The sequence below is a fragment of the Echeneis naucrates genome, chromosome 23 (genome assembly GCF_900963305.1).
Source record: "Echeneis naucrates chromosome 23, fEcheNa1.1, whole genome shotgun sequence".
Lineage (NCBI taxonomy): Eukaryota > Metazoa > Chordata > Actinopteri > Carangiformes > Echeneidae > Echeneis > Echeneis naucrates.
The window spans coordinates 11,089,572-11,376,675 of record NC_042533.1 but is presented as its reverse complement, the minus strand read 5'-3'; the positions used below and the strand labels follow the sequence as shown (position 1 = coordinate 11,376,675).

At 41.5% G+C, this 287,104-nt stretch overlaps 9 protein-coding genes and 26 non-coding genes across 39 annotated transcripts; 31 read left to right on the top strand and 4 right to left on the bottom strand.

The window, feature by feature from the left end:
• Window positions 1–81,990: 81,990 nt before the first annotated feature.
• Window positions 81,991–82,073, top strand: trnal-cag (transfer RNA leucine (anticodon CAG)). The gene has a single exon. It is a non-coding gene; the product is annotated as a tRNA-Leu (tRNA).
• A 132-nt stretch (window positions 82,074–82,205) lies between these two features.
• Window positions 82,206–82,277, top strand: trnaq-cug (transfer RNA glutamine (anticodon CUG)). The gene has a single exon. It is a non-coding gene; the product is annotated as a tRNA-Gln (tRNA).
• Window positions 82,278–82,509: 232 nt separating this feature from the next.
• trnal-cag (transfer RNA leucine (anticodon CAG)) lies at window positions 82,510–82,592 on the top strand. The gene has a single exon. It is a non-coding gene; the product is annotated as a tRNA-Leu (tRNA).
• Window positions 82,593–83,029: 437 nt separating this feature from the next.
• On the top strand, window positions 83,030–83,112 carry trnal-cag (transfer RNA leucine (anticodon CAG)). Its single transcript has one exon. It is a non-coding gene; the product is annotated as a tRNA-Leu (tRNA).
• Window positions 83,113–83,244: 132 nt separating this feature from the next.
• Window positions 83,245–83,316, top strand: trnaq-cug (transfer RNA glutamine (anticodon CUG)). The gene has a single exon. It is a non-coding gene; the product is annotated as a tRNA-Gln (tRNA).
• A 233-nt stretch (window positions 83,317–83,549) lies between these two features.
• On the top strand, window positions 83,550–83,632 carry trnal-cag (transfer RNA leucine (anticodon CAG)). Its single transcript has one exon. It is a non-coding gene; the product is annotated as a tRNA-Leu (tRNA).
• Window positions 83,633–84,069: 437 nt separating this feature from the next.
• Window positions 84,070–84,152, top strand: trnal-cag (transfer RNA leucine (anticodon CAG)). Its single transcript has one exon. It is a non-coding gene; the product is annotated as a tRNA-Leu (tRNA).
• Window positions 84,153–84,588: 436 nt separating this feature from the next.
• On the top strand, window positions 84,589–84,671 carry trnal-cag (transfer RNA leucine (anticodon CAG)). Its single transcript has one exon. It is a non-coding gene; the product is annotated as a tRNA-Leu (tRNA).
• A 132-nt stretch (window positions 84,672–84,803) lies between these two features.
• On the top strand, window positions 84,804–84,875 carry trnaq-cug (transfer RNA glutamine (anticodon CUG)). The gene has a single exon. It is a non-coding gene; the product is annotated as a tRNA-Gln (tRNA).
• A 232-nt stretch (window positions 84,876–85,107) lies between these two features.
• On the top strand, window positions 85,108–85,190 carry trnal-cag (transfer RNA leucine (anticodon CAG)). Its single transcript has one exon. It is a non-coding gene; the product is annotated as a tRNA-Leu (tRNA).
• Window positions 85,191–85,322: 132 nt separating this feature from the next.
• On the top strand, window positions 85,323–85,394 carry trnaq-cug (transfer RNA glutamine (anticodon CUG)). Its single transcript has one exon. It is a non-coding gene; the product is annotated as a tRNA-Gln (tRNA).
• A 232-nt stretch (window positions 85,395–85,626) lies between these two features.
• trnal-cag (transfer RNA leucine (anticodon CAG)) lies at window positions 85,627–85,709 on the top strand. Its single transcript has one exon. It is a non-coding gene; the product is annotated as a tRNA-Leu (tRNA).
• A 132-nt stretch (window positions 85,710–85,841) lies between these two features.
• On the top strand, window positions 85,842–85,913 carry trnaq-cug (transfer RNA glutamine (anticodon CUG)). Its single transcript has one exon. It is a non-coding gene; the product is annotated as a tRNA-Gln (tRNA).
• Window positions 85,914–86,146: 233 nt separating this feature from the next.
• On the top strand, window positions 86,147–86,229 carry trnal-cag (transfer RNA leucine (anticodon CAG)). Its single transcript has one exon. It is a non-coding gene; the product is annotated as a tRNA-Leu (tRNA).
• Window positions 86,230–86,361: 132 nt separating this feature from the next.
• On the top strand, window positions 86,362–86,433 carry trnaq-cug (transfer RNA glutamine (anticodon CUG)). The gene has a single exon. It is a non-coding gene; the product is annotated as a tRNA-Gln (tRNA).
• Window positions 86,434–86,666: 233 nt separating this feature from the next.
• On the top strand, window positions 86,667–86,749 carry trnal-cag (transfer RNA leucine (anticodon CAG)). The gene has a single exon. It is a non-coding gene; the product is annotated as a tRNA-Leu (tRNA).
• Window positions 86,750–87,186: 437 nt separating this feature from the next.
• Window positions 87,187–87,269, top strand: trnal-cag (transfer RNA leucine (anticodon CAG)). The gene has a single exon. It is a non-coding gene; the product is annotated as a tRNA-Leu (tRNA).
• Window positions 87,270–87,705: 436 nt separating this feature from the next.
• Window positions 87,706–87,788, top strand: trnal-cag (transfer RNA leucine (anticodon CAG)). Its single transcript has one exon. It is a non-coding gene; the product is annotated as a tRNA-Leu (tRNA).
• Window positions 87,789–87,920: 132 nt separating this feature from the next.
• Window positions 87,921–87,992, top strand: trnaq-cug (transfer RNA glutamine (anticodon CUG)). The gene has a single exon. It is a non-coding gene; the product is annotated as a tRNA-Gln (tRNA).
• Window positions 87,993–88,224: 232 nt separating this feature from the next.
• trnal-cag (transfer RNA leucine (anticodon CAG)) lies at window positions 88,225–88,307 on the top strand. The gene has a single exon. It is a non-coding gene; the product is annotated as a tRNA-Leu (tRNA).
• Window positions 88,308–88,439: 132 nt separating this feature from the next.
• trnaq-cug (transfer RNA glutamine (anticodon CUG)) lies at window positions 88,440–88,511 on the top strand. The gene has a single exon. It is a non-coding gene; the product is annotated as a tRNA-Gln (tRNA).
• Window positions 88,512–88,743: 232 nt separating this feature from the next.
• On the top strand, window positions 88,744–88,826 carry trnal-cag (transfer RNA leucine (anticodon CAG)). The gene has a single exon. It is a non-coding gene; the product is annotated as a tRNA-Leu (tRNA).
• A 132-nt stretch (window positions 88,827–88,958) lies between these two features.
• Window positions 88,959–89,030, top strand: trnaq-cug (transfer RNA glutamine (anticodon CUG)). Its single transcript has one exon. It is a non-coding gene; the product is annotated as a tRNA-Gln (tRNA).
• A 233-nt stretch (window positions 89,031–89,263) lies between these two features.
• trnal-cag (transfer RNA leucine (anticodon CAG)) lies at window positions 89,264–89,346 on the top strand. Its single transcript has one exon. It is a non-coding gene; the product is annotated as a tRNA-Leu (tRNA).
• A 132-nt stretch (window positions 89,347–89,478) lies between these two features.
• Window positions 89,479–89,550, top strand: trnaq-cug (transfer RNA glutamine (anticodon CUG)). The gene has a single exon. It is a non-coding gene; the product is annotated as a tRNA-Gln (tRNA).
• A 233-nt stretch (window positions 89,551–89,783) lies between these two features.
• Window positions 89,784–89,866, top strand: trnal-cag (transfer RNA leucine (anticodon CAG)). Its single transcript has one exon. It is a non-coding gene; the product is annotated as a tRNA-Leu (tRNA).
• A 1,155-nt stretch (window positions 89,867–91,021) lies between these two features.
• LOC115036863 (FYVE, RhoGEF and PH domain-containing protein 4-like) lies at window positions 91,022–98,744 on the top strand. Of its 2 annotated transcripts, none has more exons than XM_029495247.1 (16): window positions 91,022–91,148; window positions 93,350–93,475; window positions 93,587–94,154; window positions 94,272–94,692; window positions 94,893–95,038; window positions 95,130–95,286; window positions 95,388–95,526; window positions 95,652–95,710; window positions 95,931–96,074; window positions 96,214–96,386; window positions 96,603–96,633; window positions 96,726–96,809; window positions 96,919–97,044; window positions 97,122–97,265; window positions 97,622–97,762; window positions 98,339–98,744. In XM_029495247.1, the coding sequence occupies exons 1-16, from the start codon at window positions 91,022–91,024 to the stop codon at window positions 98,621–98,623; spliced, it is 2,871 nt and encodes a 956-aa protein (XP_029351107.1). In that variant the 3' UTR covers window positions 98,624–98,744. The 2 variants fall into 2 exon arrangements, with proteins under 2 accessions (XP_029351107.1, XP_029351108.1); XM_029495248.1 differs by having other exon boundaries at window positions 96,726–96,813; window positions 96,923–97,044.
• A 2,351-nt stretch (window positions 98,745–101,095) lies between these two features.
• LOC115036527 (protein LCHN-like) lies at window positions 101,096–108,091 on the bottom strand. Its single transcript, XM_029494715.1, has 9 exons — window positions 107,598–108,091; window positions 105,889–105,988; window positions 105,532–105,690; window positions 103,430–103,586; window positions 103,197–103,335; window positions 102,533–102,664; window positions 102,247–102,397; window positions 101,601–101,669; window positions 101,096–101,291 (listed from the first exon to the last, which is right to left on the bottom strand). The coding sequence occupies exons 1-9, from the start codon at window positions 107,983–107,985 to the stop codon at window positions 101,096–101,098; spliced, it is 1,491 nt and encodes a 496-aa protein (XP_029350575.1). The 5' UTR covers window positions 107,986–108,091.
• Window positions 108,092–108,597: 506 nt separating this feature from the next.
• arl1 (ADP-ribosylation factor-like 1) lies at window positions 108,598–112,842 on the top strand. Its single transcript, XM_029494716.1, has 6 exons — window positions 108,598–108,727; window positions 109,324–109,461; window positions 110,327–110,408; window positions 110,640–110,751; window positions 111,152–111,330; window positions 111,665–112,842. The coding sequence occupies exons 1-6, from the start codon at window positions 108,724–108,726 to the stop codon at window positions 111,693–111,695; spliced, it is 546 nt and encodes a 181-aa protein (XP_029350576.1). The 5' UTR covers window positions 108,598–108,723; the 3' UTR covers window positions 111,696–112,842.
• On the bottom strand, window positions 111,597–133,154 carry utp20 (UTP20 small subunit processome component). 3 transcript variants are annotated; one of them, XM_029494712.1, is made up of 61 exons: window positions 132,996–133,154; window positions 132,694–132,774; window positions 132,521–132,587; window positions 132,286–132,418; window positions 131,982–132,170; window positions 131,599–131,680; window positions 131,266–131,403; window positions 130,877–131,032; window positions 130,590–130,742; window positions 130,333–130,467; window positions 130,169–130,246; window positions 129,897–130,075; window positions 129,584–129,751; window positions 129,210–129,298; window positions 128,837–128,942; window positions 128,598–128,748; window positions 128,381–128,443; window positions 128,118–128,285; window positions 127,748–127,824; window positions 127,433–127,512; window positions 127,053–127,308; window positions 126,749–126,922; window positions 126,379–126,469; window positions 126,111–126,196; window positions 125,451–125,576; window positions 124,227–124,393; window positions 123,705–123,913; window positions 123,353–123,496; window positions 123,187–123,266; window positions 122,827–123,062; window positions 122,542–122,686; window positions 122,324–122,411; window positions 121,939–122,082; window positions 121,066–121,119; window positions 120,790–120,942; window positions 120,546–120,701; window positions 120,302–120,442; window positions 120,080–120,217; window positions 119,853–119,992; window positions 119,624–119,706; window positions 119,208–119,539; window positions 118,980–119,119; window positions 118,619–118,775; window positions 118,273–118,371; window positions 117,963–118,130; window positions 117,645–117,811; window positions 117,401–117,548; window positions 116,962–117,078; window positions 116,700–116,870; window positions 116,429–116,560; window positions 116,193–116,303; window positions 115,918–116,067; window positions 115,579–115,761; window positions 115,336–115,467; window positions 115,109–115,241; window positions 114,825–115,009; window positions 114,644–114,715; window positions 114,272–114,556; window positions 113,868–113,994; window positions 113,598–113,743; window positions 111,597–113,491 (listed from the first exon to the last, which is right to left on the bottom strand). In XM_029494712.1, exons 1-61 carry the CDS (start codon window positions 133,044–133,046, stop codon window positions 113,336–113,338), a joined length of 8,466 nt encoding a protein of 2,821 aa, XP_029350572.1. In that variant the 5' UTR covers window positions 133,047–133,154; the 3' UTR covers window positions 111,597–113,335. The 3 variants fall into 3 exon arrangements, with proteins under 3 accessions (XP_029350572.1, XP_029350573.1, XP_029350574.1); XM_029494713.1 differs by having other exon boundaries at window positions 113,336–113,491; window positions 129,584–129,748; window positions 132,996–133,046; XM_029494714.1 differs by having other exon boundaries at window positions 113,336–113,491; window positions 129,584–129,739; window positions 132,996–133,046.
• A 1,160-nt stretch (window positions 133,155–134,314) lies between these two features.
• On the top strand, window positions 134,315–140,897 carry slc5a8 (solute carrier family 5 member 8). The gene is given in 18 exon segments (XM_029494978.1): window positions 134,315–134,663; window positions 135,262–135,381; window positions 135,665–135,730; window positions 135,846–135,897; window positions 136,027–136,094; window positions 136,277–136,315; window positions 136,489–136,545; window positions 136,547–136,605; window positions 137,310–137,450; window positions 137,586–137,715; window positions 138,015–138,103; window positions 138,272–138,381; window positions 138,477–138,544; window positions 138,685–138,771; window positions 139,032–139,246; window positions 139,415–139,518; window positions 139,613–139,701; window positions 139,778–140,897. Coding segments are annotated over 18 exon segments (1,848 nt in total). The 5' UTR covers window positions 134,315–134,429; the 3' UTR covers window positions 139,898–140,897.
• Window positions 140,898–141,339: 442 nt separating this feature from the next.
• Window positions 141,340–145,122, bottom strand: lyrm5a (LYR motif containing 5a). Its single transcript, XM_029495187.1, has 3 exons — window positions 145,008–145,122; window positions 144,743–144,815; window positions 141,340–144,653 (listed from the first exon to the last, which is right to left on the bottom strand). Coding segments are annotated over exons 1-3 (285 nt in total). The 5' UTR covers window positions 145,010–145,122; the 3' UTR covers window positions 141,340–144,443.
• Window positions 145,123–145,153: 31 nt separating this feature from the next.
• dnai7 (dynein axonemal intermediate chain 7) lies at window positions 145,154–150,400 on the top strand. Its single transcript, XM_029495709.1, has 16 exons — window positions 145,154–145,210; window positions 145,771–145,855; window positions 146,062–146,150; window positions 146,257–146,361; window positions 146,525–146,662; window positions 146,926–147,060; window positions 147,244–147,347; window positions 147,474–147,632; window positions 147,749–147,902; window positions 147,983–148,073; window positions 148,328–148,497; window positions 148,597–148,759; window positions 148,918–149,132; window positions 149,215–149,373; window positions 149,644–149,757; window positions 150,125–150,400. Exons 1-16 carry the CDS (start codon window positions 145,154–145,156, stop codon window positions 150,398–150,400), a joined length of 2,214 nt encoding a protein of 737 aa, XP_029351569.1.
• A 59-nt stretch (window positions 150,401–150,459) lies between these two features.
• On the bottom strand, window positions 150,460–177,841 carry lrmp (lymphoid-restricted membrane protein). 2 transcript variants are annotated; one of them, XM_029495476.1, is made up of 39 exons: window positions 177,741–177,841; window positions 176,199–176,917; window positions 175,285–175,395; window positions 173,984–174,164; window positions 173,322–173,380; window positions 173,140–173,215; window positions 172,850–173,008; window positions 172,646–172,763; window positions 172,176–172,226; window positions 171,920–171,997; window positions 171,596–171,652; window positions 171,383–171,442; window positions 170,775–170,839; window positions 170,521–170,614; window positions 169,878–170,024; window positions 169,212–169,313; window positions 168,347–168,498; window positions 166,818–166,929; window positions 165,791–166,067; window positions 164,467–164,519; window positions 162,492–162,588; window positions 161,561–161,732; window positions 160,189–160,276; window positions 158,523–158,569; window positions 158,227–158,315; window positions 157,907–158,088; window positions 157,107–157,191; window positions 156,874–156,928; window positions 156,745–156,772; window positions 156,274–156,414; window positions 155,783–155,917; window positions 155,510–155,657; window positions 155,190–155,233; window positions 154,982–155,050; window positions 154,388–154,446; window positions 154,014–154,112; window positions 153,253–153,381; window positions 151,740–151,894; window positions 150,460–151,513 (listed from the first exon to the last, which is right to left on the bottom strand). In XM_029495476.1, exons 2-39 carry the CDS (start codon window positions 176,860–176,862, stop codon window positions 151,371–151,373), a joined length of 4,581 nt encoding a protein of 1,526 aa, XP_029351336.1. In that variant the 5' UTR covers window positions 176,863–176,917; window positions 177,741–177,841; the 3' UTR covers window positions 150,460–151,370. The 2 variants fall into 2 exon arrangements, with proteins under 2 accessions (XP_029351336.1, XP_029351337.1); XM_029495477.1 differs by lacking the exons at window positions 153,253–153,381; window positions 154,014–154,112.
• A 1,198-nt stretch (window positions 177,842–179,039) lies between these two features.
• bcat1 (branched chain amino-acid transaminase 1, cytosolic) lies at window positions 179,040–186,355 on the top strand. Its single transcript, XM_029495708.1, has 10 exons — window positions 179,040–179,075; window positions 181,003–181,197; window positions 181,337–181,447; window positions 181,531–181,650; window positions 182,018–182,175; window positions 182,499–182,641; window positions 182,922–183,007; window positions 183,137–183,277; window positions 184,024–184,098; window positions 186,308–186,355. Exons 1-10 carry the CDS (start codon window positions 179,046–179,048, stop codon window positions 186,353–186,355), a joined length of 1,107 nt encoding a protein of 368 aa, XP_029351568.1. The 5' UTR covers window positions 179,040–179,045.
• Window positions 186,356–287,104: the final 100,749 nt, after the last annotated feature.

Genomic DNA, 287,104 nt, shown 5'->3' with positions numbered 1-287,104 from the left:
TTTGAAATTGAGGAAAGGATGCATTGATTTGGTGTCACTGCGTGAACTTGGATGTGAAGCTGTCAGGTGAGAGCCCACTGACGATAACATCAAAGCATCTTTGTATTGGGAAAGTGCCTGAGTGAGCCAACCTTGTCATGTTGTCAGCCACTGGTACCCCTTTGTTTAGTATATAAGATATATAAGATACGACATCCTCCAGGGCTTTTGAAAACGCCCATCTTAGGGCCACGTCTATGTGCTGCATGATTTGAAATTATTCTTTGATAAATAAATAAATCACTTTGCAATAATTTCGAGAACTGGCTATGCTCAAAATACGGAAACGTTTTTTAAAATTTTTAATTTTTTACAAAGAACTCTATGTTTTGTCTTGTAAAAGATTTCTCTTCCACAACGTATGATGTAGACCTACATCATGTGTGCCATGTGGGTGGGTGGTGTGGATGCTAATGTAGCAAGTGGTTTGTGGGTACAGGTGTCTGAAGACATTCTGTTGCCAGGGTACGTCTGCTTACTGTCAGACGAAACTAATGACCTGGTTGAAATCAATTAAAATGTGAAATCTGTATCTGGGTGTATAGCTTTGCATCATTATGACATTAACCTTACGAAGAATTGCAGATTTAACGAGAAAATAAGATTATTGTCAATACCCTGCTTCTTACATATGCTGGCTGTGACGCTGTGCAGTGGCATTAGAGTGCGCACCACAGCAATGGCTCTGACTGATCACTATTGACTGCAGCTTACCAGAGAATTTGGAGCTATGTGGCGTTACGTGCACATTACATTTACAGAAAGCAAGCGGAAATCGATAATGTCCCTCCACTTATCACAATCTCTGGCAACCAGTTGTGCCCTCATTTCCATTTCCCTGGTGGTGTCCATCTGAGGGCCACTTTGGGGATCCGCTCTGGGGGCATTTTGAAGTATGTGTCCCAGTCCTCCTTAGGCTACGGTGTTTGATTTCTGAGCTGATCAGTCTTCCTAATACACAAAGTCATCGACGACTTCAAGCGGCTCATTATTTATGGTGATGTTTGCATGTGTGCTGGTGTTGGTGGGCATCACTTTGGTTTTGGTAATGAGGTCTGTTTGGCGGGCATATTTGATGAGCTGATTAGTTCTCTGTTGCAGGTGTTTTGTATTTGTGGACAGCAAGGTCATCAGCAAAGTCAATGTCTTCAAGCTGGCCAGTGAGGGTCCGCTGAATGCCTCAACGTTTGTCAGCTGTTATGTTACCCTATCAATGACAGCCAGAGGAAGAGGATGGGTGAGAAATCCAGATTGACAGGAAGATGGACCTTGAGCCGCTAATGGAAGACGGAAATACTGATAAGGAAACAAAAAAGCCGAGCATCAAATACCCTTTCAAACTAATGATGTGCTTGAAGCATTCTTAAACACATTGGGGCTGTGTCGTATGTTGTGGTGGCAGGGTGTGTGTGTGTTCTCAAGCCACACACATTTGTGTGAATGGATACAGACAAATTGCTGGAACTCAGGAGTATAGCAGATGATTTCCTCTTCTTGCTTAAAGAAACCCGTCATTTCCATGCAACTGCCTCTATGAGAGGCATCTCACTGAAGGGCCTTGTACATGTCTGTGGACAAAGCAATGAGGGAAAAGAGCAGATGATGTGGAGACGAGCGTATCGTCCTCCTGTCATCATGGAAAATGTGATCACTAGACATTACGGAAAAGCAATCGTCCGATTTAAAAGCGGGACTTCAGTGAATGTAGCCTTATTTTCCACAAGAGACATTGATGTCTTTTAGATGGTTTGGGCGGATAGGAGGCCACATTTTGGCCACCAGACGTAATATATCATTATATTAGCTGTGGGCCTATAGATATAGAGTCAGGGGATTGTCACACGCTGTTGCAGTTGATCCTCCCTTTGTTCAATCAAGAGATTAAAGAGGTAAAATAAAGCTTTCAAAAGCCTGAGCATGGTATCAGTCACTTAGCACTGCTTAGCTTGTTGGCTAATCTTGGATTCTAATGGAACAACAAGTTCACACCATGTATTAAAGTTAATAAATGTTAGTCTGTTAGTCTTAGCGATATCCATTCATTCATCCATAATTCTACCGCTAATCTGTTTCTGCGTTGTGGGGGGTGCTGGAGCCAATCCCAGCTCACACTGGGCGAGGGGGCGGGGCCACCCTGGACAGGTCACCAGTCTATGGGAAGGACTGTGCGGACTGATTTCATCCATCAGCGATGATGGCCACCGTTTGGATTGAAGGAGGGACGCATCATTATCCTGCTGAGAGGCATTTTGTCCCGTCAACCAGCCTACGTGTGCTGTGACCACTCAGACATTTCTCCCTGTATCTCAGTGCTGCACAGTGATGAGCAGCATCAAAAGAAAAACACAGAAATTTCAGTCTAACTTCGGAGGAAATCTACCTGTTAAAAGTCAGTCTGTCCTTTGAACAGTCACTATTCAATATTGTAAACAAGAACTGTATAAATATCGCGTTGCAGGAATCTGAAGCTTTAATGCTTTCAGCTCATGAAAAGGGTAGGTCACTGTTCCAGATGGAGAATACATTTTCCCCAACTGTGAGACCCGCTGTCGTCTGAACTCCACTGTCAGCAGAATATTGTCGTTTTCAACAGCCAGTATAGGCCATAGTAACGTATTTTTGCTTCCACCAATACCACAAACTTTGAAACTTGTCAAAGCATCCACGACGGTGACATGAAAGTTTCCTCTCAAGTATTCAAACTGAGTCATATCCGCAGGGCTTATTCTCTGTATTCAACCCTCACCCTCTCCCTCCCGTCTCACTCTAATACCCCTCTGTCGTAAATCTTTCGGCATCACATGCTAACTTTAAATTATATTCATCATCTGCTGATTCTGAATACATTGAGTCCAATCTTTATGTCAGCCTGTGCTATGAAAGGACTCAGCACGCTTTCCCTAAATCTCTTTTTTTCTCGCTCCGTCTCCGTTTCCTGTCCCGCATCACCTCACTTTCCCATGTCCCTCCTCTCCACTCACCATCATTCATTCCTTCACTCTCTCCTCTGTTCGACTTAATTACCGGCCTCCTTAGCAGTGAGTAATGAATATGTTGCTGCTTTGTTTCATCTCAGCTGCTGCATTGCTTGTCTTATTCCCCACCCAGGCCGTTTCATTCATCTCAGTGGGGGTGGGAGGAGGGGACGGATGATAGCTGCACGAACCAGTGATTTTGAAGCAGAAATAGAGGGAAATAAAGAAGACAGATACGCTATAATTTTTATTTTCAACTGTCATAATAGAAAGAGATGACTCATTGGTTGCGCAACATTCATTTCTCCGACACGTTCATCTACTTCACTTGCTCTTGTGTGAATCTCGGCGGTGTGTGTATACATCGTTTTATAATCGTCATAACAACTTCAAAGGGCCCTTTGAGGCTCAGGTCAGATTCCGGTTAAGAGGTAGACAAGTGTGAGAATGATTGCTGAGGTTCACATAAGGTGCTAGGCTACATAAAAAGTGCTAACACAAGGCTTTTGTCTGTGATTGAATATGTTACGAGTGAGTAAACCAATGGAGCAAGCAAAGCGCCTCACACGGAGGTTCTGGTGCTCGCACCTCGGGATTAGACAATATGGATCTGTGTAAGCAGTCACCTCAGCATCTACAGCATTGAACCCTAGCACCGCCTGTGATCACATTGGTGCGTCTTCTTACATAAACTCGGTTGCCACTGTGAAATAAATGTTTTTCAGCAGGTTAAACGGTATGTTCAGAAACAGTAGATCCATGCACATGTCTGTGTGAGTGTTTATTTCTATTTTCCACAATTTCCCCGTTTTTCATCTCAGACTGAATTGATGTAACATCAGTGCTTCCTCTTGGGTTTGTTGGAGGAAGTCTCCACAGAGAGGAATTTTTTTGTTGTTGTTGTTGTTGTTGTTGTTGACGTTAAAATCTGTTTTCATCCATAAAACACGACGAAACTCACAGAGTTTGGACACACTCGCTCTTCTGGGTAAAAACACACGCAGCGTTAATCTCAGTATTTTCAGTTGTTGCTAACAATGAAAATGAAAAGACGTGACAGTTTCTGATTTTCTCTTCCAACAGCTTGTCTCAGTGGAACACAAGTGATCCACCATATCAAACACCCCATTCTTCAAACTCTTAGTTCATCTTACATCCGAAATTCAACATACCGAACTAAAGATACAGAATTTGCACACAACTGAAAAAACATTTCTATAAACGTAAATGAAATCCCTGATTTATTAATGATCTAGCCAACCTGTTGATGGTCTCTTGTCAGAAACTCTGGAGTAGAATGATATTTTGTAAACTTTATCTCTTGCTCTTATCTAACTCATAAGACCTTTGGAAGGCTTTTAATTCCCACGTCCCCGGTAAAGTTTAATGAGCATTCATTATCTGGCTGAAGAGATTACTTTTGCTTGTGACCTTTTTGATGATGAGGGATTAGATCTCTATCTCTTATATCTGGCGACTTCTTGCGTCACACATAATCAAAATTCTCCCTTTGCCATCAATGCCGGGAAGACAGCAGTCTGTTTTTTAAATGCCACGAGTCAGTGAAAGAAATAAATAAAAGATCGAAATCACCAACATTTTCAACTTTTTTGTTGTTGCACTTGTTACTATGGGACACTCTCCTGAAGAAGCTGTATAATATATTGAGAGGACTGCATGAAATTGGTTTATCAGACATAAATTCTGTTTCATTAGGACACTACCAATCTGAGTTTTGTTGTGTTCTAAAAGGTAAAGTTTTGGACAAAGTTGTTTTCATTGTTTATATGAACAATGTTGTGTTGTCTGTAGTGTCCACCCGTATGCAGATGACTGTAACGTATGTGAAATGCTCTTAAAGATCTTATTTGTAAAAGCCAATGCACTCATCCTTGCTTGTTAAAATGTGTATGGTTGATGGAATTTAAAGGGATTTTTACACTATACATTCTGCACAAAATATAAATATATCTGTTTTTTTTTTATTTCTACTTGGACTACTTGGCTCAGACTTTGAAACGTATTCCTGATACTCATGTTGTGTTTTACATGCTGTGGTTAAATATATGTGGTTAAGAATACCTGTGTAGGAAAACTACAATAATTTTATCATTTTATCTCATGTCTGTCTTTGTGTCCGATATCTTATTTGTCTGCTGTATGGGTGATACATTTGCTGTATTCTCCAGGAGGGACTGAATTGCTGTCACAGGGTATAATGCATCACAACATGACCACCATTTACTCATCGAGCAGATGACTTTGTCAAAAATGACTTATGTCCGGGACAACAACAAAACTTGATGCAGTACTAAATTGAGACACATATGCACCCACCGAAAGGGAGGGAGGAGGAAAAGAGCATGCCAGAGAAAGAGCAGAAGAGAAGCGGGTCTGAAAGAGGGATAAAGTTTAAGCCGAACATTTACCGCCACAACTCCTCATTCTTCCACAGGGACTTCCAGAAAAAGCACTGTTGTTGGGTACAAATGGACTTTCAATCAAAATAGACTAGTGCACATTCAGGGTTCTGTCAATAGAACAAATGTATTACTGATGCTGATATCCACAGAAAAAGTGCGAATCTGGAATTGTTTTTGTGATTGAATGTCACTGCATGGAAATGGAAACCATATTAGGAACCCATCAGGACAAAATACCAGTGTCCCTGCTTTTGCACTAAAATACATGTATGATATTGTTTGTTAACTGTGATTTTCTGTTGTGTAGTATGCATGTTAACACAATGAAGTGATAATTAGTACACATGAAAGTACAGATAGAATAGACAGAAATACACATTCTAAAGTATGGGCCCTCCCATTTACCCAATGCTACTTGTCAGGGCAGCAAAGTGAGGAAATCAGAACCATCACGTTTGCTTGTACCATGAGCCGATCCTACGTTTCCACCTAGAGAGCATTTCAGAGTAGCACGGACCCCCGCTGATCTCCGCACTTCTCTTTGTGCATGGCTGTCCACAAGTGCTGTCTTCCACTCCTGCATCAAGGAAAGAGAGCTCCATGTCTGATATGGACACGGCAGGAGAGCCTCTGGATGGCCTGGATGAAAGGAATCCTGCTGGCAAGATGTCCAGCCTGTCCAGTGCTATAGTGCACTTACCTGACAGGCTAGCCACATCGAAGTTCACAAACATGGGCATGCATGGAGAAAAGCAGGGCGAGCCAAAATACTTGTCTTGTGGAAGCGGGGTTGATAAAGCAGTCACCACTCATTGTTATTGCTTTCAACCTGCAGGCAGAAGAGGAGGGGGATGAAGTGCACGGGAGACTGCAGCAGGAAGAGGAGGCTATCTGCTCCGACCCAGAGTGGGACTACAAAGCTTCACCGAGGCGAACAAAACTTGGAGTAAATGTTTCATTGTGTTTCTAAGGCAGGTAGCTTGGTGAGTAAAGTTGGATAGCCCAAGGCCTGCGTGTTTGATCATAACCTGAGCTCAGAGAAAAGGGCAGAGAGAATCCTGAGCTGTTGTGTGGAAATGAAACCGAGATTGAGACAGTGTATCTGAGTATCGCTGGTGAGGAAACAGCCTGTAGGAGACTGAAAAAAATCAGTTGATGTTGATGGGCCTCAGCTTGGTTTTAAGTCACCATCAGCATTAGAGCAGGGGTCCCCAACCCTCAGGCCGCAAAGAAAAAATACAATAGTTTAAAACTACCTGCATTTTATTTTCAATACTTTTCCGGATATTTTATTATGAAAAATTGCCACCTCTGCCCAGGTGTTTTGCATGCTCGCAAAAACGGCCCGCAGACAGAAGTCGCCGGAGTGTTTCTCTGATAGGGGAGATGGAGCCTGAGATAATCTTTTAATTTACATTCCTCTTTCTCTCTTATTTTTTTTTTAAATAAATTTAGATGAAAGCGCAACTAAATGGATATATAAATGAAATTTCTGCACATTTTATCTATCGTCTTCAATAAATTGTTCTCGTACTAACAGCCATTTCTGGCTGCACTTAAAACCTCATCTATGATAAAAGGTGATGTTATCACGCTGACTTTTCTTCTGGAGTGCCTCATCATTATTCTGACCCCTTTAGGTATTTGTCAAAATGCCATAACATCCTTGTCCCATGTCTCATATCCACCGCTGATATTCCGTCCACCTTCAGAGACAACCACTTCAGGGTACTGCTTGATCAAAGGAAACCACCTGAAGCCAGTTCAAACAGCAACTATTTGCTTTCTTATCAGGAGAGTTTGGGGCAGAGAAGCTGACTGGTGCGAACCAGAAGACGAGAAAAGAATGGCGCCATCAGTAACTCTTTCTGTCACAGAGGCTAAAGCGGTTAAAATTATTCTTTCTTCTTGTGAGTCAGCTCGGTGAGTGAATTAACGAGCGTTACCTTTTCCATTAACCCCCTTAAAGTAGAATTTGTAATTGTGAATTACACAGCTCGGCATGTCATCCAAAAACATCATGCCTGTTTCCTGTGGGTGGGTATTGAGACAGCTTTGGATTTTAGGCAATAAACAAAAAAGACGTGAATCATAATGAAGGAGGTGGCTGTGAGGTTTTTTATTCTGCTCAAAAGGTGGCTCCAGCACCCCCCTCCCACGACCCTGACAGATAGGTGGGCACGTGATGAAATGCGCGACAGTGTCTGAGTTTAAATGACAACCTCTCCCAATACTAACACAACATGTGAAGGTAGAGGTGAATGATCAGATAAACCACTGATGGATTTTTACTGAGATGCTTCTCAATAGGTCTGCACTAGAACACATACTCCTCTCAAACGAGCGTCTCCATTCTGATCTCTTCCTGCTGTCTAGCCCCCTCTGGCTCTGAGAGGATTGGGTCTGTAAGAAGTCCTGGCTCATGATCAGCAGAGCGAGGTTTAGAGAAAATGAAGTGTCGCCTTGGTGTGATGGCCGGCAGCACCGCAGAGTCCACACACTGTCTCAGCTCAGCAGCTGGAGCGGTCGCTCAGTGTGCAGGTGTTTCTCATCCTATCTAACCGAAACTTAAGATGTCCCCTGTCATCTTTCTCCTGTAATGTTTCTTTACACCTGTGACCTCTCTTTCCAAACAACAGTTTTTATGCCGTCTACATCAGCGCTTCGGGGATGAACATTTGAATCCTGCTATGAATCAGGTCATCCCCTGAAGGACTAAATATTACAGACAATAATAATAATAATAATAAAATTAATAATTAACGGAGCTCAGCTTGTTGGCATTAAATATCACAGCCAGCATCCACATTTTAACATTAAAACTTAACACACACACACAAACACACCCATAATAATGTGAATATGGTCTTACAGCAGTTCATTATAACCACTTCATTCATTTCTGATAAAGGTTAAAAAATAAACAAACTGAAGCATCGTAGCTGTGACACATTCCTCACACCTTCCAGCACCTGATGCACGATGGACATCTGATTTGCAGCCGTTTTGCTATAACAGTAAAGTCTTCTGCCTTTGTTCTGTAATGCTTAAGTTAAAAGTATTTCCTCTTTATTCCCCGCTGAATCACCTCTGCTCCTCTGCCTCCAGCCCCTCTGCTGCTCCGACCTCCACTGCCGCCATTCTCAAAGCCATCGTGGAGCAGGAGCATCCGGGTTAAGCAGCCGGCTTCCTAACAACAGGTTCAGAGACGGGGGAAGGGAGAAAGTGCTGATATTTAACAGAGACCGACTTTCATTACAGCCCTTCTTCCTCTTCAGCTCATGCAGGGGCAGCCCACACTGAGCAGAAGGTGAGAGAGCCTGCAAACTCACCATTCAGCAGCTCTTGTGCCTACGCAACAGACCTGCAACGCAACAAGATACAGAGCATACTTGTGTGGATGCAAATTCCCTTAAGAGTGGAAATCTGGGTCAGGATCATGAGAGCAATGAATTTAAAATTTGGAGTTGTTGGGTTTATTCCTGTAATCTGTTACCAGGTGTAATCCAGCCGTGAGGTGTGGCGAACATTCCCCAACCCTCCTGAGATTAAAACACACTTTCTCCTGCATTACTCAGGATCAGGGACACAGCCCTGGTTTCAGTGGGAAGCAGGCATCGTTTCATCTAAAGTGGCTGTCAGGCCAGAAGCCAATATAACTAATGCTTTGAAGATGACATCTACCATCCGCCATCACTGGCCACTCTTATTTTGGCCTGAAATGAGATTAAAAGCTTTATTTTGCTGTGAAGCTGAAGTTTTGTTTTTTGTGCATCTCGCCATTTTCAACTCACTGTCAGAGGCCCACTGGTGGAGTCTTCCCAATAATGACGGACTCACTCACTGAATGATCTCTTGCTCATAGATTTCCTATCAGATTCATCCAGCGAGTCTCTCAACCAATTAGGAAACACTTGGCATCATTTAGGTTCCACTCTATTTACTGAACAAACAGTCGGCCCTCACAAGTGAAATGCTCTTTTCTTTCTGGATTACCAGCATATTTTTCATTACATGATGCCATTAATCATTTCGAGGGCCTGTTATGTTTGAGGCCAACATAACAACTGATGCTTAGTTTCTCTTTAAATTCCTGACATTTTTTGGCCCTCAGTCAGAGAGCCACTAAATCGCAGGAATAATTTAGCTGCAGCTCCAGATCTCCAATTATCCCGTGTTTGCTACATTATCATCCCCTGTTTTCACTTTCCATTGCCCTATTTAGTGATGCTGAATTTCCCCTTTTTATGGTGCTGTGAATTTCTACAGCTTTTACCTTCTACTCAGGATTTAGCAATCCGATTTAACCATCCATGTGGATTTCTATCAAGTCTCTCCCAAACGTACTGAGGTTGCTTTTATTCTCGCTGCTTCAACACTGGTGTCCATAGTTTAGTTTCAACCCCATTTCACGACAGTCACAGTGTTAAAAGACGTAATTTCCCTCCCTGTCAATACTTTGGGTACACACAGAATTGATGCAATGCAAGACATGTCCTCAGGAACTGGGTCACTGGTCCTTTTACACATTTTATATTTACTAGCCTTTATCTGCTTGTATGCATTTTTCCTTTCATGTGTTTTCATATCATGGCCTTCTGTGCGCCTTTACTGTCCTTCTCAGTTTTCTGTTTCTCCTCCTTGCATCATAGCACCAACCACTGTCCTTCTCCAATCCTTGACTTTTCAGAAGAATGATTTATCCACTTCATTTTAATTAAAGGTGTGCTCATCTGGCAATAACTAATTTGTATCCTCTTAATTTTTACTAATTCATCTTGATCACTTTCAGAAGCAGTTTAAATTGAAAACATATCAGAGAAGTGGCTTTTCAGAATGTGGCACACACCAACATTTTTATCCAAATATCTTTATTTATGCTCATTTGCGTCCACAGTTAGTATTGTTAGTATGGACAGTTGTACTCATTTGTTAAATTCAAAAACAAAAAACAATAAAAAATTACATAAATTAATTTATTGAAGTTTTATTATTAATGTTTACATATTTTAGGTAGATACACATTATTATCTATTTGTGTACTATTAACTGTAAATGAAAGCGAACTTGTCAAACGTCTGTTATGTATGATATCCGCTTTCAGTATATTCCACATAAAGATGACTCTGCTAAATAAACAGCAAGTCAAAACTGTGACTATGCATGTTGGCACAAACAGTATGGTAGGCAGAGCCGAGTATTTATATCCAAAACTGCAGAAAACAACGGCAAGCCTTACGTTTCAGAAATATGATGTTGGCACTGCCGCAGTCAAACCTGGCAACCGTACAAACTGTGTGACTTTGAGCTGCGCAGTCTGTGCACACAGGACGAGATCTGAGAGGATACCTGCAGCATCACACAGGGTCAGGGCGTCCCTGCGTTTTGTGGAGGTTAGCTTCCAGGCAGCAGCATCGCTCAGGGTGTTTATCTGTTAACAGGGTTTCTGTGGGGTTCACACGGTTCACACAGGTTTTTAATCCTGCTGAATTCCCAATAAAGCTGTTAGTGTTGTCAGAAAATGGGGGGGGGGGGGGGGGGGGGATAAATTGAAAAAGACACATCAGAGTACTTGTCAACCTCCAAGCCATTTTCAAGCTGCTGCTTTGCTCCTGTTAAAATGTGATTTGCTACCCACAATGCCACCTGACAAAATCACCAAGCACATCAGTTCAAGACAAACGCTGTGCTGCCGTTTTAGGTATGTTCACTTGTAAAATAATACCTCAAAGGAAAAGTTAAAGGAGAAAACTTATTTGTTATTTTGACTCACACACAGAAAAAACAGTATCTTAAAGCATCTTGTTGTGACAAATGGAGTAAATTGGTGACACTGCAGGTAGCAAAAGCTGTTTGTGCCGGTTCATTGTACAAAAGCGACGGCAAATTAGGAAAATCTCACTCAGCCACATGGCATTTAGCTAACGAGTGGAGGGACAACGATCAGTGCAGTATCACTACATCACTCAGTCAGTCAGACACAGACTGCGATCACAGGGCTGGCCCCGCTGTCACAGTCCAGACAAACACGATTGAACAGCCTCCAAAATCAGAACAATTTGCCAATGCAACTGTGCCACTGCTAGTCTCTGGGCCATTAATGTCTTCTAACAACCTGAAGTCACACTGAAAATTATTTGATCACCGGCAGTCAGCCTGGTTTCTCTTTCTTATTCTTCCCAAAATGTCTCCACTCCCTAAATCCACTGCTGCAAATAAACCCGCTGGAGAGTTGCGTAACTGTGACATTTCAGCAGTGGCAGCATTCACACACAGTACGAGCTGGTTTGGGATGAACTGGACGGAATGTGAGAAGCAAAGCAGCACAAAAGCACATTTGCACAAATGTCTGTAGCAGCGTACAGAACATTTCCATTGTAGAAATTAGTGATTGCTTTGATATTTAAAAAATCTAGCGTAAATTTAGGATTTCTTGATTTCTGTTTTTTTTTTTTTTTTATTATAGGGAAAAGAAAAATAATAGTTGTTTTCAGCTGGACTAACTGCCTACAAATCCTGGGAATTAGTTTTTGTCATTATTGCTTCAGTTTTTATTTATTACTGAGAGATAATGGCAAAAACAACAAAGAATCCTGCATGTAAAACTTAAATGTTCAACAGCAATCTGAGGGGAAATTTAGGGAGTTGGTGGGATTACTGGGACAGGCAGGTACATTTCGGTGACAACTGGAAATAATGTCAACACACATCAGACACCAGCTCACGCTCACCTTCAACAGGATAGGTGGAAAATTGGCAGGTGTATTTTTACAGAAAATAACTATACGTGGACCCAATTCTTCCTTATCACCGGAATAACTCACATATTAATAGTTTTTATGCATGTCTCTCTTTCTGTTCGTTTGCTGTAAAGCTGACATATCACCAGATGTGGCCGCAGAGGGAATAAATAGGACTGAGCTGAATTAAGTCATCATGGTGATGGATATTGTTTTGCATTTATATCCAAGACTCTCTGTGGCCAGTAGCCAACACTAATGCATAAGGTTGGAGATCATTAATGAGTCCATTACCTCCCTGTTTCTTTTTTGGAGACAGTGGATGAGAATCACATTTTCTATTATGAATAGAGCCAACTACTGATCTAGGGTGAGTTTCTGCTCAGTGATATATTCCCCCCCCCCCAACCTCTGTATTTAGCTTTCTCTGTCTCTCCCACTCTTTATCTCCTCAGCTTTGTGCCTGCTGGATATCTGATCTATTTCCCAGCCACCATTTTAATTTCCTGTCCTGTCAGGTGTAGGCCATCTCTGAGGCAGAGAGGAAGAGAACACAGAGAATAAGGAAGAGGAGACCCACAGGAGCAACAGCTTGATGTTTTTCTACGTCTTATCCAGCTCTCTTCTAGCCTCCTAGGGGACATTATTAGAGAGCATGAAGCAGGAATGCCACATACATTGATCATACACAGAAAAGGCACCAAGTACCATCGATCTCTGTGGAATTCATTCATTTAAGTGGACTTGTTGGGGGAAACTGCCACTCATTCTTGCTTCAGTACGAAACTTCTCATATATTTGCTACTATAGACAAGCATTTTGCTTTAACCTTACATTGAGTAATGACAACATCAGCATTTTGATCGTTTCCATATTCAGATCACTTCCCCTGGTATGAATATATCCTGGGAAAATGAAATGAAATAGTTGCTCAGTGACCTTAACTGTGGATTGGTACCTGGGTAACGAAAAAAAGAGCCACGGTGTTGGAGAATGTACTTCAGGGGAAACAGGAGGCTGAAAGTTGGTAAAGAATGGTGAAGCATCGAGGAGAATGACCTGAGGGAGGGGTTGCTTGGTTGGGCCAAGTGAGTCCAGTCCCAGAACCAGTGTATTAGCCCTTGAGTCAATGACCTAAGCCATGATGATTTGGCTTGTAGCAGAGAGCGGAGAATGGAATACTTGAACTCAACTTAGACCCAACCTTGATAAATCAGATACTCCGAACAGGTCTCTGACTCTTGTCCAGAACATGCACGCTGTATGCTCTCATGTGCGTCCCAGATACTGTACCAGGCACGAGGAAAGAGACTGTTTTATTTTCCTCTTTCGGCTTTTCCCTATTTGGGGTCAGCTCTGTGACTTGCATGACAGATTTGGCCACAGTTTTATCCTGGATGCCCTTCCCGCTCCTCCACTGAGCTACATCCCCGGGTGCTGATAAAGACAAAGATTATGGATGCATACCTGTGTCTCTGAAATCTTACCAGTTCCTGCAGCATTACAGAGACATAATAGCAACACTAACTAACTGTTCTTGACCACAGAGAAGGAGTGTGCTTTATCTGGTTACCATTAGCTATTGCCAAAGTCACCATTTACTGACTAATAGCTGATGCAAACAGGTTCACCACAGCTAATTTAGTCATGGGAGATATTAAAAAGGGACTTTTCATCCAACTTAAGCTTCAGCCCTCTGTGATTGCTATTATCTTCACTCATCACTAATGTGAATGTCAACATGGAAAATGTCTAATTACATCTGCTAAATTCAGACAATTACCACATTAAAATCTGACATTGTTTTTTTGTATGATAAGGCAGTTTGGGTAATGTCGAGATCACAAAGTAGTTATTCTGTGAACAAGGCAAATCAAATAATAATTACACGCCGGCCTCCCAGCCTTTCACAGTGACATCTTGTCTGTCAATCTCTATTCAGATAACACAACAGGCTGCATTGGTGGGAGTTCTATGTACCAGTGACATAATGACTGGGAAATCCTTTTGCAGGAAGCATTTTGCATAAGATTAGTTATGAGGAGAATTGAGTTTTAATCACAAAGCTGCATAGTGACTGCCATCCCTCTATGCTCCAGGCAGGAGAGAGAGGGGGTGATGTGCAGCATAGGGCCCAGGCTGGATTCAAAGAGTAGGGACTCTGGGGAGGAATACATCCTTCAGTGAGAAGCATCATACAGTTAAGTTTTGAAATAAGCACAGTCCTTATTCTAATGTATTCTGAATATTAAATTTGTTAGCTTTTAATTCACTAAGTGTCAACGTAAGGCTCGCAGTTTTTTTGACAGGTGGAACAATACTCAGCTCCTGTATCATGTATAGGAGCTTTTTCAAATCTGAAAAACTAGCCAGAACTCTTTTCAGGCGTATTAATAATCACAAGAGTTGTACCTTCTCTTGCCATGACATGAACACTTTCACTCCCAAATAAATGATTCTGCGGCTGAAAAAGCAGTCTTAGCTTTGCAAAATACACACAGGCCAGATAAAAGGATGAGGACCAGACAGACAAACACTAACCTGCAGGTAACAGGAATGGGAGTGTCTTCACTAACAATCAACATTGAGATATTTACAAACAGCTTGGCAGTGGCCTGCTGGTAGAAAGACTGGGTGCAGATAAGGGAAATGAGGAATGGGTGTATTAGCCGGTGCTGAAATTCCAGAGATTAGAAATAGCAAACAGGTGAGAAGGTGGATGTGGAGAAAGCAAAAAAGGCCAGGGACATTTGCTGGGTGGGTGGAGTATAACAGGGTGCAAATAAACAGGGCACAGAGACACACACATGCAGCAAGGCAGGTAGATGGATGTGGGACTCAGTGAACAGAAAGCTCGGACAGGTGGGCATCAGTTAAGGTGGGGCTGAAAGTAGAACCACTCTGGCGCCTGGTGGAAAAGGTTGTTTCCACTGGAGGGCAATTCAGGGCGAATCATTCATGACTGGCATAAAACTTGAAATCACTTTTACTCCAAGCTTTGAGGTAATAACCCATTTGTTTCCTCGAGAGAAAGGTTTTAATTAGCCTTTGTAAAATCAATACGCTTGGAACGAAGGCTGCAGAAAGCGGCGCACGTGTTTCAACATGGCAGTGCTAGACTCGACGCTTGTAAATTACATGGTGAGCTCTGAATGTTGAATGGCATAATCGCAGCGAGATGACTTTGATTTCATGGCCCATTGAGTGCAGAATGTGCACATGGTGATGTTTGGACAGCCGCCACAGCTCAGCAGGCGAAGAGGCGCGGCACCACTCAGTGCCACATGGTGAAGCAACAGGGTACAATTAGAGGGAACACATTTGCATCCAGCCTCTGTTTTTCTTACTGCCGGAGGATGAGCGCCGAACTCGGCCGCATCACCTGTGCATGCGCCTTTTGTGTTGCATGCGTCACTTGTCAGAAAATACAGCTGTTTCAAGACCCCCCCCCCCCCCCCCATAATGGCAGCTCATCAAGGGTGTTCAGGCCAAGTCTCTCATGCATGTATCTGGCTATCTTCCAGCATCCCCTCATCCTCAAAACAAGTGTTAAACTATTGAAAAGAAGAATGTGAAAGACGTCCAGAGTAATGGGAAAAGGAATTTTAGCAGCCGATTTTATGGCCTCAGACCGTTGAAGTTGAACTGCTGAAGCACGGCGGAGGATTATTAGCCGGGAGGGCATGATGGAAGGAACAAGAGGAGAGCTTCTGACTGGCCTCACTAACAGATTTCTTTTAAAGAGGTAATTTCCCATTGCTGTGTGCCAGGAGACCTTCAGAAATCCGTCCCTCCGCTTACCACAGGGTGTAATGGTTCAAACTTCCACTCACACACAGCGATGTGACTCTGCAACTCACAAGTGGCGCTTTTATATTAGAAACTTCTAATTTAAACCAGAAGTTACCTCACCTTCTAAATTTAATTAAAGTCACATCCATTTTGGAATTAAATTAGAAGTTACATCAGATTCAAATATTAAAGATATTTAACATAGCTTAAGGACGTTGAAGGATAAAACTGTCATCTCTGCTGCCTGGCCCGCACACCTGCAGACCCTGCAGACTCCTAACAGGACGGGGAAAATTGCCTGTCCTACTTTTAATAAAGCCGCGCTTTGTCTCAACACTGCGATAGAAAAAGGTAAAAGCATAAAAATATCGGAAAAATGTGCTACTTGCTCAGTCTGTTTTAAAAGCTTTGTTCCATAGAAAGATTGAACGGTCACCCAGTGGTATTTTCAGAGTGGAAAATGGAAAAAGAACAATGGCTGAGAAATAAATAGAAAAATGTAGATATAGAAGGAGACGGACTAAAAACCATCAAGTCTCTGCTGGTTGTTTCTTTTTGAAGCAGCTTTAGCCAGTTTTTTACAGATGCTATTTTCAATATATTGAAAAACCTCTATTCAGTTTGATTCCTACTCCTGGAAAAATGTCTTTACTACAGATGTATATTATTTTATATAACTGTCCACATGACCTTCGTCAGGTACGAGTACAAGCTTCACTAGCAGTCCCTAATCAAAACCTGCCATTTAAATGAAATGATATAATTCTACTTTTCACACAGTATAGAAAGTGTGCATCAGCTATAAATACAGAAATACAGTTATCATGATTGCTGATATCAACAATTCGTATGGCCACTAGTTGTCATTGTAATGTAGGTTTTCCAAGTGCAGCAGCTTTTAAAGACGGAGATGGAAAGATTTGACACTGGTGCTAAAAGACATGCTGTCAGTTTACGTGTCATGTTACAAATGAACAGTGAATTGGATGAAGAAGCCAAATCTGACGAGCTTCAACGACCTCACACACCACTGTATTTCCAGGCCGTCCCTCAACAGCCCACTGCCTTCATGAGTGGAGAAGTCAAATGCCAGTGAGCTTGACGCTGAACAGTTTACCAGAGTTACGAGAAAGTTTTACTTTATATGTTTTAACAGTTTCATGGTTTTATTGAAGGCACAGCTGAGCTGCTGCCCTTAATGTGGCCACTACTTTTTTGACATCAACCTCAATAACCACAGCATTCTTCACTATTCCCAATAAAAACATCGACCAAGAGTGCTAAAATTTCACTCTAACACACACTTCTGCTAACGAGATGCATTTTAATGTGAAGGATTGAGTTTGCATTTGCTGCATTAAACAACACATTGTTCCTGCAGAGCGATGACCCCTGTAAGACCTTTTAAACACAAGTGAGAAAATGTAGCTACACACTAGAAACTGGGGGGGCGGTTTTGAGGCGCTCTCTGGAAGTTCACATAAAAAGTGCCACAGATAGTTGTATTAAAAATTTTAAAAAAAGGGCCAGAGGTGCCTGTCCAAGAGCTTGTTTAGCATACTCCTGTTTAACTTTGCCTCCTTTACCAAAACTAACTGCCAGTTGTATCAAGATGCTTGAGACAGAGGCTGATTATTTAAAATAGTTTGATGAGCCAGTTTCCTTAAAATAATAATAATAATGACCCTCCCCTCTTCTTATTGTGCGTGTTTTCAGTTCAGCTGCCCTGCGAAAACACAAAACTTTTTTTTTGTTTCCCCAATATTGGGCTTTTTACTGTCTTATAGGTCAGGTACTGCATCTGCTCCAGACCACACAGAGAGCAGATGTCTTCAAAACAGTCAGCAGGATATAATCTCCCGTTAAAGCCGAGACAGCATGCGCAGCGGTGAACAGGCAGTTAAACACGCACAAAGCTCATTTTATTCTGCAGGTGATAAATGAGTTTGATCAATCACTGCATTCGTCATTGTTCCCTCTTTGTCCAACAATGTAATGAGAAACTTGCTGAAGTACTGTAGACACACATTTCATATTGGAGAATGGATGTTTCTGGGTAATAATAATGTTTGGGTGCTATAGAAGGAGCCTTCCTCCTCTTTTCTGACCGTATCAGCTCATTCTAACTGATTAAAGGAGCCATTATTAAGGTTTGATTAGGCTTGACTGCCTGTCTTTAAGAGCATCACTCTTGCATTGATCACCCCCTCCATCCATCCATACCGTCCGTCTTTATTTCAAAATACACACGTCTTGTCTCTCCTTCCCTCTTTCTGAAAATGTTCATCTGATCCTTCTCTAAGATGTCTCTCCTTTCCTTTATTTGCATCTCGTCAAGGTGCTTTATTGGCTTTGATCCCCCACCGAGTTCAGATGGAGCTCCTCTTATCTGCCTGCGTGCCTTTATCTAACCCTTCCTCCTAATTGTCTTTTAGTCTGGCTGGCCATTCATTCCAAATCTTAACTTTGCGTTCTTTCTGGATCGTAACATCTCTTACCATGCCTATGCAGATGAAGCACAGCTGTACATCTCAGTGTCACCAAATGGCCACAGTTCCATATCCTCTCTGAGTAGGTGCGTTGACGAAATCAGTGAATGAATGTGCCAGAACTTCATACAGCTAAACACAGAAGAGACAGAAATACGGGTAATTGGCCCTAAAATTGAAAGGTGAAAGGTCTGCACTTGCCTTCACTCCATGAAACTAAAACCTACAAATCAAGGCAGAAATCTTGGCATAATTATGGACTCCGACTGCCACTTGAAGATAATTTCAAAATCATCCTATCACCTTCTCAAAAATGCAGCAAAAGTTAAAGGAATTCTCTCCAAAGCAGACAGAGAAACCTGTTCACACTTTTATTTTTAGTAGGCAACAGGTCTTCACAGGTCTGACTGAGAAATCCATCTAACTGCTGCAGCTTATTCAGAACGCTGCGGCCAGAGTTCTCACTAACACCAAGAAGGTCGAACGCATTATACCTGTTCTTAAATCACTACACAGGCTTCCTATTAGTCAAATGATCGATTTTAAAATCTACTGCTGGTCTTTAAAGCGCTTCATGGTCTTGGGCCTAAATACCTAAGTGACCTCCTTGTCCCTTACGAAGCATCCAGACTCCTCAGGTCCTCTGGGACAGGTTTATTCACTGTTCCTAGAACCAGAACCAAGCAGGGTGAAACGGCTTTTAGCATTTATGCCCCTCTCCTGTGGAGCATGCTGCCTGAAAGCCTGAGGCTTTGTAATTTCTTTTTTAAAACTGATTCGATTTTCTTTTATATTATTATTATTATTACTTTCAATGTCATGTTTTTGAATTTTTCATTACTTTAATGAATTGCTGAATGTATGAATGGAAGTATACAAATAAAGCCGCCTTGCCATGCCTTGCCTTTTAGGACGGTGTAGAAGAGAATTCTTCATTTACTTAAATGCAAGTATATAATCCCATTTAATCTCCAGAATAAGTGACAGATCATTGGCAGCATGTGGAGAACAAATCTGATCTACAACCCTTTTACAAGGTGACGCCACAGCAAACAGGAGGTGGATGTTACGGAGCTCCTCTGTGCCTGTCCTCTGCTCCATGTATGACATCCAGAGATGCTGGTTCCCAGGATGAGTGGTCCCCTGCTACGTCCCGTCCTCCACATCCTTTGTCTCCAACAGGTCTATTCAGGATGCCTAAAGCAGGCATGGAGAGGACTGTGGGGAGGCTGTCTCTAAGGGTTGATGCATTGTCTGAGGCCTCTCAATAATGTAGAAGTCTGTGAGAGGTAATACACGGGGCCGTTTTTTACCGCCCTCCCATCATGCACCGACTCTGGGAAAGCAATGAAGACATGGCTGAAGTTGGCCGTGCAATCCCAGACAGACTGCAGCAGTCAGGTAGCAGTTTGAATTCTCTGTTGGTGGTTTTTGGCAGCACTGCCAGCAACCCCACAGCAGGCCTGATCCGGCCGAACATGCAAAGCCTGCACCAAGGAGGCTCGGGGACTATCGATTGCTTTGGTCACAATATTGTATGGCTTTTTCTACAGGCCAACCAAAACTGAAACTGAAAACAAAGCCTCAATGACGGTCCCCATGGTCACACTTTGAGGATGAAGGACAGCCATCAGAGACTTGCCTACCTTTTGGAAGCTGTATGAAGAAAAAAATATATACAGACCTATAATATCAATCTTTTACACAATAGGCTTTATTTTAATGTTCATGTGTGATTTTTTTATCATACAGCAGTCCAAACATGAAGGACGTATTCTGCCACAAACACCTCTCTTATTTTTCAGTCACCTACCTCTATGCTCTACACATCTACTTCTTATGTCTGACGGAAACTTTGGCCGTAAAACAAGATTTAAAACAACAAGCACTGCGGCACAAGGTAATCACTGCAGCCTCTATAGCCTTCAGTGTGGCTTCGCAGGTTGGAAATTAATGTCCCGCAGTTTCGTAGAAATGAAAGGCGATATTCATACGTTTTGGTTTTCTGTACCTCCTGAGTGTGAAGCCCACAGAAGAAATTTAAGTGATGCCTCCCTTCAGTTACATTTTTGCAAGCGCATTTAAATTCGATTATAAAAAAACAGTGTTTGCATGCGCTTATTAATTAATTTCCTATATTAATTAGAGTTAATGGGGGGGTGGGTGTTATTTTTACTGAGTGACTGGGGTCAGTTCTACCAATACAAACCAATTTCATAAAAATGATTTTGCCTAAAGGGGTTTATAGAGTGTACATTAAACGCACACACACACACTGAGGCACACATTTTGCTCCTGTTGTTGTCACACTGTGTACACCGTACAACCTTGTGCAATATTCTTTATCTGCCATACTTTGGTAATATCAATGATTAATCTAATATTTTTATTATTCGGACTTTAAATATTTAATATTGTCATTTTGGATTTCTTTCCATTGCTGCAAATGCGTGCACATAAAAGCCTATCTAATCTTATGTTGTGCACAGGAGAAGAGCAAATGCATCTAATCGCTCCAAACATGTCAGGAAAAAAGACAATATCAGCTAAATTGAAAGATTATCTGTAAATTAAAATGATGGCAGAGGGAGGCAGCCCTTCGTCTCACTTAAACAGGTATGTACAAGCATTGTGTGGCCATACATCACACTTTATCTCACATTACATGTGACGTGATGAAATAGAAATAAAGTAGGTGATAGGAACCAAATTAAACAACATGAAAAATATAATTCATCATGTTAATAATAGCCTTCGTGGAATTCATTTTATGAATTTATTTTTTCTGTTTTTCATTTGGTCTCATCAGGCTGCTCCCGAAGGACTGAGGCTCCTTTACGTTTTAAAACTGGAGTGAGAATATTTCTTTTATGAGAACTCTGTCATATTCGTTTTACTCCTCCATCATGCTGAGGCTTTTATTGTACTTTTATTGTCCTTCTCTGAAAGAATTTGGGGATTTTTACAATTTCCCGTCTACTTTGATTTGGTCTTTGTGGTTTTACCAATTTATCAGCTCTCTTCATATTATCATCCAGCCTTATTATTCCTGTGTGTCTGTTTTTTGTTGTTTTTTGTTTTTTTTTTTTTTTCAATTTTTTTTGTCCGTCAAATAATAACTTCACTGATAAGACTTGGAGTTTAGTGTGTGTGAGAGATTTTGAGGATAAGAGCCATCATGACACATCATTTGATATATGCAAGAACAAGGAGTGATCACACCAGACACATTTAGAAAGAATCAGTCACACAGCGCATGTTTCTTTAAATGATTCCCCCCCCTCTACATCTCTGCAAATGTTTGAACGCACGACTAAGCTCAAGCTTTATGCTTGTCGTTTCTCTGAATAACCATGTCATCTGTGACTTTCAACAGCCAGACGTGACGTTCACTGGCCTGATTACATATCTTAAGCAGGTTTCAAAGTAGCGCTCATAAAGCACTGACATGAACTGAAACCTGTCGTTGCATGGAAGAGTGAAAGAAGCAATTTGGCTTTAATGTCAGCGTGAAATCTACACCAGAAAACAATTAGAAGAGATGTCATTGATCTATTTAATTTAAACAACAGTGATTGGAGACTGATTAACAGGCGCCTTTAAGAAAATTTTGGCCAGTTTCTTAGTTCTGGATAGATACTTTTATGGAGCAAAACATTGACGTCCTCCTTTGTGAACAAAGGCAAAGATATAATGAGATGCAGATAAATGAGGCGCCCCGGTGGCTCAGCAGATAGGCAAAGCAAATCGAATTCAGTTTCAGTCTTTGCTGCGACAGTTTGGGCCTTCTGCTGCACGTTAGTCCTTTTCCCTACCAGAACAGAATCTAAACAGGAAAGCAACAGGACAGAAAAAAAAACTATTTAAAGCTGAGTGAATATTTCCATCGTGTTGAAGACCGGCTGTAAGATTGTCTGAGTGATTGGTCTAACTTCATGACTGACTCATCCTGCAGAAGCATACCTCGTCTCCTCTCCGAAAAGAGCTTCCCATTACTAACTGATTAACTGCTAATTGCATTTGTTCAGGCGTAAATGGCTTGTAATACACATTTTCTGCTCCTCACTGAGTTTTATTCCACTGTGATTAAGCCCTGATGGGTCCTGTTGATACCAGACAGAAATACAAATGGGCAACCCTATGGTCTTACAATTGCAGTAAAGCAGTGATATCTCAATGTTGGCACAGTATCCCCCTTCATTCTTGTTATTTGATTAAGCATATTCTCAGCATCAAGTAGTGCTCGCTGCGCATTTTCTGCTAAGTAACTACGACAGCTGCAGAGCTTGGATTCGAATTTTGATGTGTGTGGTCTTGATACGGCAGCTGGAGTCAGTTACATCAAATGGAAGACGATGAGCTAACAGGAGAAGAGCAGGACCTTAGTAACCATACTCATTTCTCTAGCTAGGGATTGTTAATGACAGTGCAGTTAATAGAAACTGGAATTCTCTTATACAAGATGACAAAGCTGATATTTTCTTCAATAGCTCTTGCCACGCAGCACGTAGTGGTTAGCGCGGTCGCCCCACAACAAGAAGGTCACAGGTTTGGTTCCCGGCCTGGGTTAGGGTTCTCCCCGTGTCTGTGTGGGTTTCCTCCGGGTACTCCGGTTTCCTCCCACCGTCCAAAGACATGAATGATAACTGGTGATGTTAAATTGACTGTAGGTTGTTTGTCTCTGTTTGTCCTTGTGTGTTGGCCCTGCGATGGACTGGCGACCTGTCCAGGGTGTACCCCGCCGGATGTGTGCTTGGATTTTCTCCAGCAGCCCTGCGACCCAGATACCGATAAAGCGGATGAAGATGAGTGAGTGAGTGAGTGAGATCTTGCCACTCAAGCAAATTCTAACAGCTTAAATTAGTGTATTAATGCATCGTTATTGTTATGAAGTCTATGTTGGCTTGCTGGACATCAGCAATAAGCTCATAAGGTCATATTGCTGGGCCTTGGGCCTTACTGTGTGGGGTTTGTATGTTTTACCTGTGGATATGTGGGTTCTCTCCAGGTGCTCCAGATTCCCCTTCTAAATGGACTTTCGACCGAAGTGTGGGTGTGAATGGTTGGTTCTCTTTGTATGTGTCTATAACCTGAACCCTAACTCCTGCAACAGACTGCTGGTCCAGGCTGCTAGTTTTCTTTGGGATCTGAAAAAAGCCTGTGAAGGATCTGCTCTGCTGAAGCTTATTGCTGTCAGATGAAAAGAAGCCGTTTGTGGGTTCTTGTGTATCAGAGTTGACACAGAGCTGTAGTTGTCTACACCCCTTGGGCCAACAGTGGCATTATCACTGACATAAACTTCAAGATAAGACAAAGAATAGTACCATCATCTTTCAGTCACTTTATTTCACCTAGTTCAGCATTTTTTTTTCTACTAAAGCCTTTGCTGTATATGAAACTATCATTGCACTGCTTGACTCTGCAGGAGGCTATAAGCATTGCTATAAAATTGGCCAAAATGGAATAATATGAGCACAATGTGATGCAAATGTAATAATACAAACCAAACCATTAAGAACATTGGTCACTTATTAAAAAATAAAGTGGACACACTGATCTTTTAAGATTAGCTTGATATTAATACTGGAGTCTATTCTTTCTTCTATTTTTCTAAAGTTGGTGGAATACATTAAATGTGGAATATGATATTTTGAATAATTAATATTGTAATTTTGTTCCTGCCCACAAAGTACACATTTGCCACATCAATCATCATCATTGTCAATTATTAGTCTGGTCAAAACTCTTGTAACAGTAATGCAAGATGGCATTTTGTCATGTCCTGATATGACCTGGGCCGAGTGTGGAGCAGATCCTGTCCTTACTTAGAATGTGCACAAACACAGGACTCTGTCTGTGTGTATGACTCAGTACTGCTGAGTCTAAAAATGTTTCATTTTTATTGTTTCTAAATCATCTTCTGACCGGTACCCTGCAGAGAGAATGTGACACGCGCCATCACTGAACATCAGAGGGTCTATCTTTTCCATCATCATCATCATTTCTTTTTTGAAGTGTTTGCTCTTGTGGAGACGCATTCACATTCCGACCAGATTTGGAAGTATAGTTAAAGTTTATGTAATCCTGCTGGACTGCTGTCGATATGACGTCAACAGATATTTTATCTGTCTATATTTGTGTAGCTTCACACATCTATGTGTCAACATATCCCTGAATGCGTGCATGTTCACCACAAAATGTATTCCCCATACATCTAAATATACCAGATCAGACTTTTTTTAGCATGAGCCAGGAGGGTAACTCGTGCTGCTACTGCCTCAACAATCAACCCACACTGTCATTTCCCCTCTTGATACAAAATCGGGGTCAACTGACCCTGCTCAGTAATTTTATACCTGCCACTGAGCCGTTGCTGCGATGTTAAGTGCTACGTTACACTTGGCAGTGCAGCTCTGCGGTTGAATCTGTATTTGTTATCTTTCTGCACGGGTTTATTCAGGTTTGCCTTTAATTCGTCACTGTCTACTGTATTTGAATCATGAGAGCCAAAGGTTCACCTGTGCCACAAAACAAAACAAAACAAAACACGAAACAGTAGCTCATTAGTATGAACCTGAGCAGAGAAAAATACTTGCATCTTTCCTGTCAAACTGTCTGGCTTTGGAGGTGGCCACGCTCAATTGTCCTCCTGCTCTGCCATTGTCACAATGAGGAGGCACAGTGGAGTTTTATCAGACACTGTTCCTCCAGAGAGAAATAACAGAGCAAAGAATAGAAAGAGATGTCTGCATTTTCACCCCTTTAACAGGTGGTTGTCTGAGAGCAAAAGAGTCACTGAGTCATAGACGCAAATTATTCAGATGGTGAATAATTTACTTTATGCTTTACATATTTAATATAGGAGAAGATCAATTAAACATGATACACGGCGAAACAGGACGATATCAGATCCATTTTGAGGACAGGACAACAGCATTTCTCAGTGCAGGGGGCAGAAGTCGGGTAAGTCCCATTCTGCAGTCATTACTGCAGGGTGGGTGCCATTCACACGCTGAAAGTGAAGACAGGCCTCGGGCTGGAGGAACGGCTCCTGTGAAGTGAGGCTTCACATGAAGACGTCTCCGCAGCAGGCTGTGATCGAAACTCGAGCTCAGACTCCGGGGAAGTACAGTGGTTTTAAGCAGGTCTCAATTAGCTGCCTGTTCTAGTCTGTGTGGGTGGCACAGCAGGGGAGTCAGGGGCTCAGACTGTAAGGAGGTCTGCTCTGTGAACTTTGCGATCACATAGATTACTCATTTTGTCGCATTTTGGTTTATAACAACGCACACACACACACACACACACACACTTATTACACATTGTGCACAGTCTGTGTCAGATGCCTTATTGATCCAAAGTGAGTAAATAATGCTCAGTGGTGCATAGGTTTCCATGACTAAAACATCACCTCTGCAGCGCACGGCCAATCAATTTTTCAGCCACACACACTTCTTTGTTCAAGCTGCTCATATGTGAAATCAGAAATCTGACACTGGAAATTTATTTAAAGGTCTCCAAGCAACACAAGCCTTGACATCAGTTCCCTAGATGAGGAAGTTAGAGGTGGACAGTGAGCTATTTTGGGAAGCAGCTGCTGCAGATTTCTTTTCTCCTTGACAGGTTTTGTTTTGTCAGTCGAACGTGGAGCTGCAGAGCTGCCTCCCTGACCTGATCTGAGCCATCGGAGAGAGGAAGTGACACTGGCTCATGCACTGCAGCGGATTGGGACTGGGAAGGCAAACATGTGCTCCACATACACACATAAGGTACACTGCTCCACTTTCCAGTTTGGCCATACAGTTAATATCCCAAAGGACAGAATCAGTGCTCCCTTCTCATATCTAAAGATTTCTATTTTATCTCATAGTTCACTAAAAGATCCATTCAGACTCAGAGACAGGATACAAATTATGGTCTCTTGTTGATAAAGACACTATAAGCCCAACCAAAAGCAAATTATGCCATGATTGCCTTCTGCTTCACAACCATTATGATTCGGCAAAATATGTTTTTTAAACCTAATAATAATAATAATAATAGATTATTTTCCCTCCATCGTGGTCCAGCAGCAACTTCTGACTTGTCATCACCTTGTAAACTGATATAGTGAACTTGTTGGCAAACCACTGCCTATTTCTACATCTAGCTGTTACAGAGCAACATTAGCATTCATCTCAAGGCGTGTTTGTATCTGCCTGATGAATGTTAAGTCGAGGATTTGATCTCTTTTTATCTCTGTTGTTGTTTTCTTCTTCGATCTCCTGGAACAAATGTCTGGCTATAGAGCTGTTACTGCGTTCACCAGCTGCATCCTCACCAACTGTATCGGTCCAGTTTAATTAACTGTGAATATTGTCCGTTAAATATCTATGGCCGGGACAGATCAAGCTAGGTCAGTCATGTATTGCAACCTTTCTCGTATTTAATGCATTGTTAAAATGCGCGCTTTAAACACATATGCTTTAGATTGGAGATAATTACAGATGTCCGCTACATAATTATGTCGCAGTTTTAAACCAGGTGGTGTTTGCACTTAATCGCCACTGAGCATTAAGCACTATATTTTGATTAAGTGATTCAGTGACAATCACAGCTTTTAACACAATTTGTTTTTTTAAATAGAATGGTTGCGTCGAATAATTCTGTCGATTCTGCGGCACCTGGTATTGTTTTTACAATATTTGATACATTTTTGTTTTAAAAATGTTTATTGCAGCCAAAAAGGAGGCTACTGAAGAAACAAAAAAGTTTCATCAGGATGTGTTCTTCATGCATCTGTCAGACATCTGACTGTAATACTGCGCTGCTGTGACATTTCTAACATAGCTCTGGTCAACAGATGATGAACCACAGCCAAGTAACCATAGTAACAATAGTTAGATACTCTGAAATGGAGAAACCACATAATGCATATGCTACTCTTCCTCCTTGTATCTTCCTCCTTCTCTGGTTCAACATGTAACATCATTTATCTAAAATCCGCAGCATTTTCCTGTCTCTTCCTTTCTACAGTCCAGTGAAATCGACCATAACCTCGTAGAAACCAGGCACTGACTGTCATTTGTCCTTTTCTGTCTCCACAGGCAGCCAAACCACTTTCACAGAGACGGATTTCAGCGGAAAAAAGACTGTGGGCTCCCTGTTGCTACGGGAAATCAGTCAATGAGAGGATCAGAAAAAGAATCACAGTTCAGCTATTTCAAAGGAAGAGAAACACAGTGACCGTGTTGGCCGGACGGGCCATCTCTGTAATATGATTGGTTCAGAGGTGAGCAAGACGGAGCCTGATGTTACAGGGTTGATTGTATTCCTGTCACCGAACCCCATGATAGGTGTTCACTAGTTCACATGTACATACAGCGCTGGGATGCAAATGTACGAGTTGAGCAGCGACGACTGAGCGACTGCCATCACCACGACAACAGCAGTCCATCCAATGTCACGATACAAATGTCTAATCAGCTTTAACTTGTTGGTTAGCTTCAAGCAAAGGAAATAATCTAATCATGGACACTCGCATGCTGAAGTGATTTTCTCAAACCCGGACTCCTCAAAATTGCTGTGACCTATCTATTCGCAGTGTGGGTGTGAAATTAGCCTTTAGCATCATGTTCTGGTGAACGTCGACACACAAATACGTTGCTGAACAGCACATGCTGAACTTTGAGTGGAGGGGAGGCAGCAGGCTCCAAAGTGCAAAGGTCTTTCATGCTTTATTGGCTGTAAGTGCATGTGCTGCAAGTGTAAGTGCTGCATTGTATGGTATTTATTATCCAGCAGTGTATTTATCTCCATTATCACATAATGATTATGTTGCACTGTTCAATCCCCCCAAACAGCAGCAACATTTTTGATTTGAACTGCTGACAAAGTCACCGTGCAGTAAAGCTGAACCAGACAAACACCAGCAGGAAGACCTCCTGATGCCACCCAGCCTTTCATGTCTGGCCTGGCTAGACTTGCTGCCAAGGAAACAAAATGGCAGCGTGTTCAGCTGTGGGAGCTCCAATGCTGGGAGTATAAAAAAAATCCCACTGGGTTGACCAGGACTGAACTTAAACCACCTCAGTGTTAAAGAGACTTTCCTTCAGAATGATGACTGTAGGGCAAGTGAGTCTTCATCATGGATCGATCTGTTCATTCTTTTCTAAATTCAAAAACTTTTTGCTCCATAAAATGTTGAGAAATTGATCAATCTTCTTTATTTGACAAGTCCGAAGCTAAAGCTTTCAGTTTATATCATAAGACAAAGAAAATAAACTGGAACCAGAAAGTTTGAGCTTGACTGAAATAGGAGCAGATTGAGTTTCAGCGCTGATGTATAGTCATGCAGCGAAACTGAGACAGCTCACTTAACTACCGCTGCAATCAATCAGGCCCCCTTTAGGTGACAGGAATGTCAGCAGCCAGTCTAAATGGGTCATGAACTCCTCAAAATGATCAGTCGGGAGGCATTATCTGAATTATTTATAGCTGCAGTGTTTGTGGTGGTTAGTTGTTACCTGCCTGCTGTGCTAATGCACACAACATAGCACAGTGTCAGAACAAATAAATACCCTTTTATGAAATATAATGCTGCCATCTCCTCCCAGGGAAGAGATGCAGAGTGAGGTGGCTGCTTAGAGAAATTGACAACAGTGGACACCAGCCTGATCAGTGATCAGGTGCTGATGTGCGAAACACTGCCGTGCTGCTGGTCATGCATCAGGCGTAAACTGAGTGTGAGAGTGCTGCGCGCAGATAAATCATAAACTAACTCACTGTGACTAAGAAATATAACAGCCGACAGCTTTCTCTCTCACTGATCTTAAGACTTGGAACCTGATGAGCATATTAAAACACTTGCGCTGACTGGTTTTACTGAGGAACCTCAATAATTACTCCAGCAATGAAATTGGCTCATATAAAAAAAAAAAAAATAAAAATCGTTCATTCACTAAGTATTCCCGTCCACGAGATGAAATGTCTGAGGTGTTTGACTGTGACGTCATGATGTCTGACATATGAGGGAAACTGACTGATCAACTACCATGTCAGAGAGAGGGAGAAAAGCCACTTAAACTTATTAAACACAAACCGTGACTGTCACCTTCAGGGAAACAAATAGTACGGAAAACTTGTCAGTGCGATAACACAAGAAGGATGAGGGACACAATCCACTTTTTTTTTTTTTTTTTTACCTCAGAAGAGCGAAAGCACGTCTTGGTGAGATGAGCAGCTTTCCTGCTGTGTTTGCAGAACACAGAGAGACAAAGAAAAGCGAGAACGAGGCCCATAAAGTGATGACAGCAGGTAAGGACACAGCTGATTTAATTTGTTTTGAGCATACAAGCAGCATCAAACTCACTGCTATTTATAAGCAGAGGGCAAAAGATGACAAACACACACATACATAGAAACCCCATACACACTCATGGCCTCCCTTCTAGTCCCAGGTAGGACAGGGACATATTTTTCTGTCACCTTGGCTGAGTCACAGACCTGTTTTCCCTCCTGTTTGGCTGAAAAACATACAAACACCACGAGCAGGAAGGACTTTTGGCAGGACAGTCACATCAAAACCAGAGACTGAAGAATCATTTCCTCGGTCTCGTATTCGAGCTTCTGCAGTCAGGAAGAATACACAGATTATTAGCTGTAATAAAAGGAAAGTCATCAATTAGCTATTATTACTGCATTTAAAAATCTGATGGCTGAGAACACCCAGATTGAGACGCAGTAATATATTACCTATTTGTGAAAGGCTATGCGAGAATAATTCACATCTAAAGACATTAAACTGGTGAGGCCAGTGCTAATGGGCCATCAGGGGGGAACTTTCAAAAAGGAGTCAGATTGTATTGGAGTCTATGGCTAACAAACCCCACTTCTCACTTGACTTACTAGCCCAACAAATGTTTTCATAATTAGGTGATGGGCTTCAATCCAACATGGTGATCTGTTTTTAAACGATGCTACCATTTATCGGAAAGTAGAGCATAAAGACCAACACCAGCAGGTGAAACCCACCCCTCACTCCTCCTCAGCTCCACCTGTTCCTCCAAATACGGTTTCGCAAAACACAGAAAGAGGATGGATACGGTCAAATTTAAGACTTGAGGCTTCAAAATGGGTGACATCATGTTAGCCTGCCGCTTGCAGGTACCAAGAAAATAAAACGTCCCCTGTTGACTACTCACAGGTCTTAGGACAAACTGAACCCACTCCAGTGTAATACACATTAAACTGGCACTTCATCAGTCATTTTTTTTTCTTTATTCAGATGCCTCGAATGAAACCTGAGGCCAAAAAAGTAAGTGCAATTCAGGGGACTGCCCTAAAAGAGATGCCCTAAATGATTGCATTCACATTAACTCACATGAAATCATAGGACATTTGAATGATAATGCTGAGTGTAATTATAGTGAAATGTGACACAGTCTCCCTGATACCATGAAATAGAAACTTCTTAGATTTCACTGTTGAGGAGCTAAAATTAAATAAAACACAACAACAACAAAAAAAAAAAAATGCAAAGACTGATTTAGACAGACAGACTGAACCAACACCTGGGCAGGCTGCTATAGCATTCTACACCCACACTTGCGGTCTCCAGATACTTTTCCTCCAGCATCTCTGGAAGATTCAATTTGTGGTTTTTAGCAAATTCGTGACATTTTATAAATACCCACCGAGCAGAACACCAGAACTGTCAGAGCAAGTTCAGTCCCTTATCTGGAAAGTTTGTAGATGGGAATTTGGCTCTGGGTGGCACGAGGCCGATCGATTTCTGGCAAGCATGAGAGAAAGAGGCAATTGTAGCCAGGCTGTTGATGGAGATTAGGGCTCCTGCTATCGCAGTCTGGAGCAGTTGGCAAGTGACAGTTGACAGAAGACGATCATCAAACAATCAGACACAGGACTTGGCCAACAGTGAGAGAATAAAGTGGGAAAATGCTGAGTTGTACTGGTCATTTTGTACTGCAGGACGACGTGGAGTTGATGGCAAGAAGTGTGGAGAAAACTCAGATGGAGCAGTGTGTCTCATCACACAACCTCAGGTGAACGTGATTAGCTTTGGAGCCAAAGCTGTGCCAAACTACAAGAAAGTTCATGATATTAGGAGCTGGCAGGTGGAGAGAAACCCCAAGAATTTCATTATTTTCAATTACTCCTGTTTGTCAACTCCTTTGAAGCTGCTCATGCCACACCATCGTCAACAGGCATCAGCGTGCAATTCGTCATAGCTACAGTGTATAATCGGTTTCTCAGTTATTATGTGGTGCAAATGGCAGATCAGGGCTATTGAAGACTACCCTGAGTAATAAATGGTCCAATAATGATCCTCCATGCCAAGAGGAAAATAGCCTGTTTTGTGTGTGCGTGTATGTGCGTCTATCCTCACTGCTCACTGTTTAGGTCTCCATTGTAGCGGTAATTGGAACAAATCATATGCCATGTGTGCTTTATTTCTATTATAGTAATGACAAAGAGGTGCACTCTCTCTTTGTGGTGCTTTGTTTTACAAGTCACTGCAACGACTCTAGTGCCAGACTCAGTATTGACTTCTCCTTACGAGCTGCTCATCTGAGGACCGGGATAATGCTGAAAGTGGCTGTGAGCAACTGTTATCGACTGGATGTGAAGTGCAGGGTGCAGAGCAACTTTACAAGTCAGAGAATTATTGTGTCTGCAGTGTTTTTCTACTCCTCCAATCACTTCTGCAAGTTTAGGTTTAGGACAGCAGCCCTGCTCTTTGTATGACAGCCACAGGCTGCGCACACAAACCAGTGAACCATGGATTAAAGGACAATGTCGTTAGTGAGTGAGTTGCTGCAGACAATAAGCTTTTCACTTAAAACTGAAATTCTAGTCAGATTTAGCTGTTGCACAGAAATAGATATGAACGAAAAGCAGAACACACACATTTCTAAAAGCTGACAAAATTATATCAGTCAAGTACACCATAAAAACCCAAACTATCAAAAATATATAGTTTGGGTTTTAATGAGCTAATCAAAGTGATTCAGGGCATCAATATTGACCGTATTTTTTTTTTTTTTTAAGTTTGATGTGTTGAACAGTCTCAGCAATGAGCGCGTACAGCTCTGGTAAGCCCTGATAGAAAAACATGTATCAGTCAGTCAGTCAGTTAGAAACTACCCAGTGCAGCTGCACTCTGTCACACAGTGACACCGCGTCAACACTGATATTTATTCATACTGCTGATAGCTAGTAGACCCTGAGAAGGTTAACGCTCCGGAGGCACACCAGTGTAAACTCGTGAAAAATACCAGGGGAAACATATCGGTGTATAATAATATATGCATGTTTGTGTCTGCATCAAGGCAGGGATGTTGTCACTTATGGACAACCTGAATTTCCTGGCCCAGCAGGTCAGAGAGCTATTTTTAGCGCAGCATTTGTCATTGCCATGAACACAAACACACACACACACACACACACACACTGATGATGCTGCAACATTGCATCAAAACCTGACTGAATTAAGATGACTTTACAAATCAAGGAAAAGACTAAAAGGAGAGGAAGTGGCTGCAGAGAAACTAAGCCATCTGTGAGGAGGACGACTGAAGGAGTTTTGAAAGTCAAAGTCTCCCAGGAGGAGAGCGGGAAGGATGTGAGAGCACACGGCACAAACAGATACCATCATAACTACAGCAGCCATGCAGGTTCAAGCAGTGAAACCAGGTGCTGGAAGATTTCTGGAGGTGCTGCCTCTGATATCCGTGCATATCTACCTGGATTGAGACAGAAGAGCTGAAGAGAAAATCATCTCAATGACATAATTCTGAAAAAACGAAGTGCGCGATCAAAGACGATTGTCTGTCGAACAGACGCGAGCACGTCTCATCAGGTGACACACTTTATGAACTCTGACTGACAACATTATTCGAAGAGATGCAAAAAACTTTATTATTCTGGAGCCAGGTGCATATGTTTCTGTCTCTGTCTGGGTTTTTCATACCTCTGTGTCTTGCCTCATGTTTGCTGTGCGGTGGGACGTTGTCGTCCTCACTGATCTGTTTCATCTCTGAGTTCCATCAGTTTGTGTTTGCTGTGACTCTAGCCACAGCTTCCTCTCAGGTGAAGACACAAAAGAGCTGCGGAGACAGATCACGTCCATCTGCAGAGTGCCTCAGAGGTTCATCCAAGCTTAGACACACCTGGAATCCAGCATGAACTACTTAATATTTTCCTCTATTTTTATGAGCAAAAAAGGATTTTTGAAGCAGCCATGTCTGATTGGTGTAGTTTGGGATGTGATTAGTTTTCCAGTTAATGAGTCATAGACAGAAATAAATGACTAAATATCCTGACAATGGCACTGGATAAAAATTCAGGGTCACCACACTTTTCATTTAATGTGAACAACAGAACAGATTTCTGCAAAGCCACAACTTTTCATAATGAATTAATGCCGTCAGTGAAAACAGAGAGGAAGCAATATATTTAAAGTCAATTCATTAAGAGGGCCCACTTAAAACACCACAAATGACTAGATTACTACATTTACACACTACACATTTAAAAGACTCATAGAGTAAGGAAGACCGGTCTATTGCTCAAACAACACAGAATTTATCAATCTTGGATTGAGAGTTGCTTATCTTTCCTGTGTTTTCTTAGCAATGGTCCAAATACTACTTGGTTTTAAGGCTTTTTGACTTACCATTATATATAACAACAGTGTAAATGAAATATATGTTGGGGTTTAGAGATTAAACATTCAATTGAGAAAATAATCATCAGGTCTCTCAATAATGAAAATAATTATTTGCTGTTGCTCTACTGTCCCGTTGTCACAGAAATACACCAGTGTGTCTGTATGGGCTCCCTGTGCAATTTCATAGAAACGGCTGGATTCTCCCACACAGTTATTTGTTGTGTGTTTACTGTCAGGACAAAACAGCGCACAGACATTATAACACAACTGAGTTCACCCCTTCGCAATACTATAGCTGCAAAGGACATTGTACTAACTGCTTCCTGTCCATATGGATTTAATAATCCTTGCAAAAAAAACAAAACAAAACAAACAAACATTTGATCGTGTACAATTAAAGTCCCCCTGAGCACTAAGTGTTGATGAACATCATGGGACATGACAAAAAGATAATAAATGGATGCTGATGTGAGCTATCTTGGTCAAAACGACAATTAAATGCATAGAAAACATACAAAACAGGGACATTATTATGATCATAAGATGGGAACAAGGACTGTGAAATCAGATGTCTGCAAAACTTGAAAAATAATCAGGTAAACATTCAGTCAGGGGGTTGATTAGAGGGGGGGGGGGGAAACTTTACAATAAACAATCATGACAACAAACTTCATCTCCTATGATAATATATGCAACTGTTTGTCTCTTACTGAGAATATTCACATAACCTCTCCCTAACACACACACATTCATCACAGTTCATCAGTTTTAAAAGGGAAATTGACGCACTTCCCACTGTGAGGTCTGACACTAACTGATGAACACAGATTGTTAGCCTTTAACTCTTCTCTAGTCATCATATACAATACAACCTCTTGTAGACAATATCTTTGTGTGACCGTTGTGCGATTTTAAGGATGAAAGCGTAAAGCTTTCCTCACCGACAGGATTTTTCAATTATGAATTAATTGGTTCTGTGTAGCATATATAGTGCAGATCACTCCCTCCAGGATTTTGCAATCTTAAAGTTTAACCAGCCACACAATACCCAGCAGCCTGCAATAAATCTCAATCAATGGGCACTGCAGAATAATTCAGGCACATTCCATATAACTGCAACATAGTTCCATTCCTGACAAGGAACGTAATACCCCCCTCTCGCTCTCTCTCTGGCTGCTTTATTATGTCTGTCCCCAAACGGCTGACCACCAAATGTAATTTTGGTGTAATATAAAATTACTAAATCTAATGCTGCTGAGCACCAGAGCCCTTTCGACTGTATCTGCGGCGCACAGCAAGTACATTTATGTTCACAAACCAGGGCAGGTTCAGTCAAGTGTGCTGGTCTGTGAACTAAACAGCTCCTCGTCTGCTTGTATTTGCATAGGCCAATCCTGCCTGTCCAATACGGTGGCTGTATTAGCGTAATTCAGCAATTGGCAAAAAAAATTTAATGCAGCAGCCACGTATTTGTCTTTTTACACACATTTGGCTTGTATATCTGCAATTTTATCAATGCTGGCTTTCTAAGAGAAATCAAATAGAAGAATTCAACAACTTCTGCTTATTTAAATCATATGTATGGGGCAGAAGGGCATTTAATTTGATCAACTGCATTTCATTTTAATTGGAAAATTATTGTTGGTCACATTTATCATGCACACACACAAAAACACACACTCGAGCCACTCTGCCAGCTGGTCTGGGAGCACCTGGGGATCATGTAGTTACATGTAAAAACATAAAGATTGCAAATTTCTTCCATTAATACAACATGAAGTCACGTTGAAGCATGAAACATTTTTAAAACTTGCATGTGTCACACCAACAGTCGCAGGAAGCTGCGTTTTCAAGGCAACCGTCCCTGGCTGTCAGGAGACTGGATGTTGTCATAGTAACCAGGTACTAATAAAGAATGGCAGCAATCACACTGGCATGAGGCAGCATCAGTGCATATTCTTATCCCTGACAAATACCCACCATATTGTTATTAATAATAATAATTATTGTTATTATTGTAAGCCATTACTGAGACTAATTTGATGAAATTAAAAATGAAATAAAGGTAAAAAAGAAACTACATTCATTCTGCTGCAGTGCTAGAGGCAGGGCAATAATAAGTCAAGTCAGGGGACATTATTCTGAACTCAACTCAACGCAAAGTTTATTTGTAAAGAACTTTAAAAATAACCGAAGCTGACAAAAGGTGCTACACAGGTCAGTGGAGCAGTAATGAACTTGAAATCAAGTAAAAATAATGTAGACGCAAGGTGAAAGTAATAAAATGCAGAACGTACAATGCCATTAAATACATACATAAAACAACGTAGAGCACAATAAAACACAAGTACGAAGTAAATCCACAAATAAAATACAAAATGTGCCAGCTCGTTTAAACACCACAGAGAATGTGAGTGTTTAAAGAGGATTTAAGTCGGCCGATATGATGGCCCATGGCAGACTGTTCCAAAGCCTGGGAGCAGCCACCCCAAAGGCTCGGTCACCTTTGATCTTTGGCCGAGATTTGGGTACAGTCAGTACCAGCCTATTGTGCTGATCATGATGTTCTTCCAGGGGCATGAATGTGTAACAGCCCGGTTAGGTACTCTGGGATCGGCCTATTTAGGGCTTTAAAGACGAACAGCAAAATCTTAAAATCGACTGTAAATGATTTTGTTGGTTCTTCATGTCTCATCAGAAGAAAACAGCTAAATGTGTTTGTCTCACAGTAAACATCAGACTAGGCCACAATATGAAAGGAAAGGGAAGAAACCCTGTTACTCCTGCTGTGGCATTAGTCCACTATGTGTACTTCATGCCATTGAATTCCATTTAAAGATTTGATTCGCTTTATCCTCTCTCACACAGCGTCAGTATCAGCGTGTGTCGCCTAAAGGAACATTCCACGCATTTCCAGACTAAACCAGATCGTCCCTGAGATTTCCTGACAAGTGCCACTTCACACAGACATACAACTGTAGGAGGTGATGAAATGGTTTCATTTAAGTGGAAAGCAGCGCAAAAGTTTGTCTGGAGGGCGGTGCTGGACAAAAGATCTTAAGGTTTCCAAAATGAACACCTTGAGCGTGTTAGTGTTGAAAATCAGATTTTTGTACGAGTGGTGTGTCCGTTTTTCCTGTGCCCAGTTTGTGGTGCTAGACAGAAGGTGGGCAATGATCACCAGCAGTATTCATATGATTGATAACATTTACTAATAAAGTCCACCTGGATGTCACATTAAAGAGTGATGGACTGAAGAAAATGGAAGGAATTCATGGCGGTATGGCAATGTTTGCGTGTGTGTGTTTTTTTTTTTTTTTTTTCTCTGTGAACCTCTGTGAACTGTTGACCCACTGGTGCTTTCTTGATGCAAAGGATGATGGTAGTAACCTGTGAAGAGAAAACCGAAGATCAGGAATCTCATGTGACTGACTAGCACTCGTAGCTGGTGAATGTTGTTCACCCTGTGCTGGTCATAATGTTGTTTCATGCATAAATTCATATTTTAGGAAGTTGTGAGATTTTATTTTAAGATCATTACTAATCTTTAGGGTTACGGTTAGGCAAAAGAGTGAAGCTCTGCCCAGGATGACTTTCTCTGGTCCACCGTTATAAACATTCCTCTGGGGATTATGAATATTGATATCGAACATTACAGCCATTAAACTAAATAAGTCAAGTTGTAAAACTTTTTGTCACACACACACACACACACACACACACACAGACGAATTCACAGACAGTGTCATCTTACGGTAAATGCAGTCTACATTTCCAGCTCTGACCAATTCAATATATGAACAGCTGCCAGATTAATGGCACAACATTACTCTGGTGTAAGCAGTCAGCCAGTGTGATTAAAATAATGGTAAGTGCTATGAGCTGTTTAATGCAGTTATACTTAAGCAGAGAAAGCCATGAAATTAAACCCTCTCCCTCTCGGTGGGGAAGGGCAGGGATAAAAGCTGGGTAAAATATTTAGAGCACGTTCAACGCGGAATGATTTCACACCCACCCTCTAATTTATAACATCTCCCTTGTGTGGCGAGCTTGAACACAAATCCATATTTCACACAATTCTTTCTGACACTGCCGCTGAAAATCTATATGTCTGACCCCAACTGGGTCCTCTGCATTATACAATCCTGTAGATGAGAAGTACATTCAGAAAACAGAGAGTGCCTGTGGTGCTGTTTTCACTCAGCGCATATTTCTGTGGTCCAACATCTTCTATTGTGTCCGACAGAGTTTGCCAATGATTATTTCCCCTTTTGCTGTGAATGATCTCAAAACCAACGGCCTCAGACTAACCCTTCGTGTTCTGTTTTATGTCTGCTGAGCGGCTACCCAGCAGGTTATTCCACCGCATGGAGCATCTTGACAACTCCCTCAGGGAGAAGGGACCCAAAGAATGTGAGGCAAGCATGATGAAACAGCAACTATGTTTACACCGATCCCGCAGCAGGAACGATTCAGGTCAACAAGAGAGGACATCGGAACACAGACGCTGGCAGGAGTGTGAGGTGAATATCGTGCCTGCAGCTCATCCACGATGACGTGTGCCATTTCTTTTAGCGCTTCAGCCTATAAGTGTCTGCTTTCGTGCTCTGTGTTACTCTGCACAGCCGCTGTTTGAGTCGCAAGGTGGAAGAATGTGACGTGAACAATAAACTGACACAACCCTTCATAGGTTAGTGCAAAGTATCCATACACACTATGCCAATATAAAGTATGTAAAAGGCTCCAGTTGACATTTACATTTATATTTGTGTTCATATAAACAAATTTGCTGTTGAGGGCCTTATCTTTGCTTTAGCTAGAGAGATAAACTTTCATTATTTTGCACAAACATACAGCCAAAACTCTCATTCCTTTTAGCATCCTTTATCTCCAATCAGATGGCAGCGATGTGAAGTCTGGATTCATGGTGGGATTAGTTCCATCTTCTTTTTTAAGTGTAACGTGTATGACGGCTGTAACATTCATGGCTCAGGGTTGGTGTTAGGTAGGAAGTAGTTTAATCCTGTTAAATTTGTTTTTATTGGAGAAGATTAAGATCATGACAGAACAGGCCAAAAGAGTACAACAGTATGGGTTGGATTATCCTTCCTCAGCCGACTTTTGCATCTCATTAAATGTTTATTTTACGTTTCCTGTTTTATATGGAAATACAGACAGCACCTGTTTGCCTCGTCCCAGTCGTTGTTACTCCGAGTGTCGATTTTGTGCCCTTAATATTTGTCTGCCTCCTTTCCTCTGTCGCCATTATCAGAGCGAACTTTATCTTGTCTCCTGCGAATTTCTTTCGGCATGCGTCACTATCATGACACCAAACATGTCAACTGAGGGGAGACAAGACAGTGACATGGACGCCGACATGACATGACAGAGCTTTCATTGCCGAGGAGGATACGCCGAAAACCTGAACCCGGTATTTCACTCACACAGACAGCACTGACGTTGATATTCTTATCTCACCCTTTGAAAAAAGGCAAATATGGAGAGCGGGCTGAACCCACAAACAGCTGTTCAAATCAGGACGCCACCACAACGGCTATGAATATGAAGGCCATGAACTCTATAAACCTTTGTGGGTTGGTCTTTTCTAACCCAGCTTTTCTTAGCAGTTGTTGGTTTTTGTTAATAAATTGGTTGGATTATTTTACTCTCCGGACTCTTTGATTATGTTGGGCCTTCTGTGGAATGAGCTGCTTTTAGAGGGTCGTAACACCATTGGAAAGTTTAAATGATCACAACAGTTTTGGTTTTAATAGTTGATTTCTTCCTTTGTGACAACTATGCAGGGAATGAATTCTGAAGTAACTCACTTCTTTAACTTTTATTAAGGCGTAAAGTTATATATCATTGAAGTGGTGGCTACTACAAACCAAAACTCAGCACAGTCTCAACTCTTAACCTGATTTTTGGATTAGCTGTAAAGTTAAGTCGAGTCAGGCATACGGTGTGTTTTAATGCCTACATCCATCTTTAAATACACTCTAAATTTTTTTCTGTGAATAATATATGACAATACAATACATGTACAATTTATCAAACCACCACAATGTAATCTCCACATGGTTAACTGCAAGACCCCAGATGCTCGTCATCCATTATTAATGAAAAATGTCTCCTTAAATGGAATGAGAATGTAGGATGAATGCCCTCATATGTTTGCATTCCATGTCAACGGCGACATGTTTTAGGCTTAATTTAAAATCTTTATTACATACAGTGTCAGTCATCTCATCTTATCAGGGTTCATTTATATGTGCACTCATGGCTACAAGTTAGTTTATTCTGCAAACAGGGAGGCGGGGGAGAAAATGCAGAACCAAATAGAGCCGTGAAAGAAAGGAGAAAAATGATGAGATTCAAACTATTTGTTGAAAGAAAATTCCTCGTTGTGTTGATCCTCCATGCAGTTTGTGAAATGAGAATCAATGCGTAAAGTCATGTCAAGCTGTTATCCAGTAATTCCTTCGCCTTCATTAAAAAAAAAAAAATAAATAAATAAAAAACAACAACAACAGTCGCTGTCGCTGTTGTTCATTCTGCCAAAAAGGCTCCTGCTGTGTTTCTATCTTGCTTCGGCAAAGTTCAAAGATGTTGACTGCAGTCAGCTTGGTGAAAAGTGATTTCCACACAACCACAGACGGCGAGCGACGCTGAGAGAGAAGGACAGAGACACGGGCACAAATAAACTGAGAGAATGTCTAAACGTCTTTGTTATGATTGCATGGGTGTGTTGCCATGTTCTGTCTGCATATAAAACATTAATGACAGCTTTGCCTGATTGAGCAGCAGGATTTATTTATTACTCAATTTTCCATTCAATTCATCCCTCAGTACGATTGTGCATTAAAGACGTAATTTTTCCATCCATCCACCTTCTACCGCTCTTCTGTTTCCGGGTCGTCGGGGGGGGGGGGGCTGCAGCCAATCCCAGCTCACACTGGCTTTTAATTATTTTGCATAGCATACCATAGGAGGGGAATAAATCAATACAATGCAGTGTAGTAGGATAGTAATTAGTAAAATATGTAACAGTGGAATGAAAAAGCAACTAGCTTAAATATAGACAAGGTCAGGTGGCTGACAGATTTTTGAGTTCAGCTGAGGTTAGCTAAAAGTAGAGTTAAAAGCTGTCAATTAGCCTCCAGCTCCCATTCATCAAACAACTGATGAATATTAATGGTGCTTTGAACTGGTTTCCTTCTATTTACACACAGTCACCTCGTCTCAATCCTGTCTCACTTCTGTATGGAGAGGCGGGCTGCTGGGTTCATTTTGTTGCTCATGTTCGGGCTTCACTTCTTTTCATCTTCATTTGTTTGGAAAAATGATCATCATCAGACTGTCCGGGATCCTTATTACACTCTATACTGCGTTATGCTTAGGGACATCCTTGCAGTTAAAACAGCGAGTAATTGCACTGGTGAAAGGAAGGCTATCATGACCAATTTAAGTGAAGCCTGCAGTTAGAATTATAAAACCCTGTGGGAGGAAAATGGCTTGTCTTTTTCTTGTTTTACAAAAAAAAAATGCATCCAAGAAGTTATCCAGCTAGGACTATGACAGCTATTCTTTTAACCAGAGACACATATCTCAGAGATCATGTGTCTCACGAATAGAAAAATGAGTCCGGTTACTTTATAACAGTGAACATATGTATGAGTGGCTGGATGGCGCCTCTTAATGAATAGGTAAGCATGGCTGAAACATGTGTTTTCACAGTTATGGACCTGTATCAAGGAAAAACACAGACAGAGATCTGCCTAATCTCTTTACCATGAGGAGTCTCGACTGAGGTTGCAGTTAGCAGTGTTGCCGTGAAAACCGCAGACAAGTATGTAGCACAGAGAGAGAGGACCAACAGTGTTAAAGGTCTCTCCCTCCGATACAAATCATTAAAGAGGAGGTGGTTTTGGTTTAAAGTGGGAGGGGGTACCCTGTCTGTGATTGTGCTGGAGGGGTTGAGGTTTGCAAAACGGAGAAGCATTGGTCTTATTTTCACAACACATCATGAGTTCACGGTGGATGAAGCTTTTACTTCCATGATGTGCAAAGGATCTCTCAAACTGCTGACTGGCCTTGAATAAAGAGGATGGCTCGTGTTAGCGCAGGAGACTCTCAGACGAACTTGGGCATCTTAAGCCCACATGTTGTCGCGCGGTGTTGTGAAGCAAAGCCACTGATTCATGCCACGTTCATCCAAAAAGTCTCCAAATGGTTCAGATTCTGCAGACAGAATGGTAACTAAATTTGGGAAATTTTAAGTCATAACACCAGCCTCGGCTTCTCTTGGGGTTTGCTCCCTGGCCACGACTAGCCAAACGTGGACAGGGAGCAAATAGAGGACATACATATTTGTCACTGGGCTCACTCCTTCAAACCCTTCTGATCCCTTGAATCCTTATATTTTCTCCTGTGCTGTGTGTTGTTAGAATAGAGGGTCTTGACTGTCCCTACACTTAAAAAGACTCATGTTATCGAGCCTGTCCCTCTGGACTAGCCTCCCTGCTGACATCAGATTGCTTCACTCTGTTGAAGCTTCAAATCCAAACTTCAACCCATTTCTATGCCTTAACTTTCAATAAGTGGCTTATTCCTCCATTATTTCAGGCTTTGCACCACTTCTTGGGGGCCAGTTTCAATAAACCCTTTAAACACACCAAATCAAGGATATAAAGTACATATTTAACTGCCTGTCATATTACTGTGAACTTTCTGAAAACCACTGCATCCTTCCAAACTGTACATTCCATGGCTGTGTCCGCTGCATCTCTCTCTTCTTCCTTCCTGTATTATCGCTCACACCCTTTAAAGTTTAAAGGCTGTAACGGGGAAAGTTTGAACTGTCCATGCTGTCAGTGTCTTGTTACATCATGATTCCAGCTCTTCATACTTCAGCTTCCTCCCTATCCCTCCCCTCCGCCTCTTTGTCTTTGCATAGCTTGTCCTCTGTCCAGGTCTTCGTGGCGGAGATGTCGTCATCCTAAATCTGTAAATCTAGTCCTGTGCTCTCTCTTGTGTTTCTCTATCATAATCAGCCGTGATTGAAAATGCAGATTATTTGGATTTCAACGGGTTAGGTGGTTTTAAATATTACACTCCAGACAGGACCGGTTGAACTGCGGCGTCTGAAAACATCCAGCTTTATATCAAGCGGCAGTGGAAGGGGGCCTGCTCCTCTTGCTTTACCCTGCAGCTGTGTGAAGTCAATCAGGAGGCTAATATCCTTCTCCCAGTGGGAAAACCAGCAGGCCTGAAATTACACTCACCTCCACCGTTAAACAGTTTCTGCAGCCTAAGGGCAAGTCACATTATGTAATCCCTCTCTGCGTGGTTGGGATGTGACAGGCGTACGTGAGTAATGGCGTATGTGAATGGTGTTCTGCCATACAAAAAGGCAGATTTGATGGTTGTGAGGCGAAATTGTGTAAATGCAGGGAGTGCAGGAGGAAGGAGAAAAGGTTATTTGATCAGTTATCAGTTGTCAAACTGGAAATGAAATTCAAGCCAGTCAATATTTTCAGTTGGAAACTTCCAATAAAATTATTTATCACTTTACTCCTGTAATATTGTAACAATGTCACTCGTCCTTTAAATGTGTCTGGGAAATGATTCCGACTTTTTCCTGAGCAACAGGTGGATCCGTCATCACCCGGACCCTCCCAGGATTCATTGTATGTCAATAATGAAACCAATATGGCAGCAAATACAGACAAAGACCGTTACAAATTAGACTTGGGTTCAGCTAAGTTGAGCAGCTAACTACTTAAACCAAAGGTCCTTAAAACATGGTGACGCAAAGGTTCGGACTCTGCCAACGTAGATTGAGAGAAAAAAATTTTTTATTTTCGCATACAAGAAGAAATAGTGCCTTCAGACGGAAGGACAATGGAAATGGATGGAAATTTTTTTGCCAACCTATGAAAAAGAACAGACTGCAGTCCAAGGAAATACATGCATACAACATAAACATTGAATGATGAGGACAGAACAGCACTTGTTTACAAGTTTAGTTAACAAACACATACTCCAACAGACCAGTAGTTGCCTGATGAACTGGCTTCCTGAATTTACAAATAACACCAAAGGAGTTATCCAGCGGAGTGAATGATGGGCCTTATAACCTGGACCTGATGGTGTCCCTGCTGAAGTCTGCAGCTCAGCTCAATTTCTATTATTGAATAGATGCTTGAAATCCCCAATAACATAAATACTGCCGTAATTACGCTCGCCCGCAACCTAATAAAGATGACACGCTGCCCTTTATCACGCACTCATACGTCATGTAAAAATCATTAGTAAATTTCTCTCCTGCTGTACTGAGAAGTACATCTCATACATTAACCTGATCCCGATGAAATGAGAGCAGAAAAAAGCTTTTTAAGGGTCAACAGGAAATTTCCATTTGCCATCTTCCAGAAATTTGGTTTCAGGGAGTCATTTATTTTTCACTGCCTCTGGCCACACTGTGCACTAATGGACCAACTCTCACTATAGCATTGGAAGCAGCCAATATTAAAGGTGTCCAAACTGCAGAGGGCTACATAACATTAGTCTTTAGTCTACATTGACATATTGCTCCTTCTTTTAAAACCTATCAGCACCATTACAAAAGAGCGTCAAGCTCCTATAACCGAAAATTCCCACCTGCTACATCAACTTCACCAAGTGTACTATTCAATTTACCGCACAAATGAGTGGAATGCACTACCTCTCTCTGAACACTAAAATTGCATCAGCATTGCTTATATGGTTGAATTATCACACCAATATTCTATTCATTATACTTGTTTGGGCTACTTAATCCATGCATATTATGCACATATAATCAGAACTCATTGTCGGTGTAAAATTCAGAGTCATTTTACATTTTAATTACAGCTAACAGTTTTCCATTTACAAGTCAATAAAATTTGCAGACAATTACGATAATATTGGAATACATTTATAGCATATTTTCCTGCATATTGCGTACATTTCCTCTGCTGCATGCATTTTAAGCATGTTTTTAAAAATGCGTTAGAGATACGGGAGTACAGTTTATTTAATGGAATTCAAATAACAAGGAAAATTCCAATTGTCATTTATTCATTCATCTTCTATCAGTTATCCGTTTCCAGGTCGCGGGGTCACACTGGACAGGTCACCAGTCCATCACAGGGGCATCACACAGAGACAGACAGAGACCAACAACCACTCACACTCACACTCACATTCAGACCTACGGACAATTTAGAGTCACCAGTTTGTCTCTAAACATGATGTCTTTGGATGGTGGGAGGAAACCCCCACAATTACTGTTGTAATATTGTTGTTACCATGCATGTCTTCCTGTTTCTTTAAAATGGACTCATTTAATTTCCAACTTTCTTTTATAATACCTGCAAGAATACAGGAGAATATGCGTGAGCATAGATATGGCTGAGTGATACAGTGACATTGAGCACCTACCAGACTCTAGCACTTGCACTTCTGGCAGATCCTTCTCCCAACCATTGGTGGTGAAGTATTTATCTAATCTGGGTAAATTCATGACACAATCGGAGGAAGAATCCTTGTTTGTCAAGATACTCAACTGAATATCTGGCTTCAAAGTGTTCTGACATTTCTTTCGAAATACACAATATGACAATAAAATAAAAAAATACAAACTAACAGCCTTTTCAAAAGAAATTTAGTCTCTTCAAGACGCAATAACTTTTGGCTTGTTAAAATTTTGTCCCCATGAAAGAACCCTGTGACTTGGGCTGTGTCCAATGTCTCCCAGCAGAAAATTGTGCAGTCACGAACAAGTTGACTTTAATTTAGCAATGTTTGTCACATTTTTATGTGATGAGAATATCCTCTGTGTTATTCCCTGTTTGCTATCCAGCTGCTCTGAAGTTGAATAGAAAACAGTTTCCTTCCTCAGAATGGCTCGCCAGGAAATATCTTCCATTGTACAGTGATCCAAATATTTAATTTTCATGCTTTTCATGTCCACTCTCGGAAATCCTTCTGCTTTTCATTTCATTCTTACCAATGAGGGGAACTATTTGTTTCCTTTCCTTCCGTCCCTGCAAATTTGACACCCCTGAGGACTTCTTGAAGTAGTTCTTGATAAATATGTTTTGCTGAAAAAGTCTCGGCAGCCAGCTCCTTTCTCCTTGAGGCTGGTTCAGCGTTCAGTTGACTCACATTAGCTTCCTTTAGCAGAGCGTCCTCCTCCACGGTCCACGAGGATGAGTGTCACCATCTTTTAACAGGGAGCAGGTGAAAGTAGCACCGCAGGGTCTAGTGGACCCGACTCAGTGTTAACACTCTCTGACAAGAAACTCCTCTGCCACATGCAGCCATTGACCCTCAGAGACCAAATGTCTGACTGCGGGGTCAATTTGAGACAAGATGCCCCAGGTGACATACTTATCATAGACATACTTTACCTTGCGTGTGCAGAAGCAAAAGAACCCCCCCCCCCCAAAAAACACCCATTGTAAATAATAATAAATTTTAAAAGAGTTTCTCATCAGGTATTGTCTGTTTATATGTTATCACATACGAGACAACTCATAAGCTCTTTAGGATGGCGGCTGAGGATACGTCGCTCATCACAACCATAAGAGAATTCACACTTGGACTTGAACTTGAAAAAAAAAAACAACATATAAACATATATATATATACCAGCTGCACTAGATTTCAACCAGATGTCTCAGTTCACATAGGTTTGTCTTCATTTGTCAAACGTTGTAGGGAGTTGTTCGCATTTATCACCTTGACGAATGAACCTTTGTCCTGTCCATCTTTCTGTACAAGAACGTCAGAATGTTGGGCAGGAGGAGGTTTAATTTGCTTTAACATCTGGACCCACTGACAGTGTCTTTTACACATTTTGTTCCCCCAGAGTCTCCCAAAAGGAAATTCAACTGGAAGTCCAACCGTTTCATGTTACTTAAAGGGCCTGCTAGTGTCTTTCCATTTCATATGGGCTTCCTAACGGTTCTCAGTATATCGTTTGCAATGTTGCAAACTTTTAATGGACAACTAAGTGATAATAATTCTTAATCAAAGATATTTGGATTCCAAGTGATCCCTGGGAAACCGGTAGCTAGAGTCTGTCGCCTGTCTTTTGTCACAGTCTCCTCCCCAAATTAAATGAAAATGTAATTGTGTGCGACTTCTTTGTGCAGTAAAAAAAAAAAAAAAAAGATTATAATATGTGTGTTGGATATTGCAGCTTTGTTATGGCTTCTCATCAGAATAACTAAATGCATATATTTTTAAAATGTTGCACAACTTTAATGAAATTTTTATTTTAATTATGTAGAGTTAATTTCAGGTTTCTGTTTCTGGAGTCTCTTGGAGGCTTTTGGATGGCAATCTGAATCTTCAGTTTCTGTTGTGTTCAAATATTCTCTCGCTTGCTAGTAATTCATTTCATTCTGACTCCGTGTAACTGCATTATTCAGAAATGATTAAATATACATATCCTGTTCTCAAGACCAAAGAAAACAAATGCTTTAGCAAAGGAAATGCATTTCAGACTTTAGCACCAGCATTTGTTTATGTGGTTTAGTTGCAGTGAAGCCAGTGATTGATTATTTTTTGACAGCGAATGCTGACAGCAGCAAATCATTACAAGTTGGAGAAATTAGGTTTTTATTAACTACAGCCTATCAAAGAAGTGTAATGCAGGGCTTAACAAGTAATTATCTAAAACCACTAGTTTTAGTGATGTTCAAAGCTGCTGACACAATGGCAGCTTTGGCAAGGACATATAAGAGTATAAGAGTCCTTTTACTATAGAGATCCTGGCCCTGAATAATGCGATAAATGTATAAATGCAGCATTTATTTCAGATGCTTATGGTGATTTCAAGCATGATGCAGCCACATTTTTGTCTCAGTCTGAACATTAACGCCTAACGCCTTGAATCATCTCATCATCATGCGCCATGTGTCTCCACTCCAAAAACCGAAGACCAGTAAACTAGCCAAACAGACCCCTGTCAGTGTCAAGGCTTCATCCACATAAGTTTAAAAAAAAAAAGAAGAAGAAGACTGAAAACGATCCGGCTGACCTTATGTTTTCAGTGGATCAACATGCGATAGAGACAATGGCAGCTGGTGATTATTTATCTGGATTAGATGTCTGGCGCTGAGAGCTTCTGCTTACACACTATAGCAATTATGATGCCTGGCTTGGTGCACTACTCCATTTACTCAACAACAGAACGAGAAAGGCTTCATCCAACTGTTTCTTTTCTCAGTGAGAAAAAACCTTGGACTAATAATCATGAACAGTTTTGTCTTGACTTGGTTGTCATCTTTTGTGATGTTTCTGTCACATTGGAAGGGTTTAATACTCGATAATCGAAAGGTTTGGCCTACAAAGTTACATCCTTTGGCTCAAAGTATACGTGCCGAATTTCACTCTGTCTGAGAGAGTCTGAGCTCAGGCAGGAAGGTTTCCAAAACTGCCATTTCGGTGTATGTTAAAACTGCAACTATTTTGTCTTTTAAAATGTTAATCTTCTTTCTCCTTGTCTATTATTATTAAAAATTTGATGTGAAAGTCTAGCTGTTTCCTACTATGCACCATGGACATCCCAGGAGCACATAAACCCGTGGACCAGCTGCACCTGGACACAGACAGAATAAATGTGTGTGCGTCCTGCCCACCCACCATCACCCCGCCCCGAGCGCTCTGCCAGGTCAGCCTGAGCACCATCAAGTGTATTTGACGAGTTAGCCTGCTTAGCTGACAGGTTGTGCAGTGATAGTCATTTAGCCAAGACCAGGGGCATGAAAACACGGTCTCTGTGACCCAGCCTGTTTATCACATACGTACACATATACACACGGACTTTTTGCCTATCCTTCACATCAAAGGGAAAGCTAAAAAGCAGCAGGGAAAGTGCCCATGCAATGCTGAAGTCACGACTGTGAGGCGATTACGTGTTGGGAATTTAAATCCTTTAGCGGCGGCGGAATGTGTCACTTTCTCTCATTCACCGCAGGGTTTACATACACTGCTCTGAGATGCATAACAACCACCGACCCCACGGTGGACCGAGGATAGTACACATCCTCGGGGAAAACATCTGGGCCCAACACAGACACACACACACACACTCACGGCAAAACACTCCAGAGAATTAACACTTATTCTGGTATGAGGAGATGTGTTAGTCATAGGTTAGAGGTAGGATCTCTGATGCTTTGCTCGCATGTTTGATGTAAGTTGAACACAGATGGACTGAAAATGGTGAGACAGAAGACACACGCTGCTGTGTTGTCTGTATTCCATCTTGATCTGTATTGAAACATTACCTGAACAAACCAAGGCCCATGGGCAAAGAGCAGGAAAATGACACGTCAAAACCGCGAACGCCACAAACACAACTGGCTGAGTGCTGTGTGCATAGTGACTGCGTTGCTGTGTAACCACTTCTACCGCTGCCAGCTCCATCTTTCTACATAGCATGTGCCTTGGAGAACAGACATCAGCAGGTAACTCAAATGTTAGATTTAAAAATAAATAACATGTATATTTACTGTTTTTTTTTTATGTCTGTGTGACATTTGGATTCAGCGCAGACGTTGAAACTATGTTACATGATAACAACAGGTCCTTTCTGTATTGCTGACGTGACTCAAGATCACACGTAGCCATGCGTCTAGAGATTTATTCTTCTTATATATAGTTCTCTGCAAACAACGCTTCACTGACCCCACAGGAGACAAGTGTGTCTACAGCGTCTGTCCTCTGATAGATGGCATGTTTTCCAGGCAGGCAAGTACGCTGCTGCTACTGATCCCCTCGGTTCAGATTGCATTTTATGACTTTTAGAACATTTTCAGCACGTTTAACTATACTGCTGTAATACCAATGACTGCGATCATTTTAGCCACTATAATTGTGATTAGAACTTTTATGGCGTCATCGCTACTTTATATGATCAAGAGCTCCAAGTGCAATTCCCAAATCAGTCCACATATTTTTTTATACTGCATCTGCATGTAATGTCCTCCAGTGTCCACATAACTGACAGTTCTGCTTTTCTCTGCACTCATTAGATGCTTTTAATGTGCTCTTTGGTACTTCCTGTTACCATTTCAATTAGTGATGAACAACTTTTACATTTTTTAACACGTCTTGTACTCCGCTGCTTCACCAGCACATCATCAGTGTCAGCTTGTTTTAAAACCTTTTTCCATCAAATGCACAGTAAAGCAGAACATCGTTAAGAGGCTGCAGAGAGCAGGAATTAACTTCCTGAACTGAGGTTGAGTAAACTAGACACAGTCTATGATCTCACTGTATGGTAATTCAGGCAGCCAGGCTCAGGTTCCACTTTATGATGGTAATGGCTTTCTCTTGCAGGGGAAAATGATAATAGTTCTCTGCTTACAGCTCTCAGGGGAGGAAAATAATTTTTCATTTATGGTGTAAATGTGTTTTACACATCACTGAATGACAGTTAGGTGATATATCATACTGTGATTGAGAATAACTAAGTGTGCATGTATTCATGAGCATGTGGAACGACAGTAACCAGGAGAGGTTTATGTACTCCTAGCAGTGGCACACAATATTTTAGGAGAAATGAAACACACACTTAACTAGCACTGGGAAAGTGAGAAAAGTAGTGGTATTGTTTGTTTGTTTGTTTGTTTTTTTAGAGTCAATCTGCAATTTAAGACAATTTAAGGTGTGTAAAAGTTTTTATCAAAAGCAATTTGCTCTTCCTCCTCTCCACAGCTGATGCTCTGAGCACTTTGCGGCGTGAGAACTGAGTCCTTCATGAGAACTTGTACAATCCGGCATCTGCCACGCACAAGCAACACTCACAAAACCGACTAATTTGCTTTCTACTGTTTTTGAATGATGCAGCTCAGCCTTGCCTATAATCACATGGGCTCAGAGCTGGCAGCTGTGGAGGTATATTGACAAAAAAAAAAAAAAAAGAAAAAGATTTGACTGAACTATTTCTGAGCCATCTGTCCAAGGCGTGCTGCCCATTAGCTCGTCCGCCTGGGACCTTGTTCCATCAATCCTGCCTCTGGAAAGGGTGGGTTCTATTGTCCTCTTCTCTGTTGTTGTTCTTTAATGGTTCTCGGAATGCATCTTTTTGTTGGCAAGTTTTTTGGCAAGTTTCTGACATCATCTGCCTGTAAACTTTCACTGAATCTATTTGCATTCAAGTGTTCATTTATTTTCCACCCCAGAAACCCAGACAGTTCACTTCAGTTCCTAAAAAAAAAAACTAACCAAACTTGTTGTTATGTGCGCTGACTTCCTAATTTCAGTAGTTTCATGTCACTGAAATTTGTCAAGGAAATGCTCCCTTATCGTTTAAGATTTTAGAAATGACTCCTCTGAAGGAGCCTGCGCAGCCGCGAGGATTTTGTTAGATAACTAATCCCATCATCCCAAATCTGGGCAACAGGGATGTTGTGACTGAACACTTGTGAAAATCTAAAGTGTCGTGTTAAAATGTCAAGATTTCCATAATTACTACTGGACCCTGCTGTTAGCAAGCAGCCCGCTGATGTGGCATTGATGGTGAAGCAATGGCTGCTGCAAAGTAGTTCATGCAAGTGCAGGAAACTGCTTTTACACAAAATGTCAGACAGGCGATGCCCACTCTGAATGGTAATTACTTTTCATAACGGTGAAAATAAAATGTTTTCTGTCAACACCTGAAGCAAATATATTTGTAACTTTACCTAAAAATTGTATCTTATGTAGATAAGAAGTCGCCTCACATTCAACCCTCCAAGGCTGAGATGGCCTGACTGACTGAAAACCTTGACGGGCATTTTTACCTAAAAATCCGCTTTTCCGAAAAGCCCCATTTAAACACCATGTCAGAGCACAGCCAACTAACAGTGACTGAGTGGGGTTCATGTCGCTCGTGTGTGTGGAGGAATGGAGAAGCTGGCTGAACAGAAGTATGAAGATATTTTCTTAAAAGAACGGAAAACTCATTTTACACTGCCAGCTCAATTCGCTGCATGCAGTCCCAGAGAACAGACACAGAAACAGGAGAGAGGTCGAGCTGCTCATCAGACTGATAACAAGGACCTATCACATCTCACCGCAGGATGAGAGTCCTGTGTGAGATGCTTCGATTGTGTTTTTAAAACTTCACTCCGTCCTCCCTGAGCACATCACCAGAGCTGATAAATACCTGTGTCGACTGCAGAGTCCTTAAAACAGACTGTAGCCCTTTCTGCTTTCTCCAGTCCACACACACATTTTGCATGAAAACATATTACGCTCATTAGCTCCTGCTTGATCCCAAACTTCTCAACTTGACTTCCATATTGGTTGGAATCATTCTTCACCTTGCATTACATCACCACACAGTTGAGTATGCATCAGGGGGCTGAGTGCAGGAAAACACCATTACACATGCTACAACCGGCCACCTTTTCATCCTCCTATCTAACAGCACTAAGCCCTCAGTGCCTGTAACCCCCTTGCCGCGCTCCCAAAATCGACCAAAGTCTGAAATCCAGAGTTCAAGCACAATGGTCCATCCCCATCAGCATACCTCTCCTTCGCATTTATCAGTCCAATTAGATTTTTCTGCCAGTTGCCTGCAGGTACCATGAGGATTTATTAGGATGCTTGTGACCAGAACACCTGAGATTGTCCTTCTGGACTCAGCAGAGCTGAAGGAATAAAACAGATGTGAAGGAATGTGAATAAATTACCTCAGCGTACAAATGATGACAAAAACAAGCTCTGAAATGATTAGGCCTGGCTAACAAGCAGATTGAAAAAGATAAGCACTGATAAACACACATACGCACACAGCAAGCACACAGAAGCACAGACGGCTGTAATTCTTTTTACATCGCAGGTCATATTAGGAGCACTACTCCATTAATCTTCGGGCCAATTTAATTAGACTGTGACGACAGGAGAGTTCCTGGAGGACACAGCAATATTGCTGAGAGTATGGATGATTCAGACTTGTGCAGAAGTGTTTAATAAGCACAGCGCAGCTTTGAACTTGCAGAGTCACTTAAAGGATATGCAGTAGACCAGGAGGGAGCTGAATGGCTGAAGCTTACAACAAATTATATCTCATCTCAGTTTGGTTTTATATTGCCCATAAAAAAAAAAACTTTGATCAACACTTTGATCAACATGTTCTTAGAAACATGCATTTCCAATGTGTGCATGTCCTCGGCCTTGGAACAGACACATTTTTTGCCTGGCGGTTTAATCATCCAATTTACAGATTGTGTTAGCACATATGATATTCCATGAGCAGATCTGAAGTAATTAAGGTGTGAGAAACATTCAGAGGTTGATTTGAAATGTGGATGTGCAGTTGTATACAATGTGCACATTGTAGTCAGATGTTGAATTGATGTAAAAGCATCATGCTCTGTCTTTGTTCACCGCTCCAGGTGCTAGCATGTCAGTCAAACAGTCTCTGTTGGGTCTGACTGGCAGATGTGTGAAGAAAGCTGCTGTGATAATGTCAGCTAACATTATGCTGGAGTTGCATCTGAGTTAGCAAATCCTCCGTTTCATTCATTCATTCATCTTCCACTGCTTATCCGTCTCCAGGTTGAGCGGGGAGCTGGAGCCAATCCCAGCTCACACTGGGCGAGGGCGGGGTCACCCTGGACAGGTTGACAGTCCATCACAGGGCCAACACGCAGAGAAAGACAGAGACCAACAACCACTCACACTCACACTCAGACCGACTTGAGGGCCATATGGATACTGAGAAATGGGATCATTACAGCTAAACTGTTTTAGAGCGGAGGTTATTCTGGTGTTTTTGGCATCAAACAACTTCAGATGTCTCGCCACCACCCCCTAGAATGAAGAGCTGATTACTGAGGAAAAATGAAACAGATTGTAATCAAATCTGTGATTTGGCCTGCTTAATGAGAATGTGTCTGTTACAGTTCATGTGAATAACTGAGCGCCCAGCTCTTCCAGAGGATAGTGGCTGAAAATGTTCTCATATCTGACCAAGCTTATTGATGTTAATTACATTGGCGGGATGGATGCTTGGCTATAATTGTGTGATGACAATTCTCGCTGTCTCCATTTTAACAAGGAGGAGACGCCACTCTTGTATTATGGGTGTTTCCACCGGATGTTGCGACCTGGCTGTGGAGATTTGCTCCCACTCGAATACATGAGCATCGGTGTCTCTGGGTGATGAAGCTTGACTCATAGTCAGTGATCCATTACAGCTCGAGGACAGAGCTCCATTCAGCCCAAACCAGGAGTTTACTTTCGTGTCTTTGGCGATGTTGAAACACAAACGGCCCTTAAACAACTGTTTGGTCCTTCTGTTCTGATCCCATTTATATAGTGTACCCCCAATCAGACAAATGCTGATACAACACTGATGCAACCAGGAAAGATAATTTATTGAAGAAGTAGGTTACATGACCAGGAAGCACAGAAATTCTGCACCACTGCAAGTCTGCTGAATGTGAGAGATGGATTGTCGCACAGAGCCTCGGGGCTGTGACTGTGATAAGAGTGTGTGTGGCGGGGTAGATAAAATGACAGAGTCATGGCAGAGCTGGACACACAGATGGGACAGAGCTGGGCACACAGGTGAGTCGCACAAGGCTGAGCAAATGAAATTAGGTTTTATTTATGTAGCACTAAATAACAACAAAGTTACTTTAAGCCTCTTTACAAATAGAACAGGCTTAGGCCAAACTCTTCTGCAGGCAAACACAATCTGAGCAAGCCAAACAAAAATGCAGCTGTGTGTGGCAGAGTTGTATCAGTATGAGTCTAAAGGACAGAAACAACAGGATTAAAAAAAAAAAAGTCCAAAATGGAACACCAATAACAACTTGTGATTGGCTCTACTGTTGGTACAACACGATGATGGGTTGGACCGGTCTTTTATGCTGCTGCTGGTTGGTGGGGGGGGGGGGGGTTGATTGCATGATGAGAACCAGGTGCCTGCGGCGAGCTATCCAGAAGGCATCACCCCTCCAACACACAAACACAGGCACAGAGAACACAGTGGGGACAGACAGAGTCAAATGAGGAAAAATTTGCTGTAAAGCAGGAGAACATAAGATGGTATCGATCCAAACAGGTCGGCCCAGACACATCGCGATGCAGAGAGGTGGAGGAGGCTTGGACTCAGAGGTAAGTAGAGTTGCTTGCAGTCTCGGGGAGGAGCAGATTAGCTTTCTTCTCCCACCACATCACAGGATCAACAGCTATGAGAAAGGAAACTAGCTTTATTGAATTAGTGTTAATCTGCATATTGCACTGTGTAATGAGGGGGCTAATGTGACTGTTTACTGATATGCCACATTCATCCATCATCTTTATTGAATCAACTCAATATATACTGACAGATTCTTATCCAATGCCACTGAAGTTCACCGCTGCTAAGCAGCGTAAGCCCTTCACTGTGAAGTCAGAGGGTGGTGGTACCTAGGAGTAAGGACTTGGTTCACTGCAGCCGCAACTTAACGAATATAGTAGCAAGATCTGAGAGTGCAATACAACACTCTACCAGTACTCCAGTTGGTGCTGTGCGTTGCTTTTTAAAGAGAAATGAATAACAGAAGAAGGATTTCTATATATTCTCTAAAGTACAGCAATAGCATTGATATGAACAAATCACTATTAGATTAATTATTAACCAACGCTCATAGAAATTTCACTCAGCGTGTAAGCTCCAGGCCGTGAGCGTACAATGCTGAAAATGTGCCCTAGGTATGCTCGAGGAGTTGAGGTCAGTGTTTCAAACCATCACCGTTACATGCAAAATGCCTGTTGCACACGAGTATCGTCGGCATCGACCCGTGTTCCTAAGCTTCTCTATGCACGGCGCGCCCTGCCATTGTTGTGTGTGCGCGTGTCTCACACGGCGCTGCGGTTTGTGGGAGAACTTGCTCCCCGTGATCCATCAGAGAAATCATCTCTGGAGACCACACTACAGCCGCTAAGCACAAAACATTAATCTGAGCTTCGCAGAACTGTCCGATGCAGCATGTGGATTGAGTGCTGTATATCACAATGCAATGTGTCTCTTGTATTGGTGTTTCACGCCAGCCTGCCACTGCAGCAACATCCACCTTAACTGACATATCCTCCTGCTTTCATAAACCCCCCCTCCGAGTTTCAGTGATATGACTTCACTCTGCTGGAGGATGTTCACGGGGGTTGGCTGACTTTGCCATTTTTTCTTTCTTTTTTTTTTTTTTTTTTTTTCTGTACTTATTCCTGCATTGAAATAGAAAGATACCAGAAACCATGGTAAACTGAAATTTGTGCAGCTGCATCCATTTTTTCCAAAAACAAGGTCTTTAAGGTTAAACCAAACGCGAACACAGAGGGAAATTTGATGCTGAAATGATCAGTGGCTGGTTTTTTGAGAGCAGCTGCTCAGCCTGTTCTCTGATCTGGTGCGGCCCCACCATCTGTTGCCCAAATCTCTGATTGATTAGATACCCTGAGCTGCTGTGTTCATGATCACAGGCAACTGCAGTTGGGTGAGTTTCCTTTGTGCTTTTTGTTTGTTTGTTTGCTTTCTTTCTTTCTCTCTTTCCTTTCCCCTTACCCTTGAAACAGAGGCTGTGCCGTCACGTGGTTCCATGATGTGTGTCAGATGCTTCACAAACTCTCAGGATGAGAAAAGCGTTACAGCATTCTTCCATCAACCACCTTGTGCCCTCTAAGTTTGTTGATCTCTCACATTCAAGGAGACAATTTGCTCCTCTTGTGTTATTGGTATTCAGGGGCAGCCTTCTGCTTCCAAATCACACTGTAAAAGTAATCTCTTCCAGTCTCCAGCTTATCTAATCTTTTTCCCTCTTGTTCTTTCCTTTTCTCATTGTCACTGCCCACTTTTCCTCACTTTCTTCCCACATTCCTTCTGTTTTTGTCTTTTCATTAGATACTCTCATTCTTACATGTCACACAACACATCAAGACTGACTCTAGTCTGACAGAAACCCCCCTCCTCTTTAGTTTTGTGCTTTTGTTTTGGCTTTTTTTTTTTTTTCCTTTCACCAACGCTTCCTGATGGCTAAACTGCTGACTACGTCAACGCCTACATGTACAGCAAGCAGCTTGCTTGTTAGCAAGCATTGTGGAAATGTGCCACATAGCATTTTTCAAACAAGTGACGTGATTATGATGAGCTGCAATTAACGTTAGTTTGTACCTGTTAAACTGTATTCAGACATAATCATCTCCAATAGCACAAGCTGTAAATGTGGAACACATATTTACGTGGCACTTTCAAAGTTTTATGAGGATTTGTGTTTAAATTTTGTAACAAAACCTGAGCACTGACAACTCACTTGTGATGAGACAAATGTACAGCGTACATTTCAAACACTAGGATGGAATAACATTACTGGGCTGAATTAAGCGGTAAATTCCTCTCGGGTTGGCTGACAGTAGCATCACAGTTTCCGACTTTAGCACGGGAGAATTTTCCCGCCACTTCTGATCCGTGGTCTATTCTGTATATCTCTACAAACTGGATTAATTGCTAGGACATTTTGAACAGACATCAGTGACAGTGGAGTGCAGTATGTAGCGGTATTTTAGTGTGAGTGGTTGTTGGTCTCTGTCTCTGTATGTTGTCCCTGTGATGGACTGGTGACCCGTCCAGGGTGAGCTGGGATCGGCTCCAGCACCCCCCACAACCCAGAAATGGAAAAGTGGTAGAAGATTAATGAATGAATGAGTGAGACTCAAATATGCTGGTAGGTTTTACAGATGTTCTTAAATGCATTTACACATCTTTGAAATTGATAAGACCAATATCGGCAGATAAAAGGATTTCCACTAATCACACTTATAAGACATTTGCCATCTTTACAACTTTCAGGAATTGGAGAACCAAATGTGGAAAAAAACTAAACAAAACACTTGACAAACCCAGTGCATGTACTGTAACTGATGAAGGCCTACTGGTGACATAAACACCCGTTCATTTGGGTCAACAAACTTTGTTATGCTGTTGATGGTGTATGTTTTTTTTTTTTCTTCCAAGAAATAAATGTTGCATCAATATACTGCCAGAAGAAAAATAATCTGAAGACGACATAAAGATTTAATCACAGTTCAAAACAGTTACTCACAGGTGCAGTCCCTAACTGCTTTGTAACTTAATAAAATAAAACTGCAGAAAGACCATAATGCATGGACAGAAGGAATCTGGAGGAATAGTTACAAGCTGGCAAACACTGAGTTTGCTGTCAGACTGGGCAACGTGATCAAATCAAGCAAACCCCAAAGCTCCCAGGAGGATCTCTGCGGTATCACAGGTGTCGCTCCCCACAAGCGTGTTTGTTTACTGAAACATTTTTACTAAAACTTTACTGTGAGAGCACAAACGAGACGGGAATTCCTTCAAACTTCTAAACTCAAGGTAAACTCTTTTGTTTGCTCAGGTGATCTGATCAGGTGGCAATTACAGCAGCAGCTGCGGGGACGCAATTAGGGGCAATAAATGCACGCACCCAGGGTGAAATCCGGCTTTGCACATGTTGTTTGGAGTGCGTGCCCGTAGGACAAGCACGCCGAGCCTTGTTGACAGGTTCTATTTTAAAAGCCTCAGTCGCCCTGCACAATGGTGGATCTCAGGCTGACACTGTGCATTTATATTCATGAGCTGAGCTAATTTGTTTTGATGCGGCGCCGGAACAGTTGTTTCTATGAGTGTATTACTTTCTTATTTGATGTTCTCAGGCAAAGTCTTGCATCCAAATAAAAGGGCTTGGCTGAGAAAAAAGAAGTTTCATGTGGAAGACGTAGGTCCATTTAAGCTAGTTAATAGCAAATTCTGTCACGACTAGTTGGTGATTATCGGATGTTTAACAGTTGTATATTGTGTGGGAGGCGTCTCACAGCTGCTCAGGCTTGGATGTTGGGTATTACTTTAACTAGTCAGGCCTTTTCTTCTGGGCCTGTACGGAACCTAATAATGTCCAACAATGCCGTTTCCAGGGCCATTTTGGTAGAATTTTACCTGATGTCCTCATTTTAAAATCTACAATTGTCCTCAATAGCTTGTCATTGTCATTAAAGAGGAGGAAAGCAAGCAGGTAGTTTGTCAAAAAGTAGATTTACCTTAAGTGAGGGAAGACGCACAAAGCATCCTAAATTACCCAGTTAAAATGGCCAAACTGGCCTTGGGTTGTGAAGCTTGTGAAAAATGATGCTTAGTAAAGGCTGCTTAATTGATTTTTTTTTGTAAATTGAAACATTAAGTAAACAACACAACACATGTTTGAGCAAGGGTATGTTCCAGGCCTGGAGTTTTACTACTTTCTGTTACTACTGAACATTTTCTAGCCTCTCAACAAATGAAAATGTACTGATTTTTGTAATTGCCTGCTCTTTCCAAACTCATTACACATCGCAGCTGCAATACTAAACACTTAAAATCACCGCTTTAGGATAGATTCTTGGTTCAAAGAAATTCATGGTAATGTAAAAATCATCATTCCTTCTGTTGCTGGTCGGTAATAAGGCAAAAACTCCAGTCTGTTGAAAGAAAGTCAGACAGCCCAGTTTCCTCATCTTCACACCCTTGTTGATGAGAGAAGTCAGAGGAGCATAACTAGACTTGATAGCGCTAATTAGACTACGGCAACTGGACAAATGTACCAGCTTGAGTTGGATGAGTTGCGACATCAACAGGCCACGTCAGATTCCACTTCTTGGTCTTAATAATCTGGGTCAAATGAATCCATGAACCCAGCATGCTTTGTTTCCTCATCCAGTCCAAATGGCGGTTGACCATCTCATACGGGTTCCATGAACATGAACGTGATTTTGGTCGAGTGATTCTGGTAGACTCGATATCAAACCAGGTGTTTTGAGAGCTGAAGGGGAGGAACTACTCATTGTCAGTGGGCCGTTTCTAATAACGTGCTCAATGAGTATAATTTGGAAGACACACAAAAAAAGAAAAAGAAAAAGAAATGAAGCACATCCTACTCATCTGGCTTTAATTAGTTTTCCACTCAGTTTGCCAACAGAACTTGTTCTCCAATTGTTTCCCTCCCCCAACAGCTTAGATTTATCTGTTTTCCCATTATTTTTACAGCATATACATACACAGCCATGCAGTCACCATCGACACACGCCTTCTCCAATACACCCTCCCCTGCTCATTTCCAGGGAAACAGCATAGAGAAAGAAAATGCAGACGGAATTCATCTTAATTAGTGACAGTTGGTTTGATCTGGCAATGCTTATCATTGTGACCTGCGACAGTCTGCGGCGGCTAAAACTAAGAAGCTTCCAGGTAAATGTTATGTTCTTTGCTGCTCTTTGCTAATTGGAAAGGAAGAAGATAGCAGGTGACAAAAGCCTGAAGTCACCAGTGCTCATCAATATTTCCTTTCCTTTTGCACGCTTTTCCTTGTGTGTGAACGAGCATTAAAGGCTCTCTTTACAGAAAGCAGCTCTGCAGGACTGGCATGCTGAGGTGGACAAATCAGCAGAGCTGCGAAAAAAGACTGTGGGACATTTCTACTTGGAACAATATTCTTGCCTGTTCCATTAGATTGGCTTTTATTAAGTTTTTGGCTCTTTATGTCCCTGCTGTTTTCCCATCACTCATCTCATCCCTCCATCACTCTTTACTTTCATATGTCTCCTCATTTTCTTCCTCTCCACGTATCTCCTCCTCTCTCTCCCTCTTTGTGTCTCCTTCAGCCTCCCTGAGGTCTTCAGAGAGGACTGACTTTCAGCAGGATCATTAATTTATCCCAGCAGCGTTGCCTCTGCAGTAAAAACAGGTAACAGAGGCGGCAGGAAGATTTATGACATCTCTCTCTGTAAATATTATTAGTGAGCGTCTGAGTTATTTCATTTCTCTGTCTGTGTGCACTGGGTGCTCATTCGAGCGCATGTGAATCATTTTTTTTGTTTCGTTTTGTTTTGTATTGTTTTGTTTTGTTGTTGCCCAGTTGGTTTGCATGTTGCATCATTAAATCTTCCTAAATAGAAATATACAGCGTCTGCCACCAAATATCAGAGGAGTGTTTGTCACCACCCCTGCTGATGCTGCTGCGGTTGTTGCAACATGTGCACCGAGCACTGTCATTGTATCAACATATCACTTATGCAACGATCACTGTTAGTTTGAAATTCCTTGTCACTGTTGGGCAATGGTAAGTGTCACGAGCAGTGAGATTGTGGAGGTAGTTCTAGACACACGTTGACAGAAGCGTATTAATTTATTTTGTGCACTGGCATAATCCATCTTCACTTTTCAGTATCACCGTTTATAATAGGCATCCCATTTGTTTTCAGGGACTTTGCCAAGAACAATAAGGCAAAGTAATTAACAACAAGTAGCTATCTTCAGATTTCAAATTCCACTCCACGACCTAAGTTAAATAAGCAACAGTTGAAAAACAAAGCAGTGCACAGAGTTAACACCATTTTAATAGGGAGAAAACAGGAAACAGTCTGAAAAAGGTTCTTATCATATCCCTTAGAGGTAGAAGTGAAAAAACTGTTTGCATAGCACACAGGGAAACGGGATACAACCAAATTTTGTGGTGAATATATTTTTTCGTGAACAGTTTCTTATCGATATAGCTGCAGCTGCAACTATCAACATTATGTGGCAAGTAAAGGCGAATTTACCATCATAGCCAGCTGCACACATGTATTTTTGGCATTGGTGTACTAAAGTGGAATTTAGAAGGGGAAGCAATACTATGGCATTAAACCCGAAGCTTGAAAGTAGGGGGGACCTGTTGATGTCAAGTGTCCCCTGAGGCAGACACTTGGTGGGTGGCTGAGACAGATGAGAAAGAGCAGCGGGTGACAGCTGAGGGTGAGGATAAGAGAGAAGAAGGTGGGTGGGAAAAAGGGAACGGCAGCAGCAGAAGGTGACTGATGAGGAGCGTTGTTATAGCTGTGTATAACCAGACCACTCTCTGCCCCTCGGTGCATTTGTTCTAATGAAAGAATATTCTAGTGAGAACAAAGCCTGATAACAATATACAGACAGTGCCTTGAACTTCTTAATAGCTTGTGTGAATTTAGTGATCGCGTGCAGTTTTTCAAAAATCCCTGTTTCCACATCTAGAATGTGTAGTTTTCTGCAATCACTGTAAACTGAATATCTTGGCATCTTGCTGTCATGAAAGCTTATGGCAATGCCTGCAAACCTGAGTAAAAACAAAAAACAAAACAAAACAAAATATGATTTCCTTCGCCTTCATTCCAATTCGGTGTAAGAATATTTCTACGAAACACTTTCAAGAACAATAAAAAATAAGTAACCTGCTTAGGATGCAGATCGAGAACAGAATTGCAATTCAGATATGTTTTGGTAGAAAATTACTGAGAGGTTTGGACTGATCCAAGGTTTTTCTGTGAAATCTTCCATTTTCTTTCATTCTTGTTAAAAATTTGTCTTGGTTACAAGTTTTGTGGTCGAACAAAGCTTACTGTAGGTGAAACAGCACAAGCTTTTTTCCAAACTAAGGTACTAAACATTTTGTGAAAAAGCATTGTGGTGAAACATGACAACAATGAGCAGGATCAAAATACTGCGCCTAATGAAATGAAGGCAATGACAAGGTCACCGCTGGAGGCTGAAAGCCCCGGAGGCTGTCACAGAAAAGTAGAACAGTCCTGATGTGCCAAAGGGAAGAAAAAGGTTCCAATAAATTTAAATTTGCACTCCCTAATTGGGTTGAAAATGTTAAGCTGGATCTTTGAAACCTTTTGTACAAAGTTTAAATATTGGTCTTAAGTTACATCATTCTCTTTGACTACAAACCATATAGAGTCCTTTAGTTTGTCTCTGTAGCACAAGAGCAACAACAACTACAGAAAAATACCATGAAAGTTTGGGAAGAAGTGTTGAAACAGAGTAAAGTGTTGGAGAGGAAGGATGCTAGAGTGATTTACTGCCGTGAGATAAAGATGGAGGAAGACAAACAGACGGAACAAAGGTTAAATTAAACAACTACAGTGACTGAGCATCCATCTGCACAGGCGAGTGGAGAGAGCAAACAGAGACAGAGAGGACATGGGCACGACTGGCCCATCAGACAACCTTTGGACATCCTTGTTGAAGCGGTCGCCACAGCATGTGCACAACGCAGTGACAGAGCAAAATGTTACTGCAGACTCATTTCTCTTGCTGACCCACTTACATTCACAAACCTCTCATCCAGGTGTGTGTGAGAGTTTGTAGGCTCCAGGCACAGAAATCTAGCCTTATTTATTTTCACTTGTTTTAGAGCTTTCTACACCCATGTCTCCAACCACAGTCATGGGTGTAGAGTGTGAACAGCAGGGGCCTGTGAACAGCACCCTGGGGGACTCCAGCACTGAGCACTGGAGTAAAGGATGTGAGGCTGAGAGCCTGAATTTCAGAGCCTTAAAGCTCAAGGATGAGGGTGGCTGTCTGGAAGCAGGCGGGAACTCTCTCCTCTGACAGTGATATGGCCAAAATATCAATAATAATATCATCCGGCTGACCGACTGATGTTTTTATTCTAGGGCAGAGGATGTAATCGGACCCTGCAGCTTTAATGGTCTTCCCTCTCAGCAGAGACTTTCACATCCACTGTGGACCCTGACAGAAGCAGTTCTTCTAGAGGGAGACAAGACTTTACTTTACGAGTCTTTGTTGAGCAGATCAAAGCTGGTATAGAACGTTTTTAGCTCATCTGGCAATGTGGCCTCACACATTTGCATCTTACATCTTACAGCATATAAATACACAGCTTCTTTGTAACCGTTGTAAATCGAAAGTAGTAGCCACCTCTCAGGGATGATGGTTAATGTGTGTTCTCAGTGATGTATGCACATGCGCTCAAGAGTAGTTTCATATATAAAAGTGGATTTAATGGTGTGTCCACATATACAAGACTTTTTACATACTTACAAATGTGAATAACTCTGTGTGCATACTGTATTGAAGTATGTCCATAGTTAAAGTGCATAAAAAGCCTTTGGGTTTTCATGGCGTCTCTCTATTTTGCATATTTTCTAGAGATCATCTTTTTTTAACATTGCTTTTGACTCTCCTCCAAAGTAAAAGGGACTCATTTTTTTAAGTGATATATGAACTATCTGCATGAACATTTTCATATTGTACAGAAATGAAGTGGAACTAATGGCTGCCTCCAAGGTAGGAAATAAATCCAAGAAGTTCTGGTTTAGGTTGGTTTGAAGAATGGTCAGCACTAGTGTAAGGTATATTTGATTTCTAGTTAATGAGCTGGAAAACCTACCAGTATATGTAAGAAGAAAAAAAAAGGTGTGGGCACTCTCAAAACAGCTGACTGCACAAAAAATCCTTTAATTGCAAAGAGCGTGTTCCACTTTGTACTCGGTGATACACATGCCTCAGAGAGCAGGGACTGCTCTCTGGTAGTTAGGGTTATTCTGTATTGTTGAATTTAGTTGCAGACATTTTAAAGGTCTCATATTGCAGAAAGTAAGACATCCATATGTTCTCCAGTAATGTCTGCAGAGAAATGCACACAGCACAGCTTATTTTCCTGATCCTGAGCCTAAAACCGAGGCTGTCTCAGCCCCCGGCTATGGCACAAGCCTGACCCATCAGGATCCACATGGACCCAGCACTGAGCGTCTCAGGATTCAGTTTTCTAGTGACTGGCTCACTGACCTGTCGTTATTAAAGCTTTAGAGAGAAGCCTGAGAGAGGGGATGTAAATCTACACGGAGATCGTTTTTAGCATTCTAAAGTCTTCCTTCTTTGGATATCATCTTAAATAAAACCAGACCTTTAAGCACAGGGGAGAGAGAAGCACATTTATTGGTCTTCTGTTTGGCTTGGATTGTTTCATGGGCTGGGATGGAAGAAAGTGTGAAACTTTTCATTTTCACACCTAAATAAACAATACAACAGGAGAGGAATCTTATTTAGGGAACTAATCTGAGACTTTTAGCATGCAGCTGAGAGGAGAACGGTCCAGTCACAAAAAAGTGGCAGTATAGCAAAGTTTTGATTGTTAAATCCTGAAGTTATAGACCACACGGCTCTAGAAAGTGGAGGATTGTGCTCTCACAATAGCAGAGGCAAAGTTTTAGTCTTAAAGTTACTGCTTGCGGACTCCCTTTTTTGCCTTGAGCAAGGTTATAGACAGTTTTGAGTTTTGTGCATCATTAAATATATATAAATTTGGAAAAAAACTAAACAAAACAAAACATTACAGAGCTAAAACATATGCCAGGTATATCTTTCCGACTGTGGCGTGAACCTGTTTAACAGTTTGTGCGGTGGTGCACTGCTGCTGTCTGAAGATAAAGAGGAGCTCAACAGGCAGAGAGGCTTTCAGGCTGCAGCGAAGCATTCATTTATGATTTGTTGTGTATCAAAGCCATTTCATTTGGTTGGAATAATAATCTCTTTGTTGACATATTAAAAGAGTTTTCTTGATGCATTTTGGGGAATACATCACCTTCAGATGTAGCTGAAGAGCGGAGTTGTTTTGACGAAGAGCAGAGATATCCGTCTTCTCCTGACCTGGGGAGCTTTGTGCTCAGCGGGAGCACGGTGCACCAAGACACCGCTGATCAAGGGAACATCTTCCACAGGTTGGCTCAGGATCGGGCACTGAGCCTGGGGAGAGATGTGGCAGGATGGGGCCTGCCCTGGAGCATGCTGATGTCCCTGTCTCTTTGTCTCAGTCTCTTTTTCTGAATTATACATCAAAGGTAGACCATATACTCCTTGGCTCAGGGCTAATCACATCAGCTCAGTCCAGGAGAAGGAGACTTTCTGTGGGCCTGAGCTCATCTGCCAGATCCTCCCAGGCTCCGGCTCAGCCCACGATGTAACACAGAGGACATGCACACAGAGTGTAAGCCCTGTAATGAAGAGAAGTACGGTGGCAGAGGAGGAGAAAGCTACAGAAAGTCCCAAGGCAGGCTATTGCGGGGTCTTTCGGTTTCTCCACCACGAATCCAGAGCACGACCACAAAGAAAAGGAGGGAATGTATCAAAGACTGAAGACAGGTCAGCAGGATTAAACAGACTGGGTAGGGAGGTGGGAGTTGCATTATTGAGGAAAAGTTTTCAGAGCTTTCAGAGTAACTCTACACTGAGGTTGAACGGCAGCATTTCACCAAAGGGGATAACTAACTCTTTCCCTCCAGTGATACAAAATACAATCTCTAAAAATTCACCTGTCAACACTTTGTATCTTATTCATTTAGTACTCATTTATTTATTCTCAAATTACCCATCTACAGTAGCCAGCAGTTCGAGACTTCTCTCTTCCACAGGTGATTAAATGCTCCAGACAGATTTTGGCTCTATTTCGGCTTCTTCTTATTTATTTTTTTTTTAAAGTCAGCTAAACTTCGATCTGTAGTTTGATGTTCACTTTGAAAGGAGGTATTGACATCTGTTATATTACCCAAACGATGATGAGATGCATTTGTGGCAGGTCAAGCAGCCCATGGTCCCATGTCTCTCCTGGCTGCTGTCAAAATTTGGGAATAAATTGAACAGACCTTGAAGGTATTCCAACACATGGCTGTAGCTACTGTGATAGAATTAAGAGCTGGTGTGCAGCATGAGCTCCAACACACATGGCTAAATTTGGTGTCTCATTTCAATGTGGCCATTCCATTAAAAACTGCTAACTGGGCCTGAAATACTTCCAGCTAGAGTGTGTCTGTTCTGTTTAAGTCCGCAGAGTCTTCGCCTGCTGAGCCTGGAGTGAAAATGATACTTAATTCTTCTGATCAAAACATGATTTCCTCTCACCTCTCTGCACAGTAAATGGCACCACGTTATCCGCTGATGCAATTACTTTCATTGGACCTTATCAGCTAAATTCTAAGTTGTCTCAGCTGTATTTGCGATAAGTATTTTTAATTCTGCTGGTTAGGGCTGTGAAACAGTATCTGGTTTTTATGTGCCATCATAAAAATGACATTAAAAGGAATCTGAAATGTATGTTTACATACATTCAGTTAGGGTTATGCACGTATACGATTTAGAATCAGATGAAAACTTTTCTGGTGGAGGGGTCTGCCCTGCCTTGTGGCTGTGCACAACTGCTCACTGGTGAGCCTGTATGGGCTCATAACACAACTAACAATAACTTGACATGACATGATATTGTGAACAGTCTCTGCCAATATATAACCAAAACATATATTTCCTTATATTATAAGTTGCAGTTGGCTTTGTCCATATTAACACTTTGTGTGTTCGACATTTGGCTGGCACACCTTTGCAATGCCGCATCAGCTGGGGGTAATTGTACTTAGAAAGACTGACTGAAAAGGAATTGTATTTTCACCACCGCTCCATATTGAGTTTGAAATCCTCTGTTTCTCTTCCCTGTGCATCAGAGTTTGGAGCCAGAGCGTGGGAGCAGATATGAAACAGGAAGAAAACTGTCAGATCAACTGAACAGCTAGAAGAATTCAATGTTCAGGATCTTTTAGTCTTGCTGTATTCGCTCTCTCTCTCTCTCTCTCGCTCTCTCTCTCTGCCTTTCTCTGGGGTCCCATCATCTCATCTCACACCAAACTGCTGAAGGAGTGAGCTGCATTTCATTTGCAGCATCATCTGTGTTTGTCTTCTCCCAAGTCACTGATGGAATCGATGCTGATTAATTCAGAGCTAAGGAGCAGGAGATGGAGGACAATTGATTCATGACTACCCATTGATTTAAAGTGCAGGTGACAACAGAGGTGTGCATGTGTGTGTGTGTGTGATGCTTTTCAAAGCACAGAAACAGTAATTGAGGCCTATTTAGGGAAACCAAACTGTCACCACCTTGTCACTTATGTTGTTGGAACTAAAAACTCTGATATGATGGAAATTCATTCAGTCTGCAGCACAAAATCAGCTCAGCTGGTTGCACAAAATTTACAAAGTCCATTCACTGTCAATTTGGAGACGAAGCAGTTTTAACAAGATGCTGAATAACCAAATATGGCTCAAAGAAATTATTCTGCATATTCTTCTTCCTCATCAAAAACCGTTCACACATCTGCCTTGTTCTCCCAAGTTTAAGCTTTTTCTTCTTTTTTTTTTTACATTTCAATCATACAATTCGATCTGACTGGAGCATGAATGCTTGTATCAAATTTCATGGCTGTCTGTCCAATTGTTAAATGATTCATAGTCTGGGAATCTTTCATGTCTGCGCTAAACACAGTGGAAATCCACCCAATAATTGTTCAGATATGTTAAACTGGACCACTGCGGCTTAAAACAATCCGGTTTACCGAGTGATTCAGTTTTGATGAGATGTTCTGTTATTACCATTTTTTTTTTAAACAGATCTAGTGAGAAGCGGCATTGGCAGATTGTAGCCTCACCACACTGCTGCACTGCCAGCTCCAAACGCAGACAAGCAAATTATTCCACAATTGAGAAAGAAAAATCAAAAGAGAATGTTTGGCTGAGTTTAACTGTAGAGGTCAGAATGAAATGAATCACTTTTCAGACCCAGTATTACATTGTTTGTGTATTTTTCTATAGTTTGTGATTTATTAGCTGAGATAGCAGATCCAGAACTGATGTCTTTATCGGAACCAAAAACTTTTGTGGTTTGTCTGCTTTTTAATGTTGCTGTAAAACGTTAACAAGTTGACTTTACCCAACAGGAAGTTGGCCGACTACCTGAAAATAAGCCTGTGTTTATGCTGACTTTGTCAGACAAAACCAAGGTCATAAGATAACCTGTGGATTTAATTAGCAACCGGCCTGGAGTTACTCCTGTTTAACAATAGCGGAGAAAATCTGTTTGTATGTGCTATTTATTTGCTCCAATGGCAAAACCAACTACATCATCAGATATATGATGATCCTGGAGCAGACCTTTCATATTGTGACAAAAAGAACACTATCCTCCACCACCAAACACCACCCACTGGGTGCTGAAATGTTTTTGTGACAGTGTTGTGTTTAGCCTCAGAGACCCCGATCTGACAGTAACTTTTCGTCTCAGGGCTTCATTCAGCATGTTTTAGAAGACAAATGCTGTCCCACACATCTGCTGTCAGTAAATACTTTCAGATGTCCTTTACAGTGATCACTATCACAGACAGGACAGAAAGGGAAAGTGTGCTCGCTGATTCATCTGTACTCTTTAGACAGGATATCAGCTGTTAGGGACAGACTGAGTAAAGCCGAACCCACAGACTGTTCAGCCCTCTTCCACGGCCTCATATCTCATATCTCTGCCCAACAAACACTAACTGAGCGCAGATCAGTGTGCTATCTTTTTCAGGCTGTCTCCCCTGCAGGTGCTAGAGTCAGCTGACTGTCCTGAGTCTTGAAAATTGTAGCGCTGGTGTTGGATCTTTACTGAGAAAAAGTTCAAATTCCGAGACGAATCGTGGGATTTTAGAAATTGTGAGATCATTCAAATAAATAATCAAATAGCGGATGAAATAATAGATTTTAACTGAAGCAATGTATGTATCCTGGACCTAAAGAAAAGAAAGAGAATTTCAATATAGGAAGCTATTCTGCCATTGCAGTTGTGACTGGACTGCTGATCGCTGATGCTCCGGGGGAAGATGAGCCACAAGCAGCATACAACAAACATGGTTTGTCTTTTAGACTAACAGGCTTTACAAATCAAATCCCACACAGACTGTGGTAATGTCCTCAGAGACAGAAATGGCATTAGTTGTGAGCCCAGTTCCTCCGATGATCTTGTTAGGCAGCAGCTTGGCGCAAAGTTCAGGGGGGAGTGTTTTATCCAATAAATAAAGCAGTGCATACATTATGACTTACACTGTCTTGCTGTTTACCTTCTGCACAGGCTGTGCAGATCATTTCCAACATAAAATGTTTAGAAGGACAGCTTGGGCTCAACTTTTGTGAAACAGCTATACTGCCATCTGATTTGTGCTGCAGGAACTAGAAAAATCTTCAACTTCTCAACTTCTCACTTCAACTACCAAGCTCACTGGCTTGTCACCTCTCCATAATCCTCTGTACCCATTAGCACCTTCTCCCTGTGTATGGCATCTGACACATAACCTACCTACTCATCTTGGAATGCCGTCATTGTTACTGTTTGCAGCTGGTGTTTGATTAGGGTTAGGGCCTATGGTTTGGCATATTAGCAACCTTGGAGCCTTGAACCAGTGAAACAGGAGCAGGGGCATGATTGGCACCTACAGGGTCTGAAATGTTCAATGCGGGCAGAAATGTTCTTGTAGCAAAATTCTGCCTCGAAGCGCTGCAGGCAGTTCCTTCCACCTCATTGGTTGGGTTTTGCTCCACAAGCATTGTCAGCTGTGAGATTTGACATAGACGGGTGTCTGTTCGAGTCGATCTGCTGAATTTAGCACAGGTGGACTTCACTCCCGGTCTAGATCCATCTCAAAGAGGATCAGGCGGTAATGTGAGGAACAGAATTTCAAGTGTCTTTTAACACATTAGTAAAATGTCATCATGGTTACTGCCTGTAGATTTATGTGTGAATGATGAATGAATTTGAACTCATTTAGCATGAGGCGGAGTCATAATAATATGCAGAAAGTGAGGGGGTGTGAATACTTTCTTAAGAGACTATATTAACAACAGATTGATAATAACCCTTCAGCAGGTGTACTGTACATGACAGCTCATGGCCTGGTTCACAAGATCATTTGGAAAGGATTTGATTTCCCTTTTCGTTAAGTTTGTTGACATTCTCCACTGTCGCCATCTTTTATTCATCCTCTATTGTCCCTCCTGAAGGGATGATTGTGCATTCAGTGTAGCACAGCGGAGAGAGGGGGGGTCCAGCTGTTAGTGGCAGCTCTCCGCTGGCTACACAAGAGATGCTGAGAGTCACTGATATGGCTTCTGGCCTCAGGATAAATGCAGCTGTACAAAATAAGATTCTGAAAGGCTGCTCTTTGTCTCACACAGACAATTCACCTGCTGCTGACAGCTAAGCATGAGAAGCGACCTTCACTGAAGATGCAACGAGAGCATCACGGAAATGACTTTGAGCACTTTTCATTCATAAACACCTTACACTCAGTTTGCCATGAGGCAATGCTTTCTCCATAAATATTAATGGAATAATTGCGCATCCGTTTGTTTGATGCTTTGCGCAATACGTGTGTGTAAATATTTATACAGACACAGACATGACATTAATAGCATAACAGGTTATTCAGACTGCACCCACCACCTCGGTTATTAACATAGCTATAGCAGGTTTGCGCTGTAAAAGTACAGAAATAAATGGTTCCTATTTTCTGAAGCATTTTAAGACTCATGTAGAGGGCCAGCCTGCTGCCCTAAAGCCTTTACAGGCTTTTAGATAAGAGACCAAGATTCGAATGTGCATCATCTTGCTGTCATGACTGCACTGCGTATTATGGTCTGCTATTCCTGTAATCTATTATGCAGCACAGTTGTGGGGACGTTAGCACTGCTGCCTCACAGCAAGAGGGGCTGAGGGGCTGAGAGCTGCTTGCATGTTCTCTCAGTGCCTGAGGACGTGCACCTTTAGGTTAACTGGTGACTCGAATGTAAACGGTTGCTATATCTATATGCCGGCCCCATAATCTTTGTATGCCTTCGCCCAGCGTCTGCTGGGATTGGCTTCAGCCCAAACACAAATCTGTAGGATAAAGGGTTTACATAATGGATGTATTGATCTATGTTCAGGTATTCACGTACCGTAAGTGTTGTGTTTATTTTAAATCTTTGAAAGGAAGCTGTAGCTTTAATAATTGTTATCGCACACTAAACACATTGTGAGAAAATGACTACATTTACTCCTGTGTGAGCGTATGCACTATGTGGGTGTCTCCGGAGGTATCTCATCAGCACTTAACTGTATGTTTACCGGACAGATTTAGCATGGAGGTAAGAATAGCAGCAGAGACTGTTTAACTTACCTATGGCAGCTCTATACGCTCATATGCACACACAGAAGAAGTCATTTCACTTGCAGGATATTCCATTCCATCATTTTATACACCTCCACGCTGCTCATCCTTGATATGTATGAATGCATGAAGCTGGAGGCTGTGTGAGTCTCGGCCATGAATGTTTCATAAATGTAAAGTAAAGCTGCGGTTAAGAGAGATGCATTTATAACACACTTTAAACACGACACTCTGCCAGGACGTACTGCAGAGACTCCAAATACACCACAAATAGGTCAGAAGGAAAGAAACTAAGACAAGGTATATGTACAGAATGTACACAGCACTGAAGGGAAAGCTAGTGAGACTTCCTTTGCACAAAATTCAATCCACAATCAAAGACTGCGTAGCAGCCAAAAGCAAAGTCTAAGCAGGTAGTGAGGGATAGTGTTTTAAAGTGGAAATTTGTCTCTGATTTGGTTTCTGTTTTCATGAAAATCTAAATGGGGTCAAAGGTTATATTCTCTTCTCATTTTCATTGATGCCTATTGTTCATTTTCATTGAAGTGGGGAGAGATCTGGACACATCAGGATCATAAAATAATAAAAACACACATCTTAACCTACAGACAAATTTCAGCCTGGACACAAAGAAGATAGTTTTAGACATTTTTTTTTATGTTTTTGTCTAAAGAATCTAAAAACAAAAACAAAAACAAAAAACAGAATCATCTCATCACCAGGTAATCTCAAGTGTCAAGAAAAAAACAGTCATCATATTATTGATAATTCTAATATTTATTAAGTGTCCCAGTAAGAAGAGAAAGCATACCCTCTGGAATTGGCACTCAGTAGATGATAGCCGTCAGTACAGTCATTCCATGCATGGACACTGTGAAAAGACGTGTTCACCCTCTACAGGACATCTTGGGAAGGTACAACTCCAAATCTCCCTCTCGCTCCCAGTGTCCCCCAGGTGTGATGCATCAGTGGCTTATTACAAGTCAGGCTTTCTGCCCAGTGTCACTTATCAGACCAATAATAACATACATCATAATCAGCCGGGGGAACACAGCAGCAACTACTACATGAGAGATGGCTTCGTTGGATGGGCTACGCTAATGAGTAAACATGGATAATGAGTGTTTTCAGTGTTTGATAATTGACAGATTATCAGTCCAGATGGAGAGACAGCCATTTGGACATTTGTGCGCCTGTGGCAGGTGACTGGCTCAGAGTCTTACATACTCCTTTATGTTCTGCTCAAAAAGAAACCCTCTTCATTCTCATACAAACAGGAGCAAGGATTTTTAATATGATGAAGAGTATGGTGCACAGAATCCTAACTCCTCTAAATTCAAGGCCGGGATGGACAGAAAGAATACCTACTGACAAATGAAAACCAAAAAATTCTATCAAAGAAAAAAATAAAAAAAATAAAAATAAAAAAACAGATGCAATGATAAGTGGTTTGACCAAGAATTACATGGTTCACAATTCATTTCAATAAAAACTAAATAAAAAGAGGACTTTAAAAAGAGGCTTGAGAGTTAATCAACGTACCGATCCACAGCTTATTCTCATCTTTAATGAATTCTTTGCTTGCAGTTTCACTTTTTCCTCTTCCTTGGCTCTAACATTAAAAACTCATTCTCTAACACACAGACTGAACCTATGCCAAAGTACAATGAAAAGTAAGAGAAGAGAGGAGAAGTGTTTTGAAAAGTGCCCATTTCAGTACATTTCCAAATGAATGCTATATTCTCTCAAAATAAATAAACATGTGTTATTTGACAAAAAAAATAAATCTCTGTATTACATTGTAACTTACTAATTACACTGAAACGAAGGAGACTTGTTTGAGTGAGGCACCAAATAGCAATCATGTGACTGGAAGGGTATGGACGGATGAAAATATTCCTATTTTTGTGTGTTTGAAATACAAATATCATATATGTCTCCATATTCAGGGTCTTTCAGCTCTCATATTGATGCTGCAAGTGGAAGCTAGTTCATCTTCAACTGAACAAGATACCGAATCTCATTATTACTAACATCAGGCTTATAGATTTCAGGCCTCTGACTTTAGCCTTACTGTGGAGCTTCCATAAAAATAAGTTTTTCCTTGAAGCCAAGATTGTTCAGTTCTCTGTCCTGACCGTTTTATGTGTCACAACCACTGAGACACGATTTATGCACCAATAAATAATGAAGGAATGGCATATTGTTGAGTCCTACTCCCTCTCATATTACTTCCTTTTTTCTTCCGTCACCCCCCCCCCAAACCTCTCAGCTTCAATCCTCTCATCTTTTTCTTTTGAAATTCATAATATGTCTCTCTCTTTCCGTTTTTTTTTTTTTTTTTTTTTTTTTTTTTTTTTTTTTGTTGTTGTTGTTGTTCAACATACTTGTTTTCCTCCCATCTGTAACTTGATGCCACAAATGACTTCCCCCTAAGATGGTGGCAGCGTGAATAATTGATCCACGTCGCTGACAGCTATATCGTATAAGGAGCAGCTTATGGCAGAGGTCAGATTGCGGAGATGAAAGGAGACAACCGTATGGAGAGTATTTTTAAGCCTCCTGACGACAGACTGATAAAACCCAGCAGGAAGGCAAATCCATGCTGATGCATCCTCTGCGAAATATGACATGCATTTGAAGCGATGGTGCCAAACAATATTACTAACAATCTGTGGAACCATTTGTCCGGCTGTTGGCTCAGCCTGGCAATGGTTTGTTAGTTTGTTTGAATCATTTCTCTCAACCATCTAGAGTCTCAAACTCGCGGCCCGCAGGTCGATATTTTGTGGCCCCCTGATTGAAATCAAAGCTCGGCCTTAGTGCGGCCCGCGTGAGTCGTTGCTCTGGGCGGTTTATGCTTTTTATCACGTGTGGGCTACCGTAACTCCGGCTCCTGACAACGACACGAATTAGCAACCTTAGTCACTTAAAACGTGTTTTAGCGGGTGTCACTCGGTGCAGATACGTTTTTTTTTTTTTTTTTTTGGTCACCCAGCCCAAATTATGTCTTTTCCAAACCTGCCGTGAAGGGAAAAGTTTGGCGACGAGCACGGACAATTTCAGGAGAAGTGGGAGACGGATTTTTTTTTTTTTTTTTTTGCTGAACACAGGGACATCCCGACGTGTCTAATATGCGCAGATTGAGTTTCACCAAACTGAAAACATGTCTACTGAGGCAACGACATTTTTTTCAAGAAAGAGAGAGATAAGACCGGGAAAGCCTTTCAAAGATGGCGAGTTCAGGCTGCAAGTGTGGTCTGTCCAGAAAAGAAAGGTTCATATCAGCAACATCAGCCAACCAGGCAACTGTGAGAAAACTAAACGTCCCCCTTCATACTCAAGTCGCTCTTGATGAGAGCACAGACGCAGTATATGTCCGTGGTGTTGATGACAGTTTTGAAGCGATGGAGTAGTTTCTCACAATGATTCCAATGAATGGCCAGGCGGTGTGATGCCGGCTTACTATGGAAGAGTTTTGCTGGAATAACAACCAACCAATGACAGGAAGGGGAAATGAAATGGTGGCACTTGTACAAAGAAAGCTGGAGGAGGCCATTGGAAGACTTGATGCGGCCCAGCCTCACCCAGACTCTACCTCCAGCGGCCCCCAGGTAAGTTGAGTTTGTGACCCCTGAACTAAACTCATAATAGTCAATGGGTGGCTCCCTCGCTGATGAAGGAAGTCACAATCCTTACAAGGTCAGGTACGACCTGAATCTGCATCCACTTCCAGGTTACATGAATCCCCGTTTCCAGGTAACAAGCTGCGAAGAAGAGCCTTCACTGCTTCCAGGCAGCACACAGGAAGAGGAACACTTGGCACTAAACTATACATCCACATACATATCAGTCCCCTCACGCCCCACAATAAACCAATCAGCACAACTTTACAAGTGGTAACATTGGGAAAGTAAAACACACTCGTCCCTGTTAACTTTGGTCATTTATTTAAATCATCTCGAGGTTTGCTGACTTATAAACTGGCTATAGCTCTCAACTGGAGATGTGGGGAATTTGGGTTGTACTGTTGTTGATTGGACTGTGGTTTGGATTGTCTTATTGTTGATTATACTGGGTTTTGGGGTTGGTAGGTAGGACATTAAGGGTGATTCAAGGGTGTAGAAGCCACTACTGGTGTAATATTGGTTTAATGGAGAAACAGTTTATTTTGTTAGATATGATACCTAATTATCACGATCCTCATTTGTTTGTTTTTTTTTCCACAGATTTTAGTTACGTGGACCCACAACGATTGTGTAACACAATCATAGACTCCAATCGCTGAGCCAGACTGGAAATAGATTGGTTCCAGTGTTTAACTGTGTGTAAATCCACAAATTGTGTGCTCTGCATATCAGTTTCTGAGTCTGAGCTGGTGGGGGTATCTTTTAACCTGCTCAAATATTTGTGCTAACCTAGGCTGTTCATCTACTAGCTGTAGCTGCAACCACATCTGCAAAGTTCACAGTTAAAAAAGTATTTAAAATTAACTGAATGACACTATTTTAGAGAGTGTGGAAAATAGCTTTGAGCTTTGCTGCATCGCTTACATCAATAAGGAACTAAATTTAAATAACACTGTTAGTATGACGCAATGCAGTTCATCATAAGCACGGTCTGCAGTTTCCACCTCTCAAAAACGGTATCGACAGGAGCTGAATATTATAACCTTCGTGAGTGTACAAGCCTGACAGTGGCAGCTCTGGGGAATTCACGGCACTCAAAACAAGCTTTTCCTTTTCATTTCTTTATATTTATCGAGTACAGTCCGGCAGTTAGTCTGACTCCATGGTTGCTAGAAAGCACTCAATTGCATCAGCAGGTTAGTCATTTAGCCAGCAGCTGCAGGTGATGTGTTCAACCACTGGTAACAAGAGCGAGTGTAATGCCAGGACAAACGCACAAACAGTTACACAGGTCAGTCCGCAGCTCCCAGAAGGGGAGTAACAGCTTTCCTCTATTCTTCTCACTTCCTGTTTGAGTGTTTAAAACTGTTCCAGTGCTCTCAGCCAGAGAAATGAGCATTGACACTAGTTGGAAAATGCATCATGCACTCACTTCTTCAGGTTTTTATTTTTTTTCTAGTTTAAAGCTGGAGTTGGCACCTTCAGTCCTATGAGACATACAAGTCGAGAATTAACCAAAGCAGAACCAAAACGTCACTTGCTCAAAACAAAAATGTCATTTTTTTTTTTTCATTGTTTCCACTGGAAACACATTGAAGTTAATTTCAGTTTATTTCAACTTCATCTTTATTCAGGACTCGTGTCGGGGCATAGCGAGAAAGCAACAAATGAAATCAAATAGAAAGAAAGAAATGCACATCAAAACTGAATGAAGAAAAAGAGAAAAATATTAATTCTGTAATAAATACTTGCATATGGGCTGTCACAGCAGTGGCTTCGAAGTATCAGTTCAGGGTTGTTAAAGCTTAATCTGATGAGCTACACACACATCTAAATATCATAGTTTACACCTCAGCAGTCTATGTGGGTGCACCAACATTAAGAAACATTTGACAGCTGCCGTGGACTCTAGGGACTGTAACCAGCAGCCCAATCCATTATTGTATGCCACCGGGGTGTAATTGTGTCTTGGCGCAGTGCTTTCTAACTACCTTTTATTTTCGATACTGAGCTAATGAATATTAGTTCAGGTGGCTGATATCTCCTTTGGTATTTTTTTTATTGTAGTGCTGCTGCTTTGGGGATCTAACTACTTCCACCACCAAATTATACCTGTCGAGCTGTATCTAACATCAGGGTCGCCTTGCTGCTTTCTCTTCGAGCATCTAATTGTTGTCAGTAACGTGTTTCAAGGTAGATACTGTGCACCCTGATGGAAATTCAAGATAAGCCAATACCTCCTGGTGCCTTTGTGGAGCACCATGGATGCTGAAAAACAAAACAATTACAGAGGTGAAAAAAAGACAACAGCAGGACTGTGGATATGAAGGATTAAAGACATAACTAAATATGACAAGGGATCATTGTGTGTAATCTGAGTAAAAGCCACTGGATGGTGCTAGACATCTCAAGACTCGTCCTGTTCTGAATCAGTCTGTGGGATGATAGTTCTGATAAGTCTCAAATCTTTGTATGTCTTCAAGTTACAGTTTTTTTTTCTTTGTTTATCACAAGGCTTTGTAAATAGTTTAAGAATATATATACTTTTTTCACATGTTGTGATACATATCACCTTTATGAGTTAAGTCACATATTCTGTGAACGTCAGTAATTTTCGTGAAAAATGAAATGAAAAATGTGGAGGATTTTTTTTTTAATGCATTTTTTTGTGGTGATTTTTTCCTCACGCTTTTTAAAATGTGTTATAATACATATGACATTGTAATATATTAGTACTGATCTTTAAAACAAAATGTTTGAAATTACAAAAAAAAAACAAACCAGCTTTTCTGCTTTATATGCTCAGCTGTTCATCTTTTCCTGAACTTATCTTAAATTTTCTCTGAACACTATGTAAAACATTACATACGGGGTTGATGTACATTACCATCATTGTATCTGAGTTTATTCAAAGGCAATTTTTAATTTTCAAAAAAGAAAAAGTCACTCAGCGTCAAATAAACGTGCCTTCAAAGTTTCTGCACTGCGTACATTTTTCAGTATTAGATCTTCAGTGAATTACCTCCAAATTGATCTGAGAACTTTGTAGCAAACTCCTAAAACAGCCTTGTTCCCCCGGGCTTTGAGCTGCTCCTCTCAGCGCATAGTAAGTAGCTCGCTGCTTGTCAAGTCCTACACTTCTGCACAAGAATCACTGTGTTTAAATATAAATGTGTTTGTTCTTTTTGGAAGTAAGATGTTAGCTGGAACAGTCTCTGGAGTCGACAGATTAAAACACAATCCACAAGCAGAGCCACACAACAGTTTTCCACTCTCTGCTTGGTGCCCAATAGGCCTCATAATGAAAACCTTCCTGTGAAAACCAAGGCTGGTGAGAAACCTGGAGTATTCAGCTAGTCTGTGCAGCCAATGCCCGGGCTGAGGGATGAAGACCTTAAGAAATCAACTGGCCGGTGAAAAACATCTTCCCCCTCAGCAACAAAGGGAGCCATGAGAAAGCAGAGATCAGACACTAGAGGAATGAATGTCACAACCAAAAATATGAGCTGTCCATCAACCTCCGTCCACTGTGAGCCATGTAATGAACACGGAGGGAGAGATGAGACGAGCTGAACAAAGGGAGGATAAAACCTGCTGGCAAGAGCTGTGTCACAGACAGCCTGATGTATCTAGGCCTCTCCAGTTGAAGTGAGAGCAGAGGATGTCCGAGCAACACTTATTTTCAAGGCCCCATATTTTGTTTTTTGTTTTTTTTTAAGAGCCAAAGATCATCTCAGTTCAGTTTCACATCTCCTCTATCGGGCTAACCTCGAGTCAGCAAGCTACAGAATATTTCAGGCAAATAAATTACACAAAGTTAGATGGCTGGTCCAGACGGGCTGGGCTTGAGCCACAGGAGAGAGTACATTTAGAATGCAGAACCTGGACCTGCTTAATAATCAAGCAAGACACCAAAATCTTACTTGATAAAATATGTGACCTTCAAAGACGGAAACAAGCGATAACACAGGCCGACATTTAATAAAGAAACTTAACATGCAGGCTTAATTGGAATAAAAATGGTTTTCTAAAGATCAGCTGTTATTTCTTTACCGCACCAAAGAATTATGATGTCCCTTATGTCTGATCGACAGAAACAGTGAAAGACTCCAGAGGCCTGCCCACTGCATGATGAAATGAAAACCTGAGCAGGACCAGGTGACAGCTGAATCAACTGAAGAACAGCAAGAATGCAGATTCTATAGTTCTGGTATGAGCGCTTTAAATCTTTCAGGATCTTCCTGTCTCTCAGCTCTTTTTCTTGCAGAGAGGGGATGAAATCACAGATTTTCCTTTCACCCATAAAGCTAAATGTTCCCACCTCCTCCATCCAACTCATCTCACACACACACACAGTGTACTGCCAGCCCCTGCATTTAGAGTGCGTCTTTGTGGCCAAAAATACACAGACTGTAATCATCAGGATGTGATCTCAGCCACACACTCAGGCTCTTTACAGTCCACAATAATCCTCTCTGAATGCTCCAAACATAATCAATATTTTTACACTGACGTGGTTCACAAAATCTCCTGCCCTTCTCAACAGGCGGCTTCAGAAAAATAACGTCCCTGGGAAAAGGTTATACGCTGCTCACACTGATTGGGAAAAAAAATAAACCTAACAAAAGCTGCCACTCTCTCTTTCAGGGAAGTTGCGTAGTTTATTCAGTGATGGCCTTGTGGACAGATGTGCTCCACTTACAGTGATGCCAAGCACATTTGGCTCCCTGCAAAACAATCATGTAAAGGCTTTTGGCATGTGGAAATGGGCCGTGTTTGTGTTTGTTTCATTACTCGGCAGACACATTTAGCTTGAGTTTACCAAAATGGTTCAGAATAGAAGCCAAAAATAATATTCTCCTACTTTGTGTATCCAACTTTCAGTCTTTTTTGACAAAATAAAACAACAACAAAAAAGCCCTTACAACAAACAAAGCTTAACTATGCTTCAAATCTACTTGGAAGACATCCCTGCAGGCACAGAGTGAACATGCAGCCTCTTTACAGGAAGTGAACCCAGGGGACTCTCCTTGTATACACTTCACAAATGTTTCTTCAGATTTCAAACAGAATTAAAGTTAAAAGTCACTGGACCCTCTTCAATAAGCCTAAATAGTAACGCACACATACACCGACACACGTGTTTCTGTAGCTGACAGCTGTCTCCCCCGCACAAAAATCAATACATAAATCATGGCAAGTCACAAAAAGCTCAATATGTCCCTAATACAGTCCATAAAATGGACACAAATGAACAAACCTTTCTCTTTTGGGTTTTAGCTTTAATGATACAAGCAGAAAATGATTAAAACATACAACGACTAATCTCAAGGTGGTAACAAGGATTAATCACATTACATTAGTAGTCAGTGCTGATGGTCCGGTGTCATTTTTCTTTTAAAACCAAAATACAAAACGGCAAGCAGAATACCAAATGCGGGAGATCCTGCCGACGCCTCTGTTACTTTCTTACACTTAAATGAACAAGATGTGCAATGGCTCTCTCCAGTGGCCATGGCCGCAACTGACAAGAACAAGTCAATGTGAAACTCAGCGTGTGGAGCAGCGGAACAAGCTTCATCATCAGATATGAGAATAGTTCAAGCAATTTCAGATCTACGGACTGCAGACTGGGTGAAAGCATCCACAGAAGACACGCACACCATCACATACATATTTGTGTATGTATTATATTACTGGATGATAATGTGTTCAATTCCATATTATGATTTCAATATACAGTGGATAAAATATGTACATTCTATAAAAAATAACATTTAATCCTGATGTTTAGGTAGATCTTCCTCTTTCTGCTTAGTTTGATCACTGCCATTCCATGCAAGACTACATATCAGACAATGCTCTGTTTTAATGTTTTAATGAAATAAAACATATTTCCATCTGCTGACTTTTTAATGATTTTTTAAAATATCCGCTCACATAAAGCAAAGAAACCTTGCTGAGAGCTTGTATTTTCACATTCCTGCCAACACGAGAAGGAAACTCACAGTTTTCAAGTGTAATTAGGTGCTCCTAAAGCTGGATATTAAACACACCGTGGGAAGTGCGATTGCTCTTGTTCTTTTTGAAGCTGATCCAAATATCCCTCTCATTAGATATTCATTGAAACTCTGCGCTAAATGCGCCATCTACTCTTAATAGAATTACAGAGCATGATGTTGTATGTGAATGAATTTGGGCAAGTAAGAAGTATGAAAAGAAATGAGACAAAAATTGCGAGGGAAAGCTATCTCAGCATGAATTCACGAAAGAACAGACCTTTGACATTTCGAAATTATCAGGCAGTCTTTGTTTTTTGTGGACACGCTCTGGGCTCAATTTTTATGCAAATTTTTCTGCTAATTTTTCAGCTTTTGAAGTCAGGATGGCCGAGCGGTCTAAGGCGCTGCGTTCAGGTCGCAGTCTCCTCTGGAGGCGTGGGTTCGAATCCCACTTCTGACATGAAAGTCTTTTCTTCTGCCTCTACTGCTGTAAGGTGTGTTTGGGGGCCAAAGTTTTTTGGTCGACTTTTGACTGCCTACACTTTTAAAAGACAAATATTCCTTTCACATCTGAATAGTTGGACACTTGTGGGGTTCCATGGTGTAATGGCTAGCACTCTGGACTCTGAATCCAGCAATCCGAGTTCAAATCTCGGTGGAACCTAAATCTTACCAGTAAGGACTTACAGGTGAAAGACTGAAAATCCTTTGACATGTCAAAGTTGCCACTCCGTCCTTGGAAAAGGGAAACAACATGATTTTGTCCACTTTACACGTGTGAAGAAATGCAAATTTTGAGCTTGCATGCGATCTTATCAGGCAGTCTTTGTTTTTTGTGGACACGCTCTGGGCTCAATTTTTATGCAAATTTTTCTGCTAATTTTTCAGCTTTTGAAGTCAGGATGGCCGAGCGGTCTAAGGCGCTGCGTTCAGGTCGCAGTCTCCCCTGGAGGCGTGGGTTCGAATCCCACTTCTGACATGAAAGTCTTTTCTTCTGCCTCTACTGCTGTAAGGTGTGTTTGGGGGCCAAAGTTTTTTGGTCGACTTTTGACTGCCTACACTTTTAAAAGACAAATATTCCTTTCACATCTGAAAAGCTGCATGCTTGTGGGGTTCCATGGTGTAATGGTTAGCACTCTGGACTCTGAATCCAGCAATCTGAGTTCAAATCTTGGAGGAACCTAAATCTTACCAGTAAGGACTTAAAAGGTGAAAGACTGAAAATCCTTTGACATGTCAAAGTTGCCACTCCGTCCTTGGAAAAAGGAAACAACGTGAATTTGTCCACTTTACACGTGTGAAGAAATGCAAATTTTGAGCTTGCATGCGATCTTATCAGGCAGTCTTTGTTTTTTGTGGACACGCTCTGGGCTCAATTTTTATGCAAATTTTTCCGCTAATTTTTCAGCTTTTTACGTCAGGATGGCCGAGCGGTCTAAGGCGCTGCGTTCAGGTCGCAGTCTCCTCTGGAGGCGTGGGTTTGAATCCCACTTCTGACATGAAAGCCTTTTCTTCTGCCTCTACTGCTGTAAGGTGTGTTTGGGGGCCAAAGTTTTTTGGTCGACTTTTGACTGCCTACACTTTTAAAAGACAAATATTCCTTTCACATCTGAATAGTTGGACACTTGTGGGGTTCCATGGTGTAATGGCTAGCACTCTGGACTCTGAATCCAGCAATCCGAGTTCAAATCTCGGTGGAACCTAAATCTTACCAGTAAGGACTTAAAAGGTGAAAGACTGAAAATCCTTTGACATGTCAAAGTTGCCACTCTGTCCTTGGAAAAGGGAAACAACGTGAATTTGTCCACTTTACACGTGTGAAGAAATGCAAATTTTGAGCTTGCATGCGATCTTATCAGGCAGTCTTTGTTTTTTGTGGACACGCTCTGGGCTCAATTTTTATGCAAATTTTCCCGCTAATTTTTCCGCTTTTGAAGTCAGGATGGCCGAGCGGTCTAAGGCGCTGCCTTCAGGTGGCAGTCTCCCCTGGAGGCGTGGGTTCGAATCCCACTTATGACATGAAATTCTCTTCTTCCGCCTCTACTGCTGTAAGGTGTGTTTGGGGGCCAAAGTTTTTTGGTCGACTTTTGACTGCCCACACTTTTAAAAGACAAATATTCCTTTCACATCTGAAAAGCCGCATGCTTGTGGGGTTCCATGGTGTAATGGTTAGCACTCTGGACTCTGAATCCAGCAATCTGAGTTCAAATCTTGGAGGAACCTAAATCTTACCAGTAAGGACTTAAAAGGTGAAAGACTGAAAATCCTTTGACATGTCAAAGTTGCCACTCCGTCCTTGGAAAAAGGAAACAACGTGAATTTGTCCACTTTACACGTGTGAAGAAATGCAAATTTTGAGCTTGCATGCGATCTTATCAGGCAGTCTTTGTTTTTTGTGGACACGCTCTGGGCTCAATTTTTATGCAAATTTTTCTGCTAATTTTTCAGCTTTTGAAGTCAGGATGGCCGAGCGGTCTAAGGCGCTGCGTTCAGGTTGCAGTCTCCTCTGGAGGCGTGGGTTCAAATCCCACTTCTGACATGAAAGTCTTTTCTTCTGCCTCTACTGCTGTAAGGTGTGTTTGGGGGCCAAAGTTTTTTGGTTGACTTTTGACTGCCTACACTTTTAAAAGACAAATCTTCCATTCACATCTGAAAAGTTGGACACTTGTGGGGTTCCATGGTGTAATGGCTAGCACTCTGGACTCTAAATCCAGCAATCCGAGTTCAAATCTCGGTGGAACCTAAATCTTACCAGTAAGGACTTACAGGTGAAAGACTGAAAATCCTTTGACATGTCAAAGTTGCCACTCCGTCCTTGGAAAAGGGAAACAACATGATTTTGTCCACTTTACACGTGTGAAGAAATGCAAATTTTGAGCTTGCATGCGATCTTATCAGGCTGTCTTTGTTTTTTGTGGACACGCTCTGGGCTCAATTTTTATGCAAATTTTTCTGCTAATTTTTCAGCTTTTGAAGTCAGGATGGCCGAGCGGTCTAAGGCGCTGCGTTCAGGTCGCAGTCTCCCCTGGAGGCGTGGGTTCGAATCCCATTTCTGACATGAAAGTCTTTTCTTCTGCCTCTACTGCTGTAAGGTGTGTTTGGGGGCCAAAGTTTTTTGGTCGACTTTTGACTGCCTACACTTTTAAAAGACAAATCTTCCTTTCACATCTGAAAAGATGCATGCTTGTGGGGTTCCATGGTGTAATGGTTAGCACTCTGGACTCTGAATCCAGCAATCTGAGTTCAAATCTCGGTGAAACCTAAATCTTACCAGTAAGGACTTACAGGTAAAAGACTGAAAATCCTTTGACATGTCAAAGTTGCCACTCCGTCCTTGGAAAAGGGAAACAACATGATTTTGTCCACTTTACACGTGTGAAGAAATGCAAATTTTGAGCTTGCATGCGATCTTATCAGGCAGTCTTTGTTTTTTGTGGACACGCTCTGGGCTCAATTTTTATGCAAATTTTTCCGCTAATTTTTCAGCTTTTGAAGTCAGGATGGCCGAGCGGTCTAAGGCGCTGCGTTCAGGTCGCAGTCTCCTCTGGAGGCGTGGGTTCGAATCCCACTTCTGACATGAAAGTCTTTTCTTCTGCCTCTACTGCTGTAAGGTGTGTTTGGGGGCCAAAGTTTTTTGGTCGACTTTTGACTGCCTACACTTTTAAAAGACAAATCTTCCTTTCACATCTGAAAAGTTGGACACTTGTGGGGTTCCATGGTGTAATGGCTAGCACTCTGGACTCTGAATCCAGCAATCCGAGTTCAAATCTCGGTGGAACCTAAATCTTACCAGTAAGGACTTACAGGTGAAAGACTGAAAATCCTTTGACATGTCAAAGTTGCCACTCCGTCCTTGGAAAAGGGAAACAACATGATTTTGTCCACTTTACACGTGTGAAGAAATGCAAATTTTGAGCTTGCATGCGATCTTATCAGGCAGTCTTTGTTTTTTGTGGACACGCTCTGGGCTCAATTTTTATGCAAATTTTTCTGCTAATTTTTCAGCTTTTGAAGTCAGGATGGCCGAGCGGTCTAAGGCGCTGCGTTCAGGTCGCAGTCTCCCCTGGAGGCGTGGGTTCGAATCCCACTTCTGACATGAAAGTCTTTTCTTCTGCCTCTACTGCTGTAAGGTGTGTTTGGGGGCCAAAGTTTTTTGGTCGACTTTTGACTGCCTACACTTTTAAAAGACAAATATTCCTTTCACATCTGAAAAGTTGGACACTTGTGGGGTTCCATGGTGTAATGGCTAGCACTCTGGACTCTGAATCCAGCAATCCGAGTTCAAATCTCGGTGGAACCTAAATCTTACCAGTAAGGACTTAAAAGGTGAAAGACTGAAAATCCTTTGACATGTCAAAGTTGCCACTCCGTCCTTGGAAAAGGGAAACAACGTGAATTTGTCCACTTTACACGTGTGAAGAAATGCAAATTTTGAGCTTGCATGCGATCTTATCAGGCAGTCTTTGTTTTTTGTGGACACGCTCTGGGCTCAATTTTTATGCAAATTTTTCCGCTAATTTTTCAGCTTTTGAAGTCAGGATGGCCGAGCGGTCTAAGGCACTGCGTTCAGGTCGCAGTCTCCTCTGGAGGCGTGGGTTTGAATCCCACTTCTGACCTGAAAGCCTTTTCTTCTGCCTCTACTGCTGTAAGGTGTGTTTGGGGGCCAAAGTTTTTTGGTCGACTTTTGACTGCCTACACTTTTAAAAGACAAATATTCCTTTCACATCTGAAAAGTTGGACACTTGTGGGGTTCCATGGTGTAATGGCTAGCACTCTGGACTCTGAATCCAGCAATCCGAGTTCAAATCTCGGTGGAACCTAAATCTTACCAGTAAGGACTTAAAAGGTGAAAGACTGAAAATCCTTTGACATGTCAAAGTTGCCACTCTGTCCTTGGAAAAGGGAAACAACGTGAATTTGTCCACTTTACACGTGTGAAGAAATGCAAATTTTGAGCTTGCATGCGATCTTATCAGGCAGTCTTTGTTTTTTGTGGACACGCTCTGGGCTCAATTTTTATGCAAATTTTCCCGCTAATTTTTCCGCTTTTGAAGTCAGGATGGCCGAGCGGTCTAAGGCGCTGCCTTCAGGTGGCAGTCTCCCCTGGAGGCGTGGGTTCGAATCCCACTTATGACATGAAATTCTCTTCTTCCGCCTCTACTGCTGTAAGGTGTGTTTGGGGGCCAAAGTTTTTTGGTCGACTTTTGACTGCCCACACTTTTAAAAGACAAATATTCCTTTCACATCTGAAAAGCCGCATGCTTGTGGGGTTCCATGGTGTAATGGTTAGCACTCTGGACTCTGAATCCAGCAATCTGAGTTCAAATCTTGGAGGAACCTAAATCTTACCAGTAAGGACTTAAAAGGTGAAAGACTGAAAATCCTTTGACATGTCAAAGTTGCCACTCCGTCCTTGGAAAAAGGAAACAACGTGAATTTGTCCACTTTACACGTGTGAAGAAATGCAAATTTTGAGCTTGCATGCGATCTTATCAGGCAGTCTTTGTTTTTTGTGGACACGCTCTGGGCTCAATTTTTATGCAAATTTTTCTGCTAATTTTTCAGCTTTTGAAGTCAGGATGGCCGAGCGGTCTAAGGCGCTGCGTTCAGGTTGCAGTCTCCTCTGGAGGCGTGGGTTCAAATCCCACTTCTGACATGAAAGTCTTTTCTTCTGCCTCTACTGCTGTAAGGTGTGTTTGGGGGCCAAAGTTTTTTGGTTGACTTTTGACTGCCTACACTTTTAAAAGACAAATCTTCCATTCACATCTGAAAAGTTGGACACTTGTGGGGTTCCATGGTGTAATGGCTAGCACTCTGGACTCTAAATCCAGCAATCCGAGTTCAAATCTCGGTGGAACCTAAATCTTACCAGTAAGGACTTACAGGTGAAAGACTGAAAATCCTTTGACATGTCAAAGTTGCCACTCCGTCCTTGGAAAAGGGAAACAACATGATTTTGTCCACTTTACACGTGTGAAGAAATGCAAATTTTGAGCTTGCATGCGATCTTATCAGGCTGTCTTTGTTTTTTGTGGACACGCTCTGGGCTCAATTTTTATGCAAATTTTTCTGCTAATTTTTCAGCTTTTGAAGTCAGGATGGCCGAGCGGTCTAAGGCGCTGCGTTCAGGTCGCAGTCTCCCCTGGAGGCGTGGGTTCGAATCCCATTTCTTACATGAAAGTCTTTTCTTCTGCCTCTACTGCTGTAAGGTGTGTTTGGGGGCCAAAGTTTTTTGGTCGACTTTTGACTGCCTACACTTTTAAAAGACAAATCTTCCTTTCACATCTGAAAAGATGCATGCTTGTGGGGTTCCATGGTGTAATGGTTAGCACTCTGGACTCTGAATCCAGCAATCTGAGTTCAAATCTCGGTGAAACCTAAATCTTACCAGTAAGGACTTACAGGTAAAAGACTGAAAATCCTTTGACATGTCAAAGTTGCCACTCCGTCCTTGGAAAAGGGAAACAACATGATTTTGTCCACTTTACACGTGTGAAGAAATGCAAATTTTGAGCTTGCATGCGATCTTATCAGGCAGTCTTTGTTTTTTGTGGACACGCTCTGGGCTCAATTTTTATGCAAATTTTTCCGCTAATTTTTCAGCTTTTGAAGTCAGGATGGCCGAGCGGTCTAAGGCGCTGCGTTCAGGTCGCAGTCTCCTCTGGAGGCGTGGGTTCGAATCCCACTTCTGACATGAAAGTCTTTTCTTCTGCCTCTACTGCTGTAAGGTGTGTTTGGGGGCCAAAGTTTTTTGGTCGACTTTTGACTGCCTACACTTTTAAAAGACAAATCTTCCTTTCACATCTGAAAAGTTGGACACTTGTGGGGTTCCATGGTGTAATGGCTAGCACTCTGGACTCTGAATCCAGCAATCCGAGTTCAAATCTCGGTGGAACCTAAATCTTACCAGTAAGGACTTACAGGTGAAAGACTGAAAATCCTTTGACATGTCAAAGTTGCCACTCCGTCCTTGGAAAAGGGAAACAACATGATTTTGTCCACTTTACACGTGTGAAGAAATGCAAATTTTGAGCTTGCATGCGATCTTATCAGGCAGTCTTTGTTTTTTGTGGACACGCTCTGGGCTCAATTTTTATGCAAATTTTTCTGCTAATTTTTCAGCTTTTGAAGTCAGGATGGCCGAGCGGTCTAAGGCGCTGCGTTCAGGTCGCAGTCTCCCCTGGAGGCGTGGGTTCGAATCCCACTTCTGACATGAAAGTCTTTTCTTCTGCCTCTACTGCTGTAAGGTGTGTTTGGGGGCCAAAGTTTTTTGGTCGACTTTTGACTGCCTACACTTTTAAAAGACAAATATTCCTTTCACATCTGAAAAGTTGGACACTTGTGGGGTTCCATGGTGTAATGGCTAGCACTCTGGACTCTGAATCCAGCAATCCGAGTTCAAATCTCAGTGGAACCTAAATCTTACCAGTAAGGACTTAAAAGGTGAAAGACTGAAAATCCTTTGACATGTCAAAGTTGCCACTCCGTCCTTGGAAAAGGGAAACAACGTGAATTTGTCCACTTTACACGTGTGAAGAAATGCAAATTTTGAGCTTGCATGCGATCTTATCAGGCAGTCTTTGTTTTTTGTGGACACGCTCTGGGCTCAATTTTTATGCAAATTTTTCCGCTAATTTTTCAGCTTTTGAAGTCAGGATGGCCGAGCGGTCTAAGGCACTGCGTTCAGGTCGCAGTCTCCTCTGGAGGCGTGGGTTTGAATCCCACTTCTGACCTGAAAGCCTTTTCTTCTGCCTCTACTGCTGTAAGGTGTGTTTGGGGGCCAAAGTTTTTTGGTCGACTTTTGACTGCCTACACTTTTAAAAGACAAATATTCCTTTCACATCTGAAAAGTTGGACACTTGTGGGGTTCCATGGTGTAATGGCTAGCACTCTGGACTCTGAATCCAGCAATCCGAGTTCAAATCTCGGTGGAACCTAAATCTTACCAGTAAGGACTTAAAAGGTGAAAGACTGAAAATCCTTTGACATGTCAAAGTTGCCACTCCGTCCTTGGAAAAGGGAAACTACGTGAATTTGTCCACTTTACACGTGTGAAGAAATGCAAATTTTGAGCTTGCATGCGATCTTATCAGGCAGTCTTTGTTTTTTGTGGACACGCTCTGGGCTCAATTTTTATGCAAATTTTTCCGCTAATTTTTCAGCTTTTGAAGTCAGGATGGCCGAGCGGTATAAGGCGCTGCGTTCAGGTCGCAGTCTCCCCTGGAACCGTGGGTTTGAATCCCACTTCTGACATGAAAGTCCTTTCTTCTGCCTCTACTGCTGTAAGGTGTGTTTGGGGGCCAAAGTTTTTTGGTCGACTTTTGACTGCCTACACTTTTAAAAGACAAAAAACAAAGTCTGCTTATCACCTTCATCCAGGGCCTCCCACAGTGATATGATTGTGCCAACTCCAGCTACAGAAGAGGAAGTAAAGTGGATGTGCCGGGGGCATGAAGGACCTCCAGCACTGTGGGATCATCTAGATTATCAATGAAACCCTCATCTTCCTCCATGTCATCCTCCACATCATGCTCCTCAATGAGGAGGTAAACCAGGGTGCATATCCTGCAGCCCCTGACCAGTCTGCTGGAGCAGATACTGCACCCCTGTGAGCTCTCCTGAAACAATATGCATAAAGTGATGCAGTTCCAAAAGTTAAAAATGAGTTCACAAATGCTTACCGGTGTAACGGGAGGGTTGAACAGAACCTTTGGACTTCGTGAACGTGATCGGCTGTCGAATGCGGCGATTGGTTGATGAATGTCGGATGTGGGATCGTGACCGCGGCCGACATTTCTAACAGTACCCCGGATGATCCCTGCAGTCTCCTGTAGAGGTGTGAATTTGAATCCTGCTTCTGATTGCCTGCACTTCTTTTCCAGCTCCTTTGCTGTTTTGAGTTCATGGTTTGAGTTTCTTCCTTGAGTGAAAATTTGCCCCTCAGTTGTCGAATATGATCCCACTTCGTCCTGCTACTACCTTTTATTTGTTAAAGTTTATTTCGATTATTGTTTATTTTAACGTATTTATTTGTGTTTCTCTCTTCTCAGAAATGAGGATGCTATGCTCACTATAACATGTGGAACACGGCTTTAAAACGATTCTCTTTTTCTGCGCACAAAATGTTGATAAAGTTTTCTTTAAAAAAAATATCACTTTGGTACATTCACAGTCTTTCAGACATAAAATGATATTTATTATTATCAGCTTTAAGTTCTGACTTTGAGAGTGATGAGTCGGCGGATGTCGCTGATTGGTTGGTGTCTGTAGGGGGTGTTTGTAGGCTAATCAGGGGCGGGGCTTGTTAAACAGCTGTCGGGAGATCGTCGCGGGTGATTGAGCACTTGAATCCGGAGGAAACAGGATCCCGGCGGCTCCTCCTGTTACAGCCGGCGGGACCGGGCAATCATGTTTGACCTGAAGAAGAGGGACAGTCTGACCCTGAACTGCAGCCGGGAGGCGGAGGAGTTCAGGAGAGTGGCGGTCAGGCGGAAGGTGAAAGGTGGCGCGGCGGAGTGTCGCGCTCCCCAAACAGGTGAGAGGGCTTTCACTTAACCGAGCTGCCGTCCGACATTTAAGCGTCTGCATGTCAGCACTCTAACCTGAACGCACCAAATATTCCAACACCTGTCTCACTCTGAGGTAATCCCAGTTTCACGCATGTTAAGATACCAATCAAAGAAAGAGGCTGTTAAATTTAACTCAACAATAAAACAGCAGATTAGTGGCTTTACATTTATCTTCCACTCTGAATTTATCCCAGAAGAGGGTCATCAGTATCTTCAGTGCTTTAGAGCACCTCTCTGTTCAATAAGGACAGCGCTTGGCAAGACCTGTGTTGCAGCATGTATTTGTCAGCTTTATTTCTCAGTGGGCATCATAGTGAATACACCAGTAGTGTGTTTGTTTGTATTTCTACAGTGACTGTGTAAATTGTCATTTCTTCAGTGGTGATTGTGAAACAGTGTCACTACACACACCTTGGTCTCAACAGTCTACCTTCAAGAAAGCTCTGGTCTTAAATTTTTGTCAAATATGCTCAGAAAAGTGTTGGTACACTTTTCTGATGATTTTCATGATACTTATCTGATTTAATGATGGCGGTGATATGAATGGTAAGAGACTGATGGAAAGAGTGGGAAGTCTAATCTGCTCTGTGAGTGGGTGACCAGGGCAGTGGGTAAGGGCACCAGGGCTGTCCATAAGTAAATGCTATTTTAGCAGTCCTTCTGTCGGCATGTGAATGTAATGCCTGTGTGTGTGTGTGTGTGTGTTGGTACACACAGTTGGCACCTGTTGCTCTCTCAGCTTGTTGGATTACTGAAGTGAAATCGCTTTCCCATGTTTCAGCCTGGACTTTGTCTGTGTGTTCTGAGACCAGCATTTGTCAATGCACACAGATGCATACAAAGCCCTTCTGTTCCCATACTGCGGAAGAACTATCTTGTTGAGGTTTGAGAACTATGCTTGCTCTAATGGTACTATTAGATGCAGAATTAGACAGTGTACTACTACACTCCGCTCTGACCTTTGTGTTAAAACTCACAAGTTTGTACTTACAGAAATTTACTCTCTAGACAGAAAGTGAATATATGGCATATTTAGGTTAATCCATGTAAATAAAATATATAAATAAATGGTGGCTATAAAATACTTCCTGCAGCATAATTTAACTAGTTAAAAAAAAAATTAAGTATGTTATTTATATATTTGATAAAATATTTTACCACCAAAAATATCTTTAACCCAACTTGAGTTATTTTTTATATGTTACAAAGTTAAATGGTGAAAGTGAGTATTTGAAAACATATCAAAACCTGTCCAGTATAGTTATGGCATTTATAAATGTAAAAAAGTATTGATTGCCGTTTCTCAGATGCTGACTATGTATGAGGGAGAAAAAAACAGAAGTGAGAAAGCGGAAGTACTACAATTTTTTTTTTTTTTTTTTTTTTTTTTAAGAAGATAGACTTTAGCCCGCTCCACATGACGAACTAATCTGCCACACTTCAGGAAAGCCAGGAGTGAACTGGAGAGCTTTACTTTAAATAACGGATATGACATAAATCTGATTATAGTTGTGATGGAACCAGAAAGCGTGTGCAAAATGTTGTGAGTTTAATGACAAAATTGAAATAAATTTGTGTGCTGTTGACCGAGGGCTAACAGGGCTTTGGAGGAATAAGGTCTGTGAATCATGTCCCAATCCAAGTTTGCATTTCAAAGGCTTTTCACAGTGTAAGGTTATAGTTCTTCACAAATTATAAAGCAGAACAAATAAATAATGATGATGGCTCTCAAAAATTGCTTCAGCTATAATAGGAATTCTGAGTATAAAATTTGAGTAAATAATGTCTTCGTTAGCTGAACACACCTGTGGTACTTCTACAGTGAAAATTAAACAGCATTCAGAAAGTTGGCTCTAACACTGTTCAAGACATTCCCATAAATGTTTTGCACTTCCAACAGCTGTCCAATTCATCCCAAACTAGTTGGAAGAAGTTGTTTGTGTGTGGTGTATAGCTCTATTGGGCAATACTTTATTTACCTTTGCACTTAAGCTTATTGATTGGGCTGAAACTGATTAAAATACAATAAACAAAACAATGGGGGCTTGTGAAAACATTGTTTTGGTATAACCACCATGAAAAAGCCATGAAAAGTATATACCATGTAGTTTTGGGGGGGGAAACTCATACATGTATTTTAATATTAATGGCGTATTTCTTCTACTAGTGAGCAGTGGAGCATGTGGCACATACAGTTCTGGTCATACCTGTGCTAGGGTCTGCAGATCAGAACCAAATTCCAAGGAAGACAACCAAACAACCCCGGCTAAAAGATCTCCTTTAAAACCACAAGGTAGGCTGATGCCCATCCGAAGTGCCCAGGCTTTAATTGATTTATGTAATTAATCCCACTTAATTTGTATAACATTAATTTTTATTGTAATCACACTGTTTCTCTTTATAGTACCTCTGAAACCAGCATACCTGCAGAGCCCTGCAAGGCTGGAACAACATCAAGCCAACAGTCCCACTGCAAGAAAACTACCACCCCACATCAGGGTTGCAGAGGAAAACCAGAGTCCTAACAGAAGTTGCAGACCTTCTGTTTCCAGTGTCAATCCAACACACAATTGCCAAAGCACCCCCAGTCCCCTGAGAGGAGGGGGGAACTTTTATATGAATGGAATGCACATAAGCCCTGCAGGACTTGTTCAAGGCATGCCACATCTTTCCAGCAGCCCAGTTTTAGGATCGCCAAGTCCAAGCAAAAGAGGCATTCAAAACTGTAGCCCATGTAGGGAAGGAGGGCACAGCCCCGCTAAGTTGTGTCCAAGAAATCCTAGCCCCCTCACAGGAAAACTACGGACCCCCAGCCCCATTCTGGGGAGACACGGTAGCTACAGCCCTGCCAAGAACTCTAAATCCTGGCTTGGACTGCACAGAATCCCAGGCAGCAAGATGGAAGGAGGAAACATGGGGACAGGGAAATCTTTGAGTGTGCCTAATTTGATTGTCTTCTTGGATGAGAGCAGGTGGGACTTATCTGTTTCTGTACCTAAAATACCTAAATACCTTCAAATGGCACATGGAGTCCAATAATTATGAATATTATTTAAAATTTCAGTCATGCATTCACTTATTTTCTGCAGGCCTCCCATTGAAAAAGTTGACCGATCTCCACTGAAACTACTGCTGTCACCTAACTGCAATGGGCCTGCCATCACTGTCAAAGCTCCAGCTCATCATGGAGTCAATCATACCGTGCATGGCCCAGCACAAAGTGGCACACTGCAGGAGAAAAAATGCCCGAAAGAAAACGAGAAAGTGGAGCAAAGCAAAATGACCGAATCTTCTGGCTACAAGTTTTCCTGTCAGTGGAATGAAGGTACTACAGGGGATGGAGGCATTCATAAGGGGTCTGCGGAAGAACAATGTGAGGACGGCAGGAAGAAGGGAGGCGAAAGCGATCCGAAAGATGACGAGAACACAGAGCTGAAATTGTATAACATAGTCAACGAACTCCTGCAGACTGAGAGGGCCTACGTAGCTCGCCTGCACCTGCTAGACCAGGTGTGGTATCTTCCATGAAAACACAATGCTCTTAATCCTTAAAAAGAAAGTGTAACAAAATAGAGCTTTTCATTTTTCAGCTGAAGATTTTCCTGCCCTGTCAGATAGTTACCGTTCTTGATTGAATCGGCGTTTCTCTGGTAGAAGATGAGTAACTGTAAAACTAATGAATGTGCCCTGGCTCTGACTCCCCCTCACAGGTGTTCTGCTTACGGCTAACAGAAGAAGCAGGCCGAGGTTCATTTCCTCCTGAAGTGATAAGAAATATTTTCTCCAACATTTCCTCTATCTACTCCTTCCACAGCCAGTTCCTGCTACCTGACCTGGAAACCTGCATTGGCCAGTGGTGAGTGTTTGTCATGAACCCAGAAAACATTCATGTAACTTTGTCAGAACGGACCTTTACATTTTACCTTCTCACTTCTCACAAAATGCAGGCATGAGAGGCCAGGCCTTGGTAAAGTTCTGCTGCAACATGCACCGTTCCTGAGGATGTATGCCGACTATGTCAGGAACTTTGACCAGGCTTTGGAGCTGGTGAGGACCTGGACTGAGCGCTCCTCTGCTTTCAGGAGTATCATCCAAGATATACAGGTGAAACATACCAAGCAATTTATACATTTGTAACTCCTCCCATGCAGCTAGAAAGGTTGGGGTTCTCGGCAGGATATAAGAAATACATTTTCCTGCTTTAGTGTCAGGAGGTGTGCGGCAGCTTGACCCTACAACATCACATGTTAGAGCCAGTCCAGAGGCTTCCACGTTATGAAATGCTGTTGACAGATTATCTCAAGAAACTGCCAGAGGATAGCCCAGACTACGATCTTGCTTACAGTAAGTTTACTGTGCTGTCTCTTCATCGTGCACACCATCATTGTGTCTGATAAAGTGACCGACTGCCTCTGAAAGCTCATTATGTGTGGAGCAGTATGAAACTCTTCCTTTGTCTCCTCCCCCAGAGTCCTTGCAGACTATTTCCATGGCAGCCATTCATTCAAACAGTGCCATCCACAAAGCTGTACGTTAGTATAACACACCACATCATTTACCAATGTCGCTATAAGATTTCACTAGTTCTTATTAACTGCATTATATTGTCAGAAGGAACTTTCTTTCTTAACGTTTGGCCATTTTTCTATATTATGCATTGACAATTTAGTTAATAATAATCATCATATAACTATGTGTCCATAAATCATATGGACAGTTTCAGTGTTTTTCACCATCTCTGCCTGCAGGAGAGCCTGAAGCGGCTGCTGGAGATCTATGAGATGGTTGGCGAGGAGGAAGTGGTCAATCCAACCAACGAGTTTCTCAGAGAAGGTCGGCTGCTCAAGCTTGCCGCCAGGAACATGTCTGCCATGGAGAGACACTTGTTTATGGTGAGTATAAATATTTTTGCTGAGACAGTGATCCATAATCTTTACTTTTCTGTTACCTCAGTTGTGGGATTATATAAAACTGCACTTAAATGTTCATCATGTTAACCCTGTAAATTTTGTTATTTAACTATTTCGACAGTTCAACAACTTTCTGCTGTGCTGCACTCCGAAGTTTAGCCTTGTTGGGCAACGTTTTACTGTCCGATGCCGAATTGGAGTGGATGGCATGCAGGTACAACAGACCATCAATGAAGACCACCCATACACTTTTCAGGTCTCTGGAAAGGAGAGGACCCTTGAACTGCAGGCCAGGTTTGTTTGTAAACATGTACTTTACATCCATAATGTTCAATATAATGCATGAATACATGGCATATTTATTTTTATGGTCCTGGTTGTTTGTACAAAAATAAAAAGAACATGATGGAGGACTACTATGAAATGAAAATGAATTGTGATGCACTTCAGCATTGTCCACTGTTAATTACTGTTAACTTAATCAATCAAATAGCTTTTCTTCTTTTTCAGCACTGAACAAGACCGAGATGAGTGGATAAAGGTACCAGGGTAGTTTAATTTAGTGCTGCACATTCTTATTACGATATAACTGATGAGGAAAAGATTCTTCTAAAAATATGTCTTCTGTTCCAGGTTATTCAGGAAGCCATTGATGAGTTTCAGCAGAAAAATGAGACATTTAAATTGGCTTCTAAGGAGCCCAGCGTGGAAGAACCAGTGAGTTTTCAAATATTCCCTTTGAAAGTAGGATCAGTAGGTAGTGTGCATTTATATCTGTCCAGACAGACAGAAGACATTCCAGCTCAGAGGGCGCTATGCTTTACAGGCAGAGGAACTCGGCCGACGAGCCCCTCGCTGGATCAGGGACAATGAAGTAACCGTGTGTATGAAATGTCAAGACCCTTTCAACGCGCTCACAAGAAGAAGACATCACTGCCGGGCATGTGGCTGTGTGAGTGACCAACAGCTTGGTGAGGAAAACATCAGACCTGAGCTGGGTTTTGAAGTGGCGGTTTCTCTTCTTCACAGGTGGTGTGCTGGAAGTGCTCGGACCATAAAGTGGCACTCGAGTACGATAGTAACAAGCTTAACAAAGTGTGTAAAACCTGTTACTCCATCCTGATTGCTCAGAGAGAGGAGCAAGTGGAGGGCAGGAAGAGAAGAATACAGGAGGTGAGTGTATGTGTATGACAAGGATTTAGATTTCAAATCCATTTATACCCTTAGGGTGTTACTATTAAGTATTAAGTATTAAGTACTATTAAGTAGTTATGGCCTTATGTGTTTGTTGTTGTTTTCTTTTCTCCTCTCTTTATAAAGTACTGCTCAAAATTTCCTTCATAAGATGAAGTTTTCTCAAAGGCTACAAAAGCACCCTTTTTAAAAAAAAAAAAAAAAAAAGCTCCCATTTATAATCATGGTATTTTAAATTCTACGGGACATTTGGGAAGTATTACTTTGTTCACAAGATGCAACATAACAATAACATCAATATTTGTCTGTCTCTTTTATTGTGCGTTGTTCTCAAGTCTGAGGCATCCCCAGTGTCTTGCAATACTGTAATGAGTGGCTTCCTGCAGTATGGTGACAATCCCAAAACCTGGGAACGAGTGTGGTCTGTTATCACGAGGACCGAGCCTCCAGTTCTGTCCCTGTACTCTCTGCCACAGGTAGGGATCGCTGTCATCGGAAAATTGTGGTTAAATATATATGAAAACAAGTTGTTTGTTTGTTTTTTTTTTTTGTTTTTTTTTTCAAGCTTTGGGTAATGATGCCACGTAGTTACTGTAGATGATGTTGTCATAAACGGATATTGCCACAATCACTCCCCTCAGAGTCAGCAGCTTCCATTGTAACACCCAAGTGGAGGAAAAAAGGGAAGCTGCAAAAATGATGAGTGGTTGTGCAATCAAGTGCACAACAGTTTCTGAATTAAAAGGCTGAGGGTAGAGAAGAGAGAACATAGTGCCTGAAAGACTGTCCACAAAACCAGAACTCTTTTGATTTAAAAACAAACAAAAAAAAAAAAACAGAATGAGCCCTTTTGGCTTTGTGTAGTGTGTGTATAGCACACATACTTGAATTTATTTATTTTTTTTAAAGGTCATCCAACCATTCATTGGCCCTTTGAGCCTGCCAAGTATCTGTGATTTTTATTCTCATTTATTAACATAAATCAACCAATCACCAGCTGACATGACATTTTCATCTTCCTCCTCCCTTTCATTTACACGCTTCATCTCTAGGATGTGAAGCATCTGTCTCGGATACCTCTGATGAGCTGCACCGTGGAGGATTCCCCTCAGGAGTTGCAAGGTCAGCCTTGTTTCCAACTCAGTCAGGCCAAAACGACCCACACTTTCTCCTGCGATGACTTGGGCTCCAAACAGCGATGGCTGACTGTCCTAAAAGTTGCTGTGGCAGGCGGCAGGCCAACGTGCACACCGGCTGCCTCTGACATCACCACCAACGGCTCTGGCTGTGGTACTGAGGAACTGATCATCAATGGCAACAAAGAAAACCACTCCTGAAAGTCCAGGGACTGCTACTAAAAGCAGGTACACCGACGTTGAGATTAAAGACAGTAACATTGAACAAAGTATTATAAATGAATGAAGTGAAATTCAGGGCTGACAACCATTTTCTTCACAAGTGACTGTGCACTTTATTTCTGAAATGTTTTACAGTAAAATAAATAAAGTGAAAGTGTTTTAACATGAGTCAGACTATACCTTCAACTACAAGGATGTTTGCTTTGTACAGCTTGTGAAATGTAGCAAGAGAATGTGTTTAAAGTTTTGTTTTGTTATTTTTTTTTCTCTTTACAGCAGGATGTCAGTGATACAGAGTGGGATCATTATTGTCTTATAAAACACATTCAGCCGATCCCATTTCTTCAGATAATTACAGAAATTGAATATTTACACTCAAACATTTACAGCTATACGAGAAAGACATACTAAATAAAAAATGAAACGGATAAGAATGAGTGCTGGGAAAGAAATAACGACTTAGGACGTACTCCATCTTATTTGTGTCATGTACTCAGCATTTATCAAGACTAAAGCACCAGATGAGCTCACTGTGTGGCAGGTTTCTGCCAGGAAAAAAAGCAATAACCACAGCTGACTAAAAGAGTTTGCAGCAACAACTATTTCTTATGTCAATGACAAAATTATTATTTTAAATGCATTTTAAATGCATTCCAAATTTCATTCAGGTCAAACAATAACATGCAATGTGAAAGGGCTTTCTCTTTTTGACAAACTCCAAGATAATTATCACTAATCTCTGTTGCTGTGTGGAACTTTTTGTAGGCTGTTGTAGGTTTGTTCTACACTCAGTTACATACAGTTTGTTTTTGTTGTCGTCATCAGCCATGCTCCCAGCAAAATGGTTAGAATAAAGTGACGGTACTTATACTAGCACTAAACAACAACAAATATAAAAAATGAACGGCTCACAAAAAAAAAAATATTGGGCAGCTTGCACTAAAAAAACCCAGCAAGGGAAAATAAGTTTGTTTACCAGCATGTTTACTTCTGTGAAAGCAGAAAAGGAATTGTCCTTTTTTTAGTAGTGTAGTGTCCCCTAGTTGCCAAAAAATAATATTGCACTTTCTAATTCATTTTTTTTTTTTAGCTGGTAAATGGGCAACTATATTCACCAACTAGTCAACAAGGGTGTTTTGTTTCTTTGGAAGTGTAACTTTTGCATAATTGGATGTAGATAAAAACAGCAAATTTATAAAAAAAAAAACAAAAAAAACAAAACATGAGTTTAAACACAGCTTAAAATCACAAAAGTTCTGTTGAGCCATATCAGGTGAGAGTCATCTGTAGGTTCGGCACATCATTTGACACACTATTATAAAAATATATTGTTTATAGCCGCTTTGTTTGTCATTTCACAGCAACTTGTGAGCTGACATTTCTTTGTGTCCCTTGTGTGTTGCCTCTTGCATCAATAACAAAACATTAATATGCCCCCCCAGTTTTTGCTGTTGAGGGAGCTAAAAATATACGCTGTTGGGTGTGCTTCAAAAATGCGCACAACTTAAAAGCGATTGAATTGTGATTTCTGATTTGTTGAGAAGATAGTTGAGCTGAAAATACAGCTGAATTTTAGAGAAAAGCACTAAAAAGTGTTTGGACTGTCGACGGCTTATTCCAAAAGACAGTCAGACGATCAGGGGGCACGTGAGCCATTTCAATATGTCTTCGCCTGTTGGGGACATCATTACAAAATCTGATTTGGTTTCTGCACAGGGGAAACAAAATTAAATGGAAATACTGGATAGGCCAAATCCATCAACTTTAAATGTTCCACTTGAACAGCAGCAGATATGGATATGGCTCTTGAACAAAAAGGTGGTTTGATCTGCTATTAATGACGCATTTCAAGAAAGAAGGCCCTGATTTGGATGTAGAGGCTCAAAATGGAATATTTAGATCCAGCACTTCATACAACAATAGTAACATCAGAAAACAGTCAGACCTCATATAACACATATGTCGACACATTGTACACAAAGAAATATTTTTTTGCATTATGTACAGGTAGGCTACCTCTCGTTCACTTTCACTGATTAATCATGTTTTCCCCACTAAAAACCTCCCAACCACTCTTCTGCTCTGACATTCTAATCCAAGAATTCAACTTAAAATACCAGCAATCTGTCTTCCTTAAGAAGAAGAGTTATTCCTGCTGGGGAGTGGCCAATCCATTTCAAAGCTGAGTTTAACCATGATGCTGCATCAGGCAGAATTGACAAAGTTGACTCAGAACGGCTGTTTTCAGAAAGCAGAGCTACCGTTAACAAAAGGAAAGGGAAATGTACAACATAAAGGTTACACCGGAGAAATTCCTGGAGGCTCAAATCATCCTTCAGGCTCCAACAGGCCAGTAGTGCAGCACACAGAGTTGGCTCTAGGCAAATCGCCTCACTTTTTCCATTAGAACCAGCAGTGATGGAAAAACCTGCGCTAACCTTTTGTTGTCTCTCAGCTGCAGCAGAGCTGCTCTGACACCAGCAGGGTGTCGTAGCCATAGATCTCCAGCAGGTGGAGCAGGAAGAGCCTGTCTCCATGGGGGTCCAGGCCCATGGCTCTCACGCTCTCCTGTGTCAAAGTGGGATCAGGGCTTCCTGCCACCTCGCTCAGTGTCTGGAAAATTCGGTTGTTCTGTTCCAGGAAAAACCTGGGAAAGTTGGAAAATAACAGGAAAACCGCTGAGTAAGTTGCTGATGGATTTGTTTTAACCGTTTTCCTTATTTAAAATCCTGCAAGAATATCATCTCTCTAGGCTGAGCAGTGGCAGCAATAACATGAATAAAGCACAGGAAATCTGTTCAAATCTAGAATGTGAAATGTGATAACCGAGATGACTGTCTGTGATTTTGTAGATTAGATTTTGATTTTCCAAGTCGTCGTCGTGATAGCTTGTTATGCCAAGCGGTTTAGTAGTTGCTGCTTAAATGGCTAGTTAGATCATTGGAAATGGCCTTACAGAATAAAGAGATCCTCTTCACTGGATACGCAGTCTCCATTCTCCTCCTGGGAATACAGCAACATCTGCCTGCGCGTGCGCACACACACACACACACACACTCTTATTTATAGTAGTTCCTCAGAAGACAGAGAGCACCATTTGAGCTTTACACTGAGCTATGTAACATATACAGTGCTTGTTCTATATATTAGGTTAAATCGTGAACTGAATGCTGATCTTGGCTTGACAACATCAAACAAACCAGCATCCCTAGTGCTCCGATACTAGTATCACTGTAATTATGATTGTAGTAAGAATTTTCACACTATTAAATAAAGGAAATGACAAAGGAAGGAAGGAAAGAAAGGAAATGACAGATTCAATAATGAATACATAGTCTGCTGCTTTAATGGCTGTGGTGAGAAAGTGGATTTCAAAGCCAACAATATGTGTCACTGTGTATTTAATGCCTTTTGCCTACCCTACGCTGTCTGTCTTACTCAAACCGGTGGCCACAGGTTCCCACTGAGGAAGTAAATGTACCAAAGTAATTACCTGAGAGCTTATCTTTTTATGAGATTTGCTCACGGTGAAAAAATCTAGGCTAATTTCTTACCTCAGTAATTGTGTAAACCTTAAGCAGTAGCCTTGTCTTTCTACCTACCTCTGCTCCGTGAGTTTGCGATATTTCTCCCGGTCTGCCGTACTGAGGCGGAGCAGAGGCTTCAGGCCATCTCTGTAGGTTTTTACATTCTGATTGTCTACATACACATCATAGAGATCCTTCTTCTCCTCGAAGATCTTTTCTGTAGTACCTGAACACACACAAATAGAGTATCCTGAAGGTTTGAAGTACTGGAGATGCAAGTCACGCATGTAGAAGTCGTGTATTTAAGCAACTCGTCTAAATACTGGGTGTTTTCACAAATGTTGATCAGGTTTCCACTTACATGCTACATAGGAGAGCTCATTCTCCAGGGCGCTGATATCAGCCACATTAACGTAGAAGAAAGGGCGGAACTCCGGCACAGCTGCACTGACCCCAGGGATGGAGATGTTTGCCAGGCAGCAGCAGCAGTAAACTGAGAGAGGGTGGAGAGCGAATTTAGACGAATTATACATGAGTGTGGGAAAGAAAGTGATCAATGCAGGAAACGACTGTGTGCATGACACGTGGGCTGGCCAGTACTGCTCCAGATGAATAGGAACTGTATCTTCAGACTCTTCAAACTGGTAAGATATTGTTTTATGAATAAATTTAAAGATTGTTTAGACTTTTAGTAAGGTACCGATATGAAAATAATCTTTAAAAATGTAATTTGTAAATAAAACTGAATATTTTGAAGCATTTAATTGGTACCACTTTCCAAAGTGGGACTGGAGCCATGAGTACATTTGCTTGGCCTAACATCTTTGTTTTCACTGATTATGAGTCTAGCTGTTGCCACCTGTTTCTAGTGTTTAGGATAAGCTAAACTAAATGTTCTGTGGTTCCACCTTCATACTGAGTTTCAGATCTTTTCATTTCAGCGAAGATAACAATTATTTCCAAATGTCAAGAAACATTCCTTAAATTTCTGTTCAAACTGCTGTGAGAACATCTCCATTTCTCACCCCTGTAGCAGACCACACCCACAGGAGGAGGGGAGAAGATGAGGATGCGTCTGCGGAGGAGAGCCAGTTTCCACAGCACCATGATCTGCTCCCCAAAAAAGCGGATGAACTGGGACATGCAACCTGCCGGGTGGGTGATCTGATGTAACAGACACAGCACAGTGAGGGGCAGAAGGTTATAGACAGGCACAGAAGAGGCTTTGTTGAAATCGAGATGAAAAATGTCCTCTTACCTTCATCTCTGGATGCATGCTGTGGTTGATCACAGCTCCCCAGGCATTGGCTGGACATGCAGTAACAATACCATCTCCACTGGGGGGCAGAAGGGCCCTCTTGTCCTCATAGAAGGCCTCCAGAGGAGAGTAATGGCCAGGGGACTGGAGCTGTAGCCTGGGAGAGAGCATGAGACAATAACAAAATGTGTCAGGAGAGCGAGGGAAAAAAAAAAGGGGGGGAGCACTGACACTAATTCCAAAAATTCCAAAACAATTACACAAGGCCCCCTAAATGTAATTTGTTATGTTTAACCTATCATAGATGAAAGTTAATTCATTTCCAGTCTAATTAAAAATAAAAAATTGGACTTATAGACTTCGGGCAGTAATGATAACAAGAAGATGACGCATGCAAATGTAAAACAATCCAAAAATGAATATTTTAAACAATATATGTGGCTACGGATGCAAATCTGTCCAGTAGCTCAGCCCAAAGCAATCACTGCCTTTTGATGTACATGAACACCTTGATTTCTCCCCTGAATAAATGAAAACATCAGTCTAAATGTTAAGATGGAGACAAAATGTAGGATGTGGTGAACAGTGACTCATTAACGCAGATCGATTTTTAAATTACAAATGACGAACGGCAGCTCTTTCTTGCCCAAATTAATTGTCTAGGGCTTGGAACGCACCATACAGTAGGAACAGACTGGATTGAATAGAGCCTTTAATCCAAAGTACAGAGGAAGACAGCTGCCAACACTATGGGTATATAACTGTGATATTTAAAATATGAAGACTTTGATATTCATTTATATATATTTCTTGGTATGTTGTCATTAAATCAGATTTATAATCATGTCAGGAAAAAAATGGAACATTCTTACACCATTAATATCCAAACATAAAAAAATACAAAGAGAAAAATGAATAATCCTTTAAATCCATGGATTGCCACCATCTGACAGTTATCTATTAACAGGAGCAAACTGGATTATTCAGTCAGCGGTACAAACATGAGCAAAAGCACTCTGTTGCATGCGCACAAATCTTACACTCCAATTTTTAGACACCAAGTCACATCACCATTTTTCAATCCCCTTCTAACCCTGTTAGCATAATTTGTATTTCTCTGTGAATCCAGTTTAGTGTGCTGCAAATGCTCAGAGAAGGTACAAAAAAGAGAACAGTATTTGGGACTGGAATTCCTCAACATCCTAATCTCCTCATGACCAACAGCGAGACCTTTGTTTCAGAAAGTGACGGCTGCCGTAGCAGTCAGCAGATGGGAAGTCTCGAGCGAGCTAAGGGGAATGATGAGTAAGGAGCATGACCAATGCATGACTGGAGACCAAAAGAGGCCAGAGACTGCAAACTGTGGAGAGGCAGAGACAGGGGGTCAGGGCAAACATAAGAAAATTCTTTTTTTTTTTTTTTTAAAGATTGGTGATGTGACAAGATTTCAGATGTAAAACAGGCCAAGTTCACAGGCCCGTGCGTACCAGCAAAAGTTAATGGGGTCAAAGATAATGGAAGTACAATAGAGGAGCGCGGGAAACTTGTCAAATAGAGAAAACAGAAGTAACATAAAAAGTGCAAGTTCTCTATTTAAGTTGATGGAATGAAAGAAGAGGAAGTGGGCTTTAAGCGTGTGATCACTTTTGGTGATAGTAACAGGTTTCTTATATTTTAGAACTATACTAACTGAAAGATTCTAGTGCTTTTGACCAGTGTCCTTGATCTTTGACTGCTCTTTTTTTCTTTATGGTGTCAACAAAATAAGGTCTCTTAAGTGCAAGAATATAAAAAGGAAGATTGCATTTAATAATATGAAATTAGATGGTTTGCTGCTGAAGTCTTCTTTTATGACAGCTGAATTTTTGATGAGGATGTCTTCTAGTTTTTCCGACTGTTACTGTGAATAGCAACCATAATATTGTCCACTTTCTCATGCCATCATTTTTCAGAGTATGTGTGATTTTACAATTAAGAAAATTATTTTGATATTATTAGCAAGTCTTTTTTTTTTTTTTTTCCCCCTAGAGAGAGAGAGAGAGGGCGTCCAGGTTAACAGCGTCTGTGCACATGGACAAATACAACAAACCAGCTTCTCATACCTGACCTGGTGCTCCAGGAAGCTCATGTAACGGTAGAGCAGCGTGTAGGAAGGAGAGAGGATCCCTACTGACTTCATCCTCGCCCCCCTCTCCACCGTGCTCTCCACCGCCATGTTGGCAAAGCACGCCAGGCCAAAGTAGCTGCCCTTCCGGAAGTAGCTGTGGATGCGTGAGAGAGGGAGACAGATGAAGCCATGTGTCAAGACAACAAAGATACTGCCAGATGGCTGTGCCTCTTTTTTGCCAGGCAACACTTTGTGTTGTTCGATCCTGCCAGGGAGGGAGACATGGGACTGCATCCTAATACTCCCAATCAGCTCCCCCTACTTAGTTGTCTGCAAACGCACACATACTTACATGAAGTCCGTGGTTACTCGGTGGGAGCCGCTGGCAATGGCTTTAAACTCCACACCCTCCAGGTCCATGTCTTTGGGCAGACACCACTCCAGCATATTTCCTATCACACCCACACAATACAGATAATAATAAAACAAACATTGAACCAGACAAACACTGATACAGGAACAGATAGAGAATATATTATCACCATCTCATTTAATGTCTGTGAAGTTATAGTGATGCAGCCTGACTGGATCCTTTGGACTTCATTTTGTGTCAGTTGAGCAGTGACGCTCAAGCAGCAGCTGAGCAAATGTAATGTGAAAGGAGCAGGGTGGTAGAGAAAGTGACTCAGCCAATGCGCTTTTCAGTCTAATCATTAGCTACATGTGTCAGTCAGGGGAATTTCTGCAGGAACACATCAGCCACCAAATTGAGGCTGCAGGTCTGTATCATCCACACAGAAACAAGTCACGCTAAATGTGCTCCATTTAACAGCTGTTATTCACTTAAAGTATTGAGCTTAAGGTATCCTGCTGTGCTAGGTACCTATCAAATGTATTAACAAAGAAATCGTTTACTGCATGGTCCAAATAATTAGTAGAGGTGTAACATTTTTACACAATCAGCATGTTGCTTTGGTTTGTGACGTACCATTTGGTTCTTGATGCTGGTTTGCAGGAAAATAATCTTAAACTTAATATTCTATCTGAACTTTCTCTGTGCCTTGTCAATCAATCATTACAGACACTAAAATTCATTCAAATCCAACTCTGAGTCCTCTACTTGGGTTATAGGCTCTTTTTAAGACTCATTTAGTAATTTAAAATATAAAACTAATGGGCTTTGGGATGCTGACCATATGGGCCCAGTTCAAGGCCTTGAAAACGTTGCAAGAGCTATTTTTCTAATAATACACATACAGAACCCTTCTCCAAGTTCTATCCACTCTGATTATTAATTGCATAAACCTATACCCTTCATTTATTAGCTGTAACAGTACTGATCATACAGATCAAATGATTCCTCTAATTTACCTGGAGTCTTATTTGCTCAATTCAAAGTGAAGCCTTTCCTGCAAAGCCTCTATTAGACAGCATAACCGTGACATTATCAGTGATCCTTCCACTGAATATTTCTCTAAAAAGCATCGCTATCACCACTACATCTCCCCGGTGGTAATAATTTCCCTGGTCTCAAGTCAATCTGACAAATCGGAAAATTCCCAGCTCCACCCTGTAGGGCATATACTGTGCAGCAATCAAGTCACGTTTTCATTCTAAAACACTGAATCCTTGGATTCCTAACATTGTAAATCAAAGAAGTGCTGTTCCACAGGGGCTGCCCCTGTCTTCAAGATGGCCCTCTTTAAAAAATGTATAACCCTTCTCTACAGCAGCCACCAGCTGATTGATTTTCATCATCCCAACTCATCCTGACATGTTGAAATGTCTGTTCTGCAGTTAGGCTCCAGGTTTTGAAATGGTTGTGGATGACACCTCCAAACTTATATCCAGGTCAGGGAGAGCCACACCTGTAGGAGAAGGGTCTGCAGACTTGGTACAAACATGCGCTGGTGGTTTTGGGCGTCAGACAGACTGATATGAGTCTGTTCTGTGAGACGAGACAGGCTTCATGTTTTCCTCTCTCCTGCCTACAAACACCACCAAGCACTCTTTCTCTAAACATTTAGTATTTTATTCAACACAGCAATGAGAACGTCCCACCTGATCTGGTATTGAATGTAACCACGAAAACCGACACAATCTGGTCCTTTTCTTCCCATTTCACCATCCTGTCTTCCAGCGACACCTCCCTCTCTCCTGAATCCGACAGATGCTCGTCGGTGTCGGGATGCAGCCCTCCATCTGTGCCCGCCGGGTTGCTGGAGGTCATGGGCGGGGTGCTGCAGCCGTCTGAGCCGGAGATGGACCTGCTGGGAGTGGGACCCCCCGGACCGCTGCTCCACCCAAACCCGGGCGCGGAGCATCCCGGTAAGGCACGGTTGTTGGAGGGGCTGGACAGACGGTCCGCCGGTGCAGCATCGCCGGGCTTCTCCGCGGACGGAATCTCCTCCCAGTCCAGCAGAGGGGCTCGGTCCGACCGCTCCACCATCCTGCCGGCGGTCCCGCCTCGTCAGTCTCACCGCGGATTGTAAGTGATGTTTCAACCGAGCAGGTCCATCCGGGGATGGTTACAGCTCAGAGCGATTCCCGCATCGTGAAGTTATTACAAACTGCTCAGAAAGGTTGTGTTTTGCATCAATGGTTGGGATTATTTTTTTTATTTTATTTTTTTTTTGCAGAGCAGCTTTCTCATCTAGTTTTTAAAATCTTTCCAGTCTGAGGTGAGGTGATCAAAAAATTTGATGTTGCTGAGAGAAGGCAACTCCTTCGTGTAATTCGAGTTGCATTCAAAACAAATCATCACCTACAACCACATTCCTTTTTCCGAGAATAGCTGGGGAACAGTTGATAACGCTAATCGTTTGGCTGTCTTGAATGTACCCTGCACCTCAACGTCGGGATTAATTCTTTCTTCCGAGCCGGCACTTTCAATTCTAATATTTACGTTTTTATAAAACAGTTCACTTATAAATCACGAGAATAAAATGAAAAAATATATACACTTCGTATTTGACGTTATGACGTTATAAAAATATGTTAGCAGTCATTATTATATATTATAATTTTACAGTCTAACGGGTTATTTTGAATGTGTCGAAAGATGCGAAAGAAAATCCAAGCGAGAGTGGGTGACATCGTTCAGAGACACGTCAACTACACGGAAGAAGGTGTCTGGCCAACCTGCTGCTGTATTTATTGCTAATATCAGGCTCACAGTATTGTCGAAATGGGTAAGTGTTTAACACAGTGGTCGATAAAATATATGAAAGTCCATTTTGTGCCTGTAATCTGCGTATGAATGCTTAGATACCGATATATTTGTGTCGATTTCTCTCAACACGCAGTGTGACTGTTGCCAGCTAGCTAGCTAACGTTAGCTATTTACAGTGAACATCGTGCGTGGCTCCTTTAATGTTTTCTGTTCAGGCTGTTCAACCTAAATTGTAATCTTTATTAAATGTTATCAGGGAATTATTAGTAAAAAAAAAACAAAACGTATTTCCTGTCCATGTTATTATGCCATGGTTTGCTGTAGCTAAGCTAGCCCCGGCTACCTTCCTCAACCACCTAAATGATACTGAGAAGTCACAAGCCATTCCCTTAAAATTAGCTTAATTTTTATCTTTTCAGTGAAATCTATCGTTATTTCTGTTAAGAACAGTTATAATGATTAATTTTGTCAAATAAATGGATGAAGACAGCAAGAAGTTTATAATTAGATGGCTCAAACAAATGATTGATCACTAAAAGTGCATTTCCTATGTAGCCACAGATGGAAAGTTTTTTTTCCTTAGCGCTTAACATTTCCTCTCATGTGTTTCCCCAGGTAGTTTCTTCTCTAGCCTCTTCTCTGGCCTTTTTGGCAGCAGGGAGATGAGGATTTTGATCCTTGGTTTGGATGGTGCAGGAAAAACAACTATTCTCTACCGGCTACAGGTTGGAGAGGTCGTCACTACAATCCCCAGTATGCATTATTTTGATTCTTTAAATTCACACTTGTGTAGCGTTTATTCCTCATCTCACACAATCAGTGTATCTAAACTATAAACGCATAGATATGTTTTAATATAGAGGTGTGGGAACAATCTATACATGTGCAGTTTTCGATTAGATGTAACTGTATACGTGCAGCCAAGTGCTGTGGCAGGCTCAGCAAATATGCAGCTAGCCTAGCCAGGAAACCTCTTTGTCTAAGCAGGATCAAAGCTGGTGAGGGAGAAAAACAAGTTCAACTGGCTCTAATGCAACAAATTTAATCATAGCTAATAAAGAATGCAGTAACATCTTTGTCATGTGATAGCATTCCTCCCCCACCAGCACTGAGTGAGCAAAGAAATCAATTTTGGCAGCTTGTGCACGAGGATATTGTGAGAAAAGCAAACAAATTTGAAAAAGACATTCGCAGACATATAGGCCATGTACAAAGTGGGAGTGTTTTTACCATGGTAATGGAATGAAAACATATTCTGGTTGTCTATGGGCAGGCTTCACAAACTTAGCTTCATATTATTGTGTTTTTGGTCATCTGTCGGCCTATGCATTTTAAGCAGTGTTTTAATTTCTCTTTTTCTTGTTGACTATATAGGTGCTCAGTATTTGCATGTTTACCATTCAGAGTGGTGGTGGCTATGTCGTGACAAACTTTAATGTTAGACATTATGGTCATTGCTGGTTGTTGCTCATTTATGGATCTTTTAGGATTACCACTGATTAACAAAATAACGACTGAAAACTACCATAAATGATTTAGTGAGCACTGTACATTCAGATAAGACAGGGCTGAGACTCAAGCTCATGTCCTCATTGCCAGTGGGTTCCTCTCCACACAGCAATCGGCTTCAATGTTGAGACAGTCGCATACAAGAACCTGAAGTTTCAGGTGTGGGATCTTGGAGGACAAACAAGTATCAGGTAAGTGTGACAGAGTTCAAATGAAACTATGTGGAGTAAGAGTGAAATTCTTCACACCATGTTGCGAGAGTTTTTTTTTGCTACTTCAATCTTATTTTCACCTCACCCTTTAAAAGTTTTTACGTTTGTCTTCATGATTTTCTCTTTCCGCCACTCACCTGCTCTTTGATGGACCCTCTGCTCCTCTCTCCTCTGTCTGACAACTTTTCTCATCTTCTCTCTGATTCACAGACCCTACTGGCGATGTTATTACTCAAACACAGACGCAGTCATCTATGTCGTGGACAGCAATGACCGTGATAGGATGGGCATCTCCAAGTCTGAGCTGGTGGCCATGTTGGAGGTAACTGCACTATTTATCATTTCAGACTGCACAAAGTCAGATGTCAAGAGTATTAGATGACAAGCTGGACCATTTGTGCTAGTAATGTTTAACACTTAAGTTCAGAGTGAAAATTCTCAAATATAGGATAGATTTCTATTACATCGAATGGCATTTTCCTCTTTTTTTATTGTGAGTTCATATTATTTGTTTGTTAAATTCTGGTGATTGACAGTATATCATGAAAAACAAGAACCACATTTCCTTAAAAAATAGCTGTGGTCTTGGTTTTCCTTTTTGCTATCATGACATTGACACTTAGTGGCCATTTAGCAGGTCTCTGACTGTACCAGCTGGCAGCCTGGTAATGTGATAAAGATTCTCTCCTTATGTTGTAATTTTGTGACTGCTTCCTATCCAGGAGGAGGAGCTGAAGAAAGCAATCCTGGTGGTATTTGCAAACAAACAGGACATGGATCAGGCAATGACGCCCACTGAGGTGGCAAACTCTCTGGGCCTTCCCGCCCTCAAAGACAGGAAATGGCAGATCTTCAAGACTTCAGCCACAAAGGGCACAGGCCTGGACGAGGCAATGGAATGGTAAGCTTGGCTATATGTCCTCAAAAGTATATACATGTCATCAATATCAGTAAGTAATAAAAATCAGTAAATTTATTAGTCAGGAGTAGGAAAAGCATAACATCTAGACTGATATTTGATGGGATGACAGAGGATACATTTTTCATAGTGAAAGACCCAAAAAAGATTGAACACATAAGATATTTTAACATCTGAAAGTCACTATGAGAAGAACTCAAGAATTTCACAACATTGCTACCTCTGTTCACAGTTTCTTTGTACTCATATTGCGCAACACGTTATCTGTTCTTTGGGTTTACCAAGGCTGAATTTTATTTGCTCTCCGTCCTCGTAGGTTGGTGGACTCGCTGAAGAGTCGGCAGTAAAGGCTCTCCCACTCACTCTGTATATACTCCTGACTTGTGACCCTTCTGTATGAAGCCTTGTGACCGACCCCCCACCCCCCAATATCCCACTTTCCTTTGGAACACTGTTGTCACTCCTGCCCAGCTTGTACCTACCTGAAGCCTTGACCAAGCCCTCCCAATGCCTTTTAAGCCTGGAACTGAGGAGCAAGGCCTGCAGTAACATCTGGACACCCACAAAACACACCAAACCCAAGTGAAGGATTTAGAGATGACTAGGAATGCAGGGTAAGATGACCAGCAGTTAACCTGTAGTATTGCCAGTTTTGTATGTTGTGGAGATGCATCCAAATGACAGCTGATTTACACATCAAACATTGCTCATTTGCTGAATTTGTAATAGTGTCAACATTAAAATTAGAATTATCAAAAGCCCATCCACTCCTCTTTAGCATTTCTGAAAGCATGCATCTTCACAGGACATTTCATCGGTCAGCTAATAATTTCCCAAAGGGAAATTCAGAATAATCTACATTTAGTGAAACTAGTGAGCCTACTTCAATGGTAACCTGAGTGCAAACAGCCCATTAAGATCCAACAGGAGGCAGCATTTGCCCATTAAAGCACAAACAACTGACATCTTGAGTTTCTGCTTCAGAGGTGACATCCTCACTGAGAAGCTGCTGCTACGCGTTAGTTTGCTTAATTATCCTTACAACAATTATAAGAAACCAATGTTATTTATAAAGTTCTGTCTCAAAAAGTCTGCTGACTGTATGAAATGTTCTGATTAATTTTTGGAAAATTGCCAAGCCAAATTTAATTTAGCTTCAGCCTGCAAAAAAATTAAGAGATTTCTCTATATCTACTATATGTCCTCCAGCCAAGAGTTACTGCAGCCTGGGCTGTTTTTGTACTGAAGTCAGGAAGATGCAATGACATGAATTTCTACTTTTTCTTCCTAAACATTTATGTTGATCACAAGTTTTTTAAATATATTGTAGTGGAAAGACTTTTTCCATTGAAATTCTCGACTGCAGCTTTGGCATATTAGTCATTTAGTTATTGAACACTAACTGTATGCTCAAAGTTTTGTGGTGGCGTATTTATATCTGCTTGTACAGTGACATTGATTCTCAGTAAAGATTGCCATCAGTGATTGTACCATTACTGTGTTAAAGTCTTTGATTCTCAAATTACAATACGGAACAAATACCACAAAGTATCAGTAAAAATTTCAGATCTATTTTAATTACAAAACATACACTAACTGAGCTGGGTAGAAACATGAGCACAGTTTTATACTCTGTTCACAGCAGGAAAATAAAAGGATTCCAGCTTTGTTCTGCAATTTATATAAAGTGATTAGTGAACAGAGACGCCCTGGTGTGCAACAGATGTTACATTGTTATTTTTACACACAAATGAGGTCTATCACCGCCTACATTTTCCTTACACATTTAGGACACCACCAAGTAACATCCACTGTCTTTTTCCAGCCCAATCTGATGTTTTCTTTGTCAACGGACATTTTAGTTACAATAGAAAAAAAATCATTATGTAACATCATAAGGTGAGACTTGTGGAATTTGTGGCCAATGTCCAGCTAACCACAGCCTGCTCACCTGGCCAGCTCCAGCAGATGTAGCCTCCCAGATGGCTCACTGCACCATGGCCAGGTCTTTGAGAGCATGGCTCCGATGCTTCTTTGCTTTATACCCCGGCCGCAGGAACTCAATTTTCCTCTTTTTGGCTTCAATTTTGTTCCTGTGCTTCTTGAGTTTCTTCTTGGCTGCGATGTCTGGGTTAGCTACCGCCTGGGAGATGGGCAAAGAGGACAAATGTAAGACAGCTGCAAAGAATAGTGTTATATCCCTGTGCGCCAACAAACATTGTGTTTGTGTGCTTTGCCAACATCATTACCTGCATGGCTCTGTGTCTTTTGCGTGCTGCTCGCCTCTGGGAGAACTCCTTTTGGACAGCAGAGAAGGCCAGGGAGAACCTCTCCAGCCCCACTTTTTTCTTCAACAGCTCGATTAGTTCTTGTGCCAGGTTCTTTAGTGTGGGGTCTGGACAGAGACAGAGCAGGGGTCAGCTAAGCAGTGATGATTTTATCCATTGTCCCCTGGGAAAAGCTGGTCAAAGCATACATGTGCAAGGACCTTTATTCTCAAAACACATAGGAACAGGTACCTTGGTCGGCATAGGTGCTGTCCAGCTCTCTGTACAGAGGTGTGATGGTTGTGGTCAAGTAGGGGCCGAGTCTTTCCTTCCCCAGGTCCATGGCAATGGCTCCCAGGAACTTAAATACACAGGTTCTCTGTGGATGTGAAAATACACACGGCTTAAGGAATCATCTTCATCATATCCGATCCAAAATGACCAGAACATGATCTAAATATGCATTTTTAACTTTCCATCTTGTCAAATTACTATAAGAGATACATTTTGCTGCTTTAAATTCCTCACTGATATTGGACTCTCTACATAACAACAGGACACTGCTGATTAGAGATGAATTAGAACTTTGTTGGTAGAGACATCAGTCAGTCCAGATTGCAAGAGCAGGACATGTGACCCCTCATGTCAACAACTACCTTTAAGGGAACTTTGGGTGTGTGTGCTGCCTCTCTCTTGGCCATTAGAGACAGTTTGTTCATCAGCCACAGTAGGGAAGGAGGTCGATCATCCTTGTCATCCTCTTCTTCCTCCTCTTCCCTCTCCCTTTCCACCTCCTCCTCCTCCTCCCCTTCTCCCTCCATCTGATCTCCATTCTCCCTCGGCTGCTCCTCTTCTTGCACTGGTTCCTCAGGGGAAGTGAGGTCAGATTCGGGGGAAATGAGGTAAATCACCTTGCCGACATACAGCAGGTTCTTGATGACCTGCGGATGGAGCATAGCATGTCCTTCAGTAAAGTCATGCAATTTGCTGAAATCATGAGAAGAAGTGAAATGGGTGTGTTTAGGGACCTGCTCTCCTGAGGCTGTGTCCAAGAACTTGGACTGAAGCTGATTGCAGAACGATAATGCCAACTCTCTCATCTTCAAGTCGCAAAAGGGGAAAGAAAAAAAAAAAAACAGAGAGAAATGTACTTGAGCAAGAAGACAATACAAAATGCAGAAATGTCAACCAACGGGTCGTTTCAGTCACCTTCTTGTCTAGGCTGCTGGTGATGAAGGCTGTGGCAACTGGCATGGATGGAGCCGCTCCACCTTCTCCTTTCCAAACACTGATCAGCTGTTCTGCCTGATGAGCTGCAAACAGCTGGCCAAAGAGCTGGGAAGCAGTCAGCCACACCCAGCAGTGAGGATGCCGCAGGTGGGCTTCAATGTGACCTGAGGTGTGTCAGGGACAGAAATTTGTAGTGTCTGAGTTTCCGCGGAATTTGGCTGTGTATGAAAGTAAAAGAGCAGCTGAGTGTGTTTTGCTTTTACCCCAGATACAGAAAAGTGTGTCGTGCCATTTGCTGAGCTCCAGCAGGCCGCAATGCTTGCCAAGTTTGGTGATGAGAGTGAGATAACTGAACAACAGCCTGTCTGCTCCTTTCTCATCCTCCTCCTCTTCAATCTGAAAAGCACAGTCACAAAGAGGTTTTTTTTTTTTTTTCCCCTTGTCTATCCAACCTTGTGGCCAGAAAGGATGAGAGCATGTCGACAATTACATCTTCGTAGTTGTCGGGGTTGATCCCCTTCTCCAGCAGAGGCAGCAGATCTTCCAGTTGGCGGGTAAATTTCTCCTCCTCCACCTCCACAAACAGACCACATATCACAGTGCCCAGACGCCGCACACTCGCCTTCGGAAAAGTCGAGAGTTTGAAGTGAAATCTTATGCAAAATAATGTTCAAACGGTTTTGATACTATTTTGGCTGAAAATGTTTTACACACACTTTAGTTCATGTGTTACCTTTTCCGCATTCAACCAGTTGTTGACAAAGGAGTACAACATGTTCAGGCGGTTTAAGTCCAACTGGGTCAGCAGGGTCTTAATGACCATGGCGGCCATTTTTTTACAGCGTGCTGAGTCATCATTGACAACAACCAAGGCCAGTGGGGCAAAGAACAGACCACAGTGTTTGGACAGCAGTTTCTGAGGAAAAAATAGTAGCCATTGTTAAAATTTTAACATTCATCAAAGTCAAACATCATTAATAAATATGATGGGGGATATGTTTGTTTTCATTTACGTAGATGAAGTGAAAGACCAACAAAAACCCCTAACACAGCTGAGGTGAACTGAACTCACCTGAGGGAAGGTCTGGAAAATGTATGCCAGCATCTCCAGCACAGACTCCCTGCCTGTGTCGTGCTCATAGTGCAGCTGGGCCACCACAAAGTCCAAGTGCCCTCTCAGCTTCTTCCCCAGGGGGTAGTCCAGCAGGTATTTCAGATAGATCTGCACAAAACAAGCACTTTACTTGCTGCCTCGACTCAAACCAAGAGACTCTTAGGACATTCAGACATTAAGCAGCAGAGAGGAGAAATAAAGTGCATCCTCTTTGTGTTTTTGTGAGTTTGTACCTGTCGACAGTGGACTCTGATCATTGAGTTGCTGCCGGTGACTGACAGGTTGGAAACTTTCTTCATCACCTCCTCCATTTCTGGGACAACAAGTTTCCTCGACAGAATGGCCTTAGAGAAACAAATTCATATATCTTTTAAAGAATCATTTTCCTTAATCTGTTGTCCTTAAACCTGTAATATGCTTTGATCCTCTTTGTCCTGCATATCCATAGAGCACAAAGAAGACTGGTTACCTTCAGCAGGCCAAAGGCAGTTGCCTGGCGTGACTGATCATAGATGTCCTCCTCAGCGTATCCCAACAGCACTTGAAGCTGCGTCTCGGAGATCTTGTTGCTTTTCACATTCTTCACCAGAATGCTGATTGCCTGTGAGACAAACAAAGCCAAGCAAAGAAATAGATCAGTCTTCTTTGCAGCTTTGCTAATTGAACGGTGAAACAAAGAAACAACAAGACGATAATTGGTTAGGGTTGCTTCATGTGGTTGCATTGATTCCTTGTATCACCTTGAAGCAGTTCTGGACTAGTTGGTAGTTCTCCCCGCGGGCAGCTCCAGCCTTGGAATAATCCTTCAGCAGAACAAACAGCTGCTTGGTCAGCTGCCCGGCGTTCTCCGCCACTGCTGGTAGAGGGAACTTAAACAGGCAGGTGAACGCCACCAGCGCCTCTGTGATCACCTGGGAGTGAAGAGAGATAGGACAGGAGCAAGAGTTAGTGCTGAAGTTACTTCTCAAGTCGGGGTGACGTGTAAAAATAAAAGGCGTGTACCTTGACGTGCATGGAGTCAAGGCAGTCCAGCAGCAGGGGCACGAACGGGTCCAGCATCTCTAGAGCTAAAGGATCAGATGAAGTCACTTTGGATCTCTTCAGACTCAGGTGGAGCAGCTGCAGATCAGATGGATTCATGTGATTAACTTTTTTTTTTCTTTTCTTTTTTTTACTCTCACCAAGAATCTATTTTACCGAAGGAGACGCAACACAAGTTAACATGATCCAGAAAATCTTGGTATGTAAAGCACATGCTGTTTATGGTAGCAAACCATAAAATATGTGGTCCTTTGAATTAACTATGTAGGACATTATTCTCCTGTGCCTATGTTAGGACAAACACATAGGAATAGAGTAGTAGAAACAGTTCATCACTACAAAGCGATGCTGATAAAAACACCATGAAATATGACTGAAGACAACTCTGAGTGATGTTTACCTTGAGGCCAGCGTCCACCAGGATGTGCATGTTGGTTTGGCAGCTGACAGGAGCTTTCTGAACCCCTCTCTTTGGGGTTGGAGGCAGGAGCAGACAGCTGGGAGGGGGCAGCCTCGGGTCAGGGGGAGGCCGTGTCGAGGATTTCTCTCTAGAAGCGCACAACCATACTCAGTGTTATAAATAGTGGATACAAATAAGCATTAACATGACTGTTGTAATGATGAAATTGAACTAATCTTTGTACCGGTCTCTCTTGGTGAGCAGCGGGAGGCTCTGGCTGACCAGGCCGTGGCTCAGCAGTAAGATATCCTGAGGAGTCATGCCCCCATTGACAAGCAGACCCAGGACCAGTCGCCGCAGCACAGCACTCACTCGGTTACACACCTTCAACTTGGAGGAAACCTCCAGTATCTGTTGGGAGATTGATAGACAAAAGTTTTGGAAAACGATTTAATTTGCTGTTAAAATTGATTTTAAACATGCGCTTAAAGACACATTTATGATGGCTTCTGCATTAAATATGCAGACTTGCACTTGTTAATCTAATGAAATCCCTCCTCACCTCCTTCAGAGGCAGTATGAGCTTGGTGATGCTCTCCCTGCTGCAGAACTGGGCTAGCAGCTCATAGGAGTCCATGCTCTTACTGTGCCGAGCCTCCATCAGCTTGGAGACGATACCCTTCACCTCCTTCTCCTCCGCCACCGCCCCAAAAAGCTCATTGTTGAAGATCTAGCCGATGTTAAACAAAAAAGGGTATAAAAAAAAAAAAAAACAAAAAAAACAACAAAGATTAAGATCAATGTAAATTCCACTGGATTACAGCTAATCAATCCTTAATATAGTCTGCAGTGATATGGAGTAAAGTTCTTACATCGATGAGCATGTTCATGCATGGGTCCAGGTCACCGCTCTTTAGGGATGGACTGAGGACAGTCAGCAGCTGGTAAACTGTAAATGTCAGCACATGGACCTGGAGGAGAAGGCACAGACTGTTAGAGACAGCATGAGCACATCTTACAACAATGATGTGTCACTATCAAGAAAACCAACCATATATTAAAGGGTGTAAATTACATCTGATAACATTTAAATGTTCCCATATAAATGGTTGTTAAATGAGTCTAAACAGTTTTTACATACAGCATAAAGTCATTGCATTGAGGATGCTCCTCTCTGCAGTTTCCTATATATTTCTGTCTGTGTATGTGTGCTCTTGCCTGATAGCCCTTGACTAGGATGCCCTGCATCTCTTTGAGCAGGTAGTGCAGGTATCTGTACCCCAGTGTCTCGATGATCTTCACCAGAGTTCCTCTTGCTACATCACGAATTTCCTGGAAACGGTTCCTCAGCAGCACACAGACTTTGATCAGGACCCTGAAGAAGGCGTGCACACACAAAGATTTAAGAGCAGAAGAAGTCAGTACATGTCATTTCTGAAATGTTACTGTCTGCTCCAAATAATACAACATACTTAAAAGAATGTCACATTTGTACAAGAGATAAAATATTTTCCGTTGGCTTTTCCCCACAACAGACGAGCAACACTCTCACAAACATGCAGTTCACCCAGCAGCGTACCCAGGCAGGTTGGCCTCCATGATGTGCTGGGGCAGGGTCTGCATCAGTTTCACCATGGCGAAGGCTATCGGTATCCTCACCACCTCCTCATCCTTCACGTGCTTTGACTTCATCGCCTTATGCTCCTCATCACACTTCATCTGGAGGACACACACATTTTCACTATTGCACCACTGCATTGAGTTTTCAGAGCACATTCCACGTGTCAGTTGTGTGTGCAGGGTGCACCTTTGCAGTAAGACACTTGTGAAGGCGCGGCAGCACGCTGTCATTAACAGTCTGGTGGATGGCGCTGATCAGAGACTCCAGCTCCTCTTTGCTTTGCGGCAGTCCGCTGGCCACCACAGCCGCTTTAGCAGCCACTGGTCCCTTGGCTTTGGCAGTGACCGTTTCCTTCGAAACACCATCCTTTCCTCCATCACTTTTCTCCGTTTCCATGGGAACGTCAGATGGAGCAGCTTTACTGTCAACCTCCATTTCCTCCTCATCGTCGTCACTTATGTCTGATTCGTCTACTGCAGCTTCGTCCGTGTTATCAGCATCAACTGTGACGCTCCCAGCTTGTCAAAGATGGGTTTCATTTAGCAGGTTTTACACAGAGATCAAATTTGGGAAGCCACAGAAGATTATATTTAGTCACTCACCTTCTCTGGCCTTAGCTGCCTCCATTTCTCTGCTGAGGGTCTGATGGTCAAAATGGAAAGCCTCCAGGACTGTGATAAGTAAACTGGGTTTGGCGGAAACGGAAAAAAAGAAGAGCAAGGGGAAAGGAAGATATTTATGAACTGCTTGAATCATGAATTTAAAAAGATAATTAATAAGGTAAACAAACAGGAATCCACTTGCCGATGAGAGACAATTTAAAAGCCCTACCTGACAGCCAGTTTCTGCTCAGCCTGTGCTGTCTGCAGGATGTGGATGAAGTGTTTCAGGTAGTAAAGGTACTTAGACCAGGTCAGTCTGCTGCACACTGCGCCCACCACCTCCACTGACGCCGATATCATGTTCTCATGCTACGACACGGGGCAGGATAGTAGTTTTTTTAAAAGTTCTCTCTCAATCAAATGCCTCAGGTAGCATTATGAGTGTTGATGACCCACCTTGAGCATCTTTTCATCTAGCAGGGCCGTCATTGCGTATGGCATTATGTACTTCTGTAGGGAGCGAGATGTCATCACCACCTTGCCTTCAGTCAGCTGCTTGGCCAACTTCCTCAGTGCCCGACCCCGACGGTGGATCTAAACAGAGAGCGAAATGTTTGTCTTGCCTGCACAACACTTTGGTAGCCGGGGAGAGAAGAGTTCTACCAATTTCTATCTTACCTGGATGTGTTTCATGTGCTCAAAGAAGTCCGACTCTGGATCGTTGTAGTCTGTGAGCTGCACAAGATCTCTGAACTCTTTCCTGGAGGGAAAGGCCTTAACCAGGCAGGCCAGCACAGTGGTGTATTCATTCTGCACACTCTGGTAAAGTAGAGGAAGAAATTTTGAAGCATTATGTTTATTATAGAGATAATGACTCTATCTAGATGCTTCTATTGGATGAGGCCAATGTGTGAGTATGTACATCCGTCTTGCTGCGGAGTCCACCGTGTACAGCATCCAGTATGGTGTGCTGTACAATGTCCCTGTAGATCTGCTCTCCTGGTCCGACCGTTGCCAGCTTGTCAATCACTCCAGACAGACACAAGGTGGCGTTGTCTGCCAGCGACATGTCGCCAATCTGCATCAGGGAGGAGACAGTTCATGAAAATCCTCCTATTTTACAGCCTTCATTTTGGACATCACATCTGTAATGAGTATCTGCTGACCTCATAGGTGTGGAAACAGTTGTGTATGATGGTTATGATATAGTCCATGTCCAAGGTCTGCATTTCTTTGACACGCCGGGTGGCGTCTTGGAAAGCCATCAGACGCACATCGAAGTAGATCTCATCCAAATGTCGACTGTCAAATGCGTTGAGCTGGAGAGCAGGAAACGGTAAGTTTGCCGTTACGTACTGTAGCACTGTGAAGCAGGTGAATCTGACCTCAGAGAATAACATGTAAATAACAAAACGTCATGCAGATGTAATAAATGACCTTACCTTGGCTGCTAAATCTGTGATGTATGTGAGTGAAGGCTCCAGATCAGACAGAGTCTGAAAGCATAGCAACACAGGATATTTAAAGGCTCTCAGTTCTTTCACATCAACATTTAGAACAACTACAAATGCGAAACTCCAAGTATATTGTCAGTGTGGGATTTCTATCGACAGCATTGACCTACGTCTGCACCAAGTCAGCCCTCTAATACTGGTCATAATCAGCATATTTATGAATTCCCATCCATCGGAGGCTGCAGGGGGGCTGGCATCCCAGCTGACATTGTGTGAAGGTGGGGTTCACCCCGGACAGGTGATCAGTCTATCACAGTCTTGATAAAAAAGGTACATTCACACTACAGGCAACGTAGCGTCACCAGCTAACCTGAAAGTACATGTTTTTGGGCTGTGGCAGGAAGATGAAGAGCCACACAGAAAGGCCCCAGCACCTTTGGTTTGCATGAGGCACCAACCCTAACCACTGTTCCTCCATGCCATGATGTAATTTGTGTACCTGGATCTATAATTCCAAACCTTTATGGCTTGTGACCCATTTAAATGACTCAAAGTCTACGTTTGATCCCTCACCTGAGCTTATTCAGTTGAGTTGAGGCAGAGCAGTTGAAAGAGGGATTTGTGCTATTTACAGGCTTTCAACCAATTCTTTCTTTTATGTTGTGTGATCACCTGGACTCCCCTGAGATTTGTTTTGGAGCACCAAGGTTGGAAATCACTGTGCTTTATGATCAATATCACAGCTTTACACTATATAAATACACTGTTGCAAACCACACCACAATTAAGACTTGGTGGTGGTAACAGTAACCATGACTCTCCATCACTGTGTGCCTGTAATGACAGTATGTCCTGCCGTACCTGGAAAACGTTGGTGAGGGCCTGCCTGGGAAGCTTGTTGTGGATGATGGAGAAGAGTTTGCTGAGAGGTCTCAGGAAAGCCGAGGGCTGCTCACACTGTCGCAGCAGGTTCTGCACAGTGGCCAAGATATCGATTTCTGTTTCCTGTAACAAACACAAGGTGATTCAAACAACTAGTAGCACGAAGACATACAATCTGGAAGAAGCTATTTTTATGTGAATTTTTTCCTTTTTTTATTTCTAATGTTGTTGAAACAATGATAGCGTGACAGGAAATGACGATCATCGCACTCAGAAACAACATGGAGATTCGGTTCACGTCATAAGGAGAAAAAAGTTTCATGGAACTGCTCACAGGGGAAAAAAAATTAGTTGTTTGTCTTACTTGCTGGTTGTTGCCTTTCTGCAGGTAAGGTAGCAACAGGCTGATGAGCACTGAGCTCTGCTCCTTGTCACTCACAAATTGACTGAGTCTGGAAAGCAGAAAGCACAACATAAAAAAAAATAGTAATAAGACAAAGCAAACAGCAAACAAGCAAACATTAAAAGAGAGAAACATTGGATACAATGAAGACAACGAATGAATCCTGTACTGTAACTCACTTGGAGAGGATGTTGAGCTCTTTGGCCACCTGCGCTCTGAACTTCTTCTTCTTGAGCCTTTCAGTGTTCCGTACGTTCCCGCTGAGGTACTGCAGCAGGGTGGAGATGTGGGGCAGCAGCAGTCTGGAGCCCTGAGTTAATGACTCTGGAGGAAATACAACATGTACGTCTAACTGTGGCCAGAATCTGATCTAGCAGAGGCGTAGCATTAAGATAAAAACGGAAATGACTGGTGAATCAAACTGGACCTTGTATTTCAATCACACCAGCTCATAATGTTCTAACCTGCAGTGAGAAGGGTGCCCTCTCCAGGCTGTGGGAACACACTGTCATTGACGATCAGGCCCGTCTCTGTCTCCGATTCAACAAAGTCTTCTGTTGTTACTAGAGACTCAGCTATGTCCATCACTATAGCAATGGTTGCTGGGGAAACATTCTTGGAAGAGAGGAGGGCAAAGACATTTAGGAGGACATCAGACTCAGGGTGGTCCGGTTTGTGCTTGGCCAGAAGGGGGAAGAATCTGAGAAATAGATAGACAAATTACTATTTAACTGAGTGGATGAAAACCATACTACCTACAGGTTAACACGGCTGGTGGCACAAGGAATAGATGGCAGCAGTGTCAGGAAGCTGATGACACTGACCTGGCATTTTTGCACCACACATGGATGAGTTTCATCAGAGGTGTGGGGGAGTAGGGGCTCTCTGTAGGGAGGCGACACACCTGTTTAAAAAAAAATAAAATAAAATAATTTAATTAAACACAGTAACATCCAAGCTCACCACGAAAAAGTTGTTTGCAACACGTACCTGGGGCCAGACTACGGCCTGGAAGACAGCATCCAGCTCCTCTGGGGTGAAGCTGTAGTTGTCAAAACTATCAAAAAAGTCCTGGATCCTCAAGATGCCAAGTCTCCTCAGGTTCTTCAAAGGACCGATGCAACCTGGCCTCAGCTATAGAAAAAAGAAAAAGGCAGAACTCAACACCAACAAAGCTAAACTCACGTGTACACGTTCAAGTGATAAAAAGTGTAACTGACACAGACACGACTGTGTTGTGATTTATGTCGCTGACAGTCTTTGCCATCCACTCTGGACATTTTAGGGTACATCTTGAAGTGAGAAACAGTGAAATCACATTATCAGTCCTCATCCTTGTTACCTGGTCCCTGTTGTCAAGGGCAGTGGAAACGGAGGCGGTGACACACAGCAGGATCTGCAACACTTTAGGCAGATTGCTGTGGATGAGGTGGCCCAGTTTGTGGATCACTACGTTGATGATGTTCAGCAGGCTGTGCTGACGGCCCAGTGGCAGGATAGCGCCCACATCTGTCTCAGCAATCGCCCTCTGCACGGCTGCCAGGCAGGAACCTGAGGACACAGCACAGGAGAATATCAACAAGGGAACCAGTTCTCAGGTTCTTTTGGTTTTTGTTTTTTTTCCCCCATCCAGGTCTCAGTATATGCAAAAAATAAAGATATCACATCAATGCATCAATTAATTTTGTGTCACCTGAAGATTTATAAAATGTAAAATCATGCAAACCTCACATATTTCAGATAAGAGGAAAATCTCTCACACATTCTCTAAAATATTACCTTACAGGTTAATTATTGGGTAAACAAATCTCTTTCACATGTTTCAAATGTTGAGTATTGTGTCAGGAGGTCCTTTATATTCTACCTTGGCTGTGATGTTGGACAGGCTCGAGCAGCAGGTCGATGAACATTGCAAGCTCCTCAGCCTGGCAACCTGCCAGGAAACGCAGAATGATGGAGGACCGCGAGGCTGAGGCGGCTTTCCCCTGAAACTTACTGCCTGCTTTAGTGCGCAGACGCCCAAACAGGATCCTGTGTCAAAGATGAACGAAGCAGGTGACTGACAGAATAAGGACGTTTAGATGCTTCTGCTAAAGCTCTTTACAGTATGACCAAAAAATAAATAAACAAGGAAAACATTCCAATTATCCAATTGTGTATATTTGTACATAAAAAGCAAGGAGTGAAAATAATGTAGACAGAATACAATCCCCATAATTTATTTATTCACTTATGTATTCATTTAAGAATGCGACCACCTAAGATCATTTCTGAAGCTTTGCTAAAAAGGAAATATTGGCAACACAGTGCCAACAGCAGAAAAAGGGCTGATATAATGTACACCACCAAATAAATCAAATACAAAACTAATATTTAAAAAAAGGTCAACAGTGGAAACGTGGGTGACAGACTGGCTGGGCCCTCATCTATTGTACATACTTTCAGCTGATTTCTAGCAGACAAAAAGAAATGAAGTTATTAACTTTTGTCTTTGTGTATTTTTGGTCTAATATGTAACCAGTGGTTGTTGCTTTGCAGTTCAGTAAGAATACTCCCAAAATTACTTTCTTCTTTAGTTTGTATCCAAAACTTTAGGTTTGGATACAATTTCCTGTTCATTCAAGCTACAACCAGGAGATAGTGATCGCAGCTGAGCATGAAGACTAAAAGGAGAGAACAGAGCTGTACATTTTTTTGTGAAAATGAAACAGACAGACGTGAGAGAAGCTTCAATTTTATCCAAAAGTAGCATTTTCCAAAATGTTGCACTAAGCAAAGGAATCAAGTCATAAATGTTTCTGATTCTCACAACAACTCATTTGTCCAACTTCAAACCTTGCACGTGCATTACAGAAGACCCAAGGCTGAGATGTGGGCAGTGGAGCAGTTCAGCAGTTTGTAGCAATTTAAGGCTATTAAAAACAAACTAGATGTATTAACCACTAACTGCCGAGCCGCTGACCCAATGGAATGTGACCTTTTTTTGCTTCTCTTCGGAAAGCTGCCAGATGAAATATCACACTCCAAACAATTAGCCCATACTGACGGAAACATATCACACTTTGAAGCACTAACACATGCACAATACCTCATGAGTAGTGGGATCAATCTGGCTCTGTGTGAAGCATCAACCACTCCTGTCTCCTCAGAAATGTTGAAATGCACAATCTCCTCTTTAAAGTTTTTGTCTTCCAGGAGCCTCTCAAGATTCTCCCTGATAAACACAAAGGTTTAGACATGAGGGCACAGAGCTTGGGACTGATAATGGTTCAATTTAGTAAGCAGAGCAGAAACTAAAACTTAAGTTAAAGAAAATTAATTGTCAAACATGAATGGCATAATAAGCAGGAAACACACAAGCAAGACAAGAAAAAGCAGAAAGGAATGTTGTAGAGAAATCAGGTCCATGTGACATGATGATGCTGAACAAAGAGCTACTCATACGATCATCTGTCATGTAAAACTTCCCTGGAACCTCCTGTCTGTCTGCAGGTAGGCTGGAAGTGCAGTAAGTGGATATCTCAATAGCAGATAGCTGGGGGGGGGTAATAATGTCAGTGGAAGTTAACATTCCTGAGTCTGTAACCAAAGAAGGCTGCTGACGAGAGCTGATCGTCAAAGCAGCTCACAATTACCCCATTGAGGAAAAGGGACACAGTGGGAAACTGTTGCTGCCACAGAAAACTAATTACTGTGCATTTGTTTTCCTGTTTTCCATCTGTCAAGGTGATTATGGTAGTTTTCTTACTTGTATGGCACTATGCTGGGGTCTTTGTATGTGAGAACACATTCCAGCGCCACTCGCTGAATCTGCTGGTCCTGATGGCAGAGCAGCTGAAAACAGACAAAAAAAGCTCAACCTTTCAAACTGTCGACTAATTGAACAAATTCAAATCGGCCCAAACTCCCCACTCTCTTTTTACTTGGCCAGAAAACATTAATAATGTGTTGAAAAGCACAGTGGCGTTCCAGCGTTCGGTAGCCACATATACCATCATGTGTAGAATCAGGGTTACCTGGTTATAGAGCTCACTGAGACTGCCCTCCAGGTAGAGGGAACGAGGATTGGTGAATTTGGCAAACACCTTCAGATGGGCAATCAGCTGTCTGTGGGTGAAAAAAAGAATAAAATATCATTTAAGACGCTGCATGTAGAAGATTATTCTTATGGTTTAGGTCATCATAAGAACTGTTGCTTTAAGCCAATTCATTCTCAGTGGCCTTGCCCCTTTCATCCTTGGAAAATAATGCACATACAGGAGATGATTTTGGTCTCCTTCAACTTCTGAGGGAAATACCTGGTGGTTTAGCTATGTTAACCTGCTAATGTTTCATCCTAACTTTGATGTTGAGCAGTCAGCACTCAGTGTGTAGTTGATGTCTTACTTGGCAGCAGCTCTCCTTGGAAGGGCCTTCTTCTGCTGTGGGTCTCTCTCTTCCACATCCTGCTCTTTCTCCTCGTCCTCCACAGCCATCCCAGAATCCTCTATGGCAGCATCCCTCTTCTTCCTCAGGTCCTGTGTAGGTGCGACCAGCAGGTCGGCAGGATAAAACTCATTCCTGCCAACAAAAAGAAAAGATAATGGAAATCTGCTACTTGCAGTCTCAAAACACAAATCCAAGTTTTTGTCCTTTGAAAATGATCAATGAGACGACTCCTGAATTTTGATTCTTGACTGCTGAAACATACCTGATGAACCTGAGCAGCAGTGGGCTCAGTTCTCGGCTGCGTGGTTCTACTCTCTCAGGAAACTGGGTCATGGCGCGCCACAGCAGGCTGCGGAAGTTGGGGAAGTCTGTCCTCTCGTTGGGGTCGCAGGTCAGCTTCAGCTCCTCCAGGAAGAGCACCCCCACATCCCCACTTTCAATGATGTCACAGCCTGGCTCACTCTGGTAACTGGGCTCTTCTTCTTCATCATCATCTTCATTCTCCCGCAGTTCTTTTTCTATGACAAAGAGGGTATTTATTTAACTATCACGTTTTTTTGTTTGTTGTGGCTTTTCTAAAATCTGTGCATCTAAAATAGTCTCTGGTTGCCCCAGAATCCACCCCCAAGCAGGCAGCCTCACCAGCAAATGCTGCCACCATCTCCAGATGTTCATGATAGACTGCCCAGAAATCCTTATTGTCCATCCCTCTGGCATGGGTCCTGAGAGAGGGAGCAGCAATTTGCATCAAATGGAATCAGTGGTAATATTTGCAGTGTTGATTTTTGCAATGCAGACATAGTTCTGCACATTAACTGGGTTTCAGACATACAATACGGGGATGCACTTGTTGTCCAGGATTAGAGGTTTTCACCTTATATGACAGACTTCATGCTTCAAATTAAAAATACCATATAAATGGAAATGAAAGCTGTGACAGGATCCTTTCATACTCACACAAGAAGTTCAATGACTGCGTCCCACAGCGGCCTAAAGTTAACAAACAGCATAGCAATGAGGTATCGTAGAGGCACCTGAAAGAAAAGAGTGTGATGGCATTATTATTTAAATTACTTTAAATTAAAAAGAGAGCTGCAATGATTACTTGATTAATTGAATTATTAATCAACTATTTTGATGAAGATAGTTGAACATAGTATGAGTTTAGACATTTTAGATATCTATACAAGTTTTGATCAACCAACCATTCATAATTCCCCTGTAACTTTTGCCAGTGATTGAAATCCACCTTAAAAAAAAAAAACAAAAAAAACTCGGAGTCCAAATGATGAAAGAGAATTCAAACAGCGAGGACTCCTCTCTGTACCTGTTGGAAGGTGCCGGCTGGCCCCTGCGGCAGACTGCGCTGCACCAGGTCGTGCCTCAGCTTCCGTAGGTGAAGCAGCTTCTCTCTGTAGTCCTGAACTGAAGCCGGCACCAGCTCTGCCTGCAGGCAAAACGCAAACACCGGCTGCACCTCCACATTCTCCTCACCCTGAACACAGAGAAAGACAGAAGTACGTGAGCTTATAGTTTCTATAACTCCTCTGTTTAGTGCAGTTTGTTGAGAATCTGAAGTGAGGGCTGTACCTCCGTCTGTGGAGGAAGCTCTGCCTCAAACTGAGAGAGAATCCTCAGAGTCAGAAGGCGAATCTGAAAGTAAAAAAATCATCCAGCAATAAAAGGTTAAGAAAAGTTTAAATGATTTTATTATTTAGAATTTTCTTCAGATAATCTGGATGTATGTTTTGAAGTTTCTCTGTATCTCAAGGGATGTATTTTGCCTCGGCTGTGACCGAAGACAAACCTTAGAGATGTTGGAGGAGAGGTTGGCATGCAAAATCCGGTACAGCTCCAGCAACGCATTGTGTGATAGATGCTGGGAAACGCCACTGACTGCCAGGCGAGTGTAGTAGAGGTCTCCAAGCAGCAAGGCAGACAGGTCTGTGGGATACTTCCTGTGGTAATAATAATGAAAAAATAAAATTAAATACTATATCCCTCAGTGTGATGATTAGGGCCTTGAACACGCCGTGCAGCACAAACCTCAGGATTGAAGTGATCTTCTCGACAGGAAACAGAGAGAGAAGCTGGGCGGATCCATCCAGACTGAGGAGGCAGCTCAGAGCCTGTCTGGCTACAAACAAGCCAGCTGGAGGGTGAAGGAGCAGTGACAAGAGGGGAGAGACTCAGTCAGTCTACAGAACAACAAAAGCCTTGTTTGGTTAGGTTTATTTGTAAGTTAAGTTTTCAGAGATCTCTATGAGGTCACTGGCTGCAGAAGTCCATTCCAACAATTAGCAAGAGGATTTTTATTTTTTGTTTATTTATTTTGTGAAAAATAAATCTGGGGCTGCTGCTGATTGTTTTCATTAGAGATTAATCTTATGTATTCATTATTAATCCAAAATTCCCAAACCTTTCCCTAGCTTTTCTGTCTCAATCTCACAAAGGAGGCGGGTTAAGAGAGCACACACTGCTGGCACAATGCTGGCTGGAGCCAGTGGTCTGCAAAATTAGAAAGAGAAAAATACAGCAGATGAGGAAAAGTAAATAGACCTTTCAATGATCCATGCATGTAAAGGAGTGTGAGGGGAGGAAAGCAAGGAAACATAAGCCACAGCAACACTTGCAGCTTCTGCTGTGATATGGTTGTGATATTTGATGACATTTCTCTGACCTAGATAGCTCTTAGGTCTACTTAACATATTATTTTCATATGAAAGGAAATATTATTTAGTTAATAACCAATATGGAGAAAATGTGTGATAACACAACAGTGTTGTGTGTTACCTGAGGTGGGGCAGCAGCATCAGGGCGGTCCAAGGCAGCGCCAGGTCAGTGATGGACTGGTTCTCCTCTTCTGGAAGTCTAATGAGAGACAGCACCAGCTCTGGCACTGCTGGCTGCTCTGATGTCGCACCACCCTCCTGACTTGCCTCCTTACAGCTAAACACTCTGCTGGAGGACACCAACACACTCAATTCACAGAAATAATACTATGACGTATATGTAAGGCAGGCAAATCCTTCTCATGCCTTTCTAAATTCAACTAGAATTCAATTCAGTGAGAGTAAAGTATTTGAGGTGTGCTGTGTTATCTAACCCTGTGGTCTGCCCAGTGAAGAGCAGTGGGTAGGTCTCAAAGGCCATGGAGCCGTCAGTTGGGGGCGGGGCTTTGGCAAGGATGAGGCTAACCAGAACCTCCAGGCCGCAGTGGCGAGACAGGGGATCTCCACAGCTGAACAACCCAGCAGTGAAGCGCAGCAGGCTGGGGAGGAAGAGCTATAGGACGGGGGAGGGAAAAGACGTTATCAAGACACAAGGTGAGTCAGAAGCAAAGGAAAATACAGAATATATCACCATAAGACGGCTAACCTGCTCAAACTCTTTCATGGTGAACATCTCCTTGGTGAACTCCAGGATCAGGTCTTGTCCAAGTGTGCTGCTAAACACCTGTAGAACAGAGCAAAGTCTGATAAACAGGCCTACACGCATATTACTGACCTCAAAGCATCAGAGTGAGATGTCTTTCTTCTCACCTTTTGAACTATCTCCTGGATGAGTGATTTTGGAAGGCTGATGTTTTCCCCAAGCAGCAAAGAGGACACGATCTGGAGGAGCAGGCGGGCACAAGGAGCTGAAAGAGTCGAGCTCTGAATCAGCTGCAAAACTGTCTGAGGATGCAGGAGAATAAGATGATGAAAACATGATGCGAAAAAGGACATGACACAAGATCATTCTCGCTTTAACGATTTCCAGGTACGTAACAAAATCTCACATCTTTTCTTCGCCTTACCTGGCAGGTGGCCTCGGGTTTGGTGATCTTGGCGCCGTCTCTGTGCGACACCAGGGTGTGGAAAATAAACAGCAGCCTCTCCAGCTGCTCGGTTGACTGCCCGGCCTCCGCTCCCTTTGCCTTGAGGACATCCAGGACGTCCACCACACTGGCCTGCATGAAGGGACACGCCACCGCCATGAGACAAGATGAGACAGATAACATGGATCTTGAAGAGCAGGCAAAGTCATGTTCAAGCATGATTGCACTTATCGAAATTTGGAGATTCTGATCAAGTCCTGCATTACCTGTAAGGACTCCCATAAAACCAGGCAATGCTCTCTGTCAATGTGATTGGCTGCTGCCTGGGCCATTTGATCCAGAGCTTCCTTGACAGTATCCCAAGGCAGAGACACTCCTGCGTTGGTTGCAGGACCAAGTTTCCTCAGAGCCACAGGGAGAGCCTGGGGAGACGGATGCAGAGAGGAGAAATAGAATTAGGATCAAACCTGTCTCCCATAGTAGGATATAACCAAATGATGATGCTCTTGATTTCTTGAATAGCAGACAGCTCTCTCTCTAGCCTGAACGGTACAGTATTTATTATTGTGGGGCTGTTATCAGCAAAACAAGGATGAACTCAAGTGTGATTGAGTGTGTATCTTAAAAAAAAAAACAACAAAAAAAACAAACTCACATTTGCAGCGCAGGTGTGAAACATATTTCTGACTCCTTTACACATCTCAAACAGCAGCTGACCCGCTCCCTCTGCCTTATCAGGGTGCTGCTGTAGGTCTGAGAACATATGAGTCAGCAGGGCATCCAGATCTGGCACCTGTGGGGGAGAATACGTCATGAATTCATCACTGACCACTGGAATATGAAAAGGACATTTTGTGGTTACTGCAAAAAACTGCAATTTAGAAAACTAAATCCATCCCAACAGTTGCAAACAATCAAAAAAAAAAAAATTGCCACCAAGGAAAATATAAATTCATGTTTTGTTTCTGATCACAAGGAAGTCACCCACCTTTCTCATCAAAAAAGAGAAGCTCTCTGCTGCAAACTTGCGGATGTGCTCCTTCTTGTGAGCCAACAGTGTGCTGTACAAACTGTGGGATGGATAGAAGCGTCCAAATTAGACTTTCATGCAGCTTTTTTGTATATGCCACAGTACAATAGTACATCAGGGCTGCAACAGGAAATTTAAGTTTCCTGGCCGTAATACGCGAGCAATATTACATAACTGTTTAAAATCTCTTTTTCGTTGTATCAAAAAAATGTTAATTGAAATTAAACTTCTTTACAAATCTCTCATATTTGATATATCATCTATAGAGCAGATGGAAGAAACCAGGTAAAGTGAAAAACATATTCACCAGGAAAATATATGACTGCAGTTTATTTTTTCACCTGTAGATGTTGGTCATGTCCTTCACCATGAGCCTCCACAGATACTTGTAGAGGTAAGAGAGGCAGGTGAAAGCCCACTCCAGGACCTCAGTGTCTTTTGTGTCCAGCAGAGAAGTGATGAGAATGAAGAAGTCAGGGAAGTGAGGGTAAAAGTCAGCCTGCAGGTCTCTGGCCAGCTGAACGACAAGGCTGGGGGGGCAGAGAGACGCATCTGGAGTCACAGCCATGCAAACTTTCATTCGTAGCAAAGCACCGAAAAGCTTTTCCTGTGGGGGAAAATACAGGTCACACGAAAAGGACTCACTCCAGCAGGGGTTGGTAGGCCAAACTGTTTTTGACAGCCAGGTGTGTTTTCAAACTCTCCACTATGGCGTTCTGGTGGAAAACCAGCATGTTGAATGACTGGCTCTTGTTGGCGACCTCCTTTAAAAATATTTCTGTGGAGGCAAAACATGAGTTTTACATTAGCTGCAATAACACTACAGTACATAGCCTTAATACAGGATGATGATAAGATATTTCTTATATTGTATACTTACTGAAATGTTCTGTCAAGTTGAGGTCTCTCCATTTTGTCAGTCCTTCTGAAAAGTATGTTTCTACTTCCTGCATTGAGAGCAAAATGGTCTTTAGCAAAGGTAAAAACAGGAGTTTACTGTATAAATATAAAGAAATGTACCCATGCAAAGTGTAACTCAATGACTTTATATACCTCTGCAAAAGATCCAGTCCTGTCAATGCGATGAATGACATTAATGTTGACTTTGGCAAGTCTCTCAGCAAAAGTGAGAAACTGAAGGAGACAAATCAAGAGCATTTAATATTCTGCCATAGTTTCCAACTTTACAAGTTCTAAGATAATAATATGTCCTATCGGAGGGAGACGAACAATAATTTCCTCCACGTTTAACAGGGTCACATTACAGTCATAAATTATTTGGTTTCCACAGTTTTACCCCCTTTTTATCCCTCACACATTCAAACAGCATCATGCTGCAGTGTGCGTGCTCTCACCCTGTAGGTGTTCTCTGATTTGTGATACGAAGACTTTGACTTGATCTTCATCTTTGCGTCGTAGTTTGATGAAAAGCGGGTTGACTTTCACAAAGTTGAGCCCGATTAAAGAGAGTCATGAAACCTATGCTTTGCCTTTTTTCTTAGCTGATCCTACAACTGTTTACACACACGCCGACAGCAGGACGCCGCCATGTTGAACAAGGAATTGTGGGATTTTTTTTCTATCCGCGTGTTGAGCGTAGAGAGGCGAGGAGGGGCTAAGAGAAAAATCCTCCCTTCACTTCCGGCTTCGTTTAGAGCTTCACACCAGTCTGAGATGACAAACCTTTCTCAGGAAATATTTTAATAAAGAAACGATTGAAAAAAATACATGTTTCAGTTCGACTTGAAACTAGCAAGGGTGTCTGACCTCCAACTTTACTCTGAGGGTTCAACGGGAGCTGGATCATGGAAGCAAAAAAAAAAAAAAGTCAATCACAAAAAAGTCAGTATTTCACCTGGCACATATTTCCATGAATATTGTAACAGTGACAGGATATTTAACCATTTGCAAAGAAGCCCAAGTTCAATCAAATGTTATAATTGCAAGTAGCTTTTTTTTTTAATCAAGGTTTATCTGGCAAATATCCACCAATAGATAGTACAAACACATCAGGCTGAGTCACCAGAGCTTTAACCCTGGTCAAGTTGACTTCGATAATTTTAATACAAACTATGGGTGTGGTTAAATTCAATCATTAATAGTAACCTTGTTTTTTTTATTTAGAAAATGTAAAAAAAAAACATTAAAATCAAATGCTGATTGGTTTCATAAAAAAATTTGATTGGCTATTAATAGAGAAGAGTATGTAAGTTATTTATGTGTTTTACATCTTCCACAACACAAATTTGTCACAGGTTAATTTGTCCAAAGAAATGCCTTTAACCTGTTGAAATTGAATACCACACAGCTAAAACCCCCCAGTTCTGACAATGTGCCCTTCGACTGCCATATACCACAGAATTGCCCCTAAAGTCACTAAAATCCAGTTGCACAGCCTCTTAAACCATTTAAACTTTTCTCAAAATGTCTGTTTGTTAGTACGTATGACTGTATGTGTGGGTGTTAAAAACTAATGATAGCTTTTATCCTGTGGTCAGGTGAACATTTCATTCTGACCTGTTGACTTCACAGCATGTGCCTGGCTGGAATGCTCTCTGCTCTCCGCCCCCCCCCCCCCCCCCCCCCCCCCCCCCCCCCCCGGCCTCTGTCTCACTCACACACATAAAAAAGGCTTCGATTGCACTGTATTTGGTTCATCACTGACTGCGAAGGTGATGTGCTAGGACTTCCATTCATCCACAGAGGACTGTCTGAGGACACCTAGTTAAATAGTTTTATTAACTTTGTGAATAGTTTAATTTCTAGTTTTTTGTCTGATTTGGAGCAAAATGTCAGGGGATACCCTCGGTGCTGGCTCTTTTGCAGTCGCAGACTATGTGGTCTTTGCCCTCATGCTGATGGTGTCTGCTGCCGTCGGGGTCTACTTCGCCTGGACGGGCAGGGGCCAGAGAACCTCCGGAGACTTCCTAATGGGGGGCCGCAGACTGACAGCCCTGCCTGTCTCCCTGTCTCTGACTGCCAGCTTCATGTCAGCCATCACAGTTTTGTCTAACCCAGCTGAGGTAAGATTCCTAAGGGACAAAAACAAAAAATATCTCTTGTGGAAAATGATTTTGCATCTAGTCAATGCCATGTGATGTTTATATACTGTATGTTACAAAAACCTTTTCTTGTCAGATGGGACATCAGTTTCCTGATGTGGTTTTTGGGTGAGAAGAAACATTATGGTAGAGACATGTATGGGATATGGGGCATAAGCAAGCTCACAAGAAATAATTGAAAATATTATTGGAAATAGTACAAAGCTCTGACTGAACTGACAAGATCTGGCAAATATGTGAGAAAGGTTAGTACCAGCATGAAGCCAATATTAGTTTACGAGACAATAACTCTTTATTTCAAAGCCCACAAGACATGCTCACTGAATATAAACAATGGATGAGTTCATTCCCTCAGTGGTTACTGGAGGATGGTAGATATAGTTGAACTATTTTACATCGCTTTGTGGGTTTTGATTTTTTTTTTTTCCTTACAAGTCAGAAGTTCACATTGTAATTAAAATCCCAATTTTTCCCAGCTCACCACTTAACCGTGGTCTCTTTATAAAACTTACCAAAATCAAAGCAAACATTATTAATTCAGATTATCTTTGGTCCATAGGTGTACCGGTATGGCGCCAGTATCGGATTTTATGGTTTCTCCTATATAATAACCATATTGGTCACCTCTGAGGTCTTTCTTCCAGTGTTTTACAGACTTGCTGTCACCAGTACATATGAGGTGAGCGCACTTTTGTCAGGTTAATTGCAGCTCTGCCCCTACAAATATGTTGAAATGAACTTATAGATTTAAATGAGGTGAGTTTAGGAAAGGTCGGTCAGGAGTGTTTGTTGGTGTGGCTCAACATTAATAAAGGGGCACTGTAAAGGCTGTGTGAAGGTAAAGAATAGGCATTAGTTGTGAAATACGCAGTGGCAGTGAGGCAAACCATTCACATTTCTTCTGGTTCCTTATATATTGTCTGTTTTTTTGTTTTTTTTTCGTCCGTCATGCACCTGTCAAGTATCTGGAGCTGCGTTTCAACAGAGCAACCCGTCTGCTGGGCACTGTGCTTTTCATTGTGCAGACAGTGAGTAAGAAGCCAGTCAACATATAATTACAGAGCTTTGACTTTTGTGGGTCAAACCTCAAACCTAACACCTGCTGAGAGCCATTAATCTTTGAATTAAATCTCTTTGTGACAGATTCTCTACACTGGAATTGTCATTTATGCCCCAGCTCTGGCTTTAAACCAAGGTATGTCGGTTTTTGTCCACAGCGGTCAGGTTCACATCGCACACCTCCATGAGGGCACTTAAAGCTGCTTAGTTTTGTTCATGTGAGTGATTTTACCGTCCACTGGTTGAAAGCGCCTTCTCTCTGCAGTAACTGGTATGGATCTGTGGGGCGCAGTCATCTCCACAGGTGTGGTGTGTACCTTTTACTGCACAATGGTACGTAAGCAACGCTGCTCTATTGATTCCTGCTGGACACATTAACACAAAGGGAGAAACCTCATTATTTATTGCATGTTTCCACCTAATGGAGTGTTTTCTCAAAAATTGTAATTCTTTGAATTCCTGGATTTTAATGACCAGTCAATACAACAGCCTGTGTGTGGTTTACATTGTCACAGGGTGGGCTGAAAGCAGTGGTGTGGACTGATGTCTTTCAGGTAGGCTTCACAATAAAAGCATGACAGAACTAGAGCTTGGTGTGGTATTATTAGACCTATACAGACTCAGTCAATTTAACCTGACATGTCAAATGTGAAACATTTCTGTCTCATATTTTGGGATAATGCAGGGACAAAAACAACACTAAGAATATTTCCATTTTCCCTTCCAGCTTGGCGTCATGCTCGCAGGCTTCCTGTCTGTCATAGTGAGATCTGTGATTATACAGGGGGGGGGTCCTCCCTATCATTTCTGATTCAGAACAGGGAGGGAGACTCCATTTTTGGGAGTAAGTATGATGAATCAAAATATTACATTACTAATTTATGTTAGTTGGAGAGAAAATTGGTTACAGAACACACTACGATATTACACACCGTTAGTTTTGACCTCTGGGAGGCTAGACCAGAGAAAAGGTCTTGGGGTCCTTGTGACAGGGAGGTCAGGAAATCAGGGTGGACCCAAGAGCACAGGGATTTCCAAAAGTCAGGTTTAATAAATAGGTTCGGTAAGGTAAAGGTACAAAAGGAGGACAACCGGGGCAAAATCCAAGGGTAAGTCCGGGGTCAGTAACAGTAGACGATAATCTCGAGGAAAAAATGCTGGAACGCTTGCAAGAGAAATACAAAGACGAACTGGCAGAGAGTGTAGGGATCACAGAGACTAAATACACAAGGGGAGTATGGGTAATGAGGCACAGGTGGGGGAAATCAGGGGATGCCGAGGACAGGGCAGGGCAACACATCAGGACAGGAAGTGGATCTGAAACCAGAGGATAGTTAGACACCAAAATAAAACAGGAAATAAACAAAAATAAAACATGACCCAAATCCAGGATGCTTCATGACACCTTGAAGGGAACATATCCTTTTAAATGATGTCCATGGGTGGATCCAGACTCTGATGAAGGGCACAAATGAATTATTTTTGACGATAAACAGTAAGTTTTCACTTATATTCATACTCAAACTCATTTTTTTCTGTTTCCACCAGTTTTGACACAAACCCTCTGAGAAGACACACTTTTTGGACTATAACAATTGGGGGGACATTTGTTTGGGTCAGTATCTATGGGATCAATCAGGCCCAGGTTCAGAGGTACATCTCCTGCAAGAGCATTCATCATGCCAGAGCGTGAGTGTTTTTTTTTTTTTTTTTTTCAGGGTTGCATTTACAGGGACACATCATGGATGTGCCTATTCTCTGTGTTCTGAGAGAACTAGCACATCTCACTGTTGAAATTCTTTATGTATTTCCTCTCTCACCCAGATCTTTGTACATCAACCTGTTAGGCTTGGGCTCCATCTTGCTCTGCTCAGTTTTTGCAGGAATGTGCCTCTACTCTGTCTATAAGAACTGCGACCCATGGACAGCTGGTCTGGTTTCTGCTCCAGATCAGGTAGAATGGAGAGAGAGACGGAAAAGTTTATGCTGTGATCAGTGGCTTAGTAAAAAAAAAAAAAAAAAAAATATATATATATCCAGACACCAAGATTTTGGTTCAGGCTTTTGCAAATAATTAGCCAAATGTTTTTTTTGTGATGTTTTGTGATATTTATATGAGATAACAAGATGGTCCATCTTGAATAGTTAACCTATTATTATTATTATTATTATTATTATTATTATTATTATTATATATAAGTCCTCCAGTCCTCCTGTTAATGTGTGTGACCCAGTATCACTCCTCCTCTGCAGTTAATGCCATACTTGGTGATGGACATCTTGGGAGACTATCCTGGCCTTCCTGGACTGTTTGTTGCAGCTGCATATAGTGGATCATTAAGGTTAATACAGTACTTGACATTAACATTTTTTAATGCACTGCTTATTCATTTATGTATCTATCAGATTTTTATCATATGGTTCAGTGCTAAAAAGTGACACTAAGAAAAGTTGTATTTTTGGATGTGTGTATAACGTTGTGGTTGATTTTTGTGTTGTGTCAACCCCAGCACAGTGTCTTCCAGCATTAATGCACTGGCTGCAGTGACGATGGAGGACGTGATCAAACCGCACACTAACGTGTCTGAGAAACACTTGTCCTTTATCTCTAAAGGGCTGAGTAAGTTAGCTATCCTTGTGTACAATATTTCAGATGAATTAGTTGATTGTTTAATACTAATGTGGTAATATGATAATCGAGTCTGTTGTTTCCAGGTTTCACATTTGGAGTTTTGTGCATTGGAATGGCTGGACTGGCTTCACTCATGGGAGGGATCTTGCAGGTGGAGTAGCATCTGTTTCTGAGCACTTTCTAGTTACACAAAGAGAAAAATGTTAAGGATTCATTAAACTGTCAGTTGCTGTGATGAGCTGTGACATGCATCAGGCCCGTAATCCAAGTGTTATATTTCTCTTCATACAGGCAGCCATCAGTATATTTGGAATCATTGGAGGTCCTTTACTTGGTCTGTTCACACTGGGTATCCTTTGTCCATTTGCCAATTCCAAAGTAAGCGCATCCTCTTTTAACTAGACATTAATCCAGCATTGCAAATGAATTTTACTCCTGGATTCTACAGCTCAATGATTTTCATCAACTAATAATAGAGTAGATGAAGTTATCAAAATGTACCCTATAAAATTAATATAAATGATAGTAGAAGTACCTTTCCAAAATTATCTGATTATCACCCCTTTCAAACTTCTGTATATAGTTTATGCTTGATCATTTGAAAAGCAAATGTTCTCAATGAATGAAATGTGTTCCAGGGAGCATTGTCAGGTCTGGTGGCAGGTTTGGTGGTGTCCCTGTGGGTGGGCATCGGAGCCCACATATACCCTCCCCCTCCAGAGTTGACCCGACCTCTGCCACTGACCACCGAGGGCTGCAACTTCACCACTGATAGCCTCAACTGGACCTCCACGGCTCTGCCAACACAACTTAACGCCATCACCGCAACTCCAGTACACAACCATTATAGCAGGTAAGTGTGTTACAAGCTGAACCTAATTATTAGTTTCACATTATTTACCACAATAAGGATTTTTAGTTAAGGTAAGGGTAACGCCTGCCTGTAAAGTTGCAAAGAGGTTGAAGACTTCCCTCCTTGTGCACCATTTTCTGACCATGTATCGTTTTCTTTTACTGCCAGGTCTGCGCTGGAAGACCACTGGTACTCTCTGTCCTACCTTTACTTCAGTCCCATTGGAACTATAATATCTATGAGTGTGGGGCTGATAATCAGTGTGTTCACAGGTAAATAACACGTTAGAACAAATTACTTTGGTCAGAAAAATCTGAATTTGTCACTCTTTAAGCTGCTTTGACATGTTCTTAATGTACATTTCAGGGGGCTACTGGCAAAAGGTGGAGCCAAGGCTTACACTGATGAAAGAGGACACAACCCTTTATTACCTGATCAAGTTTTTCAAAGACAGAGTAAGTGCTTAACCAGAGTACTATTATCAAATGCTACAGACCAATAACAACAGTTTTTTTGATCGCTTCTCTTTAGGTCACGAGGCGAACGGGAAAGCTCGATCTCACAAAGGAAAGAGAGAAGAAATTTGGCAACACAAATCTTGCTTTCCGTGACACTGAGTTGGACTTCACAAAAAGCAGCATCTCCACATGAGATGAAAATGTTGAATGAAACATTTCTTTTTTTTCTTTTGGGGCCTTAACTTGTTTTGAGACCACATAAAGTCAATCACAACAAGTGGCGGTAAAGAATATTGAAATTACAGGAGAGAAAATGTTGTGAACCAGAAGATCACTGCTTTAAAATTGATCTCAGTCATATAATAACTCTGAAACCAAGTTCAGGTTAACAACAGGCAGACCATTCATGTAAGAAGCATCTCATCCTGATCCACCCTGTTTTTCTTACTAAAGAAATCCTCTGATGAGATAAGATGTTTTTATTTGTAATGAAATCATGTTGAAATTATATTTGTTGTCCCATTACTGAAGGAACATCTCAAAGTGAATTACACAGTATTTAATGTTTGATTGTGTCTACTTTTCAATGAAATAATATTCAATTAAATTAAACTTTTAAGATACTAATTGTCAGCTGGTCTTGGTGGTGACGTATGAAACTGGTTGCTATGGAGTCTGTATATATTCACGGAGCCGCTCCAAATCTCGCATTTCACTCTGAGACGCTGGAGTAGAAACATTGAGAGGTTTCACTCGGCGACTTGTGGAAAATACACAAAGAAAATGAGAAACAAACGAGCTACATCGACAACTGTTGACCACTGTCACATTATTATCGAGGCAATTGTGAGAGTTTAGGGACTTAAAGAAAGTCGATTTACTCGACGACCTTCAGCCGTCGAATGTTCGAAATATAGATATCGCGAGACTGACTTTCATACGGAGTCAAGTTTGTTTAGTAACACAATATTAAATATTATATGTTAGAGTTTTGGGATTTAAAGACTGAACTGTGAGGATAGAGTCAGTGAAGAGTTACTTCTGCTTATGGAGCATCAGCTGCTGTTAAAGAAACTGATTCAGTGTTTCCTTGTTTGCATAATTTTGGTCAAAAATAATAATAATAATAATAAAACGTTAACTGTGCAGGTTTGCATTTAACCTCCTGTTTGTTTAAAATATTTTATTTTCTTACGTTGTAACCCAACATTCATGGTTGCTATACAGTTGTGTTGAATGAAACAGTCCCATCTTAAAGTGTGCGTTCATGGTTCCAGATGTGTGTTGTGCCACATCACCTCCACGACCACAACTACACTCTGACAGAGTCCTGCAGGAGCAGCACCAACTCCAACAGGGTCAAACACCTTTCATTGGCTGTATGTTTCCTGGTACATCTGTTGTCACTTTACACTCATCTGATCTGTTTATTTTACACTGTATTTTTAGATGACTCAATATAGCTGTACTATATACTATACTATGTACTATATAGCAGCTACATATGCAGGACTGAAAATAATAATAAAAAAAAACAAACTCAAAAATTCAAAAATTTGAACAGGTTAAGTTTGAAATCATCCCCTTTTCGGGTGGATTTTAATTGGTCTTAGGTCCTTAAACAACCAAATATAAATAGTTATAGAAAGTAATGCAATGGAAAGATGCTTTTTTAACCATTTAGGCTGGAGGGCTTCACTGAGTAGAAATGCCGCCAGTCTTCATCGCTTTGGTCAAAGAGCTGTTGATCTGGGAGGTGTAGATGTGAGGATCTAGCTCCCTCTGCTGGAGACATGGAGGCGGATCGTCTCTGTGTCCTGTCCTGAGAGAATAGAGTCCAATAGCTCTGTGAGGAAGACCACAGCCTTGAAGACTGAAGTGTGTGTGGAAGTCTGTCAATTCTTTCTGGTGTTATGTGCTGCAGACAGCTGACCCACTGATTGATTGTCTTCTTGCAGGTCTTGATCCAGATGATGATTCTGCTGACTGTGCGTTTTGGTTCCTTGGGCCATGTGATCAGTCTGGTCTGATCAGGAAATTCGATGTGTTGCTGCTGTTCAGAGACTGGTGGGTGCAGCTGTAAGATGAGGGTTGTGGACAGAAGTTTGGAGTGGAGCTGGGTTGGAGCATGTCTGTTTGCCTTTATTACTGTTGTCATATCAGTGGAGGTGATGTGGTGTGGAGTGTAGCTCCACAGTTGATTGAGGTGGTAAATCTGACTCATCTCTGATCAACTGGGTCAGTTTTGGCATCCTAAACTGTGTGAATTCCCAAAGTGTTTTCACTTTTATGTAACAGAGCTGGTGTTTGATTGATAATGTGATCACCACCCCCATAAAACACTGTGGGAAACCCTGCAGCTCCTGAATGCCCACCAAGTAACACTGATTAATATACTATTATGGGCTGTGCTGTGGTGGCTCGGTTTGAAAGAACTGAACTTTTCCAACCTGGTTCATTCACTTCTTCCCTCTGTCCATCACCCTGACAGGCATCTGAGAGCAGGAAGAGAAAGAGGGAGCCGGAGAGCAGACCCAGAACCCCTGAGGAGCCTCTGGAGAGAAGACCCCGCCAGGCCTCTGCTGCTCCATCATATTGGACCCACAGCCCCCAGACCTCCACCTCAGCCCTGCAGTCGAGACTAGACAGTGTCCAGCTGGAGGTGAGCTCTCCAAACATTTCCATGAGTGTTGGCTTTTAGCCTGCCTCCTGTTTTTTTTTCTCGGTCAGAACCATTTTAGTTTAGCTCAATGCCCCCTTCTCACATTTCTCCCGCTGAACTGCATCAGTCTGATTCTCCATTTCAATCTCCATCTCTCTAAATGTTGAGGAAAGAACAACATGTCTGGGGCAGCAGCAGAGCCAGCCCACAGCCCTACAGCAGCCCATCATCTTGCCCAACCCCTCTGGACAGCAGCCCCGTGGACTCTCACCATCTGTATTTGATAGAGAGGTGGATGCACTCATGTCCTGGCTGACTGACTCTCCATACAACCCAGAGACGTGACTGGAAAGGGGCAGAACTCTATTGCTGGACCAGCACCACACATACATTCTGTAAATTTGTTGTTGTATTCTGTAGGTAAACATTTACTTTTTATACTACAGCAAAGTTTTCTTAAACAAACACACACACACAAAAACTAATAAAAAAAATCCAATTATTTTTTAGTTTTCCTTTCTTGATAATTTGTGGTAAGTTTCAGGTTTTTATTAGTTTTGTTTCCTTTAAAAATATTTTTAGTTGGTAGATAACAGCAGTGTGCATCTCTCCAAAAAAGACAATCCGATGCATATTAAATGCGGGTGGCATGATAGAATGAAGGGAACAATACATTTTTAAAATGGAACAATTACGTTTGATTCAAACAGTTCCATGTTTAAAACAGGCAATCATTTTACATTATGAATTAACATTAACAATAATAATATATTACATTGCATTTTAAGAACTCTAGAAAGCCCTTTTGACAATGAAACTATTCTATTACTTATTCAATTTCCCTGTTGGCACAGCTGAGAGACGGAGTCTGGGACAGTTTTGAGCAAGGTCAGATCAGGGAATAATGAGCTACTGAGATAGAAAATTAGAATAAAATTTCAAGGTATTACTTGTTCAAAATCTTCTGCAAGCGCAGCACAACAAAACAAGCACTCTTTCAGAATACAGGTGTGTTGTGAACCAGGTTGGACATTTTGTTTTTCCCCAAACAAACAGATCAATATCTGATGTTACCATGACAAGTCTCGCAAGAGTTTTCTGGGTGCATGGGTGAGGGTGAATGGGTGAGTGGGTGAGTGTGTGTGTGTGTGTGTGTGTGTGAGTGAGAGAGTGTCACAGATGCCTTGTACTTTTCCCTCTGCAGATCAGAATTGACAGAAAGTCTTGGCTTAGCAAAAGTCAAGGAGAGGAGATCTGTTAGCACTAGTCCTGCTATCTATCAAACTGCCCAGTTACTAGTTGTCAAATTGTCAAATTATATTTACCTCTTCATGTAAAAATACAATTTTTTGTTTTAATTTTAAACATGCAAAGAATTAATTAAATTATTTAATAGTGCAAAATACATAGTCATGTAAATAGGCTCTTCAAGAAGTATGACCACGTATTTACAAATATATACATACACATTGAAACGTACAAAAGACATTTCACTATTTGATTCAGCCAACACCTCAGCTTTGGCAGTGTATCACATATCAGATGGACATCTGCAAATTTACAACTTCTTGATAACTACCATGATCCATTTCTGATTATGATGAATTAAATAACATGTTGAAATGCTATTTTAGAATAAACTAACAAGTCAAACAATGGACCAAACAGAATGCAACAACTTTTCTGGAAGAGCAGCTATGGCTTCAATACATATAGCATTTGAAATAGTTCAATGCATATATTATTTGAAATAGAGCATAACGGTATTAAGGTCCAAATTGTGTATGAAAAAAAAACCCAAAGCACTTTGTTTAACAGCTACATTATTAAAGCACGTTCTGTAACAGCTACATGATCATCACTATATGGCACTTATTGCAGATCGCTCTTCCTTTTGCCTTATGAGGCAACCACTGTCTATTTTTATATTCAGGTCACTGTTGGGAGTTCTGCAGAGTAACATGTTCTCAACAGATGTGCATGTTAATGAAATAAATATCATTAACACGTTCTCCATGGCTCTGCCGGTGTTCTGGTCCCCTGATTTTATTTAGGGATGAGCCGTGTTTGTGTGGGCTCACTTTTCTGGTTCATACCTCTTCTTCATGGCTCGATACTTCCTGAGGAAATAGAGAGCCTCCAGTTCCTTGATGACAAAGTCGCCTCGGGCCACCAGTTTCTTTATCTTCTCAGGGTCTGTCACGTCCTTATTCTTCATGAAGGCCGACTTGAGGTGCTCTCTGAAGTACACGGATCCTTTGGGGTACTCTCGGCCAAGGTACAGCAGCTGCAGGGACACAACCACCACACTGTTTACACACCACCTGCACCGGGCTCAGCTGCAGGGAAGTGTGTGCCACTGACTAATTCACCTACATTTTTGTAAAGTCTGACAACCTCAGCCCTTAAAGGGTTTGCCATATCAGAAAGCAAGCGATCGTTTGAGGTCCTGAGGCGAGAAAAAAAAAGACACAAACCGCTATCAGAGACAACACAGGCATAAAAGCAGCAGTGGACATGAGTGCAAGAAGCTATGCTAACTACAGAATTAGCCTGCTAGCTTGAGGGCCAGTATTTAGCCCATACTATACATCTCACAAACTGCATTAAAAACCCCACTAAACTCTGTATTCGTATTTACATGTGTTATTTTGCTGGGTTTGTTCGCTCCGGCTGTAATGAAGACTGGCCTCCTCTCCACTTTGCCCTTCGCCGTCGCCAGACAGCGCCGTTAGTGGCAGCCGTAAACCGTTTCGTGTGGTCGTAAATGAAAACAAAGAAACACGCATGCGTAGGTGTTTCCATGGTTACATCGACGCTAAAGCGCATCTTAGCTTCAGTATGGTGAGTTTTTTGTAGGTATTTTTTCCCATTACATTAGGTTATTTTATCCGTAAATAAATTTAAGCAGCAAGATTTAACTATAGTTAATAGTTTAATCGACGTTTGCGTCACAAAATATGCCAATAGGAAGATAAGATGAAGCAATAGGTTGCAGTTAGCTCCTCCAATGAGCAGCAGTTAGTCATGTTAATACTTTCTTCAAACTCGCTTCTCTTCATTTCCCAACTTTACCTCCTATCCTGTGCCTTGAATTCATGTCTTAAAGCATGCTGTTATGTAACTTCGTCTCTATGTTTTCTCCTTTGGACGATAGCCACCCAAGAAAGGAAAGGTATGAGCAGACAGCAGTCAGCACGTTCTCTCCTATAAAATATATTTTCATCATGTAGTCAAATCGGTTCTGTAATCGAGGATGCATTTTATTTCATCCTCTTTATCCACCTAACTGTCAATGTGTACCCCCCTTTTCCTGAGGGACATCCCAATTTCCAAGTAAGTGCGGGTAGGCCAATGAGTTGTCCCTTTCAAACACTCATTTCTAATGTTTCACTGGTTTAAAGTCGCCCAAAAAAGGACAGAAACTGTCTAAAGCACAGAAGGCAAAGCGGCAGCAAGAGGAGGAGGAGAGGCAGCTGAGAGAGGAAGGTAAATCAATTTGAGAGATCTTAATAAAATCTGCTGTAGATTTTTGTTGTAAGCACTTGCGATGTATCACGTGAAATTCAGCATGAAGATGATGAAAAGCAATATATTTAATCATCTCTTTTTCATGCGTTACCAGTAACTGATTCCTACAGGGTATATGGATGTCTTGAGGTACTACATTCACCTCATGTGGTTTTGCTTTACAGAGGAAGCTCGTCTGCAGGCAGAGAGAGAAGAACAGGAAAGGTTAGAAAGAGAGAGAAAGCAGAAGGAGTTGGAAAGGCTCGAATTGAAGGTAAAATATTCCTGTGGGATGTAATCCCCTGATTAAATAGATTAGATAGGTCCTATAAAAACAACACAGAGATTGTTCCCCGTTCAAAGATTTAATCTGCTGACAGGATCGGGAGCGCAGAGAGGAAGAGCTGAACGAATTGCGCCAACTTCTGGAGGACAATCATACTGCAGTAACAAAATGGAAAGAAGTTTACATGGAGAAAGCCATGGTTTGTGTTTCTGTCTTAGTTAGTTAGAATCAGATCAGGATGTCTGACACATGATATGTTACTATTTATGAATTCTTCCAACAGTCCAATCAACATAATATGATATGATGCAATCCTCTTCAATCCATTCTCACGTTCCATTATATATATTTTTTGTGTTCAGTGGGAGCGATACCTACATTCTGATGGTAGCCCTGACCCAGCAGCACAGCGGGATATGAACACCTATATCACTTTATGGAGAGATGACCCAGAGGTCGACATCACATCCGTGCTCAAGCAGTGTAAGCTTGCACTAAAGGTTTGTATTTTAATAATAAAGGTGTGTCCTGCAATTGCAACTGCTTGATTAGTCAAAGGACTGAATAAGAGTGATAGACACATATGGACATAATAAAGAGTGCTCCTAAAATGATACCAGTTGAGAAAATGCTAATATAATACCTCTATCCAGAGTTGCATTAAAACTAGGATATCAGAAGTTAAGCCGACTCAGAGAAAGGTAGAATTTGCTGCATTCTAATGTGATCAAATATAAGTGCAAGTGTATTTTGTCCATTACAGCTGGTTGAAGACCTGGAGTGTCTGCTCAGAGATGTTACAGATCCACAGGAGGGTCAGAAGTACCAGGAGGTGCTCATAAATTTGCAGGAGCTGATCCACTCTAAACACCTCCTCACAACTGAGGAGTTTCTCAAGGTACAAAATGTAATTGCCATCACGCACAAAAAGCAGTAAAAGGGAGTGGTATGTAAAGATTGGTGATTTATCATGATGTTTATGGGTTGGCTGATTTGCAAGATATGAGGCAATATTGCAAATCTTGTGTGTAATGGCTTTTTGGGGCCACTCCTTTTGTGTTGTGTGTCTCCTTGCATGCAGAGGGCCAGTGAGAACATTGACACAGAAACAGGCAACATGCAGACTGTGGTGAAAGATGACAACATTACATTGTGTCTGTGGGCCAACCTCAAGAAGGATCCAAGGTCTGTGTGTGGCAGAAACTACTACAAATGTATGTTTTATGGTTTTGGTTTTATGTGACAAAAAATAAGGAAGATGCACAGCTGGAACATCTGACACTTCTCTCTGGCCCTAATTGGCCCATCCAGGTTTAAAGGATTAAACTTTGAAGAAGTCAGCCTAGGCTTTCAGCTCCCCAAGCAGTTGGCTGTGAGTGATATTGCTGTACGGATTCTCCACACACACTATGACCACCTGACCTTGCTTGCCAGGATGGCTCAGCTGAACATACACACACCAAGTTGCAGGTTTGGTATTACTGAAAAGATGACTGTTGCTATATGTTAGATATATTCAAGCTGGTGATAATAACCTTGTTCTTTTTGCTTGGCATTTCTCTCTTTCCTCATTTGTTTGGTTGCAGATCTTTTGCAAGAGGTGATGTGATCCCTGCAGACGCAGATCTACCGGAGGAGGGAGGGACAAAGGAAGACAGGGAGGTGAAGGATGACAATGAAACACAGCAGTTGAGAGTGGATGAGGCGGTGCTGTCCATCCAAGGTTTAGATGAGAGGAAGGTAAAATCAAAGAATATGTGCTGAGTTCCTGCAGTCAGCTTGATGCCTTCATTCTTATAGTGTGTATATGTACGTTACAGAGTACAGTCAGTTCGCAGTCGGGGAAAAACTGTCTCCAGCCTGCAGAAGGCCAAGAGAGTCAGATACAGACACAGATGGAAGCGCTCAGTGGTAATCTAACACTTGCTGACGCTCCAAATGCAAACACAGAAACGGCCACGCCACACGATTCAAATCCTCTGTCACTCAAACATATTGACTGGGGTTCTTTTAGCTAGGCTAACACCATGTAGAACTATAACATTAGTAGCTTATATACTATATAAGCTACTAATGTTTTAAAATCCTGTTCAGGGTTTACATCAGTCATTTTTGTAGACATTGGAGGAAATTATTTTTGGATGACTGTGTCCCCTCTCTCCCAGCTGAGGGGGACTTGGCATGTCCCTCTGCGCAGCTCTCAGCGGTAGATGGCGGAGAGTACGCCCAAGCTGTGGACTTGAGGCAGTACACGCCTCTGGGTGGAGTCTTCTACTATGATGTGTTCTATCTCCCACCACAAGCCCACCACGTCAATGGCTGGGAAATCAGACAGGTGACTAGAACAGAGCTTCAGCACCTGGTTTTCCCTGGTTCTGCTTCTGCCCCCTAAAGTTGACCCCCACTTTTCTGCCTCTCTCATAACATACCTCAGTTGCTGAACAAAGGGCTACAGGTGTTTCCCTACCCCACCCCAGAGGGGTTCAGCTTGGATGACAAAGAGGTTGTTGCCTGCCCGCCTGTTGGAGTGTCTGTGATGCTGCCTGACTCTGTTGTCTTCTTGGAAACTCCTCAAGTGGCTCGCTGGGATGCTACAGGTAAGACAGACAGAAACACCACACACCGTTTAATACTCCAGTCTATACAAGCATGAAAGCATAATTCCAGATGAAATTAGAAGTGGCACATTAGGCACCTGTCATACATTTGAAAGACTCCAAACAGTCACAGACATGACAGTTGGTATTTCTCTCAGGTAAACAGTGGAAGATGGATGGTATCACTGATGTGTCTTACGACGAGGAAGAAGCCAAGGTCTCTTTTAAAATGGCCTCTTTCCAAGCGTTTGTCCTGATGCAGGAAACATACGCCAACTTTCCGTTCCAGAGCTGGGAACTCAGGCCGCTGGGCCAAGACTCTGCTGTCTTTAAAGTCAATGGAGCACTCTTCTGTCTCAGTATCATGATCAAGGTAGGAGACAAGAAACTACCTGGATGCAAGTTAACACTTCTCCTAATTGAAGAATTAAGTTTGTGTGTTTTTTTAATGGTAGGGCGACCAGTGCATGTTGCAGCCGGAGCAGGGGAAAGGCCTCTCTCAACTCCTGGGAAAATGGATGAGCAGCCAGGCCCTACAGAAAGCCATGCTCAATGGGGGAATCAACATCTTTGTGAATGAGTACACAGAGAAATATGTCAGCACCTGTGGAAAGGTCTGTCTACCTGTTGGCTTTCAGAATAAAAGACGAAAAACCAAATATTAGATTTGAGCCAGGTTTGGCTTAATTTTGTTACAAAAGATATGTTGCTGGATATACCAGTTTTTCTATCATAGTATGGCATGTTTCAACATATTCCACACAAGTGTTAAGTGACAGGAAACAGGAGATGAAACGTGAAGTGCCATCTACACATCCAATTTAGAGACAGTTTACCATTTGCCACGCCTCTAGGACATGCTGAGTGGTTTCTCTCCTCTTTAGGACCCACTTACAGAACATGCTGCCTATGAACAGATGGCCCTCTTTGCCTCTGCCTGTGCTTTCTCGTGGAGCAAGTGGAACACCAAATGTGGAGCTGAGCATCTGGTCATGCAGGTAGCTGAAACATTGCTCACACAGAGATCAGGCGTTGGATAGAGGGAGTACACAGTCCAGGCATGGGGTCAATAGCCACATGCAGAGGACCATCCACACAGGGGCTGTGAAAGATTAGGGGTTGACAATGCAGCTGTGAGTTAGTTTTGAGTGCCCTTAACATACATCTGTTTGGCATGTGCATGCCCCTAAATGCACCAACGCAGAGCTGAGACAAACATTCTTTTCAGAACGAGGAAGAAGGAAGTTGAGCTCAAAGTGCAGTCATGTAGAAAGATTCTTACTAGACTGTAAAGTTTGTGGGCATGGTTAAGCGGGCAGACATGAAGTTTACATTTCTGTTTGCACTTGCCCTTTTGCCTGCCAGGCATGTGAGCACCATGGCCCCGCCCCCGTGCCTAAGGACTCATGGAGTTGCTATCTGCTCGGTGCTCAGAGGAGTCAGAAGCTGGAAATTACAGAGAAAAGTGAAGCTTTCTCCTTGGACCATTATCCTGACAGTGAGTTTCACTCCACCTTCATCCACATGCTCCAGGACAACATGAGCACAGCGGGAATTACCAGAGCCAGAGAATCCAGCTATCTATTTGTGGATACAGTGCAGAGTCTGCTGTGTGCCAGCAGACCTCTGATGTATTCTTAAACCTGCATGCATTTCTTATAATGAACTAATTAAACACATTTTAATAAGAACACAGCTTCTATTGTAGAATTGGCTACTTTATTTGTGCAAAATTTCACGCATCTTCTTTGGAACATACAAAAGTGTATGAAGTTGAAAACGGTGACCACCACAGCAAGAACTTCAGAAGAAATAATTAAAAAAAACCCTTTGGTGTTAAGACTATAACAATGTAGAGTTATAAGTTAACAATAAACATTCACATCTCACTGCTCAAAACTAACAAACTCATAAATATACAACACGCGCACACACACACACACACAAAAAAAAAAAAAACACTTAAAAGTTGAAGCTTTATTACCAGTGTTTATAGACTTAAAAGAAAAGGATAAAAGGAATGAAAAATTCCATTCAAAGACTGGCAGTCCCTTGGATCCTCAAATGTATGAAATTTGTTTAAAAAGCCACGTGGCAATCAGAGTCATGTCCATGATGACTGTCAATGGAAAACTGCGTGATGGCCCATTGCATGACTTGGTGAATCAGTGCCATCATTCTGATCAAGATGGCATGATTAGTCAGTGTGGTGTCAGCTCTTATGACTTGGTGACTTGTTTAAACTAATATGACATATTGTGTTGGGCGCAGGTAGGTGGGTGCTAGCAGCACTTATAGTTTTGAGCAGTCTACTGTTAGGAACACTCTTTGCCACCACTTTTAACCGTTTCTTAAGACGCAGGCATGCATTCACACCTACAGACTACCTAATTTAGCAAACGTGATGTGATGTATAAAATCCTCTATGGGGTTAAATATCCCCTGGGTACCGGCCAGTGCTGTCAAAGAGTCTTATTTTAGTAATCTTTAGGCACCAATAATCATCCAAATGACCCCCATTCCGGAGTGGTAAAATGTCCTTTCTTCACCACCACCCTGGTGCAGAAAATCTCCGCTGGGTGGTAGCATCTTTCACCCTGTGTCACAGGGGCTAGACAGGGGGCTGCCCATTGTGCCGGAGGCCTGCGTATGGCCAAAGCAGCTGCTGGATGGTCATCCAGGAATCCCCTGTCCCCACAGGAGCAGCATCCACTGCTGGTTGCATCACCAGGCTGGCCAATAGCGCCAGGAGGCCTGCAGGGAATCACGAGGCACTGCATATTAATATCCCATGTTGTGTTGACTTAAACAACTATGCAGGAGCTTGGCTTAGATGATGACGATGGACTCTAAAGGTGTGTAATTTTTCAGACTTTTAGGTGTGTGTCATCTGTCAAATACAAGTTTTCAATCTAAGGTTAAAAAAGCAAACATGAACTAATAAATATCATACAATCTACTATTGATGGGCTGATTGTACCTGCCAGCAACACCACCATGGCTAGCCAAAGCCAGAGCCCTCTGCTGCCTCTGGCCACAGCTGCTGCTGCAGCTGCCCGGGAAGACGTCAGGCTATGGGACAGAGATTGGGCCATTCCTGGGTCTGTAGACGTAGGGCTGAAGGAAGGGCTTGGACTGGAGGAGAGCAAGGGAAGGTAATGAAATGTTAGCACAACATGATAGTCAGGAGAGCTGAGTTGGATGGAAACTGAGAAAAGGCTCAGAGAAAACCAATAAGTTACCAAAAACAGCACAGTGGGATGGGAGTAAGTCATCACAATGTCTTAATTTGAATAGCCAACACTTTCTAGTGTCATTTCTGGTAACTTATGCAGTGAATGGCAGAGAGAGAATTAGTAGCAGCTTGGTGTAGTGTCGAGCTGGCTTTAATGAAGCGCATTTTATCTCAAAGACACAAAACCATTCACATCATCAGCATAATGAAAAAGCAGTCAATTGGTGTTTGCATGGAGGTGGATTTGAGCAATGATTAGTTAGGCAAAGGCAGCAGACAGTTTTAGCCTGGAATATATCAAAAGTAGGAGTGCTGCTTCAAAACACTTTGCAGTCATAAGAAACGGTGCAATGTGGTGTGTCAATCAAGTGTCCTCTGATTGGCACTCCTACCTGACACATACAGGCCTTTTGCATGCATTTCTTGTTTTTTTTGGACAGAGACAAAAATTCAAAAGCACTTCCCACTTTGGATCCTGCTCCCTACATACACACTTACAGCATAACAAACAGTTCATCCTGACTCCTTAGTGATGTGGAGGAAGGAAAAGAGGAAAGGAAAGTTCAACAACACATTTGCACAATGTACTCGGTTGCTCCACATATATAGTACAAGTGTAGCAGTTTGCATTTCAAATTGTTAACTTGGCTGAAAATGTTAGTAAATGACAACAACCTTGGCATTGCAGAGTTTGAGATCCATGCATGAAATCACAAAGCTTCGGTTGACATACACTGATCACAAAATTAGTTTATAGCCGAAGGGAAGTGTCAATTTTTTGCCCTTGAAGTATAAATGCTCTGTAAACAAGACAAGAAGCTGCTGCGACCCTGGAGCAAAGAAGAAGGTAGTCCAGCACAGGCCCATGTCATGAAAGAGTTTCATCACTTAGGAGGTTCCATACACTCACCCAGTTTTAGAAAACACCAGTGTGAGGTGGACATTCATCTAGTTCAGGAAACCTTTGACACTTGGTTTTGTGTCTCCAGAATACACAATATAAATTTCATTACAATAAAGTGAGAGGCATTGTGATTGCCACAATGCCACAAAGAGGGGGCGCTGCCAACTGTGTCCAAGCTACAAATACAGATGTGTGATCTCTGTAGTGCTTGGTTCACATTCAGCCTGCAGTTTGCTGCTGGAGCCTTTGTACAGCTAAGTGGTGAAACTCTCCCACTATGCAGCTAGCCTCTTAGCTTCGCTGGCTGAAGATGGTGCCAGAGTAGGCCAGTAGTGGGTATTTGGTTGGACTAACGTCTTAAGGGGCAGAATGAGGGAGGTGAGTTTGTTGCCCAGCTCACTGAGGCTGGACCTCCTCCTCCCTGCCACCGGCTGCTCCTTCTGTTCGTCCTCCGACTGGCAGTCGGTGTTGTCGCGGGCCATCCTGTGGGCATGCGTGAGTCAGGCATTCACAAACACACTGTTCAGTTGCGCATTCAAAAACAAACATGGCTACATCACCCAAACCCACTTTGTGCGTGCACATGCCATGCACACATGTACATTTCATGCACACACAGACAATCAAAAGCAGCCAGAGGAAAACACCCCGAAAGATTCAATGATCTACATTCAATTGACATAGCGCTAACTAATTTCATTTAATTGCTCCTTAATTGTTCCTCTTTATTTCAAATTTCTTACTCGATATTTCACACAAAGAAAAAACATGTGATAGGACAATATCACAAAAGGCTGTAAGCTTCTGGTACACACGTCCCTGTGCGAATATGAACCAGATGTGCAGATGGCTGCCGTTTGGGTTGACTCAGTAAATAACATTGCTGTTTTGAGTGTGTTCAGTTTCTAAACATCACCCTTCACATCATTACAGTTTATGTCCAACAGTCACTGTGGTAAGGGGAACCAGACCAAAGTTAGTCAAATAAACTTGACCACTGTTCTCCGTCAGCATATGTCACACCAGAAAGCAGCCATCTTTATGCACCTGTGTCCACTGTCAAAGAGATTGCATGACGCAGCCAGCGTGGCATCCTTCTCCATTGTATTTCTTACCCCTTCATCATGAGAGAGGGCTCTTCAGTTTCAACCCAGGCCGCAGAGCTAACAAAGCGTTTTAGTGGAGGGCGTGCCGTGCTCTTCCCTGCCACAGTCCTGGAAACCACCATTATCACATTGATGCACAACAACAACAACAACAACCTTCATATCATTGATTACCGAGCCTCTGTGGTTTGAATGACACCACCACAGCCAGTAGGTTCCCTCACTCCAGAAGCAATGTGGGTTTGTTCCAAAGACAAAAGTAAAAAGTTTCGACAGTCTTTTTACTGTGACCACACATAAACTAAATCTTGCTTGACTATTTGACAGACACATACACAGACACAGACAGACACACAGACGCAGACACAGACACACACGCTTACCATGGGGATCGCCTAGTCAGTCTCTCTGTTTCAGTCTCTGAACCGTCTTGTGATTTGGGCTGTGTTGGGAAAAACAAACAGTTTGAGCCATGATCATGTAAGCAAAATCACTCCCTCTATCCACATTTTCTTTTGTGCTTAACTTTGACACAACTTTGCAACTTGTTCAAATTCCAAACCCTTCACTACAGATATAACAGCTCTTAAACCCGTTTCAGTTTACTTTTTTTTTGCCCAGAAATTTCTAGTTCAACCGCTCCAAAAATGTTATCCTTTCATAGCACTGATCTATTGACAAAGACACTTTGAAACCCTGTTTGACAGAAGATATGCAATAATTAGTTGGAGCTAATTAATATGCACAGATGAATTGTTATCACAGCATTTGTAACAACTGACACAAACATGCTCTGTAGTGAAATAAGATTAGATGAAATTTTATATTCAAGTTTTAAAACATCAAAAGTTTTCAAACCTTCATGGGAATTTTTTAAAATTTGAATCAGTCTGGCAAATAGAATATGGAAAACCTCTGGAGGGGATCAAAAAGGTGCTGCTGCAGCTGTCATGTTGTGTTGGCAGTATCGTCCTCACCATATCAAAGTGCATGTTGCCTGTACCAGAGCGAGGAATTGCTGCTATGCTAACCCGCCGGGCTGACGACTATTTCCATGGGGGACGGGGGGGTGGAGTAAAATAAAAAAAACAAAAACAAAACAAAACAAAACATCAATGCGTGTGGACATAATTAAAAAGCAATATAAGTCCTGTGCAACGGAGAATGAGATGGTATGAAACTCACCTTGTAGTATTGTGACGATGACTGCTTCTTCCCACGGAAGTCATCTGGAAAGATGAACACAATGTATACTCTGCACGAGGTTTATCACATCAACATATGCTCTACATGTAAACACAGCAAAGACATGCACACAGTAGAATTACAGGGTGTAGTTTTTATTCCTCTGGTTATCCGTCATACATTAATATATCCAAGTAATAATTCATATTGGCTTTTTGTATGTTAGGATAACAATAATTGTTGGAATGGTATAGCAGGAAAAATAGAATCTGATTGTATGATCTGATATACAGTATGTGTCCGTGTACAGGACTAACAACCTCTTTCAGTGTGTGATCCAAAGGACCTCTCGTTCTGCATCAGCGTTTCTCTCAGCTCCAGCAGCTCAGCGTGCTCCTTGGTGTACATCCTCCTTAGGTTCTCCACATGCTGAATCATTACTTCCACAGCCTTGCCAATCCTACTCTCCTGAAAGTCATGCACAGGAGACAACATTGGATTATCTTGCTCAACTCAGTCACAAGACATTGCAGTTTTTTGTGTGGCTGTCCCAGCTAGGGCTGTTCACTGACTTTAGTTCATACTCTGCCCACCTGGTGAATAGCTCCTAGCATCTCAGAGCGGCTGGACACCCTTGTCATTGACTGGATGAGGATATCTAGATTCTTCTGGAGCCTCTGAATGATCTCCATGGACTGGTTGTCGTCATCACATAAAGGAATCAAAGCCTGGGAGAAAGTTTAGGATGGAGGAGGAAATTAGAAAATTGACATATAGAAAATGGTATCAAAAGAATCCCGCTCAAGCATGAGTCTTGACATGTTAAGATGGAAAATCAACCAAAAACAACTTGCAATTTTCTGTGTTTTTAGCTTTTAAACAAAGACTCAAAATAGGAAAAGTGTTTAGGAAAAATTAAAGAGCAATACAAGAAATGGTCAGTCATATGTCATCAAAAAGTGAAGAACATACTGATGTGAGAGTAAAAAGTTGATGGGACCTGACAAAATAAAGCTCCACAACCAGCTAATGAAGCAGAACTCCATCCAGAGAGTAGGACAGTCAGAGACATATTCACACTGACCTGCAGTAAACCCTGGCAGCTGGACACCTCCCTGCGGACGTTCTCCTCAGCCAGGTCACGTGACCTCTCTTCCAGTCGCAGTCTCTTCTCCAGCGTGAACATGTCGCACTTGAAGCCTAGTGACAGACGCTGGAACTCCGCCTAAAAGCATGACAAGGATTCTTGACTCTTAAGCATTTCAAATTGGAGCTAATTGTTAGACAAAAAGAAACGATGGCAGCATATTCTGCCTGACTTGGCCATTTCTACAAGATCTATGTTTGATAAAGATTCCATAGTCAAAGCTAACATTATTGTACTGGCAGAAAAATAAAAACAAATCATTTATGAGACTGACTCAATATATCTGCAAGTTGATGCAAATCATACCTGATAGACACAAAAATACCAGAAGACTGTCCTTAAAATAGGCCTTTAAAAACCAAACATTTAGTTTACTCATCATCAAAAGACATATCGTGGCGAACAAACCTCAATCTCCTTGTCAGTTGGTGATAGGCTGCAGATGAAGAGACAACAGTTAGGGCTTGCTAAATGCACACATGGGCAATTATACATTTGAGCATTAAGTTTGCTCTCTATGATAATCTGGTGCCTCACCTGTTCCTATCCTCTTTAAATGAGCCATTGGTGTCAGCGATCGGTGACGTCTCATCTGGAGGGAGAGATGACAAGCTCATGAAGTTACCCAACAAAATGGTCTTAGCACCATAGAGCATTTCTATTATCTCATCAAGGCAGCAATTCAAAATGAACATACAATTTCGTCAGGAGAGAAATTTTGTTTAGCAGAGAAAGATATGGTATAAACTGAGTATTATAATCACACATACATTCCTTCCCATTGGCCATGCTGGTGTCACTTTGGTCCTCCTGAACTTTGGGCTCCTCGCTGGCATCTATGCTGTGTGACAGCTCCTGCAGGGTCCAAGCAAACTTTACTGTGTCTGCCTGCTTCTTCTCCTCCTCCTGCTCTCCTTTCAAATCTGATCCCTCCATTCTCACAGCCACATCAACATCCATTCTGTTCCCTGCCTTCTCCTTCAAGAGTTTTTACATAATGAAGGTGAGTTGTGTGGGTTTAAAATAGCTGCCAGTGCAGTTGACTTGACTCTGAATTATGTGATCTGAGCAGAGTTAAAATGAAACTATGCACTGCCTCCCTTTCTCCAGCTCTCCCGCTCCTCTCTCTCTCTCTCTCTCTCTCTCATAGCTGGATAGACAGCATTTCTCTTTAGATCAATGTCTTGCTCAATAATGAGCAAAAAAATTAAAAACAAACTTTGTCTCTCTCTTTTTTTTATACACAGCTTTAAACTTTGCCCAATAAGAATTGAAACCAAAATCGTAATAATATCTTACTTAATCATTTTTTGTAATACCCAACAATACCTCCCAACTCTACAGTTAACAGAATTCTAATCCTCATTTTAGCTTTAAAATAATCACTAATCAGTAAAACACAACTGGAATTACAGTTACATATATCACAAATGTGTTAACCACTATATATGAAAACTGAGTAAATAACATCTGCTCTGCACAAAAGCTGCAATTGTCTGAATCCCTTGTTATGTGGGATATTGCATCTAACAGTCAGTGGCGGATGAAGTAGGAGAAGAGCAGGTCTTACCAGTTCCCTTTTATTTTTGCCAGAATCCTTTTTGGCTGCCTTCTCCCCTGATTGGCTGGGGTCAGAGGTCATGCTGCCCATACCGCTTCCTGATTGGTGGGCGTGTGTGAAGGATGATCCTGACTGAGGAGAGCTGCTGCTAGATAAGGTGGTCGCTCGGCTGCTGTTGAGCTGGTCTGTCCCTGGAAGGAAGAGTTGATGTGTGGGTGGTCGAAGTTGCACATAGATGTGAGGAGGCATAAATAAACAAACAGCTTTGAAATATCACATTCTCTCTTCATCTCCTTCATGCACACTGATGTGATAGTTTTTCATCAGACCTGCCATGCTGGATACTACTGTTGAAGCTTCAGCTGTGCTGTCCTGCACACTTTCCTCCTCCTCCACCAACACAGGTAGCAAGCTTGTGCTGAAAATCACACAAAGTGTACCATTACATAATACTACAGCTTTTGCAAAATACAAATCTAACCTCATCATTGCTACCCCCCCCCCCCCCCAAAAAAAAAAAAAAAAAAAAATCTAACTTTTAAGGTTGATACAGAGAAAATCCTTCTATCTTGACTCTGTTGGATGGAAATCTGCGAGGTCAAAAGGTTTCTTGATAGTCACTCACCTGTCCTCCGCCGCGGATCTGTCTGCCAACTGGTCCTGGCTCAGGCTCTGAGGTGGACAACAAGGGGGGGGGGGTGAGAAAATGACAGGTGGCCTTGGAGCATATTTTCTGTCCCACATTACAAGAAATGGTCAATGATTAAAAGGCACATGACATGTACCTGTCCCATGGCAGTGAAATGCTATCTGAGCTGAGTGTGGACGAGAAAAGATTGGGCTGATTCTTTATATAATATGGAGCTTCATGGAGAGCCCTGCTGCTCTACGAGTGTGTGTGTGTGTGTGTGTGTTGCTGAGAAGGGTGCTTGAAGAACACGTTAACACTGGCATAGTGCTAAGTAGTGGAGGCGGGCTGTGTGCATACACAGTTGTGTGAACACACACACACACACGATGAGGCAGCGCGATGCAATAGGATATTGTATAAGTGGTGAACATAATATCAGTTTTGACACAGCTCAAAAAAAAAAAAAAGGACATTACATCACAATCTCACTAGACAAAACCTCAGACTCTGCTGAAGCTAAAATAAAACTTTACAAATTATTTAACCATTAAATGTTATCAGATTTGTCTCCAACACATTATTTCTAAATTTAAAGTTATGGTCTACCTTTATTTTTATTTGTTAAAAATCATCCAGTCCTACAGCATGTTGTGATTGCAGGTCCTTGTTATATCTTTGCTGAATAATACAACAATATTATTTCTCCACATTCATGTTCAAGGACATCATCTTGGTTATGTCATTGGTATCATGAATACTAAAGTATTTAAACTGAATAAATACTTCTCACGCTGGCACAAATATAAGTTCACACTATCCCCCCCACCACAATTATAAAATTAACATTTCAAGAGAGAGCCTATATTCTCATAGGAAACTTTATACTCATTGTATAAATAAAGTTACAATTTGACTGCAAATATTTTCCGTTTACTGGCTGAAATCCATTTTGGAAAGGACTTCTAGGAATGGAAAAGTGCATTGTGTTGATATATTGATACAATCAAAGCAAACCAGCTTGTCTTCCTGTGCTTCTATTTCTCAGTGTGGTGTTGGGAGTCCTGAATGACACCTGCATGAAGGAGACTAAAGAAAACTGCTGATCAATCTCTCTGCAGGCCACAAAGCTGGCTGTGGGAAACACCATGACACTAGTGATTCAATAAAACCTCTCTCTGTTCTAACATGAAAATGGAGCTAGCCCATATGATGCCGGGCACAATTATCAAAAAAAAAAAAACAAAAAACAAAAAACAAAACAACAACCAAACAACAAAACCTTATTGTATCCCGAATCACTACTTCAACTCAGCACCATGAAAACTTCCTCCAGTAGGAAACATCATATTGGATCTTCCTCCTTTGGCAACAGTTCAGAGAAGCTGTTAGTCCCATCAGTCAATAGATACATCAATACATCTCAGTTCTCTCCTTTCCTAAAGGACTCCACCCTCTAAAACCCCACCACCCCACCACCACTGAAACCCCCGCCCTGAAAAACCCAAAAATCAACCCACACATTTTTTCACACTTTTCTTCTCACCTACAACTTACATGAAGAAGCAGAAATAAACTGAAAGAGAGGAGGTCAGAAAAGAGGAAGAAGAGACCAGATGAAGCCGTATTCTCTCATGCACAACACTTCCCCTCTGATACTAACCTTAATACGACTCATGTCTCCTGTGCTCGAGTCAGCCTCGCCTTCTTTCTCTTCGGTTACCGTGTGGTCCTCACTGGCTGGCTGGGTGCTGACCCCAGATGAGAGGTCAAAGATCAGCTGTTAACTTCTATCCTTTTTCTCATTCTGGAGTTGCACTTGAACAATTTCCTAACATCTAATAATCCAAAGCTGTTAGATAGAGAGCTAGAGATGAGGAACAGCCTTTAGCTCTTTGTAGTTTGACTGCGTCTATGCAAAACATGGCTGAAGTGATACTAATTAGCCTGGACACTCCTCCCACAGGACAGAAAACACCCATTTGACTAGCAAATATTTACCAAGTCATAGGGAAATTACAGAGTTCTGTAAAATAATGGCTTTAGCTATGAGAACTATTGGCATTTATAAGACCTATCAACTTCAAATCTACCAGGAATTGTTTACATGGCAATGGAAATTAGTAGGGATGCCAGTTGAGGTTATTTGGTAGCAGTCATCCATAATCCGTTTTCTGACTATGGAGGCTTCTTTTTGTGCTTATTTGTTCATTACTCTTGAAATGTAATAGTAACTGGAAAAATGCATAAAAATAAAAAATATGAAATAATAATTATATTTAATCAGCCATCTCTTCACCTCTTGGTGCATTGCCATTGTTGTATAAACCTTCTGCTCTTTTTTGCCATTTGTTGTGGCATCCTTTGTTTTGGAAAATCCTGTTTTGTTAATCAGATATGATTATATCAGATGTGTCATCGGAAACCAGACAGTATATTTAGAAAGACTTCATGGAAAACCTGCTGTGTAACCCATCAAATACCACAGCTCTTTATAGAGTGAGCGCTGACTCACTCTGGTGAAGCAAAAACATAATGTGAACTATATTTTCAAATTCATCGGCAAATTCTACCCCACCCACAGACAGGCCAATGCTGGCCAGCAAGGAGAACACCAGCCAATGTATCGGTGCATCCCTAATATTTATGGCAATTAACACCATAAAATTTAATTGCATGATTTAAGTCACTATTCAGGCCACTATTTGGAAGGTCAAGGATTCAGTTCCTGGCCTGGGCCAATGCCCTTTCTGTGCAGAGTTGGCATGTTCTCCCTTTGAGTGGTTGTTTGTCTCTGTCTGACTGTGTGTTGGCCCTGTGATGGACTGGTGACCTATCCAGGGTGGCCCCACCCTCACCCAAGGTGAGCGGGGATTGGCTCTAGGAGCCCCCCGTGACCCGGAAATGGATAAGTGATAATGAATGAAGTGACTATTCATTACTCTGCTTTTGAGAAAATAAGTCCAGTACTTTGATTACATGCTAAGTCTATGCATATACATATATACAAACACACACACAATGTTTTCACGTACCTCTCACTCTGGGTAATGATCTCATCTGGTGCATGTGATCTGCTGTCAGGAGGGACCACCTCAGTTGCTCTGGAGGGGGGGTCCCCAGGTGTGACTTTATGGTCATGGTCAGATAAATTGCTCAAATGTTGGGCTGGACCATTAGAGTGAGAGTCTGCAGAGACCGCTGCATCTGGTGAGACAAAAGTTCGATCTCAATTTTTTTTTTTCCCCTAGTGTCCAAAGTTTGATGGTTAGTGCAATGCAAGATAACAGATCGTTATGCTATTGATTGGCGCAATTTACTGAGTTCCCACCACACATCAGTTCAACATGGTGTTCAAGAATACATTCGCTTTTATATTTCACGTGCCAAAACACTACTTGAACACTTGTTAGCATCTGAGAACATTTCTCACTTCATACAGGTCACATGAATATTTCAGATAAGCCCTCATGGGTTTCTGTCTCAGCCACATGTTTAATTTTTTATTCATTATTTTGTCTGTCTGTGAATAAGCAAAAAATGTGAAAAATTTTATTTGAAGTAGTTAATAAATAACTGACTTATCCAGTTAAAGTTGTGTCTGGCTTGATGTGATCATAAATGATGCTACAAGCAGTAATGCAGTTGTTTCCTTATTAAGTACATACTTTACAAAGCTGCCATGCAGTTCTGGATTCATTAAGAGCAAAGGTGGTGTTAATTCTGTGAAATTTCACATTTGACCTTTATCTCGCATGATTTAGCAAAATCTTATCTCCTCTAAACACACAACATACTCAGTGAGTCAGTACATGACTCACTGAAGTAAACCAGTAGAAAAGCAGAATAACAGAGTACAGAAAAAAAAGAAAAAGCTAAACAAAACTGAAAGATAGTGAGTGATAGCGAAAAAAAAAAAAAAAAAAAAAAAAAAAAAACAGAGAGAGAGGGAGGCGGAGGTCTTACTGTTCTCTGAGTGGGACAGATCAGGGAGAGCATCCGCCTCTGGGTGTCTAATGCTGACAGCTTGTGAGTGGGCGCTCAGTAGCACTGCTGTCTCCTTCTGAAAATGCACACACGCATAAAGAAAAATATGGATAAGTATTCAAAAAGGCAAAAGGATGAAAATGTCAAACACACACTAACCATGTAGCAAACAGCAGGCCATCAATGAGTCAATAAAAATAAATCTTGGTCATATAGGATGGAAATTTGTAAGTCAACAAAATCTAAACACAAAGCATCACTGATGGGTTGCTCTCCAAATCCCCTCACTAAAAAGCCAATCTTCCTCATACTGATCCACTTATATAAAAACTTTCACACTGACTGCTGAAACCGTGTAGTCATTAAATTTAATGGTGAGGACAGTAAGTGATAACCATGCATAACATCCAAGATCAGAAAGTGATAAAAGACTACAGCTATGCAACATGTAACATGCAGGTTTTCTGTAAGAATTCTATGTAAGGATGCAGAGAGTGTCAGCTCAACTATACAGTCTTTTGCCTGTGAGGAGAGATTGTAAATAATTACATGTGAAGAGCCATTTGTTAGGCAAATGATGGAAAGAAGGGGAAAAAAGTTGATTAGCTAAGGGAGTAGATTGAGAGAGAGGCTACAACAGTGTTGTGTCTGCAATATCCTACATTCTATAAATATTTGCATTTGTGTAACACTCAAAAGGAGCATATCATACACACTGGACATTAATGGCAGTTTTGAAGTATTCCTACCTTCCAGGCAGTCATTCCTTCCCATTTGTTAGAGAGATGTAAGAAAATTAACATGCAGAAACCTAAAATAGTCCATCATGGTGGATTCAATGGTTTTTAAAGCCCTCCTTGTTTAAAGTGCCTTCAAGGATATTCCCCTGCTGACATTTGAAACTCTGAACTTTAATATGCAAGAGCATATTTGACTGCACTAACAGGAAGAATGTGCAAAGTAGTCACTGCTTGTGACTGCATTACCATACAAGTGTGAAAAAAAAAAGTGTGACAAGTGTGACAAAAGCTAAGACTAAATGCAAGCTGTAAGGATGTGATCATCTTGTTTCAACCAAATTTTCATTTTTGGTATAATAACTATGGTTAAGTGGATGATTAATGTACCATAACAGCCAAATGTAGTCTTTCCCTTGCAACGGTTACTCGTAAATGAAAAAAATGTGTTCTGTCTGTTCTGCTTCTTGTTTACAGGCCATCATGCCTGGCAGTTGCCTAGTATGTCTATCACCAGCTACTTTTGGTTGTTTCCCGGGCTAGTGAGAGAATCAAACCAGTAAAGTGTTAGTCACTTCTAATCAATAATCAATCACAGTGCTATGATTCAGAGGAAGTCTTGTGTTCCCTGTGCAGCCCAATTGAACTTAATCCTTTGCAACAAACTCTGGCCTCTTTAGATATATTCAGTATGCCAGTTGCCTTGATCTGCAGTTTAAATGTTTAAAAATCCATGCGCTCAATGAAGTTGTAAATCAATGACAGAAACTTTTGTACCGACTGTTGATGACTGAAACATTTGGTGAATTAGACTTGATCTTGATTTTCCAAAACTTGTATTAAGGAAATAACAACTCATCTTTGGCCTTGTATCAAGTTACATAGTTACACAACTTTGCTTAGCAACAGCCCACAGGGAAGGAGAATCATGATTGAATTTATTCTGAAATGGTACGCCTGGCACTTGAAAGAAGTCTACTTGTCTTCGTTTTAAGGCAGGCAGAGTGCTCCATTTATAACAGCCAAGTGCAAGATTTCAGCCATTATCCACTTAATACTTTTTAAGGTAACAGATCCTATAGACAATAGGTTGACATTTAGTTGGAATTTACTGATAAGTTAGCGCTCAAATGCCACGCAAACTTGGTGAGCATCTTTTATCATCGTTGAACATACACCTCATCCTACAGTAACAACATTTCATTAGTTCATGTTACCTGTAATGGCTGAGAGTTCACCTCTGGCTCTGAGTCAGCGCAGACTGCAGTCTCTGTGTGTCAGATAAAGGGGAAGAAGAGGAGAACAATAAAATATGAAATAAATAAATAAATAAATAAATAAATAAAAAAGCTCTTCTCTAAAAACCCAGACTCTTGTATCATTCATCTACAGAGGTTAATAGACCCCCCCCCAAAAAGCAACCCCACCTTTTACCATAAAAGGTCAGACTGTCTATTTTACAAGGCATTGTGCTGAGGGAGGGGCATAGGGATTAAAATAGTGTGCATGGCTAAGGTGCCATTAATGACCACATTTGTACTCTAGTTTTCTTTCTTCTTGCCTGGCCAGCCACCCATGCAGGCAGAGGAATGGGGGATTACTGAACTCCCTTCAGGGACTCAGACCAATCTTACACCTGGCCATAGAAGGGCCTTGAGGAAGAGACGATTTCATGTATTGTGTTGACACGTACACACTCCCTTTCCCTCACACACAAAAGCTTTAGAAGCTCAGGGCCATAACAACCATAGAAGGCAGGGGTCTACTTCCAAGGGCCTGTGAGAATGTATCCTTACAGATAGTGAGTTTTAGTACTGTACTTGTACTTCAGGGGTGACTGAGTACCCTGTGACTCCTATGGATTACAGGGGAATAATCCACTCTCTCTCTCACTCACGCACTCACGCACGCACGCACGCACGCACGCACGCACGCACGCACGCACGCACGCACGCACGCACGCAAACACGCAAACACGCACACCAACTTAAAGGTTGGTGTAACCAATAATGGTTGGAGGTGGATAAAAGTTATAGCTTGTTTGAAAGCCACGGCAACAGTCATATACCTACTTATTGAGATAATATAGACATATAGTATAGCCTTGGCACACAAATGTAATAATTAATGAAACTACTTTTTTTATAATAATATTAGGCTTAAGAAATCTTTTTTTTTTTTTTTTACATTGAAATTATTGTTTTAATATTGTCTCTTTCATATTGCTGGACATATTAGCTCACATTCTTACCACCAGATGCAAGCTCAAGGCTTATTTTTTGCTTTTAATCCTACCAAATTTGATCTAAAGCTGGGAACATGGTGCACACAGAGGTCACACCAGGGCTAGGAAAATATTAACTTACATTCGGCCATATTTGGTGTTAAGAGGTTCCAGTCTGAGCAAATTCTGCTCCATACTGGATATTAATGGCTCAAGGAATAACATTTGAGATTATTCAGGAAAAAAAACAAAAAAAAAAACAAAAAACATCTATAGGGAGTGGTTTACTGTTGAGATGTTGGTGCATCCACACTCACCTTGGCTCTCACCCACTGTGCCCATCCCAGCCTGTGCTTCCCCAGAGACAACATACAGAGGCGTTGATGTGTCCCTGGCCTCTCCTGCTGTATCCACCACCATCCATCTCTCTTCCCCATCCTCCTCTTCACGTTTGTCTGTTAATTTATCCACTGTATCCTCAGGCCTGCTGGCCGTTTGCCCTTCCTGCACCCGGCAGTTCCTCTCAACTAGTTCATTCTTCAGGAAGTCTTGGAGGGCAAACTCCTCATCCCAGTCCAAGTCCCCATCTCCAGTCTAAAAAAAAGAACATAGAAAGAAAACGGTACGTAAAACATCCGTATAGGTGAGATGGAAAAAAAACTGCTCACATCACACTAAAAACCGCTTACTAAGTCACGTAAATACAAATAAATAAAAGTTAATTTAAGTACAAACAATGTTTGGTATAGCTCTGGGTAAAAACAAAGTGTGCACTCTATTATTTGCTGAGCACAACCTGGTCACTGTGTGACCACCTCAGCACAAGGCTCATTATGGTTTCCAGCAAAACAATGGTGGTGTAGAAATGTTCAAGCATGTGCTGGTGCATTTTGTGTGAGGTGGCCATGTGTGGTCACACTTCACACACATGCGCTCACTCACGCACACACACAAACACACAGTCCCTCTCTGCTACCAGATACTCCATCTGTCTCAATAAAATATGAGCTCTGGCACTGCACACTAAGTAAACCAAATCATATATTTTAATAGTGGTAACTTAATTGTAACATATACAGTTAAATTATTAAAATTGAATGCATTGAATGCACCTGATTCAACTTTTTCAACCCAATGAACTTGAACCCTTTCAGAAGGTGTAATGGTCTTAAGTTAAAAAAAAAGAAAAACAAACAAACAAACAAAAAAAAAAAAGCTAAAACAAACAAAAAATGGATACTGACTACAGATCAGGAATACTAGAAAATAGTGAAAAGAAGTAGCTGCTATTTATTAAATATAGCTCTATAGATTTAAACTTGGTTCCTTTTTTCTCTCTCTAACCTCTTCCTCTGGTGCAGGTGTCTGGCATGAGGCCTCTCTGCTGTCCTGGGGTGTCTTTAGCTGCTCAAGCTCCTCACACAGTTGTCGTTTCTTGTTCTCCTGCTCCTGCACCCTGCATACGATGCACAATCATGGGACTTAAAAACAGCTGAAAGATTATTTATTTGGATAGAAAAATGTGGAAAAACATCCATCCAAATTATCAATGTAGTCTTAACTGTCCATAGAGTTAGAAAAAGACAGGCAGAGAGATTTTGCAAGACAGCACAGTGGACATACTGTACCCAATCCGCAGGCCCATGCAGTGTCCCATTCTGTTGCCCAGCGTGACCAGCACCAGTTCTCCGACTGGTCCAGTAAGGATTCTGTCACTTCAGTTTCTTTGATCCAGTCCCTACCTGACCCAATAATACACCCAGAGTCTCAGATATGTACAGCAAAATCCTCAACCTAGCCCCGTCCAACAGTGCAGTCTATATTATTCCCAAACACTCCAGAACATGCCATACAGCTTGATCCACAATGAGCTCTCCGGTTTCAGTAAAAATTTTTCACTCCCTTACAATATTCAAGCTCCTGAGTTCACTGGGTCAACTGAACAGCAGTAAATCCCAGCTGGACAGCCTGACCACTTCTCCCTCTCTTGTCTGATAGTGCACCACACCGGTGCCGTTATATATCCAAAGGGGATGTCCATCTCCATGAACACACACATATAAACAGACGCACACATACTACAAGAAAAACCCAACCTCACACAGTCAGATTGAAGTCTACAAATGGCCCCAACCCAAATGTAGAGAGGTGGGCCCTTTGAAGTCATTGAGATCCAGATGACTGACACTTCTTTCCCCCACTAGGTACAACTGACTAGCCAATTGAGACAGAGTGCTGAAGAGCAGTGCTAACCACCTCAGAGACACTTGCAGAAGCCTGATATTTAGTGGCATGCAAGGCAGTGCTCCAAAATGGAAGAAACTGTATTGGTGCAAAAAATCCTCTTTAGCTCTGCCCAGTATTTTTTTTTATTATTATTTCATTAATTCAGGATTATGTCGCATTCAAGATCCCAGAAAATCCTCTGCAGGCATTCTAACAACATTATTGAAAAAGCTGTAGACTTCTGTACTCATATGGACGAACTAGCCAACCTAGATATATCATTTTAAGGCTGTAGTTTATAATAATCACGTTGCTAGATTTAGCCCACTTTTGGCTCTCTTCCTTTTTTTGATGTCGGTTTTACACTGCCTACTCTGGTTTATTTCAACCAATGAGATCACTCCTGCAAAGAGCAACTCTGCCTCCAACAAATGTTTTTCTACCTTGAAGTCAAGTTGTCTTTAATTAGCCAACACAACATTCAATCCATCCAGCTCTCTCCGGTATTTCACTTTCATTGTACAATGCTCTCATAACAACCTTACTCACTTCAGTGTTCAGCAGCTCACAGATTTCTGACTACCCACTTCTTTTTACACATAGATTATAGATTCACAAAGCAGTACAGATGACAAAAATCTTCTCACCTGACTGAAAGGTGAAGAATTTCGGTGCGGGACCTCCTCATGTTACTGGCCATTTTGATCAGCTCCTTTTCCAGGGAGTCTGTGTATTGGGCCAGTTGATCCAGGCTGAGGGCCCAGTCTGCCCTCCTCGCGTCCAGTTCGGCCTGCACAGTCTGTGGGAAGACAGAGCCAAAGGGTCAGCCTCTCGCTGGGTTGAGCGGATGCAAACTTTTGCACAGCCTAAATAACTGGAAGTCTTTTACACCCCAATAAGGTCTGACACCTTACTGACAAAATCTTTCCCTGTCAGCCAGCACACTGAAGAACCAACAGTAGACAGCCTTGAACTGGTACAGCTCTGCTCCACTAATGTTTTCTGTCTCATTTGGTATGTTTACTGCTGTATGGCAGTACGTGGCTAATGAATGCAGAGTGGCAACAATGCAGGAGGGGGGGGGGGGGGGGGGCGAGAGATACAGAAAGTCAGAGTGAGGGAGGAGGGGAGAGTGGGTTGTGTTCATGGTACAACACACTGACTAAACAGCTCTGTTTGGATGGGGCCTGTTGAAGAGTTATATAAGTGAGAAATCTCCAGAGAGAAGAGATAGTGGGTGGGAAAGAGAGCAATAGCAGATAGATAGAAAAAAGAGCACAAAAGGTAGAGGGAGAGGAATATCGAGATCACATTATATAATTTTGTGATTCATTTAAAGAAAAAAAAAAAAAAAAAAGTAGTAGCATTGCCCTTTTCAGCCTTAAATCAGTCTGTAGGCATACAGTATGCAAACACAATGGTGTACATGGGTACCAAGAGGGCAGTATCTTTTGCCGTTGAACAGTCAAAACAAAAATTCAAAGTGTGCATGAAAGTGTGTGAGTATCTGACCTGAAGACCGGTGTCTTTGTTGCCCTCTTGCTGTGTGAAGTTATCCAACAAGCCTCTGACTGTAGATAAGACAGAGTCTGTTTCGCCCCTGAAATCCCTTTTCTGAGAGGCATAAAGATGGATCAGAAAAGCAACATGTTTTTACATACTACATATATTCAGAAACCTAATGTGATACTCAAATGTAAATGTAGTAAATGTGCCAGAACGAAAGTTGACTGATACTTTACTACACAGAAAATCTAACAAGTAGCTGAAGGTTAGTTTAAAGGTTTGTCTAGTCTGAATCTCTAGTGTGAGTCATTTCTCAACAGTAACCACATTGTGGTTCATGCCAAACACTCTTTTGTAAATTATTATCACCTTGTAGCAGCCTACAAAAGCAGTTACAGTTAGAAACTCGACACATTTGCTGCCTTGCAAACAAGTACATTTGAAAGTTTGATTGAAACTAAATTAAAAAAAATAAAATGTTAAGTTTGTGTATAAAATTATCTTTAGCAAATGGAACTGAGAAGCTGGTTTTGTGATGAATGAGATTTAGATGTTCAAGATTAATTCATATCTCAAATGTTACATATAAAACACTTTATACAAGAAATGAATGAGACTATTTTATAGACTCTATAGACAAGATCAAGTCATCACAGGTCAAGTTTTGGTTACCAGTTTGTTTAACAAGCTCCTGAACTCTAGGGCCATGTGTTCAGGACTGGGTCCCTGCAGCATCAGCAACACCTCCCTGTCCAGTGTCTCATCAAGTGGAGAGGCAAAACTCATAGTAGTGGACAAATGGTCAACTCCGTGGGGAGTCTGGGGGAGACAACACGAAGGAGCGAAAAATGCATAAAGCACAGCTTTGATCAGCCTATCTATTGCAAAGACCATGGACATGTGTACCATGTGTAGAACAGCAGCTAATGTTTGGACAGGGCTTTGTATTGTGTGCAGAATATGTGGGAAGAGCCACAACTTGCAGAGAAAAATCCTTCAGCGATTAATCACCTTCCTGTGGGCATAAAAATTTGTGGAATCGCAGTTGGTATCGAGGGCACTAAACTATACTAAACTAAGCTGAAATTACATAACACTGCCATAACAATGTCTGTCTGCTGGAGAGGTCATTTGGTGTGAATATGCTATGATTTAGTTTAGGAATAACACAGAGAGGGAACAAATTGGTTGTCAAATAAAATTAGAGAAGAAGGAAAAGATGATTAAGAGACAGGAGAATAGGAGCAAGGGGGAAAGAGGGGGGAAAAGAAAATTGGGGAAATGAGCAAGACAACAAGAATAAGGGAGTGCTGACCTCCAGTGGTGACTGTGCCAGAGCCAGTTCTGTCTGAAGGGATCCTGAGGTGCTCTGGTTCAACCTGTAGGCCACTGACAGGGACAGGCCGCCCCTATGAGAGGTGAAGCATATACATATTTAAGGCATTATTATAAAGAATTATTAATAAGAAGAATGAAAAAGACTGGTAATGTCTACATCTTTAATTGTGTTTTAACCCTCAATGCCAACACATGAAGTTCTTCCTCCCAGGCCGTTGTTGGGTTACTTACCCAGCCAGGTCTGGATACATCATCTGCATCTGGTTTTCCAGCTTGTTTTTGTCTGCTCTCAGTAGCTGTAACCAATGACAAAGGAACCAACCATGACTCAATCTGTCCCATTAGATGCTCAGAGACAAAGCATTCTCTATAACCACCACAACAAAGCTGTGAGCTACCAGCTGTACAAGTGGAAGCCCAGCAGGTTATTAAATTCACACAGCTGGTTGTCACAATTAACAAACTAACACCATACCAATATTACAGTCTAACATTTTACCAGGTTCATTGCCAATATTTAATTACCATATTGTAATATAGACTTCTTACAATGTCTTCCATAACACAAAAAAAAGAAAAAGATTTTATTTAACTGAAGGATTTTCTGCTGCTGTGCGCAGGAAATCTGTGAAAACCCACTTTGGGTGAAAAGATGGTTAAAGGAAAGTGGTGAGAGTGGAAAAAATGCTTTATAAATGGAATATAAAATGGCTACAATGGCATGATGGAAAACAAGCAATATGCTAAAAAGGCATCTCTTAGAGACTAATGGATGAAACTAGGGCCATTGATGCATAGAAGGTGAAATCAAGATTTGATGTTAGGTTCAGCACACTAACCTCTATGATGGAGGAGTATTCCTCCACCGCTGCATTCAGCTCATCTATTTGTCTACTTTTCTGTACAAGGAAGTAAAGGAGAGTTTGAGTTTGGAAAATGAAGAATAGGAAGTGTTTTAAACAATTTTATGTAACGCATGATCCAAATGCAACAAATGGCAAAAGCATTGCATTGACAGTAAAACGGATAGTAAAACAAAATACGGCACTGACCTCAAGTATCACAGCTTCCTTTTCACCAGCAGCAGCATCAAAAGAGTGAATTTGGACCTGAGGCCAAGGAAAAGAACAGTTACATAACAATATTACAGAACCAAAATGGGATGGCAGTACAGTTGACAGCATGTGACAGATTTTAGGTGGACAGGACATTTTGTGAGAAACAAAGGAAGAAATACATTCAAAAAGCCTGAGTGGATATATGGCAAAATAGCTGAGGGACACCGTGTGAAAGGAGGATGCAAAGCAAAGGAAGTAGATAATATATCAGCACTAAATGCAATAAAGATTCCGGAAAGATAATTTAAAAAAAGGTACCTGAAGGTTGGCGTTTATGTCACACAGCTCTGCTATTCTCCTCTGAAGCTCATCTGTCTCCATGGTGACCTTGAAGTTCTGAGGAGCCATCGGAGGGGAGAGGGGACACCCGTTCACATCCTTTCATGAACAGACTTCTAACCATTTACTCTCTGTAAGCTACCTATGAATAAGTGAATGCTTCTGCTGCCCTGTAAAGTCAGTCAATTGATTTCACTTTCAAGTGGACAAAAGTCATCTTTACATGGTGAGATACCTCTTCTTGAAGAGAAGCAATCTTGCCGATGAGACTCTGGTTCTCTCTTTCCTGAAAGGGAAATAAATCAACCTACAGTCAAATTACAAACCTACCAAATATATAAGGAGGAAAACATTTTTAAATGCATGTGTTGAATATGGAATTGAAAGGAATAGCTTTTACAATTTAAACATAATTCACCATTGACTGGATATCAATGGTGAATAAGAAACTGGGGCATCATTTCAATTACCTTTTTTTTTTATTTTTATTTTTTTTTTTTATGAAGAAGCCAGAAGGTTGTTTATAAAATGTTGCAATGCAATATGCATGCATGCAGAAAGAAGATATGGTTTATCCAAATGGTGTCAGTAACAGCTACTATGAGTAGCACATTTTGAATAAACCCCTTCTAGCAAATCAGACACATGCATGTGAGCAGAATGTACTTTTATAGCTCCTCTATGTGCTGCCTGAATTCAACTGACCACATGTTTGCTGTGTGCGGAGGCGCGAGCTCTTCCTTCCTCTGTGAAGCTCAGAGTTGCCTTCATCTCCTCCACCTCCTCTTTCAGCATCTTCTCTTTCTGTGCTAGCTGCTGATTACTGTGCAACAGGACAAACATTGATGAAAGTCAAAAAACCACAGCATGTTACAGTGAATTTGCACTTTGTATGAAAATGCTTCTTACAGCCTGGCCTGGTTGCGCAAATCCTCGTTCTCTTCTGCCAGCTTCTGGTTGCTGTCCTCCATGCCCTCAACGACTTGCTTCAGCTTCCTCACCTCTTCCTGGAGTTTTTGGTTACTCATCTGAAGGTCAGCAACACAATACACCAGCTCTGACGTTTCACTGAGGGAAAAAACATTTATAAAGCATAACACAACTTAGCTATATTGATCAAAGGCATTTGTGGGTGGTAAAACACACGCATGATATGACCCATTTATGGAAACAACATTGCTATTGCACACATTACTTACAATTCTGCTCTGGATGCCTCCCCTCCAAAGGCCTCCAAACTTCCCGAGGTCATATTTAGCAGCATGGACCTTTTGGCTAAAACACACGTTACACATTATTAAAGCTTCAGGTTTATCTAAATTATAAATGTGTACAACACAGGGAAATGTAAACCAAATGTGTGTTTACATAGTACATTTACCAGAAAGGCTGTCTCTGAGTTTGACTGAGTCTTGAGTGATGTCATCTGTTGGCTCCTCCCTGAGATAAAACAGACAAATATATATATCAAAATATGCAAGACAGGTTACTTTCATGATGTCTTGCACAAACTTGCTATGTAATTAGGTGTTACTCTGGGACTTTGTGTGTTTGTATGCGTTTCTAACGCAGCAATGATTTGTTTACTGTTTTGTGCCTGGCACACTGAGTACCTCCCTGGCTGTACTACAAAGATGGCTTGCTCTGTGGTGCAAAAGCTTATTTCACTTATACTAGTGTGTAGTCAGCTGCTTTGGGTGATTCAGAAACAAGACACATCATCATTAAAACTGGACAAGACTGCATCAAAAGAAAGCACGTTTCTTATAGGGCATTAAACCTGTCTTGATTTATAATATGGACAGTTTTAAAGAAATTTTTTTATTCAATTTCAGCATGGGTCCACATCACTGCTCAGCATCTTGCAAGCCACTTCAGCTTATAAAAGCCCAGAAATCAGATGTTTCAGGTTTTTCACTCAAAAAGTTATCATAGTGTCATATTTAATATTTAAATTGTCTTTTTCTCTCAAAACTTATTCAGAGATCAAGACATCTGAAACACTGAACTCCCAGACAATTGTAATTTCACGCCTGCCTTTACCCAGTGTTGCGACAGTCATCAATCCACTCCCGCATGACTGCGTGGTATGTGTCCAGGTCTATGGAGACATCTTTGTGTTCTGGATCCAGCATGTTGCAAAGTTCCTCCAGTCCACTATCTTCTGTGCTCCGACTTGTGGTGTGTCTCAGATAGTCAACAATGTGAGATACATACACTTTACCTGGAAGAGGAAAAACGATCTTACCTAAAATACAAACTGTGATGATCGTGAGTTTTTTTTTGATGATGGGTATGGCGTGATTTTCTTTTTCTATTTGTCTATCTGTACTGTTTATTTTCCTCCCAAAACTTCCAACGCTCCACAATAATGCTGACACACTGTGTCTTCAAATGTTGGTTATAGGGTGGGTTGTAAGCAGCACAAGTAGTAACCATAGTGACAATGAAAATCACAGTTGCAGTGGGTTTGGTTTGAAGTCTTTGGTCAGTTATCAAAACAGCGTCTACATTTCAGCTCAGACACAAATACAATCGATGACAACATCTGTGACCATAATGAGTGTATAACTGATATACTGACATATATGATATACTGATATACTGACTGATATAACTGATATAACTGACCACACAAGGGTAGAAAGGAATTTGATACATCTTCCTGGCGATCCATGCTGAACCTATATAATAATGATAGTAAAAAAAAAAAAAACCTATTTCATTTGACTTAATTTTACAAACTGTCTGCCCATTCACTACTCACTTCCATTACTCATTCCATGATTCAGACCCAAAGGGAAAAACCTGGCCCAATCACTGAAAGAGAATCAACGACTGAGGAGACTACAACCTAAAACGCAATTAAATCCAGTCGTGAATATAAAAGGGCAAAAGTGCCAGGAGTCTTCTTAAAAAATGAAACTTCTTGAAAATCTGGAGGCAAAAAAAAAACAACAAAAAAAAAAGAAAAAACACTTATCCTCCCTACTTCTTTTAAGATTTGGTATCCCATACCTCTGCTTCACAAGACTGTTCACTTCAGAATTCAAGACAGAAAACAGAAGTTCCTGCACCGCAGATAAGGAAATATTAAAAGGTCTTGTGCTGGCCCAAGCCCAGAGGCACAAATGGAAGACAAAGACATCATTGAGACTGTAAGACCGTTTGGAACGGAGGAAATTACATCCACAAAGAAAAAACACAGTGACCGTGTCCTCATTGACAAAACTATAATTAATCATTACGCTGCTGCAAACAACTTGTTAGAGGACTCTGTGTGCTCGGGAGCATGCGTAGGTGCGTGCACAAGTGCATACATGTGTGTGTGTACGATCTCCTACCTCGACGCTGGGTATCACAGGCATGGAAGATGGTATCCAGCAGATTCTCCTCACAGATTAGACTAATTTCTGCCATATTCTCCTTCCTGCTCTCAGAGGCCACCGAGTTTCCTGAATATGAATATACAACACACACACACACACACAGTATTGGGTTGTGAAACAAATAGAGCACATGATGCATATTTCGTTGGGCACAGCAACCATTAAAAAACTACATAAGGCAGTTGAGAGATAAAAATTCATTAACCCCTGCTCTACACATCTTTGTTTACAACCTCATTTTAATACTATGTCAAAGTACTATTCAAATGACATTTTAACAGACTATAAACAGGACAGATTCAACCATTTGGCTCTTATCAAAGCTGAATATAAATAAAGGTAAAAGTCAGGTGGGCTGGTGTGTTCAGCTCTAAAGCCCTTGGGTAAATGTTTGTTTTCCCTGATAAATAATCCCGTTTTGCTGCAAAGCAGCTGCATTCCTTATATTCTTCTTCTAATAATTCAATTTAGTAGGTACTGCGAGAATCCCTATTAGGATAGTCCTTATAAGATTATACTTATGGTAATGAAAATATAACTACTAAACATTAAACACCCTTGTGGAATGGCAGTTCCAGTCTACAACGCTAATATGTATGCACAAGAATCTGCATTTTTCACTCTGGTGCCACTAACGAGGGTCAGACAAAACAATTCACTTAGTTTCAGAAAATAAAATCTTAAAAAAGTTCCACTTTCAAGCATTGTCCAGTTTTCAATTGCATCTCACATTCCTTATCACTAGATAAAGTTTGCTTAGCAAACAGAAAAACTCGATGGATGGGGACGTGGGGTCAAATGAATCCATTTTGTGCTCACTCCAACAGTAATCTCTATATCCCAGCGGGACAGAAGCGCCACCTTCCTACCTCCATCACCCATGGACAGTCTTTTCACAACAAGGGCTGGGTAGGGCAGCTCACACTCCGTCAAGTTTGTTGTGTCCACGGAGCAGAAGTTGAGGTTGTAGGAAAGGGTGCTGTTACTTGGCGTGAAGGTACGGGACAGAGGTGGGCTCCTGCTTGGCTTCTCGCTCTCAGGCTGCACTGACCGAGGTCCTCGTGTGAATGTGAAGTAAGGTGAGTCTTTGGACTGTCCAGTGGGTGTTGAACAATAACTCTGCCATGTCTTGATTTGTCTCAAATCACTGCCATCGGCACCTCTCCTCTCACCTAGAGTGCTTGTGATTGTGTATGTAACATTAGTTGGCGTGGGAGGGGTGGCCAGAGGCACAGATTGACCCAGACTGCTTCTTTGTGAGGCTGCAGAGCTCTGCAGCCCCATCCCTTTCTCCTTCACCTTCTCCTTTCCCCTCTCCCCTTCGTCTCTGTGGACAGCCTGTTTCTTCAGGATGGCTTCTAAGTTGTGTCTGAGGCCAATCTGGGGGCTGTCGTAACTGCTTGACGATAGCTTGGGAATCTGGAATGGCGAATTTGGCTCTCTGTCACCGCGCCACTGAATGGTCTGCAGTTTGCGGCAAATGCTGTCCACAGGGTTGTGTCGACGATTTGGCTGGGGCGTGTAATAATCCATGCTGCTGATGGCAGGGCTGCAGGGCTGACTTCCTGGCGTGAGGAAGGGCTGAAAACTGGAGACAAGCAAAAAAAAAAAAAAAAAAAAAAGGTTAAAAGTTTAAAGAGAAAACACACAAACATGTCGAGAAGGCCAAGGTCATCCTACTAGTAGATGACCGTAATGTTGTGGATAAGGGGCCGATCTGTTTAGGAAGGATTTCTCACTCAAATGACAGGATGAAGTCGCAAGCAAAGAATAGAGACCAGTACAGAGAAGCCAAATTTTAAAAATTTCAGCTATGAGATGATAAAAGCCATCAAACACAAAATAATTACTCCCAGATTTCAATAGTTATTATGTTAAGGTCTGTAAAACAAAGAAATGAAGGAGCAAGATGATGAGTAAAATAACAGGATAGTTTGATAATCCTGTTATTTTTTAAAGCACATACCCTGCAATGTGAGGGACCTGAACCGAGTTTACAGAAGGGGTTACACATGCAAACCTGCCCACAAGTTTTCAGATTCTAAATCCAGGCTTCTCGGGGAGAGAAAAATGAACATTTTATTTAGATTTCATTTAGATTCAAAACGTCACGTCCTTAAATTACACACAAAAGATACGACGCATTTAAAAAAATAAAACTCTTTTGCAGCCGCAGGTCCTAGCAGGTGAAAGCAACAAGCTCAAACTGGACAAAACGCCTGATTTCACTGCAGAATAAGGCACACTTAAAAAAAATAAATAAATAAATAAATAAATAAATAAATAAAGACAGACTAGATAAATGTCCGGCTACGACAAACACACCAGAGGCGCGTTTCAATTTGCGACTTGTGCACAAATACAAGTCTACACAAATATATGCACAAAAAAAAAAAAAAAAAAGACCTCACCTTGTTTAGTACTCTGACTGCTGGAGAACAGTGTTGTTGTTGTTTTTCTTTTATTTCTGTCGTAAGCTTAAAGCAAACATTGCCGTCCAAATGTTTGCTGAGGCGGCCGGTTGGAAAGCACAGAGCACGCGCGCAGGTAGACTAGAGCTGAGCGCTCGCGACCCGCCGAGTTAAAACTGGGGAGTGGGCGTCATGGCGGTAAAGTGAGGCAGCAGCCCCACCCTGAGGCCCCAGGGTGACACAGCAGCACCCATGGCACCCACACGACAGACAGCTGGGTGCTGCTCGGCCTCGGGGTCTGCCGTGGTGAGGTCAACACAACTTTATCATGTTAAAAATGAATAAAACAGAACTACAAACAACCTCCCGAGGCGACGGATACAATGACACCAATCTGGATGAGATAACAACACAAATAAGGACCAAAAATAATAATAATAATAATAATAAATAAAATAAAATAAAGTGAGAAACGTTTAAATTCCCTTTGAAATAGCGATAACCGTGCCAAGCAGGATGTTCGTTGGCAGTGTAACACCGTAAAGGGGCCGGCTTCGACCTCAATCAGTAAGCGGTTTAGCAGGAGGAACGTGAAGGTGCAGAGCCGCCTGTGAGCCAGACCTCCGCTCCTCCGACGGTAACCAAACACCGCTCACCCGAATGTTAGGGATAAATGTTTAATCTGCCACTCAGTGTAAGTACACAATATTAATAACCCTGTAGCCTGCTGAAGCAGTCCAAGTGTAGATTAGCTCTTAAATGCGCAATTATATCCATTTTTATTTAATAAATTGTACAAGAAACTGTTTTGATAAACACAATGGAATAAATCTCACATTGGCTTCCAATTGTGGGGCCTTTAATTTAGTTATTTAATTTGAATAATAATAATAATAATAATAATAATAATAATAATAATAATAATAATAATAAAGGATTACAGGCACATATAGAAATTGCTGATGCTTTGGATATGAGTCCATATCCAAGCCAACTAAGCTGTACCTATTTGGTCTCCTGCCTCTTCCTAACAGTTGTTTTCTGCATGTCCTTAATAAGGTGATTTAGGTGATTTCATGGATAATGTTAAGTGGGCAAAAGATTTTCAAGTTCATTGCTCAGTCTGATCAAAGATGGTTCTGCTCCATTTTAATCCAACCTTTCTTTTGCAGTGCTACCAGTGTGTTTGTAAATTTATATTTATTTCTAAGAAAAAGTGTACTTGCAGATTGAGGCATTCACATTCAAAGTCTCATAATATTCTCATAACTGCTTCAGGAAATTATCCGACCATCTACCACTTCAATGGCCGACGACAGCATCCCGAGCTTTAAGGTAATGAAACAAGTCGCTTGAAAGCTTTGCAGGTGTTTGGTTGGAATGGGTGTTATGCCAAGATGTCAGTGTCTACATGCCATTTTTATTCAACAGTACCCACCCACAGTAGGTGCTCCAGGTGAAGCATCTTGATAATTCCTTGGTTTCCCGTCACTCAAAAATCCCCCCTGCTGCCCCACATAGAAGATGCTCCAGCGTTTCCTTTGGTCTTCATGCTGCTAAGAGCAGCACTGAAAGGCCTTGACTAGCCTCTCGTCCTGACAGCAAACACATAAGGAAATAATCCATCAGAAATCCAAGCAATTGAAAAAGTCCGCTCTCTGTCAACTTTCAAATGCTTTGCCTGAGGCCGTTGATTTAGCCCTCAACTTCTCTTGAAACAGAACAGTGTCCATGTTGTCACCATTTTCGGGGAAGAAGGACACTCCTTCACTCTGCTGCTTGTCCTCCTCTTCCTCCTGGTGCAGCCTGCTCAGCAAAATCCACTTTCCCAGCTCATGCTAAGTAGCTGGAGCTTTCCTTGTTTCCTGACCCTGGGTGCCTGAGCACAAGAGACAGCAGGCTCAGGGAGAGATTAGGACAGACATGTAGGTGCACAAACTTGCCAAGACAAGTGTTTGCGTTTGGTCAACTTTTATTTCAATTGAAAGTTAATCACTGTAAATGTATTATGTGGTTTATATTGTTGCTTACTCCCTTGTTTAACATGCCAAAAACACTAACAATTCAAATACTCCACAAACAAATGGAAACAGGAGTGTTTTTATCTGAAGTCTTATGTTCCCCCTAACCTCATTCGCTGCTCTTGTACACCCCAGAAGATGGTTGGATATTCAGTCCAGCATGTATTTATAGCCACTTAATCCAACCCAAACATTGCCTAGATTGTGGGTGAACTCAGTGATGCAGACAACAGTGAAGGTTTATAGCTCACTCCGTGCATCATTGTTCATAGACTAATAGGTTTACTGTATTACTGTGTTATCTTGCAAGACAACAGTTGGGATGTAGGAAGGTGGTATAAAATTGGATATTATGTCAGAACATCAGCAGATGATGTGTATTAGAGAAGGTTAACTGCAAAAAATGTAACATTCTGTTACATGTAATGTAATGAAAATGTAACACTGAACATCGCAGACAAGTGTGAGAACAAGTATTAAAGAAAATGCTACACCTTTCACACGGTGCTATGCTGTGCAGTGGTGTGGCTGCCTGCCACTTTACTGCACTGTAATCTCGGATTATGGAGCAAGCTTCTTCACACGAGGGTAGGGGATAAAGGGTCAGCCTAATCCCAGCCAACAGGAACAGGTAACAAACTAAATGGCGGTCCAACACGAAGAGTCACAAACTTAGTGTTCCGGAACAGCAGCAAAGGACGGGACACCCAGCTGTCCCTCTTCCCACGGCCTGCTCCCGGCGCTGTAAAGATAACATGGGGACACAGCGGAGTCAGATACTGTGCTAATGTGAAGCCACTCTATTCGATATCTAACTGTGACCTTTGATTTCCAGGTGGGATGTCTGAGAAAAAAACTTTGTTGGAAAAACAAACTGGAAACATGGCATGACAAGAATTGAACAGGAAGACACAATAATAAATATGATGAATAGAGCATGTAGCATTTAGTCTTCCCCTATGGTGCGTGTCAGTGTATATGTGTATGTGCATACAGTTGACCCCTGTTTCTGTCAAGGGAAAACGGTTTATTTTACCCTTCATCTCCGAGTGAACGCCAGTAACATTAGTCTTTTTCAGAGGCTAGGCTGAAAAAATACAGTTTAGAAAAAATGTGTTCGGTATGAAAAGGATGATGAGGGATGAATATGACATGATGCCCCATAAATGAACCGGTTAATTCAGCCTGGAATCTTGTACAAACCACACCATTTCAACATAACACGGTTCTTCTTTTCACAGGCAGCTGACCTGGCTGTCCAGCTGTCCTCCACTCTGAAGACCAAACCAGAGGTTTCATCCTTTGGGACTGTCTTCACTGACCACATGCTGACCATAGAGTGGAGTGAGACTGAGGGCTGGCAGGCTCCACTCATCAAGCCCTTAGGAAACCTGTCCGTCCACCCAGCCTGCTCGTCACTACACTACGGCATACAGGTGCAGTGGCCTGGAACGAACCTTTTATACATTTCTTTAGTTGATGCTGATTTACATCATATGATATTGCAAGGCAAGGTCATGTCATTTCCTGGGGTCTAAAATGATCTGATTCAATGAAGCATTCTCTTCCCACCAGCTGTTTGAAGGCTTGAAGGCATACCGTGGGGATGACAACCAAGTCCGTCTTTTCAGACCAATGCTCAACATGAACCGCATGGCCAACTCCGCTAGAAGAGCTTGTCTACCTGTGAGATGTATGGAAGGGATAGACTAATGAAAGAATAGGTGACAACAAATTAATAGTTACTGTCATCTACCTCTGCCTCTCAGGCCTTTGATCACTCAGAGTTGCTGGAATGCATCAGGCGACTGGTCGAGATAGACCAGGATTGGATTCCTCACTCAGACCCAGCCAGTCTGTACATTAGACCAACATTTATCAGCACTGAGGTAAGAGGATCGTGCACTCACTCACCCATTCATCTTCTAGCTCACTTTACAATCACAGGGCCAACACAGAGAGACAGACAGAGACCAACAACCACTCACGCTCACACTCAGACCTGCAGACAATTCAGAGTCACCAGTTAACCCAAACATGAAGTCTTTGGACGGTGGGAGGAAACTGGAGTACCTGGAGGAAACATGGGGAGAACATGCCAACTCTGCACAGAAAGGGCCTTGGCCCATGACCTTCTTATTGCGGGGCAACAGCTCTAACAGCAATGCCACCATGCTGCAGAGGAGTCATGCAATTATGTGTTTTTGGAATTACAATGAATGAATTGTCAAACACGTTTCAATGTGTCCACGGCAGCCCTCATTAGGTGTAAAGAAACCATGCCGTGCCTTGCTGTATGTGATCTTGTGTCAAGCTGGCTCTTACTTCAACAAGACAGCCGCCATCTCCCTGTGGGCTGATCCAAAGTACACACGGGCCTGGAAAGGAGGAACAGGAGACTGCAAGATAGGAGGGTAGGCAGACACACGCTGTGTATATTTGTGCACTTAAGTTTTAGAACTAGCTGCTGAATTCTTAAAGACAACTGCAGAAGAACTCGTGGCACTACACTCCCTCAATTCAGGATAATTTATGATTGAAAATAAATCCATTGTTGTTGTAGCTTCTTCTAATACGAAATTCAAATTTATTTACCTCACTCCTGCACACATGGGAGGCATGTCAGCTCTAATAAACATGCTCCAAATCCAATCAAACTGCACTACTATAGTTGCAGGCATTAATGTAGGAAGTAACTGACTTAACTAATTACAATGATTGCTTTTGATTTCTGTAGGAACTACGGATGCTCTTTGTTCGCCCAGTATGAAGCAGTGGATTATGGGTGCCAGCAGGTGCTGTGGCTATATGGAGAGGACCACCAGATTACTGAAGCAGGAACCATGAACATCTTCCTTCACTGGATCAATGAGGATGGGGGTGAGTCTTCATCAATACCAGAGCCATGCTTGTTCAAGCACAGTCACTAATGTACTTAAGAAGCATATGTAGATAGCTGCTTTCATAAGTTTAATCACTCTATCAATTATTTTGCATGTGCTAAAAAAAAAAAAAAAGAGAGTCATCTCTGTTTAGCATTTTACAAATGTGACCTCTACTGGCAGAGCAGCATCAGTGCAACTATAAGACACATTCTTTGCCTTGAAATGAAGTTTTATATATTTATTATTTGCATTAAAGAATGCTTTATGTTTTTCAGAGGCGGAGCTCGCAACTCCTCCTCTGGATGGCATCATTCTCCCCGGTATAACCCGGCAGAGCATCCTTGAACTAACCAAGAAATGGGTGAGAAAGACTGAGAGCCAGACATTCGCATGAACCCCAATAACAGTAACGCTGTGCTATATTATGATCGTGAACAACATGAACTGACTGCTGAAATCTTAGTCCCTCTCTGCTCTTCCCCTCTGTCAGGGTGAGTTTAAGGTGACAGAGCGTTACCTGACCATGGGCCAGCTGTGCTCTGCCCTGAAAGAGCAGCGGGTGAAAGAACTGTTCGGCTCTGGCACCGCCTGCATGATCTGCCCCATAGGACACATTATTTACCAGGGACAGGTAAGGAAGAGGAGCATTGGGAATATATACAATATATATATCTGTTAACTGCACCATAGCAGGTTTCAAATATAAATGAAAACTATTTTGTTACTATATGTTATAATAAAGACATTATGTCCTGCTCTGACATTTTACAGTATGGATACCGACAGCATGGATATAAATAGGCCCCCTCTCTTCCACGTGTCTTTTGCAAACTCAGTAGTGAAGATAGAACTACAATTACCTCTCAGTTGAACGCCATTTTAATTTTCTTGCCTTATATATATATATATATATATATATATATTCTTATATATATGTGATATTTGATAGGCTTTACACACTGTAGAAGAGAAAAACAAAAGACTCATCTCTGTGACTTTTTTTTTGTTTTCTTTGCTTTCAACAGAGTGAAATGATTTGTTTTCCTCCATTGATGCCAAACTAAACTGACTGTCTTAGGTTGAACAAACTCACAGTGAGAGTTGAGAGCAATCACAAATAAGTGTGTTTCCAAAAAAGAGGGCAAATTTTCCGTTATGCTGTCTAATTCTGCCATGACCATCTTTACACTGTTACACTGTCAAAAGCTTTATTTCATTTTTTTGTAGTTGAATGTAGAGCATTTGATATCATTTTTTGTGGGGCTCTGCTTGGACGCCACATGGATGGTTGTCATCTTTAGATGGCTATCAGAGGCCTGTTCCTGCTGTTTCTTAGATCCACAAATTAAACCTAATTATTAACACTGTGTGTTTTAGAACTTGCACATCCCCTGTCATGATGAAAACTCACAGTTGACTTCACGGATATCAAAGGAACTCACAGATATACAGGTTGGTGGCTGCGTACACCTACACAAACTGAGACACACACAGCCAGCAGATGTTGCCCTCGCTCAGTAACAGCTGGTTGAACATCTGCAATTTTTACACCACTGTCACCCTCAGGACTCTGTTTTCATACTATAACAGGTGAGTTTAAATAAACCCCTCAGTGAAAAACCTGGTTGTGAGCCAACAAGATGATGCCTTTGTCACGTCAGCATCCTTAATATGCACCTTTATACTAACCATCAATGATGAAGTTTAACTGAAAAAACACAATTACATAGAAAGTCTCGCATAGTTCCCACTTGTTCTCTAAATTAAAATTAGGGTTGATGAACAAAGTAAACCTTTCCTCCAAATAATCATTTATCTTGCACTTCCCTAATTGCATTACAGAATTGTTATCTGAATGTTTATTATGTAACTCAGTGGGATCAAATTAACAGATTTTTTTTTTTAAACAAATTCTATTGGTCTTAATTCATTTTGCACCCACTACATGCCTTATTTTGCCTGCAACTAAACAATAAGTGAGATATCTTATTAGATAATGAGTAATGATTTCTTTGTATGGCCTACAACGCTCCACCTCTACAGTTTACACAGAACTGCAGTTTTAAACAGATTCATATTCTTTGCTGGAGGCTTGATTTGTGTTAATGAGTGTGGTATATATTCCTGACTTTTTGTTGTGTTTCTCTGCAATGAGTCAGTTCTTAGAACTCTTTTTTTTTTTTTATGAGTCAGGCCTTCTCATGACTGAGATCACAGGTCAGGTCAAAGTGTTTCCTGGTCCAGCACAGACGAAATCCTCATCCTGCAAAAGTACAGGTGCCGTTGTCAAGCTTTGTTTTCCAGAGATCTGTTTTTCATCAGAAATTAATAAGACAGCGCAACAAAAACAAAACCAAAATACCGCAGGTTACATGTCTCCGTGGCGGGAGTGTGAGAACAGAGCAGTCACCATAAAAGTTCTATGAGTCAACTTTGGCAAACTCTGGGTATCGATCTTCTCCGATTGTTGCCAGTTGCTGTCACTGTGTCAAACTGTGTTTTTCAAACTGCTTTTCAGTTAATTAATGTAAGGGGAATAATTGCAGGACTTCCAGTTACTTCCACATTAGAATTGCAAAGGTTTCAGGCCTGTCTACCTGAACTTCTAAATGTCCTTGAAACATTTGAAACACTTGAAAATCTTTAACTGTGACTTCCGTCCTCTCTTCTGCTTCTTCTTGCTCTTCTCTTAATAATCAACATATCTGCATTGTCCATCAATCCGCCCTTGTACGCCTGCGTGACGTGTGTTATTAATGAATGCGTTGACCACATCTGTAAGTGCGATAACATCTTCCCTCGTCGGCCGTGCTTCGGAGAGAAACAGTTGGCGGTCTAATGGCGGAGCATGGAGAGTTGGAGATAGGGGCAAGACAAACTCCTGGATTCTCTCATTAAGCTTGCTGTAATTGCACAAACCCAATTATTGCCTCAGCCTTTTGTGATCTTCAAAGCCAAGATGCTGCAAATGAAGCTTTCGGAACAAGTGGGAGAGGAGGAGGAGGAAGAAGATTTAGGTGGTGGTGGTTGGGGGGGGGGCATGGGTGGCTGCAAAGCTTAATGAACAATAAAATCGACAAAACGCTGGAAAACGCCGCGCTCCTTCCACAGTGCTGTTAAATCTGTTGACATTTCATTTGGAGGGAAGCAGCGCGCCGTTATCCCCCCACACACGCTCTTCCTCCCGCCCTTCTTGAAGACAACATTGTGCAACAAACAAACGAGTGGTCTGAGGCAGCAGATGAAAGATGGGTTTACTAAGTCGCCCTGCTGTTCCTCTTTCAAGTTAATTAGAAATCACATTCTTTTGTTTCCCCTTCGCAGGCGTTTATTTACTTTCTCACTTCGACCATTAGAACAAATTTGCAACATGAGACACAAATAATTGGATTTGTCTCTGCGGCTGTCATGGATTGGGGAACATTTTGTTTTGATTTTTATTATAGTGCTTTTTCTCTGTTGTGTTGTGTTCTGTTGGTGGCTGAGTTTGCAGATGTGCTTACGGATATTTGATCTCATTTTTTGATTTGTGTTTTGCTCGCAATTAAGCAGCAGGCAGCGAAGTTTAGTGCTTAGCAACATGAGGTTTTTTTTTTTTTGTTACTCTTGGGATTGTCTAAGATTGTCATGTAACCTTTCCATGATCTTTTTTGTTTTACAGTATGGCCGGACACCCAGTGACTGGACTTTCCTGGTGTCACAGGGATAAAGAATATACTGGCATACACATATACATTCATGGTGGCCTGTCTGTTCAGAAAGAAATATAACAACAAAACATACTATACATGTAAAGTATCAAGGAAACTGTGAATGTGCAATATCTCAATTGTGACTGCAATCTGCTGAGAAGCCAAAGTTGTAGCCAAATTGGCTCTGTGGTGAGGATATACTTCCCTCCTTTTCAACTTAATTTAATGAAGAATGTCCAACTCTCCAAAATAATAAACAGAATGGGGCAAATGTCTCATGCAATACCACACAATAATTTACTCCTTTCCTAACTGACACCAAAGATACAGCTGTAGCTTTGATAAAAGATAAAAGATAAAAAAAAAAGTTTCACAGAAACTTTAAAGGAGCTTAAATAAAGACAAAATTTTTTCAAAGTATCTTACATTTTTAAAAGGTCAAAGAGGTGTTATATCAAGAGTTTTCAGTTGAAATGTTCTGTACCATTGTCTTTCTGGCTTTAAATGAGTCTGCAGTTACGTAATCATGGTCATTTCTTAAAATTAAACTTTTATCTATAGAGCTAGTTTCATGTCTTCCGTAATAAGATTTCATCATTTGTTTTTTAGCGTTAGATGAGAAGACTGGAGGCTCCAGGAAGTTGTGACTACCAGACCAAGAATTAGTCCAGCACATAATCCAGTATTTTTGTCCAGCATTTATGTATTTACCATTTCTTAGCATGTAATCAAGAAACAGTAAATTTAAAGTGTTTGCTGTTTTTTCATGTCCATGTGTACTTTTTCTTTGTTCCTGTGTTCCTTTGGCAGCACTCAGAGTGTATGAATAAAGCGTTCACTAACACCTCAAAAATATAATATTTCAATATTTTCCTCAATGAATGGAATGAAACTTACTGGACGCTGTCTGTGCTGGACTGTCTTCATATTCACTGTTTGGGCAAACACAGCGTGGAGTCAGCCCCTCCCATGAACCTCCCGTGCTGTTGTCTTTGTCAGTCTGGGACTCTCAGGAGTCAGAGCCAGGCACTGCAGAGATGCTTCCACAATTCTTAATGAAGCTGTGGAGTGGTAGTTTTCCTCCTACTGCCCTGATACACACACACACACACTAACCCCAACCCAGAGAGAGAGAGAACTTTGACCACAACCAAAGCCATCAGGATAATGAAGTCATAACAGAAAACTATCAAACTGAAGGGTACTTGGCTGCACACACACACACACGCACACACACACAAGCACACAACATACTTCAGAATATAGAAATAGGTAGTAGTTTAAAAATGAAAACTCAGGTGGTAAATTGTGTCCACTACCAAAATCATGCCTCATTAAATGTGCTCTTGCATGTCTGCTGCTGTGAGTCCAATGGATGTATACGTGTGCGTGTGCCTGTGTGCCTGTGTGTCTGTGTGTGAATGTGCACACATGAGGATGTGCAAAGGGGTACCCAGTGGCATGCTGGATGATTTTTGGCTCGTTGCGAAGACAGCTCATTTTGGCTGCCGATCCTTCCTTGTGTTGCAATGGCACAGCTAGTGTAGTGCCTAGTAAGTGTATACACACACACACACACACAAACACACACAGGACATACTTAAAAATGCCAAACCCCATCTAGCCTGCTTCATCCAGGCCATTACTGAAGGTAGTGCTACTTCTGCTGTGCCGATTCCCTTCCATCAATGAAAATATAGAAAATAAATAAAACATGCAATAAATGATTTTTTTTTCAGGCTTTGCAGTGCAATACACTTCCACGGCAATCATTAAACAGCAAATTTGAGTTGTTTCTTCATAGACGTTAACTGTTACAGTAGTTGTGTTGAGGGCTGAGTGGATGGTTTCTTGTCCGCTTTGAGCCGATGAGCCTCTGAGGTGATCATTTCTAACTATGTCAAAGTGTCGACGTGAGTGATGGTGCAAAGTGCTAAAAGCACAGGGAGAAATATTTCATTAGTGACCCCTCAGACACCAAACAAGAGCACAATCTGGTCTCACTGCAAGACAGTCCTGTTGGTGACAACATCAAAGTCCATCATTAGCTTATCCTCGTGAAAGCAATGTGGAAAAAACAAATGTAAGCAGTTTTGACACTTTTAATGTTTTAAAGATGTTTCTCTAAAATATTTGTCATTTTTAAAGAAACCATCAACAAAACCATCACACATGGCATAACAGTTTATGTTTTTCTTCTATTTCATATGTAAAGTATAGATATCCATTTTACTGTTTACATCTTCACAGTTCAAACCACTCAGCTTTATTGGGAGTCCAGATATGTTGCCAAAGTATCGCTCTTCTTGTTTTAACAGCTTATAATAAATTTCCCTCCAGCTCCTTCCTCTCTTATTCTCTCGCTCCCTCTCTCTATCCTCCTCCCTCCCAGAGATCAGGGACCTCAGCGGGCCGCTCCCATTCAGCCTAGAGACGCAGATGATGTTTTAATTGTCACTTCTTGTTAAGGCGACCGTGACATTCATGCAGGGACAGAGGCATAATCAGGGGAAATGGAGAGAGCGAGTGGGGAAAGAGAGAGAGAGAGAGGGAGAGACATGGCAGCCATCGGTGGTGGCATTTGGCTCTGAGCAGTATGCCTCTTTCTCTCTCTTCCCTCTCTCTCATCCTGCTGGGGCATGATCTGATTTGACAAGTGCAACGCTGTCATCTTGAGTTTGTCCAATTTAAAATTCTAATTAATGAACTCAGCACCACTTTGTGTTTTTGTTGTTGTTGTGCTCTTCCTCTTCTTCTCCATCCTCTTCTTAGCCCAGTTTGTCTTCTATTTGTCTTTTCTTTTCCCTTCCTCTCTCCCTCTCTTCCTCCAGCCCTCTTTGGAGGTGGTGTGACTGCAGAGACCGCCGGTTGCTTTGGGTGAGATTGCGGTCTCACACCATAGCAGATGATATCAGTGGCTTTAGGTCACCCAATTAGAATTTAACTGTGTGTGTGTGTGTTTGTGTCTCAGTTCTGCTTTTCACAAAGAATTCTGCTAATGAAACAGGAAGAGGAGCTGCTGATCTTTGATCACTGGTCAGCCTAGCCCAAGCTTCAAGCTTCCTTCCCCAAAAATCCATCCTTTGCAACTTCACAGGCACATTGTGAGGGTTCATTGTCACCTTCAGTAATATACATAACGCAAACAAGAACAAGTATCCAAATCTGATTCTTCTTTTGGGCCACCATGGTCCTCCAGGGTAGTTTTCATTCCTCCTTCCCCAGAAGGATTCCCAGAAGGAACATTATTTTTCCCAACATCTGGAATGCTGTCCAACATGACTCATTGGTGCAGAGTTCAGCCGAGTGGACTGAGACAGGCATAACATGCGATACATACCAATGCTGAGAGGGGAGGCATTTATGTATTCATACTGATCACGGGACTGTAGGAGGAGGAGGAGAACATGCAACATCTCCAAATCACAATCTGCCAAATATTGCCTGCACGTCGGACCGTCAGATATCCAAGATTGTACCAATTCACTTCTCAAGGGCAATACAATCCAGCTATCTGTTGCTGCTTGTTGTAAGTGAATCTGCAGGTCTCTGTGACTGGCTGCTCAGCCCTGCTCTCATTTAAACCTGTAATGTGGAGCAGCGGTTCATGTCGTGTGTTTCTGCTCCCAGCAGGTGGAGCTAGCAACCTACAAACTGACAAACCCCAGCACAGCCCCGCTTTCACACAGGGAGGAATCGGAGAGAGGCCCAAGAGGGAGTGAGTTTTTGGAGGCCTGCCATTCATGATGAAAAACCACTGCATAACTAATCTATTTCCATGCCCGTCCTAATCCGCCAACACAACGATGGCATCATTTAATCACAAAATCATCATCACCACCATCACCATCATCCTCCTCTGCCTCATTCCCCTCCCCCTCTGCTGCATTAATAAAAAATGTATTTTTTGTAAATAAGAGCTCATGATTAAGAGCAGATTAACGCGCCTTCAGACAGACAGACAGACCGTGATGGGTTTTGTTAACATGAGAGTAACACTGGGTGTCAGTTCTGTGCGTCTGACATTACATCAACATTATCCTCCTGCCGCTCATGTTATCACTCTTGGCTCAGAGTTTTAAGGGGACTTTTTAACAGCAGCTCTGCTTAAGAGCTTAAAGTAAATGGATGGATGGATAGATGGAAGGATGAAGATCAACCCCACACACACACACAGATCAGTGTCACTCATACAGCGTCGGCACCAAAGCCTGATTTGCTTTGTGGTAAAAGCTGTTTTATTTCTCATCAGTGTTGTAATGGAGATGCTCTGCTGTCACACGGCATTTGAAGTCTCACTTTGGAAAATCAGCCTTTTTCACTTCTTTCTGAATTTACAGTACCTGATGTTATTATACCTCGTCACCCCAATGGTCAGATGCTGGAGATCAATTTCAGAAAAGGAATTAACATGGAGATAGATTTAGAACCTGATATTTTCAACAGTAAAATCAATACTTAAAAAAATAAAAATTACCATTATAAAAGGAAAAATTCTTTCATTAGTCATTGGGTGTGCCTTTGCAATTTAAGGGAAATATTCATACTCAAAAGAATGCTTACAAACCTTAAAAATGTGTAACTTTTCTAAAGAATGGTGGGGCAGTTATTTATGCTTAAGTGGGAAAAGTTTAAATGTAAAGGGACAGTTGAGTAAAGTGTGAAAAAAAAAAGAAAAATGGTCTGAACTATAAAGAGACAAAGACAACCCTTGTGTGTGTAATTGTATTTTGTAACTTAGTGTCCATGTAAAAAAGATTATTCAAGTGTCATTATTATTTTTATTAACATTTTCATATTCATAGAACAGAAGAAAAGGAATTCAACTAGTCAATCGGGTTATATTGCTTTGATATATTGTTGGCATGCTGTTTTAATTTTCTGTTTAATGAAGGTGAAAATCCTGAAAAAATATGAATATAAACAAGGCGACAATGTTTCATTTTTGCCTCCTTGACCAATAATTTTTGTATGGTTCCTCACTGCAGGAAAAATTGCCCCCTTCTCACTTTGTGCTATGAGGCAACCACTAGGGTTTTTTATTTTTTTTATTTTATCTTTTTAAAATTGATGAATGGCATCATAAAATGTAGGGTAGAGGCTGCCAGTCTTCTCGCCAACACTGTCATTTGTTGATCGTCATATCATATAATCATTTCAACAATGTCTCAAAATTAAAATGATTGTATGCAATTAATTGTTTTTTAATTTGCCACAACAAATCAAGTTCAACAATCGAATGTGTCTCTGCTTTTTTGCTTGTCTCGAGTCCCTGTGGGTGAAGCATAGACTTTATTCCTAGGTGGGAACATTTTGTCTTGGAATGCAGGACACCTACTTATTATTCAGCGGTGTGCTGAATATTTGTGTATGCATCTGTGTGTGTGTGTGTGTGTCAAAATGAGACGTTGGTCCTGACGGTGAGTAATGTTCTCCAGGCCTGGCGGCTGGCACTGCTCTGTCTCCCTGCAGGTGGGAGTGAGTCACACACACAAGCACACACACACACACGCACAGTGCCACCCATTTCATGCTGACCACCTCAGTGTGCCAGCCCAACAACCATGCAAGCCAACTGGCCAAGAAACAACTGTCGGTCTGTCTGTCTGTCTGTGGAGAAACAGCACATACCACCACAGCAGCTAGAGTGAGCTATCTGTCTGTGCTCCTTTCTTTCTCTCTCTCCACAACACACACAAACACACACACAGAGTCATTCTCTCTCATTACTCACACAAGTCTGTCACATTCCTGTCAAATGCCATCTCACATTAAGGTGGGGAGAGGGTACCTTCTCCACGCTTCTCTTTATTTGGTTTTTCTATCTGTCGCTCTTTCTCTCAAATTTTAAACTCGAACTATTTTGCTGGAGGAATTAGAAACATAAACGGCTTTAAATCAAGGAGTTACACTGCAGTTACACAGCACTGAAAACATGCATCTATTTCTCAGACATTATCATCTTCAGTCACAGTGCACATATGTGCGACTCTTTGGAGTTTACTCTTATCTTCACCTCGATTTAGAGGGGCCTTGCACTCTTTGGTATGCTTCTTCAGCGTATCAGTCATTGAGACCAGGCTGCAGAATCCTGAAATGCATTTTCCTAAATGTGTTATGGTGGGTAAGCTACTGCTTCCTCCTCTTCAGTCTTTCTCTGAGCTGCTGTCACAAAAAAATATTCCTGTTTTTCTTTTCGATATATCTTTTAAATAATTTTTCTGCTTTTGACCACGGGTTGTGATATTTTTTCATGATCTAATGTCTCAGTGTTGACCACATTTCCCTCTGGATAATAATAAAGAGGATTAAAAATAACAATTAGTTGTATCCCATAGAAACATCCCCCTCAGGCTACACAAAGGGCATCACAAATCATTTTGCTATCAATCATAACACTTAAGTGATGGGTCTATCCATCAACTGCAAGTCCTGGAAGTCCCCTGTTTGTGTGTGTGTGTGTGTGTGTGTGTGTGTGTAAGGGGCGATGGTGTTGGATGCGATGCCCTTTTCCATCATTTGCTAATCAGATATCATAATTTGCACCAACAGAATATTGAAATATGTCTGCCTGTATTTGTATCACTCCATCATGGTTGAGCAAATGATGATGTGACAGGCGTGGAAAATCCACCAGATGTGATGTAGCGGTGTGTGTGTGTGTTTTAGTGAGTTTTAATGATGTCCTGTGGAATTGGCGATGTATGGTCGTCTCTGAGCGCAGATAAAACAGTTAAACACAGTAATTGCCATTTACTCTCAGCTGTGCTGGCACTCCCAAGGGAGAGAGTGCTCAACGGGTACCACACGCACACACGCATGCGTACACATCTTCTTTTAGATTATTTCATTTTCAGCACCTCCTCTTATGCCTGTCTTTCATGAGATTCAGTCCTAGACCTACATGTTGCTACCAAACCACTGTGCATTTGTGTCTGTCCATAGTTGAGGTGTTGCAACCATCATCAATATTACACTCTGCCCCAAGGCAGCTGAGGGATTCTGGGTCACTTCATTCTTTGCTCTCTGCCTCCATCTCTCCTCAGAATAAGGAAGTGGCTTTATTCTCATTTGGTTTGCCAAAATCTGTTGTCAGACGGTGGGGGTGGAAAGGGGAGAGGTGTGTTTCCTGGTGTATAAATTAAATGCACATACCTTTTCCTCCAGGTCACTGAAACAACAGAGCCATCACCCGCCTGCCAAGTGGAAGCGGGGTGCAGACAGACATAAATGACCCTTTGTGAAAACGTGCATGTGTGAGTGTGTCTGTTTGTTTGCTTTCGCCACTGTTTAATAAATGTGCGCGCAGATCAGTGATCATTTCTGTTTAACCATGCAAGCGAGTTCATAGAAGAGTTCTGATATGTATTTTTGTCTTTCTTTTCGGTGTGTGTGAGTGTGTGTACATGTGTGTAGGCTTGAATGGATCTCTCAGTGTGTGTGATTAGGTGATTGCTGCTTTATATTCCCTACAGAGGAATAAAGAGTATTCCCCCTGAAAAAACAACAGCACACAAAGGATCCTTTGACAAGGCAGTGTGTGTGTGTGTGTGTGTGTTTGGGCAGAGGGGGGTTTGCGGGCCAGGTCTTGGACCCTCTGAACTCCCCTCAGCTGTGACCCACTGCCAACGGGGCCTGACAATGCCTCGCATGTGTACATATAGACATCCTTACTCAGGCGGCTGATTCTACAGTCTTTTGTTATTGATGAGTTCATTCTCTCCGTGTTGTTTTGCTTTCATTAACCATTTTGTGGCATTTCACTTGGTGAGTGCCCGCTCTGCCCAGAATCCCGTCGCTTGTCTTGACACAAATGAATATCACCAGTGAAATCTTCATGCATTCTAAGAAACCAAAGCCACAGAGAGTCATCACCTGGCTCCACAGTCCTCCTTTAGCACAGAGCGCTGTAGAGTCTTTCACCTTCACGTTTTCAGTTTATGGTGTCCAACTTTATTCACTCTCACGGCTCTCATCAGCTTTGTTACATAACTGGCAGCTGTCTTTATTGAAGTAGCCAAAGAATTATCTGGCTAACACAGGAGAGCATTTATCACATTTAGGTGTTTTCAAGAGTCAGCTAGCCTGAACAACAACTCTACATGAATGTAGACCATTGAATGTTGTCCATGAAACGGGTAATGGCTGCCAAACAAGTTAGTCAAAACAACTTTTTTATGTCTGTCTACAGCTTTTTGCCCTGCCGCCAAGTGACTGAAAACCCAGCAGTAATCACTGGGCAGAGTCATGAAATGTAATTAAAGTCTAATTTTCTGAAGTTATTGGGTCAAGCGGTTCATCCCAGGTGACTCCAACTTCCTCTGGATGCACAGCGAGATCTGTGGGATGGCATGCTCTGACGGGACAATGCCTTGGGAATAAAATGTATATATTTTTCTTAAGAATCTTAACAGTTGCAGCTTTAAATATACAAATAAATGAATAGGGTGTATTCATCATTTTTCACAGCTCTTCTTTGTCTCACTCTGTTTCCACTTTCCCTGTTTTTCATTTTGAACCTCTCTGACTTTGCTGTCAGGGTATAATGCCATGTTGTACCAGTGTTAATACCTCAGCTGTCATCACAAAATCTCATGTCTCCTGCCCCTGCCCTTCTCCACCCACCTCATATATCTCCTTTCTGGTGCTCACATCAAAGGTTACTGCCCCTCCGTCCCCCTCAATAAAGACAACGATTAGTAAAAGGTAGACAGACAGACTGACAAATGGACAGATACATAGATAGATGCTTTCCATTTTCCCTGGAGATCAGCGCGGTGCCACACACAGCCAGACACACAGGGGGATTATTTGGGAAAATTCCAGGGCATTTGTTCCAGAGTGGCACCACGGGCCTCTGAACACCGGCGATTCAGCTAATGTCACTGTGTGAAAGCATCAATCTGTCAACAAAACCCTACTTTGTAGGTCAAAAGGCTTTCAGCATCGCACCAAAAGACAGAAAAAAACAACAGCGCCACATTTCATCAATGAGTGAGAGAAAGAGGCCTCGAATGAGACTGAAAGAGAAAATTGTTACCATTACCTAGGAAAGGCAAAGAAAGTGCAGAGGAGAGAAAAAAAAAAAAATCTCCATGAGAAGGAATAATCAAGATGGTTATTTTTCTGCCAGATACCGCTGCTCCCTTGCATTATCAAAATTGATGGTGCCTATAATTTTACAGGGGGGAGATACTGAGAGAGAAAGAGGTACAGAAGGCCCTATTGTCAAGCGGGCACATATCAAACACTCTGATATTGTAGCAGTTAAGTGGCAATTTTGTTAGCTGCAAGCAGGTTTTTTTTTCTTGCAGAGTGATGCCCTTCTGTGCCTTTTTAGTGACTTTAACTGGTGTGGGGAACTCACGGACCGGCTCACAATCACATAAACCTGCTCTCACGCATGTATGTGGCATTTGTCCAAAATGCATACACGTTGGCACACGGACGTTGTCTAAAATATCCCTTTTCAAGCAAATCTCAGAGTTTGAAGCCATTTTTGAAATATTTTTACTTCCCAATCAACACTAGCGGTGAGACATGGCCAGTTGTCAGGTCAACCTCATGGAAATTATTGTACATAAAGTAAAGAGGAAGTGTGGGGAGGTTTATCTGTATTTGAAATATCGAAGAGAAAATAACAAGAGGATGCCATTTTTAAAGAAAAGGGATTTGGATGCAGACGGATGAAGACAAAACTAGAGAGATGACATCATCTAAAGAAACAATGTTATAATCATCACATGAACCCATGCACAAACACACACCTCTCTGCCCTCCAGAGGTACACTATCTGCTGCAGGAAGTCCCACGCAGACACTTCCTGCTGGTCCCAGGAACAATGGCTATTGTCACAGACTGCGCCACTCCGATATGTCGTGACCTCACCTACACGTCTGGGCCAACAATAAATCCTTCACCTTTAAATGGAACAAGTGATGATAGATTAACAAGGTAATGGTGCCAAAAGAATGAAAAAACACAGCATCTGTGGTAAAAACAGTAGCATGCGCAAGAGAGAGGTGAAAAAGGTGGGTTGTTTTTGCATGGTATTTTTGTAATATTTTTTTTTTTTCCTCAACATTCTCGAGGCTGATTGTTCGTGTTGTTATAAACTTAGCAAGCGATCCCGTGGCGCCAAAAGTCCCCAAAAAAGTTTGTGCTGAAACACAAAGCCATCACTTTTACAGTTTCACTGAGTTGAAATGTTTCGAATCAGAGCTTCAGAAGAACCCTTTCCAGCTGCTCCATATTCCTGCCCTCCGGACTGAAGCAGTTTAGTCTGATTTCATTTTGTATGGACTAATTCAACTGATAAACAGGCTGCTAATATACCCATAAGCCGCCTTTGCAATGTCCGACAGACAACTCAATTCTACTTTAAACAAGTTTGTAGTTTGCTCCTTAACAGAAAATTTGCTGTGTTGATCTGATTGGCCCAAAGTCTCTCGATATTACAGTAAAATTAGCAAAAATCTGCCCTCTTTGCTGTGCATATTATTGTCAAAACTGGAAAATTAAATTACCTGTTTAATCTGTTTAACATTTAATAATATATATATATGATTCTGCTGTAGCAGAGCAAGAACAAGGTAATGGAAGGAAAGAGGTGCAACTAAAACACTTTTTTGAACATGTAACGTGTAAAGTATTACTTTGTGCACCTCTTCCTCTTCTCTGATTCAAGCATTTTCTCTTCTAAATTTACATTTAATGTTGAGAAAATTGGTGCTTGGTGATGAAAGCTCGCTGTACCATGTCCTGAAACCTGCTGAATAAGGTTGAGTATCTGGCGTAAATGGTCAAAGTATCTTCTGTTGCCACTGTCCAGCTCCGACGTGCTCAACAGGTGGATACAAACACACATGCAGCCACGCAAAGGGAATGGGCCACACAGAACAATCCCCTCCCCAGACGAACTTGACATTCAAATTTCTGCGTAGCAGCAGGAAATAGAAACTGAATCAAAGTCCAGATGACATATTGAGAGAGGGGAGATAGTGAGAGAGAAAGAGCATTGTGTTCCTCAGCTGGTGACACAACTTCAGCTTTAGTAGAATGGGAAATAATGGCCCACAACTAAGCTCCCTTACCTTATGTTTAGCATGATCCTCAAGGGTGTTAGGAAGTGGTTCCAACATTTGACAGCACTGTGTGTGCGTGCGTGCGTGCGTGTGTGTGTATTTCGTCCCCATCTGTACCGAGCAGCTGCCGTCAGGATGCTTCTGGGGATTAAACGCCCCTCTCAAACACAATCTGCCTTCCACCCACAATCCGTCCACATCTTCTTCACCTTTCCACCTCCCTCCATGTGTCCCTCTCATCTTCTTGCTCTTTCATTATTTCATCTTAATGTTAGTGCTGACTCTCAAATTTGTCTCCCTCCTAATCATTTTTTAGTGAACCTGCAGTTATTATGCAACGTCTTGTCTACTCAGATACCGGCATCTAATGTGATGTGAGAATAGACCGTGTCCCACAAACTGGATTTTTACTATGTGAGCTGCATTTGCTAAGGAGATGTGGACTGTGATAAAATATGACTACCAAGCAAACATGTTGTCATATTAACTTTATACTGTCATAATATGTCACACTTATGTGTGGACAAAACAGAGAAAGGCTATTTGTAAGCTTTCTGCGTTGCCAAATTTGGAGGTGTTTGGTGGAGATTGTTGTCTTTGCAAGAGCTTCAGCGAAGACAAGAGTGTATAAAGTGTCTTCGGATCAGTGCAAATTGGAAGCTTCATTACAGCTGGTTAGTGTGCTTACTTTGTTATTAGAAAAGACACAACTAAGACATGAGCTAACATTGATGTTACTCTCTACCTCCGGAGATAACGATTGGTGTGTAAAGGAATGAAGTTTGATGTTGAGCTCCCAGTGTTTCTTATAAACTGATGAGTAAGCAGCTGTTGTTATTGTGCAGCTGGGATGATGTATTTTTGTAGGTCAATCTGGATGTTAGTGTCACACCAGTTGCCTCAACAAGAAGCCAACTGTTTTTTACACTGACTTTTGGATTACCGCAGAAAATGAGATCCGAGAAAAACAGACGTTTATGATCCCTGTTTGTCTGTTCAGGATGATCTTCCCAAATCAACACCACTTGATCCGAGGACTGATAATAGCGGAAGCCTAGATTCAATCACAAGAAGTAAAAAGTGAACTACAAATGAGCTTAAGATGAACACAACTTTCTCCCCGACAAAAGGCCTTCTTCATACTAATTCAGCTGCAGTTTGCAAAAGCGCAAGAGACACAGTGAGGAGATTGGTTTTTATATTTAGCATAATGATAATGAAGTATTAATTTTAATCTATTTTTAAAAAACTAAATATTGTTCTTACAGCTGTCGATATTAATCCAAAACTTTTACAATATTTTACAATGTCTATTTTTTTCCAGATATAAACTATTGTGCTACATATTGATTTTTTTTTTTTTTAAGTTTTGTTTTGGATACTCCAGTGTTTATTACCATACTTGCTAATGAAAGGCTGACAAAAAAAGATTTGTTGAGAGATTAAAAAAAAAAAAAAAAAGGAACTGACTGGTTGAATCCAACCCAATGACTGAAATAGATTTGTGGCTATAACAAGTGTTAGATTTCTATGGACTCAGAAAGAGTGTGTAACGAGCCAGAGTGCTCTTTGTGTTGACCCTGGCAAAAATCCCCCCACAGTTTCTGGGCCCAACAGAAATGGTGTAAACATAAGTTATAACTATATCTCCATGTAGAAAAAAATATCCTTGGTGTGAAGAGTTTAGGTTTTGTATGTGAGCAGGACTATTTTTATGTGTGAAACCATAACGTGCATGTTTGTGAGAAAAACTCTGTATGACAGGAAAAAAAGTAAATTGTGCACATGTGTGTAGTGTGTGTGAGAGTGTGAATGTGTGTGAGCATTGCTTGGGGGGGTGAGTGAGTTTTATCCTACTGTCAGGGAGAATGTGTCAGATTTCGACTCCTTTGTTCCTTGTCGCCGAGCCTTGTCGTTATGTCTATCCGCGCGCGCGTGTGTGTTTGCCTGCCATCCCTGTCGGCTTTAGTTATTAGTCACTGGCTCTGTCGAGAAGCGCCCTTTTTTTCCCAAATAGTTTTGAAGTCATAAATCCATAAGCAGACAGATGTAAGCTGGCGACCAAATACAGAAATATATTAGGCATTCCCCTGGATCCAGCAAGCTGCTTGATGGGACATAAATGCAATCATATCCTTTCTCCCAAATCCCTCAGAGCTCTCACATTCTCCCTTCACCACTGCCGATAGACTATTGAGATACAGATGCTATTGCTGTGTACACTACACTAAGTCGCTTGAGATAATTCTCATGTACACTGCATGTCTCCCCTTAAATTTTGATGCACTGCACCCTCTCTGAAGTACCGATAAGACATTTGAGTGGAATATAGCAAGCATTGTGGTCCAAAGTCTGATGTGGGCTGCAGCGTTGGATTGACTGCAAAGAAAAAGCAAAATGAAAGTGAACGAACTGAGCGAGCACATTTCACAAAATGGTTATTTAGACTAGCATGGTACAATCAAAATGGAAAGTGAGGTGAATTTCTGAGTTTTAGAGGTAATCTATCAGCGTGCGAGAAGGAAAACGAGATAGTTTCTACCCCCTGTGCCACCCAATATGCAAACCCTTTGAAATCATTATACTCCTATTAATGTAATTGAGTTTTGATAATAATACCAAATGCTTCAATAACACCAGATTATGAATTCATCATGATATGCTGTAATAATGGTGCCAGATGCTTCCATTTTGTCTGACCTGCAAATAAATCTAATCCAAACTGGCCATCTGACAATGGATGTTTTCATAACCCCTAAATGACTTTTCTTCAAATGCTCTTAGGTTGTATTCATTTGCAAAAAAACTGAATAACAAACCAACGCTAATTAAACACAAAAGAGATAAAGGAAATAAAAGATGTCTTTTTATCTGTCTTTTTATGTTTATCTGTCATATTTTAGGATTTGGGGTAAATATGAAGCAACTACCTTTAAAGTAAGAAGCTTTCTTCCCTAAAAATCTTCATTCTCATTGTTGTTATTGTGCCTCTGCAGTAGGTGCTGGTGTTACAGGAATCAGTCTAAACAATACATTTAAAACAGGGATAAATAAAGAAACTGATAGACTGGGAGAAGTTGATTCATTTAGTTAAGATCAGAAGTCTGACAGTGAGAATGATCAGTGTGTACAAATACAAGTTTTCAGGTTCAACTTGAAAAGTATTCAATATTATATGCTATTGGCATGAAGCAAAGGAGGGGGGGAGGGGGGCGCTCCGCTGTGTCACTGCTGCCTCCAGTCTGCTTGCAGTGGTTTTGGAACAGGAAGCGCCGCCGTGACCCTTTCTTCCTCCATTGCGCCTTGTTTATGTTCCAACAACTTCCTGCATTTCTCTGTCATTTCTCAGGCTCGGAATAGCGCGGCTGGCGGGTGGATATATCATGATATATTTGTCTAGGAGATACACATACATGTAAGAAAAGCAGTGGAAGCTGAGGGGAGAGCTGTTTCCCAGTAGCTGGAGATTGCCTGCTGCAACTGTAATGTTGGTTTCCTGTCACTAGAGGGTGGTTAAGCCTGAGCTATGTGAGCAAGATTCATCTGTGGGGATACAGTACATGACAGGAGGTAAGATTATTGACAAGCATCATAAAATGATCTCTGCACTGTGTGGAATAAACTTGGCATTCATGCTTAATGTTTTCTGAAGTCTGGAAATGCCCAATTTGAATTAATTTTAAATCTTGTTACTCAAATCGGAATCTTGTAACAGTTCATTTTACTGCCGATGTTGTATTTTTTGCTTGCATATTGCATCATTAAAATTTGCAAATTATGAGCCACACAACCTGCAACGTTGAATTTGACATTCTGTCTCCCTCTGACAGCGGCAGGTATGAAGAACAAGCAATAATGAACATCTCCACTATCTTAACAACTTAATAGACATCCTGTGATGATATAATCCTTGAAACACGAAAAACGCTAACATCTCTGCAGCTACTGGAAGCGACTCAAATCTGCTCGATAAAGCAATTTCTTTTGAGATTACTAAAGGCTTTTGTTACTGTTTGGCTTCTCTTTTAAGATACTCAAACTTTTCTTAAAGAAATTGACAAAACCACTGCAGTTCCAGTAGAGATAATATAATCTTAAAGGAGAAATACATTTTTAGCTCTCGTGACACATAATGTTTTTGCAGCGAGCTAACTTCACTTGCTGTAGCCCACAGAGGGGTAATTTGTACTTGTACTCGTGAAGGCCTGATCATGGATGCCTTGTCTGCTAAAATATGCTGTTTTTTGGGGAGAAGGCACTGTTCCAGGAGGGCGAGGGAGGGGGCTCCTCCCATGTCACCCCAGCAGGGTGTCATTTGGCTTGGCACTTAAGCTTTGGGCCCCAGGGGGCTGGCATAGACTGCCAAACTTTGGGAAGGTAGCTGTATTACAAGCTACTCAAAGCAGTAACAAGCAAAGAGTACTACATGGCGTTCTGTGAGTGTGCGTGTGTGTTGGTGCATGTGCATGTCTCTGCTCCTTTTGTTCTTTTTGCTCATATCACGTATAGACTGACAAGCTAGTTTGGTCCTTATATTTAAAAAAATTAGGAATCGTCCCATAACGTTTTCACTCTATAATGGATGCATGTTTAGTGTTCATATATAACATAATTATTCTGTCAGGGATGAATTACATCAAACACCTTGTTGCTGATGGTAATTTTGGACAGATAAGAGTAATATGGCGTCATAAAACCTCTGGTAACTCCTGCGGAACCAGTGGTATTAGCTGTGAGGTCAGAGTCAGCTTGGTGCACTAAGAAAAGAAAAGAAATTGATAATTACACCTTTCTCAGATTGAGCTTTACAACTTCTGTTCATATCATAGCTCTGGCTTCCTGATTCCCAACCCTCCCCCCACACATAAACATACAACAGCATCCTTTAGACTATACACAGAGAGGAGAAACAGAGAGAGGGCTGGACATGATCTTTATTTGGAGCAGCTTTAAACAAATTAGGACATTTCTGATGCCCAGTTTTGAAGTAAAAAGGCCAACACTGACTTTGGAAAGTTTCCCAATTAAACCCAAACATGGACACTCCTACAACTCAGTTGTTCTATATAAAAAAACGGATTAGTATGTCATATTGGGATGAAAACATGTGCGTCTTTGTTGTGCAATTTAAACAGAGGCGTAGTGAGGATTTTAAATTTACAGAGGTTGTGAGTGCAAGTCCCCCATAAACACTCACCGTTCATTGCAACCACATTAACAAAGTCAGTACATTTCTTTGATTTCATCTAATTTAACATATCTTATCTCGTCATTTAACTGTTCAATTATACTTACTGCATTTTCTAATGGTTTAATGTTCTTTTTAAACTAAACACAGCAAATTAAACTGTATTTACGTTAACTGTCTCTAAACTCTGTCTCTATTTTCCTTATGATTAGTGCCTGGGTACATAGGATTTTACGAAGATAACACTTATATGACACTATTTCAAACACATTGCTGTCAAGGATATAATTATTGTGGATAAATACTGAGCCATTGTTAATTAATTTGTGTCTTGTTGGCCCATAAGTTGTCCAGTGTGCTTGGTCTAAAAAAATGCCAAATTTATAAAAAGATAAAAAAAAAAAACAACAACAAAAAAACAAACAAACCAGAGTGTTAATAATTTTAACAATTCTTACTTTTGGTGTGGATATCATTATTATTATGAAAATATGTATTGAAATAGCATATTGTTCATTATCATTAGATTTAAACTTTTAGACTTTGGAAACAATCTATCTTCTCTTCAAAACCAATTGAACAGAAAGGCTCTGAAATAAATTAAGTTACAAACTCTAGTCAGGAGGAAAATACATAAAATACTCCAAAATGTATAATCTGATGAACACATTACATTGACTTTTAATCAATGCAAAAGACAAAATAATAAAAACTCAGTGTGTGTGACTGCAGCTTCGAAAGACCTTCACAAAGCAAAGTTTGTGCTAAAATAACAACCAGTGGAATACAGGGGACATAGAATAATCTTATAAAGGTAGAGAAAATAGTGTGTTTAAGTTCTAGACAGGCCCGCTGGGGCACTTTATCATTTTACCATGCTACCATCCTCTCAGAGCACCCGCGTTCATGTGTTAGAGATCCAGATTTCAGCAGCTACATTAAATTGACTGGACATGACTTGAATTGAGCTGAGTAGAATTTTAGGTTGAAACTGTTTTACGTACAGGAGAAGAATCAAGCAGTTAGACTTTTGGAAGTTAGGGCGCTCACACGTGCAGCAGAGAGGCAGTGAGAGGGAAATACACTAATGGCTAAACACTGAAGAGAGGCGGGCGAATTTGGATTGACATCCCAGTTATTGTTCTTGACATTTGTGCATCGTCCAGGCACATATGCGCAGTAAAAGCCGCACCTTGGGGATGTTGTGTACGTGTGTGTGTGTATGTGTGCGTGCTCTGATGAGCTGAGCACAGCTGAGGACAGACAGTGAATGAATAATAAAGTGTGTCAAACCTGACCTATTCGGTCATTCTATTTAGATGTTCCCTCGTTTGACCGCAGCTTCAACCTCATCTCTTTCACATTTATACACACACCTACACACAAAGACAAGGCCTTGTAGAAGCTAACTTAGGAATAAGGATGCACCAATGAGCGCTTTTGTTTTCTCCAGATTTAACATACAGTAACTGTTGAACTGTGAAAGTGAATTGGACAGGGATCAACCATATAATATAGTTTTGACAGCCTTTGACGCGCATCTGCTCTGCCCCCACGCTTGTGCTGATTGCCCCTGAGCCCTTTTTCTTCTCTAGACAGGCATACTGTGGCATTTACAAGGTACAATGGGCAGCAAAACACACAGTGGAAACAAGTAAGTATACATGGACACAGAGCGAGAGCAACATAGTGAGGCATGTGGTGATCATTCCTTGCAGTTGAACAAAACATTTGTGTTGTTGTAATTAAATGCTTTTTAAGCAATGGTATGCAGCTGGTGAGCATCAGCTGAGCACCCTATCTATCTACCTTTATACATACATTTTTGTGGCATCACCTTCAGGCCGCCAAAAACACTAAGGAGGGACAAAACTCTTCCATGAAGAGCTGGTGCACCGCTCTGTCAACTGCACAATCTGACTTCAGTGTGTGATGGTTAATATTGACTGCCATTTCCAAAAAAAAAAAAAAAAAATGTATATTGACTCCCCATTTCTAGTCTTTTAGTACATTCACATAAAAAGTAAAAAACCAACAGAAAGTGTCTCACTAAAGTGTCAGCACTCCATGACATCCACAACAGTTCCAGTACCGCTTCTTCAAGTCTTTGAAAATCACAAATAATTGGGGTGAGCACTCAAAAATTTTCTTTTGGATTTTTCTTTTTACAAAATCAATAGCAAGAGTTTATTGACAAAAACATTTGTCTCAGGTGTGTGAACACACACTAAAGAAAGCAGACTAAAAACGTCCCTGCATGTCAACGGACTGCTATTGATTTAACAAAAATGCAAGATGATTTGCCAGCGGCGGTCTGCTTCTGGCTGGTAGTACCGAGCTAGTAGCTTGAAATTAAACTTAATATAAGGGCAATGAGTACAAGAGCCCGTCCTTCCTTTTGTTACGGCTGTTATAACATCAAAATACTCAATAATGTTAAGATTATTGAAATCTGATGAAGCATATAATTCACATCTTTCAAACCTTTATTGCACTAACAGAATAATACATGTGGATATTAAATGCTTCAGCATGAAAATACTAGATTGAAAAAATGTGCAGCTTTGTAATTTTTAATAATTTGTGCGCGTAAATTACCTGCTGAATCCATTTTGGAGTTTTTGCTCTTTTTATCTACAACTCACACATCACGTTTGTACGCCGTTTAGCTGTGAAGTGAAGTTTTACATCAGCCAATGAGAGAGCTCGAAGAGAGCTCAACGGACCAATGGGGAAGAAGTGGGCGGGCTGTTGAGTTCGCGTCGCTGTTTTCCGGGCTGAATGGCGGACTGACGTATCTAACGTTTAGCAGCCGTTCCGGCGGAGGGATGAGTGATTAAGACCGGGAGGTAAATATTACTGTTACACACGAAGCTAGAGATTGTACACAATCTTACGCCCCACGTCTTTCCCGTAAACTGACAACAAAGACAGAGTCCGCCATTACTGACTAAGTAGTAAATGAGCTTCACCTGTTTGGTCAGCAGCACTGACTGCGGCCACACCAGTATCACATCTGTCCAAAACCTGGGATAACAAGTTTCATGGCTTAGTAAAAACAAATAATCAAATTACAGTTAAAATGCTTTTAATATAAGTGATTTGGCCAACTTACAATGAAAAAGATAAAAAAAAAAAAATGTTTTTATTGAGATCTGTGGTATGTTGTATGTCAGGCTGAGGTTCCAGCTCCGGAAAAATTTAGACATGAACACTTTTCAGAGATCAAATTTGATTCATGTTCGGTTGTTCGTCGTCGGCTGCTTGTCCCGGGGTGAACTCTGCCACACCGTTAGCTATAAAGCTGCAAAGCATCTGTAAGTATTCATAACATGCAGTTATCAACATTTTTGGCTGCGTAAGTAAACACGGGTGCACCGGGCGTCCCATCATTGACTGGAGACTGTTCGTCATTGTTTTACAGTAGTTACCGCTTAATGTCACCAGTCACTCACTAAGTTACATTGCAAAATTGTACAGGAAAAATTGTTATGCGTTATGTTTATTTGCAGTTCAGATTCTCTAAATAATGCGCTGCATAGATTTGCAGTGCGCGCATCTTAGAGGGAACACGGCTGCCGATGCTAACAAACAAACCGGGGCAACGTTAGCATACATGTAGCATTTAGCTTTTTGGCTATGTACAGGGTGTGTTCATGTGTTAAAACCAGAAAAAAAAAACAATTAAGCGCAGAAATTCTGAAAACGGCTTGACTGAGGTATTGAATAGTTTTGCCTTACACAGAAACATTAGCTGAAGCTTTTTTTTTTTTTTTTTAATGTAATGTTAGATCAGTGTTGCCAGGTCCAGTCATTAAAAGCCACTTTGGGCTTGTTGGTCTGTAAAGTAGCTTGCAGGTTTTTGGGCTTGTTTATTTAAGTGTCATTATATATTTGTCCTCTCCCTACAATAAAGTTAAACGTGGTAGTTTGCCATTTTGCAGGAAGGATCTGTCAACAACACCGTTTCATTGGTTGCTGCACTGGCCCAGAAAAACACAAACAAACAAACTCTGGAGCTTTCTCTTCAGTGAGGCTAAAGGACATCGGTTTCACTGTCTTAAAGTAAGTGAAGGCAATCAAGTGAGCTGAAAATGGCCACTTACACACATCGTTCAGTACTGTGGATAATCTCTCTAAATCTATTGGCTCTACCTCCACTGATAAAGAAGTAGAAATGCCAAAACAAGTCATCAAAGTAACCATGCACATGTTCATGAGTGATTATTGGAGGTGCCCAGTATTCCCTTCCCTTTCTTTGCGCTTGTTTCCACAGAGCTGGTTGCTTGTTTCTCACTCAAAATCTGCCAACACTGGTTGTCCGAAGAGATTAAACCATTGTTGCAACCTTATTGTGGTTTAAAATAAAATTGAAATGAATCTTAATTAGTGTCACATTTCTAAATTGGCTAATCTGTCCGCGTTTTGTCATATTGGGTTCGAATCACTTTTAATCAATGAAATACATGACAAAGAATCCACTTACAGCTGATTACAATGTAATTTACATGTTTTATTTAGCTGCGAAATGTACAGTAGCAGCTAGCCACTAACTTTATTGTCTGCTATTGTAATTCTATTGTATTTGTATTTGTTTACAGTGTTTACAGTGTGTTTGTCATAGGTTTTCATCGGCAGATGTGTTAATTTACAGTTGCATGATAATCGTCATAATTGCTGACTAGTTTGCTATCCATGTCAATTATTGTTGACTGTAACTGTGGGCAGCAGAAACTTGGCTTGCTTTATCCGCCATGTTATTAATGGAGAATCAAGTTTTGTGTGGCATTGACGTGCGTATCAACTTGTGATACTGACGCATACACACACAACTTTGACAGCTGCATCATGCTTCAGAGCTGACTTCGACTTCAACCTGACTTCCATATTTTCTATCCTGTTTTGTACAACGTGACTTCCCAGCTGATACTGTTGGACCCCATTAGACTTTGATTGCTAATTCTTAGGATGCTAATTAATTGTTATAGCTATGATGCATTGTAAATGAGGATTTCTGTGTGGTAGAAGTTGACAAAGACTTTATCCAGACCTTGGCTGGCCCATTGCACTGTTAGTAGCTCTTTTGGCTGTGTGGCATTGCCTGTGTTGGAGAGGAAACTAACTGGCGTCTCCTCCCCTTGATACCTCAGCCTTGTGTAATTTGCCCAAACCTTAGTGTGTGTGTGTGTGTGTGTGTGTGTGTGTGTGTGTGTGTGTGTGTGTGTGTAATGTGAAGTGAAGAGAAGAGAGAGAGCGGCAAAGAGGTGGAGTGGCGAGACAGACAGAGAAGTGACACAAATCAATGTGAGCACCCAAACCATCAGCAGCAGCAGCAGCAGCAGTCTCCCCGACCTCCATCACCTCTCTGCCTTTCTCTGGGAGAGACGGATAGACACAGAGTCACAGGATAGACAGTGTCCTCAACAACGCAGCGTCTGGTAAGTCGTTACAGAGACAGAAATATAAGAATACCTCCCACCACGCTCAAGTTGGGGAAGCTATGACAACAAGAGCGCGTTGGCAGTGTCACTCTGCTCTCTAAGGCACAGAGCGCACAGAGCAGTCAGTCGTGGCTGAGCGTCTTTTTCTGCTATTCCTATACACTCCTCTCTACTGTTTCTGTCACTGCTGCCGCCGCTGTAGCAGAGATGAAATAACCCTTATAATAGGACAGCGAGAGAGCTGCCACCGGTCCTCCTCCATTCATATGTTCTAAAGCCTGCTGGGGATTAGGGAATAGATTGAGGGAGGATTTTTTTTGCGCCAATCACCGTCCTGCCTCTCGGAAAGCAAAGAGGAGGGAGAGTGGGAGATAGAGAGGTAGCAGGGAATTACTTCTCTGTAAGACAAGACAGAAATGTTGCTTTATTTTACACCTTATCTGTGTTTTTTGAATTAATTTTACGTGAGTATCCCTCTGTAGATGTAACTTTCTTTGCTATCTAAAATTTAGTTTATATGAAACTTTATTGGTATTCTTTAAGAACTCTAATTGGTGTTTTGCAAATTCTATGCCAGTAGGTTTACATTTACCCTTAAAGTGTGTCGAACCTATTGTTTTTGTGCATTTCCCTCTTCGAACACTTGATGACAAAAGGTGGGCTTTTTAGTGATGAGCATTTTACATTACCACAAGAGATGTTCCACAGCATGCCAAAAGTTTTTAAATTTACTTACTTTTTTTTTTGTCATGTTAGACTATATTAGGTATACAGTGCTAGACTTATTTCTTGACAATTCATTGTACTGGTAACTCAGTTGTTTGGACAAAATAGTATACATACTCAGCAGACATACATTGATTGGCTGGTGATTTTAAAGAGGCTGTCAGTGTGACAGCTATGACTATTGGCTGGACCATTGGTCTCAGGCCACCTCCTTGGTACTGGTCAAACTTGGACTCATACACCACACAGTGGCTCACTTTGTGCAAGTACTGGCACAGATCCATCGCCACACACTTGTACAACAGGCTGTCAAAATGAATAAAGACATAAAGCTTATAATTTGTATCACTTCTTAAGGTCAAAGTAAGATGTATAGGAACAACCACAAAAACATTAAAAAAACAAACTCAATCAGACATTTAAAACATCATAAATTTCAAGAAGTCAGTAAAGGCACAAACGGCCCTTAAATCTTCTAATTTATTGATAATTCTTGCTATTTTTTATGATCCACCAATCTGTATGCACTGCTCTTGGCTCAACTAAAGATAAAGCCAGCTTAAATGGATTCAACACTGTGTCTGGCGTGCTTGTATGGTTTTGAGACTTGGGACTTCCTCGTACTGCATACCTACTTCTGATTTTAGGGAAGGAAAAAATGTAAAAATTGGAGGAACCTGTAGCCAAAAATCTCAAAGCTGTTAAAGCCCAAACAGACCTCACTGTATAGGTTTGTGCTGTCTGTTAAGGAACTCTGCTGCCACATGACTGTGGACTACATTTTCACTGCAACAACAAACTACTGAACCATTTGTTTTATTGACTGCTGTTGCCCCATAATACGCATAAGAGCTGTACTAACTAACAAAATGAAACTGAAGTGAAATAATTTTTTCCAATAGCGAAATTTAACTTTAATTTATGCATGACAAATGAGAAAGATTAATTAACTTTGCTGTGAGTTCTGACGTATTGAACTCCTGGCCTTTGATTTTATTATTAGGTCTATTCTTTCCTGTGTTATTCTTTATTCATACTTTCCTACACCCGCCACGTTCATTTTATTCGAAGAGCCAATTGCATTGAATACTGAGTCATACTGTATCTGCACTGAATTGTGTGTACTATTTACAGTCATACAGTATCAGTCACTGCTGCCTCCCATTTGTTATTGTGGCTGGGCGAGCTTGGCAGCAGTGGATATGGTTATCAGGCTGTAGCATCAGGGATTGGTTTCCGCTCCGTTTTCAACAGCGATGAGAACACAAGCATGAACTGTATACAGAAATACCCACACAAACACACAAGGGTTTGTTGCATCACTCTGTATATGTGAATGTGTTTTGGAGTGAGTGTTCACATGTCCCGGGGCCCGCTGTGTGAGAGACATTGTTAGATGCAGGTAGGAGTCAGACAGCCATAGACATCTGTCAGTCTCTGAACAGTGCTGCCTCAATGTGGCTGATGACGTTCTCTCTCTTTCTCTTTCTCTCTCACACTAACGCACACGTATGTATATTAACGAAGGCTCAGGTGAGAAAGCTGGGCATGTTTGACTGTCAGCGCCTTAACGGGGTGTTGATCTCAGACAAGACAAGAAGAAGTAAACAAATCCTGCAACATGTGGCGGCTTGCTGGAGCATACCCCTTTTCCCTCTATCAAAGTGCGTTTGTGTGACATGTAATGAAATATAACAGCTGAGAGAAAATCAGAGCAGTTCTTCACTCAAGACATTTGAGTACACATGGAGTTTTGGAGTTGAAGGAGATATGCAGTAAATAAATATCAAAATCAAATTTGTTGTCTATATTTTTAGAGACTTACTAAATCAGTCCATTAGGCCACTGAGAAATCATTTTGTTTTGTTTAGTGAGAATATATTTGATCTAACAAAACCACTCTGAAATGTCGTCTAAATGCTTCATTTATTAGGTCAGGTCATATTTCTAGATCCTCAAGAGTTTAAACTGTCGGTAATTGTTCACTTTCAGGAAAATCAGATCAGGATGATGTAACCATAATGTGTTATAGTTTACCAGAATTCATTTGGCTTACTTAGTCCTGTCTCGGATGGCTGTGGAAAAAAATGTAGAATCCAGTATTTTTGGACTTTGACACAGACGTAGTGAGTAAAAGTCAGAATCTAAGCTGCCATTGTCTTTTGTGAATGCTATATATTATATTTATCAAGTACCCTAATCATGTTCATAGTCAACAAGGACAATCCTCCGTCAAGTCTCATTATGGCTGCAGCCCTGTGTATTGGCTCCTCTCAAAAGGCCCAGTGCCCTGTGTGTCCTGGTTTAAACTTTACAGCTAGGAATAGGGACACACTCTTCAAAGAAGCAGTTTGACCTCTGATGCAAAAGTTTACTTTTTTCCCCTCCCCAAAAAACATCCATGAAGACTTTTGTAAACCTACATTGTTCATAACTGTCTTAATGTTGCTGGTGCATGGCTGCTGATTGTTAAATGATACATAACTTGGACAAACTCTGCAGGGTTCCTTAAACTTTCTTTTCAGTGCTCTCAATATCTGTCAGTATCACACAGTATCCTGTGTTTAAGTGTTGAAACTTTCAAACCACCGGGATGATATTCTTGGTATAGCTTGATAGTGTGCAGCTCATTTTATTTAATCCACCTCTGAGCTGTCCAGTGATTGGTGTAAATTTTGAAGAAATCCAATAACAGTAAGTTTGCCCAGGGTTCAACCCATCACTGTACATCATTAAAATAAAAGTAGCTACTAAAGTGCACACTTTGTGCATTAACTCTCTGCTTCTTTCTCTATTCTCCTCTGTATCCCCCTTTCCACTCTATTCATCTATCTAATGATCAATATATCTTTTTCTCTGCATGTCTCTGTAGACTTTGGAAGAGAGTAAGGGATCCGTTGCCAAAATGTTTGAATTATGACACTAATGAGCTTAAGTGGCTTGTCCTAACATTGTCTTTCTGCAGCATATAATTCACACACAGAGGCTTAAGAGAATCCACAAAGCAAGAATAAAATATTACAGTGAAACCACAATGCCTCCCCCCACTCTTTTTTAAGGCTGAAAACTCATCAGAAGTAACTACTAACTGTTCCTCCTCTGTTTTGTTAGAATAAAGAGAGTCATTGTTATGAAATTGCAACACTTTAATTTCCTGTGTTGTTTTAAGGAGAGTAAGCCGCAGTAAGTGAGTTTTAATAATATTTGATTTGAAAATATGGCAAAATCACCTTTAGTTTGACAATCAAACCTTTATATAGACACTGCTTGGGATTATGGAGAAAAAATAGAATGAGCTTTGGTCAATATGAGGTGGCACTTCTGGCTTTATTCTCCGTGGACTGTGTGTGTGTGAGTAAGTGAGAGTGAGTGAGTGAGAAAGAGGTGTGAGAGGTAAATATTGGCACCACTGTGATGTGAGGCATTTGAATGGGAACCCAATTAGATTTCAATCCAAGTGAGTCCAAGTAAGTGACTTCAGTTTTAACCACGCAAATTAGTGAGGATGAAAAAATATTATGACAATGACTACAATATAATCAGTTATTATTAGTTATTACAATAACTTCAGTTCTGAGTCATCAGCTTACATAGGTCTAATACTTGCAATACATCAATTTTGATTGTAGATACACAAATTTCTATAGACATCTGTGAGACTGTGTATGAACTAGAGGACGTTCAAAGATCTGTAGATTCCAGCAGGAATCCTGGGTCCTGTTTTGTAACTTTGGAAATCCATGGAGATCAGAAAATGTTTTTGTTTAAACAAATATCACCATGACAATTTGAAGTCAATGAGTGGGTCAAGCACCTCCTGACCTTTCTTAAAAAAAAAAAAAAAAAAAAAAAAAAAAGAAGAGAGAAATAATGAAACAAGAGCTGACAAAAAGTATACCTCTTGAGGCCTTTCTAATGAACCAAAGTCCAAGTTGGACAGAGGCTGCCTTTTTCCAAAATTTTTTTTCTCCTGTTCCTTTGTGCATCCAACTCTTCAAAAAACATAACAAGCTGCTTTCATGGATCAAACGAGAGCGGCAGTGCTCATTGTGCCAAAGCATAAAAAGACACAGAGAGAGTGAGAAATACCTTATTATTGTTATCAAAGTAAAGCCAGCTCCTCTCCTGCTGCTCTTATGGGACCTCTCTCACTCTCTCTACTCACAGACCCAGGGGAATCTAAACATGACCCGCATACACCCCCCCGCTGCTGGAACACACACACGTGGGCCTGTCTTGGTGAGCGTTTCATTTGTGAAATTAGTCCATTCTCTCTGACCCTGTCTTTTCATCAGGCGCAGTGGTGCATATTTTAGTCCTTTTCCTGCGCTTGTTTTACTAATTGGTGGCTATACTTTGCCCAACACTGATATCCTTTGATCATCTCAGATCATTACGTTTACCTCATTAATTTGCTCAATGTGATTTTTCTCCCCCCAAAAAATTTAAAGGCCCATGCAAAATTGGATTAATAATAGATCATATGTGCCTAGAGAAAGTGTTATTCCTTTGTGATTTCTCCTTTACTTCACTTGTTCCTTCATTCTCTTTCTAATCATTTTGTGTCCTTGTCCAGTGGTGGACGGGAAAAGGGAAAGGGAAAAGGTCAATATTTTGGAAAATATCTTGACATTGGAAGGTCAACATTAGTCTGCTTTAACTAGGGAGCTAGAGAATCATAGTTTATATCGTCACATTGGAAGAAGAGATGAAACACCAGCCAACGTGTCTAAAGGTCTCTTTACATCTTGTGTAGTACCACTACCTGCCTGATAAAGGTCTAACCCGGCTAACATAGGGTCGGCATGATATAGATACTTTATTTTTCAGTGTTTATTTCACTCCTTCACTGAATAATCACACCCCACTCTCTACAAACATATGATACTTTAAATCTTGGACTGTTACCTGCTAAGAAGGACAAATTATGAATGATGAAAATAACAACTTGAGGATGACCTGATGGTCTCGCGGTTAGTGTGCAGACTACATGAGTTCAAATGCTCTCAGCAGGAGTCCCCTGGCTGGCTATAGTTTTTTGCTGTGTGTCCAACCCCTAGCTAACTTTATCCTTATTTCCTGTGTCTCCATACTGACTTATCTAATAAAGCCGGAAATATATTAATCACCCTCAGAAAGGAAATTTACAGAACCAACTTAATATGTATACACATTCATACCTCCACTCACAACAAAAGCCTCACACAGAATGGGTACAGACATACTCCTTTACACTGTTCTTCTACATTATTGTCCCCTGTTTCTTCAGACATATATCATATATTAGAGAGAAATACTGTAATTCATCCAAACTGTGCAAAGCCGACAATCATATTCCACTTACACTCACCAACTGTGATTGTAAAGGCTGTCAGTACTTTCTGTATCACACTGTTTCCTATGTATCATTCGCTGTTCAGCATTAATATCTCCTCCAAAGATATCTTCCCTAACAGCAGACTTTTGTCAGCACTTTGTTGTTGACAGCTTCATTGTCAATCCATCCAACTCCAAATTGTGTTGCATAGAAAGACGCGTATCTCCCCTCTTCCTCTTTTTCGTCTCCCTCTTGCTCTCTTTGGAGCAGATTACATCTCGGCTCATTCTGTCTGCAGGCATGACATTGTGGCATTGTGTTGTGTCTCTTGTTGTCACATTGAGCTCTGTGCCCTCCTATTATCATATAGATAAGTGAATGTTTGTGTTGTGGAAAGACAGGGGAGCGCAGCTCTAATGTAGTGTTTTGTGCACGGTGTTAAAATTGCCGCCTGTCTTATTCTCCATTCAAGCTGCCTGTTCCTCACCCATAGTTGTAAACACAATCTCAGGAGCGTTGTGCGTGAGCAAAAGATGATGTGTGGATCTTTCCTCAAAAACTTGGTCTTGCCAATGTGGGCCATTTTGCATGTGTCTGCTTGATGCACAGGCAAGGGAAACACATTAGATGCTGGTATACTTTACTAGGGCTGCGACGATTACTCTGAAGTTGGGCAGCACTACAGCGATGCATGAGCACCTCAAGCACATGCACCCAATTGTTTTGCATTATATGTACTACAGATAAGTATGACCCAGCAGATTTCAAATAGGAAGGACAATTTTTTATTTTATTATTTATTTATTTTTTTGCTTTAATGGACATTACTGTCACCTTAAGGAAAACAATTTTAGGTTTGTTTTAACAATATAACATCAACAAGCTGCAAGCCAGGTTCATTGCCTTTTAGTGTTAAGACTGTAATTTTGTATCATTTAATTAATATGATTACACTATTTTTTGTCTTTAGAAATACATTCACTATGTTACAAATATATGACTCATTGCTCATTATTTTAATTTGCTTTGGGGATGTATGTGGTCAGAGACTTTCTGAGGTTGACTTTCACAGATGTACAGACTTGAGGAGGTGAGTTAAAACCAAAGCCCAACTACCTGCCACCAAAATAATTGTGACTAATTGAAAAATAATCAATAAGGTTAGTTGATCATCAAAATAGTCATTAGTTGCAACCCTATCCTTCACTTTTTCCATTTTGCTTTTTCTGCATACATGTGTACATTCCATTTGTCTGTCATTGCGTGTTTAATTGATACATTGCGCAAAAGGTTTTTGTTTTTTAAAAGAGATTTTGTTGAGCACTGATAGAATATGCTTTGATAAAAAAGAGTAAAGCGCCTATGAGCATTTAAGTTTGTGTTTGTAGGGGGATGTAAGGGGAAGAAACGCCTAAGCACTAATACACACACACTCGCCATCGAGTCTAATATTGACTGTATCATCACTGAATTACGCAGCACTCCAAAGGTAAATGTTAGTATCTCTTTCCTGGCTGAGTTAATCGCCGTCCAGTCCTCCAGTGCAGGAAAGTTCAGACCTGCCTGCCCAGTCTAATGCAGCCGGGCTCAGCTCATTTCAGTCACTTTTAGCAGAACAGTGTGAAGTCAGCTGGGGGAACTGCAGGCTGGGATGTGATGAGATGGAAAGAGAAAATCTGTTCCATGCTCAGCCCCAGGTATGTGAGTGTGCATGTGTGTCTGTTTGTGTGTCCCTGTAAGTGTGTGAATACAAAATGATCCTTGAATATCTGATGCAGTTTAATATTGACAAAAACAAATTTCGGATTTATTTATATATATTTTATGTGCCTGACTTTGAATCTACCCATTGTGATTCAAATGGTTCGGGGCTTTGTCTGCCAAATTTCTTTATCAGCCTCTGTGATATCTTCAAGCATTTGGTGGGGTAGAAGTGAAATGGCAATGCTTAGATGTTGCATAGCTCAAGTATAACAATCAATTTTCTCCCATTCAGTTCTGAGGCTGCGAGGCACTGCAAAACACAAGAACAGCTTGTTAAGGAAACTTTTCAAAACATATTTCTGAGAAAACTACAGCCTCCTCTGGTCAGGAGTTTTTTCCTTTTTCCTCAGTTAAGTGAGCAGCCATGTTTCCAGCTGGAAACAATATCTACATTAGATGATATTTTTAGTGGTTGAATTCTACACAAAATTCAGATTAACACATAAGGGATTTATATGAAATATAAACATGCACTCTATTGTTGCTGTTTGTAATTTGGCCTGATTATTGAAAAATATTCCTCCTAGGATCACGAGACATGTAAATTTCAATTGCTTTGATCACCAGACACCACTGGTGTCATCAGAGCAACAAAAACGGAATTCTATAGGATAGACATAATTCCATTTCTGTCGAAAAATGCAATACCCGGAAGCTTGTTTTCTTTCTTCATTTTTATTTTGTTTTTTTCAAGATCATTTGATATGGGCAGCGTGGCGGCATAGTGGTTAGGCCTGTTGCCACACTATAAGAGGGACGTGGGTTCGTTTCCTGGCCGGGGGCCTTTCTGTGTGAAGTTTGCGTGTTCTCCCCGTGCCTCCGGTTTCCTTCCACCGTCCACAGACATCATGTTTGGGTTAATTGGTGACTCTAAATTGTCCGTAGGTCTGAGTGTGAGTGGTAATTTGTCTCTGTCTGACTATGGGCTGGCGACCTGTCCTGGGTGTACCCCGCCATTGCCCACTGTGAGCTGAGATTGGCGCCAGCATCCCCGTGACCTGGAAATGGATAAGTGGTTGAAGGTGAATGAATGAATGAATGAAGAACATTTGATGATGATTGCAGGATGTTAAACATCGTACTTGACACCTCAAAAAAAAATTGGCTACAAAGTTTTCTTCTGTGGTCAACTCTAAACACAGCAGCAATAACCAAGTGTGCTGCACCGCTTCTGTAACTATCACTCTACCCTTGAGAGAAGATGCTTCCTTCAAAAGTGAGGTTTGTTGTTGGTTTAATAAGCACGGGGGAGTTGCGCACTTAATTTAAAAGTGAAAATAATTGTAGCTGGTTGAAAGCGTGGTAAAGTGAGAAGTGGTCGTCAAAGTCATGTTTCGGCAAGGTGATTACATGCAAACAATGAAACATGAAAAATGTTTGAATTTTAGTGCTGATGTGCAGATTTACATGTGACACAGGGTTCAGTCCATTAGAGCTTTCACAGTTGCCTCCTATTTATCTGTCTTTCTCTCTTTACAGCATGAAATGCCTAAATAAATAAATAAATTCTAAATCAGCTTTCTGCTTTTGAACAAAAAAAAAAAAAAGAAAAAGTCTTGAAGACACGATGCTGACATGACAATGTTTTCTGTAGAAAGAAGAATAATGACACAGTTAGGGGCCGATAAACTCCACCATATGTTCAAAATAACAGTTTCTTTGAATTTATTAGGCCTCTGTGCATTTATGTGTTTTCTTGTTAGTAATCTCCACCTGTTATCATCTTCTCACATACTTGCTTTAGCTTTTCACTGTATATTCAAGTTGTTAATAGGTATCCCTAATAGTGGGTCACAGTACTATAATGTGTGTGTGTGTGTGTGTGTGTCTATGTTTGCATTTGTATGTCTGAGATGGTGCATGCGTCAGGCTGAGCACAGCTTCCCTCTGATCCAACAGCACCTCGCACACACAGAGATAGACACAGACACACACTTCCTCCCTCCTCCGTGCGTTCTTCCACTTTCAACATCCTTCCCTTTCTTATGGAAAAGAGCCAATTAAACTTGTGTCTGTTTGTTTTAAACAAAATGGCTTTTAATTAGCACGATCAAAAAGCCTTCTTTCTGCAGGCCCCAGGATCCACTTTGTAGTTCCCCCTCCAGATTGCAGATGGGTTTGATGCCACCTGATAGGACGCCAAGACAATCAGAACACTTCTATAATGAACGCACGCACACAAAAACACACACATACACTCTTTGTCTCCATCTATCGCTTGTGCTCTCTTAAAGTCTTTTGGTCTTTAGTTGTATTGTTGTCATGACCCTTCCTTTCTGTTGCCCACATCCTCTTAATTCTTAATGTGTTGCTCTTTTCTTCTATTTTGTCCTCTCTTTCTCTGATCTGTGTTGTTTTAATAACTTGGCTCAGCATGGCTCACTGCTGGGCATGAACTTGTGTCCTGTCTGTTCCTCTTTGGTTACATTCACTTTTAAAACTGATGCCCAGTACTTGCTCAGATGCAGGTTTTCTTAAATGCCATCTCCAATCAAGTAATGAGAAGTAGCAAGTAGCAAAGCAAATGCTTTTTCACTGTGAGAATGTTTCAATGACCAATGAGATGTTATAGATCGTAAAGTTTAGCAAAGTTCAACTTTTAAAAGCCACTGGTTAATGTGGATGGAGATTTTTATTGGTACAAGGGGGGTTATTGTGTGCCAAATTCTACAATGTTGTTGCCGTGTGACCTTAGAAGCTTCGCCAGACCTTTGGAAATGTAATATATATTTGTATATGTGTTTTTGCTTTGTACCTGATTATGATTATGTATGCTTCGTTTATTTTGCAGATGCTCTCACACTGCTGCCCGTATGCTGTATACTCTGTCTGTTTGTGTTTTTTCTTTGTCTGTGGTCAGGTACTATCTGCCATATTGTTGGTCTGTTGCTGACAGTGGCTGCAGGGAGGAAACATGTGACCCAATCAGCTCACTACTGCTCAACTCACCATGGCTTCTAATTGACGTGTGTGTGTGTGTGTCTGTGGGTATTTTATTTGTTTCCCAGCTGAAGTGTGTTCAACTGACAGCTGTCGGGTTGCTTGACTCAGTCAGGATCGTCGCTGTCTTTCTTTCTTTCACTTATTCTGACATGCACATTCACCAGTCGAGAGCACTTTAATAGCAAAGAAACTTCAAAGATCTTTAAGCTATAACATGTACATTATACAGTTTCAAGACTTCAAGCTTGAAGCTAACTGATGTAGCTGTTACTATAGCTCAGATTCACTGCGAGGCAAACTATGCTGCAGGTTCTAATCACAACTAGCAAATAAAGCGGTAGACTTTAAATATTCAGAAAGGTTACAGTGTATGCCATGAGTCTTAATATATACTGCTCTTGCTCTCAAACAATACTGGAATACTAAGCTGGAAAGCAGTGTTTCCCACACCCCAAAAGATTTTAAATGCGAGCCCATTCAGCATCTAGCTGTCAGCACAACTCCCAGACACAGCCTGGGCTGCACTTCTATAAAGTCAGACTTGTCTTGAAAGTCAGACTTATTTCCTCAAAGGTCATAAAAGGTTTGACATGAAGAGTTTGATTTGATGAATATAACCTTCCTTATCATCATAAAAACAATCTACTGAAGAGCAAAACGGCAGCGTAGTGGGTCCTTTCTGTGCGGAGTTTGCATGTTCTCCTCGTGTCTGTGTGGGTTTCCTCCAAGTGCTCCGGTTTCCTCCCACTGTCCAAAGACGTGCATGTCTAGTTAACTGGCGATGTTAAATTGATGTGAGTGTGAATGATGTGAATGTGAGCGTGAGTGGTTGTTTGTCTCTGTTTGTCTTTGTGTGTTGGTGTGTTGGCCCTGCGATGGACTGGCGACCTGTCCAGGGTGTACCCCGCCCCTTGCCCGATATGAGCTGGGATTGGCTCCAGCAACCCTGCGACCTGGATACGGATAAAGCGGATGAAGATGAGTGAGTGAGTGAGTGAGTGCAGAGCAAAAGATCAAATGCAAATGCAAACTAGACCAGATTCAGTCTAAGTTTTTATACCACTGTCAATAACAATTATATTTTAACAGCTAAAACTAGGCATAGCTAAAATAATGTTTTATCTTAAATATACAAATGTAGCTCTTTGAGTAAACCAAGTGCTTAATCCAAAATTGAACCTTGCGAGTTTGAAAAGAATATGAAAGCATATTAGACAAAAATTCCATCCCTGCCAATAAGGAAGCAACAAACCAATTTTGCCTGGCTCTGTGACATGACTTCTCTCCAACATTACAGTATGTATCGTCGTGTGGTGACTCCCAAAGCCAACAGTGGGAAGAGGGAGCTGTGACTGCACAGTGTGAGTAGGCATTCATCGAAGGTTCCCCAGACAAATGCCTGGGCTGTGTTCTAGCTTTAATGGCTGCACAAGCTTAGTTTAATATATGAGTTACCCCTCACCCTATAGTATAGTAGTCATGGCATCACATTCCCAAACAAAACACACACACACAAATCGACAGAGATTATAACCTTCTGATAAATGGACTGAAAAAAACCTGATAGGGAGCAATAACACAACAATGGAGATGGCATGCTGGCTTAAGTTTGAGATATAACCTCTTAACCTACCACATTTACGGCCTTATCATTGACATGAGTAGCACTTTATGGAGACCCCAATTACTTCTAACCTTCACTCTCTACTTTCCTACAGCTCTCAGTCTCTTCCTATTACGGTGAGTACTAGCCTTTGTGCAAGTATACATCTGTATATGTGTGTTTTTGCATGTGTGTGTTGGTGTACTTAGCATAAATCCCCCTGGTTTTCCTTCATTTCCATATAATTAGATTGTGTGTGAAAGGCTACTTCCAGTACATTGATTAAGTGTCAGAGGAGAGGAGACAAGCATCTCTGGGCAGAAGAGGGACAGGAGGGGGCATGGCAGTACAACAACCTGTCACGCACACACACACGCACGCACACTAACCCTCTTCTCCCGTCAACCTTACAGTTACAGCTTTGCTGCTGAAAAAGGCACCGACAAATAGGTCTGGAAATGTGTTTGTAATAAGAGCCATATTGTGTACAGTATGACATTGCCTCTTTTTGTTTTGTTTGACAGAATTGGAGCAGACAAACTAGTATTTTTCTGGACTGGCCCCCATTGTCTCTGTCTTAATTTATGTTTTGCTCTGCTGTGTCTGACTCCGGTGTTATATGACTGTCCGCTACCATGCCCTATATAAGGACAAAACTACTGGACTAAGGCTGAGCTTTGCTGGGCTAATGGATTGCAGTTTTTCCACACTGCATGTCTACAGAACCTCAAGCTGAACTGCATTCCAGAGGAATAGTGAGACCATCCCTCCCACATCTCTTCTTACCTTTGTTTATTCCGCTTATATTTTTTCCTCATCTGAGCATTTTAGGTCGAAAGCATTTGGCAATGCACATAGTCCTTTGGTGATTAGATAATGTCTTCTGGTTTTTTAGTAAGTTTCAGGAACTAATTCCCACAGTGATGTGAATGATGTGTGGTCCCACAGTGATGCGTTGTGCAAAGTCAGTGGTTTGATGACTCAGCATGCGGCTACCTTTGAATGAAGCATGAAGGATTAAGGTCATTCTTTAAATCTAAAGATTTCAAAGGTTTCTACACATGTTAAATGTTGCCATGCTTCACACTTGGACTACAAGCAGATGCACTGGAGCAATGCATGGAAAAGGTTGTACAGCGAGCGGAGTGAATTTCTCATTCTTGTTCTTACAACCATACTCCTAAGTCTGTGTTTTTTGTCAAAATATTTGGCAGCTGCTGCCAAAAACTGGTATGCTTAAATAATATGACACTGCCTTTGGTTCTCTTTACCCAACCTGCAGGAATTTTAGCTCATAAGAGGTTAGATGTCAGCACTGCCATGTGGATTGTGGCCTCTGGGTCACTCTTGTTTTTCTTCTTCTTCTTTTTTTTTTCTTTTCAGCAAAATATAACTTTACTTTACACTGTCAGTAACTTTTTTGGGCATATGGCATGTTTTTCTTTGACAACTGATAGAAGAGGACAGGAATTAATTGGAACGACACACTGGGGATGCACATAAGCGGCGAAGGTTTATATGTTAGTTCAAACAATTTTAATGAAACCTATAGTTTTTGATTTTGCTTTTGACCATAGTTTGTTATTGAGGAATTCTCACCTGTTGGTGAGATTAGATGAAAGGTCCTTGAAGGTGTCCACACTCACTCAATTCATTATGTGGAGGAACTAAGGATTCATATCAAAGTGGCAATGATGTCAGAAATGATTAAGCTGTACCAAAGCGTAGGAGAGATTAAAAATCATGCTTGGAGCTCTGTCTTGACCACCTCTTGTCAAATTGGACCCCTGTTTGTATAACCAGGTTTGTTAGAAGGAGGAGGGTTGGACTTGGCAAGTCAAGTGGGGCTGCTGAAAGCCCCAGCTGAGTTTAACAATCCTTTCTACACACACACAACCGTACTATAGCTGTTCTCTGTGCTAAGTGCTAATTAGCAGAACAAAGCATCTGTTGTTCTTTTAAACACAAGACAGTTAAATATTTCATCTATCCGTCTGTCTCCACCAATCCTCACCTCCGCTGGAGGAGCAAGAGGAGGCAAGCTGACAGCACAGACAGACACAGACACACAATTTGCTGTAAATGTGCACATGCACGCACACAAATTAGTGCATAAGCCGGCATACACAGAAATAGACATGCTGGAACACACATACGCACACTACGCCTGCACTCTTATGTGAGCTGACAGCAACATCAGCGTAATGTGCCATATTAAAGTGAACAGGACCTTTAATATAAACACCATCCTCCTTAGAGAGAGAGCCAGAGGCAGAGAGCTAGAGGTTTGGTCTGAGAGAGACAGGGCCAATGGCTAAATGCTTATTACCCTGCCTCCCCTGACATTTACAAATATGTGTTCTTTGTTCTTCCACTGTCTGAGGTAGGGAGGAGGGGGCGAAAGAGAGAAAAGATCACAACCAGGAGAGAAAGGAAAGGTTAAGTGAGTTGAAAGATTTGAGAAAGAAAGAAAGACATATCTAACACGCTTGTCTTTCCCTCTTCATCTCCCTTCCTCTTCCTCCCTCCATCTCTGTCTTCCATGGCTTGAAGGAGAAGTATGGGAGCAGAGCGCTCTTGTCTTCTTTAAATGGCTGGCAGATGACAGAAAAATTAGAGGCAATTCGCTCTTGACAGGTTGTTGTGTGTGTGCATTTTTTTTCCTCCCTTTTTCTGCTTCAAATGTTTTTTGGCGGTTTGTTTTCAGTCAAGCTGTCTCTGCAGCATAATAAGTGCGACTGGTGTACTCGTTCACACAAACACATACTAAGAATTGCACACATGCAAAAACACATGTGCAGTTTTTATGTGTGTTCTCGTAGGAGAGGGATCTGATTTTGTGTTCTCAGATTGGTGGCAATGGGAGGAGGGAGAGGAGCTGTTTGCTCACAAAGACGTCTTCCCCTTTGCTAATTATCGAGACAGGCTTTGATTGCCTGTTTGGAAACAGTTTTTCAAACAGCTGTAATGATGATGATTAGGTGGCACTGCAAATTCTGTGCAGGCAGGGGGAGGAGTGCACAAGTCGATCCATCCAAACATCTCGTCACCATGTGTTTACGTGAAGGTGTGTGTTTTTTGCAGTCATATGTCATTTTGTAAAATTATTTTTACATTACATTGCTGGCTTCTTCCTTATGCATTTTCTCCAACTAGCTATTGGGGTTGACAAAGGTGCCTCCAGAAACTAACCACCACCCTTTGAAACAGTGGTAAAATAATTTTTTTTACTTTGTAAGGTAAACAGCGTTATACCTTCAATCCTCTTTGCCTGGTGGTCTGTAACTACCGGCTTTATCTTTGACGAAACTGTACAGACTGATCTGAAATTTTTATGGTTAGATTGAACTTCAGCAAAAAGTTTTGTTTGCTGAATATGATGGTGCAAAATGATACATTAGTGATTACTGTTAAATTATTCGAGCTATTCACATTGGTGATGAACAAAGGAGGATGTCTGTCCCATTCAGCACAGCTAAAGTGCTGTTGCTTGAAACCATATAGAACTTCACTGTGACATATTTATTTATTGTTGTATATCATCAAATTACACAATAGTTGTAATTTCATAGCCTGAAAGAAATGGAGGTTTATGAGTAGCATTCACCTGGAAAAACAAAAACCTGACCTTCAATAGAGTGGAGAAACATTCAAAATGAACATCTCTTTAACGACGACAAATTTCTCAGTAGGAGAGCGATGTAAACAGAAATAGAGAAAGAGATAGAATGAAAAGAGCTAAAGATATCCTTTATTTGATTACCTCTGCCTGGGCAGACAATGCAGTTTAAGTGATGAGTTGTCTTATTTGTTCCTATGTATGTGCAACTGCGTCTGCATGTGTTAATGTGCATGTGAGTGTTTTAGTCTCAGGGACTTTTCAGGGACCATCATGTTAAATGCCCTCCAGGGAATTTGTTTGTGTATGTGCAAGTGAATGTGAGTGACAGCAATGTGTTCACCACGAGTCAGCATGTTTTAGTTTGTATCTTACAGCCTGAATGAGCTTGTTTTTTTTCTTTTAGGTCCCACTTCATCATTGATGGGGCTGAATTAGTAACAAAACAAACAGAAACTGAAGGTGTACATTTGTAGGTATGTCAGCAGTGTATGCTTTCTTTTTTTGGCCATTTTTCATCTAATATATAATTTTAATATTTAATCTTTTTTTAAGAGTAGTTTTTGAAAGAACTCTTTCAGCTTCTCAGCAGGAAAGATTTACATTTTATTTGATAACCTGAATGTGTTTTTTCTTTTTGGGTGACAGACCAAATGGGGGGCGGGACCTTAGTTCTATTTATAAAAGACACTTTTACAATCAGGAGGCAAGATATGTGGTAGAATTAGTCCATCAGAGGTCAAAAAATTTCCATTAACATTTGTAATTAAAAAAGTAAAAGCATGCCAAGCTGCCAGAAATCAATCACCAAAGTGACATAAATTTTCCAAGACAGAGAAGAAGGCATTGCTCAGACAGAATGTGTTAACACAAGGCAGGAGAAAAGGTATGAAACAGTGACTTTCAAAGAAAGTATGTGGCCTTTGTAGACTTTATGTTGTTAGCTGACATTGCGCCAACAGTGTGCTTTCTTTGGAGCTTTGTCTGTGCCAGTTGATACGAAGCCCAGGCCTTTACTTTGTTCTGAGATTGTTTTGGTAATGAAAACCCATAACTTAAAAAACACAGCTAATTGAATAACCTACAAAAGAAACATATCGGGTTCTGTGGGAGGGTGATTTGTTTCATCTTTTTATCTCGTGAAACTTTGGTTTAAAACGTTATTTAGTAGTTAACAGTAAAAGTATGGATCTCTGTCAGACGGGGGTTTCAAATAAAACTGTCATGAAAATAGTTGGTTTATTGGATTACATGTGATAAGGCAGGTTAGAGTCAGTCAAACTGTTTGGGCTCCATTGCTGCCACATCCTCTCTTTAGCTGGCGCTCCTTTCCCTCTTCGGCTCTGTTATTGCTTTTCATAATAACTAACCAGCTGTGGTTTCTTTTAACTCTCCACAAATCATTGGGCTTCTGTCAGAAAATAAAATCACATCACTTCCTGCACAGCAGAGGACTTTTCCTGCATGACAGTGCATGCTTTCAACAGCAAATGTAAACACTTTCTTAGGCTGGATCGATCAGTCAGTGTTTATAAAGTAACAAAACTGACACCTGTACTAAAGAGAAGTCTTAAAGGAATGTATCAACATCGACACACCTTAAATCCAAAAACATGTAGCACACAATACAAAGGTATGAATAAATGGATAAAGCATAGCTGTCTTTTGAACGTGAACATCTGATTCACCTGGGATGAGCTGAATGTTTGTGCGATCTAATGTTGTCCACCATCCTCCTTCCTATTAACTCTAATGTGCAGAATAATCCTCTTGTGGAAATAATCTCCTTTAAAGGGTGTTACTATGCTGAGATAGAATTAAAGCTCTTGTTCCACTTCTGGATGTAAAATGAACATGCTTTTATTTGCTGTTTGTGTGTTGTGTGTGTGTTCTTCTGAGAGTGTATGTGTCAGAGAGAATCATACAAATATATGCTGTGATAATATCACTTCCCCTTTAAAAAATGCTGTATATTTCTTGGTGAACTTTGTCAATCAAATGATTAAAGCTGAACACTGCATTGGTCCCCTGGTGGCAATGGCAGTTCACACAAGCTTTTATTTCTCTTAGTTATGTTTGGCTTTCGGCAAATCAGGCTTGACTTTATTCCATTTCATCAGAGTGCATGGAACAACGCTGGCATATTTTCCTCTTCATTTCTAAAGCATGACTTTAAGTGCGCTTTTATTAATCATGGTTTTGACATGCACCATCTCTGCACTGAAAACTGCATCTCACAACAGCTACTGCTGGTTTTAAAGTAGACTGGACCCTTAAGAGGAGTTACTGTTACAAATATAATATGAGCAGTATAAACTGTAGGCTACTGATGTTCTTCTAAAGTGGAATTTCAGTGTTGTATTGCTTTTTTGATATAGACAAGTCACATTCTGTTGTATATTCATACACTTATAGTCTTATGATCTGTTTGTAAACAGTTCCTGTAAAAATTAACAAATGGGAGACCCATTACTTTCCTACCCATTAGGATAGGAAATCTTAAAGTATCCTCTGGCTACATATCCAGCTTTGCTATAATGCACCAATTGTCTAGTTTGGTTCGGATAGAAGTATCTGAACTAGCCGTGGATGGACGGACATGACATTTGGTGCATATGTTCACTGTTCTCCGATGATGGCTCACCGACATATGTGAGCCACTGTCTTCATCCAGCCCCATAAGTAGGTTGATGTTCACTCATTGTGGTTGGATCGGTGAGAATACAAACATTTAGGATTACTGCGGATTACCTGCTTAACATCTGCATTTGGCATTGTGAGCATCTTAACATGCCGGTTAGCATTTCATTTGAAAAAGCATGCTCAAATACACCTTCAAAGAGTTGTTTGCATGGCTGTCCGGAAACCACAAGTTGGTTTTCAGTTTCCCCCTAAATTATATAGTTAATGGACTTCATTGTATTTGGCAGAGGAAAGCTCAGTTCTTGTTGCTGCTTTAGCTAATTTGCTTGGCTGACAGTCAGGTGGGCGCTGGTCTGTCAGTACAGTGATAAGTTCAAAGGTTGAACCAGCTGACTGTTACGGTCTGAGCCAGCAGAACCATAGTGGAGCCGTAGTCTGCCTTCATGGAGCAGACCGGGGCGTGGACCCACATAACCCCTTGCAAATGATAGTTCTCTGTTTCACTCTCTAATGTTGTTGGTTATCCTGGAACATTGAATTACATGAAAATATTAAGTAGCACATGGGCTATGTATGTATTGGCGCGGCCTTTGGGTGTTTGATGGAAGGCAGGGTGTATTTAAAAATACATTTTTATTCCACTAAGCCCTTTTCTACTAACACCATATCTAGGCCTGGAAAATGACAGGCTGTATTAATAACCGTGAGACTCCAGGAGAGGTGTGGACTCGGTTAATTATGACTTGCATTTTAGTCGGAGTCGATTCACAAATTTAATGACTTTGTGACTTGAAATATGATGACTCGAAATGAAAATATCTTCAGTGATTGGGTTAATTCAGCAATAAAGATTAGCAATGACAGACACCCCCCCCCAAAAAAAAAAAAAAAAAAAAATTGGGGGTGATTTTTTTTTTTCCTGCTTCCTTCTCTTAGCAGAGCTCACACATATAGAGCAATTAATGGTGACATTGTCAGGGGAAGCCACCCCTGAATGTCTTACTGATATTCAAACATCTTAGAAATAAAATTCACTCAACTCAGTGTTATTTGTGACTTGACCTGATTTGACCCATTTGGATTAGGGTTAATTTAACTCTCTGCCTTATTGACTGTTATGCATAAAGACCATATAAAATGTGACTATTTCAATCCTGAACTAAAATTAGGTGACTATGGTTTCATCCCTGCTTGTGTTCAGATGTAATCTTTAGTTGTGACATAACTCACAACTAAAGATTACTTAATAGAAAGTAGGATAATAAATGAATATCATATCTCAGATTGTACCGGAATTCCTTATGTTTATGTTGAAGACAGCTATCATTACACAATAATAAGTGCAAATGCATCTTCTTTTAAATATTGAGGACTGGTTTCCCCTGCATCCTCCCTGAAATCTATGCCTATGCATGAATTTCCACGCTTCAGACGTCCTCAGACACTGACAGAGAGAGAGAGAGAGAGACAACATGCCAAATGTGTTTTTGTTGTTTTTGTCTTACAGATAGAGGTGAGAGAGACAGAGGGAAAGGAAAAGAGAGATAGACAGGACGCAGGAGAGCTGTAATTTAGCCAGCTGACAGAGGAAGAGCGATCTCTTGGGGGTGTGTTGAGTGTGACAGTCTACATGAATAGAGACATCAGTGACTGTGTGTGTTTGTGTGGACATGAGGAGGGATCTGTGTTTGATGTGTTTTACTCACCCTGTCAAATCCAAGACAGCCTTAAGTGTTTTTATCAACTTTCCTCCTCCTCCCTTTCTCCCTGTCACAGCTCTGTGAGAAAAAGTGTGTGTTGTCATTGCCAAATGGGAAATGTGCAACAGGTATGTGGTAGGAGCAGAGTGCACTCAAAACAGCATTTCTTCTCCCTTTTCTTGTCCTGTTGATGTTGGGTGTCCCATTTCACCTTTGTTCTGCCGGGTTGCCTTCATTTTATTGCAAGAAGTCAAACAAATGTAAAATAATATAGATTTCATTGGCTTTTTGTTCTATACCAAGTAGCTACAGGAGACTGGGGTAGAGCAGTGTGTACAGAAGGTGACAGATAGTCTTTTTACTGCAGTAGTGTCTCTTAGATGGTAAATTACAGATTATTTTGTATTTAGTTTGGTTCATAGAATTGTGGCAACTGGCTATGCACATTTTCCTCTTTTTCTGAACTAAAAAAATTCACATCTATTTAGCAATCAGGAAGTATCCATGTTTTTTTTTTTGCTTGTTTATTTGACAATCAACAGGATTACAAAAAAAAAAGGGTTGGGGCATAGTTCAAGGAAGAAACCATACAAATTTGGTGTAGCTGTGCTAAAAGAGGCTGATCTAGGAATTTATTTCCTAACACTATCACTTTTCAAAGCATGCAGAGGTATGGAGAATCAGATTTGTTTTCAACGTTTTATCAATTACTCATGGACGTAAAAATAATAAAATATGCAATAATAGAAATAGCACAGCCATGTAGGATTGTTTGGCCTTGGCAGAGGTGTGCGTCCCACTAAGTGCCACCGTAGCATACTTAAGTATCCATAGCTCAGTTTTACAGTTTTCCTTACAGAAGATGTACTCATTTAATCCAGCGTGATTTACAATTAAAGGCCACCACAAAATCCTAAACTATAATATAAAAGACAAATACAAATAAAAGACAATCTCATGTTGTGGAAAGAATGATTAACTAATTAAGTAAACTAATACTACTAGCTATATCTCTGCAGTAAAAGTCTGAAGTATTATAGAATTGAAATACCTAGTGTACCTCCAAATTGTATTTTATTATACAGTCTACTTCACTTCAGCTGAACCTTCAATGTGTTGAGTTCTACCTGTTCAATTCTGTGCAAACTTCCATGAGTCGTGGTTGTGAGGTTAATGACTCAGGAGCCAACCTTTTAGAAAGAGTGATCACTTCAGGGTCGTTTCTGTCGTTTTTGTGGTCTGTTAATAAGCTTTTAACGATGTACAAATTCATGTACTGTCTGTCAGGTCTGAGCTGACAATGGTGCTTTCAGCCACCAGAAAGTGGAGCTTTACTGTTGGAAGTAATTTGATGTGGTCAGTTTGAATATTTTATGTTAAAAAATATGTGTGTCTATGTCTTGGAAACTTGTAATAACTGGTGGCACTACATACAAAGTCAAAGGGTCATTGAAAACTTACAGCTTTGTCTTCTTGGGGCCCTGGATATCGACATGAAATTGGATGGAGAATAAAATAAGGAATAAAAAAGGAAGAGGTTAATCCCTTACAGAGCTGGGATTTCCTGGTAATTTGTTGAAATTTCTGTCTGTGTGTGTGTGGACATTTTCAGGATAATTGTGGAGCTACAAGAAATATCAACAGAAAGATTAAGGTTCATCCTCAGGGGAGCATAACTCAGACAAAGGGAATTTTTTTTCTTCGATTGTTCTCTTTTCTTCCCTCCCGTCCTCTTCCACTTTTACCTAAAGCAGAAACAGTCAAAGTTTTCATAAAGAAACAAAAATACACAACTCTCAGTGACTGGGTCAAAAGTGCAAATCTACTACGGATCCCAGCCTCCACAAATCCATAGTTCATGCTCTCTTAGTGTGCAGAGCTCTGACTGAACCCTGCAGTAAGTATATATCTGTGCATGTGTGTGAACTCACAGCTGTCAAAAGCAAACTCAAATACAACAGTAAAGTCTAGCGAGTACAAACAAGTGCTTCCCACAATTGACCTCTACGGTGAATGTCTAGTTCATATGAAAGACAGACTGCAGCTGGAGTGTTGACTGCAGTGGCAAATTCATTGCTCCACACTGTAACTGTTAAAAGGACATGTCAAGCTTTTATTCCACTGTTACCACACATACTGCTTTGAAAAAAATATTTGCTTGTTAGTGTGTAACATCGCGACTATACACTGACAGGATAATTGCAAGTCTCTCTTAAAACAGTAAATAAGTACAAACATCGCAGATGGTTCCTTTAGTTACAACGTCACACGCTCTGCTGTCCTGTGTCACAAAATTTACATTGTTTTATGTTCACGAAATTATGACTCCAAATCAGTTTCTAACAAATCCCAAATAAATCATTTCATTGAAAGTGAGTAAATGTTCCTTAATCCCTCTCTCTTAATTATTACAGACTATTCTCTTTCTTTATATTCCTTCATTTTGATTTGGAGTGCCTGAGGTTTTCACTCCTAATTCCCCAGAATTGAAGGTGTTTCCCTTTCAAATGCCTCACCCCGTCTGCTGGTTTGCACTGTGAAAAGAGGAGCCTTTAAAGATACATTTTTTTCTTCACCAGTGGTGTCACAGTTTGGGCTCTGTTGGAAGAAAGCATCATAAGACCACTGGTGTGAATGTGACTTTGTCTTTGTTTCTGTGACATTCTGTGTCATTTCTCAGAACAGTCGCTGTAGCAAAAATTAAATATTCGTTTTTGAAGGTTTTTTCTTTGTGACATGTCCCCTTTTGCTTCTGTTTTTTGTGAATAGATGCTTCTCATTCTTTACATCTGTTATTTTGGGACTGCGCTAAAAAGAATGATCGGGTGATAGGGTGTGGGTAGTGTGATTCCCCCCCCTCCTCCTTTTTTTTTTTTTAAATTGAGTTTTTAACTAAATGGTGCCGTTAATGGCCACTTTTGGATCAAACCACTGAGTTCACTCAGTTACAAATTTGTATTTTATATTCTGATGAATTTGATGCAGGAACTTTATGGTATAAAGCATTTTTGTATGTGGATTTCTGATGTTAATTCTATTAAATTATGTTAAAGCCAAAAGGTTGCGTTGTGTCACCTGACTGTTAATGCAGGTTTAATCAATTACTGTTAAATTATCTCCTGATTTTAATAGTTGTTTCAGTTAATTTACACAGAACCTTTTGGACAATAGTTTTCATACATCTCTGACTCAAACTCAGCTGTGTAATCTACAGATTTTCGGCTCCTCGTATCTTAGAAAAAAGTGCATTCAGCTTTTCACCAGTCAGTCTGTTGTTTTTTCCCCTCCTCTCCTGTGGCCAAGACCTCAGTTAGATGCGAGTAAGCTGTCCAGTGTGTTGTCCTACTGAAGTTGTCGCAAGCTTTTTGCCTCTACAAAGGCTTTTGTTTGGTCTTGACATCAAGAGGTTTTCATGAAGGTTTCATCAGACAGACGGTTAAATACACCATAGCTGTGGTGGCTGGTGGCTGTGCTCTCTTATTATGGGAGGGATAGTGCCAGTCCACAGATCTCTGCTGTGTTACAACCGAAGCTGATTTAAAACACCAAAAGAGCTATTAATTCAAATATCAATGAAAATCTATTAAGATGATTTTTTTTTTTTTTTTCAGCTGCAAAAGAGACAAATATTTATTATTCTTCCATGTATTTATGTCTTTTGGAATTTAAGTGAGACTATGTAGGTTACAAACAATTAAATGTAAAAATATATTGAAACATAAGAGGAACACAAGTGAAACATTAAAAAGTAAGTGGACCATCGTAATATCTGGTTCGCAAAGCAATATTACCAGTGTGAATGCTAGTAACAGTGAAATCCACTCACAGTAGCCACACCCTAATGCATACTCTGTTTGGTGGGCTATTTTCCTCTAAACTGGACCATCATTTTAAATATTAACACTGTATTGAGAGACTAACACCATCAACTGAGACCATAAACTCATTAGCAGTAAGCCGTCCCTGATGGTCATTAGATAGAATGAAGCTTTAAGGCTCTTCAGCTTTGGCTTCACCTTTTAGCTCTGGTGTCTGTATCCATTTTTATCAATAGTCCATGACTGGAAGATCATACCCATAATCACAATTGTAGCAGACCAATTAAGTTACTTAAAGTTGCTTACATGAGGTTGGCTACACAGTAGATGGCAGAATAACTATTAAAGAAAGTTAGCCTCAGTATCGGATTATTGCTTAAATTCTCACTTTCTACAGGATCCGTGTAAGGAAGCCATGATATGGTTTCAGAAATGACCATTGTTATGTCAACTAAATGGTTACAGTATGGTTATAGTGAAGCAACAAAAATACCTGTTTTGTAAAAATTGTGCTTACAGTTAATAAAAAGAGGAACAATGCAACAGTTGCAAACCTGTGACATCAAACCGGCGGTGGCCTCCAGCATGAGAGTCACGGCAATTATCACGTGACCCCCTTTTTCTCCAACAGCAGTGTTTCTTTTCATTTATGCGCTACTTGCATAAAACAAATGCACTTTAAATTATGCTCACCTCCTAAGCAGACTTTGCTGCTACTGTTGGAATATTCTTAACAAATTGACAGCAGTTTCCTAACTTTAACTTCAATTGACCAAAAAAAAAAAAAAAAATATGCACTATGGTTGAAAAACCAAGTGTGAAATGTGTCAAAATGTTTTACTTTGCATAGAAGAACACATTTACAACACACACACACAGAATAAAAGAATTTTGGGTACGTATGCTCACAAAAAGAAGTTGTTCACACTGTCATATCTGCGTCTGGTAATAATAAAAATAAAATAAATGAATGAATATGCCGTATACCATCTCCAAGGTTGGACTGAGCCTCATAAGCTAAACGCTCGAAGCATTATCACCGTAAACCAAGTGCGTGAGGTTTCCTTTGTGCATGACTGAAATCATGCAGCAGTTTGCTGCAGGACAGCAGTTCATTCTTCCAGCGTGTTCCTATTAGCCAGATGACGCAGACAGTTGGGATGAATCAGCCGTTTGGCAGACACATCCCATCTGAGACTAGTCATAAACCCTCCTACATGCAGTGCACTTGAATGTATCTGACCAAGGCTGATCTCAAATTCAGAGCCAGGAGGGGTCAGAGTGGTCTTTAACAGAAGTGGATGAGATCAAATGAACGAATCAGATTGCGGTGTGGGGAGACTAAACATCATCACCCCACAGGAAGGAAGTATCTACGTCTGAATTACACAGAATACCTTGACTTGCGTGTGTGTGTGTGTCTGAGTGAGACCAGCATTTACATCCCACAACTAAATATTTACTTCTGTGCAACTGCCACCCTCCAACACAAAGCTGTGATTAGGCATAGGGCAGTGTATATTATTTGTGTTCTGTCTGGTGGCAGACAAACTGTGTATGTTTGAATGTGCGAGTGCACTGTATGTACTGTACATGTCTGTGTCTGGACCTCTGCATTGTGTGTGTTTGTGGAGAGGTGGGTTTTGGGGTCCTACAGGGACCACCTTGGTGAACAATGGCTCTTTTATTCTCCCAGTGTTTGGCCGCTCTCAACAACCACACGCTCGTGTACAGGCACATACGCTGCCAGACAGGAAACACTGACATCCATACATACACGCACAGTGGCTTGACACACATATGCAGACATAAATTCACAAATATTATGGCAGTATCCACTTGGGTCAGTTTTTACTCAAACCTTGGCGTGTGTGATATTCTGTGTATGTGTGCAAGTCGTGTAATTTGGCCCACCGGTCTGCAACTTCAGCTGGTGTGGAATGTGGAAGTGGTGGTTGGTTGCAATTTTGGTTTGAGGGGGCAGGACAAAGGAAGCAAACCGGGGGATAACATTTTTAGTAGATTAATCTTTTTCTTAACTAGACAGAAGCCATATTTGGCAGGGCTGCAGGATTATGGAGAAAAGAAATCCTCATATTATTTTGGTGAATTGTGGAATCACATTGTAAACATGTTGCATTTATTGAACTTTCAAGAGTGACACACCTTGACCTTTGAAATTTTCCTCACGATTTTTCCGATTGAGCTTTTTGAATTAATGTGAAAATAAATAATTAAAACAATATATTCCAATGCATTCAGAAGAGGTCTTGGCCAAAAACGAAATGTGCAAAAGAATTCGTTTTTCTCGATTGCGTGATTTTGGGATTGTTACAGGGTAAAACTGATACTGCAATCCAAATTTTCCTAAATATCAAGATCACTTGGATTACACACTGTATAATGTAAAAACTGAGCAAACGGTCGTGGAAATACTCTAAAAACACATAACGACATAATGGGCAATTACACCACAGCCATTCACACTGTACATGAAATGACTGAAGAACTGAAACCGAACATCTTTTTAAGTAATACCAGCTGTTGGATCGAGTATAAGAAGTTAAGAGCAGACATTTTTCCTGGTCAAAAAGTATTTAAATGTATGAAGCTGAACAAAACTGGTAGCTTTTTGGGATTTTTCTACCTGTGGGTCATCACCTGAAATCTATCAGTAAGGACAATAATGTTGATGTCTGTTCCTTGTCACATGCAACCCTAATCTAAGCATTAATTTGAATAGATCGTTGGTCAGTGAGGGAGCTGAAGTTTGTATTGAAGTTTGTTGCTTCTTATCAGCTTTGAAACATTACATTCTTGTCCCATCATCTTGAAATCTGTGAGCAAGCACTGATGCAAAACTTAAGAAAATATGATTGTCAGTCTGAATTTTTTAATTAAAATCGCTTTATGCTGATTAATATTCTTAGTCTTGAAAGGGGTGATCGGTTTCACTGAATCCTTACTCCACTCTTCAAAAAACAAATAAATGAAGGAACATTTTGACCATTGTATTGCTACTATTCTACCTACAGGTTATAAAATGATGCACAGAATGTGGATATGATCAAGTCAAAGCTATTGTGTGTTCATTTGCTCTTTGTCTTTCAAATGAAAAGTTCAGAAAAATGCTAAATGATTATAAATCCCTTTTTTCCCCCATGTGAGCTTGTTGTCACTTACAAGCATGGCCTGTGAACCTGCATGTTCCGCATATCCCTCTGTCCTCCTCTCTGCTGCCTCAAAAAGATAATGACTATAGGTTTGCCATCTGCAACTGTCCCAATCCCTCCTCTTGATTGCATCAAGCCCCAAATGACCAGATGTTTCATTACTATTATGGCATTAGAGCTGAGCTCAATAGGCAGATGTGTGTCTCTCTCAACTGATTGTTGTCATGATAGAGCACAGTCTGATTACCTCTTCTGATTAGGCCAATGGGCTGCTAATCCTCCCACGGCCACCAGAGATCCAGCGTGTCAGCGCCTCCCTGCACCGCTGAAAAGGGAGCAGGTTATACAACTAGCAACTAAGACCCCCACCACAAGCAGACACACAAAACACACATATACGCAGAGCCACACACACCTTAATATTACTTTTTTCACATGTGGCTGAAATAATGGGACACTGGAAATAAATGGAGGTAAGTCTACACAGCTTCTCCAGCTTGATAATAGCACGGCACACAAACACATACACCCACAGCAGTAGAAAGGGGTCTGATGTCAGGGTTTAGTATAATGTGAGCTTGGCCACTCATCCCAAATGTCTTGTTTATCTGATCCGTATTAAAGACCCACAGACAATGGAACAGATGGGACTGCCTTTTGTCGTGCAAGAGCACATAGGGGAAACACACACACACACACACACACACACACACACACACACACACACTTGCTTTCTCTCTCGCTTATTCACACACACACACACACGTGTGTGTATGTGTATATATATATATATATTTCTGTGTGTATGTACATACACACAGAAATATATGTAGGCTGTCTCTCTCCCTCGAATCTCTGGGCCATGTGAGTTGGGTTGAGGTTCTGTGATTGTGTTTAGCGAGGCAGAGTGATTGTGCTCTACAGGGGAGCCAGCCTACTCTCACCACGCCAGACGGACAACGTAACACACACGAACAAACACTGACAGACACAAAACCATAGCTGCAACTCTGCAACTCTTACACAATACTTTTTAAAACATCCCCCAATATCTTGTTCCATGTCTCTTGCTTTCCTCAGCTGAGCTCATCTGATGTTACGTAGCGTTGTTCATCAGGTTTACACTTGTCGGTGGAGTGACTGTAATTAGCTACCTCTTATAGAAGCCGGGTTCCTTTTGACATGAAGTGACGTCCCGTTTAGTGGCAGACAGATGTTTTAAGCCTGGCATTTATCATGAGCATCAAGTGATGAAGTGGCTGCTGTCTTTACCCAAAGTGAGCATTAATTTGCCTTTAATGTTATGTTAAAATCTTGTGCATACAAGATAAACCAACCCCCATCAAAAATGTTCACACATAAATTCTCCCATGTTTTAATCATGTTGTCTCAAACTCGCTCCTCTGAAACAATGTTGAATCTTAACTCCGGGCTGCCCTCCTTGAACACTGGCCACAGCTCAAAACAAAAAATATATATTCTGGAAGAAAGATCCCTAAAAATGTGAGAGGTTGGATTAATTAATACCCTACATTAAGTGTTTGGCAATTTTATACCTTCTCCATATGACCCCCACCAAACAAATACAATCCTCTAGATTTTATACTTTATTTTTCTTCAGATTTTAAGACCAGGCAGCTGGTCTAACAACGACCCTCTGTGCTCGACCCACTGAGCGTTTCTATTTCTGTCATTCATTCACTGGAAATGATCTCAGTGTGACTGACTGAGAGAGCTGGAGTCTGTGTTTGGTCCTGTGCTTTCAGTGGTGTGTGAATGCAATGGATGCATTGTTCTTCAGGTGAAGGGAGTGAGAGGACATTCAGCCCACTGTGCCATCACTCCTACAGACATGTCCCTGTGCACAAATGTGCGTATGTCTGTCCACATTTGCACATGGGTTCATACGGGGATTTGTGGAAGCCAATCTTTGTACAAACTTCAGGTGTAAACCGTATATGTGTATTGTGTACACATTCATTTTGCAGTTCTGTGCTTGTGTGTGTCTTTGTGACAATTGTGAGTTTTTGACAGTTCTGTATGCATGTATACGCTGCTGTGTGCCCAAGTGGCCGCTGTGCAGACAGAGTGGAGGAGAGGCACACCAACAAGCAGCATAAAGCCACCAGTCCAGCTCAGTTGCTCCACCAGCAGCCAGCCAGCCCCACTCGGCATGCACCTGGCATCCCCTCACACACACTACCATTATTAATTGCTAATACATATTTATGTGGCACAAATTTGCCATTTGTTTATGCATAAAATTATCAATAGCGCAGGGCGCTTAGCCAGAGAAAACGGTGACCTTTTTAAAGAGTAATAAATGGAACTGTATGTGTCCGTGTGTGTGTGTGTCTCCATGTGAGCGTGTTTATCTAATGGCTGATGTTTAAGAGGGAGGTATTGGGTTGGAACATTAGAAGCAGGGAGGCAGTTTTGCGGCTGGACGTTGCAGAAAGGCAGCTGAGGGCTGCCAACAGGAGATGCACTGATCTGGATGTTTACCCACAGTTTGTTGTGCACGTAGGCAGTGAGCTGTCTTTGTCCTCGGATTCATTAGTGGGTGTCCATGTTCGCAGAGTCTGTACTGAATGTGCCTTTGAGTGAGTCTGTGTGTGAGGATGGAACTGTAAGGATTTTCATTCAGTCATTCATCTTCTACCACTTATATGTTTAAGGGTTGCCGGGTTGCTGGAGCCAATCCCAGCTCACACTGGGTGAGGGCGGGGTCACCCTGGACAGGTCACCAGTCCATCACAGGGCCAACACACAGACACGGGGAGAACATACACACTCCACACAGAAAGGCCTTGACATTCTTAGTGTGGGGCAACAGCGCTAACCACTATGTCGCTGTGCTGCCTGTGTAACTATATTGGCAAGCATAATATCTTCATCTGCAAATGCACAGAAGCGTGTGTGCAAGTGTAGAGAAGTTCATCTGGCTTAACCACAATACATTAGAGAGTCCGCCCGCTTCATGTTAAACTGAACTCTTGCTCGGTGTCAGCTAATGCCTTGGCTTTTTTCATCCAATCAAAACTAAGACAGTTTTGACATTGACCTAATTGGGATAGATTGCGACTGACTGGACCAGTCTGGGTTAAACTATGTTGATCAGGCTGTAGTTTCACACTTATTATGCAGAAGTTAGCCTAGCAGGAATGTCTTTAATAAATGTGCTTCATGAGATGTGGGACTACTACTTCAACTAATTGCGCACTCAGCTGAAGATGAGAAGTTCCTGTGAATAGAGAAAAAACCATCAAAGCACAACTAGATGTAGCACTTGTTCTGTAAAAAAATATGTTTTAATGGCCAATAGCTTCAGTTTTCCGCAGAACAAGTGTTGGAGCTCCTTTTGTTTCTGTCACAATGACTTGAACAATGAAAAGAAACAAAACAGCAAAACAAACAGCAAAATTAATCATTGTAATTTGCAAATTCAGAGGACAAGGACAAGTGTTTTAAACAATTTCCCAAAACTACAAAAGAGGTTTTATTCTGGTGGTTAATAAAAACCCTGGAGAAAATAGCCGCTCTGCACATTTCACACAATAGATGTGACAAGAAAGAACAAGTATTTATACATTTTGTTCACATACTCAAAGTGTGGAGCCACTGACATACACACCTTCCTCTTTACACTTTGCTTCTTCTCCTCTTGTAGTTCTGTCTTTGTAACTTTCTCAGTTCTTTTTATTCCTTGTTCCCTTTCTCATCTCTAAAACTTCCCATCTTGCTCTGTCTTTGTTTCCTCTAATGGTTGCTGATTTTCCTTTTGTGTGTTCTCTGCGCTCTCTGTTGCTCTTCTCTCTCTCTCTCTCTGATCCTGCCTGCTCTACACTTCTTTTTTTCTTATTTTCTTTTTTCTCTCTTCCTTATAATATCTCTCTAGTGGTGTTTGTGTGTGTACACGACGATGCGACTGTATGAAATCCAGCTAACTCTCTCACTGTTTCTGTTTACCAGGGTTGGCTGCCACTCTGATGGGTATTCACTTCACAGAAGAGCCACCTCTCCAGGGAAACTTGTAGGTCAGCTGCTATTTTCATACCACACACATATTGTAAACTAAAGCAAACAAACACACGCTGAACTGGGTCGAGGGACAATGTCACCCTCCTGCTCACGCTCTCCCTCTCTCTCTAAAACACACATGGACACTTTCCCTTCTCTGTAACCCAGCTTTCATGTGGCCTTCGTGAGGTCACACACAGGGCTCAAGTCAGTTTCCATGACTACACAGTCAGCATCCAGCCAATCGGCATTCTCAGCTGGCCTTTGTGGGGCCAGTGGGCAGCTAGAAAGCATCATATCTGTATATCTGAGCATATAGAGGTAGCAGGCTGTGCATGTTTGTGATTGTGTGTGTGAAGGAGGGAGATTAGTGCAGGGGCTTTTCATGTGTCTTGTGAGGTACATTAACAACAGTTTTTATTTTTAAAATGGAAGAAAACATTTCACAAGTGTACCCATCCCTAAAGTGGTGGCATCAGTTGAAAACAGCATTTGAACTTCTGCATTTTATTTATAAGGAACATAAAGAGAGATGAGAGAGTAATATGAGGAAGAGCAAGAAATTTCCTTCCAAAAATGTCCAGGTTTCTCCCCATAGACACTATATAAAATTCACCAGGGCACTATACATAAACTGACTAAAACATGCCAGGAAACTCTCATCTTGAGTAACAGGAGTCACAAAAACAGTGTAGGGAACTCGATGGGGATGAAAATAGACTATAAAAAAGACAAGAAAAGAATAAAGTGCCATTATTGGTTAATGACATTGGGCATTGTATGAAATCAGAGAAGCGTTATTTTAGAAGGGGTCGGATGGGCCCAGTTGAGCTTAGTTAACATGGCTTCTTCCAAAGGGTTTGAAAAAAAGACAAATCTACAACTGGTGAGTGCTCTAGAATGATATGATATTGATCAAGACATTATTGGAATGTTTTTCGATCACTCTAAACAAAGGAACAATAAAGCAGCGTAGCTGGTATTATTTTTTGTGCATCTGTATTGCAGTATGGACAGAGTTGGTCAACAAGATCGCTTTCTCCACAGCATAAGGTGGATTTTAAAAGTGGGTATGTTCGGACCCCTTTCTAAAATCAAGAGAGGTCAGAGTGCTTACACTTGTGATTCTGTGTCTCATTTTCTGTGGGATGCCTGGATGCAGGATTTAATGGGGCACTTCATTTTTTAAGGGGGACATTGGCGCAGTGGCTTAAATTCTGGGGCAGTCTGTTTTAATGGCCTAAATCAAATCATTAATGGGTGTAAATGACATGACAATACATGCTCTGCTCAGTCTGGTAGACTGTGTAATGTGTAAGAAAAAAAAAAATAATTAAATGCTCTCATTTGGTGCAAATCATTTACACTCAAGTGCAGCACCAAGCAAAGCTGAACCATTGCCAATGAATTTACAATATTTTCTTGTAGCTGCAATCATGTGTCCTCTGTTTAAACATTGCTCAGATGCTCTGCGTCTGTTTCCATATTCCCCGTTGTTTTCAGCTCTCAGGTTGAACTTGTGTATGACCTGAGACACTGGGAGCCAGGGAGGGCTAAGAGATGACCAAAAAGGTAAACGGTTAGAAATTGAACTTGCAGCATATGGAGGATAGGGAGAGTGGGATTGTTTGTTTGGGAAATCAAAAGCCAAGGGAGATAGGGATAGCAAAGGACAGCTGAGACAAAAGAGACATATGGAGTGTAAACTCCTCAAGCACCAAACCTACTTTGTGTGTTTGCAGTATTGTGTTTATGCGGTCAAAAGTTTACATACAAACACGTATGCTTCATGGAAAAAAAAAAAAAATGTGGTAGTTGTGTCTTAAAGCAGGGATAATAGAGAAAGAGTGCTGATAGACAGGCAGCGAGAAAGTTGTTAGGCAGACAGACAGGTAAGTCAACAGACTGTCAGGCAGGCGGACAGTGAGGTGTGAGTTAGGTCAGTTTAGCTGGGACACATGATTTCTGCCAGCCTTGAGACTCTGAGGGGCCATGAGGACAGAACAGAAGAGGAAAGACCCATGCCATCTGGACGAGGGACAAAGAGTGAGAGATGTGTGTATGAGAGAAATGTGAGGACAAGTATAACCCGACAACAATTGAAAGCATCGGTATCACTCTCTGGCCTACTCAGAGGGCTGCACACGCATGCAAACAATACAAATACAAAATATTCAGATACAAACAAATGTTTCTGGGCATTCTGGGAATTCACAGGAGAGCATGAGCAAATGTACATAGACGCACAAGCCCAGGCACTATGACTGAAGCCGACTCCATGTCACGGCTGTCTCTTCATCTGCCAGAGCGACCATCCAGAAAGCCCTGTCCTCAAATCAGATTGTGTGTGTGTGTGTGTGTGTGTTTTCAAGTCTCTTCTATCTGTCAGATACCGCTGGAGTGGTTTGCTTCACAGGCATTCTATTGTCCGACATATGGGTTTTGCTCATTTGTCCAGGAAACAAGGCCGGATGGGCAGCCTCAGAATGGAGCCCTTGAGTTTGATGCATTTTCCATCAAGTCCAGTTGTCTTTAATGTGACAAAAAGAAACTGGGGTACTGGTGGATCTCTGCTAACGGGGTCACTGGCCCCAGTACTGGGCCACATTGTTGTGTATTGGTTTTCTGCAAAATTTCTGGGTCAGTGGCCGAGGTTGGGAGATCAGATTGTTACCAATGAGTAATTTTGACAGACACACTTTCCATGAATAGCTCGCCAACATCCTTCTGCCCCTAAAAAACAATCTTTGGCTTCTGTTAATTTCAGATCATCATGAAACTCAAAAACATTCTTGAAATAGACCCAATGTGTTGTATGTTAGAATTTCTGTCAGAGTGACATTGTTGTTGAGTAACGACATAAAAGCCAGAAGGAACAGCTTGAAAGCTTATATGTGACAGCTCTTTCAGGGAAACTCCAACTTCCAGGACTTGTGAGTCTGAAAAGTAAAAGTAACAATTCTTCTTAGGAGATAAACCTGCGGACTGTCTTTAAAATTAATATAGAAGTGCGATCTTTCATTTATAGGGATTTTTCCATGTTGTATGCAGTGTGTGTGTGTGTGTGTGTGTGTGTGTGTGTGTGTGTGTGTGTGTGTGTGTGAAACTGGTGACTACAATAAATCAGGAGGTGGTATACCCCTGTATGTCTGTGTATATGTGTATGTGTCTGATATTTCATGACTCGCCCAAATACATAGCAACTTCCAAGTGAAGGGCATCAATAAAACTTCAGTGTAATTGGGGACCTTCTCTTAAGAGAGCAGAATATTGTCTCCAGTTTGAGAATAATATTCCAATGACCAGATGAATCACGTGCAGGGATTTGGACATGAACTCTTCACTTCCAGCAAGAATTATTAGCGTCAAAGAAGTGCGGCGTTGGCCCCCACCTGAGTGCTTTCCGTTTCTAATGAGTTTGTGTGTGACACAGAGCGGGTGGGTTGGTGTGTTTACAGGCGTGTGGCTGATGGCATAAACAGATAAAGCCGTGATGGAGGATGTACACTCTTGTTTGAGTTTAAGAGACAAACGACTGTCTGAAATACACACACACGCATGGCTGCATGCATACACACACCACCCCCACTCTGCAGTGTGTATACACCACACGTCAGGTCTTAAGTGCTTGGTAACAAAGGGTGAGTTTATTCCTGGCTTCACTGTAAATACAATGGTGAGTAATGCAAAGAAAACTGCCCTTTAGTCACTGTAGCCATGCACGACAGAGAAATAGATAGGAAGACTGGGGTGGTGGGACATTCTGGCTTCAGACCTCCTTTTAAAGGTGCTCTATGGAGCATTTTATGTTTTTCAAAATTAAGACCCTGAGACACTTCCCATAAATCTGTTGCTTCGCCCTGTGTAGCATCATTCCTCGATTCTTATGTCTTTTAAAGGAAAGGAAGAGCCAGGGTTAAGTCCTCGGTAACAACTTTTATTCATTGTCGGGGAACGTCCCGCATTTTCATTTCCGTTTCAACTGTTTATCCATCAGGGTCGCAGGTGGTGCTGAAGCCAATCCCAGCTAACGGGGGCGGGGTTCACCCTAGACAGGCTGCCGGTCTATAGCAGGGCTGACATATAGAGACGTACAGAAAGAAACAACCATTCACACTCTCACTCATATCTGCAGGCGATAAAGAGTCACCAATAAATGTAGACGTGCATATCTTTGGACAGCGGGAGGAAACCGGAGCACCCGGAGGAAACCCACGCAGGCACAGGGAGAACGTGCAAACTTCCAGCATATATTACATTACATAATAAACATCTGATATTCTACAGTGCGCACAGAGACTGTAAAATTAAGTTATCCATCTCTTAAAAGTGATTAATCCTGCATATGTGCGCAACAATAATCCAGATGATTAACATTGTCATAGTACAACATCTGTGTGTGTGTTAAATGCTGATATAATTCAGTGTCTGGTAAATAGTCCATTCATATATGATTTCAAATTATTATGCATGCCCATGCATCTTGTAGTCTTCTTCACTTCCTTTGTTGAAGCATGGCCTAACTTCCTTGTTCCTCCAACAACTGCTAATCAGTGAAACAACATGTAATCATTGACAAGAATACACGATACAGCCAGCTTTTATGAACATTGCTTAAGTGTGCCAAGTTGTCTCAAATTCTGCAGTGTTCCTTCAAATGTAGAAGGTCACTAGAGACTACCGGGCTTCTTATACCATTTATGAAGTCTGGAAAAAAAAAGAAAAGAAAGTTAATTAAAAGCTGAATAATTTGAATGTTGGTTAATTTGGCCAGTATTTTCTTCTGTTTGCTTTTTCATGAAGAGAAAAGAAACAATTCAGTTAGGTGCCCTCGCCCCATCCAACGCGAAAACCTTCAGTCTCAGGCTACGTTCATATTGGTATACTTTAGGTTTTAAAGCCCTCTTTATATTTTGCATGAAGAACAACTGAAACTAAGACTTTTGGGAATACTTTTGGGAATGCTGCAGATGCCTTGTCACACAGTAGACAGTAGTGAATTCATCATGGAAACACGCTTAGCAACCAAAAGCAAATTGTTTAAGCATTCGGACCACACTCATATTCTTGAATATTAGAGAATATAAGGGTATGGTGCCTCCAAATAAATAATATATCTATAGAAAAAGTAACAATATTAATAATAACAGGTAAACTGCCAAAGACATTCTTTAATAATCACAACTAAGGTAAAGATGATATTTTTTATTTCATTTTTTTATTTAATATGATTTGAAGTTAAACTGAGCAGCCAACAAGACAAATGACCCACACGGAAGCTTGTTGACACAGGAAGAGGATCATATTTGAACCCAGGTTTGCTCAAACATCTGAAAACTCTGACAACATGCCCTAGAATAAAGCTATTGTTACTATGACATGCTGCCTCTATATAATCAAATCCTCCCAAACACACACACACACACACACACACACACATATATATATATACATACACACACTGCTCAGCAGTGGGAGCACATCATCTGTCACCCAGGGCCCAGGCGGAGGGGCGACAGATTGTCTTTGCGGTGTTCCTTCAGGTCCCATTGCTCCAAACACACAAACTCACAGACACACACACGCACACACACACATGCAAACAATCTGTCCACTGACACACTGCTCTCATAGTATTCCCTGTGAGTGCAGAGAGGGCTGTTGCAGTGCCTTTGTCACACAGCACAAATACAACATTCTTAGCATTTTTCTCTGGGTCACTATAGTACTGCTGAGTGTGATTTTCATCCATATACCCAGAATATGTATTTCTTATTTCATACATATTTATTCCAGCTTGTATAGTTTTCATGGACAAGAGGAAAGTCAAATGGCACGATGATCAGGAGGAACATTTTGCACACTCTGACACGCACAAACGCACACAAAGTGAGTTATGTTACAGTTAAAGATTAACCACATGTGTACAGATCAAATAGCAGATCAGTACTTGCCGTGCAGAACAAATGAGTCTCACATCAATGGCTTTTTGCAGCTATATGATCGGGCATAGTGGCGAGATCAAAATGCCAGCATGACGTATTTAACCGCCACAAACAGCCACATCAATTAAACATCAAGCGGATGCATTCTATAGCCTCACTCAGTGACAATCAAGGGTGTTTCTAGTATCAAAGTGCTGCTCTGTAAACGCCAGGCCTTTAAAGATCATCATCCATAAACATTACCTGGCTTTGTTCTCCGCTCACGGGGAAATCACACAGACGTATGTGCCTTCCTCGCTCTTTTTCCCGCTGCTGTCTTCCAGGGTTCTACCTGCTCATATCCTCTTCTCCTCAACTTCATTCCTTTCCCCTCTCTGTGTATAAGTATGGGCGTATGTGCATACAAAGCTATGAGGCTCAGACACTGTCTTGGCTCGCACAGTTACTTAATGTGCCTTCTGTTCCTCTGTGGAATTCTCTCACCTTGAAGAGAAAGAGTTAGTGAGAAAAAGGCAGGCGAAGGGGAGCGAAATAGAACGCATGTAGTTTCATTACCTCCCCCCTCTCTGGGTGCCAGGGTTATAGCCAATTAGGCCTATTAGCAACAACAAAACACAAGAAAACACAACAAAACCCGGTCGGCAGGCAGGCAGGTAGTTAACGGTGGGAGGAATTGTGATCTCCCACCGACAGAACAAAGAAAATGCTCTCCAGAGTGCCAGAGAAAGAATTTATACCTCCTGGTGTTCTCAATTCTACAATTAAACTCTTAACTGCAATTTCCCGTCGGTTAGAATCTCCGAAGGGACTTTTCAATGCACTGCAGTGATTTTTACACCGGCAAAATGGCGTGTTATGTAATTAACCAAGTTGGAGACAATTGCTCAGAAGTGTAGTGAAGGCCCACCTTTGTAGCTCTTAAACAGCACTTTATCTTTTATCCTGTTATGCGTGCGGTGATGCCATATTGACCTAATTATCAGTTTACTTTAAACTCTCAGGCTCACCGGGCAATCAGCTCCCTAAAACTTTCCAATTTGATTTGCGTTTGGATTGACAGTTAAAGTGGGGACCACAACTTTTGGAGAATATTCCAAGAAAAACAAGAGAAAGCCTGCTCAAATGTAAAAATCTAATTGACATAGGTGTAACAATGAAAAATGAGCACAGGGCCTCTCTGTTTGGACTTGTGTGGGTGCCTGTGTGGGTTCTCTCTGGGTGTTCCTAATTTCTCCCAAAGTCCAAAGAGATGCCTATCAAAATTAACTGGTGACTCCATAATTGCCTATAGACATGAGGGAGAGCTTGAATGGTTTTTTTCCAAGGTGTTTTGGAAGAGCGAAAGTTTTCAAACTCAAGCACATTGTGCTGCAGTAGATTGTCATTAGGATGATTAAAGACTGATTAAAGAAACCATGATGGACAAATTGCAGTGGTCAGCGCAGAAGTGGAGTCAAGACCCTGCTTTTTAATTTCAGTACAAACTAATTATGCCTGACTCGACCAACCTCGTCCCCTGCTTTCATTCAGACTTGATCATGTCATGTTCATTCATATTTGTATTTCATTTAGAATCAAAGCCTATAAAAAGCCTGTCCTTCCATTTTAATTAATTTATTTATTTTTTTACATTTTGGGGTATTGTCAGCCGGGAATAGGATACACGTACTGTATCAATACTGCTGATTAAATGCAAATGAAGTAGAAATAGAATCGGCATGAGAAACATTTAATATGTCAGTATAGTGCAACTTGTACAGTAATTTATAGTGCTATTAATGAGCAGAAACTCGATCTCTGTGGCTGTCGCTCTCATGTAATAGCTGTATGCTATGGCGACAATGCTTCAGGCTCATTAAATGTTCAAAATATGTCACAATTGTTACAGTTTTTTTTTTTTTTTTTAGTCCAGAAGCTGTTACGTAATTGAATGTAACGGCTAATGATAATCATTGGAGATGGAAACCACCGAAAAAATGAGAGTGAAATTTTCACAAATCAGTCAGAATTTGCCTCATGCTGATGTGGCTGCCAGGTGTGATATGACTGTCTTTTCCACCCATGAGGCAGCAGTGAGATGTGATTACGGTGGCATGGGACAGCTGGAAGGATTAAATCCTGACAATTTATATTCTACATCTTTTGTCTGCTCAACCTCTCCCCGTCCCTTCATTTCTCCCCCCCCCCCCCCACCTCTCTCGCTCACTCTTTGTCGGTTTCTTAAGACCCCCTTACTCCACGCTCAGATTAAATGCTCCACGCGCTGTATAAAATCCATTAACTCAACATGCCGATATACAACCATCACCCAGATGGGAGCTGAGTGTGTATTGTATGAACTTCATGTTGAGGCGGAGGGAGATGCAATCAAATAGAGATGCGTAGAACAAAAAGGGTTGGTGGGAGGGATGGAGGGATGGAGAGAGTAGGCACGGAGGTAAACTAAATGTGACATCTCATATTTGACTTTTCACTTCCCATTTAGCTGATACATCCAAGATAAGTGGAGGAAAGATTACTGGGCTCATTCTGTTAGACAAAGGCACGCGTGTGTGTGTGGGGTTTATGTGAATTTGTTGTTTCAGGGATGTAAATTTTTTACATTGAGCTGATTTTATTATATGACTGATGATAAATAAGCAGGTCAGAGTTTATTGTGCATATACGTGTGATAATACCAAGGAACTTTAATTGCAAATGCCATGAAATTTAACAGATTTACAGACTGTTACACGACTGCTTTTTAAAGCTTTCACAGCGTTTCACTTAAGATGATAACACTGACCTGTACGAGGAACTTGATGAGCTCTAGAAACTCTGAAAGGAAGTACAACCAAACAAAGCCAGATTTTAGCCAAACACAACTTTCAGTAAATATCAGTCACAGTTTACAGAAACCTTGCTCAAAATATTGAACTTACCTTGCCTACCTTAGTTGTATATTCGCAGTCTTGGCTCAAAGCGTGAAATAATGTTTTTTAAATAATCTGTGCAACTGCTTCCTTGTTTCCAAATGACCAATGGGGTATGATTGTTGCTTGCTGCCATACTTATTTTTAGTAATGTCTGCAGTTACTCCGGTGGCCAGAACTAAATCCCAAGCTCAAATAAACCAGGTTCAAGTTATCTCAAGTCATGTAGTGTTCGCCATGATACTCAGTGTTATTGCTACAGTGTGTACAGAGGAAGTAGCCAGAACAACGTAATCAGTTGAACAGGGAATGAGAAAAGCATCTATCAGCTTCTATAGGACAAAACACACACTGTGGCTTAAACACCACTGTTTACCTATAGAATGGCTTTGTCGCTCATGTGTAAAGAGTCATATTGAGGTCTGTGTGTGTGTGTGTGTGTGTGTGTGTGTGTGGTTAACACAAACGTGGGTGCCCATTGAAGCAAACTCGGGAAGCAGCAGTAATCTTCATCTCCAATTACACACTGGGAACAACTCTGCTGTCTGTATGTGTGTGTGTGTGTGTGTATAAAATTACAAATTTTTTAACCTTTGTGGCTTTTTGACTGTGTTTGCAAGTGCATGTGTACATAAAGTGGGCAGGGAAAGTATTCAGACCCCCTTAAATTCTGTGTTTTGTTTTGTTTTGTTTGTCAAATTGGGGTGCTGTGTACATTAATGAGGGAAAAAAAATGAACTTAATTAATTTTAGCAAATGGCCGCAATACAACAAAGAGTGAAAAATTTCAGAGGGTCTGAATACTTTCCGTACCCACTGTACTGTATGTGTGTGTGACTGTATCCCCCGCAAGGTCCTGGGGTTACAGGCAGCTTGGTGACGGTGCAGATGGGATAACATATGACATGTGAGTGACTGAGTTATCGTGTGTGTGTGTGTGTGTGTGTGTGTGTGTGTGTGTGTGTGTGTGCGCCTCAGTCCATCTGGGCTCCCCCCTGATCAGCCGGGGCTCCCTCTGCTCTCGGTGGCCCACTGGGGAGCCGGCGGGATGAGGGAGCGAGGAAGAGAGCAGTTAGGCCTGCCTACCTTCAGCCTCTCTCACCTCCACCAACTCTGACTGCACTGCAGCTTTATATAAATGTTACCAATAGCAAAGTCACATATTTATTTTTAATGTGGCAAAATCATGGCTGCACAGCTATGACTGAATATAAACAGATAACAGAAGCATTACCGTCTATATTTTTCCATCTTATATAAACAACCTGACTATTTTTACATCAAGCAGCTATCGTTTTTCCATGTAAAGCTGCAAATTGCTTTCTGGGTGTTGTTTGGTGTTAATGCAGCATTTTGAATTTATCAGCTTATGCTGTTAAAAGTTGTGATATGTTAACGCAATTGAGTACTACGCCTACCTGATTACTTCAATGTTTGTTCACTTTGAGTGTCTTTGTCACCTGCATGTGTTTGTTTTATTGTTTGATAAAGCAAAAGATACTGAGAAGAAGCTTTGCAAATGACTCATTAGACATTATTTAACAGGCAGTTTAACAGAATGAATACAAGTAATGGTGGTTGGTTAAAGTTAGGGCCAGGTGATGGTTCTGTTTAAGTTTTTCCTTTTTTTGTTTAGGTTTATGTTTACTTTTTTGATAGTTTACCAGAACTACTATTTACAAAATATAGCCTGTGTAAATATTTTTGCAGCGTAGTTTCACATGTGAAGTATGGTAAATTAAGAGATAATTTGCCTCAGGTAATGCCATTTCAGGCGCTTCTTCATGTTCAGTCAGTGGTTGAGTTGAACTTTGAGTAATGTAGGTGCCGAGAAGGCTGTATTGATTTATGATCACTTTCTTAAAAAGTGTCAATTCTGAGACTGAGGCCAAGGTGTTTTAGTAGCCCATGAATGATGAATGAATGAATGTAAGCCATTAACCCTGCAACACGATGTCAAAGTGCCACGCTTTGTTTACCCAGCTTTTATCCCGGCTCCTCCATACGACTTCTTTGCATTGTGAGAGCGTAAGGCAAAGCAATTATCTCTAGCAATTCTTTCTCTTTTTTGAAAAATCCAATTAGTCATATATTTTATTAATTTAGTAGAAACAAGGTTAAGTCAGAGTATACCACTTCATGTAATGAGTTTGTTGAGAAAGATTTTCAAGATCTGGCTCTGAATTATGCACAGTACACACATTCACTTTTGCCTGCACACAAACCCACAATTTAAGAACCCATATATCCCTCCTCTAAAGAATAATAATAAAGAATATAATAATAATAATAATATTTTTTTTGCACTACAACACGTCATATTTGATTAGTTTTTTTTGTATACTGTATCTTTTTTTAATTTTAATTTGCAGTTTTTTTTTTTCAAAGTTTTTCTTGGGATAAGACTAAGACTACTAGTATTGAGATTTTACAATCACGAAGGCAGAACACTCAATTTACGGGACACTGTGTGTTTCAGACTTTGTGCATTGTGTCCCCATGAGGCTTGTCACGCTCTCTTGTTCATGGGATCCAGGTCCATGGCTATTTAATGTGGCTGGCCAGGGCAACATGGTATTGAGGGGAAAGGCTGCGGGATTTGGCCTGATGGAGGCATTGGAGGGATGGTGTGTGTAGTCGGGATGAGAGGGAGGCAGCAGGGAGCTGGGCAGTCAGTTTGTTCCTGTTCCATCTCTGGGCTGGAGGCCAGAAGCTGGACAGAGAGGATGAGAGAGGATGGAGAGAAAGTGAATGATGAAGAGCATGGGAGCCGGAGTCAGAAGAGAGGTCGGATTCAAGTTGAAAGAGACTGAAAAAGAGGTGGGGAAGTAAGGAGAGGGGGGCATGAGGTCTTTGTATCCAGGGCAGGAAGGGTTAGGAAAAAGATGACACGATGAAAAGAAGGGAACTAGAACAATGCTAGCAGCGGGATGTGGGAGGTGTCATTCATGTCCGGTCAGACCAACACTGAGATGCTAAAGAGTACTTAATGATACCTGACAAGCACAATTAATAATTAAAGCAGGAGCCGGTGGTTGTGGAGCCAGCAGTGACAATAACTGAGGTCACATTCCCCTGACAAGCCCACTCTCCTGCCCCTCCACCTCCGATCCTCTCTAATCACAATTTTGTCATCTTTTCACATTGCTTTCCTCTTATCGCTCGCTCTCTTCTGCCTCCGCTGCTCCCTCCCCCTCTCTGTCTGTCAGTGTAATTTTGGCACTTATGTTCGTACCCCAACCCTGCCCTCTGTCCCTTTATCCATCACCCATCTGCTCTCTCCATCTCCGACAACTCACGTAAAACTGTAGCCGTCACTATCAGGTGTTGACGAGTTGCCCTACTTGATATTCATGGGTGAGATTATTTGGTTACAGGAGAGAGGTGAAGAAACGTGTGTGTGTGTGTGTGTGTGTGTGTGTGTGTGTATTGGTTAGGGATGGGGGATGGAGGGTGTACAGGGTGTACATGAAGCTTCATTACCATATCAAAGACATGCTAGGCTTTTCTGTCCTAATGGTAATTACACTGCCCACAATTGGCGCTCACTGCTCGGATCACAACAACAAGAAAAAAAATTCAAAAAATGGATGGAGGGATGAGGAGGAGGGGTACTAAAGGGAAGTGGGTGGTGGGGGGGGGGTTACAATTGACTGAGGCTTTCAGGTTATGTTAATACCGCTCATCTATTTAATTAGTGGTTGGCGTGGGGCTTTGTTTACATCTGACATGCCCCTTCTAGGAAAGACAGGAAAGAGAGAGAGAAACAGGGAGAGAATGGTGAGATTGAACAAGTATCAGAAAACAGAAGGCAGAAAAGGAGGTTAGAGTGGTTTCTGGTGTTGGGTGGTGGGATGGCTGGAGTGAGGTGTTCCTGCACCTCTTCAGGCTGTAATGAGTTCTGCTGTGCTCAGACCTTTGAGAGGCCCCCTGGCTCCACCTCTCGGCTGGCTCTGAACCCCGGCAGGTCAGGGATGGGGGATCCACTCAGGCTGCCGTCAGGAATAAGGTCGACCTGTCTGTCTGCTTGCTCCTCTGGCGCTCTTCAGGGTTGGCATTAACATGCGTCCCGGGCAACTCGATCACAAGTAGGTCATTTCGCACCTGGCATTAAAATACGTCTCCAAATGTGACAACTTGTGATCACATTTCACTTCCTGCTTTCTGTACAAATAAACACGCGCGTCATTTCTGCTTGCAAAGACTAAAGGCGGTGTTTTGAGCCAGATTGAATATGACAGACGGGCCCATTGTCAATTTCTGTCTGAGAGATTCAGATCCACACAACTTTACTTATTCTATAAAGGCAACTCCGTTTTACTGTATACCTGGTGCACAAACACAACACAAACTCACAGACAGCAGCCAGACTAAGTTTCAATCGGAAAATAAGTACTTGATTCATAAGAGAACCATTCAGCTAAACAGATTCTTTTTCTTTCGGGTTTCAGCAGCTTCATAGCGGAGCGTGTGAAGGACATTGACCTGAGCACATTACAGTGAATTCACTGGACAGGTTGGGGTGGGGGTCAAATTACTGAATTATGTCTTTTGCTTTCTAGCCTACCCGTTTATCCAAGAGTGACCTTAAGTCCCACTGCTGGACTCACTCTGGATTATTTCAGACCAGGCCTTAACAATGTTTTTTTCGAGCTGTTCCTTTCCTTTGCTTACAACCCTTTATACCAACATACAAAAGAAAGCTAAAAGACTTTCAATGAATGAAGAATAAAAAGTACACAGCATTGCAGTACAGTCATTAAAAGAGTTAAACTTTCCGAGTAGGTGGATTTTCTGTTTTCCATGCTTGACAACTGTGTCCATGCTTACATCAAACATAAGTTGTGAGTTGAACACAGTCCCCAGATATTTATAACTGTCCACAATTTCAACAACCTTGTGACGAATGTAGGCTTTGGATTCAATGCTGTTTTTCCCAAAGCTAATAATAATTTCCTTGTTTTAATATGTTTTGCAGTCTTCAGGTCAAGGAAATTATTATGACACCAGTTTACAAAGTCATTAAGGGCACGAGCATGGTCAGACCTCGGATCCACGAAGAAGTGATAAAACTGCACGATCATCAAATAATTTTACCAGCTACCTTTATCTGTGGACCTGCAGCTGTCTGCGTACAAGATCTAAAAACAAGGGTATAAGAACTCAGCCCGAGGTGAGCCTGTGTTTGACAAAAAATAATGGCTTAAACACCATTTATAAAAACCTGCTGTGTTCTGTTGGTTAAAAGCTTTAAAAGCAACAATAAAAGCTAATCATGTGAGTTAAAACATGAAACAAGTTGGTTTATCAAACCGCAGAGAAGTCAGGAAATAAATTCCTGCAAGAGATTTGGGTTTAAAGTATTTGAACCTCTCTCTATGAAAGTGGAGTTGGGATTTCTCAGACATTGAGTCGAGTCAATGAAAGAACATTGGAGATGTGGGTTACAGCTACTTTAATTAATTAATTAATTAATTCATTCATTCATTCATTCGTCTTCAACCGCTTTCCATTTCCGGGTTGCGGGGAGTGCTAGAGCCAATCCCAGCTCACACCTGGTGAGGGCAGGGTACACCCTGGACAGGTCTCCAGTCCATCACAGGGCCAACACACAGGGACAGACAGACCAACAACCACTCACACTCAGACCTACGCACAATTTAGAGTCACCAATTCACCTAAACATGACAGTGGGAGGAAACCCACACACACACAGAAAGGCCTTGGGCCCCCAGAATCGAAACTGGGTTAGGGTTAGGTTTAGGCAACCGTGCTAATCACCATGCCGCCATGCTGCTGGTTATTGCTACATTTAAACTTAAAATTAAATTGTGTTGATTGTTCACAGGAAACAGGTGTCATGGCTGTGTGTCCCTTTTGCCTTCAAGCAATCAGGTTCTGGGTTTGATTCCCAGGGCCTTGGAACCTTTCTGTGTGGAGCCTGCATGATCTCCCTGTGTCCTGCATTTGCTCTCTCTGGGTCTGTAAGGGTGAGCCTGAATTGTGTTTCTATATGTTGGCCCTGTGACAGACTGGGGGCCTGGCCTGACTTTATATCTTACCATGTTTGGTTTGAAGACACAATCATCCGGTCTGACTTTTTGCATGCAATTTGCCTATGCTTATTGAGCCCTTATGTGTGAATGCACCTGTTTCTCTGAAATCTTTGTATTGTGAATGTTTTGCCTCAGGATTACCTGTGTTTGCATCTGTATCCACTTTTTAAAAAGGGGCTTGTGATGAGTATTGTAATAGAACCCATTTTGCAGCCCTCTCAGGGGAAAGTGAACAGGGAAATGAGACGGAAATGAGAGGGAAATGAGGATTTTTGCCTCTGGAGGGTAAGCTATCACATCTCTTCTTGGGGTAGTTGATGGCTGCTGGAGTTTTTTCAGGTATGAGTCAGTCAAGACCTGGGTCAGCAGTTTGATTGTTTTGCATCAACAACTCATCAAACAAAGAAAAAACAATCAATATTCTATTTGCATCATATATATATATGTATACGTATGTGCGCGTGTGTTTAAATGTATAAATGGAGCACGTTGGCCTTGCTTGACGAAGAGTGTAAGCTGCATAAAAATTTACTGTGACATTTTCAAAACGTCCACAGTGAAACAGTGAAGTTTCTTTGAACACTTTCTGCCTGAAAGAGCAGTGCAGATAGATCAACAAAAAAGTATTTGGTTCCAAATCCTTGCCATTTCACTTAGCAGCACTGAATGACAGGATGTCTCTTTTTTTTTTTTTTTTTGCCCATGGTTTGCTTAAAAACCCTGAGAATTGTTGCCATCTTGTTCAAGGACCTCCAAGAGAGCGTTTTTGAAAAACACTTGTCTCCCAATTGGGAAAGCTGAAGTTGTCTCACACGAGGCTGCAGGATTTTTTTTTTTCTTTTTCTTTTCCCAAGCCGAGATCTTTGAACACTAGAAGAGTGGAGGGGAATTTAAGAGTGAAATGGTGAAAAAAAAAAAGGAGGGCGGGGGGGGAGATAATAGAAGAGGTATATGAGATAAACAGTGAAAGAATTGTATGGTGGTGGCAGAGAGGGCCTCTCAGACTGCTCTGGGAAAATGTAGTCAGCAGGTCTGCTGTGTGAACACTGCCGTGCTGGTAAACACAATAAAAAAAAAAGAGAAACTGCAGGAGTTCTAATACTGAAAGGAGGTCAAGAGTGGAGTGAGAGATCATGCTCAGGGAAAGAAAAGAGGGAGAAGAAACAGGGAGAAGTGAGGGAACAGCCCACATGCTATCACACTGTTTTTAATAACAGTGCAGCGGCGACCCGAGGCCTCCACGTCCACGCAACGGCTGTGCAATGTCTGCTCGGCGTCTGTGCCACACACAAAAGGGCTGCAATCCAAAAGTCAAGTCATTCTGCTCTGTCTATCAGCTACAGGCTGCAGAGAGGCAGAAGCAGCTAAGGACCTCTGGGTAAATATACGTAACTTAAGAGGCAGAGAGTCTGGTGTAAGAGGCCATTCGTGCCTACACATCCATAACACATGAGCACTAATCAGATTAGATTTGAAATTCTATTTGTATGTTGAAAACTTGGATTGCCATTTTCAAATCGTTTTAGGAATATTCATCTCAAAGATGAATGTGAAATGTTGCAGGAGGGTGGAAAGTCTGTCCAGTATGCTTTAGTCCATGTCACTGTGTCAGCACTTGTCCTTGTTCACAATGCTGGGCCAGTGTTTTGAAATAGAAAAGTGCTTTAAAATGACAGAAAGTGGCCAAAGTAGCCTGTTGAATGCTGATGCAGTTGTACATCACAGTGTTAATAGCTTTTCCAGAGAGGGCTGAGAGGCATTACCTCTTCAAAACGTTTGATTTAGACCATCTTTTCATAAGGAATTTCACAGCAACTTAGTAATTGTATGAGAATGTTTAAAGATTGGGCAGCTTACTGGTTAGCCCTGTTGTCTCACAACAAGAGGGTGATGGGTTTGGTTCCCAGACCTGGGCCCTTTCTCTGTGGAGTTTGCACGTTCTCCCTAAGCTAGTGTGGGTTTCCTCCCACCGTCCAAAGACATCATGTTTGGGTTAATCAGTGACTCAAAATTGTCCGTAGGTCTGAGTGTGAGTGGTTGTTGGTCCCTCTCTGTGTCTGTGTGTTGGCCCTGTGATGAACAGGCGACCTGTCCAGGGTGTACCCCGCCTTCACCCAGTGTGAGCTGAGATTGGCCACAGCACCCGCCACAACCTGGAAACGGAAAAGCGGTAGGAGGTGAATGACTGAATGAAAAATGCTGAGTCATTTTGTCCATTTCAGGAAAAAAATAAATAAAAAGATATTCGGTAAAATCTTCCTCATTGTACCACATACAACTAATTATGGAGTCATTTATCTTAACTAAGTGTCTTCCTTTAATTATTTAATTTAATTTACAAAGCATTTTTTATTGAGTTTCTAAATAGGCATACCTTTGACCAGAAATGAAGTTTCACCTTTTTAAAAGCACAAATATAATGTTGCAACAGCATGACAGTGACAGAGACATGGACAAAATTAGTCCTTTCATCCAGCAGTTCATTTTTGTACTTGCTTAAACAGCAGTAAGTGCCTCCAGCTAATGACCTATTGAATTGGGTTTCCTTAGAGAGTGAGCCACATGGCTCTCTGATGACTAAACCGAGGTCCAGTAGGAGGCGTACTCAGCGCAAGCAGCTCAGTCCTGTCCTCCACCTCCCTCCCTCCCTCTCTCTGGAAGTCTCTCCCTCCACTTCTTTCCCTCACTTCTTCTTCCTCTCCTCGCAGTGTATCAAGTGCATCATCTCTCACACCTCGCTTTGCCCTCGAGAACAGTGCCCCACTCTCACACACACTCACACACACAGAAATTGTACACATGTACAGTGTCACCTCGTAAGAGAGATAAGGAACTTGCGACAGCAAAGGGTTCGGCTTCTGTCACCCTGCTACTTCGCCTGGACCACATGGCCGCGGGAGTGAGAGGAGAGGAGTGAGAGAACGGAGAGAGGAGGGGTGAGAACAAGAGTAGGAGGGGAGAAAAAGAGAGCTCAGGAGCAAAAAAGAAATGTGATGAAGATGCAGAAGATGAGAAGAAAGAGGAAGAGAGACAGATGGGGCCAGAGAGAGGGAGAGAAAATGGCAAAGAGAGATGCAGAGGGCTTTAAAAAATAGCAGCGACGGAGTGGCAGCAGTGCCAGCAGAGAGGGACTGTTGTTTTTGGTGCATGTTGTCGATTAGCTTGCCACCAGTTTGCATGAGGCAGATGCAACCAGGAGTACTTGGTAATTATCGTGGTGAACCTCCCTCAGAGCACATGAGCTTTCTGCTCACTAATTATCACAAAGATTCAACATGGCCAGTGTGCTTTTCACCATTTCACCCCTCTTAAAACAAAAGACAAATCAAGGCAAAGAACAAAAGGGAATACAGTTTGTCAGAATTGCGTCTAGCGCTTCTGCGTGTGTTTCCTAAGAGCGGAGAAACACATTTCAGATGGCAACTTCTGCCATCTTTCTCTGCTCGTTTGTGATCAACATCTCTCCGAAACGGACGACTCTTCGGTGCGACTGTTGCGTCAACCACCGTCTCTTATCACATATAGTTCAGCAGCTCTTGCGCGCCTTTTCAACAGGTGTTTTTTGGATCCCACTGTTGGAGAGCCAACTCCTGCAAAATCCTGATAAGCCTCCATACTCACGACTTACCCAGTCATCGATAGAATCTGCATATACCTGCAATCATATGCTGTAGCCAAGTGACAGAAGTGTTCCCTCGCCAACTGGCAGAGATAACTTATCTCCATCAGCTGTGCCTCCCTACACTTTGAACATAGTATTGAGATGAACACTTGGACTCACTTTACATGAACTGCAGTCACAATCACATTGGTTGAACTGCCCTTAATGTTCTTAAGCACCCGAACAGTGTATTTAAGATAGAACTGAACTTTGTAAAATGCTTGTTGATGTTTTATCAGATTAACCCATAAAAATGCCAACACTAATGTTGCCTAGCTCAACAGATTAACACTGAATTACATGATATTAGGGCTTTACAGTTTATGTATTCAAGTGTTATAAAGAGGCACATGACAGGACATAAGTACAAAGTAATCAGAAAAGCTGGAGGGCATTTCAGATGGTAGGAATGCAATTTTTCTTGGTCTAGGGTGCTGTAGGACACATGATGCGGCATGCCTCTCTCCATCACATGTCCTCGTAACTGTGCTGCACACAATCCCCATTGACAAAACAACCCCCACCCCTACCCCAAAAAAAGGGGCAAAAATAGTACAGCCTGGTTTACCAGATACTTTATCACAATAAAGTGTTAGCTTCCATCCAACACTGAACCAGCTGGATCAGTACAATCATTAAATGAAAAGAGTTGTTTTAGCTATTTTGTTAAAGGCTTGATAATGAAGGAACACCTGCTGATCCCTACCTGCTGGGTTTTATTTCCTGTCTGCTCTTTCCACTTTTCTTTCAAGCTTCATAGTAGCTGAAAAGTAATTGTGCCAAGCCTCATGCAGAAGTTTGCTGACCAACTGCTGTGCGGTGTTAGTTTGTATCACTCATGACCACTTGGAAATGCCTGTGCCTGTGTAATGTATGCATTCAGGGGTGTTTTCTGATGGGGCAATTGGGGGAAATGGGTTGGATCATTGTTCAATAATTATTCAGAGAGTACTGATGGAAATTCATATCACAAAACGATAAATCACAAACATACGTTAAGAGTAGCCATAGCTGTTAATTGATGAAAAAAAAAAAAGGCTTTACATAAATTATTCTGGTTTAAAATAAATGTGTCACACAAAAGCTCTGAAATTAGTTTTGCCATTCATGTATCAATCTGTTGCAGAAGTTTGAAACGTAAAATACTTAAAACATGAACTTCTCCAACTGTATCATAGCAGTTACAGAAAAGTAAATTCATTCATTCATTCATTCACCTTCTACCACTTATCCGTTTCTGGGTTTCAGTGGTGCTGGAACCAATCCCAGCTCACATTCTGTGAGGGCGGGGTACACCCTGAGAAGAACAAACACTCCCACTCATGAAAAGTTAATGTTTTAAACGAATTCATTCAAAATCTGGATATTTCATATATTCTATAATCTTTATGTACATAGTAATATATTTTAAGCCAATTTTGTTTTCATTCATGTACAGTCAAAATCAAAACCCAAAGTTGTTGTTGTGATTCCATAGAAAAAATGGGCACTGCTAACCTCTATGAATGTGTGAATGGAGGAATGTGGCTTCCATTGCAAAGGGCTTAGAGTGGTCAATAAGCCGTAATGCCGTCCATTTAAATGTGCTGTTGCCTGCATCACAGTATTTTTGTCCTTTAGAATTATATTTTCCATTGTTGTAGCACACAGCAACAACCAAAAACACATCAAGCACATGGATGGTTATCTTGTTTTATGAGAGCTGCTCTTCTGATCAACTTCAAATTTCAATGATGCGTTTCTGAGGACTCAACAAAGTGCTGTTTGTCTGGAGTCTTGAGAAATACTCGACAAAGTACCCAGCAGTCACCCAGGCACAATCAGACCAAACCAGGTGACCAGACACACTGAGGCGTAATGCAGTGTAGTGCTCAGGACAGAAGGAAATCCAGAGCCTAGTGCGAAGTTGGTGGATCATATTCTCAACAAGCAGTTAAGTATGTCTGCACTAACAGAACAGTTTCACAAAAGATTACAAGAGATTTAAAAAAAAAAAAAAAAACCACGATAAGAACAGGGGAACATTGCAGCGAAGCGCAGCAGAAGCTCAGATTCGGTGAAACATGTACATGCTTATATCAGACCTCTCAGAAACAGTACAAATTTTAATTTAATCAAAAACTTGTTACTGGAGACAAGAATTTGGTTTAACAGTGATAGGTCCTTATCTGTGGATATCTGTGAAGTCCCGCTATCTTCCCTTGTATGTGCTTCCTCCAGTGCTTTAAACCTCCCCTAACCCACTTCCCTCCCTCCATCCCTCCCCTTCCTCTGCCTTCATATTTTCTTACCCTGTACTCTCTCTGGACCTCCTTTAAGTACCATGTAATCTTTGTCATTGGACTAATACTCTCGTCTCTCCCTACGTGGGTCACCAGTAGCTTTCCATCTTGAGCACGTCTGCTGAGAAAGTTGGAAATGCCCCCCACCCCCACGCACACACAGCTCAACATGGATCGTTAATGTCGAGCACAGCGAGTCTTGTTGTACTTGGGAAAATAAATCACAGCAATGTGGCTTAATAATGTAATGAGTCTTTTTAAGCTGCAAAGACAAGTTGATCCGCTCTGCTACAAATATGGGAACTTATTTTCATTACACCCCCTATCCACATCTTAAATGTTGTTGTTGTTGTCTTATCAGCGCACTAATTCCTAAATAGGTCAGTCCAAGGAAGTGACTTCCGCCAACTAACTGGAGTGAAGCACAGGGACACAGAAAGAGAACAGGAAGAAAGAGCACTAGAATTTCAGGGTCTTTGACAAATATTCATTTGTACCTTTGTTTAAAGGCCGTTCTCCTCAACATTTTAGATGCCAAAGTACAATTAGAATCATAAATCAGAAATAGTTTTATTGCTAGGTATGTGTAAAAATACTAGGGAAGACAAAGAGAAACAAAATATAAAGAAAGCAAATATATATATAATATATACACAATGCATATATACATTGAAATTAGAAATAATATTTGTGTCTATTAATTGACTCCATTTAATATTCAGTTTTTACTCTTTTATCAACCTCTTTTAAAACATTTTATGTTCCAGCCTTTTGTCTTCCAAATATCTGCACTGCGCTGATTTCAGTCATGGTTGCGGACTCGTATGCTTTTGCGTTAAAAGGAATTCTGGCTGGATAATTGGTGCTGATCGAGAGGTCTGTGCTATCTGTGTTTCATTGCATAATAGAGCTTGTGTAAGAGATAAAGCGTTGTCTGTTGTGCAGCATATAGCAAAGGTCGATCTCAATCACCTTCTCTTGTCAGGGGCCTCAGCACTGATATCCAAAGCATCGTCTTCTATTTCTTTGGTCTCTGCTGAACTTGCAATGCCTGAATAGCAGTTATGTTTCATGACAGACAACCGCACTTTCTTTAACAATGTCTGCTTGGGCATCAAGAAACTGAAAAGCTTTGACCGAGGCACCCCACCAGTAATTGAGTTTCTTTGCCAGTCACCATGGGTAGGGTCAGTTTTCCTACCGCTGGGTGCTTGGAGGAGGAAAAAAGGGCGGGGAGGTGGGTGCAGAACCATTGAAATTCAGAAAGCCAGCTCTATAATGGGGACTGTTTCGAAAAAGCCCGGAACAGCAGTGTGCAAGGCCTGTTTGGTTGATAATGGATCAGCAGTGCTGTCATTGTCCAAGGACTTAAACAACAAGCTATTAGAGCAGGCGCTGACTCAAGGTTTGTACACACAGGAAGTCAGGGAAAGACCCAGAGATGCTTGCATGCGGCATGCAAACACAAATCACGCTTTTCCATGTTGATAAAACAAGCCCCTATTCTTGTGGTCACTTTTCTCCTGACATCAACTGCGCTTCACTTTCTTGCGTCGAGCCTCCTCCTTTCGGTTGTTCATCAAAACTCTCACTGTATTTTTAACTGTATTCCTCTAATCGTGATCTCCACTCATTGCTCAGCTCACATTGCAGAGCCTCTTTCTCGTTCCTCTGACGCCTTGTTCAGTAATGAGCCTCACTCTCTGCGACGACTGGAATCCTTTTGTGCTGTCTGACACGTTTTATGTTTGAAACGGAATAGAGGGCGTTTTTACAATGGCCTTTTATGCCCTGTGAGAAATATATGAGTCTTTTGGCACAGCTAATGAAGGTGCTTTCATGTCTCTCACCAGTGGAAGTGTATAGATGCTGCTACATCTGGGGCCCACACAGGCCCCAGTGTAGCAGCACATTGTGTTTGCCCCCAGTTTTTGACTATGGATCTAACGGGGGAATGGGGAAAGAAAGTACAGAGGAAAGAAAACAAGAGAAAAGAGAAGAACAATCTCCATTTTTTTCTGTTCACTAGATTCCGCTCCCACTCTCACGTTGGGACAGGAGAGCAAGTGAGGTGAGCCATTGCTGACAGGCTACACTCTGCCTCCAGCACTTTCAGCGCTTCACCAACACAACCATCATCATTATCAAGGTGACCATTACTCCCTCTTGTTTCAAAGACAGTCATTATGGTTCCTAAGGTTCCTAACAGAGGCAGGGCCAGGACAGACAACAGGGAAGGAAGAAAGATAAGCAGAGACAGAAAATAAGGAGGGGTGGACAGATGAGAAAAGAGGAGAGAAGAAGGATGGGGTGTGATGAAGAATTATGATGAGTAAATGTGTGATTGGGGAAGTGAGAGAGGTGGAGAGAGACAGCGAGAGGACGTGTGGGAATAAGTGAAATAATTATGGAGGCTACTTCACCAAGGGCATATTGTACTGTGCAGAAAGTTACTTCAAGCGCTCGCACACAACTCACACCCTGTTCAGATGCAGTCATGTCAGCCAGTGTCAGCCCTTGTCAGGTAGACTTTTCACACTACCAGGGGTCATGGGAAATGAAGTCTCATCATGGATTTAATTGTCTCTTTATAATCAGATTAATTAGGAAATGTTTGCTTTTCAGGAAGCCTTTTCACCTCCCCCAACACACACACACACACACACATTTCCTTCCAACCGTCATTGTGTCGCCTTTCATTTGTCTCGATGCCCTCACGTGCCCTTTGTGTGTTCACCCATAACTCCACTGAGGCCGAATTGTTTAAAGATGTGTTTGATTAAATGTGTGTTCATGTAGACTGAAGTAGCCTTGTCTACACAAAATGCATGCACTTCTATTTTCAAGCATGCAATCTTTTCCCTTATGTGTGTGAGTGCACGCGGTGCAGGCGAGCCAGGGATGGATATCTTGGTCGACAGCGAGGAACAGAATTATTCTGAGCGTTTAACATCTAAGGCCACAGAACAAGGCGTGTGTGTAATACATGGGCTGTGAGTTCAATGGTAAAACAAGAAAAGGTTTTTTTTTTTTTTTCTTTTCTTTCTTTCTTTCTTTAAGAGTACAAGAGGGAGCAGGATAAATAATTAATTTCCTTTGGCTCAGGGCACGTCCTATTGTCACCACCTAACAAGCACAAGGACAGGCGGCCGGCGGGCCTTTTATTGCTTGTGAACAGCAGAGAGGGGAATGGAGACAGAGAGAGACGGAGTGAGAGGAAGAGAGAAGGCATAGTAATGTGCTCTTTGATCCTCCCTCGTTAGCCCTTGGTGAGCTTCCTCTGCTCACTGCCGCCCAAAGAGATGGTCAGATCGTGCCCTTAGCTTTGTCAGGTGTGTGTGTGCGTGCACCCTGGCGAAAGGACAGTAAAGACACTTCCTCTCTTTAATGCAGCCCAGGTGGAGGTGCTTGCTCTAAGGGAGCAAAGAACTCAAAACATACACACACACACACACACACACACACACAAGTATGAAAGATTATGCACGAATGCTAATGCAACCTCATATACTGTTGAAGTATGTGAAAATGCACATCCATTATTTATGCCACATCTGACTACATGTGGGCTAAATCTGAAAATGCTGCTCATGAGTGAAAGTGATTCTCTTCCTGACTTTGCCTGGTTAGGCCTATTTTCACTTAAGGAAACATTTGGGAAACGGCCTAATCTCTTCTGTTTTGGATGGCAAACAACAGAAAGACTGATAGTTTGATTAAATCTCTGCTCAATTGCCGTGTGCTCTCTTAGGTGCTTCAGTATCACCAAATTCATGATTTAGTTTTCTTGTCAGATACTTATCTGTTTCTGTTTTGAGATAACTTTTAAATGATAAAATAAAGAGTTTCATAAAACCCATATTGCCTGCTAACTGAGAAAATAGTTAGAATTTTTTATTAATCAAAAAGAATAATTTTTTAAATATATTATTTGGTCTATAGAATGGCAAAATAATATTAAAAACACCTAATTGACATTAAGATAGCTTATATATGACTGGCAGTTTAAGCCCCATAGATATTCAATTCCTTTGTTTACTTATTTGCAAAATTTCAGTTTATTGCAATTGTGTCGAATTATGTAAACCACCAACCTTGTTTGTGCTCATTCAGTCATTCACAGTCATTTAATTGACTAAAGAAAACAAAACAAAAAAAACACAACAACAACCTAACAAACAAATAAAGAAAACTACTGATAGAGCTCTGAGTTTATGTTGTTGCGTCACACGTCTGTGCTGCTGTGGGTGTCAGGTTCAACTTTATGATAAAAAAATAAATAAATAAAAAAAATTTCCACCAGCACAATGGACCAAAAAGCAAGGCGAGAAGGGGAGAAAAAAAAAAAACACGTTAGAAATATTGAACTCGCTGGTGTTTACTGTCAATCAGCAGCATTCTATTTCGAATCTGTACAAAGTGTGTGTGGGAATATCAGCCTGCTTTGTCTGTCGTTATCCCTTCTATAATTGTCATCATGGTCATTGTACTTTGTCTCCCTGCCTCTCTCTCTCTCTCTCTCTCTCTCTCTCTCTCTCTCTCTCTCTCTCTCTCTCTCTCTCTGTTTCCATGTCATTGTTTTGGGGGGGATGAAGCAGGAGGAGGTCCAGGCCTGTAAGGGTACAAGGTCCAGGCTAATGGCAGGAAGTCTTTAAAGTTTGCAGCCGCTGCATTTCATCTAAGCACAGAGGGGGCCCCCTGGCCATAGACCCCTGCTTTGATCCTCTCTCTCCTGGCATGTCTCTGTGTTGGCCTCCCTCTCTGTGTCTCTCACTGCAGCACCAGGGCAGAGCTGCTGCTTAATTAAGAGATCTCTTACTGTCGACGCATAGTGCTGTACATACACATGTAGGAAAAGCCTCACACTCGTGTAAAGCAAGAAGGACGCACACACTATAACAGCTAACGAGGCACTAGACACAAACACACATTGTGCCTCCTCTGTGTGACTCACTCTAACCAATTTACTTATCTTTATCTTACTCTGGCTCTGCAATTTAGTCAATGTGATATCAATCCGGTCAATTACGTAAGTGTCGCAGGTGGATTCGATTTGATTTCATGTCACGCTGCAGTCAAGTTGAGTTTGTTCTGGAGAAATTTCTGGGCTATATATGTGCATGTGTTTGTGAGAGAGAGCAAGATAACTTAGTGAATTATGTCAGGTTTTTTTTTTTTTTTCACTCTATATTAATAACCAGACAATGGTCCCTGCAACACTGATAGCGACTGAAAACACCATATTAGCTATTATCATAATGACATAACTCTCCTTTACAGCATACCATGATTTGAGCAAATGGCAGTGCAGAACATGCGTGAGATGAGATAGAAATACTCTCAGCTTAGCACAATTAGTTTTATGAATTTATGCATTCACAAAAGGTCGAGTACTGCAGACTAGCACTTGGCCACTGGCCCCAGGCCAACGACTGCAGCAAACCGATGGCAATATCACCCAGTGGAAGAGTTTAGCACACCGACATTAAAGCTGTAGGTCGAAATATATTGGAGATTTAAGGCTTTTCAGGGGAGGTGGAGTCCAAATGGCGATGATTAAATCAAGCATTGCAACGCATTACAATGCCCTGATTAATAATTGCAAAGCAAACCCAAATAAAATTGAACAATCTATCACCTGCTGAGCTAATTCAGGCACATTCTGATGCTCAGGTTCAACAGGTACGCAGGGTGTTTGACCTCTACTCATGCTATGAGGCAGTTTTTCACACTTAGTCAAGAAGAGTTCAAGATACTTAGCATATATTAGAAATTTCGTCTCAGACAGTTTTTTTTTTAAAAGAACACTAAAAGTTAATAGAAACTTTACTTTCATATGATGATCTATTGTGTGTTTGTCATTCGTAGGACTCGTGTTCAGTTCCAAAAACACGTTCATCATCTCCTCTGACAACGTAGCACACATGAGGCAGAGTAACTCCTTTATGGATAAGTAGAGGAAGTGTTGAGATTGTAGCTGAGCCTTCACTGGGTCAGGAATGTTGTGTGAGGGTCTGGCTGCAATATGAAGAGCACCGTGCAGACCGACAACACAACAAGAATGCATTTTTTCCTCAAAGGTACATTATCGTTGTCATCAGGAGAGTGTCCTCTGCAGTGCCTGTAGTATAAGACTCCCTCAGCCTCTGCTGACATGTCTTATCTGTGCCCCTGACCGATGCATCACTTTTAGTACACGTGGACTGCATTATCTGTAAGTCAAGTCAGTGAGTTGGAATTAAGAGACAAGAGTTGGAAAGAATTTGTTGCAGCCCTCAGAGAACCTGATTAGCAAGATATCAGTGGTCTGACCAATCAATAACAACTGGCAACTGGCGAATATCCTCATCTGCGTGACCTTCCCAGCAAACAGGAGTTTTGGTGGGTGAACATGAGAAAGATTTAGCACTCGCTCCGTCATACCTAGCCCAACAAATCCCGGGTTGCGTTGTTTCACAGCTGGGGTTTGTGTCGGTACTCCCACGCAGGTTCTAGTCAAACCTGCGCGCATAACGGCAAGCAGCAGGTTTCTGACACAGATGTGGATTCCACAAACACACGCAGACTGTCCAACAGTGTGTCTGTCATGACGAGGAGGGGGTGCGGATTTTTTTTAGAAGTTGTAGCAAATTTTGATGCAATTAAAGAGCCATCAGCATCCATTTGTATCAGTATTCTTCAGCTAACGACTCTCTAATATCTCACTCAATAAAAGCCAGCACTCTGAGCCAGCTGCAGAGCTGCATTTGATCTAAGAGAGGGTACCACCGCTGACCCTTTCGCCTCTTCTCAATCATGCTGCGTGTAGCTTTGTGTGCATGTGTGTGTGCGTGTCGTAGTTGTGGAGAGGTATTAGCCTAATGGCAGTTGCATTCAAACACTTTTATTAGCTTTTCACGTGCCTCTGCTGGGCTCCAGCCACTGTTTTAGAGCCACTTGGTTTAACACACATACACACACACACACACACACACAGCCTTTCTCTTCCTCTACCTCTGTCAAGCACCCACACCCACAAACACACACACACACACACACACACACACACAGTCACAGGTCTCTAAGTGAGACAGGGCCCTGGGTAATTTGCTGTAGTAGAGCAGAGTGGCACTAAAAGCCTGCTGGGTAATTGAGAGGCTAGGGGACGGAGTGAAGCCGACTGCCCTCTGTGTTCATGTGTGTGTGCACGCGTGGAAGGGTTTTTGTGTGTAAGCGAAGGCCCCTGCTCTTTCTCATTATGCTGTGGCTCCTGCCTGCCTGTCATTGTCTGGACGCAGCACCCACAGAAGGCAACGGTAATGCGCAGTGACATGTGGCGTGTGTGTTTGTCTGACTGTATGCATTTGTCTGTGCGTGTGTGTTTGTGTGCGTGTGTAATGAGACATCATGTCTTTTGTAAAATAACAGTATCCTTGCCCTGCCTGACCTTCTCCTACACATGTGCACAAATGCAAACACATGCATAAACACACATTCCACTAGTTGTATCTAGTCTGAAGTCAGATGGACTCTGACCAGTCCACCCCCCCTTCCCCCATCTGCCTCCACCTCCTTCTGTTCCTTTGACTCTTTGCGTTACACCACTCAGTCATACTAGATGTAGACTGTGCGTACCTGGCCATGATGTACGCCCATTATCCTGCCAGGAAGTTTTTTTTATATCCATGAAAGCTCATTTTGTATATTTGATAATTGATGTTCAGGGATGAAGTGAAACTTAATGTTAAGGGTCCATTCACTCACATTACTCCTTGTGCTCCGGGGATATGGAGATAATTTTGGTTTTATTAGGCCTTTTCATCACAATAGACTCTTTAAAGAGATATTCTGTTCCTTAGACTACCCAGTGTCATTAAGACATTATTTTTAGAGAGGCATATTGTTGTTTAAATTAAATGCAGAAGTCTCAGTCCACTGAGGTGATGGCAATCATTGCAATTAACTAAACCTACCAGCGACCCGATCTACCAGGATTATTTAATTCTCTGATTAATTAATCAGTGAGAAATCAATTGGTAAGGATTATGAAAATTCATTCACTCGTGTCACTTTGTGTCTCTTTTCCTCCTGCTAAATGTGATTGTTTGCTGGGTTTTGTTTTGACAGTTACAGGACTGATGGTTGGACAAAATGAAGAATTTGAAGATGTCTTTCAACAAATATTTATTGATTACTTCAGAAAATCTTTGTTAGTAGTGACGTCATTTATTGGACCCTTGTTGAACTGACAGCATATACCATATTTTCTTGTAATTTGCGTGTAATGACATGTTAAGGTAAAGCAGTCTTTGTGTCTTCTTCTTTCCTCCTCTACCTTTGATGTCATAGAGGAGATCAATACAATGTCTCCTTTCCTCAATATCTGTCACTCACAATTTCTTCAGCCAGACCTTTTATTATGCATGCATCAAATGCTCAAACACAGCTGCCCTAGATTGGGTGCAGGATCCAGTGGCAGCAAGTGTCTGGAATTCCCTGTAGCAAGAATCAAGGATCATAAAAGTCTATCCACTGTGAAGAGATTTTTTTTTTTTTTTTTCTGTTTTTGCTTTCACTTAGATATCCAGTATGCTTCAGGACAGAAGAGCCTAATTTGAATAATTACCTTGATAATTAATTCATTTTAAAGTCCAAATAATGCCCCAAATACTGTTTCATCTCATTTCTTCTTCTAACTTCAACCAATCCAGAAAGATTCTGGATAACAGGTTGTTTTAAGCCATCAGATTGTACAAAAAAAAAAAAAAAAAAAGCGCAACGTAAGGAAAGGAGCTTTGTGAAACAATGAAAGGAAAAAAAAAAGAAATGAAGTACAGTTATTACTGAACGGAATCATTATAAACAAAATCCAAACTTTTTGGATTTGCGTGGTGCTGTTGCGACTCCCATTGTGCAATGGCAGAGAAATTATGTATTCATCGCCACCAGCTCTTTCACACAGTATTAGTTTGACTCACATACACCTCATATAAACTGCCCTTCCAAGCATATAAATGTTGCTATACAAATCATAATTTTAGGCCATTTAGAATTTTATATCTGCATTTTTTTCACTTTTCCATTGTCTTTACCTTGTGATGCGAACAGCTCACTTTCAGTCTCTGTCCTCCTCCTCTCATTGTCCATGCTGCTCCCCTACTCTCTTCTTCCTAATTGGCACTGACATCAAATCAATAATGTCACTTTTCTTTGCCCTTTTGTATGTGTGTGGGTCTTTGCGCTGATGGCATCATTGGGGCTGTGGAGAACTATGAAAACTGGTGATGGAGTGTCCGGCGTTTTCAAGACAAGCAGGGAGAAGAGTGGGGTAGTGAAAAATAGATGGTAAAGAGAGTGAGAGATGAATCGGAAACGCGTCTGTGAGAGGAAACCAGTGTCAATGCTGCCTTGTCTGAATTGTTCACACAAGATACATGGCCTGCACACTGAGACAAACACACACTTTGCAGCAGGCCTTCACTCACAAACAAGTGCACAAAGGCCTTTATAATGTTTGTGTTTTTATATGAGCATGTATGTGTTTTTGTCTGTCAAGGCTGACTCACTGCTCCTGACCATACACAGTCCTTCTTTTCATGTTTTCATATACTGTTCTGCTGCAATGTGATCAGCTAAAGCGTGTTAGGTAAGCCATGTCGGAGCAGAGTACTGGAAAAGAGGCTTTTCCCCTCATTCAGCCAAGTCTGCCTCCCTCTCTCTCTACGAGTCGTCGATTTGCAGAATTTGGAAGATTCCACATCAAAAACTTGGGGAATGTCGCTTACAGCATCTGATTTATAATTGTAAAGGGCTCTTTTCAGTCAACTGGGAAGCTCAGAAATGCAGTTAGGGTCATTTTCACTCACTTTAAAATGACCTTTCAGAATTAAGCTGAAATTAATTCCCACAATTTAACATTCAGCCCCCCAAAACAAACTGCTGCACATTAGCAAGGTTAAGGGCAATTCGTCAAAACAGAGTAGCCTGACGTTCATGAAAAGCTGAATAATTTGATATATAAAATTCATAGACTCTCTATAATCTCTATAAATACAAGCAACGGACATGCAGGAGTATGAAGAAAGACATTATTAATGACTAATTAACCATTCAAGTTAAAGGTTAGGTATCTCACCACCCTAAATAACTTCTTTAGATCAGTCAGATTGGTCCTGTCAGCCTTCTTGTTTCCTGAGTATCTAATAATACTCCTGTGACTATTCCTCATTTTTTATGTAAACTAAGAGTTAGTCACTCTTTTTTCAAAGATTACTGTAAAACTATAATAAAATAAATGACAACATTGTGGCAACATTTGCTTTTTTTTTCCCCAGACCAAGAAAGGGGAAGTTTGGTGACAAGAGACAAAACCAGCTGCTGTCCCAAATGCACACAACCACAATGTACAACTGTAGGATACCTACTTATAAACATATGCAGGCACATAGAAAAGCATACTGTGACCGCATGCAGAAGGAAGTGAGTGTTAAGATCAGCTTAATAATTTATAGAGGCAAAATCACACATTCGTGTTTGTCACAATTACTCTGTATTTTTCTGTTCACATCTCTGCACCAGGAACATGTTTATATGCAGGAGATACAAATAGAAACAGCAGCAGTGCCAAAGTGAGGTAGTGCAGAGAAAGGTGAATGCTTGGGGGTCATTGTGGTGGAAGGCCGTATTGAGCTTTCTTTCAGCTCCAGTGACCTGAGTTCAATTCTCAACTGATGAAAGATTTTTACGCTGTGTGTGACCTTTTCCATTTAAAACTGCCATTTTTCTGTTCTTTTCCTTTCTTTATCTTTTCTTTTTCACTTAGTTCTAACCATACCCTGATCAAAAGTGTCTTTATGCTTACTTCTTTTTAATCCCCATAATGTATGATCTCCATTGCTCATGTTCACCCTGTTATGGATGTAATGATATTAAGTTTTCCGGCTCGAACTGTTGGCTTCAGTCATACCTGAGGACATGGATCCACAGTCCGAGTTTGTGGTTGTACCAGTGTTGAGGCGTGAAAATAACATGAATACATGGCTTTAGAATGACCATCAACGTATACTCAAGGTTATGGACTTCGCTCTCTGCATGAATAGCCTGAATGCGTGAACTGTGTCCCTGAATGTCTCTGTGAAGATTGTGTTGCAGAGGTCTTCCTCAGGTTACCTAATCTTCAAGGGGCTGAAGCAAATCTCTCTTTGAAAACGCATTTGCCCCATTTCAGGAAAAAAAAAAACAAAAAACAAAACACAAGATGGCAAAAAAAGCTGAATATTTGTGCCTTTGAAACACAGTGACAGTTGACAGCTGATGACAGTGAGATTGCAGGGATCAGCACAACCACGTGGTTTGTTTCACTGTATTGAATTTCATCTGCTGTACATACAAACTGTACAGAACGTCCATCCATTTTATATACTGCTTGTCCGTCACAGTCGTGGGAGGCTAGAGCCAATCTTAGCCGACGCTGACCGAAGGCAGGATACAATCTAGTCAGTCCATTGCAGGGCCAGCATACAAAGACAACAAATGTTCACACTCTGCCTGCTACCTGCAATTCAGAGTCACCAGCTGACATACATGCACATGGCTTTGTCTCGTGAACATCAGGAGGGAACTCCTCATGTTCTTCTGATGATACTAGAACATTTGCTGTCTCTGTGGTATGAAATCCACAACGGAGGACCAAGTTCTTCTCTGACATGTTATGTTTTTTGACATTGGGCAAAAGGGATTGTGGTACATAGAAGAAAGAAAGAAAATAATACTCATGTTGCCACTGGAAAAGCATGAGGGTCAAAATAGGCCACTTTCTTATTTCACATTTGCAATTGATTTCAGTCTTCTTTCATTTCCAGTACTGTGACTGAAACCCAGAGCAACAGGCTAAAAAACTTAGTTTAGGCAGCTGTAACACGTGGGTGTTAGTGAAGTAGGAAGTTGCCTGGCGAAGTTGTTTACCGAACCAAATAACAGATACTTAAAACTTGAACCCTGTGACAATAATGTGCTGTGACGGTGAGGTAGTGGCGTCGAGCAATCCCAGTCCAGATATCATACACACACACACAAAAGTTTGGCAAAGATTTTTCACCATGCTGATTTGTCAGAGGCCGGGCTTTCCAAACCCTTCTGCAGTTCATGATCGCGCACAAGCGACTTCCCTCAAACCAAAAACAAAATATCTCTCATTTAATCCACAAGCAGTAAATGTTTCTTCTTCTTCTTGCTTTGGTTTGATAATAAGTAGAGGTATAATCAGCTAGAACTAGGCCTGCCATAGAGACTAAACATGCCCTGGTACTAAAACTGAAACTAACAACAGTGAAAGGCAGAATCAACAATGCTGGGACCTGAAATTTGGAACTGGTTTTAATTTGTGACTGGCACCTGAAGCCCAAACTATAGTTATAGTGATGGCAAACTATACTAAACTCACAAACCCTGACTACGCTGAAATTGCTTTAATATTTTAAGTGTGTTCTCTGCTTACTCATTTCCTGCTGGGAATCCTGTGTAATTGTGTCGATGACTGTGACTGATAGACAGCCTCCCATTTGAAGTTGTGTTTGCAATCCAGTGCAGTCCGAGTCAAAGCTGACACTGTCACTTACAGATATCCCACCTATGGTGACACATACAGTATGAAATAAAAATGCACACAACAAAAGAGAGCACCCACAGTAAAAGAAAAAAAAAAAATGCAACAAGACAAACACAATAGTGCCTGATTAAGATCTAATGTGATTTCACACTATTTGGCTAGGCACAGAGATTTAATTTACTGCTTCTGGACTTAGAGCAATATCTGCAGTGACTTAGGGGCACAAAGGCGTATAAAGGGGAGGAAGAGGGTGGGTGTGTTTGGTGGGGAGGGGCTTTATGTTGATGTCCGATTTGCGTGGTGGTTGTGATGGAGCTGAGGGGAGTCCTGTCAAGAATGGTATCAGCACAAGTGTGTGTGCCTGTGTTTACGCTCTCGCTCTGTCTGGAGAAATTAGTCATGTCCCATTCTAGGAAGCAATGAGAATATGTGTGTGTGTGAGTGTGTGTTGGGGTGGGGGGGTCGCTCTTCCAATGCTTTGCATGACTGCCTTCCTGGACAGGACAACACAAAATGAAGATTCAATTGCTCTGTCTTTTCCTACGCTGTTCAGTTCAGGGACACACACATAGCACATGCTGTACATTTATGTAAGCATCCATAAACACACTAGTAGAGACAGAACATGCTTTACGCAGACACACACAACACTCACACACTTGCGTTGTATGCTCACAAGCCAGACAGCAGCCAGTGGGAATTCTCTGTCGAGTGAAATAAATAGAAATGTACACAGTCGCAAACAAATGGGACAAGAGTAAAGTGTGTGCGTGCGTATGTGCGTGCGTGCGTGTGTGTGTATACGTACGTATGTGTGTCTATTTGCCACTGGTTGATCCAGGGAAAATGGCTTTTGTTGAGTCCCCTGTGCTATGTAACATTACAGAGTAATTACAGAGTGTGTGCTTTGTTTAGGGGAACTCTAATTATGCTGTTTGGGTTGTGCAGGGCCCTGGGGTGTCACCGTGTGTGTATGTGTGCATGTGTGTGAGTGAGAGACTATAGTCAGTGAGAAGACACTAATTGTGGAGGCGGTGTTAATGGTACAGCAACTGTCATAGGGGGGAGAGAAAGAGAGAGACAGAGGGAGAAAAACAAACCTAAGCGCTTCACTTTGGCCTTCTTTTTTTTTTTTTTTTTTTACTAATCTTTCACTACCTCTGCTCATCAAGATGTCAGACAATATCACCCAATGCCACATTTATGCCATGATCTAAAGTCCCCTTCATACATGAACTCTAAAGTGTGGCTGGCTTTTTCCTTTTCCTTTCACATGTGGCTCGGTATTGTGGATAGTTCCATGTGGACGCAGGGACAGGAGCAAAGCACGGAGGCACTGTTCCTGTCCCATAAACATTTGCGGTTAAAGAGGTTTGCTAAACATTTAAAGATCACCCTTTTGGATGCTTTGGATCTACGTCGTCTCTCCAGTTACATATTGTGTTTGGGAATTCAGCCAGATTGAGCACGCATTGCCGCTTTTGTGTGCACTCTGAATGACAGGCACTTGTTGTGCCTTCTTTTCCTGCAACGATTTGACAGCATCAGACGGGACAGTTCCAGCCACAAGCTGTTTGTTTTCTGGAACCAACTTTGCATTTCTGTAAAGGATGGGACATCATTTTACATTTTAGTACTGACATTTCAGTGGAACCTGAAACCAAGTTGAGGGCAGTTAAGATCGGGTCATACTAAAGAACATTCGAACATGACATAAATAAGAAAAAATTAGATTTTCTTCAGCTACAGCCTTCACTAATTGATCTGGTGTTTCCACACCGATTTTTCATATCCACCGCAGATGGACAGACGGTACTGCTATAGATTTTTGCTTTGAGAGCACTAGACAACAGGATATAATGGCAGCATATCTGTCTGGGGAGTTTGATTCTGTAACATGTTAACATGTTTTTTTGGCTGTGAATTCTGTGTTCTTGTAGACATCCATCAGAAACCTGACGGACCTATTCGGCCTCACAAAGACGAGACAGAAAAGGTCTCATTCTTCCTTGTTTATATAATTCTAATTACCTGGGTTGATTTAGACTTGGCAAAGAAAAGTAGTAATGTCGCATTTCAAAAGGAGCCGTTGGCTTGAATAGCTGTTGGCCAAGCTCTGAGATGGGGTCAAGGTACTGAGCTACGTCCTTGCACGTACAACAAACAATACAATACCCTGATGTCACTGATGCATAATTGCTAAGCTCATTTGTTCGCTTAAGTTGTGGTTCATCATGACATGTTTAGACCCAATGGTGCATTGTCTGTATAATATTAGACCAGCTTCATTTCATATAATGCACTCCAGGTCATTAATTTGTCCATGGAATATAATGAAGCACATTGTATTATTGTTAACATTATCATTTACAGAATGCAGCATTACAGCCATAATCCATTTTAAACGAATGAAGGAATAAATGAAATTTCTGTGGCAATGTTGTCACTCACATCGATTGAATTGAAGGTAGAAAGGTGTCCAACACAGCGCAAGTTGCGTCTTTAGTGTAGACATATTTTGAATAGAGAATTGTGCCTTTAAGAGACAATTACAGAGAACTAAGTGGGTTTTTTCCCCCCAATGTGGATTCACAGACCTGTATAGTGTAATTAGCTTTACACCACTTGAAGTCATTCTTCAGTGCTAAACTAACTTGTCTCACCTCATGACCTTTATCTTATAACTTTTTGCGAAGACAGAGAGTGTGTGTGTGTGTCAATCTAAAGTGCCATCAGTTTTTAAGTGTATTGTACTGTGGCAGACTGTAAATAATATGAATAAATGGTAAAGATATTTTGCAACTGTGTGTGTTTGTTGGCATGTTAAGAAGGCCAGTATTAATTTGATAAAACCGGATTGGACTTAAACATTGTGACCCTCACAGATGCTTCAACTGCTGTTGCCCACATGCATGCATGAACACACGCACACTATCACACTATATGTATGCATATTACTTCTACTATAGGCATCGTAGATCACATTAGCTTTATGTGTTAAGATTTTTAGATCTGTCTGTGAGATTTCTGCTGGGGGAACAGATCTTGTACTCTGCTGAGAAAAGTTGTTGCTCTGCTTTTTACAGAGAAAATTGTTCTGGGCTGGACTCTTGACAGCGTGATGGGAACATGCACAGCCAGATTTGCACTGGAAATAAATGAGAAATGTGTTTTGTGACCGGTGGATGCCAATATAAAATACACTAATAACTTAACTCTCTGTTCCCCTGGTGTCTATGACCATGATCATCTGCAGTATGGCACAATGACAGAGTAAGGTCAAACGCAAAAAAACATCCCTATCCTGTCTTTAATCCAAACAAGTTACTCACATTTCATCCAGACTTATGCTTTGAGTAACCAGGCAACGGAGATCACTGTTGGGTACTTGGGTGCTCACTTATTTTCATTGTGAGAGTACTCATGTCCCTGTTGCTGTTTTCTGTGGGTTTTTTTGTAATGCACTAACAATAATAATAATAGTGGTGTGTGTGTGTCTCTGTCCTACCCTTTTCCTTTGATTCATTTGTTGAATGCAGTAGTGTCTTTGTAGAGCCAAGCAAATGCAGCTACACCAAATAACCAATTAATTAGGAAGCTGTACACTCTAATGCAGTCCAGTTCGATAGCCTTTATATTAAGTCCTTGCTCCAAGAAATAACGGTTAATTTCAAGGATGATTGCAAGTCATCCTCACTTTGTTGTCTCTCTATATTTACCTGTCTGACTGTAACGAATGTTTCCGTCTTGATCTGACTCCCACTGTGTCAGAGACAATCAGCGTGTCCGCTCAGTATTCTTGTATAACAGTCCTATGATCTTCCCGACAGCACACTGCCAACACACTGCTTTGATACTGCTTCTCTTAGTTCTTCAATGCAGGCACTGCTGTAGAAGGCTAATGTAGCACCAGTGTAGATGATTCTCATGTATGTGTTTGAGTTCACTGACTTTTCAATGCGTTCTCCTCTCTGCGCCTTAACGAGTGTGTGTGACTGCCTTTGGCGGGAAGGTCCTGTGGTCCCTCCCCTCTGTGTCCACTCTATTTGAAGTCTCTGTCTTCCCCAACAATCAGGCTTTATCCCTGGACAGTCCTGGTCCCGTGGTAGCACAGGAGGCAGTGGTTCATTGCTCGTATCCAAACCAAACCAGACATACTCACAAAAACAGCACACACAAACATGCCCACACCGGAGAGTGGAGAGACTTTCAAATGTTTACAAAACTTGAGCAGATTATGCCAGACATTGTTTGAGTGATGATTTCACATCATTCAGTAACTTTGTGAGAGCCATTTTTGATGTTTTGTTTCTTTTACATCGCTGAAAAGTTATGCCGAACGTTATTACATCTGACAGCGAATATGGGAGAGATGAGATCAGGAACACTGAGTGTCACCAAGAAAGAAAGCATGGCAACAATCAGAAAATGAACCCCCCCCCCCCAAAAAAAAAAAAAAAAGTGTTATAAAAACACCATCAAAATAGAATCCTTTACTGTGACTGAATACAATGTGAATGAACAGCAACAAAGGAGCACTGTGTTAGCATCAGTATCAGAAGTTGCAGAACATGATGTGGTGTTTGATCACAGGAAGCCTGTGGCACTGTGAGCTGCTTTGCAGGAGAGCAAAACCAAGAGCATTGATTTCATTGTAGAGGAGCACGGAGTGTATGCGATTTGTCAAATGTGTGTGTTCGTGTGCATGTGCGTATGTGCGTGAACTGTCTGGAACATAAAACTATAGAGGCTCATTCAGACCCTCCTTTCTCTCTTTCCTTCCATCAGCAGATAGCAGGGACATTGAACTGCGGCAACAAAAGCAGATTTCCATCAGACAGAGTTTCTGAGAGAGAAAGGCATTGTGTTGAAAGGGGCTTAATGGAAGCTCAGCTTAGAGCTTTATTCACACAAACTCTACTCTCTCCGAGCAACACAAGTGTACACACACAGGCGCACACGCTCAATTCTCCCATATGCCAAACACTGCTTGTTCATCTACGCTAAAATTGTTGCTCTCATTTTTATAAAATGAAAGAGGAGGGTTTGTGGGCAGATACTTGCCAGTCATGATGCTCCATAGCAAGGCTTTTAAAGCACTGTGCAAAGATTGCAGACTAAAGTCACATATACAGTAAGAAAAGACGTAATGTTCTCTCACGCAGCCAGTGAATGTGTAGAGAAATCACTCACCTGCGATGTGCTGACCCGAATGCCATTAGCACGGCGTTAGCCGATTGTCTACAGCGCATGCCTCATTAACGCAACAACTGTGGTCCTTCATTTCCTGTCTTCCTCTTTCCGTCAGCTTTCACCAAAAAACATAAATGCCTCATGATTGTCTTTTTGCTATACTGTTTAATTTCTTCTCAGGGTCACATGGCACATAGAGGCCTCCAGACATAAAAGGGTTGAATCAACCACTCTTATACTGCATTGAAAAAGAACAGTAAGCACCTTCCAATAACTGTTGAAATGACACTGTGGACTCTCCGGCTGCATTTCAGCCTCAATGCTCGCAAGCCTTTTCTTCGCATTTGCTTAAGTTTAAGCGCGTGCAATGGCTCGGCTCAAGGTTGGACAAAGATCACCTTCATTGTAAACGGGCAAACTGTGGCTTTCAATGTCAGACTCTCATTCTTTTTAATGCACTTCAGTCCACCCTGTTGTCCTCTCTAAAGAATTGGTCTCAACAGCATTTAGCGCAAAATAACAATCAAAATCATTTCATTTCGGTGGCGTCATTGTTGGCTCTCTCATAAAAGCACTTTGTACGGCGCTTTGTCAAGAGCTCAACTTTTTTGACACACAAATGTGCTGCGGACTGTTTGCAAATCCATCTCTCTAACCTTAAAGGTTAGACCGAAAATGGAAAAAGCAATCATATCAGCTATGCTGTCATCAACCTTACTGAGAATGCTCAAAGGTAAGACACAAATTGTCATTTTTTTTTTTTTGGGACCAAGCACCGAATATACAAAATCTATGGAAACAAGTGATTATGTCTGCATTCTGTATGACTTTAAAACGTTTCAGCATAAGAATGACGAGTTTGGTTTATAAATTTAAAGTGGCTAAAGGAGAAAGACTTGGAAATAACAAAACCTCAGTTTCAAGCGAGGGCCAACCCTGCCATCACCACTTGTTTATGAACAGCTTAGACTGAGACCATAACCTCATTAGGAAAATGTTTACTGAGGTACTAAATCAAGTGAGAAGTGAGGCCATTTTCATAGACTTTAATACAATCTGACATTTTACAACCAGCAGTGTCGCCCCTTGATAGTCATATGATAGAATGCAGACATTTTAACGTTGGCTGGACTTTACAGCTCCGGAGTCTATGTCCACCTCTAATTTTTTTAATCACTGAGTCCTGGTATTTCTAATGAAGTCGCAGCTTAACTCCAGTTTTGCTGCTGAAGTTAAAGTTAAATGTTAGTATAAGAGAGGGCAGCAGAAACCTCACAGTGAAGCATGTTTAAATGCATCCATCTCTCCAACACGTACATGTCATTGTTCTAACTGCCAAAGTGCACTTCTGCCGGTGATCTGTGTGGAAGCACTCTCTGCAGGATTGTTCCACTGTGTCCCCTGATAATGGCGTCTGAAGTTAAATCAAAATCAGATGTCTTTTGTTCATTGATTTGACAGGAAAAAGCAGCCGGAAAAACTTTAGCAGCGTGATCAGTGCGCTGAATTGTTGCTGCTTTTGTTTGATCCCCAACAACTAAATGATGCATGTAGCTGAGGGAGCAGCTTGAGGGAGAGTTTGTGAATATGATGAAATGTTTTGGCTTGTTCATAAATAGTTTTTTTTTTTTTTTCCCCCATGAGTTTTTCTTAGCTTATGGATGATTTTTAGCTTGTTGGTTAAACTGTTGGCGCTGTGACAATACTCCTCAAGTACTTAATTTATTCTTCTTCTGTTTTGTTTTTTTGTTTTTTTCGTAGTTACCAACCAGCTTCCAGGTGATCTGTCACCCCCGCTGCAATAGAGTGAAACTCAACCTGCTTTGCATGTGAAAAACACTCAGAGCACGCAGTTTTGGCTGAGTGTACCTTAAGACATATCTTAATTTTACACTGACAGGTGTTAATTGGCTACCTCAATCCCCCAAACAGGGAAATTTATGTGGAGCTTATGTGGCGTTTTTCTTTAGTTTTTTTCTTTTTCTTTCTTCTTTTAGGATGAACTTTCTTGCTTTTTCATTTATAACAAACTCATCATGTTTTACAGTGGAACAGCTCTGTGAGTCATCTGCATCTGGAACCCTGCCTGCTTTCGCTGTCTAAATAAATAAATGTGTCCCCGTCTCGGATCAGAGTTGTCCTCTTTTGTATTATGTGTAAACTAGGGATGAGCAAACAGGCCTCCCATGGATTAACCACCGACTTACTCCAAAAGTTGCAGTCAGACTTCGTTATTATGAGGGATGTAAAATCTTCACAACACACGGACAAACATGCGGGCGCACAAGCAGTCCCGAGGTTTTCTAAACTAAGTGTATGGACGCAGCGCCGTACTGTTGTGCCCGCATCACATCCCCTAATATTTCTGGTGGGGAAAAAAAACTACACAACTGCTGCTCCCAAATTTGATTGGTGTTTTTTGTAAGTCAGCCTAAATCTCAGAGAAGCTACACACACAAATGGAACAGGGTTTACTAATCCATTTGTAAGGCAATAGGCAGGCAAACAGGCACGGGAGAGCTTGCCAAGTGTTGTAATCACAACTAAAGATGATGAGCCCACTCCCTTCCTCTACACTCTACAGTACTGTGTGTGTCTGTGTGTTTGTGTGTGTCTGCATGTTTGTCCTACATCGCCTCCTTTACAAAACTGTGACAAGAGAGAGAGAAAATGAATCGGTATCAAGTGGATAATCTACAAAAGTACACTAGGAGCTTTTCTACCTTATGCAAGTCCCCCGCTCATTCATTTGCAGATACCACGCAATCTCTCTGAGAACAACAAGCCGGCGATATGAGTTTTGAAAAGGCAGTAATTGTAAGCAGGCTGGGGAATAAATTAGAATGATGACAAAATACAGAGATAAATCCAGCTTAAGACAGATGTATGCCACTGTTTATTTGATTTCAGCTTTTCTCGCTATCCTGCTCTTTCTCCCTCTCTCCTTCCTGATCTTTTTTAGTGGGGTGGAAAAATGGATTTTTGTCAGTGATTTGGCCCTGAAATAGCTTATTGTCTAAGGCATCCACTGTGCGGGCACAACGTCAACATCACATGTGTGTGCGAACATGCTTGTCTGTTTCCATGGGGAGTAATGGCCATGGAAGTGTGTATTGGCTCTGCTGGGACAATACACCACTGTGCTCATTGGTTTAGACTGTTGTGTGTGTTTACAATGTGTGTGTGTTCTTCTACCATGTCTCTTGTTGATATTTATAGATGTAGGAATTCTGATGGGGGAGGAACGTTGGGAGCAAGAGTAGGAGGGTATGGGAGAGGAAAGGGAAGGAGGGATGAAGGGAAGAAAGGAGAAGAGGAGCTGTGAGCTTTGGAAAAGTGACTGCGCCCTAAGCTTTTTTCATTCCCTTCCTCCTTCTCACTTTTTCTGTGTTTGTATTACCGATTATCTCTTTTCACTCTCCTCTTTCTCTCTTACCCCACACATTCATGCCCAGAGGGTCTGCGCACTCTTAGACCCACATCATATCCAAACCATCCTCGCACATAGACCTTTCACAATTATATCATATTTCTTAAGGCCAGAACAAACATTTGTTAAGTTCAGTTAGAGAACAACTGACATGAAAGTTTGATGATTGAAATACAGTGCTGGAACTACACAGGCGGCAAACACACCCTCAGAGGTGCATTTTAGGGTGGAACTGTGGAACATTAAAAAAGACTTCAAGAGACTTAAACAGTTTTTTTTTTCTTCCTGTGTACAGCTTGGTTTTCTTTGACTTTACTTTCCTTCTCCCTTTCCTAGTTCCCTTTGACTTGGATCGATTTATGCTCAAATCCATACTAATGCACATGGTGATTACATTTGGCGACAAAGACACTGTGCTATTTACCTCATTCCTTGTTGTTTGGTCTGTCTAGGTGCGAGAGGACCCCGTGAACAGAGGAGCTGATAAGAGAAAATACATTTTCTCCTCAGGTTGTTCAGTCCAATAAGTGGTAAGTAAACTGATCATTTTCATATTCCATTCGACAAAAGAAATCGGAAACTGACGCGTTTCCATCAACTACTCTGATAATCAGCTGGTGGTGTTAATGTACCAGTTGGTGCTATTAAACCACTAAAGCCACAAAGCTCTCTGAGAATCACTAAGAGATGTTTAAGAAGAAGTACTCAGGCAAGATATGAGAAATTGTTTAAATGAAAAAGAGAGAGAGAAAAAAAAATAGCCTTTAAAATGCAGAACGGTGTGTCAGTGTGGAATACCATTAAAGAATCAAGCTTGTAAGTAGTATGAACAATTGGTCCCAAACATCCAAACGTTTTCAGTCCTTCAGGGCTCGAGTTTTGCTCTGAGTTTACCAGCAGCCACACTGTTAGATTTTCTCTTGCCGTTCTGCCTTTTAACTGTACAAGCCTCCGATATTCTGACAGTCACAATTTTTCTATCTTGGGAACTTTTGACTGCGCGTCTTGAAACTTCACAAATTCATTTGACTGGTAGATTTCTGCACACACATATTGCGTGTCATACTCAGCTGTGATGACAAAAAGCAGTAGACAGTGCTGTATAAAGACAAAGGCCCTGGAGGCAGAGGAAAACAGTGTAACCAAACCCAGATACAAGAGAAATGACCATGACATAGAGGCTCAGCTGATACTGCCGGCTCGCTGCTTTGTGTGTGTTTATGTCTGCGTGTGAATAAGTCCAGATAGTGAGTGTCAAGGCAGTGTCATGATCACAGATTGCGGTCTTGTCGCTGTTCTGCTGAGGAGATTTAGCTGGCACCGGTTATACTGACCGTATGTGTGTATACTGGGTGTATGAGTATGTGCATAGATGCATGAGTGTTTGTCACAGTGCTGTCAGATCAGCCATGAGTCTGCCCACTGTGTGTGTCAACCAGGGGTGACCTTTTTCTGTGTGCCCTGTGCTGTGGGCAAGGAAAGTCCCTGTGTTTACTGTGCCAGGGAGTTGCTGGGGACACACTCATATCTTCTGCACTGTGGGAGGTCTCTGTCGGACAGAGAGGGGCTAGTTTGCAGTTTTGCAGTCTCTGACTTCACCATTTGATTCTATATTAGACTAGTGTGTATAAATAAATAAATCAGTGACTCGCCCTGCTGGCCCACTGTACACTGACTGACTTCAAGCTTCATTGAAAAATCTTTAAAATGTTTTTGGATGAGGGAAATCAAAGCAACAGGTGAAATTATTCCAATTTCACATCAGACTGCAGATTTGTATTAGAGCACATAGTGATCTCTTACAACAAGAAAAGCCGCAAGACGAATCCATCGCAGCGTAATGTGATCATTAATTTAGATAATGTATAAAGTCAGTCAAATTCAATTTCATGCAGGTCCAGTATTAGAAAAAAGCAGTTTCAACAACGTGTCCAGAGGGTAAAATCAGACAATGTCTGAGGGATTGGTAGGATCTGGAGAGCAGCTGCTGACACTGTGGTGTGTAATGGGCAAATCCGCAGCAGGCAAATGGGAAACCCACTTATGAAGGGCGCAGGAAAAGCTGCATATGAGAATTGTTTGGTCGTTCGTTGGGTGGCCTTGCAGGGTGCACAATATTCTACCAGTGACTCAACAAAACAATAGGACACATATAAAATGACTCAAGTGCATAATTTATTCAAAACAATTCTAAGTGATCAGGATGCTAAATCAGAGTCATGCATATCTTGTTGACAATCAGGAGAGGCCTTGGTGGAGCTACCAGGAACCAGGGTAGGCTCCATTACCTCCATTACCTTATAGCTGAGGGCTCATCTGGAAGTTGGAAGTGGAGGTGATTCAGAGGAAGTGACAAATCAATTACCTAATCATCCACATGGAACTGTACAAAGTACAAAGACATTTCATTAGTTGTTCAAGATAAATACATTTTCTTTGAGAATGGAGAGACTTTGTCCCGACAGGTGCAACCATGCAACCAAGTGTGCCTTTTAGCGGGAAATCATGTCTTAACCAGTTACCTTTAAAGTTCCTAATCCAGCTCGGCTCGTATAAATCAACTGCTTACTGAGCCTTGACAGAGTAAAATGAGCATTAATAGCGACGTGGCGACTAAACACAGAACAAGTCATTTTATTGCATCTTCATGCAAGATCTCTTGCCCCGGTGAATTTAAAGCAACATTTTTCCTGTAAGTCATAAAGGATTAAAAGTAACAGATATTATCTTCAGTGAAATGTCGCACATCCCTTAGAGCAGCTCCCAACAGGAAATATGCTACTCTCCATACGTGGTTGTTAATTAGCTCTCTTCCATATCTTGCTGTGTGTTTCTTATGCCAAACAGATCCCCCGTCTTCCCTCTCTCAGCGCTGTCCAGAGCTGTACGAAAGCTAATTGGCAGCTTGCTTGCCTGCCGTGACGGTGATCATGCAAATGTATTGGTGCTTACCAATAGCCGGGCCTGTTAAAAACATTACGACGGCCATTACCCAGAGCTGGGGCTGGTCTAACGAACATATGCTTCCCACCCCCATGTAAACCTCCCCCCCAATTCCTAAACTCTTATTTATGTGTTTAATTTAATGTGCGAGGGAAGAATTTCCGAAATTAAATTTGGTTTTCGTTGGTGCCTCCAGAGAGTGGCAGTGTTATAATAACATGGTAATTTTTTACACATCTTTATGAGAAATGAGAAAATTAATTCTTTCTGACAAGCTGTAATTATTGGGCTTGGAACAGTTGCAGCTGAACAGTTTGGGCTGTGGTAGTCTGGCACTGAGCTTAAAGAGGGAGGGAGAGAGAATGGGAGGAGGGATGGAGAGAGAATGGAAAGACAGAGTGACAGAAAGAAAATAGAGTTTATTAGTAGAGCCAGAAACATATACTGTCAAAGACAACAGAAAGGAAGATGAAGGTAGAGGAAGAACGGATGAAGAGGATGGAAGAGGAGAAGGAGGTGACAAGGGTAGAGAACACAAGATTGGAGAAGACAAGGTTGGATCAGAGACGAAGAAGGAGACAAGTAAGGGAGTGGAGAAGATGGTTGGAGAACAGATAAAAAGGTGAAAGGTTTAGAAAAGAAAGAGGAAGAGGAATCTTTTCAGGGAAGAGAAGAGGAAAATGGGGAATGTGGACAGTGGAAGAGAGGTGCAGATGGAAGGAGAGAAGTGTAGAAGGTAAGGAAGAAGAGTTGCATCAGAGAAAAGGAAAGTGTTTTGGAGGGCAGGAGACACAAACTTATATTAGGGAGTGAATGAGGAGAGGGAAGGAAGGAAGAACATGAATTTCAAGGTGACAAGGTTATGTTAAAGTAAGGGATGCAGGATGGAGGAGAGAGATGAAGAGAAGTGATGAGAGAGGAGAAGAAGATTAAAGAGAAAGAAAATATGAGGAGAAAAGGACAGCTACAAGGAAAGACTGAGGAGAGCAGGGCATCTGAATGAAAGGGGTTTGGGTGGAGGGAGTGGAGAAGAGGAGGAGGGATTGCTGGGGTGGAAAGAGAAGTCAAAATAAATGGGGAAGGGGAGAGGAAACAGGAGGTGTAGCGAGGTGTCATGTCTCAGTGCGTTACATCAGGTAGGAGTCCCGATATTCTTGTCTGATGTCATCAGAGGAGGCTCCGCTCTACCAGCAGCTCCTCCTGTGTCAAGGTTACAACACATTAACATTCACAGTCTACAGCCGGGCTGGCCTCACTCCAGGCCTTCTTAAGCTCTCTCTCACACACACATCCTCAAAGCACCAGCATCTGCTCACACTTACAGAGCTTCTTCCTCTTTGCTCCATCAAGCACAGGCATGCATTCACGCACGCGCACACACGCACACACAGACGCACTATTATTAATTATGATATTGATATCATGCAGCCATATTGTCGTTTCTCTTCAGTTATTCACTTAGACTGCCATAAAAGCACTCTTATGGTTGTTGGGTGACTCATTTAATGACCCACTTGTGGTGTGTATGTGTCTGTGTGTGTACTTTCATAGCCAAGTGGCCATTTTTTTTTTTTTCCCCCCACTAAGTGTCACTGCCTTTAAAAGGAGAACCAGTGTTTTCTGTCTGCCCCTCTCTGCACATGTGTGTGTTTGTGGAAGTGTATGCACATTGGGGCTTGGAGGTCGCAATGTTAGATGGTTTTGTGCAGCACAGAGACCAAAAAGCACAAGTGAATTCATTGTTTAGTGTGAATAAAACTAAAGACAATAAAATAGCTTCTACTTTAAATCTTGCAAATGACATTGAGCTTTGCGGGTGTATTGGAACAAGTGTGCGGATATTTTAAACTGGGTGCGAGTGTTTATATGTGTGTATTCCTACAGAAAGTCTTCCTGTTTATATGTTGAGAGTGTTCCATTTTGTCCTGCGCTGTTAAATGTTTCATCCTAGCAAAGGCATGATGGGAACCCCTGGGGATGAGGCATCTGCCCGCCCAGCCACATGCTGAATTATACATGACAGCACAGGACAGAGTGTGTGACTGTGTGTGACCGTGTGTGTTTGTGTGTAGGTTTGTGAGGGAGCATTTGTAGGTGTCACTGAGTGAAGTGTCCACTTTGTTGCGTGACTCTGTTTCAGATCTTCGCTGAGCTGTTTTAGGCTTATATTGTCTGTCATGCTCTCTGTGCGTGGCCCTGTCCTTATGTTAGTATTACGCAGAGTCAAGAGTCAACCTCTTCTCTAAATAGGTGATCAAACGTCTTCCAGTATACTACAGGACAGCTGATCTTTGCTCTTCTCTGCCATAACAAAACTTGGTTGAACCCAATCTGTGGAAGGAAACTATTTGTTGTGGCTCGTTGGAATTGTCATGCATATTCAGCAGATTTGCTGCTGGTAATCGGTGCTGGCAGACATTATTCAGATATTTTGCATCTAGCCGACCAAACTTTTGGCAAAACTAGCCACCGAATATGGACAGATCTCCATTTTAAATGCTGGACATCTACGAATCGGGGACCACACTGTGATGAAAGGTTTTGTGAACTTTTATGCAAAGGGATTCCCATGGTACCTGTGGATACAAGGTGTAATACTACAACCAACCGCTACAGACCTTTGATTTTGTACACACCTGATGTTGCGGTTGTCTGTGCTAGGTCAGCTGACATCTGCATTACTTGATGAAGGTCTGCTCTTCATGTTTATTTTTAGTAT

Coding starts and splice junctions, on each gene's coding strand:
- LOC115036863 (XM_029495247.1), top strand. CDS start 91,022: ATGTTTGACCTGAAGAAGAGGGACAGTCTGACCCTGAACTGCAGCCGG. Junction 96,075..96,213: donor TGGAGAGACACTTGTTTATG/GTGAGTATAAAT, acceptor CTATTTCGACAG/TTCAACAACTTTCTGCTGTG. Junction 96,634..96,725: donor ACCGAGATGAGTGGATAAAG/GTACCAGGGTAG, acceptor CTTCTGTTCCAG/GTTATTCAGGAAGCCATTGA.
- LOC115036527 (XM_029494715.1), bottom strand. CDS start 107,985: ATGGTGGAGCGGTCGGACCGAGCCCCTCTGCTGGACTGGGAGGAGATT. Junction 102,398..102,532: donor TGAGCTCTCCTATGTAGCAT/GTAAGTGGAAAC, acceptor GTGTGTGTTCAG/GTACTACAGAAAAGATCTTC. Junction 101,292..101,600: donor GAAGAGGATCTCTTTATTCT/GTAAGGCCATTT, acceptor CAACTTTCCCAG/GTTTTTCCTGGAACAGAACA.
- arl1 (XM_029494716.1), top strand. Junction 109,462..110,326: donor GGTCGTCACTACAATCCCCA/GTATGCATTATT, acceptor CTCTCCACACAG/CAATCGGCTTCAATGTTGAG. Junction 111,331..111,664: donor CTGGACGAGGCAATGGAATG/GTAAGCTTGGCT, acceptor CCGTCCTCGTAG/GTTGGTGGACTCGCTGAAGA.
- utp20 (XM_029494712.1), bottom strand. CDS start 133,046: ATGAAGATCAAGTCAAAGTCTTCGTATCACAAATCAGAGAACACCTAC. Junction 123,497..123,704: donor CCCTTGACAACAGGGACCAG/GTAACAAGGATG, acceptor TTTTTTCTATAG/CTGAGGCCAGGTTGCATCGG. Junction 115,762..115,917: donor TTTTCCAGACCTTCCCTCAG/GTGAGTTCAGTT, acceptor TTTTTTCCTCAG/AAACTGCTGTCCAAACACTG.
- lyrm5a (XM_029495187.1), bottom strand. Junction 144,654..144,742: donor TTGTCAGACTTTACAAAAAT/GTAGGTGAATTA, acceptor GTGTCCCTGCAG/CTGCTGTACCTTGGCCGAGA.
- dnai7 (XM_029495709.1), top strand. CDS start 145,154: ATGCGTAGGTGTTTCCATGGTTACATCGACGCTAAAGCGCATCTTAGC. Junction 147,061..147,243: donor CAACTGAGGAGTTTCTCAAG/GTACAAAATGTA, acceptor CCTTGCATGCAG/AGGGCCAGTGAGAACATTGA. Junction 149,133..149,214: donor GTCTCAGTATCATGATCAAG/GTAGGAGACAAG, acceptor TTTTAATGGTAG/GGCGACCAGTGCATGTTGCA.
- lrmp (XM_029495476.1), bottom strand. CDS start 176,862: ATGGATTATTACACGCCCCAGCCAAATCGTCGACACAACCCTGTGGAC. Junction 164,520..165,790: donor CACAGTGGGTGAGAGCCAAG/GTGAGTGTGGAT, acceptor TCTGACACACAG/AGACTGCAGTCTGCGCTGAC. Junction 158,089..158,226: donor AGTAGTATCCAGCATGGCAG/GTCTGATGAAAA, acceptor TCTTCCTTCCAG/GGACAGACCAGCTCAACAGC.
- bcat1 (XM_029495708.1), top strand. CDS start 179,046: ATGGCCGACGACAGCATCCCGAGCTTTAAG. Junction 179,076..181,002: donor ACAGCATCCCGAGCTTTAAG/GTAATGAAACAA, acceptor TTCTTTTCACAG/GCAGCTGACCTGGCTGTCCA. Junction 183,278..184,023: donor ACATTATTTACCAGGGACAG/GTAAGGAAGAGG, acceptor TGTGTGTTTTAG/AACTTGCACATCCCCTGTCA.